The 229,770-nt window shown below is 41.1% G+C and overlaps 4 protein-coding genes across 4 annotated transcripts; 1 reads left to right on the top strand and 3 right to left on the bottom strand.

Moving 5' to 3' along the window:
* Positions 1 to 7,949: 7,949 nt before the first annotated feature.
* MCCC1 (methylcrotonyl-CoA carboxylase subunit 1) lies at positions 7,950 to 29,364 on the bottom strand. Its single transcript, XM_059822579.1, has 19 exons — positions 29,306 to 29,364; positions 27,929 to 27,975; positions 26,768 to 26,907; positions 26,244 to 26,339; positions 25,956 to 26,077; positions 24,788 to 24,935; positions 23,829 to 23,950; positions 22,566 to 22,677; positions 22,161 to 22,242; positions 21,259 to 21,386; positions 19,359 to 19,542; positions 18,738 to 18,847; positions 17,183 to 17,399; positions 16,013 to 16,099; positions 15,386 to 15,435; positions 12,972 to 13,109; positions 11,528 to 11,635; positions 10,434 to 10,505; positions 7,950 to 9,568 (listed from the first exon to the last, which is right to left on the bottom strand). The coding sequence occupies exons 1-19, from the start codon at positions 29,362 to 29,364 to the stop codon at positions 9,449 to 9,451; spliced, it is 2,142 nt and encodes a 713-aa protein (XP_059678562.1). The 3' UTR covers positions 7,950 to 9,448.
* Positions 29,365 to 37,987: 8,623 nt separating this feature from the next.
* On the bottom strand, positions 37,988 to 55,343 carry LAMP3 (lysosomal associated membrane protein 3). The gene is made up of 6 exons (XM_059822925.1): positions 55,298 to 55,343; positions 48,769 to 49,556; positions 47,318 to 47,440; positions 43,846 to 43,903; positions 41,760 to 41,927; positions 37,988 to 38,127 (listed from the first exon to the last, which is right to left on the bottom strand). Exons 1-6 carry the CDS (start codon positions 55,341 to 55,343, stop codon positions 37,988 to 37,990), a joined length of 1,323 nt encoding a protein of 440 aa, XP_059678908.1.
* Positions 55,344 to 61,270: 5,927 nt separating this feature from the next.
* MCF2L2 (MCF.2 cell line derived transforming sequence-like 2) lies at positions 61,271 to 216,634 on the bottom strand. Its single transcript, XM_059822932.1, has 34 exons — positions 216,493 to 216,634; positions 196,944 to 197,027; positions 183,355 to 183,469; positions 176,167 to 176,257; positions 174,832 to 174,951; positions 169,760 to 169,876; positions 166,409 to 166,558; positions 165,252 to 165,376; positions 163,585 to 163,699; positions 162,799 to 162,918; positions 161,308 to 161,499; positions 160,313 to 160,504; positions 159,730 to 159,907; positions 149,571 to 149,674; positions 146,766 to 146,854; positions 104,692 to 104,758; positions 103,395 to 103,510; positions 102,035 to 102,104; positions 96,999 to 97,091; positions 96,397 to 96,489; positions 93,027 to 93,152; positions 87,513 to 87,734; positions 86,029 to 86,121; positions 85,529 to 85,607; positions 82,214 to 82,286; positions 78,908 to 79,017; positions 74,741 to 74,836; positions 70,670 to 70,759; positions 68,574 to 68,645; positions 66,707 to 66,793; positions 64,335 to 64,453; positions 63,644 to 63,756; positions 62,543 to 62,646; positions 61,271 to 61,371 (listed from the first exon to the last, which is right to left on the bottom strand). Exons 1-34 carry the CDS (start codon positions 216,632 to 216,634, stop codon positions 61,271 to 61,273), a joined length of 3,858 nt encoding a protein of 1,285 aa, XP_059678915.1.
* On the top strand, positions 141,056 to 142,585 carry B3GNT5 (UDP-GlcNAc:betaGal beta-1,3-N-acetylglucosaminyltransferase 5). Its single transcript, XM_009818702.2, has one exon. The coding sequence runs from the start codon at positions 141,359 to 141,361 to the stop codon at positions 142,493 to 142,495; it is 1,137 nt and encodes a 378-aa protein (XP_009817004.2). The 5' UTR covers positions 141,056 to 141,358; the 3' UTR covers positions 142,496 to 142,585.
* Positions 216,635 to 229,770: the final 13,136 nt, after the last annotated feature.

The following is a 229,770-nucleotide window of genomic DNA, read 5'->3' as shown; positions in this document are numbered from 1 at the left end:
AGGTGGGGGGCGCCGCACCGGGGGGGCCTCGGCCCGAGGAAGGAGAGGGAGGGGAAAGCTCCCCCCGTTCTCCTCGGTGTTACTGCGGGGTCGGAAGCGGGGATGGGCTCCCGGCGCGCCGCAGGGTTGGGGCGAGGAGAGGCCGCGGGGCGGGAGGGGGCTGCGGTGGTGGCGGTCAGTCCGGTGGGGTCCCGTCGCCCCCCGAGGCGCGCGGGCCGCCCGGGGTCCCCCCGGCCCCTTCCCCGGGACCGCGGTCACCCGCTCCGCTTTTCTGCCGGGAAAACTCCTCATGTTCTTATTTAAGTACCCCAAATTAAACCATTTTGCGAGGGCTCGGTGCGACCGCGTGTGGTGTCACTGGCCACGCCGAGCTCGCCGGGGCGTGTGGCGGTCGTGTCGAGGGCAGGCAGATGCACAGCCCCACGCGTGAACCTCAACAGGGGCGCGATGGGAGAAGCCCGCGGGCTTTTCAGGGTGGGTTTGCAAAGGAGGCAGAAGACTTTGCTGAGCAGCCACGGAGACCTGGGGAAGGTGAAGACTGAGGGTAGCGCTTTTACAGGCATTTTATTACGGGACCACCTCCACGCTTAGGCAAGATTTTCCTGCTAGGGGTTGTGATCCCCTGTGGGAGTTGTTGCTTCCAAGTGGCTGTCGACAGATGTAGCCTCTTCTGCAGAGGCATAGCTGTACTAGCAAACGAGGTTGTAAGGGTTAAATCACAGTTTGTACCAGTATCCCAGACAGTTGTTTTTTCCCAGGAAAGCTTACTCTAGCTACTGCAGACTTTTGGCAGCAAGAAGGTTTGGGGAAGCAGATTATTTGCTGATAAAACTCACAGTGGTGACAAACTGCTAGTTGTGAAGGACAAAGGTTTGAGCTCTGATAATTGTTCTCTCATCTCCTGCTGAGCTGGGAACTATTAAAGTGAGTTTCTGTATTTGTTATATGACTGGTATGGTTGCGCATCACAAGGAAATTAAGACTTGAGAAAGCCATTCTTTTTCGTTCATGATGGATGTCCAGGGGTAATACGTATGTTTTTATAGAAAAGGGTCTGAATCGCTTCTCACTTATTTCACTGAAAATCAGAGCTAAGCTTAGATGGAGCATGAGGAGTTAAAATAGTATTTGGAGAGGAGATGCAGGCCTGTCCTGTGAAATGTCCAACTGTGCTGGTGTTCTGAAACAGTAAAATTAAGAGTTGTCTTGAAAGTAAGTATATTGAACTAAGTATGAATTCAGCTATTCTGAGAGATGTTAGTTGCCTGGATACCTTGAATCCTTCTGAAAAGCGTGTTCTTGAAATCAAGGATGGCTGCAGAGTGGCCAGTGTGCACAGCCATGAACACTGCACACCAGCCCAGCCCATGTGAACCACAGGACAGGAGACAAAGCCAAACCTGAAAATCTATTTTATCAAGTTAGCCAATTGCTATTCCTGTAATGTGCCATGACAGCCCTCCTGCAATCTGAAGACACAAATTAGACCTTCTTGAGAATTACTGCGATGTAACAGTAGTCTGAGAGATGAACTGTGATTACAGTGGATCTCAGGACAGAGACAGGATTTTTAAGTGGCTTGTTTTTCGCTAATGTGACTTGTTTTTCCCTAATGTGACTCTTGATGGTTTTCTGTATTGCAGGGTCTATGGGGGGGGGGTGTGTGTGTTGAGTATGTGTATGGGGACACATTGTGTTTAGTTTTACCTGTTCTTTTAACAAGTTGTACATAAGATTCTTTTAATTTAAAAGAACATTGAAAAACTATTTCTCATTTTGCTTCTTTTGTTCTCTGAATGAAGTACTAAACATAAATTAATTTTAACTTTTTCTTGTCTATTTAAAAAGTACTGAAATTTGCTTTGTTTTCAAATGAGTTTCAGATTAAACTCATAATAAATTAAGGCCTGATGTTATGAATACTCAAGAGCACAAGGAACTTCACATGCAAGAGTGTTTGTAAGCTTTAATAAGGTGCTACTTAACATCAGTAGACTCAGGGGTATTATCTAGAAGACCTGATTTTATGCGTTCAAATTATGTTTACTTTAAAAACATTCCTTGAAAAATTCATCATTGCTACAATTTTTAGTTCATACTATTTTCATCTTCTGTCTAGATTACAAATTAGCAATTTTTAAATTAGCTGCAGGTCTGGAGGAAATTGTTCTCGGTACTTTAATGTTCAGAAGTTGCTCCTACTGTACCATCTTTTTTTCTGGGAGTCATGGACATTTGGACTCTGCTTCCAGCTTTGACTGACTTGTGATTTGATCTAACTTACTGAATTCCTCTACATTATGAACTCCCATCTTATAAGGCATGGAAAATCATACTTAACTGCTTTGCAGGGGCTTCTTAACAGGGCAGATAAAAATGGATGATTCAGTGAAATACAAGTGAAATATAAAAAATACGTGAAATGCAGATTAATGCTATTCCCAGTGTGCATATTACTGTTTTGTGGGGTTTTTTTCCAATTTAAGTTCAGTTACAAAGTGAAACTGTACATGAGAAAAGAATAGGAGTGGCTTCCTACTGCCAATTAAGTTGTCAGTCTTGTGTTGCTGATGTTAGTGGAAGCTACAGTATGGTCTTCGGTCTTGATTTCCAGAATGCTTCCATGGGTATATCTGAATTGCAGAAGCTAAGGTAAGTTTGCCTACCCAGAGCTCTTGGCTACCACAGCCAGGCTGTCTGGTGCCTCAGGCTGAGCCGGTTTGATTAGACTGTCCAAGTTATCTTCTCCATACATGGCACGCTGCAGTAGGTATATCCTGCCCTGCACACACTTCAGGGGACAGTCAGATTGCCCCAATTCCACTCATGTCCATATGCCTACTGGCTGGCTGTACATTTGCAGATATAGATCTGTACTTTAGTGACATGCATGCTGTCTGAATCTCACTCTTACCATTTCTGAGCAAAAACAGATGCTTTGTAAAGCAAAAGCCACCATGAGGCTGCCAAAAAGTGTATTTGTACATATTAAGAGTAAGTTGTCTAAGCGGGGCTTGTTAGGCTTGTTACATCTCAGCTTTTGTGCAACTGCACCCAGGATGGCATACCAAGTCAGACCAGTGATAAACAGCTCTGCTATTTGTAAACATGACGCATGCATTCAGCGATACAGACCAGAAGGAAATATTATTCATTGGGCAGTCTGCACGCAGCATCATCACTGTGACCACAGTAACCTGATGACTTAATTTATGGTAAGGCTGACATGTTTGCCTTGTTTTGTTGTGTGATCCAATGACGTTTTATCATCTCATGTGAACCCTAGGAGAACCGGTCAGTGATTTTTTTTTTTTTTTTTTTTTTAAAAATCCACGTGTGTCAAATGCATAGTTCTGAATAGAACAGTGATCTGTTTTATACTGAGTTGAGCTCTCTTCTTCAGCAGATAGAGAAGGAAGTCTCAGGTCAAGTCAATGCAGAATCCATTCAGTGTAATCTCCTTACTGAGAACTTCCACTTAGAGCACTTTCTGAGGAAGAGGCCCAAAGCTTCATCAAGGATAACAATAACCTGTAACAGCTTAGCCTGGAAATGTCTTTCTAACCCCCACTTCTTTTTGTCAACTACTTTATGCTCTAGAAAGTGAAACCACAAATTCATCTTACACTGATATAATAGCCATGAAGTGGTTACGACTACGGCCCTTTGCCTGCAAACACAGACCACGTGTTTAAGTAAGAGAACAAAGTCCCATGAACTATCCTGCACAACGAAATTTAATGGCACTTTAAAGGCATGAAGTTACTTAACATCCACAGGTACAACTATGGTCTGCTCCTATCCCGCTCTTCAACTGATACAGTTGTAATGTCTGTATCAGCCTATATAATTTTTTCTGTATTGAAAGAAGCACAGAGGAAGTAAACAGTCTAAGTCCTCCTGTAGGTGTCTAGGCAATTTAACCTGCAAGCTGGCACATCACCAATATCTGAAGATTGTTGTTAATAGGTTGCAGGGAAGGGTGTTCACCTTCTATTAAGTTTTTCATCCTTCCTGCATTACAGAAGAGGTTAACAAGTTACTACACCCAGTCAAAGGCACTGTTAGGAGCTGGGTTCCACATGACAATATCTCTGGGAGGGAACAGGACAGGTTTATGTGATAAAGGAAGAAAAGTCAGGTCAGTGAGCCTAAGAAAGTCTGAAAATTTCTCATGTACCTAACTATACCCTGGGCAGGCCATCAGACTTTCCAAGACACGTAATGGGCAACAGACTGCAAGACTTGTGTATTTTTTTGGACCTCATTAGAAGTACTGAGATAAAATGCCTTGATTTTAGTATATGTAAGTAATATGAATAAAGAAATGAGAGGGCAATAAGAATCAAGATAGTTAATTGATTTTTATGAGATACGGACATTTCCTTAGTTTGGAACTTCTGTAAACAATGTATGATCTTTGTAAACAGAACAATTTGAAATTTCCCAAGCTATAAACCAGACAGTGCCATCCATCATAGCTATGACTTAATGATTAAAACCTACACCTTTGAACTATAAGCAGCTTCCCATTCTCACTACAAAGAATTATGGGTGATTTCAAGAATCTAGGGGACTGAGACACACTTACTTCCCTATCACAGTGATTTTCTGTATGTGCCATCTTTAATTGTTCAACTTAGTAAAAATAAGCCCTCCCAATTCAATTTCTATTAATATATGAAACATTAATTTAAGTTACATGTATGGGAGGCAGAGCCTTTTGCCTTGAAGTAAACAGTCTGCAAGAGTAATACAGACATACAAAGCAAGGATAATAAGATGACTCTTACCTCTTGTCATACATGTCATAGACATTTAGCCTTTTCCACTCCTCACCCTATCATAACAGCAAACTGGTTTTTGGGAACATGTCTACACAACCCAGCCAACATCAATTTTCTGATATCTAAGTGGCAAATTGTAACCTCCATGGCCGTGACTAGCTCTCAACATCAATACAGTGGGGCAAACTTCAAGGAGAGCATGCATTAACCACATCTGTAACAGGTCTCTTTTTAAATTGGTTTATTCTAGTTCATATTTTATCTCATTTTACAACTCTATAGAGCAGGAGCTATGTCTTATGTTTCTGGGATGCTTTAGCACAGGACACTGAACATGCGTGGGGTCCGTGGTTGCAGTTATTATGCCAGTGTTTATCACTGAGTGTTTCTGTGTGTGCCAGGGCACACTGATGAGTGAGCGAAACAACACAGCCCAGAATAAGATGTCTCTTTCCTTTTCAGAGAGGCAAAAGAGGCATGCAGCTCTCAGCAGCAGTCTTTTTCACCAGACACTTCGGAGCTTCCCTGGCTCTAGTACGTTAAGGTCTCCCGCCTTCCCTACTTTTTAAGTGAGTAGATTGGCTGCCATTCACAGAGACCCATTACCATTTCAAGAGCAACTTTTTGGCACCAAAACTGTTTATACGGAAAACAGATTAAAGCTAAAATCCAGCTACCATTATAATTTCAAAACCCAACATGACTCTAGACATGTGTTTTACTAGCTTATTATTGCTGTAATAAAAAATAAGGGGTATTCAGAACATCCAAGTTTATTTTAACGTGGATTCATTGTATAATCAGCAGGTTTTAAGCTAACATCAAATGTTTCATAAGAGATACTGCATTGCTTTTAGAGCCCAGGCTCTTTTCTTTCAAGAAATACAATCAGCCCTCATAAAAATAAATGCCAAGGTTTCAATTAGGAATTTCTGCAATAGCGATTTTTTAATACCACGCTCAGTAGTGTGTATTACTTTCAAAATGGAATTCTTATGCAGAAGGCTATGCCCTAGTATCATAAAGATAAGTGATATTTACCTCTGAATCATTCATGCATAAAAATCTTATTTTGAACATAACTGTACAAGCAGTTAAAGTATCTGTTGAGAACATACCTTGTGTAAAAGCTGTAAGTTCAGACCTTAATCCATTGCCATTGACTGTTCAGTAAGCACGATCTACACAGCATTGTTGATCTTTTTACAAACAGAACAGATAGAACACAGTCAAATAATTCCTGATCTGACTGAACAGAAGAATAATCAACAGAAATGAATACACCTGTGATAAGTGCACTGGTTGAAATGCCCTTTAAAATAGGTACAAGTTGCTTTAATAAGAGAGTACTGCACTCAGATTGATTTAATTTTTTTTTCCCCTACCATTGACTTAGGTTTTAAAGGTCCTGCCAAAACACTTGAGTATTCGTTTTTTCATCATCATGAAGACAGAAGCTCGGATTTTCTGGTAACTAGGTAGTCACAACATTACAACAAAGGATTCAATACACAATTCACTGGTATAGATACTTACGGTATAAAAGGTAAAAAAATAACCCTACAAGTAAAAGGTTATTTTATAAGTCTACATCTGAAATTACAATTTTACTAGCAAGCGTGGAAAATAATTATTTATAAAACACTGTGTCCACAAATTTTGCAGTGTTTTTGATTACCATCAACCTCATTAAATAAGGGGAAACACAGGCAAATGTCTAAGTGACTTGCCTAAGTCACAGTGAGTCAGTGGCTGAAATGAGAACACAGTCCTGCTCTCCTGCTTTCCACTCCCTGTGTCCTAACCACTGATTCAGCGTGAATTCAGGCTCCATGCCACAGATCTTCACTGGGTATAAGCTATCATAACTGAAAGCAGCTGAAGAGTGCAAGAGAGATGAGATCCCCACAGCTGGATAACTAAGGTTTATGAAGGGCAGTCATTTTGGTAGTGTGAACATTATCATACCAAGCAGGATGTTACATACCTGATATAACAAGCTGACCAGTAAAGTCACTGAGAGTGTTACTCTCTGATCCTGTGTCACAGAAGCCATAGTCTGGAACACTAACGCCCTTGTTCTTTCCTGTAGACTATCAACTGTGGCTGAATTACACATCCCCTGACCTGGTCCCCTCTCTCCTCTGGCAGCAGAGTAGACCATTACAATTAGAATCAGTTCAGATTCATTGTTTCTATAATATCTATGACTCTTGTATCAGAACTACAGCACTAATTGAAAAGGTATAATGATAACAAATAACCGGCAGGGATTATCCTTTTAGCTCGAATACTAAAATATGGCATTTTAAACAATTACCGATTTTTTTCTGTCTTACTCTACCACTAAGAGTTCTGCAGACAACAGTTTAGTTATAGCTATGTTACTATCATATGGCTGTTATCAATTCATATTTTTAACACAAGGATTTACGTGTAAATAAGCAGAAAATTTCTGAATATTCTGTAAATTAAAATTCTTCGTTACAGAAACAACCTACCTTTAATAATTTTTGCACATTTCTAAGTTCAATTAAATCACATTGCAGCAAAACATTTCAAGTGTGTAAATTCTGACAGTGACTTCTACAAGAGATTTTATTCTGAAATAAACAAAACCATCACCATTTGAAAAAATCAATCTTCAGTGGAAACCTAACAGCTAATTTTCAGAAGTGAGGGAAAAATAAAACTGGTAAAATTATTTGTCTCCCTTTATTCCTAAGGGAAGACATTTTGTCAGCTCCCAAGAAAATGTTCTTGTTTCACTGGCTGGATGAAGGAAGCAGTGCAGACTCAGTGGAACAGGGAACCTCATGCTGTGTGTTTCAATGTTTTGCTACAGATTCAGTGTAGCAAAGTAGGTCTAGAAACACAGCAATGTCATTTAGAAAGAAAAAATAAAATGCCAAGCTGCAATGTCTCTTCAGGACCGAGTCCTGTTTCTATACGTAGATTCAATTTTTAGATAAAACAAGTCACTAAACTTACCTGCAGTGAAACCCATTATGACTGTCTGGATTACTGCCTCCTAAATGTGATCTGGAGATTGTGGTCTGTCAGATACCAGATGATGATACATAAACAGCTGCTTAAAACCCTCTAATGCATAAATATAAGCAACCACGGAAAGAACAAAATGGAGAAAAATGAAAACAGACATTCAAAGTTAAGCTTAATTTTTATTTGGCAGTAAATAAAAATCACTGTGGCAATATTCTACAAGATGATCACTGGAGTGTAATTTTTGTTAGGTGGTCATTGGATTATAATGAAAATTTAAAAGTATTACTGTATGCTTTTAATATACAGACCATCCAGAGCCATTACTTTTTTTACAATTTTCATCTGCATTGCAAGCAAGGCTGCACGGTTATAGAATCAGATCAGAGACACTGTATATTGATCAGACATTGTATATTGATTTGGAAATGAGATTACAGGTAAGTATAAGGATCCATTTGCACAGCTGTAACTACAAGTTTGGGATCACTGCAGTATCTGTGCTCCTTTCTGCAGTATAAACCATACTATTGTCTTAAATTAGTATATCAAAAGTTCATATGACAAGCAGAACTTCACCTTAACTAAACGGTGAAAGGATTTTGCAAGTTTGCAACAATTAAATTTTTTTTCTTTCCCTTTTCCTGTTTTGCTGAGGTGCTTTTTAAACAAGTTAAAATAAATTTACGGCAAATGATCAGTATGCTGCGTCTGAGAAATATTTTCTTTGCATATCAAAAAAACTACCTATTTTCCCTTCTGCAACACTGCAGATACAAAAAATCTGACTATTATTCTTAGTCATATTTCATGTTGTTATAAAGACTTTGGTATCCTTTATTCCAGCCAATACGTAATATATTACAAAGTGAACAATATGGGAAAAATAATGAGGATTTTGAAGTCAGTATTTTATTTTGACACACTTTCTAAGTATTAAATAAGCTTATCATCTTTCTGTGCTACTACTTCATGTTTAAAGATCAAATGATATTTTTGGAAAGCAGTTACATCCAGCTTTCATTAGTGTAGCAAATGCTAGTACGTATTTTAAAAATGCTTTGTATCAAATATTTCAAAGCATATTAAAATTATTTTTGAAATGCAAATTTTCACTACTCATTGAGGTAAATGTGAAAAAAGATGCACCAAAAATGACTGAGAGGGATCCTGGGCTAAGGAACAATCCTGAATTCCCTTAGTCAAGCAAAAGCATAAGCCACAAACAGGAATTTTGCCAGATAAATGAATTAATAAAACAATTGTCACCTTTCAGATTTCCTTCAAATCCATGCGCTCGCATCTCGGGGGGAAAAAAGGCAGTTGTGAATGAAAAAGTAGGCAAAAGATCCCTAGCTGTCTATAACTTACAGTCCTCACTAACTTCTCCAATCCTTCAAGAGTTCCACATCTTTTTCCAGGCAAACATAACCACTGAACAACAATCACGTAGGTCCACGAGTTATATATACTATTACAGTATAGTGATATCCAAATTTCAGTAAAGTCAGCACAATTTACAGTCAAACTATGAAGGAAGTGCAGAGGAAACCAATTCCCCAATCTATTATACAAACAGTTTGCTGAAAATATGAAGAAATCTTCTCCTGAGAGAAAATTAGCCAAGTAGAAAAAATAAAATGCACCTTCGTTGAACTTTATTTTGACTCAGCCTCTTCATCCACAAATTCAACTAGCGGAGCATGTCTATTGGCCTGGGCACCTTCTTGGAAATTAACCTTTTTTATCACTCCTGCCTTTGGAGCCCTTATGGTATGCTGCACAGAAACAGACCAATAGTAAACCAACAGAGTTGTTGCTTTTTCTCCTCTCCAGCAAATGCTAATATTATTCTTTGGTACAGTTAGAACAGAACACACTTAATTACTTCCTCTGACACATGTATATTTACGTATGTATAATAAATGATGATGTATAATAAATAATGATGTTGTATTTGATGTAATTTTAGTATAATTTACGAAAGGACATGGTAAGGGAAAGGCAAATTTTCTCAACAATGTTAATTCTGCTACCACAAACTGAAGTTTATTTTAAACTAATAGGCAAACCGAACCAGTTCAGGCTACAAAAATTATAATTCAAGCACTTTGAGCCACGGTCAAGCAGTGTGACAGGATATAACAGCCAAAATACTAGTTCATTAAATGCCATGTGGACAGTTACAAAGAATTTTTAGTGTGCTCTTAGTAACACTTTATGTAAATAATAACAACAACAAGATTAAAACCATATCTACAAAGTCATCATTAGCTAAATTTCTGCATGAAGTAACTGCAGATATGACACATGCTTATATCACAGACAGTGAGCAAGAGATATACCTAGACAGTTTTCTGCTAGAAAAAATGAAAGGATTATTGATTTCTTGGGCAGGGAGAGAAGAACTGTCAAAGCTAACCAAATGAATGTTAAAACATCTGCAGAATAGCATGGATTATATAATCATCATTTGTTAATAAAATATAATCCTCTAAAATCTAGACAGACACAACACTTGTTTTACAGCATATAAAGCGATACTGACATCTGCAAGCTACAATCTGCACCATACTTCAATAATGCAACCACAAATAATTAAATTATTTTCTCAGTAATGAAAACCTTTTATACGTCACTCACCTCCATTTTCATAGCTATCATAACCATCAGAGGGTCTCCAATCTGAACCTTATCCCCTGCTTTCACAAACACCTAGAAAATTAGGAAAGAAAAATCATGCATGTCTGTACCATTAAAAATCATCAGCTGGATCTTGGCTAGCACAATTCACTGAGTGAGTGTGGTTATGCAAAACAGCCTCATCATAATATCTTTATTATTGTTGAACTGGGTATCTGAGCTCTCTAAATAATACTCAAAGGGAGTCAGAGGCTCTAGAAAGAGGTTCAGTAACAGCTAACAGGATGACCAGGAAGCCATTTATTTATCAAAGAAGAAACATTAGAGGAGACAATGTATATTCTACCCTTTTGGGCTTAAGAGCTTCTATTTTGAGAAAGTCCAGAACCTCTTCCTGGGGCCAGTCACTAAGGTTGTTTTTTAAAACAAAATCCAGAGAGAAGACTGGAGGAGCCACCTAGTTTTTCTGCAATAATTCTGATTTAGTGTTCATTCAGTAGATAAGAGATCCACGTTCAATGTACTCCACCCTGTGAAAGGGTTCTTGCCTTTTTATTGCTAGCAGAACCCTTTAACTACTAAACTCGCTTGGAAATCTCTTTTCTGTTAAACTTTTCCACTGTGCAGAAAAACACGCAAGACTTGCTGAACTATAGAAAAAGAAACAAAAACAGAAGCAGCAAAACCACACAGCTTAACAAAAAAGGCATTTCTGAATACTACTTTTTTTACAAGTGCATCTAGCATCTCATTCTTTCGGTTAGATGAAATGGATCAAACAGCCTTTAACACTTCAGGGAACTTTGACTTAAAAAGTAATTAACATGGAGAAAAAAAATACTTAAGTAGTAGGATTAGTTAAATATTCAGATCTTCCAGAGCTCTAGAAAAAGACAACTAGAAGCCTGAAAAACTCTTGGGTGGCTGCTGAAAAGTCAGAGTAAACAGGGCTTTTTCCAGTTGGGAGAAGTCACAGCACTGATGTTTCTGGCTCTCATTCTTTCCTGGCAGTACAGAAGCAAGCACCATTTCTGGAAGAGTGAACTTGGATATATACTGGAGAATTCATTTCCTACCCATATTATTATAATTACCTTTTCAACTGTGCCTGTCATGGGCGCTACAGCACCACTTTGCATTCCCACTGAACTTACTGCAGATAAGTACTTGGGTACAGGAAGGCCAATCTGAGCGCTACCTTCCTATAGAAATAAAATCAATGACATATGAGTTAACAACATAAAATACCACTAGTAGACATGCTGACATACAGGGAAAGAACAGATCCAGCTTTAGTCAAATCAGCCAGCTGTTTAAGGTGGCAGACTACAGGGGCCAGGGCAGCAAAAAGACTGTGGGCTTGCTTACTACTTTGCCAATGTCTAAGTCCTTAAAAGCCGCACCTGCTGCTGCTAAGGAACTACCCCTGTGCAAAAGAGGCTCCCCATGGGCCTTTGTCCCAAACCCACGCCTTCCCTATTCACGCAGCAACAGCACAGAAGGTGTTAGAAAATGAGTAAAGGCTGTTTGAACAAGGGGTAGGCAGGTTGCTGCAACAAGTAGGAAAGACATTGGCACCTTTGTTGCCAAACACTGTCAATAGGATGTTTCACAATCCACAATAAAATGGATTTAGTGCTAAGCTTAGCAAAAAATTCTCACTGTCATTCAAAATCCCCTGATTCCTCTCAGACTTGCTACCCAAAGTTTCCCAAAGACTCGTTCTCCCCCACATCCTAAAACTCCTGTGATTTCTTCTAGATCCCCCACCTCAGACTCCACTCTGATACCACAGGAAAACTGAGCTTTGCCATTCCTTCATGAATTGTTGTCCTCATCATTGGAGCAGCAGTTTTCACTGCATTCTGCTGAAAGTCTTAAGAGGCTCAGAGCTAGAGGTTCATTACTGAAACTAATACATAATAATTTACTTATTTAGATTACATTTTTATTGAGTTACTTTAAGGCGCTGTAATTTTTTAACTGCAAATAAAAAATTACCTGCCTAATCATGCAAATGAGGGTACCTCCTCTTTCAAATGCCATTATTCATGCAATGCAGATAATGCCATGGTAACTCATAATTCCAATTTTTTAATATTAGCTGAAGTTACCTTTCCTCAGAACAATATCGATTTTTTTCTTATCATTTAATATTAAAAATTAAATGCACTGCAATAAAAATACCAGTTACAAGCACTTTCAAATAATTATCAGTTTGAAGTAATTGCTACTGTTCTGTGACAAACTTAAGATACTTGACCATTTTAATATTTTGTGTTCCCCTCTCCCAAACCATCATTTGCAACTTGGATTCACCTAATTGTATTTTATCTTTCTAAAAGTAATTCTTTTCTCACTCACTGACCATAAGCAACTAACTTCAAATTATAGCTATAAATCCAACAAGTATCAAAGCATTACAGGCCAATGTAAGAACCTGAAATTGTGATTCTCTTTCACATTCTCTTGTAATTTATATTGTTCATTTACATGGATAAAATTTTATACTTGTGATAATAAAGAAAGGAACTTTACCGGAAAGAAGAGATAAATGGTGTTGTCCAAAATGACCAATTTGGACTTACATACTGTTCCATTTACTGAAGACCTCAAGTAAACTGAATCACCTTCACTGAAGATCTCTCCAGAAATCAGAAACGTTTTATCTTGAATCTGAAAGTTAAATGCTTTTATAAGGACAAAGCCTAACCTTTCATAAACTCTAATACAACAAACCAAAAGTTAGTATTTGGAGTACACACTCATAACTTGTGGATCTTCATAGATAATTCTGGAATTAAAAAAAAAAACCTGTTAAAAATCTTATGTATCCTTTATTTTTCAATTAACAGAATGTATTCTGTATCCAGTGCAATCAGCTCAGAAGATTAGCTAATATGCTCTCCAAGGACAATTTTTGTCACAAACTATGCAACAGCCCCCAGCAAAATACAAAGGTAAACTATTTCTCAGGAAAAACAAAAAACCAGAATATTCTGTTCAGTGATGCTACTAGAATCCAGTCTTTTTAATTTGTCCTAGCATCTAGACTTTCTTCAAACTGAAAAATCCATACTATTCACCTCACATCACAAGCTTCCACAATACTTTCCAAAAGACAGGTAACTTCCTCACTCTTGGAAGCCTATAATACAAAAACTACAATATATTCAAGTAAACCTACAAAGCAGCAGAGGAGAGCAGTAATGGAGACAGTGTCAATTAGACACCAAAACTGCAAAAGAGAGACCAAATGGAAAGGTCATTTATTTGTAGGTAACCCTTTCATCTACATCAATGGAAACGCACCTCTGCCACAACTTCAGAGTATAAAGACAGTAAGAACATGAACATAAGTGCATTACATTTAACTGATCTTTTTAGTTGTAAGTTTAGCATCAGTGAGCAAAGAATCAGATATTTGCTAGTCTTTAAGGATGTTACAAGTAGAGATAAAATTCAGTCTTCATTTATACAGTCGCATACTATTTTTCCACTGAATGAAGACCTTATAACATGCATTGAAAGGATACTGCTGATATGATACTCATCCCTGAGGAAAAATCCTTTGCTTGTTCAGTATCCTGAGCAGGGGCGCAAATTAGGGGAACACCCTGGGCAGCACTGTGAGTACTGGCCAGTTCCATGGCCCAGCAACCTGCTCTAGTTCATTGGCCTCAGGACAGGTTTTGTAGCACTCCAGAGGCACTGTCCTCCCTGTGATGAGCTCCTGATTCTGTTTCTCCATCCCTTATTTCCAGCTTCTCTCCATTTCCATCTCAAACCCCATTCTTCCTCCTTCCCTGGGAGTCTACATTCTCCCCAGTTGCACTTCCCCTCCCCAAAAGGCCCCACTCTACATCCCTTCCAGCCTATTTTTATTTTTTGCTGACATTACTTATATGAGATAAGCCTGAAGCGTAAAAGCTCTCCTGTATTACATATGTAATCAATACACTCAGAATAACCTGGGTGTTACTTGAGGGATGTGGGTTATCTCAATGTTCCTATCAGTAGAAATAAGGGTATAAGGGTTTGAGTTACCCAAAATGTGGTTATACACATGAAAACACAGTAATTTTCTCACTATTTTTCTATACAGACTAAGCAGTTCATAAATACTGACTTAGTCTCATAATCCTCCTTTTCTGAATATTGGAAACAAGAAGCAGAACTACAGAGAGACTGCACTTGAGCATGCACTCATTTTGGGTGCCAAATTTGAGGTAAAACCCATTCGACTCCAGGTGATGCAGAAGGATATTCAACACCCAGCAAAACAAAACCCCCATAAGCCACGCAATTAAGAGACTATCACACACACACAAAAAATCTATGTTTAAAGCATCTTGAGTTGCATCCTGTAGGATCTCTATAGTGTAGACAGAGAAAGAAGCCAATTCTATGGGGCATCATCCAATTATTTAACCAGAAGGATTTACTACTCTCATCATTCTTCATCTCATTTGGTAATCACTTTTCAATTTCCATTGTCAAAAAAAGAAAAGTGTTATCTTACAGATAATGCTCTAGAAAGCTTTTATTTATCCCACAGGAGATCCATCTCATGCACAGAATAAAGCAGGAGTCCTGTAGAAGAAAAGTCTTTTTAAATGCAGATTTAAATCTAACTTCCAATGTTTTAGAAAGACAAATTTAAGGAAGGGAAAAAATAAAGAGTAAGATCTTTAAATACCGGAAAAACAAATGCTTTTCTTAGTCTTATTTTTAGAAGCATTTTAGTAGCTCTTCCATGCCAATCCAGCATTTAGCAAAGATAATTTCAGGCCAAAATAATAGTCTACAACAATGACTGCAAGCAAACCAAAAATGGAATCCTGTATTGGTAATTACCAAGCAACTTTAATAACAGTTAATACCAAGAGAAGTCCACAGGAAACTGATTCTTCTTTTATCTAATGAAATATCTGAAAAAATTGGACTTGTACCTGCATGTTGTATGACCCTTCTTGATTGTAACTTACAGCTACTTCCACAACTGTTCAATAAAACAAAATATGTATATGTGAGTAGATTTAATTATAGGATCTACAGAATAATAACATATAAATATTTATTCTATCTTTTTGATTAAAAAAGAGACCTACCAATACTAAGAAAAGAACAAGTATTTTCAGATTAGCTTAGTACATACTGCAGATTTCCTACTGAATTCTAGACAATTTGTTTTTCAAAGATGAACACCTGAAGTTATGCTCTGAAATCTATACTAAGTTACCTGGACAGAGAACAGATTTTTGATGGGAAAAAGGTGCTGAATACTTTCACACCAAAGTGAAATAAAAAAAAAAAGTCAATGGCACTCAGCTCTTCTAAAATTCTCAACCTTATTCATTTAAATGATGAACATTAGTAGTGCCATTTCAATTTGGTTTATATCTCCTCAAGATCTAACAGTGTGGATTAGTCATGCAATGCTGTGAATTCCTTGCTTAAATTACATAAAACTCATACTGCTTCTAATTGCTATTTCTTAGCTTGAATTTTCAAGCACCAGTTGAAATAACTTTGACCATCAAGTATCTCCTCTCCCTCCATACACTTTATTAACTTACTGTTTTCCCCATCCAGCAGAGACAGATTTCTAGTATAACATATATTTATTCTTCTACCAGTGCTGGATGCAAATGGCGAGAATTTATCTAGAACACAAAATATACAGATACATTACTTTCATTCTACTTTGGCAAAATCAATACTTAGAACTTACACCGTAAAATCACTGTCCTACTATTACTACCATCATACTTATTGCACATAAAAGATTGGGAAACCACTGTAATAGATAGTGACAATCCCTTACTCAAGCTTCAACAGTGAATAAACAGAGGCTGTGTAACCTTCAGAAAACATGACGCTAACAATAGCACTACTAAGCAAAAAGATAGTCGAGTGTTCTCCCCAAACAATCCTTGAGCAGGACTAGAAAGCATGGGAATTCAACTGCAACATAGCAGATTCAGATTAACCCTTAGGATGAAGTTCCAACTTTAAGAGTAGTCAAACATGGCAGCAAATTGGGAAGATTGAGGGGTTTTCTATTACTTGGTGGTTTTGAGAATGGATCAGATACACAGCTATCAGATACTGCCTGATTAGTTCATCGTCTCTTGAAGCAAAGGAATAGTGTATGGGAATCTTTCCAATCCAACTCTCCCATGTTTCCAGGATAGTTAAAGTGGAGGAGGAAAGAAAATTAACACTGTTGTTGGCAGCATGTATTAGATTTATATGAAGTTTTTGTTAACAGCAATCACATGCCCCACTGGTATAGCCATTAACAGTGTCAGAACTCAAGAACGTTCAGCTCCTCAAGTCCTGTTCGTTCCATTAAACCTTACTGCCTCTCCCAATTCTAGCAGAGTCGATTTTAGCCCTGAAGACCTTGGGCCAACTGTAGGAGTAATAGTGACAGATACTCACTGTTTATACTTGTAAAGAGCGAAGAGTACACAGTGACACTGATTATGAATCCCAAGGTCTTTCAGATAGTGCCTATCTGAAGTGCCGTGGGAAGTAGTCTGTACTTTACAGTGGTGATATAATCAATATCTGCCCCTTAACAAAAGTTATAGTCTGCTCTGTGTGTAAATATCTGACAGATGCCAGAATGCAGAACCCTGAGCGCACAAAGTAAGGCAAAAATTAAATAATTGCACATAACTCACAGCACTGTCTCATCCAGTCACAAGTAAAATAAAACAAAACAAAAGAATGATCCTTACCATCTGACTGATCTCTAAAAGCATCTGTTAGCATTTTCTCTTTCAGTATAAGTCCTAGAGCTGCCTGACACATAACTTCATGTGGGGTTGCCTTTTTGGTTGGAAAGAGTTCGTCATGGTGCTGAGGAATGAAATTAGTGTGCACATTTCCAGCCTCAAACTGTGGGTGTCTTGACAGGCTCAGTAAGAAATCAATATTGGTGCTTAATCCTACAATCTGTGAAGAAAAAGCAGCATATTGCCAAATTGAAATGAAGTTATGAATGAATATACAGCTTTCTGCTCAACTTATGCATAGATGATAGATAAATCTTTCTTCAGACAGCACCATCAAAACACAAAGTTTATCAAAAAAATGTAATTAATTCAACTGGCCTGTTTTATTACCAATGAAACCATTTCTTTTAAAAAGAAAGAAAAAAAAACGAGTAGCTTTCACAAAAGCACTCTGTTTTCAAAACGCTACCTTTGTCCACTGTGAAGTCAAAGAAAGTTTCCCAGCAATAGTAATGTGAGGTAATTTAGGAAGAAAACCTACTGTTTCGGAAAATCATGCTCCAAGTGTTTGAAAGACCATTCCTAATATGAAAAGTGCCTCTTATTAAAAATGAGTTATAATACTTTCAGATATTCCATATTTGATCTTGTAATAGTAACAAATAGGAACAGTGACTTTTATAAATTTACTAGCTACTATCCATTTCCTGTAGTGCAAAATACCTAAGCAAACAACTTGAAAACAGAACTCATTATTTTAGAGAAATCAGTGAAACTGGTAAATATATTGTGCTGTCAACATTTATTGACAGAACTACTAAGAAAATTCTGAAAAAAACCCCAAGGGAATTCTTTTCTCTTTCACTTGCAGTAATCTTCATTTTTAGCTAAAACAACAGTGGGCCAAACGTTTTCAGTACCTCAGTACCTCAATCATTTTTATGTTGTTGATTTAAAAAAGTGTAGATTAAGTGTAAATTAATTCTGCACAAATAACAGTCTCACCTGAAGTCAAACCTTCTGAATTCCACTTTTGAAAATAGATACAATACCTGTATTTTTTATAGGGGGAAAAGGGACCACTTCTTAAGAAGAACTGACAGCATTAAAACTTCTCCATTATTTCTTTACCACACGTATAGTCTAAAAATTTAATTGTTTTTATAAATTAGAAGTTACAAGCAAACATTGTCTGACAAATTCCACCTACAAATTCCTTTAAGCTTACAAATTGAAAATACTGTTGTTTAGCCTTTCTCTTCTATAAAGTCCTAGCTGCATCATCCAACTGAAGATATCGCAAACTTAAGAAAAATTTATGTATAAAACTGGACTTCACACTTATCTCTAACTCACTCCACCAATGAAAACAGTTTGCAAATTAGGAAAAAATACAGCCTCTGCAAACAAATAATGAATCTGAAATGGTAGTGGCAATGCAGCTCCCTCTTAGAAACCACTGTTGTTTTACTATAGTATTTTACCCATATTTTGTTAGCTCAAGATGCTCACAAAGTTAGCTCAAGATCTGAAATCATACTGGGCTCCTTCTACTTACATTATATTGATGCAAACTGTATCGCAGCTTTCTCAGTGCTGCTTGACGATCCTCAGCCCAAACAACTAGCTTTGCAATCATTGGATCATAATGAACAGAAACCTCATCACCTAAAATATATATAAAAAAAATGCTGTAACACTAAACCAAGTATTTCTGAAAATTGATAATGCATAGTACTGCACACCATATGGCATTAAACTCTGACACAATTAATGGTCACATTTCTCTATGTCCTTAAAGAACATTAATCTTTAATTATGTGACCTGGCATTTCAATTCCAAGAACAACTTCTGAACAGACTTTTGTAGAGGTAACATTACTCAAATTCAGTTTTCTTTGTTGCAATCAGAATGCAGGATTGATAAATTGTCATGAGAATATGATCAGCATAATCCAACGGACAATAACTTGGATACAAGTAAATAAAGAGGTAAATAAAATATTCAGTGATTGACCAAAAGTACATTTACAACCACAAGGAAGAATAATTCTGTAGAGATTTGTCTTTATAACAACACTCTGCCAGACAAACTTATTTAGGCCAAAGAGGGAAATGCTTACAAAGAAAAGCTTTTGATGTTAAATGTTTCTGATTACACCACTGCCTTCAGTTTTACCTTGTCTGACTCCAGTTTCTATCCTGGTGAAACTATCAGGTGGTGGGGTGGATAAGTGCAACAATGGCCCAGCCCCTGGCATAAAGTTATTATTAGGGTCTTCAGCATATATTCTAGCTTCAAATGCATGGCCCCGGAGCATAATCTCTTCCTGCATTAGGGGAATCTTCTCTCCTGCGGCAACCTGAGAACAATAGTTTTTTTCTTTAATGCGTGATCAATATTCTGGAGTGCCAATGTATGAAATATTTAATATCTTTCTTCTAAACATGAACAACTAGAAAGCACATTAGAAAAAGCACAGAGAGAAAAAAGTGGCAGGTCACAAAAGTCTAATTCTGAAGTTACTCCTTCCTTTTCTCTGGGAGTCAACAGTCAAAGGATTTTGAATTATTATTGTGTAAATCGACCTCCTAATATTCTCAGAGCTAAAACATAATGGAAAAACAGTCTAATTTTTTTCTACTGATTATGTCAAAAAATAATTAAATGTTTAAGTCATGCCTGGTCAACTAAGACAAGATTTCATTAGAGATAAAATGCTCCAAAAGCAGATGATAAAATGGATTACTGGCAGCCAGCACTACTGGCGTACACTGTTGATTCTTCTGTATACTGCGGGAGCTGTACATTTAAGGGAATGTTTCTCTAAGGGAATTTCTAACAATTTAAGAACCTTTGATGGGGAAGGAAACAACATTTTATTACTTAAAGGAACTCACATTACAAATACAGGAATACTAACAAATACCAGCAACACACCGGTTTGAGACTGAAAAAACAGGGCTTTTAGGGACAAAATAATAACAAGAAGCCTGCTGCAGTTAAGCACAGAGGAGACCCTTTGCCAGGGAGATACACAATTTCCACCTACACGGAAAAATACAAGTTCCTATTAAAAAATTCGTAGCAACATTTAATCTCCTTTTGAAGTGTCAGGGGTTTTCCATACTCTGCCTTCTGCAACCAAACTACGGATTTCAGCAGAGACAGCAGAATATAGCTTAGTCTTCAAAGAAAGAGTAGTACTATACAGATTCACAAAAATAATCTCTCCAAGAACTGATAGACATTTTTTATCTACTGACTCACTAAGCCACATGCCAAGACCACTGAACCTTTCCACCTTATCTCTTTCTCTTTCTTCCAGTATTTTTTGATCCCTGCTCCAACTCAGCACTCAATGCTCAATTTCCATTCCCAGATCAGGAAGCCGAAAGTTCTTGCTTTTTGCATCAGCATTTGCCATTTTAGTTTTCTTTCTGGTTGCACTAAACACTCCCCCACCCTATCTACTTAAGCTCCATGTGTGCTGCTGTCCTCACTTTTGGATGCATCTAACCAGAACTGGTTTTCATTTCCAGTTCCCTAAAGTCCAAAATTTCCTGTTATCATTCAAACATTGCAAGTAATCTCTTTGCAAATTGGGTGTGTAAGTCCACACAACTATACATTTATTTTAGAACGTGACTATACTGGTACACCACCAGACACATGTTTTTGTGAAGAGTTTTCCTCCTACAGCCTGATCCAAGAATGATTTTTGGGTCAGAGATACATTTGAACTAGAGTTTAAAAAAATTTTCAGCATGGCAAGGGAAAGATCAGGACCCTACTCCTCCCACTTTCCACATTCTCTATAACCTCTCTAAATATACTTTAATTTTTTTTTTCTCTACACAACTGGAAGAAGACTTTGTTGGAATTCAGAGCATCTACACAATGCTCTACAATCAAAGACAATAATAAGAGATGTTCCTTCGGAGCAAAGGAAACTCCACCCAATTAGCTGAATAGGAGATGAGGATCTGAAAACATATCTGGTCTCTCACAGGCAATATCAAAGAGCACTACTCACCAGACAAGAGGAACTCTACATGTAAAATCAATTAACACTTACCCTGAGCTGCCATTCCACCAAGTCTGTTCCAGTGATCATCTCTGTAACTGGGTGCTCTACTTGCAGTCTGGTATTCATCTCCATGAAGTAAAAATTATGTTGGGAGTCCATAATAAATTCCACTGTTCCTGAAGTAGTTAATTAAAAGGGCACTTCACCAAAACAAGACTTTTTCAGAATAGACACCTAAGACACTTAGTTGATTTATGCCAGGATACACTGAATTTCATTAAATTCTATGCAAATTATCTTAAAGGGTCACACAATTGATGTCTGAAAACAGAAGGGTTGTTTCCTTGCACTTTTACGTATCCTGTGCTGTTTAGCAGCCATTCTCCTCTACAGCAAGAGCTGTAAAGATTGCATCGAAACTCTTTAAAGTATTGTGTATATATATAGGGCATGCAATTATTTTTTAAAAATAAATATCCAAAGAAAGCAGAGAGAAAAGAAAAGCCACAAATAATTTTAGCAGGTTATTTTTCATCTGGGAAATAGCATGGACTTTACAGACAGTGAGTTGTGGTGTGGTTTGTTTAAAGGCTTTACTGTTTGAATATAAAGTATTATTCTTTGTATGCTGAAAGAGAAATTATTTTTCCCTTGCTCTGCTCAAACTTACCCACATTCATAATGCTCGCTTTCCAACAACAATCTAATTGATTGAATCAGCTGCTCTGAAATTTTTTCTTTCTATTCCTCAGCTCCCACTACTCTTGAGCTCAGATCAGGTATTCTAGTTTAAATTTGTAATTACATCAAAATTAACTATGTGATTACTTGCTTAAACCTCAAAAAAATTGGGGGATGTGTGTCATACTCTAAAACAATCAGATACTATTTGCCTTCAGGCTTTAAGTTAAAAGCATGCCTCTGGAGCAGCCACATCTCCACAGACTTACCTGCTCCCACATAATTCACTGCTTTAGCTGCTTTGACAGCAGCTTCTCCAAGTCTCTTTCGAACTTCAGGATTAATCCCTGGCTGTAAATAACAATACAAAATATTATAAATTACTGTGAATTTTAGTGATATTAAACCTACTATGCACAAATATTTTGCAGTATTTAGCAACTGTAGTGAAATCCTTATCAATGTTATAATTGAAATTTACATAACTTTTCCCCGAGAATCATTTTCCTAAAGAAAGTAATTTTTTCAATTAGAACATTTTCTGCAGCAAATTTAAAACAGGTACTGAGAATTACAAATAAATTACTACCCGCTAAAGAAATCTGATGGGGGTTAGCAATTACTTTAAAAATATGTCAGTTCCTAAAAAATCATTATAAGAACTTTCTGCTCACCCCTGGTGCCTCTTCAATGATCTTCTGATGTCTTCTTTGCACACTGCAGTCTCTTTCAAACAAGTAGACTGCATTGCCATGCTGGTCACCAAATACTTGGACTTCAACATGCCTGTTTCATAATAATAAATGTTTCAACATATTTCAATAAATCCCCAATCCCGCGACTGACTTCACCCAAACAGACTTTTTAACTCGTACGCAGTCCTGTGCACTTCAGTAGGACTTCTTATAGGTTTCAGTGTCTGCCCTCAAATAGCCAAAAACGTAGAGGCTGCTACTATGCAGCATTTCAACCATTTTAGAATTCCTCAATCTCCTAAATGAAATAGGATTCTAAATGCCAGCTACTGCAGTGAAACCTCACAGGCCATAGGATAAAAAAGATACATATCTAAAGGCTGCTGCCTCTTTATTAGTTATTTTACTATAATAAAAGTAAAACCACTTCACTATTACTTCATAATGATGATTTCCCTCATAATTTACCATGTAGTAATTCACAAGAGGCAGCAGCCCTGCCTCAGAAATAACATTGTTTATTTCAACGTGCCATTTCAGAGGACAACTATTAGGTGGCAGAACTTCATTCTATGTTTAAAACTGAGAAAAATCTGTCACCATTCTGATAATCCTCTGATGCTGGCAAAAGAAATTGCCCAGGAATTTAATGAGATTTTTCTCATGCCCATCTGACAGCAAAAACAGGCCCTCAGTCTCTTTAGAATAAATGGTTTCTTTACAGCGATCCTTCAAGAAAAACAGATGTGAAGTACAGAAGTATCAAACAGACCTCTGTGAGAAGTTCTTTGTAAAAAAAAAAAAAAATTAGCTCAGTTTCACAGCTCAGGCATGAGCTAAAGACTATCAATTCTGTTTTAAATATCAAAATAAAGAAAGATTAAATAACTAGTTTAGGACACCTGAGGGCAGCAGAAACACCATGACAGCTTGACTCAGGTCTGTAGTTTAAGTGATTTTTTTTATTTCTAAATGTATATCGAGTTTAGAACACTCACTCAAGGAGGAGTATCAGTGTCATTAAATGTCACTGACATGTCTCCCAAACAGTGGTATTTTAATTCTTATCATTCAAAACAAAGTCACTACAAAAATTTCAATACATTATAAACAATTTTGACTAAATTAACACTTGCCATAGTGCAAATAAAACATGTAAGACCAATTTTCATCATACTACTAATGTTTATTTAACAGTAGAATAAACATTACAGTGGTTATATTAAAACATCTATTTCTCACCTTGGATTATCTACAAATTTCTCAATCAGCATTGCATCATCATTGAAAGACTTCTTTGCTTCTCTCCTAGCTGATTCTAGTTGGTCCAGAAACTCCTTTTCTGAACGAGCAATTCTCATGCCCTAAAATAAATAAAAAAGCGTATCTAAATGTCTAAAACTACGGTACCCAGTAAAAATCCTTGTTGCACACAAACAGGTACATGACTAAAACAGCAAGAAATGAGCTTAACAATAACACTTTTCCCTTCTTTAACTTTAGCAAAATTGTGTATCAACTTCCAATAAGATAAGCCTACTATATCCCACTGAAAGTGCCATTAGAAGTGTAAAAAATAGATATTGTCATTCCATTGATATAGATGAGTACAAAATCCATTTTTATTCTTAAATATCATAGAAATTTTCCAAGGTTAGCAGAGAAAAACCTGATTTCATTAAAAAATAAATATAGCCATTGTGGAAATAACTAGAATTCTCTATCATGCCATTTTAATAGAAATTTATTTCAGAGTAAAATGAGATTTAGACAGGGAATTCACCATACATTAGAAAGTGTCTAGACACCAAATACTTAAATGGTATTTCTAATCACTTCTTATGCAACATTTAAAGCTGTTAGCAAAAGAAGTCACAGAAGCTATGACAAAGTAACAATTTGAAGTCATCTAATTTCACACAAACAAATCCATAGGACAAGTTTTCTGCTTATGTGAATTACTGGAGATCCACTGAAATAAACAGAACTCTTCCAATTTACACCAGCTAATTAACTTGTGCCTGACTGCACAATAAATGGAAAAGGGACTTCATAGTGCTAGATTGGACATTAATAATAAATTTTTACCAAAAGTAGTTTTCCAGTTTCTTTGCTTTCAAAGATTTCTTTTAGAATATTCAGTTACAGATACCGAGACATGACAACTTTACACCCTGTGATAAACAGATTAGTTCCTTTACCTTTCCTCCACCTCCGCGAACAGCTTTAATCATTACTGGATATCCTATTCTCTTGGCATGTTCCTTTAGACACTCATCTGATTGATCTTCTCCATGATAACCTTCAACAACAGGAACGCCAGCAGCAGACATTATAGCTTTGGAAGTGCTTTGACAGAACAGTTTTACGTTAAGCATGATAATAATATTTTTTTATTATTTTAAGCTCCAAATCTGTGCATGTTCCCAATGTTAGTTCTCCTCACAAAAGTAGTTCAACTGACCTCAACAGGACTACTTACGTATGTAATCCACTTATGATTTGATTGTAATTAATCAAATGTTTCAAATAGGGATTGTTTTCTCCAAGCCCTCCACATAGAAGTGGTAGTCAGTTTCAGGCTTACTGTTCTTTCCTATCTTTTGACCCACATTATAGAGGCCAAAACCTAACATTTTCAAATTACAACACTGTATCCTGCCAAAGCTATATTTCAAGTTGTACAAAGGCAAAACTCTTTTCATGATACAGGCTGGATTCACACCACACGTAAAACATTCGAGCGTAACAACTATAAGTTCAAATACGCATGCAAAATTAGTTAAATTACAGAGGTAATTTAATATCACATTAGGAGGTGATTAAAAAATTAATTCTCTGAAATTAGTATGACACAGTTCATGTGTCAGTAATAACCTTATTTCCATATTCTTGATTTAAACTTCATACCCTAGAAACATTTCTTTGATCTAAGTAACTAAGAATAATACCCTGTGTGATGAACAAAACTTATCACCCCAATTTACATGAGCCACCATAACCCCTGATGACATGGTGTTTCTTTCCATTGTTTTTTTGACCAATATAGAAGACATCTGACCTGACTGCTGAATCCTTACCTATACAACACTGCAATGCCCCAGTTCTGGAAAACTACAATCAGTTAGGTATTTAATTATCATCAAAATCCTAATAACTGAACAATCTTGATTGTTTCTATGCCTATAGGAATCCCGTATCTATAAATCTGGAGCTTATTCCTTTGAAGAAAGCCATAAAAATAGAAGGCAATGAAAACTGACAGAATTATGGAGCAATGACCAATTATGGAGCAACTGGTCCTTTGTTAACAAAATTAGCTTTACCAAACTGTAAATTGCATAACCGTAACAAATCAGAAATAGATACCTCTTAATACCCATATCTCTGATAGCAGATGAAGGTGGACCTATGAAGATGATTCCCTCTTGCTTGCACAACTCTGCAAATTCTGTGTTTTCTGAGAGGAAACCATAACCTGGATGAATAGCCTAAAAGAGAATAACATTACCAGCCTATTTTTATATCAGTTTAGCTTAGAAAACCCTGAAACATCAGTAGAGTGCTAAGGAAACACATGATGGAAACATCATGGGTAAAAATAAAGAACTAAAGAGCATGGAAGTAACAGAAGATTTAAGGTCATGATCTACTTACCTGTGCTGCTGAGACCTTGGCCACCTGCATTATTTTCTCCATGGCCAAGTAACTCTTCTGTGACGGTGCTGGACCAATGCAATATGCTTCATCTGCCTGTTACAGAAAAAATACATATAATACAGTTTATTAGATAATAAAAAGCAAATTTAACTGAATTTCTGAGCTAATTATATTGTTTATCAGACTGCTAGCATGCAACAGTTTAAATAAAAAGTAAAAATAAAGTCTCTCTTCATGGAGAGACTCAACTGGGTGAAACAAATTCTGACTTTCTTCCCAAAATCAGAATCCATTCTCTAACCCCCAGTGGCTACTCCGGAGTTAGGGAGCCAAACTTCAATGCACTTCCCGTAAAGTTGTCAAGTGCTGAGACAGAGACCAGGCAAACTTTTCACTGATTCAAGGAAAACTTGGAAGTAAGTCTACAGAGGGGAAAATCAACTGCATTAGCACACACATCTCCTTTCACATTGAACTTATTAATGAGAACGTTAATCACAATCTTAAGGAATATACTTCACCATTGCTACATGCATGGAATTCCTGTCTGCTTCACTATAAACCGCTACAGACTTCACGCCCATTTTCTTTGCTGTTCGCATCACTCTGCATGCAATTTCTCCTCGGTTTGCAATAAGAATCTTCCCTATGTTGTGACCTCCTGTTTAAAAGGATGAAGCACAGTAAGCCATTTTTTAAAAGGAATCTATCCTTAGAGACATTCCTGGAAATAAAGCCATTTTAAAGTTCGGATTTCTTTTTCATCATTTATAGTGGTTTTGCATTTCTTCCAAAAATGAAAAAAGACATGCTTCACCCAAAAGCATTTCCATGCTAGTCTTGGAATTTTTTCCTTAGAGTCCTTATGCAGAAGTATGTTTAATTTAAGTCTTTTTTTCTTTTCAGAATTCAAGAAATATATTCTAACCCTAAAACAACACCTAAACATAAAGGTTGATGCTTGTATTTTTACTGTGTGCTTTCTGGACCAACTAGGAAACAATTAACACCTGCCCTCCCCCCCGAAATGATTCATATTTCTTTGAAGAGCACTATTCTCCATTGATTCACAGACACAAAGAAATAACAAAGTATGAAGTTTTTTGTTGTTTTTTTTTTTTAAAAACAGTGACTTACAATCTTCTATTAAGTCTTATGACAGCAGTTAAAACATGATAGAAATATAAGGCCAACACACCCAGAGACCTCACAGGCAGAACTAAATAGCTTAAAACTAACTAATAAAATAAAAATATGTTTCTGAATTCTAAAACATCTTTTTAGACAACATGACAACAGGGTCAGTTTAAATCATCTTGCTAAATATTTTTAACTTTACTTCATATATTGTTTAAATACCACTATGCATAAAAACCAATTCTTACAGACTTTGCAACGTTACTATCAGAAAAGGACTCAGAGGAAAATATCACAAAAATAAATAGTTTTCATTAAGTTGAGTATACCTAAATATGACAGATAAAATTATTCAAAATGTTGCTTACACATTATTATTTCTTAGGTCAGCTATAGACTACTGTTTTCAGAAACTATACAAATATTGAATATTTATTTTTTAAAAACTACAGTTTTTCAGCAACTAATGGTCTAAAACTACTTGTAAAACAATCCACATTACACAAGCAATTAAACCTAGTAGCTAAAGAAGTTAAATTTCATACCTATCGTTGAGGCCCATTTCACAAATCTCTGGACGTGGTTCCATTGCCTGTACAATTATAAACACACAGAAATGTTACAAAAGTATATATGAAGAAGTGGCAACTGAGCTACTTCTATTTTCAAGTGAGAGGAGGACAGCACTAAAACAGCTCTGAAGCTTTCAATACAACTATTTACACAGAACATATTCAAGTACAACAGGGAAGGCTGTACAAACTTCACCAGATCTCTCCTTAAGTGTTTTCATTTAGACACAACAGAAATTATCGCCTTGCTCTTTTAGCAGCATTCAAATTGAAATAGTAACTTTTTTTTTTTTTAAAAAATCTTTTAGTGGAGAGAACAGCCAATGTCTGACATTTATTACAGAGAAGGCAACTCGAAGTCTTCAGGAAAGAAGACACGAACAACCACAAAACAGAGAAGCTTAACAGTAAGATAGGAGTTGCTTATATAGAGAAAAGGTGCAAGAGAAAAGAATGTGAAAGATAGCAAGAAAGAAGAGCTATGAAGAATTTCAGAAATGGAAAGTTAAGCCTCAAACGACTAATACTGAAGAAATCTGATAGTGAAGGCTAGGTGGCTGGAAGAAACTGTGAAAGTAAACTCTTGGAACTGTTTTAATTAACATATAAATCAACTGGATAAGTCCAGCAATTCTTAAACGTTATCAGACAAAAAGACACGGGATGTCCTTGACACCACACAACCAAAAGCTCAGTTTCAGTAACGAGAGGGGAAATCAGTGCATTCCCTGAACTTCTAGTGAGCAGCTGTCATGGCCACGCATTCCTTCTGCACAGGACTACCGGCAGCAGAAGGGTGGCTACGGCGGTTACTCAGCGACGGTTATCAAACCCCCAGCACCCACGGCAGTTTCATGGAATCTGTACCAACTGCTAAAACTATGCTTGAAACTCTGGGTGATTTTTTTTTTTTTTTTCCTCTTTCTTTCCACAGAGCAGCCCGGGGTACCTGTATCCCCCCCCCACAGACAGACGCCCCGCCCTCGGCACCGAGCAGCGGGGCCAGGCGGCGGCCCCGCTCCCTCGCTCCTCCCGAGGCGCAGAGCCCCTTCCCCCTTCCTCCCTCGGGCAGCCCGGCTCCAGGCTCGGCTTTGGGAAGCCTTCCCCGAGGCCCGACAGCCGCCGGCTCCCTCCCGGGCGCGATCCCTGCCTCCGCCGCCCCTGTCAGCCCCCCTTAACGGCCGCCACGGCGCGCACCGCCCCCGCGGGGGGGGGGGGGGGAAGAGGAGGCGAGAGGCGCGTCGGCCACCCCCGGCCAAAGCGAGGGGGGCGCAGAGGCAGCGCCCGCCGTCCCCGAGGGGCCGCGGGGCCCAGCGCGCCGTGTACCGCCTCCCTCCGCCCCGCACTCACGACCGCCGCAGCGCCCAGAGGCAGCAGCAGCCCCGCTCGGCCGCCAGCACCAGCGCCATGTTGGCGAGCGCGGGGGCCGGCGGGACGGAGGGTGTGCGCGCCAGGCCGGCCGCCAGTGGCTGCCGCGGCAGGGGCGTGCTGAGGCGGGCTGCGGCGGGGAGGAGCCGCCGGGCGGGGAGCGGGGACGGGAAGCGCTCGGGGAGGCGGGAGGTCACGGGGGAGGAGTCGGCGTGCTCGGTGCCGGGCGGTCTGGGGAGGGGGGGTGAAATGGCTGTCTGGGGGGGGAGGAGGCGGGAGAAGGCGGCAGGGGTCGGATGACATCGAGAAACGGGGCGACAAAACGGCAGATCAAATAAAATTCCTATAAATGTGAAGTGATGCACGCTGCAGAAGGGCTGCTGGCTACATTTGTGGAAGCACGGGCTGTGAGCCAACCATGTTCCTTTGGGAATGTCATCCGGCGTTGTAATAGAGCAGCGACACGAAACGTGAGGGTGGTTGGGAAGGGCACGGGGATCCCCAGATACCATAACGTCCCTGTGCCCAGGCCCGACTCGCCAGCTCAAAACGCTATCGTGCAAATGGAAGAGGTTCAGATTGTTGTGGGATGAAGACGTCCCACCCTCTTGTGAAGAGAAAGCAGGTGTGAGATGGGTACCGCTCCCTCAGGCGTCGCGGGTTTGCTGGTCACCCGTGTGCGGGGCCTTGCCGAACCTCCTGCACGGCTCCAGCGCAGTGCCCGTGCTCCCGAGGGGACGGGGCGCGGGGGAGCTGGGCCTTTGGACAGGCCTCACCTGGCCCTTCGTGTTCTCCGTGTGGAGCTGGATCTCCTAACGCAGCAAGGAAAGGAGGGTGAATCCCCAAGGTCACCTCGTTCGCCACAGTGGCGCTGATTTCCTGAACCTAGGTTAATAATGTTCAGATAAACTGTGATACTGGTAGACTGCAGTAAAGCATTTCCAAAGTAGTATTTCACACGACCATGATTTTCATATTAATTATATAGAGAAATTTAAAAAAGACCCCAAACAGTAGCACTTAGTCAAAATAAGTATTTCTAGTTGCTGTTTACAAACAGCAAAGCAACCGTGCTTTTTCACAAAAGGAATACACAGTATCAGTTGTCATAGTGGTCGTATTTAACATGTCTTACATGTTCTCTGTACTGTGAAGTGTTAACACAGTTTCTTACATAAAGAGCATTCTTGGTATGCAAGTAATATCTACTCATTCCACTCTTGCTTTTTTAAATTTGGCATGGTGACCTCTCACACCAGGGACTGAGTGGCTGCAATAGGTTCAGCACTTTCTCTAACGATGAGATTTGGAAACTAAATTATTAAGTGAAGCTATAACTTTTCCATAATTCGTTCACTTCATTCCTCTCGAACATAACATGCTGACAGCATAGATCCTACTTTTGCCTGCTGAAATCCAGATTTTAAAAAATCCCAGTCTGTTTAATTTGTCTCTAAACACAAGATGGCAGCATTTTATGTAGTTTACCATTGAACATTGGGAAGAGCTACAGATATTTTACAATACATAAATCAGAGGTGGTGGAGGAGTTTACGCTTTGAACACTAGAACTAATGGAAGCTGCAAATTCATTTATATTGCAAATCTGCTCTTGGTGGAGGCATCCTGCAAGCATGGCTTTTTGGGCTTGCAAAATCAAGCAGGATCACCAGATCGTATATGCAGATGTTTGAAAGTGAATGTAATAAAACTGAAATGCAGAAAATAATAACTTTCTCACTGACACCAGTAATATGCTTAATGTGCCAGTAATATCTTAATGTGTATGTACATAGATAGAGGCACTGTGATGAACCTAGTGATGTACTGGGTAGGTTGGACTGGCAACATTTTAAGTTTTATTGTGGAAGCTTGGCGAATTTTGAATAGATTGCTTTAGATTAATAATTTGAGTACTTTTCTCATTATTTTTTCCATGAGCAGATTGTGAACATCATAATTTGTTTGAAATATGAATTCATTTTCCTTGAGGAGATGAAAGAAATGTCATTCCATGGCAAAATGAATGAGGGTAAACATTGACTGGACTCATGAATCATGTTCTTCAGAAATTTCTGGAATATAGGAAAGCTCCAGCAAAGCTGAGGTTCAAAACCAAGATCTGTGTCTCTAATCTGCACAGATTTTCTGACTCAGATTGAACACTTTCCTTTTTCCCAACAGCCATTTATTTTGTTTCTGCATGTGGGAAATGCAACCTACTCCTTTTTAAAATTTTGAAGAAAGAGTTAAGTAAGAAACTGAGACAATTAAATTATAATTTAATAAAATACTTGGGATCTACCAACTTCATAGGCAATAGGACTTGCAGAAAAAGGGAAATGCAGGTTTTGTGACATTTGTGGCTAGCTGGGAAAGCCCAGATGCTGACGAAAGCCCGGGAGTGTGACTGATGCTGAGGCTGATGAACTTCAGGCATGCATACCCCTGCATTATTGGCATCCAGTGACCACAGCCATGGATATGAGAAAGAAAGTGTAGTCTCCAACTGTCTTGTCACCTTACTACTGAAGGATTAACTTCATAGAAATCTTTCTCTCCTCACCCTTGTTATTTTCCTCAAATTGATGCTTTAAAAAAATACTCCTTTTTTCTTCTAGGCACTCTGATGTAAAAACGTTTTTTCAGTGAATTCCAAACCTTTGTGCTTCTGGGACAGTCCATGGTGTGACTCACAGATGAGGTTTTTTTGCCTTAAAAGGAAAAATGGTTGACTGTTCCTCCATCTGCCATTGAACATTGTCAAGAAAGAGAGAGTTTTGTGACATCCAGCAGCCTTCAAGGGTGTACTTCAGGACCTGCCCCCCCCCCAAGCAATGAACATGAACAAGGCCCCATATAAATCCTAGTTCATCAGCTGAAATGCATCTCCCAAGTGTGTATTTACCAGCCCAGCTTCTAAAACTAACATGAACAAGCCAGGAACCCTGTCCACTAAATAGGTGCATCACTTAGGTGAACCCAGCACTAAATTCAACATTGTACCAGGCCAAGCAAGTGCAAAAGAGCAGAGCAAACTGACCCTGCTCTCCTGGCAGCCCTGCTTTTCTACTGAAGGGAAATCAAGGGGCTTGCGAAGTTTTCTCCTTGTGACCTGTAGCCGTTAAATTATCCTTCATGTAGGGATGTGCACTGACACTAGAAATGGTAATAGCAAGTGAAGCATAATTCTGGTATTTTCTCACTGAGGGAAGTTACTTTCTCTCCGTTGCCCTCACTGGTACTTCTCTAACAGATAAGTTCCTGAATCAGCTGCCGGCAGCAGAGAGATAGGTTTTTCTCCCCCATCTTTACCACATCTTCTTTTTTTTATCTTGCTCACCACAGAGAAGGCAGTGTTCTGTTCCCCCATCTGTCTGCCCACCCCTCTCTTTCCCAGCCAGCCCAGCTCTGTCATGCAGCCTCCCAACAACGTCCTTAAAGGCATTACAGGAGCCTGCACTCAAAGCGGGGTCTGGCTGCAGTTATTAGCCAAATGTAGATCTAGACAGATTTGGTTTCAAGCTTCTCTGAAAAACCTTTGAAGATGAAGCTGAAGAATTTTTGAGTGCCCTCTTGTATTGAGAAGTTTACCTCACGCACTTGTCCCACAGTTATGATATTTTAAGCTGGTTGTTGATGTTACAAACAGCAAAATCACAGCAAAGTCACATAGAATCGTAGACTGGTTGGGTTGGAAAGGACCTTTAAAGGTCATCTAGTCCAGTCCCCATCCTTTGGGAAATTCCTTTGACCAACACGCTGTTGAATTCTCAAGTTTATGTGTGGTATTTTCCAAGCTATTTATCTCCTCTAGTTTCCATAACTGCACACTGAAAGGATGCATTCTCCTCAAAAGACTCTTATCTTAATTCCTAAGATTATTATCTGTGAAAGCAGTTTAAACATGAAGTAACAAGCATCCATCGCATCTGCTGTGAGTTATGGTCTGTGTTTATGGAACCAATAGGAAACAAAAAGAGATCTAATTGTAGAAAGAAACATGGTGAATTCAGATACTCTGGAAGTTGTGGGGAGATTAACAGAAAACCGCATAATATTTTCAATACCCTTTTTTTCTTTTTGTAATGCTGATGAAACAAAGATAGAAATGCCAGATGAGCTGTCCAAGCCACAGAAGAAATAATCATCAAAGTTATGGTTAGGATATAAGCATATCTGTGTCTGTGGCTTGTGTCCACAGCCCATGCGACCCTGCCTGTTTTTTAGATTGTACTTGTATTTTAAACAGTTTAGGTGAAACAGCACTCGAGAGAGAAAATAATTGCACAGCAATGCACACTTTAATGACTAAATACAGCCTTTATTATAGAAACACCAATACTAGAAAAATAAAGAGCATATCTTACTTCTTATAGCAAATTAATTTTTAGTAATCATGTATTATAGCAAGCTAGAAGTGATGAACCAAACTGTACTCATACACTCAAGAAGCTAACCTACTTCTCTCTTCCTCTTTCAACCAGAATTAACAGCTGTTTTTTAATTTGGACTTTGTCCATCAGAGAGCAAGAAGGACTGAAAGAAATTAAATCTTGCTTTATAAACTCCTTGGTGATCTGGCTAAGTATGACAACATCATACTCATGGGATGCCCTTGTATCTACCTTGGGTGTGCAAGAGACCGTAGTGAATGCTCTGGGGTGAGAGCTGCAGCAGAGCATCAGGGATCCATAGGGATATGCTCACCTCCTAATTTCTATGAGTGGCCCCACTGTATCCTGACCAGCACATGCTTGCAAACAAGTTAACCATAGCTTGCCTGATGGGATGCATCATGTCATTATGATCAGTATCTTCTGGTTCAGGGATGGGTTGATCTGGGTCCGCAAGTGGGGGAAAAAGTGAGCTGGGGCTGCTGAGACCAACATTGCTGGTCACTCTGGGACACAGCTGCAAAACTAAATTCAGAGAGGCAACACTCCCTGCTGTGCCGGCATGCTAACAGGCATCCCTGCTGCAGGCTGTTTGTGTGTTTTGTGGTCAGGGATGGAGCTGAAGGCATGCAGGCTGGGCTGCAGGTGGGAGAAAGGTTGCACATTAAGGGCTGGGATCTCCTGATGCAGTAAGGAATTCTCCAGTGGATCCTCTACTTGTGTAAAGTACTAACTCCATTGGATTTGGTTTGCTGCGTGTTGGCCGCTTTTCATAGGAGCCTCCAATTGTTTCATCAGTTTGTACCATGTGCACTTCACCTGTGCCATTTAGAGCAAGCCCAGAGTATTATTCATGTAGAAAGGGCAGTATGCAGCTTCATAAAAATAGCAAACAAATAATAGCAATAAAAAGCATAAGAACAATCAGGTAAACCTGAATCCAAACATTGATCTATACCAACAGTTTGATTCACTGTAGAAAGAAAAAAAGTGTGGGGGAAAAAACATTAACCTTGCATCATCGGTAAAAATGCCAGAGGGTGTCACAAGATTAAACACAGAATTATCAGTCATTAAGAACAGTTTTCTCTCCTCATGTTGGTATCAAACATTAAAAGACTGAATAAAGAGATTTTTCAGTACTGAACATAACAAGAAAATGCTATACCCCTATCAGTAGAAGTAACAAACTGTACAGATCATGCAACCCAGCAATCCAAAGACCATGTGAAATAGGACTTAGTTTTGAATGGGAAAGATGCCTATTGATCACTATTCAGAACGGCTTAGAGTCAGATCATGTGCAGGGCTGAGCTTTTTAGGCAGTGTTTGTTGTTAAAATGTCCACATGCAACAGTTTGGGACAGTAACATCACTATTGCATACTTAGGCTCACATTCAAATGGAAGCTCTTCCATATATTTGCCTTTCCTGATGGATACCTCATCAATTCTCTTGTTTTTAAAAAATGTGATTGCTTTAATCAAGTGTAAAAATCTGCTTTCTAAACACCAGATTAATAGTATTAACTAATCCTGAGAACTAGAGGGATCTTATTGAGCCAAGGGCCTGCACAATGCCACTGAGTTCAGTGGGCTGCTTGTCCACTAGCCAGGGGGGAAGGAGGAAGGGTGAAAATAAGCTAGATAAACTTCACTAAACAATATTAACAGTGCTGGAGCCTTCTACAAAATAATAATCAAAACACTCAAATTTCAGTTTGAGTATTCAACTGAATACAGTTCAAATCACTGTATCTGTATTAAAGGTTTGAAAGTTTGGTATTCTGTTTCTGGTGCTACGTTACCTTATAAACATATTCAACTGCCTCCCTTGCTCACAGCTGGTTCTGACTTCTGTCTCATGTTTCTCCAAGAGCAAAAGTGCTTCAAAATTGTCTTTATCTTCCTTATTTATTGGTTCATTCAGACTCAAAGGGAACATTTTTTGAGACTGTTAATTATTTCCACAGCTACGTATTATGTTGATTATGGAACAGTATGACCATGTTTCTACTTGACACAGACCAGCATCTTCTAGTAATTCATGGAATGGAGGGTTTGCTTTTCTTTCTTGATTTAAATAAGCAAACTCTCATTGGTTAAATACTAGTAAAATATCAAAACTGTTTTTAAAATACTTAAGGGAAATTAAACTCACAAGATCTTATCATCAGTTTTACCCAGTGAAAATCCAGTGAGGTTCCATCACCATTAATAATTACTCAGGATTTGGGCCATTATTAGTGGAAATTAAATTATCTCCCAGCATTTCTATTTTGTTTAGATCCAGATTAAACTAACAACAAGGAATTTTTGCAGATTACTTCAGTCTTTCTTTTGTTTAATGGGTGCCATTCCACAGTCCTTTTCCAGGCAAAACTTTTATTGGTAGATTTTAAGTCATTACCCTAACCCTTAAGGGGGAATTGTCCTCATTTAATATTATTTTCTCTTTTGCAAATGTTTTTATATATAATTTCTTACCATTTTGATGTCATTTGCTGCAGCGAACAGATTTGTATGTGGTGTGTGCATATGTGTGTGTGTATATGCACATCTGTGCATATGTTTAACTTTGTAAATCTTTTGTAACAAGGAGATTTTCCTTGTTACAACAAAGAACATTAGCTAAACTTAGTCTCAAAAGCAATTACTACTTTCATGCCTTCATCATTGGCTTAGCAGGAAACAGACTACAGTGTTACAATTAGTGTGCTTTAAAGCAACTCCAAACTATTTCCATATGAAATCCAGCTGCTCAGCTGCAAGGGCACTGGATAGCATTCACTTTTGGGCAGGGAGTTTGTCCAAGGCCTGTGCAAGTTTTCAGGTCCCACAGAAGCCTCAAGCATACAGCATCAGTGGATTTCCATTTGCTCATGGACCTTGTGCAGGTCTGCCGTAACTGTGGCCACTTAATTCCTGGCATTTTCAGTGACTGTGGTATCATCTTCCTGGATTAAGAGAGATCACCATGCTGCCATCTCAGTAGAGGGACAGTTACTGAGTTCAGTGGCAGTCACTGTAACAGGTCCATGTCTGAATAGGAAGCGGGTGATTCATGAGCTCTCACAAGATCATGAAATACGAAGCTACTTGAATTTATCAAGCAAATTCACACCAGTCCCCATCTATTGCACTGGCATCCTTAGCACTGGCCCATGTGTCACAGTGGTTTCAGACCCTCATGTTAGCTTTCTCCAGGTTGTGTTGCAAGCATGTGGCAAAGGGATGCTCTGCCCTGAGCACCGATCAACAAGTGGGATGGCTTGGGCTGGTGTGGCAGATGGACGGAGTTACTGCCTCCAAGCGCCTGCCCAGTTCTGCTGCACAGACATCTCAGCTGCCTGTCAGCTCCTGAATTGTGCAGGTTGCAGCATAACACTTCAGGATAAACTTACCAGTGTAATACTGCTCTAATGTGCTGTGCTTTATGAGGCTGCAGTTCAAGAATTATTGGCAAGAAGTTCAGACATCTTTGCAGCAGGGCTGAGACAAGTAATGACAAGTGATAATTTTGGCACATACTGGTCAGGCAGACCCTGTATGACCTCAGCTGGGTAATCTTCTCTTATTTGTATACACAGCCACTGGAAACTAGAAAATTTTCTAAAAATACTGCCTTCAGAGTGAGAGTCACATATTACCACTGTGTCCTTGCAAAGGGCTTAGTAGAAAAAAACAAGAACTTACGAAGTGTAACCCTGATACCGGATTGGTGAGAACTTGCTTGTGAATGGAAGTCACACTTAGACTTGCCCTGAGACTTCAGCATGCACAGTGTTCCCACAAGGCTTTCACTGAGCTCTGATTTAACAGCGTTGTCTGTAACTGTGAACCTCTGGTTTATTCAGTTGAAGGTCGTATTACTGGACTCACCTATTTTAGTAAATCTAAATGCTGTCTTTAAGAAACCTGATGGATTTTCTGTGGGATAGTGATACTGCTCACTTTAAGCTATTTTTAGGCATCTGACTTTGGTGGTCTGAATTGCCTCCTTTGTTGGTAATACAAAGAATTTAGGCTCCTCACTTTGGTCCTCTGGACTACATCTAAATTAGATGCTAAGAATAGCCTAAAGTAGATGGTGTGAGTTCTCACCTTCCCACCTTAAAGAAGTCACTTCCAGAAATATTCATTAGCTTTAAACACATGATGTCATCCCACTTAAAAATGTGGCTTCAGGGCAGTGAGATTGCCAGGTAGAAGTTAAAAATCCTGTGACTTCTCTACTTGCTACACACATTTGGAAGTACAAGGGCACCTCAGATACGTTGGTATCCTCTGTGTGGCTTTCTTCTGGAAATCAGGAAAGTGGCAAACACAATGACAAACAATCCCAGGATACTCAGGCCCACCGCGATGGGAGCTGCTTTGCTGTTTTTATCAGCAAAGCATTCTTCTTCTGAAAGTAAAAGGAGATCAGAGAATGTGCTATATCAGAACACCATACTGCTAGACTATACATCTATATTCCAGAAAAGTTAGCAAATACAAGCCAGAAGTTCTCAAAATCTTGTTTTCTTTTTTTTTTCTTTCTTTTTCCTGAGCTGTACTTAATACATTTTTATCTGTGGTGAATCTTATCTCAAGAAAACAATACTTGCCCCTTTTGAAATAGCTACATGCTTCACTGGAGAATGACTCTGCTCTTTCATGTCTGCAGTAATTGTTTAACCATCAAGATCAGTACATACACAGCAGGAGGCTTTCTTGCTGATATCAGATGTGGAGCATCACACTACAAAGTGCAAGTCTAAAAATAAAGAGCAATATGCATCCTGCATGGACAAAAAATGCTCCAGTGTGGCATCTAATTGCTTCTGCCCAGTAAAAAGGATCAGGCCAAAGAAGGGAGCCCATAGTCCAGCACATCATTAGCACAGCAAGGATCCTAATTAAGTCAGTGTTTCCTAAGAAAAATCAATTTCTAATTGTTCTTTGTGTTTAATTCAGAGTATTTGTGGATAATTGTGGCTAACTCACAACCTCAAAAGATTAGGAAGGCAGAAGCCTTGGACTTAGTCCAGGGGGTTGCTTTAGCAGTACCATTGTAATTTTATTGTACATATGATGACATCAGGAAAGGTTTTGACACAAATAATATCTTTTAAGAACCATCCAAAGATATATTCACTCCAAACATACCTCTTAGCTACAGAGGGGGCAAATCCTGACTTCCTTAGCCAGTCCCTACCCAAGTGAATATTCAAGCCATCCTCTGATTAAATGGATACTCATTACTTACAAATGAACTTCCAGATTGGGGTAAATTGGTGTCTTCCTATGGAGAGACTGCACCATCTAGGTGACTGACATAAATGGATTATTTACCCAAGTCACAATGGCAGGATCAGTCTCAAATTTACAATACAACAAGTGTAGCAACATTTTCCCTCTGATATGTAGAAATGGTCCTTCTTTGGGCTCCAGGGAAAGAAAGGCCTCTAGCATGATGCTTTGAGTGGCACCTGAGTAGCTAACTATCCTCAAAGTAGGGTAGCTTGATCAGCTAAACCCCACAGTATATCCCAGCTCAGCAGTGAATCCAGTTTATACCCAGGGTATGAGGGAGATCCAACACCCTCTGCCCCTTTCATTCCATGTGACTATTCCAAGGCAGATTTCAACAGTGCTCTAAGACAAAAGCCTCTGTTGTTATTGTCTAATTCTGATGACTACACTGGCACAGATTGTAGCTTAGCTTGGGCTTTTCCCCAATGGGAATCTTCATGCTGACAGTGGGCAGTTAGCCCAGGGAGCATGTGGAGTGCATAACATCATGTCACAGCTCCAGAGCCTCCACACGGCACTCCCCAAAATCCAACCCTTTTCTCCTCTGACCCAGCTGGTGATTTCATGAGATGCAATGCCACAAAGCCAAAGGCATCAGCATTCTGCTAGATGCTGCCTTTTAAAAGCTTTGTCTGATTAATGTAACCTGCTGTTAAGGAAGTGAGCTGAAAAGTATTTGCATTTGAGTATTGCAAAAGCCAGAGATGTTTGAACTGGCCATTTTGCTTTGATGAAACCTTGGGCTATGAACTCCAGAAATTGTTTCTGATATAGTGAAGTGCAGTTCAAAAGACACTTTTACAGTTTTCCAGACTCAAACAGGCCAAGCTATTGATGTAACACTGCTGTAGTCTGTACAAAATTGTAAGGAACCTGAAACCAATGATCATTAGTGCTTTCTTTTTCTTCCCCTTTTAAAGATAAGCAAATCAGGAGAAACAGAAGTGAAACTACCAGTCTGGAGAAACCTGAGTGGAGGAGGCTGGTGATGTGTATAGTCATTCCTTCACTGTCTTTCAAAATCTGCATACACAGCAGAGGTACGTAACAGTTTCACAAGTATTTCATGGCCACTGGGGAATTATTTCAGAGGTGGTAGCTGCTTTCTCAGCCCTTTGATTAAGAGCAAAACTAATTTACTTTTGTATATGGTATTGATTAGCAGAGATGAGCCTGACCTTGAAGAGAGAGAGAGAGTCTTTCTAAGCTCTGTTTCTGCTAGTGGTGAGGCCATGCCAAAAGCCATAACTGAACTCACTCATTGCACAAAATCGAATGGGAATGTGGGAACCAGATGGGATCCCATAAGTTGTTGCAGCTCAGTTTTATCCCATGAAAAAAATCTTCATAAGAATGAGAGCATAGATTTGATTCTCAGTGTGGCTTTCAAGAACTTAAAGAAAAGTACGCAGAAAAAGTGCCCATGTCTTTAAAATGCCCCAATTACTGTTTCCCATTATATTCTTTTTAGAATAAGAAAGGCAGCCAAAATGGTGAACTACCAAAAGAAAAATCAGTCAAACAAACAGACCCAAACTGAGTCAAAAGACAGATCTAAAGTAAAAAAAATAATACAGGGGCAATATTTTGTAAGCATGCAGGAAGTCAAATGTCAGACAAAGGGAATGTTTTATTAGTGCATCTGAAGGGCTGGAGAGCTGATAAGCCTATCTGTTCACCTGAGTTCTTGTATGGAAACACCCTGAGAAGAAGTCACAGAAATGTGAAGATGTACAATTTGAAAGAGACCACAGTGTACCATCTAGTCCACCTCTCTGCTTTTTGTAGGACCTTTCATGCATCTCATAAGAAGTAAGGCAACGGACCGTGACAGTGTCTGTACTGTGGGACACGGGAGTTTCTTGGTGCACCAGCAGTCCTGGACCCCACACCCTGGCCAGGTCCTGGCTGCATCGCTGAACAAGAAACAAGGACGACAACATCTCATTTCCCTGTGGAAGGAACCCCAGGTGTGGGTGTAGGGAGGAAGTTGTGATGAGCCCCAATACATTCTTTCAGTGTGGGCAATCCAGGAATCAGGAGAGTCAGTACTGGTCTGTCCCTGTCTTTTACTAAGCTACATGGTTGCCTCTTTACGGCTGTACTCAAGAAAAGACAAATTGCAGAGATGAGCATCACATTTAATTCTGAAACTATGGAGCATGCCAATCGTGCTCCTTCTCAGGAGTGCATTTTATCATGTCTAGACACAGCTGCTCTGAAAGTATCATCCTGCATTCACAAATATCCCTTATTAGTTGGCAGTTTTGCTGCTGCAGCTGTGGGACATCATGAGTGTCAGGAGCCTTTCAAAATAGCTAAAAACTGACTATATCGAGAACAGTGACCTTGAACTGAACTGTACATACTGGGGGTGTGGGCAATGCAATGGTGGTGAACACAGCTCCGCTTGCTCTGGGAGAAAATGGGTGAAGTATAAAATGGTGGCTGTAGAGTTGAACATTTTTAATGAGAAGGTGAAACAGAAGGGATTGAATGTAGGAGGGAAAGATACTTTTCCATCTTCCATAGCTATTAGCACTGTGTTGAAAATGACTCAGAAAAGGGTGAGAACACAGCAGTGAGCAGGTTACAGTATTTGGGAGCTATTAGAAACCTGTGATTTAACAGGTATAATAGGATCACCTATATGGTTATAATCTAGCAGAAGGAGATACCTCAGGCTACCAGAGTGCTGACATGTAGATCTTGGAAGGGTGGAAAAGGTATCCTTCTACTTACCTCTTCCAAACTGGTTACCGACAATATCAAACGCCTGCAGCTGCATATTAACAAAGAGTAGCTGGAAGTTCTTCTCCAAGCCGAAGGTTTGCTTGCTGGCACACTTAAAGGAATTCCCCAGCTTTGTTGTAAACAGCTTCTCATGTATGGCTGCATAGTAAAGCATACCTGGAGGCCATAAAGAGGGAGACAAACAAGAATCCACACTAACTCTGTTGGAACCAACATCTTTCTGAAATAAAATGGAGGATACCCGCTGCTTTGGCAGAGCAGCAGTCACAGATGTGACTAAAGCACGGACATTTCCTCTATAATGTATCAGTTACATTTCTTCTATGTTTAAATAAGTGCTTTAGTTATCAATGGGCAACTCAGCTGAGCTTGGGTCTGAAAAAGTAGCTAAAATTTCAGATGCTTCTTCAAATCATACTTTAACAATCTGAGTCTGCGAGAGGGGGTTAGGATTCTCGCAGGAGCAGACAACTGGCTTAGGGCTCCAGCACGGCTAATTCCAGACAAAACAGAGATACCGCCTCTAGCATGGGAATTTGACATATCTAGTCCATATTGCTTTACATATTAAATATGTTTTTGAAGACATTTCAGTGTCACAGTACTTTACAGAAAATATGGCTCAAGTTCAAAGCATGAAAAGATCTTGTAACTTGGGCATATCGTGGATGCAGATCCTCCTTGGAAAGCAGATACACCAGTTTAAGACAAAATCATCCACATCACTAACTCTGCATCATTGTATCTCAACCACATCTGCCAGCATACTCCTGATCCTTTTCAGTCAAAATCAGTACACCAGTGTGTACTGATACAGTTAATTCAGTAATTTTTATCTTAGAAAAAGATACAGGCTTGCTCACTGCAAAAATACTGCTGGTGGACTGTGAAATGACAACATCTGGCAGAGAGGAATTTACAAACAGCCAGGGAGAGCAATGTCTCTTGCCAGCACCACTGTGGAGGACTCAAAGTATATTTGAGGATTTTAAAATTGATGGTTAAGCCAATTAGTTTGTATTTGCTGCAATTTGCACTTAGCAATGCACAGGAAAACTTGTTTAGACTGAGAACATCCCTAGCAGACATGTCCTCTGGATCAGCTTTTCTTTTACTTTAATTGCTGTAGATCAGAAAAGGCTCCTCTTGAGTGAATAAAAGTACTCATCAGTGACAAGAAAAATAGGCACTGAGGTTCCAAAAAGGAGAATATTGTGACTCAGTGCTATTAGGACACACCTGGTCGAGCACATGATTGTTTTTTCTTCTTTCAGGGACAAAAGTCAATCCAAATACTTATGAGTAACAAACGGAGAAGTGACATAATAGAGACGTTAACCTGTCACAGATTTGATATATTGGGAAGAATTTGTGCAAAATTAATGTCAGAGAAAAACTGAAGTGATGGCTCAGAATTTTTGTCTCTGACCTAAGTGATGTTCTCTTAGCATTTCTTGGGGGCTAGTGTCCAGGACAGCTCCTGACTTCAAATGGCAAGAAGCAGGGCCACATAAGAAAAAGAAAATCCAATCCCTGGAGAAGAGCACAGACAAGGTCTAGGGTTTCAGGATGGTTTGAAGAACCTCAGTCTGGGTCCAGTTCTTATTTTTGCCAAACCAAAATGTCAGACACGCCTCCTCTCCATATTGGTGTACTTGAAATCTGGATCCAACTCTGCATTTCTGTGATCCAGCTACTGTATTCCTTTAGTTTGCTTATTAGATTGGAAAGACACATCCAACTGAACTGGAGTCACAGCATTTTTGTGTGTTTGCAGATAAAAACTTTGAGGACTGCTTTGTATCTTAAATTTAGGTTTGAAGTAATCTCTATTCTGAAAGAGTCATGAAAGGCAGGGAACTTTTTTGAGGACAAAAGGAAAATTGAAAAATTCTGATGAAACTGCAGCCCAGTCCCTTCTCTTCCATTTTCATGCCATAAGATTTAGGTGAATGACATGTTCAAAGCATGAAAAAATGCATAATTTGCAAAATCCAGTGTTTTAAAGATATGAAAGCCTATCCCACACCCAGAACAGTTTGATATGAAATTAAGACAGCGTATAATCACTGACCTTCAGAAGATAACTGTAATCTGGTCTCAATTTTACTGACATAGTACGTTGGAGCTTGCTGCAAAAGAAGATATATCTTTATTTGTAATACATCCTCATATTTGTGAAAAAAATACAGTTCACCACAGCAAAATGGTCACAAAGAATTTTCCAAAGAAACACATTTTAAAGCATCACCTTCAAGACCCAAGAACCGACTTGCTTCGATGTATTGCTTTTTCTTTTCTATATTACTCCACCTAATAGATAAGAGGCTGCTGTAATGCAGCAATCTCAGCTACATCACCAGTTCTGCTCAGTTCAGTGATTTTACACACACCACTCAAGCTAGACAGTTGTGTGATACTTGCAGTAACTAAAAGTAAGAGGGAGTTAAGCAAATATTATATGTTGCACAAATTAACAAGCATGTGATATGGCCATTTTATTTTTATTCACCTGTTCCACTTTCATTGAGAGTCCCCACAGTGGTCTAATGAGTAATCCTGCACTGAATTAATCCATGCTGACCTGCAGCCCAGCTGCTTGCAGGCCCTAAGCCAACACCTTTAGAAGTATTCAGGACTCTCGGCACTGCAGTGTACTTTATGCATAGATGCCCTTCATGTGAGCAAACTGCAGAAAGCAGCTGTGCTTCTGTGTTCATCGTTGTTTTGAACTGGTAGAGGTCAGCAACATGCTGAGAGACGGGAGCTCATCTCACACTAGTACCACTCATTTCCTATTTTGTCTACCAACAGCAGTCACTACAAAGGGGAAAACAGCAAACTGCATGTGTCTGTGTAAGGGAGAAAAAACTGTTCTTTCCACCCTGCAGACACCGTTGATGCTGTCTGAGTGTTTTTCATATGCTTACAGACTGCTAACAGGGAAAGCACCTGGTACAGCAGCACAGAGCAAAATTTCCAGCTGACTGTCCTGCCTGCATGTGCCCTAAAACCCTGGTACAACCTGAACGCTATCCTCCCCAGGACTGTCACAAGGTGAGAACCAGCCCTAGGAGCTTTTCCCCGGTAGCGTTGTTGGACTATAATGTGAGTCTTTATGTAGCAGCCCTACTATTCATTTTAATTCCAGCTGTGAGCACACAGGGACTGGTGAGTGCAGCTGGTGGATAAATGGCAGCAGACATGAATGTCTCCTGTGCACTCAGTTTTAATATCATGCAGTTTAAAAGCTGGTAGGATGGATTGGGAAAGTTTAAGAAAGAAATACACCAGAGAAGAGGTTCTCAGCATTATTGCTACTTAAACACATGAATAGGTCAAATGTTACCCTTTTTTTGGCAGCAGCGCTATGTTCTGTTTGGCCACAGTGAATAACTTTGCTTGGGGAAAACACCTGCTCCTACTTCACGTCTTGTGGGTTGATTACAAAACTTCCTTTTTCGAGTTCTTTGCAAAAGGTGGCTGGCAGTGGTGAGTACTGAGCCAGCCCCCACCTCCAGCTACCCCACACCAGCACTGCAGCCCCGGGGCCTGATCCAGCTCCTCTTTCACTGGTGAAAATCAGAAGTGCCATCACTGGAGCGCTCCTGGTTCAAAGCATTTAGAGAGACTATGGGGGGCCAAACACATAAAAAACAGCAGCAAAACGATTTCTTATTAACTTGAATTTCAAAGAAGTCTAAGCCAAGCCCTGCTACGCTCTTAAGGCTTATCTTTAAGTGAGGGTAGGATTGTTTAATGCTGTGCCAATAACCACCTTTTTCAAGGCAAGACAGGTTAAGTACCTCCTAAAGGTTCACATCACTCTCCTGGGCACTGCTGCCAGCTGGGGCTTTCATGGGTACTTGAATCACCAGACCTTTTCTAAGGATCCTTGTAACACAGAAAATGCTCCTCTTGTTGCAGGAAGCATACATTTAAAGCAAACACTCATGGTCTGAACTGAGCCTTTGTTTTAAAACAGCTCCTTGATTTTTTACCTCACTTTTCCTCTGTAGCTTTAAGAAAACTTTCTGCCATAAACTAAAATCAAGATGATTATTAATTGAAATCTTTTCTCTGCTTAACCATGAATGACTCAGGTGTGGTATAATTTGCTGTTGCCTCTTGGACTTTCTATGGAAAGAACTGATTAACCATTGTTAATTGTCTTAATTGTCACTAATTTGAGCTTGGAACCAGGCTGTAAGATTGACATTTTGGCTTGATTAATAGAAGGATAGAGATCAGCAGTGATGGCCAGATGCAGCTCTGAACTGCTATGGAGCTCCAGGACATGGCCTTAATGCATGTACACTCAGAGTTTTATGGGATCCAACCCATGCCGTATTCCTCCCTGCCCGTTAATGACTTTATACACAGTATTAACTTCTGTCTTTAGCCCTGCTGGCATCACTGCCCAGCCCTTAATAGCTTCCAGAGAAATGGTACTGTGTGCTGCCTCCCAAAATGTGTAAACTGTAAATGTCTGAGGAAGCAAGAGGATGGCTGCACTCAGCAATTTTCTCCTGTGGTTGTAATATCAGCAGCACTCATGGTAGCTTATGTTAAAGACACATACAATGCAGTCCCAGTGGGGAACATGGTATCAACAGACACAATGTCAAAAAGAAAGCTCATTTTCCCACTATGTAAGCAGGGCCTCTCTCTTGCCCAAGTTTCTGTATGTACTTATAAGTTTCCATGGAGTGGTGCATTTTAAGGGCACTTATCTACAATTTTGTTGTTGTAGTTCACTTGTTTGGAATTTTCCACTCAGAAACTAGGTGAAATTAGTCCCCTTCAGCTGTGGATGTGCCATGGCTCCTGGGCACTTAGAACTGCACAGGCTACCCTTTGGATTTAACAACCACAGCTGGCTTTTGGCTGGGCAGTTGTGATACTTGGCATTTATGGGAAACAAATGACTAACCTCACTTGCATTCAGGTGGTCCCTGAGACACCATTTCGTAAAAACAACTTGATATCATGAGTCAGAGCACACAGACCTCGTTCCTGCGCAGGGACTCCAGTCCCAAACCCATTCCCTCTGTCCCGCTCCAATGCAAACAGCAGACCTGGCCTTCCCTCCCACTAGATTTTTACCTATGTAAAAATGAGATACAGATTTTGTTTGGGGCTATTTCTAGACTTGGTGTCGCTAGACTGGTAGCTTTAACACTGTTCCCTAGCACTTTGTATCAAAGGATGGCAAGGCACTGTACTTACCCTTCATTGCACATACAAACCTTTCCAAATTGAAAGTTCAAACAGACAAGACCTGATTTGTCATGGAATTTAGCCCTGCTCTGAGCAGGGAGGTGGACCAGGTGGCCTCCAAAGGTCTTTTGCAACCTGAATTAATCTGTGGTTCTATGATTCTAGCCTCTTGGGAAAGACAGGAGTAATAGTGCCTTATATACAGGTGGAAAACTAGCATAGAGATGGATGAAATACCTTTTCCCACAGCACAAGCTGGATCAAAGGCAGCCTAAGTTCCAGCTCCCCAATCCTAAACACTTCTTCCCTCTAAATGCAACAATTACCTTTACAAAGGTGAAGTTTATAAACCCTCCACTGAAAGTTATGTTCAGCTCAGACTGCACCGTCCCACAGCTGCCAGATGTCTGTGTCGCATTGGGGTTGACAGCCATGTATTCCATCTGCTTCTGTGGAGAGAAGAGACATTGCAGGGCTGCTGATGAAGAGGAGGGGAGAAACTTAAGAAACACACAAGATTTACAGCTGGGTTTTGGGTGTTTTTTTTCCAGACAGGTTCTGTGTGGCTGAACGAACAGGCCAGTGGTGGTGGCAGCCTCATTGCTGTCTGCCAGGGTCATTCCCTGCTCATAAACCAGCACTAGCACTTGTCTGACACAGCACTGAGCTCTTCCAGTGCGTTAATCTGCTCATTCGGTGAACTGATATGATTCAGAGCAGGGTCAGATGAGCACGAGTGGTAATTTAAAAAGAGGGAGCAGTGGGAACTAGTGCCTGAAGGCAGAGGAACGATCAAGACAGGGGCAGGGAGGTGTTAGATTGGCTTCAACATGTGTTGCTCCTCGTACCACTCCAGCCTCCTCCTTATGTCCTGCACAGTTCATCCCTAGCATCAGCCAAGCCATGTTGTAGTCTGAAAGGAGAGCTCTGCAGCCCTGAATACACAGTTTGGCTTCTTCAGTCTTATCTCAAACACTTTTGTAATAAATAACTCGCTGTGGTCTGGTGAGGTTGAGGATAATGGTCCCTGCCTGGCTTTTGCCAGGACAAGGGATGAAAATTACTTTCACCGACATGAGATACTCATCCCATGTTAGAAATATTCAGACCTCAGGCAAGAATATTTGGATTTCTAGTGGGGATGGCTCGAGGCATATGAACTCCAGAGCCTGAGAACGTAACCCCACATATTGTATTAATGGGGGTTACAAAACCTTAATTCTGAGGGACATAATCACCATTTCAAGTTCTATGACATTTTTTGCTGAATCATTCACAGTGGGTCACTGCTAGGAGAGGGTACCAGCTCCCCAGGATCCCTGCTCTGTTCCAGCCTGGCAGTTCCTGTGATCCTAAAATCACCACGTGTCAGCATCAAGACAACCCACCTCTGAATCCAAGTCTGTGAATTGATAATTTCTTGCTTTCACTGCAACACACAATGTCAACCCCTTCACTGAGGTCAATTCAGATTTCAACTAGTCTCCCACTCTGGGAAACACAAATAACACTGAAGCCTGACCTACCCTCCCAGGTATTGCTGCCACAGATACATTGCTGAAATAAGGAAGCACCTGTATGTCTCACTAACAGCATCATACAAGCCAAAGCACAGCAGCTGTACTGAGGCACAGAAAAGGCCTTAGACTGGAAGAAAACCACTTATTTTTATCGTACAAGCTAACTTCTAAAAATTGCTTTGAAAGAAGAAGAATAAATTCCAGCTAATGAAGAAATAGTCATTACAAAGCACAGCCCTGTAGTGCTTTCACCTCACCTTCTGTGTATTTTGAGCTATCAGCTGCAAGCCCATGACCGCTTTGACGCAAGTCCTGTTCCCACTGGAAATGGTGTATGTGCCAGTGGGGATGGGAGAAGGCCGTGGTGCAAGAGTGGGTCTCACTGTTGTCGTAGTAGATGGGATGGTTGTTTGAGTCCCTGGGCGAATGCTTGTTGTGTTGGTCATAGTTGTGGCTGTCGGACTTTTAGGCACTGTTGTTTGATTTCCTGACCCTGTGGTGGGCTTTACAGTTTGCATGGTGGTGGCTGTAGTAGTTATGGAAGAAGCTGTCATATGTGTATTTGGCGTTGTATGATTTACGGTTGTGTTTGTGGCTGCTGCTGTCATTTCTGTGATTACATGTGTTGTGGCTTGCATGATTGAGGACATAGGATGTAGGGTTGTGTTCTTCACTGCAGGTGTAACCGTTTCCCTTGCCTGGGTTGTAGCCTGACCAGTTGCAGTTGTGTTGTCTGCTGATGTTGTGGATACCACCGTGGGAGATATCTGGCCAGTTACTTGTGTGGTGGTTGCTCCTGCCTGGGCTGTTGTGTGATGGCCTGGTGCTGTTACCTGACGCTGGCCTGTTGTCTGCATAGTTGTTCTATGGTTTATGGGTGTTGTTTTAAGAGAGCCTGTGCTGTTAAAATGAACTTCGGTGCCTTCATGGGGTGAAGAATGATAAAGGGAAAGTGGCTGAGCAGAAGTAGCCGTATGGTGGAAGGTTGTGGTTTCTGAAGACAGTTCGACCCCCAGGGCCACTTCAGCAAAGCAGGAGGAAAATGCTGCAAAGAAACACATAAGTCAGTAGTCTAGAAACCTTTAACATTTCTGTTGATACCCACAACATAACTGCTTCATACCCACATACCCACAAGTCCTTCTATGACCAGGTGACCCACCTAGTGGATGAAGGAAAGGCTGTGGATGTTGTCTACTTGGACTTTAGTAAAGCCTTTGACACTGTCTCCCACAGTATTCTCCTGGAGAAGCTGGCGGCTCATAGCTTAGACAGGTGCACTCTTTGCTGGGTAAAAAACTGGCTGCACAGCTGAACCCAGAGAGTCGTGGTGAATGGAGTTAAATCCAGTTGGCAGCCGGTCACAAATGGAGTCCCCCAGGGCTCAGTTTTGGGGCCAGTCTTGTTTAATATCTTATCGACGATCTGGATGAGGGGATCGAGTGCTCCCTCAGCAAGTTTGCAGAGGACACCAAGTTGGGCGGGACTGTTGATCTGCTCAAGGGTAGGAAGGCTCCGCAGAGGGATCTGGACAGGCTGGATCGATGGGCCGAGCCCAATTGTATGAGGTTCAACAAGGCCAAGTGCCGGGTCCTGCACTTGGGTCACAACAACCCCACGCAACGCGACAGGCTGGAGGATGAGTGGCTGGAAAGCTGCGCTGCAGAAAAGGACCTGGGGGTGTTGATTGACACCCGACTGAATATGAGCCAGCAGTGTGCCCAGGGGGCCAAGAAGGCCAACGGCATCCTGGCCTGTATCAGAAATAGTGTGGGCAGCAGGAGTAGGGAGGTGATCGTGCCCCTGTACTCGGCACTTGGTGAGGCTGCACCTCGAATCCTGTGCTCGGTTTTGGGCCCCTCACAACAAGAAGGACATTGAGGTGCTGGAGCGTGTCCAGAGAAGGGCAGCGAAGCTGGTGAGGGGTCTGGAGCACAAGTCTTATGAGGAGCAACTGAGGGAACTGGGCTTGTTCAGTCTGGAGAGGAGGAGGCTGAGGGGAGACCTTATCGCTCTCTACAATTACCTGAAAGGGGGTTGCAGAGAGGTGGGTGTTGGTCTCTTCTCCCAAGTGACAAGCGACAGGACAAGAGGAAGTGGCCTCAAGTTGCGCCAGGGGAGGTTTAGGCTGGATATTAGGAAAAATTTCTTTACTGAGACAGTGGTGAAGCATTGGAACAGGCTGCCCAGGGAAGTGACGGAGTCACCATCACTGGAGGTGTTCAAGGAACGTGTAGACGTGGCATTGCGGGACATGGTTTAATGGGCATGGTGGTGTTGGTTGATGGTTTGACTTGATGATCTTACAGATCTTTTCCAATCTTAGTGATTCTGTGATAACTGCCCTGATTTTGTTATCAAATGGGTGATATGTTTTCAGTCTTCATTTGGCTTCAGTCATGATAGGAGAGTGAAAGCAGACATGCTGTAGAACTATCCATAACTTTTCACCACTCCCCCAATTTTCACACCTCCGAATATACCCATTGCAGTAGAAGCACTTTGGCTCCCAGCTCCCCACACGCTGCTTTTACTGCTGAAGAAGCCAGAGGATGACAGAGGTGTGAACAGACCTTGCACAATCCCCAGGCAGCACAAGAATTCCCGTGCAGGCAGTAGTACAGCGAGATTTTCTAGAAGAAAATTATCCAGATCTAAGGAAGATGCAGTGGATGCCTGGGTGTAACAGGTGAAGGGGTGGTTGGTTACTTACCAAGAAAGCATGGGGAAAGAGAGCACTTTTTGTGTGTGAAGGAAGTGAGGTAGCATAATGGTCTTATAGTGATTCAGAATAGCCTGGGAAACCATTCTGGGAGACAGGGAAATTCCAGTTATTTATTTATGGTGATGTTGTAGCTATGCCAACTTGAACCCTCAAGTTCTTCCTCCTGGGAAGTACCCAAGGGGATGCTCCAAACAAGGAAAGACCAGCCCTTTTAGTGATGCTCCTTCAGCAATGAGAAACAAATTTCAGGGTACAGCATCCAGAGGCTTTTTGGACCACATCTAAAAATAGTCAAGCACCAAAATTATGCTTCCATCTAATAACATTTACAGAAACATGTCCCTTGCAGAACTGAAAAGAAAATATCTGGTTCCTGAATGTAAATAACAAAGTGAAGAAAAGTGTAAATAATGACATGAAGAAAAAAGTACATTATAGAATAGATGAAGGTCACAAGTCTTCTGCTTGACTCTTTGATTGTAAGTATGCAACAAGACAAGGTCAAGCTAAAAGAAATCATAAATCACTGACATATATGTGTTCCTTGATGTGCATGAAGCTTCAGGTGTTTTACTGCCTAGATTATCTGGAGGACAGAGATGAATTCTCCAGTTTGGAGACAGAAGGGGCCCAAAAGTCCAAGACAGCTCATATTTCTAGCAGTACAGTTCCACAGAGAATGCCACAACAAGTTATCTGAGAAGTTAATTGTACCCTGGTTCTTCCAAAGAAATTTGTTATTAATTGGTGTCAAAGGTTTGTGGCAGGCACATTGCTGAGTTTTGGATTTTAGGATCGATTAAGGCCAGAGGCACATTCAGAGTGGAAATGGCTGAAATCTCACAAGCTCATCTTCCTTTCATTTATCTATTTTCAGTCAGCATGAACAGAGATCTGCAACAATAGCTGAATTCACAAAATCTCACCATTTTAGGATACATACAGACTACATCAGAATAATAAAACCTACTGGGTTTTGAATCAAATTCAAGATCAAAACCAAAGAAATGAGAACAGATGTATAGATCTCAACCCACACTTCAATTTTCCCTTAAAATGGCTATGAAAGAGAAGAGCAGAAGTGGAGATATATACTCTATATTCCTAAAATTGCCTGGGTTTCACCTCTGTGCTGTGCGGAATATACTTGACTGCCATCATAGCCGTTTTCATCAAAGACACAACTTGGTACAGTTGAAAAGCCACAAAAATGACAGGACAGATCCCTCTGATTGTGAATTTTATCAGAAGGAACCTAAAAATGCTGTAATTAATGTAATACTTTAGTTCATTTTCTCACTTTCCCCTAGACTTTACCACACCTGCTGCCAGAGCTGAAAAGCAGATAACTTATCTCATTCTCTGTGCGCCAGTGGAAAATCAGAGCAGTTGCCATATACCAGCTATAGGTAGTTGCATCTAAGTGTATTGGCACGATAAAAAAAAAAAGAAGTTGCGATTTTCACTCTTTTTTCCCCTATAAGATTGCAAAACAACCCATATTTAAATTTACACAAGTCTTAAATAGTACTTCTTAGTTTTTAGTTAACAGATTGGTTTCGATTACCTACCAGATAACACTTGTCTTACAGACATGGAGAGAAACATAATTTCACTAATATTTGGATGCCACCCATAGCTTTCAAATGAAACTTCATTTTCCCCGAAAGAGCATTTCAACTTAACTATTTTTCTCTAGAGAAACATTCATCCTGACAGAGTCACTGAGGGGTAAAGTCAGGAATGTCTTTGGGGTGGCCCATGGCTCGTGCTCACCAGGTGACCCCCCAGACTGCTCCCCCAGCCTCCCACGGCTCTCCCCAGCATTTTGGAGCCTCTGTCAGGGCATGGTCACGCTGCTAAACCTGTTAGTTTGGGTTGTCTTCTCAAAAGGCATTTGGCCACGAGCTCCCAGGGATGGGTAAGGATTGCTCTCCGGTTGCCCCTAAAGGTCTTGGCTCCTCTTGGGTGGCTGTTGGAGGTAGTTCGGTAGCTCTGCTGTGCAAAGGGGCAGGTGGGCCCACGGGGTGCCCAGCCTATCCTCCAACTAAGGCCTGGGAGGCTTCACCGCATCTCCCTCAGCATTGCAGCATTGCTGCCTGGGGAGCCTGGCACAGCCCGGCAAAGGAGCTGCCTGCACGGCTCCCCCACCACAGCCCTTTTCATTGCTCTGCCGGCAAAAGGGGCCACTGAGCAACAATGAATTGCAGCTCTGCATCCCCCTATTAGTCTCTGTTTCTTTTTTCTATGAGGCCATCTCAAAACTTCAACGACCAACATTTTGCTCAAGAGACGGGTGCTCCCTGGGGTTTATCCTCCTGGAACAAGCAGCTGCAATCCCCTCCTCTCACCTCAGCTTCAAAGTTGTGTGTTACAAATGCTGAGGGCTGCGTTTCTGCCCAGCCAGCCTCCATGCAACGCTTCAGAACAAAACTCTCAGAAAAGGATCAGGGCAGCTCTCAGAAATTTGCTGTCCCCAATCTGGACTTGGAGATGCCATTTTCATGCTTCGGTGACTGGGGAGGTTCAGTCAATGCCAGCAAAGGAACATCACTGCTCTGCTCCCAGGCATTACAGTGGGAAGCGGAGCACTCAGTGCCATGATCTGGCTGTGACATTTCTCAACCTGCTGTCCTGTAAGGAAGTGGGTGAAAAAACCCTCTTGCTGGGGATTTTTCCTCCTTCTCGTCTAACCACACACTCATGCTGCTCAGCCAGCCAGCAGGTTTGTTCCGCTTTATGCTGCCCAGAAGAAATGCCTGTGTTTAGCTGACTGGTTTTATGTGGACACAAAAACCTGACCCAGCTCCTACAATCACTGAAAACATTCTCGCCATCTCCAGCTGCTCTGGTTCGAGTCCTTGAGGAACTAGAAAAGCACCAAGATTTTCTGAGAGGTTTTGGTACTGTCACAGTTTCCCTCCAGCACAGGAGCAGTTTCTTAAACCACCAACCCATCAGACTTTATCCCTTAAACTCTAATTATGTTTAATTCCCTGTCTGCACAGAAAGACTTGACTTTGCAGCATTAATAAAACATCACAACAAATTACTAAAGGAATGATCAAAAATGGATAAAGAAACAATTTCTTCCTGGTCAAAGGCATCCTTGCTGACCACTGAGCTATTGGTGTTATTTTTCTCAGTCTGATCTTGGTCTCCTTTCGTGTATAAGTTTTGGGGCTACTTCAGCAGACTCTGGCTATGAAGCGGGTGTGGGAAAGCAGAGTAGGTATGGCCAGAGCTGCTTGTGGTCGAGTCCCCGAGCTGTTTTCCTGCTCACAGAGCTGGGAGGGGGACGAGGGTTGTTACCTGTGTCATCCCTGTGTGCCGATGGCAAAACACACTGCAGAAATCCTGTGCCCTACCAGCGAGCTCAAACCTTTAGCCATTCCACAGATTAAATCATGCTCTGTTCTTCTTCACCTGGCAGATTTTGTACTGCTGCAGGTGTTGAGGGATGACTTAACATGCTAGGACACGTCCTTGACCAGGCTGGCTCCACAGATTTTCACAGAGAAGCATTAAGCGTTGAATGGTGACTTTGATCTGGTTTGTCGTTGAGCTAAGCCCCAGCCTGCCTCTGCCCTCCCTCCCCAAGCCCCCCACCTCACTCTTGCTTCCCTGATCATGCTCTGCATCTCACAATGCAGACAAATGACTCAAGCGACACTTCCTTAGTTTTTCTTCTGCTTGACTCACTCAAGACCTTCAGTCAGTTCTACTGGTCTGGGAATTATTTTTAGTTAAGAAAAGCAAGCCCAAAAAAGCCTGCTTCTAATACTGTTTTGAGCTAACTCCATCACACAGTCAGAGTTTATGTCACCACAGAGGGCAAGGGAAAATACACAGGAAAACATCAGGCTAAGTCTATACCAGCTGCAATTAAATGTAGTTATAGTTATTTCTTAGCAGTGGGACTTTATTAAAAGCACCCTCAGTGTTAGGAACAAAACTATTTGATGTTTTCAATCTGTTAGGTTCTGTCCTGACTGCGAGGAAACAAAACCAGCATAGTCTATCTCATTTTTCTGATAGACATGATGGAGGATGTTACTCACCACAGGTGAAGGTTAGCAAGATGAACTGCCGTGCGCTCCTCCCCATGGCCAGCACAGCTGCAGGTTTGAGAGATGCTGCTTCTCACCGTGGAGCGGGTGGAAAGGAAATCAAGGTTTCCTGGGGACTGAAAAGTTTCACTTGATGCAGGGAGTGCTCAGTCACATGGCTGGAAAGGAGGTGGAGAGAGAGAGGGAGACCGATGCTTCTTGTCTGTAAACTACCACAGAAGGAAATAAATGATGGTTAGGAAAGAAAGTGAAAACAGAAAGGACTGCGGGGGTAACCATGGTGAGGACAGGCTCTCACTTTGCAGCTGAGACCTGGGGCTCTGCAAGGCGCCTCTGTCCAGTTTTGATAACTCTGTGCAGACTGCAGCCGCATGCCAGTGGAGGGTTAAGACCTGTAAATCAGTACTTTCCCTTGTATTCTATAAAAAAGTGCTTTCGTTAGGGCCAAACTCTTTCTTTTATGTTAAGGCACAGAAGAGAGAGGTGTGATCTTGAGCCACCTCTGCAGAGTGCCTACTAAAAGCGAGACAGGGCTGAGCAAAGCCCCAAAAGGGCTCTGGTCCCAGCTGGGGACTCTTGGCAGCCTTTGCTGGCTGGTTCAGTCCTGCTCCAAGGACTGAGTTTGTTGAAGGTGGATCAGGCGAGGTGGCTCACCATTAGTGTTGTGTCCAAAAAAACCCTCAGCAAGTAACAATGACCCACCTCTGGCTCGTGAAGTGCCTCCTGCAAACCACGCCAAGCTGGGACAGGAGCTGCACAGGCAGGTCCTGGCATCCATAGCCACGCGCCAAAGTTCTGCAACAGGAGAGCGTTACGCCTGCTCACGTGTGCGGCTGGATTTCCAGCCCTGGGCCTTTGCCATGGGGCCTGCTTGGTGTGGGGGGAACAAAGCAAGCCCCACACCTGGGATCTGGTGTCATCCTGATTCTTCATTTTATCATACTGGTATTGCACTGCAGTAACATGATAAGGCCAATGACTTGAAAACTCAAGTGAGGTGAAGTTTGCCCTCAGAAATCTGAATACTGGCTGAAATTACTTCCAATTTATTTTGCTCTCTATATTTGTGTTGTGTTTCTACATTCTCATTTTTACCTCCTTGCCCTTCTGCATGATCCACAACATGCATTTGGGTTAATTAGTGCTCCCTAATAAACCACTGGTAGCCAAAGGTATGCAGATACCTTGGGGGTAACTATAATAAAGTTATCCAACAACTTCCTTGCCTTATGGCTGCAGCATTAGCATACACAACTCTGAACTGTCTGTGTGAACCTTTGCAGTCTCCTACGAGTCCCAGGGATTCAGGAACAGGACTAAGGGAGATGGGTAAAGGGAAAAACCCACTTTGTGCCTTCTGTGACATGTGTGTTGGACAAATAAAGTTACATTGGAGAGATGGGTAGATTTTTTTTCAGCTGTGATGATGTGCCTTTACTGACACTCATTTATTTTGAGTAGAAAGAAAGCTCATTTGTGTTGTTACTTCATACAGAGACATCAACCACAATGTTTTGTACTAGTTATAATTTTTATAAATTTCAAACAAAGTGTGGTTCTACACAGGTCAGAATGGCCTAATTACAGGAAGTTCATTTGCACACTTTTTTTCTTGTAATAAATTCATACATTCTGTCTTGACTGGAAAAAAAGGACAGGTAATTCTGTGCTCTTTCCCTGCCTGATTATCTCTCATCAGTCACAATATACAAATACATCATTATCAACACCATGGAAAATATGTAAGAAAAACAAACTGTACCAATTCACAGCTGGGGAGAGGAAATCTTAGCAGCTATTTAAGCTCCAGCTGCAAGAAGAAATACACAATTTGGCTCTTTTTTCTTCTTTTTCTTATATATTTCTAATCATATATATATTTGAAGTCATATATTTTTGGAAAGGAAGCACATGGCCTTTCTCATACCCAATCCTCTTTGAAATCTCAGAGTCTAAGAAAATTATGGATAATAAAATGGCTTTTCATCACATACACAACCAGAATATAAGACACACGCACAGCTTTGTTGTCACTGGCAAGAAAAGCCAGTGTTCAGACATGGTTTGGCCGCAGCCATTTATGATGCTGACAACAACCATTGGTCTGATTCTCCACCCAGTGGGGTTAGACGTGAGAGAAGGAGAGGATCAGGCCTGATTACATTTTGGCCTGGTTTACTAGAAAAGCAAGACTTGCATATCATGGCAACTGCCTGTCTATCTGTCATTACCGCCAGTAAGGAAGGTGTCTGTTGCCCAACTACACCCGACTGAGCAGAGGACAGAGTTTCAAGGATGTGAAGTTTCTGCAAGTCTCACAGAAGCTGGCAGCAGAGCAGAGGGAGGAGATCCAAGTCAAAACCTCAGCCTGGAGGGCAGGTCTCGCTAGTCCGGGCCCGGACTGGGAACAGCCAGGCAGCTGGCACAGACTCGCTGGTCAAGCAGCAAGGGCAGCAATGCTCAACCACGAGTGCTGCTACAGCATAGATTTACCTTGGACCTTGTCTCCTCTACAACTGAAACTTAGTGGCAACCATTACTTTTAAATTACTTTCTGGTCACTATATCATCTCTAAACAACACTGAAATGAAATCCGTATTTTGAAACTATGATTCTTGGGTCCATCTACCTGAAAATGATGGTGTCAAAGACCTACAGAGTAAGTATACCTTAATGTACACATTAGTCTTGCTGAACATTACTAAATCATATTCTAGACTGTACATGGAGAGTCATTCCCTTAATTATCACCTTGCTTGACAGAAATACACTAATTAAAAGACTATCCTGTCTACTATTAAAAAAAAAAAGTCATCAAGCTTTTGTCTCGTCAGCAAAGTCAGGTTACTTCTTGTGGGCTGCTCTCAGACTTGTCAGCAGCCCAATCTGTCATTGAACTTCATTAGTTAAAAAAGCAAACCCAGCAATGTGGCACTGTCTCACTTCCATTTGCACCACAGGCATCAACCAGGCAAAGGGCCCCGGTTACTCCCAAGCAGCAGCTGCAATGTTTGCAGTATGGTCTGAGTTTGGAACATGGAGACAGAAACAGGCAGCTGCCTTTGGATTGCCGGCACTGCAAGAAGCTTAAAGACACAACTAATGGTCGTGGGCTCCCTGCTCAGGTTCAGTAGTGTTGGAGGATAGCTGTGATACAGCCAGCTCCCAAAGACCACTGAGACCAGAGTGCTGTGCCACTGCTGCACACAGCCATGGGGCAGTGAGTTACTTGCCCTCCTCAGAACATGCATGGTGCAGGAGTGACTCAAACTTTGGTCCAACAGGATAAAACATGAGATTTTGGGGAAAAAAAAAAAATGTTTTCAAAAGCAAAATAGGGAGGAGAATTGTTATAATCCAGCCCATACCTTTGCAGTTGTCATGACGAGATGGTGAGCTGGGAGACGAGACACTTCTGCAGCAATCCTCTTCCCCATTCCAGCTCTAGACTACCCCACAGGATGCCACCACTGACACTCATGGAGGGCACAGCAGGACATATAGTGTTGAATGCTTTGCTCTCCCCTGGAGGGTCCCCGATTTCTGCATACGTGCTAAAATTTAGCATCAGAATTCGACACATGGGAAATCCGATAGCTCCCATTTTACAGGAAGATATCGAGGCACCAGGAGATATAGGACTAGCACACTGTCACCCTGCACATAGCAGAGGTAGGAAATGGACTGGCAATACCTGATTTTCCATCCTCAGTTCAGAGACTTCCCACTGCCATTTCACCACTAGAATGAGATTCCTCCAGAGAAACTCCGGAGTGCAGGTTTGTATCTTTCCAGATGTCAGTAGTCACCAATCCTAGTTTTGGCAGTTTCATATACCCCTTCCCCATCTCTCTCACACACACACAAGCTTACTATATTTATTAATGTGCAATCAAAGCTCCCTACCCCTTTCCTCTCCTATGCTTAGGGCAGGGGTAGACAGAAGCACTGTTATCAGGCTGTGCAAAAATTACTGAAAGTAATACAGAAACTAAAATGAACTCATTTTAGGGAGAGGATATAAAAATTGCACTACAAGAAAACATCACTGTATATTTCCTTGGGGGACTGAAAGGAGTCAATTCTTCCCTCAAGATGCTCATAACTACAGTACACTAACAGGATTCATGTTTCTGAGAGCCTATGTGTCATTTTTAAGGTAAATAACTAGCACAAAACAGACAAGCTTTTATCTCTGTAGGACAAAATTAGGTTCCAAAAAGATGCAGAACTCTCAGGTCCTTTAGTCATGAATGGAAAATGCCAGAAATCACAGAGTTTAGATACTGAGGGTTAGAAGAACCATATGAATTAACCACGACAGTGCAACTCATAATTAACCAATAAGCCTTCACAGGCAAACAAAATCTGAATAAGCCTTTACGTACTCCAAGAGTTTTGCTTGAATGGGACTATCTACCTGCTTCACAGCTATCCTGACTCACACACTAAGGTATTTGCAATGCCAGCCTCCACTGAGACACAAAGGAAAACATTTGGGTCCCTGCAAAGACAATAGCAGAAATGATACAGACTCCTACTATTTTGCTCAGAGGCTCCATTACTAAAAAGTGGGTTTGGGGTTTGCTTCATCTCCATTTTTAGTGCTTTCATCCCATTTGTTATTTACATAGAGCACCACTAGTCTCAGGCTTAAACAAAAAATCCCTAATAGTGAAAGCCACTCACTCTTGAGCTTCCAGGGTCATTTTTACCAGGCTGATCTTTGCCTGTTTGCAACCCTTAGTCAATACTTCTCTTTACTAAAGTATTAGCAGCTTTTGTGGGACCTAAGACCCAATTACCATCAAAATGCTTTTATGTCTTAACAGTTGCTCTGAATGAGCTAATGGCTTGTATAGGAATAATAACATCTGTAATCACTTTATATTATACATTACATTGTTATGTGGCAGAGATTTGGTACAGTCCTCTAATCAAATGTCCTGGAAAGAAGTATTTAACAACAACACTTTATCCACTCATTGGAGCATCTAATGCTCACTGCCTATTTGCAATGCTTAAGTATATTCCAAATGGGGGATGAAATGTATCTACTCCATAGCCCAGCACACAAAGAAAGCATGCAGTCTACTCAAACATATGACATTAAATGGCATTCAATTGAATTCTCGGCACCAAATGCAAAGGATTGTGATCCAGCAACCACAGACTGCAGAGGGGGCAGAGGGGGCAGAGGATTACTTATATTGTAAAAGGAGTTCAAAATGTTCTTTGTCACAGTAGCTGTCACACGTCTTTGCTTCCCTGCTAAGCCCTACACCTCCACCTCATAGCCAGGAGTTGCCATCCGCATTATCCCAACATAATTCTGTATGCAGCAGGTCATTCACTGTGCCATTGCAAAAGTAGTCACGTCATTGCTGTGCAAAGCCTCTCTGATGGTCCAGGTCAGAAGTTTCCTTTCCACAGGCACCCTAAAATGGGATGGTTTTGGTGTTGACCATCAGCAAAAAGTGCATATTTGTGATGTATCAGCTGGAATTAAGGAGGATGGAGAAGGCACAGCCAGAGGCAAGCAAATGGAAAAACCTCCAGGCGACCCCATGGTAGAGCAAGAACTCATAACTGTGCATGTGTCCCTCTGCAGTAACTCGGTGTTCAAGCAAAGTTGCCAAAAGGTGCGTGCATAGTAACTCTTCAGCTCTGCTGTTGACCTAATTTAGGTCATGTCTTCTGAAACAGTTTGATAATCAATGCGAGAAGCATTTTCCTCCTCTAATACTGAAGATGGGTGTTGATGCTTTCTGGATGTTTAATGCTCCTTTCAAGTTTGTTTTCCCAGCTTGATGGGTGGACAGCAGAGCTCTCATCTGCTCACGCTGATAAATTTTTAGTGAATTATGAACCTCAGAGCTTGTGAGAAAGGCAACTTTGATCCAGTGTCCACCCAAAATAAACAAAGAGATGGATGGGGTCCTGAGGAAGGCTGGTCCTGCTGTTCAGCTGCCAGCCCTCTGTTCTGCTGGGAAGCTTTTGGTCACCTCGCTCTCCTTAGTGTCTGACTCTACTGAGGCCGTGCTGCAGGAATCATTGTACGTGTCTGAAAAGGAGGACATGGGCATTGTCACTACAACACATCTAAAGGATTTCCCATCTACAGTCTTGAGGTTCATTGTTAAAAGCCTGAAATAAAATAAAAAATAAATAATCTCAATTCTACTGCTCTCCTAATTCCTTCACTAATGGCAAGGGAGGCTCTTTTGCTATGTAACTAACTGTAATGTGTGTGTGGCTTTATTTTTCGTTTGAAACATTAGGCATGGCAAAGAAAGCCATAGAGAGCCATAGTTAGGCACTGAGGGTGAAGACAGAACTGACTTGCTGTGGAGGTGAAGGAGAAGCAATTACCAAACACCCTTTAAACCACAGCAAATAATCCTGGTTAACATTCAAAAAGGGGTTTCTCCATTTTAACAAATTTATTTAAAAAAAAAAATCAAAAGAAACCAGTAACTCAGAACAAAATGCTGGTAGCACTCTATTGCAGGTCCCCAGGGAATGGCTGTGCCAGATTTTGCTTTCTTCTGTTACTAGAAGAAAAGCAGGACACATTTTGGTAAATTATATTTAAGGATGGGCAAAAATTAATCTAAAATTGTAAACCTTTGATCTGCAGAGTTGCTGAGATTCAGCTTTTCCGGAGTAACCTGTTAGGGTGTTAGAACCAAAGCTGAAGAAAGGATGACTTTTAGTGCTGATTTGGCTGAAACCTAGCCAGAGCAGCCCTTCCTCCAGCCTTTGGAGCCAGCAGTGAAATATGATGAAAGCTGTAATGGTTCATGAGATTTTACTGTTTTCAAACTTAGATCAGAACCACAGCCCTGATGCTGATCTAAATCCAAACACTACCTGTGTCAGGATGAAAGCTATCCTGCAGTTACAACACACCTTGCCATATGACACACTTGGGCTAGCTGTAAAGTAGCCAGCCTGGGTACTGGTAGCCACAGGAGTTTGGTGGGAGATTCAAATTCTGCCGCGGAACGGGAAAACAATTAAACCATGCCAAGGTAAGCTGCTGTGCCTAACTAGCTCTGACACCCATGGCACCAAATTTCAGGCTAGCTCAGCTGCATCACCAGAGACTGCAACACAGACATATGCTTAGGCCGAGTACTTTAATAAAGAAAGTGCAGTTTATCACATCCTTTTTTATCACATCCTTTTTTAGTATGAAAAAAAATATGCCAGTAACACATTTCCTCTGTTACCTGCATTGCTGTTCTTAATTATGCTGTTACTGTCCCCCTCTGCTGGCTGCAATATACTGGAAGGAACCCAGTCGCTTTTCTCAGAGACCAGTTTCTTCACTAACCTGAAATTCAGAGAACAGTCAGTGAATTTCCCTACATTCTCTTTCCCTGGGTTGTGTTTCTTAGAGGTGCATGTTGGGCAGCTATTTCCTAAACTAAGGAAGTAGGCAGAGGACCCAGGGAAGTCCTACAGGTAGCCGGTGACTACATTTCAGCAGTGTCAGATGGTGACCCAGTATCTCAGAACATGCTCACTTGCAAACAGACTGTGTGACAAGGAAGCAGTGGCCTTGGCCTGTGTTTGAGACACTGGGCCAAATTCAGAGCTGAAGAAACTGAGTCTTTCATGTTGTCCATCCCCCTTGCTGTAAATATCATCCAGGGTGGATGGTTTTAGTTCACTTCCCACCCACTTCACCCTATGGGACTTGCTCCCATCTCAGTTGCTTGTCAGTTCTGAGTGAAGGGTCTGACTGCATGGGTGCTTCAAGAAGATCAGATCTTCCTCCAAATTACCCATGGAAAGAGAATTCAGATGCCCAGGCAGGTCTGTTCCTAACACTCACTGGTCAGCAAGACAGAACAAATACACCGAAACATATGTGAGCTCAAGGGGGACAGATTAATTCCATTTTGCCAATCATTTCTTCTATCTAGGCCTTTGGGGCTAAAAATGCTCTCCGGTTCACTGCTGCAGCTCGGTGGAAGGCACAGGGATTTTATTGATGTATCCTATGGGAGGGTGCTCGACTTTGACAGTTGTCCTTCTTGCTAGAAGGTGTCAAAAGTGCAAATATTCCCCTATGTTTCCTTTATGCAAACTTCTGTCCTCTTAAGCCTCATATCACAAGCATTTGGGATGAAAACCAACCAGGCAGAATTAACCAAAGCTGCTTGTATGTTCATGCCTCCCGCTGCCTCTTTCCCATTGTGGTCAATGGGGTGAATGGATTTGGATCCATTTTGAAGAGGCTTTGACATTCTTCTGAACATTTTCCATTTTTTCCAGGAGCTTATGACTGTTCTACCTGTCAAATTCTGTCTCTCTGCTGTACTTACCATTGACCATTTTCTCCTTCCTGCACAAACTGCACTAAATCTCCATCCTCAAGTGTAAGAGAATCCGGGAAACAGCTGTCAAAACTGCCTTCTACCCGAAAAAGATTGGTCCCCTAAAATGAATGAAACAATGTACCAGAAATACAGTCACTATGGATGAAAGAACACTGTGCAAGAGAGAGTGAGTTTAATTAAATACTGAATTAGGCATTTCAAGCTGGCAGAGATTTCTTCTGTAAGGAATTGTGTCACTTTTATTCCTTTTATCATGCCCAGGTTAAATATTCAAACTTCAGAGAGAACTGTGCTGTGCATTCAGGCTTTAGAATTAACCAGCCAGCCATTATTCTGATATAGAAATTGGGTTTGTGACACCAGGTTAAGTTATCTGGAAAAGTCTGAAATTACTTTTTTAAAGGCTCAGAGTTTTCCCCCACTTTTGTAACTTACCTATACAAGTAAAGCTACAGCTTACAAGTAGGGGTGACTTTTTTATGGTCCTGATCCTGATCAACAAAATAGTCTTGGAATAATCCCCCAACAGATTCAGATCAAATTCCCATCTTCTGTCTTCCCACACGTCCATAATTTTAAGGTTGGTACGAACCCAAACTTTGCAGGTTAAATTGTGATCTTTAGAGAAGAGGAGGTTGCACTGGGAAAGGGCAGCATAATTTGAAAAAGGAATTACATTGTTAGGATTGGTCTCTTCCTCCAAGTCAGAAGAGTTGGAGAGTTCATCTGTGCTGGAGGGGATGGCTTCAAAATCTTCAAATGTGTCTAGAGATGGCATTTGCTTGCTGGGCCAACCTTTTCAAAGGAGATAAAACAAAGAGAGTTAGCTATCAGTCATTAGCCTCTTTCAGACTCAATATTTTAAAAATAAATGTCACAGGTTCACTTCCCACTATTCCACTTACTGAATTGCTTGTACCTTTTTACAGCTTGCTCCCTGATTTTGCCATAAAAATTACATTGCAGCCATTATTCTCTCTCTAAAAACCTGTACCACTTGCTGTCATTTGTGGAAGGGCAGATTGTGTGGCCACGGTGTGCATGTCCGTCAATAACTTGAGTGTTTAGCATTGCTAAATCTCTTCAGTTCAGGAGGTACAAAAAGCAAGGACCAGGAATATTCCTGTGGAGTGAACGCTGTAGCAAATGATAACTTTTGCTGACGTGATTTTCAGAAGGCCATGTTCATTCAGTTTCCAGCTTACCTCCACATATTTATCTATAAACTGAAGTCCGAAGCCATTGAATTTTGGTTGACTTCTTATCTCCATCTCACCCCAAGGTGATATTACCACCTGAGCAACTTCCAAGACTATGCCCTGGAGCAGGCTGGAAGTGCTGGGAAGGGACAAAGTAAACAACAAGGCACAAAGAAAACCAGACCGTGGTGGTAGGTAGAGAAGATCTCATTTATATTTCTGCTGTTAGCCGTCTTATTGCATGATTTGCACCCGAAACCACCCCAGCCCAGTGGAAGGGACCTAATGAGAGATTTCCAGCCCAAGCACAAAAGCCAGTCTCTTTACCTACAAAGGCATACCCAGAGGATGTGCCCTGAGGGAAATTCAGCCTAAGCCTTATAAGACTTGCCTGCCTGAGGTTCTCATGATGGAAAAGTGACTCAGCCTCTTCCATACAGGTGGCAACCATGATCTACACTTTCCTTCAGACTTGATGCCTGTCCCTTTTCTGACAGGGATGACTACAATCCAGCTGGGAGGAAACAGACCTTGCATCTACCATGGGATTCTGCAGCCCTGACAGATACAAGCTGAATGGAGTCAGTCAAATCACCTCGTGCCTTCCTATGTAATGTACCTGCTGTGCATTAGCTGATTCACAGGGACTCGGGCTGAGCAGATGCTGAATCAAGCTCTTTACAGCCTGTGGGCCATTGCTCTTGACAAGGCAAAGCAGTGCTCTGACAACACGGCACGGAGACAGGTCCTCATGCAGTGGGATTATGCATAACCCAGCACTCACAACCCACAGCAAAACCTAACCTAAGACAATACAAAACCTGAGCCAGGCAGTTCGGGGAGTAAACAGAAAAGTGATCTTATCTGGGAGAAATAGGTTTATTAATCGATTTATTTAATCTCTCTCCACACGCATCCTCCCTGCAACAGGCACTGGTTGGTGCAGCATGTGGTCATGCAGCTCTGCAGCCCCATCTCCTCCCTCCGGTTACACAGGGGCTGTGACTGCCCCAACCACTGCAATTCAGTTACAAGAGAGACAGTGACCTTCTTCCACCAGAGCAGCATCCCCAGTTATAACCCTACAGGTATGATTAGGTCATCCGTACTTTTCAAGGTGTAAACTAGCCTCTGAAGCAGCATTCATGTGCTGGGTTGTGAGTGTCCCTGCCAAGGTCGACACCAACAGAGTTTTGAGATGGAAGAGACAATTTCAGTTACAGACCATGCAGCATATAGAACTGGACCTCATATTCTGTATCAGTTGAATCACACCAGCAAAATCCTAGCAGCTGTCTAAATGTACAAGAATACATTGATGCTAATTAGCTTCAAACTGTTACAGCAACTTTAGCTCAAATTCACAGGTTGGGCTACAAACACCAAAAGAAAAATATATTCCCCTTCCCCTTTAGACAAAGCTTCAGTAATCTTTTGCCACTGTCATTTGTAGAAAGCATCCAAGGCAGAAATCTAAACAGCAAGGATTCCATACAAATACATGCATCAGCCTTCCTCTTCCATACAAATTGCTATTCTAATTTCAGAGACTAAGAAATAGCCTAAGTTTTATGTACTTAATTCAAGCTATAAAATAACATAGATCAAATTCTGAGCTCTCTGACATCAATTAAAAGAATTCTTTTCAGCTGTGCCTGACCTACAGAAAACCAGAATCTGGGACATTGTTTCTGTACCTACTAGTGATCTAAGCTTGTTCTTTCATTGCTTTCACAGGAAATACGTTCATTAAAAGAGAAAAATCTCTTCACGCTAAAGAGAGTAAATATTATCATAAATTAATATTACACTCTCAAATTGAGATGATAAATGTTTTAATTTTGTTTACCTGTCTGTGAAGCAGATCTAGGTACAGGTCTCATGGTGGAACTGGTATTACATTTAGTCTGGGCCAATATGGTGTTCTCAAAAGCATCTGTGACAGGAAGTACAATTTTGTGTCTTCAAAGTGAAACAGTGACCAGACAACCAGTACAAAGTGAATTCCTGAATCACCTCTGCAACTGGTAGTCTCTTTAACAAACAGGTGGACTGGGGTCCAACAGTTATAATAGAGGAGACAAATGACGAGCACAAATGAATGAAAAGACAGCAGCATTCCATGGAAAAGCTGTAAGTCCAAGAAGGACAGAGAACAGCCAATGAATCAAACAGAAATACTCATGTTAATTAAGGAAAACCAGTGCTGGGTGAACAGTGCAGTGTTCTATTTCACTATAGCTTCCTTACATATTTTTAACATATTTTTCTTGCAGCATTTCAAATCATTCTGTAGGTGATGGTACATGATTTTGATGCCCATCCATACAGCAATGAAAGGGGACCCGGGAGAGTCTTCTTCCCAGCCAGAAATTAATGATCTCACTCTTGATGAATGCAATGCAATTTTGTGGGGGAAGTTTTTACCTAGAGTAAATCAAACCCTTTGTGTTAACTTTGTCAGAGCTCTGGCAATAGCAGCAATGTCTGCTGGTAAAGGGATGACAATGTTCATTGCTTCCTACTTAAAGAAACAGTCTGGTGAGGAGTGTTGTTCAACAGGACAATGTTTTTAACCAGTGAGGATCAACTCAGATCTATCCTATGGACAATACTTGCACCTTGAAATACCCCCTGCCTCTGCAGTCCCATGGTATGCTGAGATCAGAAGTATCTGTCATTGAGGAAAATGAGGTATAAACACCACAGTTTGGGAAACTCTGGTGCTGGATGCCAGGATGGTTGCAAATGTAGTGCCAGGGGTCACTGGCAAAAGGAAATACTCTGCAAACAGCAAAACCACTATTTCCTCTGCTGCCTCTGAATTATTTTTTCCAACCTCGCTGTTCCAGTCTCCTCTTCTGCTGGGAGTGACATACGAGGTAGCTCTGATATGTCACCGATTCCATCACTGACCTGGCCACCTGCCCTTTCTACCAAGGTTTTGTGCAGAGCAGCACAATCCTAAGAAAGGATTCCTCACCTTACATCTCTCTCTTCCCTGTCCTGCAGCAGGGGTACCCGACTGCTTGTGCCCCACGAGGCAACATGCTCTGGCAAATCCTCATGTAAAGGGAAAAGCTGACAATTTAAGCTGGTGATCCTCCAGTGGCTGGGGAATACCTTCCCAGTTTAACTCTTTGGTATTGTTTATTAAACAGTAATTGATTAACCCGCTGCAACAAATAGGTGGAAATTCTGCTTGGCTGAAATGAAACACTGCACCTTAAATGGATATTAGTGCACAGTCTAGCCTCTTCTGTAGTATTCATGCAGATGACTCCTGCTTCTCTTATTAGGTGTAGACACTAACAAGGGAAGAGGGATGCGAGCAGCCAGATTGCAGGTGAAGGTGAAAAGTAGCCCCTTGGCTTCCTGCTGCTGCCTGAGCTCTCCTCCTGCTCCACGGAGTCAGGTAGAAGCCAGGTACAAAATCCAGATCCAGATCACAGTCTAGCGCATTACTTCCCAAAACAGGAAGAGAATTGGGGTTTTAATTTAGGCCCATCCCTAGCTGAAAGTTGGTAAATATAGCATGAGTGCAAGGGACAGGCGAGGGGGTGACAAGCTGTGTTTACCACAGTTAAACAGAGAAACTGACACCAACCCCCCGGTGAATTCCAGTGTCATCTACCAGCAGTGATGAGATGTGAATTCAGTGAATAATATCAAAAGATTGCCAAACAGGCTTTCATGCAGGATGGAAATACTCATACCTTCAAACCCCAGGGGAGTTGGGTCACTCTTTATTTCATGTCTCTTGACTTTAACTGCAGGAACAAGGGGACCTGTGTGAAGTTTGCAGAGTCATAAGGCTGTAAATATTGTTAAAGGAGAAACGCTTTCCCATTACCTGGAAACACTACCTGCCTAATACTTCCCATTTCACCCAGAAAAATGACCAACCCTTGAATTCTAGGTGGTGAAGATAAACACTTCTGTGATGTGGACAGGAAACAGACCCCTTTTTGCAAAAGACATTAAGACTTAGTAAATGTATCTGCTTCCAGTCAGGCTTCACAGATGATTTCTCTCACGCTTGTCCGGGAGATGGCACTAACGCAGGCAGACTCACAATCTCAGCTTTCTGCCTGTGAGGCTGGCACGGAACAGCCCACAAAAGCCAACACTTCTGTCCCACAGAAGTGGAGGGCATCCATCACAGGTCCACGTACAGGGCTTCTCCAGTGCCCTGACTCTACTTGTGGAGGACTGGTGATGTGACGGAGCTGAACTGGTAGCAGTGAGGATTGGCACACAGCCGTATGCAGGAGCCTTGAATGAGATGATCAAAACACCCTGGCTAGACCTGCATTTGGCTGATGCTGAGACAAGGCTCAGGCTTCAGTTCTTTTATCATCTGAACTATTTTCTTAAAGCAATGCTGTAAATAAAACACTTAACTGAAAAGCACTGATTTTGTTTTCTAGCTTTTATAATCATTACAAAAGTAGTTTTCTCAGCATTCCAAAAAATTGCCAATGCTCTTGTGGTGCACAGGATCCTAGGGCAGGATTTTTTGATATGAAACTGTAACAAAGTTTGAATTTCGTTGTAATTCACACATGCTTTCTTCAATAAACCACACTAAAGAACAATCGTTGGTTGCCCATTCTCTTTCTACATACGTGCTTCTTTCTGTTCCCCAGCTTCGGAAATGAAAATTAGGAAGTAATTAATTCTTCCCATAACCTAGTAACTGATCATATGTTTCTGAACCTGTTGCTGAGAACAGAAAGCTATAAGGACCTCTTCTCCTGTGCTATGCCCATCACTTCCATCTGGTGATGTTTTAGTGTTACGGTCTAAAGAGGCTGGCAAAGAAACATTTGTAGGCAGTGGTAATATCACATCCTATATATAGCAAAGATTTTTATACAAATTAATTCAGCCGTTTTTCCTTCTATTTTGGTTTGTGAATTGTCCTGCAAATCTTAAACTTGCAAATCAGTTCCTCCACTTCATTCCAGGAACTGCCAAAAGACAATATATTCAGAATTCAATGTAAGACCATATGTTCTGTCCTCAAAAGTAACTCTGACATGTAGGCACACGTGCCTGCAATCCTACTGGTTTCCAACACATCCAGCTTGCCCAAATGCATGGGTTGATTTTGAGCTTAAATGTAGGCACTAGTGCAGCAACTTAAAGCAAATTTTGTAAAAGTGCCTTTTCTCAAAATAATTACAGCTCAAAAATAAAACTTTCATAAGGTCCCACATGAATTGCATAGAGTTCAGTGCATTCTGGGCACCTAGCTCCCTTACACGTATCTGAAAATTTCCTTGCAATCCTAATTTCTAATCAAAACTGTGATTATGCTAAATATTCTTAAAACCGGCATCTGTTACTACTCCGTTTTTGGCTTGATTTCAGGCTTTCTTACCATCTGATGTCTGCTATGCAATGAGGAGATTCTCTCCTTTTTGAAAGCAAAAACCCTAAACAGCTTTAAGGAAACGGAGCAATAATTTCTATTGAATTTCAGTTAATCCAAACCACGGAGAAGTTGGAAACCTAACCCCATATCAGCCAAAAATTTCCATGGAAACCAGCACCACTCTTTGAAGCCTACTATGGAGAAACTGAGAAGAGTCACTATACACACTGGCAGCACACCCTGATGTACATTTAAAATGTCTTGGCCTGCCTCGCTGCAGGGATTATACCGGTCCTAACTCGTCTTGTACTGGAACCTCCTGTATTTATAAAAATTGAGCCTGATGTACTCACTCTGTGAACAGCATTTGGCAGTAAATGTATCAGTCAGCAGGAAGGGAGAAGGGTAGCTAAGCAAGCAGCATGACGGTACCTTTGGTCACAGCAGAAGCATTAACTGTGGTGCTGATGGAGGAGGCTAGGGAAAAGCGACGGGTAACTTCTCTTTCCTTAGATTCTGGATCTGGGAGAATAGACAGATGCAATGCAGGGCAGGATTAGAGGTTAATAAGCACTGAGGGTAAAAGAAGTCCAAAGCAAAGCAGCGGCTGGAAAAGGGTAACTAAAAGGTAGGTCGCTCCTCTAAAACAGCCAGGAAAAAATACCCTCAACAAAGCGAAAAGCACAGAAAAGAGTTTGTATGACCATATTTTCAAAGCAATCCCAATTGCACCGATTTTAATACTTAAGAAGGGAGACTTATGCCAATTAATATTTTAGCAACCAACTAGTCTAAGTACAGCTACAAAACACAGAGAGATGAGCGTGATAGTTAGAATGGTGTGTGTGTCTACAGATGAGGTTTGGATTATTTTAGACACTGAACTGCTTGTTCTGTGATGATTGACCTGAAATACACTGAAAATGGTTTGGAGTTCACATTTGTCATTTCTAGGGGTTAACTGTGCGAATGCCTGAAAACATTCTCTGAGCCTCCATCCTTACTGGTGTAGACCAGCCTAGAGAGAGCGAAGGCTACAAAGCTTTTTTTTTTTGTTTACACCAATTAGGATCATGCCTTTTCTCAAAGTCCATTCAGGAACGAAGACACAACTTCCTCAGATTTCACTACAAGATGTGAGTAGCATTTTTTACTCAAAATATTTAATAAACAGATCAGAGGTATAAATGGACTAACTGTCTGCTACCTTCAGAGAGCACAAGATGTTTCAAAACACATTGAGGTCATTACGCAGCTCTTAAGAGATTGTGTCTACACATCTACATGCACATCAGTACACTTCTTGCACCTGCCAACTACAGCAGCACCACTTGGGAGAAAATGTTGCTTGCTTACAAATATTTCAGGATTAACTTTTTAGCCTCTTCTGCTGAAAACACTCTAAGCATATGTGCTGCATTACTCAAGTGAGTATTTCCATGGAGAAATACAAGGAGTTATTCATATGCTTCATATCTCAGTTTCAGTAAGATACTTGAACACTTAACTCTACCAGGACACAACCTCAGTTGAAAATGGTATTACAAATGGCTTCAAATATTCTGTTGAAGGTTTTCACATTTGTCAAAAACTATTTGTGATTTTTGTGGTTTGATTTTTAAAAATATAAAAGAAATATTTATGTAAAAATTAAATAGTTGTTTCTATTTTCACTGAAAATTTTCCTGGAATAGGTGAGGAGTTATTTCACACAAAACTCTTTGTAGCACATGCTTATATACTTTGCTGAATCTTAGCCCAGATGTTCCTAAATGGTGCCTGTGATTCAGAGGGACTTTTCTATTCCAATTGTCTCCTTTCTCTTATCATGTCTATCTTCTTTTTTCTCTCTCTCCTGGTTTTTTTTTTTTTTTTCATGGTTAACTGGCATACAGCACTGGAGTAAAATAAGTTTAGGTGATTTTCTATTTCAGGTTTAAATATCCTGTGCAGAACTACACTACTGTGAAGATTTCCCTGCCAGGGATCTTAAAATTCTCTTTCCCATTCTTCATCTTCACATTTCCTTATTTTAATGTTCAGTCACACAACATTTCTCTTTACTTTGTTTTTTTCCATATTTCTGCCTCGTAAATGTCACATTCACTGTATGTTTCCAGTGGAGCAGAAATTAGCATGACTGGTTGAACTGCAATTCCTGTAATGTTTTATTATGCCAAAACATCAGGAAACCATATTAGCTCCTTAAAATCTCAGTGCAATTTTAACTGTAGATTGGCTACTGTAAAAAGACTGTAAATTCTGTATCTGCCAATGCACTTCCTTATCAATTTACTCATAAAAGCACATATATTCAAGTACATCCTTATTCACACCTCTCAAAAGGCTGAAGAAAAATGAGAGGTTAAACTCTGCTCTCGGTCATGACGACAATGGTATGACTCCACATCTAGGCTGCTGTAACTGCCCTTATTAAAATACAAAGAAAATTTCAGTTTATAATTATGGTGTTGGGCTCCATTTATACCACATCATGCAGCTCTTAGAGCCCCTGTGCTAACTCCAAGGAATATGAGCTTGGCTGTGCAAACGAGGACAGCCAGTGCCGGCCCAAGGGGGGGGAGATGCAGAGCGCTACGAGTGTGGGCTTTCACATACTTCGGTGCCAGTTCTGGTACGGCTGCCTTGGGGGTCTCTGCACTGATGGAGTGCAGGATGGTAAAGTTTCTCCTCCAGACATCAGCATTTCTTTGGCCAAAACACCAAGGTGCTTATATACAATGTTTTCTACCCCACCATATCCAGCCTGGGCAGACAGTTCAGCAATGCTTTGAGCATCCGTGCTCCACTGCCAGTTGATATCCATCAGGCAATATTGTTTTCCCCTTAGTTAGTCTTGTTATTTTAATGTTTAAACCTTCCCTTTTATGTGTTCTGGACATGAACAGACACAGTGGGTCTGAACCAAAGTATGCTCAGCTCAGTATGCCATCTCCTGCCATGGCCAGTACTGAATCCTTAAACAAAGGGGTCAAGAGCAGGACAAGCTTATTGCAGTAACTTCCCCGTTACCTTCTCACAGCTTCCGATCTGCCTTAACAACCAGTCCATATACTGCTAACACGGCTTTGCGTTGTCACGGCCTGCAGAAATGACCACGCTCTGCAAATCACGCAGCCTATTTGCCAACTGGTTTCCTTTAGGCCAGGACCAGATCAGTAACTGAACAGCACCACAAAGTGAAATGGGACATTGCGTGATGGAGGTGTTTCACAGGTATCTCAAGTAACCAGACCCAGCAAGTCTTTGAGCTGAGAGTGCCTACAGCTTAGGGGGTATGAACTCTTCTGAACTGTACTTTGCTGTCTGGAACATGGAATGGCTGAATAAAATGCAACACATCTCACATGACAAGAAAAATTCAGATAAAAGAGCAAAAGAGGCCCGAATCAAAATTGCAGATCCAAACTCTCCCGAATTACAGCATTATCCTGCATTTCTGAAATCTGTATTTCGTAATTGATTTCCCCAAGTCACAGGATCTGAAAACCACTCCCTTTTTTGCATTCAGAACATTGAACTGGTTTGTCCATTTTGGATCTTACTACCAAGTGCAGCCTCAACCTTGCAGACAGAATCTTATGGCTGCGCTGTCTCTTGGTGTATTCTTATCTATTTTATGATGTTGTAATTTAATGCTTCGGCATTTCTCTTTTTATTCTTTCATCTTGCTGCTTCCTCCTTTGATGCTCACCCTCTCCATCACTGCACACTAACCCTTTGTCTCACAAAAGAAACATCATTTATCGAAAGAACAGATAAGCCATATAACAACAATAAAAAGAGTAATTACATTATCTTTTTAGAAAGTGATTGTAAATAGCAATTCAATTTAATTTTTATTCACATTTCTTTCTTTCCTCTAAAGTCTCTTCCTTGTACAGCCATCACAGGAACATGCAATGCTCTCTACTCATGGATGTTAAGTGTCTTCTAAACATTTAGGCACAAGACTCAGAACATACCATTTTACAGTGTTACATAACATAATTAAGTAGAAATGGCAATAAACCCCCTATCTTCTGAATTCTGGTTCCCCAGTGTAACCACTAGGCCATGTCTGAGCAACATTTGAAAAAACAAAGAGGTCCAACCAATGAACAATTTGACATACGAAAACCTTATGAAGCATGGCCCTTCAGGCCAGTAAACTGCTGAAAGAAGTTAGGTTGGTGGTTGAAAACATGTTCACACTTTGGCCCTTGAGAGAAACTTGAAATAAATGTTATTTTCACTGTGCACCAGTAAAAGATCCAACCAGTTGGCTCAAAGGTTGCCTTGCCAATGCTGCCATGGGAGCAATTTTTGGTAACAGCGCCTTTGAGAAGAGGAGCCATACATGTGCATCAGACAGGAGCATTTTGGTGAGATGTGGCAGCACTTTAGGAAATAGTGATGGATGGCACTATGGGATGGAGAGAATATTGTGGGAGTGCAGTAGACAGATGGCCAGAGACCAAATGCTGCATGGGGTGATTTTACCTTTGGGTGGAGCTCTGCGGTTGGAAAGACCTTGCAATGTGAATCGCTTTCTAGCAAGCGCTGTGCGCTCAAGGTTAAGGCTGGTGGAAGCATCAACTAGGAGAGAGAGGGAGAGGGAAGAGAAATAAGGAAGGAAGGGTCAGCTGTTCAGCTTATGGGAAAGGAAAGGTTAGCACTGGATGACAACTTAAAATACATAAATAAATTTTGATTCAGTTCAAGCCTGAGCAAGAGCTAATCAATTAGAAAGGTGACACGAGGTCAGGGTGATTAAACCAGCTGAGCCAAACAGAGCCCCTGGGTTGAGTTTGGCTCACTGAGTTTTAATGGAGAACAATAACAACAAAACAAAAACAAAGAAAAACAGGTGAAGGGATGCAGCTCTCAAAGGAAAATACAGTTTAGCAGCGAGCTCATTACAAAGGATCTAGTGCCTTTTACTATGAAAACACATCATTGTGGTTGGAACAGCAACGTTGTAGGGAAAAATAAGAGAAGACGCTTTGCAGTGCAGGACACATACAGACAGCCAGTGTTGTGAGCAGTCCCACTTCTGCTATCCAGTACTAGCACTGAGAAGTCTGCCATCATCAGCCCTGTGGCTGATACGCTCTCAGCCTTACCTGCTGAAGTCTTTCTATCAGCCTCCAAAGCTGGCATATAGTCATGCATTTGATCTCATGATTTGCTGGGATGCCAGGAGTGCCATGCCAGCAAAGCTTACATGCCAGGCCATGCCGCCTGACAGTCGCCTTTATAGAGATAAGCCACAAATGGATGTAGGCCCTGAGACTCTGGGTTTGAAAGATACTCAGTTACTTGCATTGCAGGAAAGAGGTGGACCTAGATCAAACCCCCAGATCCATGCATTCTTGCTAAATTCTGCATCTGCTCCTTTCTTTGTGTGGGCAGGTAGCACACGGAAGGTTTACGGCAAAGGAGCAGGAGAAAAGCCATGTGTTGGCTGCCTGGTTCTGCCCCTTCGGATTTAACCACTGGCTTTCTCTTTATTTCATACACTGCCAAGTGAAAATCATTAGAGGCGCAAACGAAGACCAGAAATACAAAGGGAACATGAAGAGACAGTGAATCCACACTGATGGACAAGCAACAGACGGACAAGCAACAGACAGACAAGCTGTGCTTCCAAAAGAAAGCGCATCCCGTCACTTTCTGATCTGCAGCCAAGATAATCCGGGATATGAGATGCCTGCATGCGTAGGCGGGTGTGGGATGAACAGATTTTAACAATACAGAAGTGTTATGCTGGTGTGGTTCAGCTCCTTCCAGCCAGTGGCCTGATGCCAGCTTTGGGCCAGGCGGGTGCATTTGGTGAGGAACTGCTACCGAGCGGTGGTTTCAGCTGTGGGGCTGCCACAGGTGCACTGGGAAGCACTTGACTTTCAGACTGCCTGTGTTGGCCTAAGAGCCATTCCCTGCCATGGCTGCTCCCACTGCCAGGCAATCTTTGTAAAGATACTGTAGCTTATAAAGAATCTAGAAACTGGTATATAAAATATATTTACTTTCTGTTTGCATAGAGCAAAAAAATCCATAGTATTTGATTATCACAGTCATGCAGCGAGTACAACAGTGCATATGTATAGGGGGAAGGTTTATATGCTAGTTCTTCAGCTATGCAATCATACAACTTCACTGACGGACCCCTTAGGATTTCAACAAGTCCCCACAGCACCAGCCAATCATTAGAGATGCGTCTCTAAAGACATGTTGTCTCCACTTGAGTTATTTCAAACCTTTTCCTTCATTCTGCAGGTATACCAAATAACCCTGGAAACCATTTCCAAACATAATAAGGACTAGATCCTGATGGGCAACAGGTTGAACATGAGCCCGCAATGCATACTTGTGGCAAAGGAGGCCAACAGCATCCTGGGCTACATTAGGCAGAGCCTTGCCAGCAGGTCTGGGGAGGTGATGCTTCCCCTCAGCACAAGCAAGACAAACCTGGAGTACTGTCACCTGTCCCGGGCTCCCCAGTACAAGAGAGACATGGACATACTTGAGTGAATCCAGCGAAAGGCCATAAAGATGATTAAGGGATTGCAGTAGCTGACATGAGGAGAGAGTGAGAGAGCTGGGATTGTTCAGCTTGGAGAAGAAAAGCCTCAGGGGGATCTTATCAATATATTCCTGATGGTGGTGAGTAAAGAAGATGGAGCCAGATGCTTGTCAGTGGAGCCCAGTGACAGGATGAGAGGCAAAAGGCACAACTGACATACTGGAAGTTCCATTTAAAAACAGTAAAAAACTTAAAAACTTTTTTTTTACTCAGAAGGTGGTTAAAGACTGGGACAGCGTCCCCAGGGCGGTTGTGGAGTCTCCACCCTTAGAGATATCCAGAACCCAACTGGGCACGGCCCTGAGCAACTTGCCCCAGTTGACCCTGCTTTGAGCAGGGCGGTTAGACTAGGTGGTCTCCAGCGGTTCCTGCAGGACTCGGCTCCCGTATAGCTTCAAGCCAGTGAATCTCCCAGTCAGGTCCACACAAAATACTGGTTTATATGTGGATAACTCAATCACAGGCACTTACCCATAAGAATAATGAAACTGAAATATCTTGCCAATAGTGCTCTCCCCCTCTGTACTATAGAAAGACACTCTTTTAAAATAATCTGTGTTCAGATTAACTACATACTATTGGGAGTATTACAGTCAGCAGGTGGCACAGAAGAGACAGTTTGGGCGGAGAACCAGCCTCCGCGCTGCCTGTGGAGCGCAGACGGGCACGGCCGGGCCCTCCCCAGAGGGCTGCAGCACCGTTCCTCCGCACCTCTGAAAGCAGCACCTAACTGCGCATTTTTAAGCCGGGTTCAGCCCCTGCGGAGTCCCGGCTGGAGGCTCTGGTGCCTCACAGGGACACAAATTAAAGTTGCGGTGGGAGACGGAGAGCCGGAGAGCTCTGCGCGGGCTCTCCGCACGGCGGGTTTTGCAGCCCGGGACGCACACGCGCAGCCCGGACCCGCGGCGAGAAGTGACCCACCGCTCGCGCGGCTCCGCAGGAGCAGCCGCGTAGGGAGGTGCGGAGGCTCCCGGCTGAGCTAGCGGGAACTGCAGCGGGAGCCCCTGCCCTTCCCCTGGGCATGGGACAGCAGAAGGCAGAAGAATGAAAATCAGCATATAGGGTGACCCCAGTTCCCACGCTCTTGTGTACGTTGGACCAGGTAAAAAACACCAATAATTTTCCTGAAATTTTTTTTAAAAAAATAGGGTTTATGAATTTCAAATGAAAGACTGCTTTTCAACTTTGTTTAAAAGAAAAACATATTTTAAAAAAATCTCTACTGAAACAGGTTTTTAATAAATAAGACTGGATTTTTTAATGAAGAATCCATAACTTTCTCCCCAGAAGGAAAACTTACTGCAATGAAAAATCTTTTGGTGAATAGCCTATTTTTCAAAGAAAAAAATATTCAACAGTTTTTCACCATCTCTATTTATAAATAGAGCCTGCTGTTACTTTAAGCCTGATTTAGACATTCATCTCTTCTTTTAAGACCTCACGATTTTCTTTTTTGTATTATTAGAAAAGTCATTGCTTTAACATTTCAAAATACTACCTAAAAGAGAAACTGATGTTGAAAGATACTCTGTTCCTGCTACTGCCAGATGACATCCAGTTTCTTTTTAGTGTTCATTTTAACCTACATTGTACAGAAAACATCTATTGTATTTATGGCCTCAAATAATGGAGGGATGTTCAGTGATGACATGTGCGTTTATTTACTATACACTGGAAGGGAACCTATACGCAGAGGAGGTCAAAAAAGTCTCTTTGACGTAAAGCAAGGAAATTTGTTAGCAAAGTCCATTGACAATCTTAAATATGGCTAGAAACCAACTTAGCCAAGGTACAGACAGTTAAAATACACATACCATCCCCCCCAAATTCTATTTTTAAAGAACACAAGTTGTATAAAAAACGCTGCAATGCATCAAACCTCAGACTTAAAAAATCCTAAACTGGTAACACTTTTTGGTGTTCAAGAAGTTTCCTGGTACAGTCACTCGGCTTTGTAGCATTGGTTTTTTTGATGTTGGGTTTAAACAACATACATTTAAAGTAACCTCAAACTTTAGAAATGAGTGTGCAAAAATAAAAACATTACCCTTTGGAAGCAAAAAGCTCTGTGTCAGAACTCCTACCTCTCTTTTGTCTGGAGCTGGGACTGGAATTCCTGTTTTTATTGTTAGATGCTTCCACGTTTGATGTCTCAGATTTGTTTTCATATATACTTGATGACTTCCTGCCATACCTTTGGACAAAAGAAACACAAGAATAGTTACATTCCTGCTTAATACTTAACTGAGCACTAAGCATTCTTTCTTACCCTCAGATATGGAAGGAATAAAAGGTAGGTTTTAGAATTGTGCGCACTATAAAATCTGCATCTGCGTAGGCAGGTATGGTGGAAAAAGCCATTCTAGCCCCTGCCTCCTTTCCACACCACACAGTAAGGGATGTCCTTAGTGAGAGCTGAGAAGGGAAAAATGGAGGAACAAACTGGTTAAGTCTGCATAAGCTCTTTTTGCAAGTCCAACAGATGTGGAAGGAAGGGGTGGGGAACCAGGTTAGAAAATAGGACCCCAGTTTTCCATCCTTTGCAGCGTAAGTATCTCCAGGAGAGAAATGGGTACTGGATGGTCACATAGAGGTCATACCGTGCATAGAGGAACATATGGATTCCACTGGCTCCAGGATCTCCCAACTTCTGTTTCTTCTGCTTTTTGAAAACATGAATCCACATGGGATATCCCTATCTACAGCTGAACCACAGATGAGGGGATCCATCTTGCCAGATTTGCACAGGTACCGGCCTTGTTGTCTGTAACGGGAATGACCCCCCTGCCCCAGGTGTGTAGGGCATTCGAGTTGCAAGATTTTCTCAAGGTTCTTATCTTCATTGTCTTGCAAATGTCTGGTGGTTTAATTTGAGTGTTTGACTGTTATCCTTGGCAGACTGAATGTTCCACACATTTCATTATATCTACACACCTGAAATACTCTTTCCCAAAATGTTCATTATTAACATGTATCAGCAATTACATTGCTGTTTGCAATGAACATATGAACTGTTATACTTAACATTCGTAGGGTTTGTCTTGCTGTAAGGGAAGGTCCAAGGTATCATTAAAAACTTAAAAACATTTGGAATACTAGAGATCTGTGAATACCTTTTATAACTACAAGGCAGCCTGGGACTCATCGCTTTGTATTTGAACCTCTGACCTGTTTCTGATGGAACCTCAACAGAGGTCTCTGTTACCTCCTGTACTAAATCAAAATGTGATTTTGCAGCCTGATGTCAGGTACAAAATGGGGCTCAAAATAAATATGGGAACAAATCCAAAGCACACTCACATTTCCTTATTCTTTTTTTTCTGTTCCTTCCCAGCTAGGCTGAGATAACTGTGAAACATGCAGCTGACTGAGTTAAAGATTTACAGCTGTGAGAAAGACACCAAAAAAACCACATAAGCTTCTCTGAAACAGCATCTGCAGTAAAACTCCAAGTGTTTGTGTGTATCTGTGTGCACAGGATATTTTTACATGGATGTATGACTGAATCAGTCATTTCCAAGAAAGCAGCTAGTTAAGCAGTTAGAACAATAGCTTATTTTAGTTTCATATGTTTAAACAGATTAGAAAACAATATAAAGGGATTATTTTATTATCACTGAAATGCAGCAGCCATCCCTTGAGAGAGATACAGCAGCAATAGATACCACAGGGCATCTCATTTTAGGCTTAAACACTGAAACTTTGGGAAAGACTTTACAGAGAGAGAATTTACATAGATTGAACAGGACTTAGGGACATTCAATAACTGCCTGTATTAAGGGCACTGGCTCTAAGTGTCTCTTTTGCAGACTCCTCAGCTCCAGTCCTGAGTCAGCCCAGCCCTGTCTTATCTCATGCAATTGCAGCCCCACGTGCTGGGATGGCATATAAACAAGTAAAGGAGATAGTCTTTGTCACTGAGCAGATAAGGCTTGGGGATGGGAGAGTGTCCTGCAAACAGATATCCCCAGGGTCACAGTACAGGTTTGACAATTCCTCATAAACAGTAGAGTCACTGTTACACATGAGCAACCCAGGAAAGGGCATCTATTGGCTAGATAAAACCTCAATAATTAATAAGCTTCCAACCACTGGCAGAGCAATGATGGTGCTGGTTGCTCTTTAGCTAATATTATCTATCACTGGCTTACTTATAGCACCTTTCACAACTGGGGCTGCTTAGTCATGTCAGTCATAAACACAGACTACGCCCGTGTGGGTGGCTATCACAAAGTCTAGCTTCTTACTTCCTCTCCTTGCCTCCACCCAGCATCTCAAAACAGGCTGCAGAAGAGGCTTCACAGTCTGAGAATTCCCGATCCACTATTTCACATCAGCCAGTGCAAAACCACCTTGTGCTGCAATTCCCCTGTCCTTGCTTCTCGCTGGGACACATCCTACAGAGGATCAAGGTGGCCTCAGTTTATAAGAGCCAACAGGACAGTCTGTACTTTGTTCCATTCATGAAAACCCAGGGCTTTGTTCTTTCATGAAGTCTTACCATATTCTTCCTGACCCTGTAATAACCCAGCTTTTGGAGCAAAAGCATCTAACCTCTCCTTCTCTGGCATAGTTGGCAGAGTGAGGACAAGCAGCGCTTCATTTTTCCTTTGGTTTAATCCACACTAGAACAAATAGCTAATCACACAGCCTTTCTTCCTGAAGTTAATTAATTTTCTGTTGACATATTTTGTCTATAATTTCTGCTCTGAAAATTCTCACTTTAAGAGTCTTGTAAGAGGGATATATATCTATCTGGATTGATTTGAAACATTTTTGTGATTGCATTTCACATTTTACTGGAATAATTTTCTCCTATTCCCAAGGTAGTTTTGCTGAAAGACTTTTCACCCTTAAACATTTTCAGGTTAAACCTTAAACAAAGCAAGTGTAACCAGGCTTAGAGAAAATAAGGTGCAGGATTAACAGCACAGCATCTGTTTAAAATTTCTTGCATTGAGTTGTACCACTCTCAAAGGCTGGCTGTGGGATCTCTTGGTTTCGTTGATCCTGCTAAAATTTTGCTGTAATATCCCACGCCAACTTGCATCAAACTTGCCCAGCAATTGGGTCATTACAAAAATTTGCTGACGCGTCCATTTAACATCCTGGAAATGTTCCAATACTTTTTATCTAAACTTGAGTTAATCCAGAGCATATGGTTCTTTTGCAAAACCAAATGATCATCTTTGAAATGAATTCTGCATTGTGATTTTTAGTTTCCCCGTGAGCAAAACCTTTATCTGCATTTACATGTCTTGAAAGAATTTGAAGACAATCAAGTAAGTTCGTACCCAGGAAGCTAAACACAAACCTAAAAATTTATGTACTGCAAAAGCACAAAGGCAAGACAAAACATGGCCCTGATATGCCATGACAGCTGTGGTTACCTGCTTGCATTGGAGGAATCCATTGGTGCATGGTATACACTCTCGGTGATTCTTTGGTGCAGTTGACTTGCTTCTGTTAAAGAAAAAGTAAAAAGAAATTGCTCCAAATTGTATAAGTTGCTTCCTTGTTTGCATAGAAGGTGGGAGAGAGAGAGAGAAATAGGAGAGGAGAGATTTTGACTGCTGCTGCAATCAAAATGGAATACTCATTCTTGAAGAGAAAGGCATATGGTGATTTTAAAGGCTGAAAACTTAGCTCACCCGAAAAGCTCTTCTACCCATATTTTTTCAGCGCAGAAGAAATTTCTTCCCCTACCACCTTCTCTTTCCTCTGTACCTCTTCCTAGCTCACTGCACAACTTGGATCTAGGAAATGGATATATTGACATTTTTCCCAGAATACAATACAAGTTTTGTGGCTCACAGCTTTTTCTGGATTTAGCAACACGTGTACATCAGTCCTTTTGCACATGCAGCCATCTACTAGAAAATAGCCCCATGCCTCTGAAGAATGCTTTTGCTCAGCATCCTGGACAAACAGCAATAATGAAATGTTATTCAGATGCCATTTGTTCACTCTTTTTGCATAGCTGCAAGGTAGCAACAGACTCATTTGTACCTATGTCCAGTAACTGCTGAGCGGAGAAAGATGACAAGAAAGATGCTGACAACCTGGTTTTCAGGGCCAGGAAAGTCAGACACTGAGAAGTGCGGAGGCAATGGAAGGAGCTGCTTTCAAACTCTCAGATTGCTGAGATCCTGGGGCTATTTCACTCCGGAAGAAGATGACGCTCCAGTCAATGAAAGGAGAACAGACAAAGAGACAGGGGCAGCACTGGAAGGTTAAACTTAAAGTCTTTTGTGGTGGGTGGGAATGCTGGGAGAAAGGAGCACTCTGGTTGGGGAGTCGGAAGTAGCTCCATTCCTGGTTTTGGCTACTGATTCACAGCCTTGCACAAATCTCTTAAACTGCATCCATAATTCCTTTCCCTGCAAGAGACAATTATGCCCTTTGGGACTGACGGATCAAGGGGTTACCCAAAGCCTTTGTTAGCATTCTATGCTCACTGCAGTATGTGATAGGGGGTGCATACACACTACATGTTTGGACATTAATAAGTCACATGTTAAACTATTTGTCACATACCTTTGGACACTTTCTTTGCCCTTTACTCACTCATTGATCTCAGCTGGTTCCTTCCAACATTCCAACCCCCTGTGCAACTCTTAACAACAGTCATTAAAAACAGCCCAGACAAACAAATGTATCCCTCTTCCTTCTCTCATTACAAGGGACAGTTGGAGAAATATCCAGTCTTGGATTAAGGATTAATTAAGGCCTCTTCTTTCATGAATCATTGGAAATAGAAACAACTGTTTAGAACCACAGAAAAAAGCATTTGTCTCCTGCCATCAGCATTGTAATAAGGGCTTTGATTCATGTGATCATTTGGGAAAAGGCAATGGGAAGAGTTGCAATAGCATATAAGATACAATTTCTGCCCTCTGACTGCTGTTCTGCTGGATTCACAATGAAGGACTTTGCTCCTAGAGTAGGATGAGAGTCATCCTTGGATGTTCTCAAGACCAGACTGGATAAAGTCTTGAGTAACCTGATTTGACCAATAACTCACTCTGCTTTGAGCAGGACGTTGGACTATGATGTCCTGAGATCCCTTGAAACCTGAAATATTCTACGATCCTATGATCTTAAGACAAAACAGTAAAGAATATCAAAATATAAATGTTTTCAAAAACTTTCAGTCTTGATTCCTGCATAGTTTTCTTTGGAAAATGCATAGTAACTCTAGCATATAGGTCTTGTATGCTACAAAGATTTCATAAATGCTCATCTGGGTGACATACAAGCTTCATTTTCTTTGCCTAGAAACATGCACGGAGGATTAGCACTCTGTCCTATTAAACATGTACATTTTCTCCATAAGCTAGTCTTCTCTTCTGTGGTAGCCTAAGTAAAGCCAGCTTTTATACTTCAGAAGTAAATATTACAAACCGTATCAGAGAGTCCCTAGATCAAGTCCTGAAACTGCACTGATAAGAATCTTGAGTTCTTTCCTCAGCAGTTCCTGTTGAACTGACCACAGTGAAATTCAGAATAAAAAGGAGAAAGGATGAAGACAAAAACAGTAACAAAAGACCTGAGCAGTAAGTATTGTAAGTAAGTGTATTGTTATGGGTTGGATTAAATTGCTGAGGCTCATGTGCACAGTTGTTTCCCTCCACTTAAGGAGGTTGTAAGAACTCATTGTCTCTGTGAAACAGACAATTAAAATAAAGGTGACCTCTAAAGTTAAAGCACAGGCACAGATTTCCACCTGGGACAAAGTCTGCTTAGGAATCTAAAGGATGTGGGTGGAGAGGCTTTGCTGGCATTGCTTTAAAGAGAGGGGTGTGTGTATGAGAGAAGCAGAAAATGACAGGTCAAGGTGAGAAGCAATGTCAGGGCCCAGGAAAAGTCTGTATTGGACCCAGCTATGTTTTTTTGTCCTAAGAGAGCCTGAAAAATGGCTTTTAGGACTCCGTACATTCTTGCTCATAAATAGAATAGTCTCTCACATAGTAAGAGAACATAGTGATGAAAGCTATCTGCAACAACCTAACTGAATTTTGTTTGTCTTGGGATCAATATCTTACATAAAAAAGGGTGTCATTATTTTAGATATTTTTGAAGCTTCAATCATCCATGTGTTGAGCATATCACAAATCACCTTCATAGTGACATCTCTCTGAGAGAGGGAAATGTCATTTGTTTCACAGGGAGGTCACTAAGATAAAAAGATGGGATAACTGACTAACATTTAAAACATAAGGCAAGCAACTAGACTTAAAATAAAACCCCTCAAAAAATCACACAAAGCAAAACAAACAATGGGACTAAGAGGAACAGTTGCTGTGTCCAGTCATGTATGTGGAATGACATCTTTTGTGTCAGGTCTTGTGAGGAAGCACAGAGTGAAGACTGGGACCCCATCTCCTCACATGCTGATGTAAATGGGTATTTCTAGGGTTGCAGCTTGAGAGGGAGAACAGAGGAAAATCATGTTGCTCAGACTAACTGTGAATGGAATAATTATTCATGCCATTTCTAAAGTTCTAAGAAATTTTCTTCGATCACGACAAGGGTTTAAGTCCCAGCAATGCTGCAACCACCCAGCTGATCCTCACATAGAAGATCTGTTCTTGCTGATGTCACTGGTGGCATTGGACGGCACTGTAACTCATCCCAGCTCCATGTTGTCACACGCAGCTACAGAAGGAAAGCAACATTACCAGATCTAGCTCCATGTGTCCTACCTCTACATGCTTCCAGTTGTCCTGTCAGGACTTTGCGAATCTCTGAAATCCAGGTGTTTTTCAGCTCAACAGAAGATGCCTGAGAACACAAGAGGAAAAGGCAAAGCAGATCTAGTTAAACATGCTGCCAATCACTTGGCTGCCCTGACCTACATTTGCTCTCAATTTTCCCAAGGAAAGGAACACTGTGGCCAGCTTTGAGCAAAGCAGAGGATGATCTTCAAGATGGAAAAGTTACCATGAATTTAAGGTCCTGCCCTTGTTTTTCTATCCAGTGTTCCGAGTAATTTTCCAGTACTTTGTTTCCCTTTTACCCCAAATCATTACCATTTTCACAAGGATAAATTGATAATTTCCCTGCCAACACAACAATGAAGCTTCCAATGGCTATCATTTCTTGAGTGTACAGGACAGTGGAAGTCCTGAAACTGAAAACTTTCTTAAAAACAATTCCATTGAAAGGAAGCATAGTCCTTGAAAAAAAAAAGGATTGTTCTTACCTGAATGATATAGACCTCTTCTCTGCCATTATACCAGATCTCAAACTTCTTGTTATCCCCTTTTACATTTTCTGTAATGCCCACAGTGCTCATCTGTTTCAAAATAGAAAAGAAGCAGCTGGAATCTGGAAAATGTCAATAGTCTTTAAACTCTTTATCCTCTGAGAAGTGTTTTTAAAAGGTTGCATTCACTTCTGCACCTTAGGGAGGCATTAAAAGTAAAATTCCGAACATGTTATTTCTCAACAACTAATTTATCATTCATCTTTTTGATTGTTATAGGAAAAATAATTTAAAAAAATGTAAGTGCTCAAAAGTGACACAAGCTAATGTCTGACCATGTCTGACCATAAACTCATGGTTTAGCAAAAAAACCTCCTTTTTTTGCTTGAACTGTGGGTCAGTTTTGAACTCTATCCTGGCTCTTGTTCACCTATACAAATTTTCAGTATGAGGAAGATGGTATTTTCAACTTGCCATCACTGACCTGTTGAGGTGGGAGAGGAAGAGGCATGGAACAGGGCTTTGTGAGATTTAAGGACTCACCTACAAATCCAGGCAACACAAAAGATTCAATATAGTTTCAGGAAAATTAAAAGAGAGGCGAGCAAAGAGTTAAGTGCCTAACTAGTCAAGATGAACAAGGAACTAAAGAAAATAATTCTGGATTTCTTAAATGATAGATTCTTAACCACCATATAGCTGCTACTATACTTACCAGCTTCCCATCTTCTTCCTATATTTGTTCATTGCCCTTGTTCTGACTTGCCTCAGCATTAGATTTGAAGATTTAAACAGCTTTGATTATGTCATCATTCCTGCTATCTCCACAGAAAGAAACTTGAAACATTTATATGAATTGGTTCACTCCTTGAACGAGATTCTATTACAATTCCTGTCTGGTTACCCTGTAATAAGTTTGCAGCATTACACTTGATGACCCATACTAGTTGTCTGAAGTCTCAAGTGTCACACCAATGTGCTTAAAGGGAAAATGTGGCCTGCTTGTGAATCTCATCTTAACAGAAAATGTCCTGACTCATTATCTGGAAATGTCACTTTTGGAAATAAAAGGGCACTTCTACTGCAGTGTAATTCACTTGTAGCTATTATTGTCACAGAATACATCTGCTCAACTGATGTCAATATTAAACTCACAATAGAACTGAACTTGGAGGATGCTTATAGGCAGAACAATAAGAGATTCAGATCCATTAAGCCTTGCTTCGCTTTATGGGATGCTGGGCAAGAACACACAAGGTGCCCGTTTGAATCAAGTTGCAAAACCAAGGTTCACATCTGGAGTTGCAGGATATATGGCTGGGTCTGTCTCCAGATCAAAACCAAATGGGAGCTTTCATTTACTCAGGACTGCAAGACAGCTCCATATATGTGTACTTTCTTCAAGTCTCTACATGGAAACATCCTCATATTGTGAGAACACCAGATTTATTTTTCTCCCCCATCATTACCACATTTATTACCTTTAATGAATTTTTAAAGCTGTATGAAGCTGTCTTCTCATGGCCATCTGTGTTCTCCTCCCGTTTCTTGCAGAAAAGTAGCATCTTTGTGTAGAGGAAGAGGTGTCTCTGCATCGGTTTGAATCTAGCCAAGTCCTTCACCTTGTTGTGCCCCTTCTTGTGGTCAGTCCACACATTGAAGGAACCTTGCATCAACAGCTTGCCAAGCTCACTGACATCCCCCTAGCAAGCAAGGAAAAGAGAGAGCCTACATCACATTCAAACTAAAGTAATCCCAGGCACAGTTCTTTCCCCTAGTGGTGTCTAAGCTTCCAGGCATGTGCTTAGGCATCCCTTGTGTTGGAGAGTGGACATGTTACAGCTGGAATCCCATCTACAAATGTCTCCTTCCTAAACCTGTGTGGTTTCTTCATATAACCATTTACCCGTTGTTTTCCATGTCCATAATTCCCAGTTTGTCTCCCCATTCATACTTAGTGTCTAAGGTCTGTCTCAGGACCTCTTTGGATATGACACACAGTCTGTCCCCTCTGATGAACTCGGAGGAAGCATCTTCTGACAAGAACTGGGTTTCAAGAATCCTGACTCCAAGGCAGTATGAAGACCCAGTGCAGTCCAGATATCCAACCAAAGGCCTTGGCTCTGTAAGGTGTACATTCAGTTTCTGCTCTGCTATGAGCTTCTTCTAACCCTGGGCAAAACCTTGAAAGACACTTAGATGTCTTAAGACACAGACTGGTGTCTGGAGGTATGTAGGTATGTAATTCCCTCCCACTGCAAAACAGTCTTTAAAAGCTTTGTCAATAGTTTCTCACTCACCATCTGCAAACTATGCAATGCTGCACAGCCTTGGGCAAAGAGGGAGTAAATACAGCAAGGTGCCATAAAAGTACCTGAGGGAGAGTGAAACTAAGCAGGAACTAGACCTAACTTAAAGCCCTTGTCTGAGGACCACTAATGGGTAAATACTTCAACTGATATAAATATTTGGTTCAGATGCCACCAGCACAAACATTTATAGCACAGTTCAGTACTAAAGAGTGTAGCAATGTGTGGATAGAGGACATGGCAACATATATATGGTAATGGGCTTCAACAAATAATGATATAATTATCCTAGCAGCAAGTTTTTCTAGGAGTGCTTTGTATAATAAGTTGAGGGAATAAGCTCAGTGCATTGTTAAAGTACTTATTTTCAACATTTGGATGTTCTGTTGATTATAAGGTGAAGATGTTGGCTCCAAGTGGGAATGTCTGATCTCTTAAACTAAGGACTGCAACCTGTTCTCCCTCTCACTCCCTATCCTCTACCCTAGATCCAACTGCAAAACCAGGGTTTGATTAGGTACTTTTCCACTCCATATCAGGGTATTATTAGACTCTCCAAAGCATTCAAAAAACCTCAGTAATTTCTATAGCAGTCTCTAATATATACAGTTGGAATTTTTATTTGTGAATACAGGACTGTGTGTGTTTGTATTTACATGTGCATGCGGGTGTAAAGTGCAAGCCTGTGAAAAGCATATGGATAAGGTGTAAAGATAATTAAAAAAACCAAACATATTTTCTGCATAGTTCTGACAATAGCGAGAGGCTCCTGTCACTCTAGACACTGTTTGATATGGCACTGAGATCCAGAAGCTCAGTTCAACTCTTGTGATAGGTCCGTCTCTTCAATCTTGGATCTAGGATTGGGATTATAGCAAGTGAAGTGGGAGGCTACCACTGCAGAGAGAAAGAGGATGGATAGGGATGGCAGTCTCCAGCAATCCCACAAAAGACTTTCAATATTAGCCCACAAGCCCTGGACTCTCTCTTCAGTGTGGGCAAGCAAATAAAGAGAAGGACACTATTTCTGGTAACTTGTGCTAGTGGACAGCAATATTTTGTCCTAAAGGATGTTTATTTAAAATGGAGGATTTGATCACTATCTCAAATATAATTATTCCAGGTTAGAACAATACACTGTATCTCATGTTTATGGAAGATGATAGATAAACGGCTTAAGTGCTGCATAACTCATGGACAAACTACTCAGGCCAGATTGTATACAAATGTTAGGATGATAGTAGGAAACATCTCTAAAACTTCTGCTCTCCAAACTTTACTCTACTTTTATTGTGGCTTTGCCTAAAAATAAAATAAATAAATAAAACCCCAACACCAAACTTACATGTTAGCAATTTCTTACACAAGAGTTCAGCTCCACAAGTCTGCATGTGCACAGGTCCAAGAAGCAGAATATCCTACACAATTAGGAGCATTCATCAGCTGCCACAAAACCTGCTTTTCTGCTGGCATAATATCCTTCTCTGAAAGGTGTTCTGGCAATATGTCTATCGCTCCTGTGTGGGAAAGAGTCCACAAGATGGAGTGTGGTTTCATGAGCTATGGGAGGTGTTCATTCGGCATCATAGCTGAGTACCCCGGACAGGTGGAACGGGGAGAAGAAATTATGGGGTTCATCCTCTTTCACCCCATTTAATAACCATGTAACAAACAATCTCAGGAATGCTGTCAGCATTGGGCTACACAGCAGCTATGTTCCACTTTGTCACGTCTTTCGGTTCAGCTAACAAAGCAGAGGCAAAAATTTAGTCCTTGCAGCTACTATCTGGCAGTTCATGGAAGGCCGGCAAATTCAAAAGTAGAAGCTGAAAAGGAACAGGAATGCTCTGTTGAATTCCTGAGTACAAAACTACTCTGAGATTTAAAAGTAAAGAATAGGCAAAAGGATGACCTCAACTTTTAGATGGATAGCAATCTGGATAGATCCCCTCTGTCCAGGATAATATGTTACCTTTCTTGGAGAAGCTCTTCTGCCCATCCCTTACAGAACTGTTTAAAAAAAAAATTTTTGTAAAATTGCTGTAACTACATACATTTGAACTGGGAAACACAGGAGGAAAGCTACTTTCTCTTTGGGGATGAATCAGAAACAGTGGAAACTGGGGAAATAAAAGATGTGCTATATCCATGAGCTTCCCATGCCCATGTTGACTGGTCCACATCTGCAATAATAATATCCAGGCTTTAAAAAGTCTTTCTAAAATGAATCTCTGAGCCACTCAGAATTAGCCATAACCAGAATGGTTTAGAGAAGCTTTCACAAGCTATTTCTCCCGACACCTCAAAGGCTGTAAAAGACTCACTACTGAAACCAAATGGACTCGAACCAAAAAAACCACACAGGAAAAGTCCTATCTTTCCTGCAAATGCAAATAAAGATTTGATTGTTTCAAAAGGGAAACTGCTGAACAAGGTAACATGTTCAGCAATGAGCAAGTTAGCAGTTTGTGCAGCAGTTCCTGGAAAGCCCAGGAGGAGCCAGCAGGCTGTCACGGCAACCAGTGATTCAAAAAGTCACATCAAGCAAAACCACCCAGAGTGCTATGAGCTGTGGCACTAGGACAAAGACACCTGAAAGCAGCAGAGATGTGTCTTGATATTCGTTTATACTGCTCCAGGAATAACTTTTCACAAAACAAAAGTGCTAGAGGGGAAAGTTTGTCTGCTGTGATGGAAAAGTGAACACAAGCTTTGTCACTGGCTTTAAATAAAACAAAACAGCTTCCCAAGAGTAGGAAAACTAAAAGGAAAACTGACTACTAAAGTGAACCAGGTTTGTTTTCAGTCTCAGGAAATATAAACAGGAATAAAACATACGGAATTAAAATTATTTTACCATTCAGCTTTAGAGGTCTCAAGGGTTTTATCAGCAGCAGTTTAAATATACTTGGACAAATCCTTATCTGTAATGAATCACTTTAAGCTGTTGTCTTGTCTCTCTACATTTAAATAAAATGTATAGCTGAAAATACTTTTTTACATCCAATTACACCAGTATAAAATATTTCATTTTAAGACCAGTGCTTTCTTTTGTGTTACTGAAATTAAGATTTGTTCAGTGAAGATTCAAAAATATATAGCATCTCTGCTCCATTAGAAGAGATATTAGTAAAGAATTCTTTAAAAACTTCCAATGGCAGAAACCGTCAGATGCTGGATTTGACCATGTATGTTGGAGAAATTAAAAAGCTAATGAACTCTTCCTGTTCAGCCAACAAATCTGAATATAGTAGGCTTCTCCTACCTTAAGAAAACTTGGAAAAGCTGAAAATCAGGTGGAAATCATATCAAAAAGATACAGCTAATCTAAACTAAGCAGGAAAACTTCATGATATAGTCTTAATCTAAACCCAACTCTTAGTGCAAAGACATCCAGCGCAAGACCCACTGATCAGTTAATAATGGGTGTAGCTCATAGCTGTGCAGAAGGCTGGGGTAAAGCGTATGCTTTACTTAAGTTTGTCGGGCTTGGGAAACCTAAGCTATGCTTAGGACCTGTGGTGTTTCTCTGATCCACAGGCACTACAGCTAGTCTATGTGTTTACTACTATAACAAGGTGGCCTCTGCTTTGCATTCAACCCTGTACAGCTGCTGCAGGATAAGAACTCATATCTCATTTCAAAGGTAATGCACAATGCACAAGAGCATCTCCAGCTGTGTACAGCAGTGGATCTATGACATACAGCTGAGCAAGCAGTTAAATTCATTTATAAAATAATGCTGACAGAGGGCATGGTTTCCTCAGCTACCAGATGCAGATACACTTGCAAAAAGAGAACTATAGAAATTAAAACTCCTGAAGCCACTCCATCCTGCAAAACACAGAATAACTCTTCCCACCCAGACACAGTCAGGGTAGACCCCAGCACTTTCTCCGGAAGCCACATTCTGCACAAAATATTTTTTTTCTGGTATCCAGACTAAACCCTGTTACTCTGATCTAATAATTCTTTGAACCCAGCTTCTCAGTACATTTTTTTTCCTTGACATTTTCACCCTGCAGCTATTTCAAAATGGGCAACCACATCACCCTCCGGCCTCATTTTACCAGGCATGCTTCTCCTGTACGTGTCAGTCACTTCCACTTCTCACTTAAGGGCTCATTTTATGTAGGCAACACTAGTTCTTGGAAGTCATACAACTTCAATGGAGCTTCAGCAGAGAGATATATACATTTGTGGCCTTTGATTTGTACTGTGGTTGTTATTTCACATTTCCGATAATGAGTTTGCCAGTCACTGGGATGGATTCTATTACTCACTTTCAATGGAAGCCAGACTTTCTTCCCTAAATGTAAAAGACTTGGAAACACTTGAGTTGCATAGCAGTCACAAATTTCTTATGTTATTTCTTATGTTATCTTCAGCAAATTTCTTATGTTATGTCTGTCACACTTGCTACCTCTCACCTACAAATGAGTTTTGGGTGTGATTACTCAAAAGGACCGCATTTGTCCCACCTCCTCCCCACATTCACACCCCCACCTCCACATGACAGGTATGTTGACATGTATTTTTGGTCACCACAACATGCCACTGAGTGGCATCCTTCAAGCATGTAGCACAGACTCCTGCAAAGTGTACCAGCCAAGGGCACAGCATGATCAATGATGAGAGGAACATTGGATGGGTCAAAACCAGAGCAAGAGCAACAGCAAATAATACCTCATATCCTGTGATTGCAATCTGGTGCATGGAGTCATTTACTGATTTGATGATATCAAGCATCGTGGCCAGGGCTTCTTCCAATTCAGCGGTACCCTCTGAATTCTTGCTGCACTTCAGCATTTCCTGATTTAAAAAAAGATATGAAAACTGCTTGAAAACTTCTTACACCAGAAGCCACCATAAGACAATCCTCCCTGAAATTTACACTGCATAGACAAAGTAGCAGAACTACAGGGAAAAAAAGAAAAAAAAAAAAAACCAAAAACCAAAACCAACCAGGACATTCATCAGGATTGTCATTGAGGACATACATTTTGAAGTTTTGGACATTTTGAAGTTTTATGGGTTCATTTAAGATGAGACGGGACCATTCTGACATATTTACAATGAACATTTTGCATGTCACAGAATTACATCTAGGTTTTTTTTACTCCACATCTGCCAGAAAAGAAATTCAATCGTAATATAATAATCTCAGGTGTCAGAGAATTCACCATTCCCCTTTGCAATTTGTTCCAGAGGTACTCATTACCGCTGTTAAAAATATAAATTAATTTCTAGTCTCAATTTGGAAGGTTTGACATTCTACTCATCAGGTCTTAGCAAGCCCTTGTCAAATAAGGAAATTCTGCATGGGAAGAAGTCACTTCCTGTGTAGATGCTTGTAAACTTACGGTCAAATCATCTTACAAATCTCTCTTTCTTAAATTAAATTAGACTTCTTTAATCTATAAGACAGGTTTTTCAGCTGTTAATTTTTCTGGAGGGGAAATAGGTGAATTACATGCCTACAGAGGAGACCTGAACCCGATTCAGATGCACAGATTGTTTTTTCCTCACTGTATTGTATAGAAAACAGTTACTGCCAATGTGTATCCACCTGAGATCAGAATCAGACCCTATATCTTTGCTAAAAGCATCTAGGGAAGAAAATGTCAACAGTTACAAACACACATATGGTTGGTACAGTCTTGAGAAGACGTGAATCTCAAAGCAGTTGGAAGATCCCAAGACTACACCATAGAATTTGAAACCAAAGCCCATCAGGATTCCTACCATTAAACAGAAAAAGTAAGATGACTGTAACCAAAAGTAGTAAGATAACTGATTATTGTCACATATAGTGACCTGTGATTTTGATGCTTGGAATCTGCATCCATTAATCAGCTGAAAGAATAAGTTTATTCGTTGTTAATGAGGCATTAGTTCCAGTGACAGAATTCATAACCAAATAATAATTTTATTCATCATTATTGACTTGTCCCTGCCCTATGTATCTACCAGTTGAATGAAAGAAGTGTTTGGCTGGATGCAATTTTCACTTCAGAACTGCAAGCTGTGAAGAAACCAAGAAATAAATTCTTGTAATAATAGCATCTCACTAAGAACTAAACAGGAAGTGAGTTTAGTTTTGTTTCCTTACGCTGACTACAATGTTAACAGAAACTATGCTCCAGAAATACATGTAGGAATGAATCAAGACTCTACTAACTTTAGTAATCTTTGTTACAGTAAGAATAAGATCCCTTCAGCAGGGCTGGCCATTGACATGGTTTTCATTCAGACATATCATTTTCAGGCACATTTTGAGTTCGGAAATAATTTAATCCAAAAGCTGGGGCCCTTGTGCTTCTGTAAAACAGGGCTGCAAAAACACAGTTCTTGCAAACCCCAAACAGCAGCAGTCCCTCCTCAAGTGCTTGGGTGACCAGGGCTTAGAAGGTAAAAGCAGGATGCATTCCTACAGTACCTGTTGCACAATTTCTAAGATGAGGATGGATCCCTGCTCTCTGTATAGTGGGCATGCTGCTTTATAATATTAGCTAAACTGACTGAAACCAGAGGGTTGCAATAATTGTGACCCAGAATTTAAAACTAGTCTGCCCATCACTCAAGGCACACAGCTTCTTAGGCACTTGTTTGTTGCCAATTTTTCACTGACCCCTGTTTTCCTACACTTTCAAATGCTCCCACTGCCAGGGAAAGAGTGCACCATCTTCACGGATCTCATAATCCCTGACAAAGTAAATGTCCATGCCAGTGTGTTGTTGCTAAGTACAAAACTGGTCTGACCAGCTTCAACCCCAATGGCTGCAACCTGTTTTGCCTGAGAATTTTACTCCTTGATCTAATCTTGGTTTTATTTACAGTCATATTTCAAATTAAAAGTAGAATGTAGTTTACTCTTGCTTTTCTGAAGACCTTGACATTTTCTCCCTTGTCACAGAATAGTTTCAAGAAATAGAGCCAAATTTACTTCTGGATTGCGTTGATGTAAATCTACCAGAATCAGTGAAGTTGCATCCTTGTTAATATCTCCCTTCAATATTTGGATTTACAGTTTTGTGTAAAATCAATAAACAGGTCACAGAAATACTGCACAAGTGAATGGCCAGCCAGATCCTCACATGGCTTAAACTGGCATAATTTGACCAGTGCCATGGTAGCTATTAGCAAATAAAATTGCAGCCTAAAATCTTCATTGCAAATTTCATGCTAAATTTCATAACAGTACACAACACTACACTGAGTCCAGAGGCTTGAGTACAGCATGTAATTCGCCTTCATGACCTTCCCATAAGGAAAGTCAGTAAATATTATTTTTAAGAACTGAGAAGATGAAGACAGAAATTTAGGCCACCATCTTCAAAAAATGTCATCAGTTTGAGAGCATGTATTTCCTGTTGCCCAGTTCAGATCAGAATTTCAAGCATGGACCACTCACAGTTCCAACCAAATCAAGAGGGAAGTTCACATATTCATCCCGTGGAAAAGTTACAGACCATTTGTTCCTAGCTGCATCTTTAAAATGGAAGCACCAGAAGCAAGTGGCTCCTTCTGAAAGGTCTGAGTCACAACCATGGGAAAATATCAGGTTCAGAGAGCTGAAAGAGTTGTGTTAAACAGGGACAGATACAGGATTTAAAGCATCAGTTCCTGTTTTCAAACTGTAAGACCATACACTGATCCAATAAAGCCAAATTCACTTTCTCTTTAAAGATAAATAAAACAATAAATAAGACAATAAAATACTTACTATATAAAATATCTTACTTTATATATATAGCAGTATATAATAGTATATAATAATATACTGCTATATAAAAGTAATATACTGCTATTGCTTAGTAGAGAAGTATGTAAGTACTGCTAAGTAATAGCAGTAATAGCACTACTTATTTTGAAATACAAACCCTTTCTTTGACTGTTTGTTACCATTTTACAACTTAGCATTACAAAGTATTTGTTGAAGAAGTGAGAGAGGATTTATTTCCAGGTAGACCTTCAGAAAATAATGCTGATATGCAATTCTGTAAGTAAAACAAGCTATGCACTGGAATTCTTTGCACTGCCATGGAAAACTTACCTTTAACAGCAGCTGGTACTTGGTGATTCTCTGGACTGGCTTTAAGAGATAAGCGTCTAGCGAGAGCTTATGATCCAATTTACGCTGACATTCCTGTAAGAGACAACAGGGAAGAAAAATACAATTGTTTCTTGAAGCACACGCAAGATACCGAGATCATTATCATTTGGTAATCTGAAGATTACATGTCTGTGAATTAATTGAGAGAGAAATTTGTTCCATCTGCTTAGGAGTTTCCAGGTTACTTCTGCCCCAGTGAAAATATATCTAAACAAAAGATAATGTTTAGGTTCAACTTAGTGTCGAAATCTGGCATGCCCTGCTCATGAGATTGCCATCATCTGGGGTTTGCAAAGAAGCCAGCACTTCTTTGGTTTGGGTATAGCCTGAAGAGTCAGGCTCCTGTCCAGGAAATCTACTTGCTACTCTACCTACCTAGTCTCCTGTAGAGAGCACCTTGACATATATATACTGAGCACCTGCCATCAGTATAAGAAGCATGCAGAAAAATCTGTATATTTCTCTAAGTTTTCTAAAGAAGAGATACAGAAAGAAAACAAACTTTGATGGCCTTGCACTGCTAGTCTGCAATGAAATTCCACCTGAAAAAAGATGCTGTCTCCACACTGTCTCCAGAGAGCTTCAGACCTTGGCTTGTTCTGACAGTATTTTTCATATATTTGGAGGTCCTCTTTCTGCAAGAAAAGGAGAGTTTAAGTAAGGTAAGAAAAAAGAATCCACCGAGCATCTGCCTGGAGTCACACTTTTTTTTACCTTCCATCCTAACACGTGAAGTAATGAATTCATGGTGATAACTCTGTGTGTAAAAAATATACTGAAGCTACTAAACTTGCTTTTTACTCCTGTAAAGTTAAATACACCTAAAAGTGAGATCTTTTTTCTCTCACTTTTTGCATAAAGCAAGGAGACTGCAGACTGGAAGACACATAATCTAATTGCAAAACTGTTATCTTCCAGAGAGAGGAATAGATGGTTTGAAAACAAAAAAAAACCATTAGAACTGTAAATTTTGTTAACAGTACTGGCACAGACTGGTAATTGCTAACAATACTTACCACTTAGCCAAGGTTTACATATTCAAAACACTTTGAAAATAGTGTTGGTGCTCAATAGTGCAAGGATGAATTAAAAAGTAGCAAGTTTGTCTTCTTGATGTCCTAGGCCAGGCAGGGGGAAGTGCTTAAACTCTGTCCTATCCAAATTAGAAGTGGGTGGATTCACTTGACCTCTATTTACCTTTGACTACACTCCAGGTGCTCTCACTGAAGTCCGTGGCAAAAAATTTCACTGACTTCAGTGAAAACAAAGGCAATCTCTATAAAAGCCTGGAGAGGTGTATTTTAAGCTCCCTAGACTATATGGGTGGAGACAGACAGACTGGCATTCCCCTGCCAGGTTCTCGGCTCACTAACTGTGCACCCAGTTGGCACAGAAGTCCTGCAGCCACAAGACCATGGAGCAGTGCCATACAGATTCCTGAGCAGGGCTGGCTGTATCTGATCCGCTGGGAGCTTCCCATCTTTGCCTGCACCTATCCCGGTGGACATGACCTCAGTGAATCAAAGACAGCGCCAAAAATAAATCTCAGGAATTCCTGGCTCTTCCCTCTGTGCTTTCAGCCCACTAGACAGTGCCTATACACGCCTGGTGTGGGGAAAGCTTCTTTTGTACAGAGTTACTAGAAGAAATCAGTATTACTGCTCTCTTCCTCTATAGACCTATACCTGCATCACCCTGCTGAATCAGATGTGAAAGCAGAGCTATGCCATGCAACACCTTACTGTGTTAAGGATTATGCAATACGAAAAGCTCTGTTGCAACTCAATAGAATATTAATGTACTGTTTCAAAATGAGCGCAGAGTTTTCTTCACACAAATAGAATTGTTTGTGCATCTTACCTCGGAGGGAAGTTATCAGGGGGTAAAACCCACAAAACTAAAAGTAGTAACAAAGTGTAATCAAGCATTACTATTTGTTCCTGGCCCACAGAAACCTAATTGGACTGGGCAAGAAGAACAGAGACAGCAATGGTGAAGAGCTCTATTAGGAATAAGAGAAAAGTACCAATTTAAATTTAAAGAAAAGGTACAATAATCAACAATTTACCAGTAATTTGTCATAGTGGAACCACCCTATGCCAATGCAATCTACTGCTGCCTAAATCAGTGACACCTGCTCAGGCAGATACTTACATCTTTAAATACAGCTTTAAGTTTTGTAATAGTGTAAGGAATAGGAAATTCCTGATGAAATTACTAGGATCAGACTTTAAAATGCCAAGAAATAATTAATTGCCTAATTACTCAAATCCTAGTCTTAAATGTTCCACACATCTCTATTTTCATATCCAGAGGTTCTGACTTCTTGCTGGTACTTTTACACCACGCTCATCTCTCCTGTAATGCTTTTCCTTTCCATGGTGATTTGCATCCCAAGATCTTTGTAAGCTTTCACACACATGGCATATATGCACAGTTCCAATTATCTTTTTGACTACTGATTTATGAATAAATTTTACTTCAGGTTAGAATTTAGCCCTTTGAATCCAACGCGCAGGTATCTGGTCAGCTGCTACAGTCCTTTCACAGATAGCTTCCTTTTCCAAATGCTTCTTTCTCCCTGAATGACCAATGCCCCAACTTCTGGCTCCTATTAAATTATTCTCTTTTTCCAAGGTCAGCAATATGAATAAGTAAATGGTAGTAATCCACAGTGAGTCACTCCTGCCAGGCACCTCACCTGGCACATGTTGGTAAGCAGTCTGACACACCTTTTGTTTCTTCCTGGGCATTCCTGCCTTGGTTTGGTAAGCTTTCCTTTTTCCCAGCCCTGTGTTTAGCAGATCAACCCAGAGTGTCCCTCTTATTGCTGATAAAGCACTAGAAGACCCATCCTGCAAGGCATTCAGTACTCATCCCTCCCCTCTTTGAGCATCTGTGCAGTCCTTGCCACACAGAGCTTTAAGCAAGGTCAAGCATCTTGGTGATGGTATAATAGCTGCCATGTGGGCAAAGTTGAGCTGGCTTACTTGTAATTTAGTTCATGTGAAGATCATGCCCTAACAAGGGCAAAGTGGGAGGGAGGACAAGAGGGGCATTTCTGGCTTATCTTTCACCTGCTTCTGCTACCATGTTCCAAGAGAGAAGCCAGAGAGGAGAAATAGGCTGGGACTCCACAGACTGTTTCTGTCATCACCTGAGAAGAAGGGTTCACATCCACGGTGACAGCTGACCAAGTGGCACTGGTGGAGGTGGGAGAGTGTGTGGAGACATAGCAGAGGAATGACTGGCAGGGCATGGAGGGACTTAAGCACCGTGGTGTCCCACTGCAGCTCTCAGGATGCTTTCGAGTAGCTCTGGAATCAGGGCTGAAAAGTCCCAGTGTGATCAGACAGGGTAATATTCTTCAAGTATGAATCTAAAAATCACTCTGTTTCTAATCACAGGCCCACCATGATGTAGTGGCAGGATGGTTACACCCATACAAAGAAGGAGAAATGGAGAAGTGAATCTGCAACAATGTGAGTTTCCTCCCAGAACTCAGCATCACTTTGAACAGCAGCCGTTTCAGTTTCCCCCGTGCCAAAGCAAGCACCGTCATAACTCACGGGGCAAGCCAGAAGCCTCTGCTCAGCAGGAAGATGTAAAAAGCTGCCAAATCATGGGGAACACAAACACACAACCAGACTTTTGTTTGTGCCTCCTAAAGGCAGTCCAACAGAAACAACAAACTTCTGGACCTTATGCGGCTTCTTCTAAAAACAGACCGCAAGGGTAAGTTCTTGAATCAAAGGTGCTACTGTGTGAGCAGAGACATCTCAGGAAAGAGGCTTTTGCTTTCTTAGCGCGAAATTTGAAATAGAAAGAAAGCAAATGCATGATTTAACCTCTTATTCAATACATTTAGTGTTGTTTGACTAGGCCATAGAAACTGATAAGCAAAGGTGACAGAGGGACTGCTTTTCTTTCACTTCACACCTGAGCCGTAGCTTTAGTGCTGCCGATTTCATATTGGTAGAATAGTGAGGAGAATCAGGCTCAACAGCTATTTTTTACAGACATGTAAGCTACAATATTTAAACATGGAATTTGAACTTTCTGCAGAGTTACAGGATCAATTATGTATCAAGAATTTCTCTTTAGCTCCAAATCCAGGCATATTTGCAACGTACAGACTACTTTATGCTTCTTGGATTTCAAAGGTTTGCATTCTTCAAAGACTCTTTATCCTATTTTGCATAAGGATTTTACCACAATATTTTCCTGCTCAGCATCTGGATCTTAGGATAACAATGTATTCCTTACTAGTGTAATTTACTCAAGCTCTAAATGCTTCACTGTTAAACAGAAAATAATACAGTGGACTTATAATCACATTTATAGTTGTATGACACTCTTCAGCCTGACCTGTTCGTAAATTGGGGGCCTAGCCTTTGGAAGTATCATGCATTCATAATTGCCATTGAAATCTTAGAGTTGTGGCAGTGGTCAACACCTCTGCCAACTGGGGTATGTATGTTTCATCCAAATCTGTCTGTATTTCATACAGCACCTTGTTAAAAAAAGAAGATTCAACATGCACCCTGGAAAGGCAGCAAATGCTAGATATAGTATACAGTGGAAGCAGGAGGTACCTTTGACTGCAGAGAAGAGGACAGATTTTCCCATTTCTCATGCCTCTTCCACTTCCCATGTAAAACACAGGATCTTATTCAAGCAGTTTTGTCAGACTATGAAAACGGTAGCAACCCACCAAAACAGGTTTTTTCGTAGTAGTAGGGCCTCTGAATGAGTGCTATATATACAAGCACCTTTTGTTCTGTTACAGGAAACAGAACTAAGTCATGCTAATTGGGAGGGATGGGAGGGGAGGGACACAACTGGGAGCTCTCGGAGGAGAGAGTTGCAGAACTTAGGCATTGAAAGCCACAGGAAACGAAGACACATGCATCTGACCAAAGCCACCACTACAGGTTGGCTTTGGGTTTTCTCATAAACTGAGCTCACTCTACTTTTAGAGCTAACCCTCACCCCTTCATACAAGTGGGGAGAATCCCACTTGGCTGTTGAATTATGTAAACAGTAAAGGAATCGTCCTCACAGAGTTTTATGGAGCTGTTTGGGTTTCACCACGCGAGTAAGGCGGTAGACTCTGCTGGACCAGTTCTAGGGGAGTTACTCTCCTGACTGGTGCAGAGAAAAGAGAGCTAAGATAAGGCAGGAACAGGATGTACTGTCTGCACTCAGAGCAATCTGCTGTGATACCGTTCTCTGCTTGTTTACAGTAGGGTGGTGTCTGGGGTACATCAGACTGCTGGTATAGATTTGTCTGATATGAAAAGCGTGTCAAACATTACGATCACTGATGGGTTTTTTTAACCAGGGCTTAAAATACATTGGTAAAACACTGCTAAGATCTCTTCCTGTCAGTAAACCAGGTAAAGGTTGAGATTTCAGAATATACACTTGTTAACTGTGGCTTTATTTGGGAATATCTGCTTATGTGAGTTTCCCTCATTCACAAAAGCAATCAGAGTGAAAGGATAGGAGTAAATCTGTAAGTACCGTAGAATAAGACCATAGATACTCATACAAACCTGTGAAAGGATTTACTTACTCTTTTCAAAAAGCATCGGGCAAGAAGCTCAGGATTTTCAATGCAATTTTCTATCTCCTTAAGGAAAATCCTGAGAGGGAGAAAGGAAAGCAAACAGTAATGTAATATCCCACTCACACTGTGTGCTAGCTTCTGTGTAAATCCAGCTTAAAGCCTACGTTTTTGTAGTAAGAGGATTCAATGGGGAAGGTAACAATTCTGACACACAAATAAATATATATATTTTAGAAAAATGAGATGTGGTTCACAGCTGATTGCCTGAATCACCAATATTATCATGTTTTCATCTGCTCACAAGCATCTGATCCATCTGGTTCCTCTGGCTGTTGAGATTTGTTTCTAATACGTAGCCCAAACACCTGCTTCCCATTTGGTTATGAGTATTTTTCAGAACAGCTAGAAAAGACCGAAAAGCTCTGTCAGATGCAGTTGCTTAATCAGCAAGCAGTGAAAATATGGGATGTAGTCCAAAGGCTTCTGCAGTGGTAGTCAATGCACTAAGCCTTTAGGGAAAGAAAGACCAGGCTTACAAATGGAGGGGAATGTCATTCTCCAAGTGGAAGACACATTCCTTCAAAATAATATGTAAACTGGAAAAGAATTCTTCCACTGTGTATCAGCTACTCTAGCATAATATTTAAACTTGCAAAATAGGGATTTTTTAATTTATTTTGTTCAACTGTTTCATACATCTTACGGGCAATTATTATCCAAAAGAATTCCTAAATTCTCACTTTGGCTACAGCCGGTTTTACTTAATCAAGGCTAGGAAAACCAGGAAATTTACAGAAGTAGCCCTAAGCTTTGTGTTTTGAAAGAGGATTGAAAAGAGGTTAATCTTGTTCATAATTGGTATTCTGTAGTTACGGGCACTAGATCACCTTGTCCACAGTGTCGACAAGACTTCTGGAAAGGTTTATGATCATGTGAAGGATAAAATTCCTTAATGTCTTCTGATGTGATAACAGAAATAAATATAGGACAAATAAGCTGAACACTAAGAAAACTTCCTCACAGAGGAATTTTGCCAGAGAAAGACCATCAGGATTTAGTCCTGTGACATCTACCAGTGTACCAGGGGAGGTGGTAAAATACTTGCCATGAGGGACATTCAAAATGGGTAATGCCAGGGGAAATCTCTAGTAAATACACAAAAGGGTATAATCTTTCACAAAAAAAGTTGAAATAGATTATCTCGGAGGTGTTCTCCACACATGGGTTTTATAGGACACACACAGAGGCGAAGTGAGGATGACTTTTCCTGCCTCCATATGTGTGAGCATGACAAAGCACCCCACATAAAGGGAGTAGAAATGACAGTAGCACCGGAGGGCGCAGAAGACCACCAGTTCCCACGTGCCTGTTGTGGAATTCGTAGATTTCTGGGAGGTTCCCAAAAAGAACTTCCTTCTTGTTCTGGAGTGCAGATGGAATCAGATGTACTAAATTGGGATTGTCCATTTCTGAAGCATACCCCTGCAAAGAGTGGAAAATAAAACCAGGCTGTTTTTACCAGGGAAGAAGTACTATGTCTGAGGTACTGAAAAGCCCCAAAGCCTATCTGCTTTTTGTTCTCAACAGAGCATTCAACGGTTTCTCCTGTGCCAGCTTCTTTGTTGCTTCCGTGAATTTCTGATGCTTCTAATTTTCCCCAGAGCTTTTACCCCTCATAGCTGTGCAAACACATTTTTAACCACAAATGGACAGATTACTGGATTAACAAAAAAGATGAAATTATGTCCCTAGGATTCAAAAGCCATTGTGGTCATGTACGGATGGAAACTGCTAAGTGTGATACACACATATCTTTCTGCTATAGTGCTTCATTGCAAAAGGGTTAGTTTGGATTTATTTGTTGAACTGTGGTATTTGGCTTGATTATTTGGTTGTTTCTTGTAGAAACTGGATTGTGTTTCTTCAATAAAAACTTTGAGAGAACATTGTGAGTGCAGATTTTAAACTCAAGAGTAATATGTCAATTATCAGAGCTGTCAGGTCCCACAGATCAAATCCAATAAAGAAGCAACCACATGGCTGTAAAAAGAAACTACCCAGTCCTTCAAGTCCCACCCAAATACAAGCATGACTGAGCCCTACTCAGCCTCCATCCTCCCACAGACTAGGGACCTCAGACTCCACACACACACAGAGTATGCTGGTATCCTACGAGTTTCAAAAGCTCCAGAGTTATATTTGCAGTGCGAGCTGTTCTTTTCTGTGTTCAGACACTACATGGGACAATAAACAAGAGGGGGACGAGGGCCTTCCTCTTTCCCAATCATTTTCCAAACCTACATTCACAGAAATTTGGTGTCTGGCCCCATGGAAATCAAGGGTGCTGCTTCTGAGGCCTATCGATGATATTTTGAAAAGGCACATTATTAACTATTCCTCTGTCCATAACTTTGAGAACCATGCAACTTTTATCATTCTGTGGGCTGGGGTCAGAAAGGGTGCCTCTTCCTTTAAGCCCTGAGGAAAGATGTTCAAAACATCCTTCTCATTTTCCATCTCCAAGGCTGAGCTATCTTGCTAACAGAGCCTGTGTGCTCTAAACACAAGGTGGGAGGTGAGAGTGCTCAGCCCATGAAGGATGTGCACCCTCAGTGATGACTTAGAGGTTAAGCACCAGAAGTCATTTCAGAAGAGTTTCTTACCTCTATTATACTTTGAAGTTCTTCTACATAAACCCGTTCTGTTTCTATCAGCTCATTGATAATGTGGCTAAAAGACAAGAAAGGTGGAGAATTATAGTGTTTACCAACAGTTCAACAAAGCACACATGAAAGAAAAATGGTATTCTTTGCATATTCCTGTTTATGCATCTGACTACACACAAAAAAACTCCAAAGGTAATTTCTCCATACTTCAATATTGTGCCTTGTTGATAAGCTTAAAAGTCCTAAACAACCCTTGGACTATTATTTTTTCAGCTCATTTTAAATTTCATCTTCATTGCTTCTGTCATTTTTACACCTACAAATCTGAATAAAAAGATTAAAAACGCCCCAGAAGGCAAACAAAAAAGGTTTCCTCTTCTAATAATAACTAACAATACTCAATAAAAGGGGATTATACTTTCCAAGGCTACGTTATGTTTCTGGTTTGCTTTCTTTTATAAAATAAGCAAAATTGATGATTAGGCTTCCTTTCTTTAATACATTGCACAAACAGGCAACAGGATGATGTCAGAAGTCTGAAAACATGAAAGTAAATTAGAGTAAAATATTTATACTATACTTTAGACTTTTCATTTCTAATATTAGTTCAATGCTCCTAGGTAACTTGGAGACATATATCTTGCCTGATTTATTTCACAGAAACATGAAGGTAACCAATTCACTTTCAGTCAAAAAACTAATTAAATTTTAAAATAAAATTGCATTAAATCCCTCAACTTTTTTTATGTATCAATTGACCCATATTCTCAAGAAAATTTTCTCTTTAATACTCTTATGAACAAAGTTTTCAGGGTAGGTCTTCCAGAGATTTTTTTTTTTTTTTTGCCTGCTCTGCCTGTGTATGGTTACCTGGTTTTTATATATCACACAACAGTCATGTAATCAACCAGACCCCATTAGCCCTTTATATCATGAACCACATTTATACTGTTGCATCCACTACAGGGGGATTTTGTCATTCTCTGCATTTTTTAGGATGTCCTTTTTGAGATTAATAAATCAATGCCACTTCTGATAAAGCCTCCTTTAAATGGTTTGGCCAGGCATTTGAAAGTAAAATGCTCACATTTCAGGCAGCTTGAAATGCAAAAGCACTGACTAAAACCTTACTAGGTTACTAAAATAGATTAATTGATATGCTTCAGATTTACCCAGTCTTTTTCAAAGCAATATGGTTTTGCAGGCTAGGTGGAGATGACTTATGGTCTCATAGGCTATTACTGCTTTATGGACCACTGCTTGAGAAACATTATAAATACTGAGAAAATCAGACCTTACCTTCAACTGACCCATAATATTTCAAATTTTGTTATAAAATAACTAGTATTTCATAGGTATCTTGCCTTAATGCCTTAAGTAAAGACAAAATTGCAGAGTAACTACCACAAGATAGGGAAATGTGTCAGGACTGTACCCTGCACACTCCAGGAGTACTGAGTCCAATTAGATAACCTCCACATTGATCTCAAATTGAGACATTTATGCACAGGAAAGCTGCATCTAGCAATAGGGAAAAAATTATATCACCCTTCATGACTAAGTAATACTATTGAACAAACACAGGTGCAAAGGGATTTTGCAGTACTATGCATGACCTCATAAAGCCAAGCTTTATTGGCTTTGTTGGACTTTAACCCATATAAGAGCTCTGTCCACGTTTCCCTGAATTTGCACACCTTTGAGCTGGAAAATATGTTTGGGGTATGCTCAAAGTACTAGATTACTCCTTATGAGATAGATATATATGCCACTTTAATGCACCTTCACGACAATTGCACAGTCAATGGCCTAAGAGGCCATTTGTCCAAAAAATTATTTTACAAATGTTAGCACTTGCTTTTACAGCTGACTGAAACAAATAAAACTTTTATGGTTAAATATGCCTTTCCTTTAACAGCTATTGAAGTTACTGCACGGACCAGATGCAAAGGTGGACAAGCAGATTGCTACCGTTCTAGCATCACTACCACTTGTAGCGCTGAAAAGAAATCGTAAGGACAATGCACAACTTGTTTTTGGAGTCAAAAACTTCGGTTGGCTATCAAACTGAACTAACATATCTCATCAAGCTTAAGCCACTAATGGTTATCAAGCTACAACACAAACTCTAGAGGCAGAAACTTGTTGAATCAGACAGATGTTTGGTGGTCACTATCTACTTCAAACTAAGTAGTTTAAATTACATTTGTCACTCTGGCTATCAGCTTCAGTAGAGAAAATGTGAGATTCAGTTGTCCCGGTAGGCAGCTAATAGCAGGTATAATAAAACAGGCACATGCAAGTATAATTTCCTATGCAAACTTCATATTTGCATTGGCATGATAGCGTGGCCATAGAAACTGCATACATCCTACCTGTGCGCACAGCTACAGTCTTTGCAACGACACACAGAAATATTTTAACTTTTAGCTCTCTTCAGAGCCAAAGGATGGTTATATTCTTGGTTCCCTTGGTAGACCTAAGAACTACTGCTCTGTACTTATTTCATGAATTGGAGAACAAGTTTGACACTGTTTGAAAAGGTTGTTCCATCAGCTATATAAGTTTTGAAATATCATCTTTAACTTCAGCTCTAACCTAAATTTATTTTGAGGAAACCTCAAATTCTGTTTATTATTTCTGTTCTCCAGATCCAGAAGACCTAAAATCTCATGTTGCAGCAATTGGAACTTCATGAGGTTTATTAATGCTCAAGATTCACATTTCCAAAGAGCTGCTGCATTGTTTAAAAAAACATAACAGAGGAGGTGTGACAAAGTCATCAGAGAAACTTAATGTTTTTAAGTTTTAAATTAATCTTTAAAATTCATCATACTGATGAAAGATGCTTATTTACCTGCAAACAAGATACAGATCTTCCAGATGTTATTTAGTCTGTTACCTAACAGATTACATAAGGACTGACTCTGAAGCAAACTCAAACTTAACTGACAATTATACCTGAAAAGCAAATTATTAGGCCATAGGTTTCCTAGTAACTGTCATAAACAAACAACAGTGTGGGGCCTGTCAAAAGCACAACTCAAAGTAATCCAATAAGTAGAACAGAGGCCTTTACGATATTTTACTGTCCAGCTTTCTATGAAAAATGAAGCAAAAATGAATTAATCTTTTCTGAATCCTAGTTTAACACAGAGTACCAGCTCTAGAATCCTCATTGTAAGAAATCTGTTTTTTCAACTGATTTACTAATCCTAATTTTGTTTGGAAACATTGTCCATTCAGGTCATTAAAAAAAATAAAAATCACATATGAGGAATGTTTTATTAGAGGAAGTTCTGTGGGACTCCTAAGATACTGCCATTGTAGTTATGGGGTTGTCACAAAATCTAACACAAACCTTTAAGAAGATATGATTTTATTATATAACTTAATTCTATATGTATATTTATACTACCAGTAAATTCTTTAGCTTTTTAAGTGTTATGAAAAACTTCTCTAACTAACCCTTTCACTCCTTGTAAAGGTGGTGTTAGCCATTTTATCGTCTCAGTTTCAATGATAATGAAACAGAGGCAAAATCATGACGGTACTCCTTATGCTCCTGGTTAGCGTTCAAGAGCTTCATATCTCTAAACCATGAGTCTGTACATAAAGGGTAATCATTTTCCAATACTTCTACACAGTGAGAAAGCAGGATTTGCTGCCTAAATAAGAATTTCACTGCTCAGATTTTTTTGGTGGGTTTGTTGTTGTTGTTGTTTTTTGGTTTTAACTGTAGTCTTTTTCCAACCACAAATTGTGTCCACATGAAAAAAGAGGAATTTGACCAAAGATCCAGCATTCTGACAGACTCAGCACACATGCTTTAGAGCTGTTTCTACACTTGCCTCTTAGTACCCATGGCCAAATATATCTCTAGGATTTCCTACTTGGAACACAGGAGCTGTATACTTAAGCCTCCCACCATCCCCAAAAGCAGAATACCTCTCATGCTGCTGCAAAGAGCTGGTGGGTGCAAATTCTATTCCCAAGGCTGCCACTGGTCGAAAGTGTTGCATGATACAATCCATCCATCTCTCTTATCTGTGCCCATCCCACAGTGTCCAGATGTTATTTTACATGATTACAACACTATTCTTCTGGAAGTGTTACTCTGTATTTCTTTCTCTAACAGGGTTGGTGCTACAGAGGCCACCAGGAACGCTCAGCACAAACCCGTCAGAAAAGAGCCTTCCTTATCTCCAGTGCTCCTGGAGTAACTTACCTGAATTGCTCTCCAAATAATATCCATAGCAGCAAACTCTCAAACATTAAATGTTGTTGCACATGAATCACTCTCTGGTCAAACCGTTCACAATATAAAGCTGTGCACTTGGTTAAAGGGCTTCCACAGACCTTAGAATTGCCCTGACAAAGATGCAATTTAAGAACAGTAAATTAAAGAGCTACGTGAGTGTGTCTTGCTGCTGCGGGGGAAAGCATTGAGAGGTATAAAGGAGATAGTTTTACTCTCACTGTGTGAGCATGCTAGGTTGGTAAATGATGAAGTAGAGAGCTCACTACATGGCACAAGGGATCTAATGGCATTTGGGATAGTCTAACAGCCTAGAAAACTGGTAGTGACATCATCTGACTTACATCAAGCCATGAGGGGTGAAATGTGAAATGTTCATCTCTTCCAGAATGTCATGGGGCAACGAGGGTAACTGAGTGTGCACCTGCTGCGAGTCTCGTGTTTAAGGAAAATATGATGCAGCAATTGACAGGACTACTGTCACAGGCAGTTCTTCCAACTCCCTTATTTGTATGGTCTCAACAAGCACGACTAGGTTAGAAATGATTTCTGGTGACCAGCTACATCGTAAGTCCTCTTTACATTGTCCAACATTTGAACAAAGCTAATATTGTAAATGCAAATATACATTTTTTCTAAAGAGAAAGGATATTGGACTGTAGATAAGAAATTAAAAGAAATGCAGCTAATCCATTGTCTTTCTAACTGCTAAGAAGAAAGTACAGGCACCAGGGTTGACCCTAATGTTTCTGTCAATAACATCAGAAATTAAACAAAAGGTGAAACAGTGAAAGAATGAAAAAGCACATCAGAAAAATGAAGGCTATAAGCTAATCAATGGCAGACCAGAGATACAGGCCCTTAGTGTATTTAGAGTTTTAAAGTTAACTCTCAGTTCCTTCAGTCTCTTTCCTTTTTTCTGTGTCCATGTCCAAACTACCTAGCAAAGTTTCATTCAGATTTCTACCAGCTTCCAAGGGCTCTTCTCCAGCCTCCAGCGCTGCCACACACACTGCTCACTAGCCTAGATCAGCAGACTGCTCCCCTGGAGGTAGCAGCAGATGTAGCACTGATATATCTGCCATCCCACCTGCTTTTGTATTTGCTTTCCCTTTCACAGAGAAACATGAAAACAGGAGATGGAGCCAGGATGGACCACTTGAAATCTTGCCCTTGGTGCTAAGGGACTGTTCTTATGTAACAGTAAGTCCTCACACTTAGTGTTGGCCAGTAAGTATGAGAACTTGCATCCTATAAATGGGCTCGTTGCAGTCTGAGAGGATTCGGAGGCAATTTGAGAATAGAAGCAGCTTGTAGCCTCGACTTTGGACTCAGCATTGTGATTACAGGAAAGACCCAAACACTCCCCTTGGTGACTGGGAAGTGGAGAAAAAACCAGGTGTAACTGGGATGTGTGAGGTAAAGGGGGGGGAGATCTTCCACACTCCATTGTTCCTTCATTTCAGAGACATTTTACAAGAATATGAGGTTTGGATGGCAGCAGTCCAAAGACAATAAACCTCTGAGTTGGCTGAAGTATATGGGCAGCTCTCACAAGGATAGCTCCTTGCCAGGATCATTCCCAAGTAAGCAGGCCATCTCAGCACAGATGGTGAAGGATTAGACATTTGACCTGAAGGTCTAAGGTTTCCATGGAGTCTGAGAAATCCCTAGGATCCTATCTGCAGGCATCCTTGTTGCCAGTAAACCTTCATTCCACTGGAGTGTACTTGCTCCTTCCCCAAAGAAACAGAGACTCACCAAATCAGAAGAGTTCCAAAGGTGGAATATTCTGGTCCCAATAATACCTGACCCAGTAGCTTTCCTGGTGTGGCAATAGTGACGTGAAAAACTGCTCAGGAGAGCAAGGCCAGCTTTCCCTCTGTGGAGGGAGTTTACTGTGTGTCCTAGCCCCAGAGAGGGCTCAGCCACCACGAACCTGGCAAAGCACTCGGTATGGCAGGGCCTTGGCTGCTACCGTAACTTGACAGAATTAGGATGCGGCTGTGGCAGGGAGAGATCACACACAGGCCCACTGATGTGATGTTGTCAGATGTTCTTCCAGCAAAGGAAACTTCTTGTTATGGGAAACAGTTAAAATGCAAAAACTAGCTCACATTTCTTTCAATTATTGACCTGGGTTTCTAACGAAATATCATGGCCTTAGTTACACTAAGACCACATTTCCCACAGGTGTGATTTCACATCAGTTTCCTTTGGGCAGACTATTCTTGCTTTGGCAACCGTGACATCCTGGGGCCCTGCAGCACCACTAAGATCTCACATATTGAGCCAGTTTCCACCGCTCCTAGCTTTGAGGGGAGCTGCAGTGCCAGCACAATAAGGATGGTAAGAAAAGAGAAAGTAATAGGAAACCTATTTCTCCTTTGTCATTAGTGCTCTCTCTGACCTCTGGCAAGTTAGCCATGCCATGCTGAAGTGAAGAAAAAAAATGACTGCATAAAGGATTCTCTCCAACAGGGGTGAGAATGCAGGAGCTGCCAGGACAGCAAAAGCGTCATGGAGAAGGAGGCAGAAACAAGGGGAACAAGTGGGGGACAAGCTGAACAGGAAGGTATGGTGGTGGATCATTATCTCAATTGTTTTTAGCCGAAGTCATAAGTGAAACCCTGAAACTGAGGTAAACATTGGTATAAATTAGCACCCTTCACTTGTAGTGGTGCATTTCTCTATCTGTCACTGCCCGTGCTGACATTTAGACCAAATGTAGCTATTTGTATTGCATTGGACTGTGCAAATAGCACCTAGCAATGTTGGTAACCAAGTATAAACTAATCCTGCACTGCACTGCCTTGTTGCAACAAAACTTTGTTAATAGGTATCTATATGAGCTGGCTTCTTCTGGTAACTGAGAGCACACTACCAGGAAGGTCCTCAGGACAATGACCATAAAGAAGACATGTACCAGACAATTATACATTAATAACTCTTCCTCCTTCCTTCTTCCTTAACAACAGAAGAAAAAGAAAACATAATTGAATGGCTGGCCAAGCTCCGCAGCTATGTCAGATCATTTTGCAGTTCTGTATCACAATAATTCTGGTAGAAGCAGTGTCAGATGGTTTCTCTGCTGTGATATGTGCTACCTTAAAAAACTCTATCAAATAGAATGAAGCACTAAGCAGAAATAATAACCAGAGACTACCACAGCCTATTAATACCTCCTCTTGCTAAATCTCAATGGCTTTTTGCTCATGCAGTTACTATTTGTGCATCCTGCTCAGATGGCAACATAAAACTAATTCAGGATTTTTGTTTCCATAACTGTGCTTCTTTTCATCTCATCATCTCACTCCATTCACAGATCTTGTTTCTATGCCAGGATTTGCTATCACAGGTGCCTGTCCTGGTAAGTAGTCTTTTCCCAGAAGAGGAATTGGAGCCATCAAATAAAATTAAAACAATGAGGTTTTCCAAAAAAAGCCCCTACCCATAAATCATAACTGGTGCTCCAAAATTATTGTGCTGCAGAAAGTCTGTCTGCATGACTGATGTGGAGCCAGCAAAAGTGGTACTCGTGCAAGGGTGCTCCATATCTGTCTTGCAAAAACGCACGGAGCTTGGAAGATGAAAACCTAGTGTTTGCAACAGCTGAAATGGCAGAATACTGGTGCGCAAGAGCAAAATACTTGGTGGAATTTATTAAAATAATAAGAATAAAATAAACATCACTTCTATTAATATATCTAATTTAGATAGAGATTTACTTAAATTGAAAATACTGGCTTTTTAAATGCCTGAGGCTTCAAAAACAAGAGAAAGGACTGAACGGGACTGTGTGCAGTGCAACGGATATATATACTTAGAATAAACATCACCACTGGATAGAGTTGGACATAAGAAAAGTGAGAGTGAAAAATTTACCGGCTGGCAAAAATTAGCACAGTGGTAAAGACCTTCTTGGCTCAGCGGTCTGGCTAGTCTTAACTGTTGTCAGATTTCTATTTCTGAATGTAAATAAAATATAACAAAATTATATTTTTTGCAATCTGCTTTGTAGGTAGTAAACGGTGAAAAACTTCACTGGTGAAAATTTCCACTGTCCCAGTGGAAACAGAATCAGCAATAAATAGCACATCCAGTTCTGAATTAGAAATTTCTACAAGAAATTCTAAGACTGGTCTAATCTTAAAATCTCAAAATTATCTCTGTGCTATGGAATCAAAAAGAAATGACAGCATGTCAGATGCTGCGTAGAGGAAACTTCCATTCCACCTACATAATTGCTTTTAAGAGGTTTTTTTTTTTTATTTCTCACAGTGCTAAAAGTGCCTTTCCCAGTTGAAAAGTATTCTCAGCTGAGATTGTGTAACAGTGAAATTTAAGTAATGAGTCAGTTGCTGTACTTTACCTTCTAAAGTGGAATCAAAGATCATTCTGGACGTAAGAACATTTGTTTGAATGGAACTTCATATTTGTTAGTTGATACAAAAAGCATTTCTGATTTCTCTGACACATATTCCTTTTTTTTTTTTCAAAATGAAAGGGCAATGCCTTGAAAGAATGATGATTGTTCTTAAAGTACATTTAATGGCTGTAAATGAACTCCAACTAACTAACTTTGAGAAGCATAAGGGATTTTGAAATTACGCTCCATCCATTACACAAAATTAGTGCCCCTTAGTGAAGATACCGTGAATACCTGCCTAGGTGATCCTATTCTGCTGCAATGTGAAATGGATTTGTTCAAGTTATTATGGAAGCTCTTCTGAGCAGAGGGACTATATCTTTGTTAGAAATATATTTCACCACCGAAGTCACCATTTATAATATTTTGCTGCTTCTGAAATGCTCTGATCTCTTCACATATAAGCAATTGTCCCACATTCATTGTTCCCAAAACAAATTACCTTGGGGAAATATTTTTATGTATCTTAATTAGTTGACCTACATTATGGGAACCAGAACATAGTTGTTAATGGAGAGGCAAATTAATTAAATCACCTACAAAGAGGAATAATATGAATAGAGGACTAAAAGTCGAGCAAGAGTTGTTTCTCAACTCAGCTGTGCATCTACGCTGAAATGATGCAGCTCTGTACACAAATTTGAGCTAGCTTTAGACAACGTGAATGCTGCAGACTGGTCCTTCCTGTAGGCCAAAATAACATGCCAAGTAGCTGAGTAAATATTTGTCAACTACCCATATTTGTGAACTACCCATCAGGCCCACCTTGTGATTTTGGTTTTTTAACCTTGCAGCTGCACCATTTCTATTTGATGATAAAGATCTATTTAGCTCTGTGATATCTCAGCATTGAGTAATCAATTAGCTAAAAGCAGGTGAATAATTTATAGATCAAATTTGCTACTAATGTAACTGCTAAGTGGCTTTAATATTAGGCCATATTTTAGTAGATTATATTAGGTTGCTAGTAGATTGTTATCCGTACAAGCTAGTTGAAGGAAACTACATCCTGCAAAATCCGCTTCTCCCTGTAATAGGACACAGCATTGTGCCAGACTTAAAATGTATGGCCCTCCTGCCCGAGCTTTGGTAGACCTCTTGGATATACCCTGCTTTTAAATGTCTTCAAGAATCAGTATTCTGTGGGGCTTGGGGGAAATAAACCAGGTATTAGTTACATGGCAATGGGAATGGGACAGGGAAAGAAAATCCTGACAAGCTAAAATGGAGTTTATGGCAGCAGCTGGAACACATACTCCGCTTTAGTTAATCTCTTCTTTACTTTACATCAGTAAACTGTGAACTGCCATGGCTGAGGAGCAAACATATCCTTTTTTTGTGTGTGTGTCATGCTTTCTCTGCAGCGGTACTCTGGGGCAGAGGGACAGGCAAGGATCAGACCACCTGCAGCCACCACACTCCACCCAGCAGTGACGGGGAATCACAGCTCTTAGCAATATCCACATCCATTTACTAAGCTGTACTTTGGACAACCCTCTCTACCACACCTCTGGAACACAGCTTGCAGAATTTAATGATAAACTTAGAGAGAGAGACACTGTCTGTTGGAAGAGATTCCAAACTTAGAAAGCAGCTTTAGAGAACTGTAGGATAGATTCCAGCTGGAGAATGTGTTCAAAGGGCCACTTTAAGAAAACTCTCACAATTGCAGATTGCAGAAAACTGGGAGGATATTACCCAGTATTTGGGTAACAGTATTACCCGTTTCTTGCTTTTTTCTCTAAGTAGCTGCTAATAGCCAATGTCTGAGATAATACAATGGGACAGAGAGATTTCTGGGCTCATCCAGAAATCATTCCTCCGCTTTTTTCCCTGGAAGAATAGGAAGCTTCATTTATCAATCTCAGTGGCTGTTACAGGTCTCACACATGCCTTGCCTACGTGGGAAATGTCTAGTTTGCCACTTCAGTGTTTGTGGTTAGGATTGGGGTTGGGTGCAGTTGCAATGGTGGCTGGAAGAGGTAAGAGCACGCTGCACCAGGAAGAGGTTGGAGCTCTTGTTGTCCTCTACCCATGCAGTAAGTCTGGCCTGAGACTACTAGTGGGGGAGCCAGCACGGACAAACAGAACCTATGCATTTTTACCAAGAATAGCATGCTCCCTGCCACGTTACTTAGCCATGCTCTAATTCAGGTCAGATGACCTAAAGGCAAGATTGTCCATACTAGTTCGTCCAACACGGCTATTAACCAGGAAGCAGCATTTGAAGACAGGTTTGCAATTACTAGAAATGCAAATAAAGCTTCAGTGCCTTCAAACTAGAGGCTACAGAGAAAGATCAGCAAGAGTGTATTGAATAATCTGGATATGCATGGCAACTTTGCAGAGTCTGCAGAGGATCTGCTTGACAGACAAGTGATACTATACAAAACAGAATTCCTGTTTAGACCCATATGAGGAAAGAAGGTGCTGCTGGAGGAAAAAATGTAAGTGAATTTTCAGAAGTAAATATAGCATTCTAAACATGAATATGTCACAAATCTTCCAAACTCGGTTATTATACTCCCAGTTAACGAGCAGCTTGTTAAATGCAGGAAGTAAAGTTAGAGGTGATTTACTGAACAGTGCAACTGGTGAATCACTGCGCCATTGTATCACTAGCTACACAGGACTGAGTGATCTCCCATCTGCTAAGTCCTGCCTGCTACTGTCCTGTAAACCATGCAATTACTTAGATCAGCCCAGTGTGGGTGCAAGTCACTGACATCCTGATTAGGCAACATGACATGCTCTTTGTGCTGCTGTAAATGACAATGTGAAGTGCTCGGCGCTCCTTCGTGAGCTAAGTGACATACAGGAGCTACAAGTTTTTAACTTCAGATCGGTTTAAAAACAGATTTCATTGGAACTGGTGTGAACGTTTACATGGGGAAGACAGGTATGCTTTGGCAGCTCTGTCTGGAGAATTTTACACCCTGGGAGGCGTGATTGCTCCTAGTTTGTTTCAGTGGTTTCTTAACCTGGAGACTGTCACTGTCCTGCCCTTTAAAGAGTAAGAGGCACCATCTGAACTGAGGTGGTGTAAAACCATACCAGTGCCTCTCCTTCTCTTTCCCCATCCATCAGCTTGGCAGTGATAACAGTGCTGAATAACATCCTCTGCTCCTTGGCTTGTGCCTATGCTACCTGGGATTTCTAGGTGTCCTTCATGCAAATACAGAAAGGCCAAAGACTGTCAACCCCCTACGTCAAAGCAAAGCAAGTTTTTTATGGAGAGGTGATACAGCCTACTAGATCACTTGCCACAGTTAGGGGAGAAACAAACATGGAAGCCTTCAGGCCCACATGGGCTTCTTCAGACAAGATGCATCCAGTCCTAGGCCAACGCAAAGCAGCCCTTATTTGCATATGCTCTATAAACCCTGAGATGGATCAGGAGGTGGGAGAAAGCAGAACTTTAGTATAAAGTCATGGATACGCGTAGCAGTAGCCATCCAATAGAGGATGCAGACTGTCCCGTCATCGTCACACCCCCCCCCCCCGCCATGGACTATGTGCTTGCTGAAGTTTCCAATGCTTTTCAGCTGCAGCACGCACGTTCCTGTGACATGGGGCAAGACAGAAGATACCTCTGATCCTAATCTCCCCATGTGCCTAAAACAAACCAACCATCCAGTATGTGCCTGTGGCCAGCTGCATTCCAGGAGCCTGCCCAGAGCCAGCAGGCAGCAGAACAACTGCACAGAAAACAAGTTGAGGAATTCCTGGAATTTCTGAAGAGTATTAAAAAAACTTTAGTATCCAATAGCAAGCAGGTATGAGAGATAATAGCAGAAGTGGCTGCTTATCCCTCTTTGATACTTGATTAAGTGCAAATTCTGTAAGAAAGCTGTGAATGTTGAGAGTGTTTATTTCAGCTTTTCTCTACCTCCCTGATTCTTTGGGAGCAAGGACACAAGGACTTCAGGAAGCCTCCAGAACACTCAGTAAACCACTGTATTGTAACAATAAGGATTTTTTTTCTCCAGTTCGTAATAATTTTCCCAGTTCCCAGAACTATAGTAGGAATATGTCTCCTCTTGCTATTTTACACACATTTCTATCAGCAGCAAGATCTCCCTACATGACAGCATACACTTCACTTCAAAGATCTTTCCAACCCTTTAGGCTGTAATTAGAGTCGTAAGTGCTGGAGCCAATCTTCCCAACAGGGAAACTTCTCTGAAAACAAAGATTTTGTAAAGGTTGAAAGAGATGATGGCAAACAAGAAATGGCTAGTGGCTTCTTGAGATTTCTCCTGCTGACTGCTCTTTCATTAAGTCTGGTGAAAGAAAACAGTTCTCTGTGCCTAACAATAAAGTCCAGAACACAGTTTCTCTTTTAAAGTGTGGGCTTCAAATTCTTCCCCTCTACCAGCTGAAAGTTTTCATGAGTCTGGAAAGTAGACTGGAAAGACACGCTGTTGGGGTTCTGCTGTAACACTTATGTCTCAGCCACTCACCAAAATCACCTTATCTCAATTGTAATAGAAGTCTATATTATATTATATTACATTATATTATATTATGGCATTTGTTACATCTTGCATTTACACACTGTAGGGAAACCTTTGCAATGGATCTTACTTATGCCATATAAAAGGTGAAACTCATTCCCCTGTTTTGGGTTGTTCAGTCTGGAAAAGAGAAGGCTCCAGGGAGACCTTATTATGGCCTTTCAAAATATAAAGGGTACTTATAAGAAAGAGACATTTACCAAGGTCTGTAGCGACAGGACAAGGGGCAACGGTTTTAAGCCGGTAGATTTAGATAGGACATAAGGAAGAAATTATTTATGATGAGGGTTGTAAGACACTGGAACAGGTTGCCCAGAGAAGTTGTGGATGCCCCATCATTGGAAGTGTTCCAAGTCAGGTTGGACAGGGCTTTCAGCAACCTTATCTAGTGAAAGATGTCCCTGCCCATGGTAGGGGGAGTTGGACAAGATGATCTTTGGGCCCATTCCAACCCAAACCATTCTATGATTCTATGATTTACCTCTGCCGCCTGTAGAGGCTCTGCATCTTTGGCCAATAGCTAATAAAATCAGGGATCTTAGTTCCCCTCTCCTGCCATATGCAGCTGTGATGATTACAACAAGCACCTGGACACCAAAACTTTTAGCAGCACTCCCTGAGCTACTAGTATTTTTGACACCAGTCCACACCTAAATTTAGCAATTCCCAGACCTAATGTCAGTGCAACTTTGCTATTGCTGATTTAGAATAGGGCTCTGGCACAATATTCTCATTCTGAAAATAGCTTCTAATTCTTCACCCAGGGCAGAAGCACTATCCTGTTCTACCCACACAATCTGATGATTCAGTGATATAGTTATTCTCGTGTTCAGAGTGATGCACAGGCTGATTAATGAAGCTCCCCAGTGCTTGTTAGATCAATAACACTGAGGGTAGGCCCAACCCAGATACTAAGAGACACTGAATTTAAAGGACTCTTAAATTTAAATCATGTCCAAATCTGCAGTTGGAACCTGTCATTTACAGGTACAAACACCTTCAGGCATAGATCCACAAGTTGCGCACTCCAGAATGTGAGTTTGCAAAGTGACAGCTGGCTGCTGGTGTGCAGAAGAAGTGATGCCAGATGCTCCACAGATGTCCTCAGCATGTAAAGCAAACTCAATGTGCATGTTCAGAGGATAAACAATGAGTTTGGACTGTGTACATGCTTGAAGACTGTTTTGCATGTATATAGAAGTGGTCCATGCACACGTGATAGCTAGGGCCATCCCATAATCTTAAACTTGACTCTCTTTCATTTAAGTCACATAAATGATATCTCAGACACCAAACCCTAGAGCTGGTCATTCATGAAGTTAATTCTATCTGAATATAAGCCCTAGGAGAGCTTACAGTCTCATGAGAATTTAATTCAGAAAGCAGAGATTATGCTGCTTACGTGACATGCCACATCTGAGTACAAAACCACCAATGTCTTGCAATTTTCCAACTTATTATTCAGTAGTAGTAGACATGAATGAAAATCAGACACAGGTAACTACTGTAACTCCTGCGACTGCCACGGCACAGCTATTGCTTCAGTATACATGTTGCTGTGCTTATAAGCGATCACTGCCAAGGCCACATTGACAACCTGTTGATAACACCAACACCATGTGCAAGATCTGGAGGGTCATCTCATGAAAAGAGTTAAGCTGCGGTCAGAAAGTCCATGAACAGATGTCATACTTTTGTGTTTTCAATGGGAAGCACTAACATTGACTAACAAGGTCTCCCAGCCCTTGTTGCAATATGGGCTAGAAAAATTATGGGTGAATCTGATCCAAAGCAAATCAACCAGAAAATATTCCAAATTTACAGGAAATTCAGTTTCATACCTGATGGGGATCAATATCAACTCTTTGGATGCAGTTTCTTGATCAGTTTATCCACTCCATAACTGCGAAGGAATAAATATGCAGCTTTGCATGCTCCCAGTCACTCCATTCTGCCCCTTCCCTTGCATTTGAGAGTGATTGTACACCAGCATGGACACTCAGATAAACCGGTGAGCAAGACGAGTTGACCCAACTCAAAATTAACCTCACAAAAAGAAAAGAAGTCATACTAGCTGCGCAGTTGCAGCTGTGCAAGGGATACATGGGGCGGGTGTGGGGAGAGAAAGAGGAAGAAAGGACAGCAGCAGCAGCCCTAAATGAGCTTAGACTTGGTTGTGAAACGCTCATCAGAATAGACCTATGAATCAGATTTCCTTTCATAAAATGATACCACAGAACATCTGACCAAATCAGCTCCCCATCATAACGTTTGAAAATAAGTTGTGAAATATCACAGTAATGTAGTTAATGCATATAAGATAATAAGGAGTGCAGTAGTAAGGAGCCCATGAACTTTGGTCGGTTTGCTACAATAACATCTATACAGGCTGCCTACAGCCACTTGTGTAAATGAACTAGAAAGGGTGCCCTCCTCGTGATTTTATTAAAAATGCCCAACTATTTCATCCTTACAGTCTAAGCTCAGAGTCATGTGATTATGAAAGACCATCAGGTTTCTCATACATGAAACATCTCACGGATACACAGAAAGATTTGAAAATGCAAACCAAAAGGCTCAGTTAGAATACGATATAACAAGAGAGTTACAAAGGCCACCTGATAGTAAAGGCAATGAGAGTCCAAAATTATGATTTTTGAATGGAGGGTGCTGGTTTGGCTTATCAAACAGAACTGCACTTCTGGATTTAAAAATCCTCTTCATATTGATTAAATACCTCCTCTCATGAATCTTAGGCCCAGACTCTGTATACTGGGTTGCACTGGACAAGGCAACGTTTAGGGCACACAGATGCTGTTTGATCATGCTAGTCCATCCTGTTGGAATGGATCTATGCGATGAAGAAGGGAGCAGTTGGGCCAGAAGCACCTACCACAACCCCTCTAGGAGCACAGTGCAACTTCGTCAGGGCTCCACATAGACTCAAAGACTTGAAACCATTAAATGACAGATCTCTGATCCCAACCTCCTTGTAAAAATACTTCATCAGTAGCAGGCTTCTGTATTACTTTTTCTTTTCTAGAAACAAATGGCTTTAGAGAAATTCCCTCCTACCTTTCTCTCCCACTGGGCAAGAATAGCTAAAAGGACGTTGCTCATACCAAGAGTAGGAAACAAATCTGCAGGAATTGCAATTCATTCTACAAAATTGTAACATCTAGGTATTTCTCCCTGTTCTGTTGAATCTTATAAACTCATTATTTATGCTGAAATAGGGCCTGAAGTCTCCAGTCAGCGGTGAGGCCGACTGTGCCAGGTGGCTGTTTGCACACAAGTAATCAGCCTGTCTAAAACGCCATTCCTGCAAGCATGAGACTGTACTCCCCTGCATCCGTTGTGAAATATCAGTCCTTACGTCAACAAACCAGTTTCCTCTCAACACCTCTGAAGACCTGAGCCTGTATGCGCTGTAGTAGTGCATGACAGGGTGTGATTAACACACAGGGTAGGTGTTTCCCAGAGAAAAACACATGTGAAGTGCTTTTTAGAATAGCATGCTTGATAGTGCTGTTTCCTTTTTTGTTGGTTTAGATATGCAACCTGCTATGCATCTCTGTCAGGGCTGATGCCGAAGTGGACAAGATACGGCGGGGATGGGATGTTAAAGATTTAATTTGTAAACAAATAGGGTGATGTTCTAAAAAAACCCTTCCTCACCCTTAAAGAAGGGAAAAGGAAGAGGTGAAGCTTTATTTCTAAATAAGTTTTTATCTCAACAGAGGATCTGACCCTAACAGGATGTTGGTTTAAAAAAAAAAGAAGAAAAAGGAAGGTAAGACAGAGAGAGAAGACAGGAAGTCCATTTTTTTTTATTACTGGAAAATAAAATCCCTGAAGTGATACAGATAGAAACTCTCCCACTGTAATTTCAGGTCAGAAGCAGGATGAAGTCTGCTTACTTCACTGGCAGAGATGCCTCTTTTAAATTGGGGAAAATTTAGATCACCCAGGATGGGAAATTAGTGAGCACAAATGAAAGGTTGTTCATCCTTTGAGCAGATGTCACTTTTCAGGAGAAAAGTGGACACAACTGTAAGACAAACTCAGTCACACCAAACTAAGTCTATTTGTAGTGCTGATTAGAAGCAGTCACTTCTGTTCAATAATTTAAATACCTCTGACTTTGCTTTCTATGGACCTAGTTCTTAGAATCTTGTCATTATGTCTGAATCATGTATCCCCATACACACACCTAAAATTTTAAAGGTATCTCCTGATTTTGAAAATGTGACTCCTTGAAGCTGTATTTTCTGGAAACTGCATAATCAAGACACAGATAACACAGAAATATTTTGGTTTTAATTTTTAAATGTCTTTGGAACATTTGACTTTGGAAGGCTCCGAGTTGAGACTTTTTCATGCTTGTGTTTGGCAAGCTGGCCTCCTACACATTAAAAATATTAAGTTAAAATTGCATGCTTATAGTCATATTTGGTTGAAGCATAAATGAATCATGGTTTCGGGGGTTTTTTACAGTGAGTTGTGGAAGGAAGAACCCAGCTGCTATTTTTTTTTTCTCTCTGGTTTACCAGTTTCAAATGAAAATGAAAACAGGAAAAACTGGTATCACCAGCCAAGAAATCAGTGCTGTAGAGATTTTAAAATATCTATCATTGAGAATTTCTCACTCTGAAAGGCACCATTTTATCACTGATAAAATGCTCGAATGGGATGACACCTAGAAAAAAGAATGAAGAATAAGCTTACCAAAAAAACCCATCTGTGAACTGGGGAAGGAATTGGCAATTATTGTTTTGGTAAGAAAAATGAATGATGCTTTGTTTATAAGGTTATTTCTACCGTTATTTAAACACTGCTTAGATAACATGCCAAATTTATGCAATGATCTACAAACTTTTCCTGCTAGGGTGAACTGCCAATTGTAAAGAATTATATTTTGTCTTACTGCAGAATCAAACAGACAAAGAGAAATCCGGGAAGGCTGCTATAAAGTGTTTAGTCATATTAAGACATACAACAGGAGAAAGGTGAGATCAAGTGAAAAACTCCTTAGGCCTTGAAGCTTCCCCAAATAAAAGCTGTATTACAAAGCAATACATCCTTCCGTGGGATTGTTAGCTGCTCATGTTTTACCCTTGCTCTACTTTTGCTGGGTGCCCTTGACAACAGTATTCCTACCTCTGATTCTCTCTCTTGTGTGTAAAAGGAAAACAATTCCTCACCTCACAAAGATGTTGTCAGATTTATGGTTGTAAAGTGTCAAATAGACACTAATTGTCACAATATGCAATAATTAAATTTCTGTGAAGTCAGTGATGAGGTCAGGAATGATTCAGGCCAATCACAGTCATGTGGAAGAATGGAAGATACACAATGGGCTTGTGTTTGATATTTATGTTCAGTGCGAAATCTCAGATTTCCAATAAACCATACAAGGCACAGTGTTATAGCGGCTTTTCAGCTTAATTTGAATGAGGGGGTTTTTTTAACCTAGTTTTTCTCTTTACAAGAGTTCTGCAAAAGCGTATTTAAAGAAGGCACATTCATAGCGTTTACCTTGGTTTGGTGTTTAAATACTTCCATCTCGGTCTACCAGCCACAGAGACTGACTTCTTACTGATGTACTTCAATGAATCAGGCATTCCCCTCAAGATGATGCAAATAAGTCACCAAGGCTTGTGGGGAGGGTAGAAGAGGAAAAAAACCCTAAAACCCACTCTTTCTTCCTCCTCTGAAGATTTCCAACAAGAAAGAGTAATAAACAAGTTTCACTGTGACCTACAAACTAACTACCCAACAATAAGATGTTATTTAGCATGTCGGAGACTTAGAACAGCAATTAGCTAAGCTTTTATCGAGTCTCCTAAGGTATTTTTAAGATGTAAGTAACTTCGAACTTCTATAGCACTTGGAGTGCCCTTGCAAGACACTTTCCCCACATAGCACACCGCAGTCTCACCCTCACCTCCTCCTCGGCAGAGAGGAAGAGGAAAAAAAATAAATTGCAGCAATCTGGGACACCGGGAGTATGGCTAATCCCACAGGCACACAGTGCCGCCGGCGGGCAGGGTGTTTATCAACAGCGGGACATTTGAGAGGAGGACGGGAATCCAGGGCCGGGGCCGGAGCGGCTGCAGGGCTCGGCGCAGGGGGAGGAGAGGCGGAGCCCATTGGCAGCTATATGCTGCCAGTCAAGGAGCCGGCCCCGAGCGCGGGCTGGGCGGCCGGGCGCCGGCTGGGAGGGCGGCGGCGGGGCGAGCCCTCTTCCCCGAGGAAGGCAGGCAGGCGGGCAGGCAGGCAGCGGAGGAGAAGGCAGCTCGCTGTCCAGCTTTCTTGGTGAGATACGTGAATCTGTGCTGGGTGTCGCCCCGTCCCGTCCTCCCCCCCCCCCCCGCTTTCGAAGTGTGTTCGCTCGCAAAGAGCAGCCGGGTTGTTCGTTCCTCGCTTCTGTGTAAAGCGAGTAGCTGGGTGATTAAAAATAGCGAAAATGTGCTGTTTTCCTAAATGCTTTTTTCGCTTCTTTCCCTGGCTTCGGGGATTGTAGGAGCTGGTCTGTTCAGGGGAGGAGGGTCGCTCACTTCCCCGCGTTTCTGGAGTTGCGGTTCCATGCTTTGCACAGAGAAGTTTTCCAGCTGCTTTGTTTAAAAGGTTCCTGCTACAGACCGCATCCATTAACTCCCTACGCGATTGCCTTGCTCATGCCTTAAAGAAGGGTTTTGTCGGAGTTTGGGATTTCAAATTTCTGTGATAAGCGAGACCCAAACTTCAGTGCAGTTTTAGTGTCTGTTTTGTGTAGCCTTAGCAGGCAAAGAAGCAGATTTCCCCCCAAATCTCTGATCATTGTCTGGCAGGCGATTATATTCTGAAACAAAGCAGAAAAACCTCAGGAACTTTTTGTGGCCCTTTCAGGGTCTTTCTCATCCCCCGAGCCGTGGAGGGAAAACTCGCAGCCACTCGAGCATTGCGGTGAAATAACCCATTCAGAGCAGTGCTCTTTCCTCCCGCCCCTTGTTCCGGCCGCCTCTCCCGGGTTCCTATTTCTCCAAAAATTTTTTTTTTTCCCTACAGAAAAAGTGTTGGGTTTTTTTTTTTTCTTCCTCAACTGTTCCCACCCAAGAAACTCGCAAATCCGGCTCGGAGTTTCTCCGCTCAGCCCTGGGTTGCAACACGGGGACGCACTCCCCAAAGCGTTGGGGCAGCCCTCCGCCCTGGCCTCGTTAGCGCCCTAATTAGCGCCGGGAGTTCCTCGCCCCGCTGGAAGCAGCGCGGAGGCTGCCGGCCGCCCTGCCGCTCCCAAACTATTTTTGGGGACTCCGTAGGAAAAATCGGCTTGAGAGAAAGCCTTGGGCGAAAGGGGGAGATTCTGAACGCGTTCAGAAGCGACTTTGCGCTGAGCCTGCTTGTAAAGCTAAAAAAAGCCTCTTTTTTTTTTTTTTTTTTTTTTTTTTTAATCTGTGCTCTTGGCCGGGCGGTGGACTTTCAAACTGTGTAGGCTGGCGGCGGCGGACGGGCGTGCCCGGCTGCCGGCGGGGAGGTGTGCGAGGGGAAGGGCCGGGCCGGTTCCCTCCTTTGTTCCCCCGAAGGGGCGCCGGCGGCCGCATGGCTGAAAGCTCTTTCCTCTCCCCCTCCCTCTCTGCCCCTTTTCCCCCTCCCAGGCTGCTCCCGGGGCTCCGCGGATGCCCCGGGGGAAGGCGGGGTGGGGTGGAAGCTAACGATCGGTTCGCGCTGATTTCGGGATTCGCGGGGGTGCCGGGAGGCCGCTCCGCTGCCGCTGGGTGAGGCGCGGCGGCGGCGGCAACAACAGTCGGTAGCAACACCGCGGAGGCGGCGGGGGGGACCTCCAGCCCGCACCAGTGCGAGCTTCCCAGTATTTTCGAGCCTCCCGGGTTTCGAAGGTTTCTGGGAGAGCTTGGGATGCTCTTGGCGCCGCGCCGGGAGGCGGGTGCGGGGCGCGCGGGGCAGAGCCCCGGGCTCGGCGGGGCCGGCTGCCCGGGGCTCCGGCTGGAGGACGGGGCGGCGGGGGCCCGAGGAAAGGGGTGAGTCGCATTGGCTCACCCTCGCTGTAGGGAGCGTAGGAAACGGCTGAGGTTTGTAGGAGAATTGCTTCTGAGCAAGTTCTTGGAGTCTCTCTAGAGATGGGAGACTGGCTTTACTCCAGTGTAAGCAACTAAATTCAGTGCAAGGCAATGATAAAAAAAAAACCTGTAATGCTGCTCTGGCTACGCAAAGCAGTGGAGAACTCGGTACGTGCTGCTTTCTTGTGCTGCAACATCCTCAACTAGTGACTGCCGCGGCTTGTGCCTGAGGATCTCTTAGCAGTAGTGTTGGAACTACTGGTGCAACTGTTGAAATCTATTTTGTATGATGCTCTCTTGTTCTCAATTCTCCTCCCCACTTCTTGCATTTCTCCTAGCAGTTGGGAAGGGGAGAGGATGGGGTTAGCGAAGGGATAGATTATTTTTTAAAAGGGAAAATAGTTATATTCTAAGAGAGGATAAATGCCAGCTTTTTTTCTTTTCCTTGTTGACCAGGGCATGAGACATTAAATCACTGTTGATAACAACAGCCATGGAATATTCTAGCAGTATTCCAGAAGGCTGGGCTGTCACATAGAGCTGGATGTTGCTCTGGTATTACGGGAGTTACTGGTTGTTCTGCATAGAACTAGTTTCATAAGAGCCCACCATCTGCGATATACAGAAATGTAGTATCTCGGTGAAAATGCGGGCTTTTTCACTGGTAAGGTTTTGGGGGTTCTTTTCTGCTTAGAAATGTAGTAGCAGTATCTGCTTACTAATTCTGTTCTACTGAGTGAATCAAAACTGTACCATTTTCTGCTTTCTCCAAGATCCTAAATTCTTGAGAAGCAAACTGGTTGCTCGTGCTGCCCAAAGCAGTAGTTGGGACAGTCTCTCTGACATCTGGCCGAACTGGAGTAGTGAGTACTGAAGCTAGGAATGGTAATTCATCTACAGATTAGGGAGAAGCATGCGGAAAACCCTGCAAGTCGTTGTGTGTCATTTGAAATGCCAGTGGCTTATGTGTTCGGTGTCATTCTGCACCTACAGTGTTATGGCATCTAGGATGTACTAAGTATTGCCTCATCTCCCATGGTTATCAGTCTATGCCTGAAGAATTGTCTAGGTAATCCTTTAACTTGAAGATATGCTTACTAAAGGTACAGAAGTACTGAGAGGTTCTTGTTGTTGGGAAAATTTACTGTGGTTTTGCTGTTACTGCAGTAGGTCTGCTGGGCCTTGGAACTGGCAGAAAGTGGTGGAGGGAACCAGAAAATGATGGATTAGCATTGCACTACTAGCTCTTCCTTCCGTATGGCTTGTGGAGTCTAGTAAAGTACCTTCCTCAGTGTCCTAGGACATGCACATCTCAAGTGAGGCTATCTGATTATTCAGCAGACCTCAATAATAATTAACGTTTAAATTCCAGTGGAAAGCAGCATGGTCCACCTGAGTCAGGTTGGCCAGAAGCGACAGCAGGATTTTCCACCCATACAGAAGACATTGTGTGTTTGGACTCTTTGCAATATTTGGGAAACTGTGGTCCAGATCCTGAACTGAGGTCTGTGCATTCCTGAGTCTTCAAAGCCTGAAATAATAGTCATGGACACTTCAGAGGTTTCCCCTCTGAAAATAGGATGTTTGCCCTTGGCAGCAAGGGGGGGAATGTTATGGAAGGATCTTTGAAAGGTGATGCTTGACTTAAATTCTATAGTCAATGGGGAAACCACCGCAACACATGGAAATAGGATGATGAAACATATGGAAAAAGGGTGATGAAACAAGCCCTTTGCTTTGGAACTGCAGCTTTTGAGAATGAACCTGTACCAGTTCTGACGTTTACCTGTTGCTTGGGTGGCTACATAGGCTGATCTCCAACTTAGATGGAATTGTGGCTTGGAGATGCTACTGCTACATGCCCAGATAACTCAGGACATCTAACAGATCCCAAGACTGCTTAAGCAACCTGTGTGGGCAGATGACCTCAAAAGAAGGGAATGTTGTTTTAAGGGAAAACAACTTAGTTTGAAGGATTGTTGAAGAGGGACATACGTCTACATATAGCTAAGACCACAGACTGTAGGAGTTCTGCCATGTAGTGCAGAACAAGTTTGCTTGCTGCAAACTAGTTTAATGAGGTCAAGCTTGACTGTCTTGGTACTGTCTTCAGATTGCTGGATGTAGTCTTAAACTTGAATAAAAAGTGTGTGTTCACTCAAAACTCCCAGGAATGCTGCCATGTTCTGAAGGTACACTGTCACCTTTCAGGTGCAGCAGCAACTCAACCTCACCAACTCAGGTGCAGCAACTTTAAAATAAAGAACTCCTTTTGTCAACACAGATCATATTGTTGGAGGTGCTTTGGGACATACTGGCAAAGGAGGGGATTTTAGCTAGTCCTCTGCATTTAGAGCGGAGGAAACTTGCTTCAAATTGAACTTACTTTTGGCCCAGGAAGTTACTCTCTGCTCACATTTCCTTTCCTGCTGCATCCTGCAACTTTTAAGTTTCTTCCAGTTTCACTTCTGTAAGAGCTATGCTGATTGACTTAAACTGGCCTTTTGTCTTGGGCAGGAAACTTAACAGCTTTTCTTATTCTTTGAATTGTTACTCATCATATATCCCAACAGCCCTTCCCCCTGTTAGTTGTGTTTTTCCATGGGATATGAAACAGACTGAGGATGGATGGATTTTCTTCTACTTGACTTGGTTAACTAAAGGAAGAATAGTCTTTCACTTCACACTGTATACTGGGGCATGTAATCAATGTGTTTTATTGTTAAGACTAGACAAAGCGTTTTCACAACTCTTCTTGTAACTTTCCTGACTTCCCAATAAAATATTTATTCACTACATTTTTAGTAGGAAACAGTTATACTAGGTAATAGGGGTGGCAAAGATACCATACTTATGACTAATTATTTTCTGAGGTACTGGCTGCTTTGTCTGCAAGACCCGAGTCAAGTCCTGTGGTAGTTACAAGTACTCATTTTTCTATTGCGTTGTTCTCAAAGCTCAACTTTCTAGAATGATCAGGCTTCTTTAGTGGATGTTTTTGTTTTTCCTTCTGCCTTAAGTCATCCCTGTCTTGTAAGCTTCTGCTCCCATCTTTGTAGCTTCCTTCTAGAGTCCACAGATTGGTGTTTTGTGGTCTGTCTCCCAGTGAATTCCATTTGTAGTTTCTGTTTCACTAAACTGTCCTCACAGTTCTTAGTCTGGTGCTATGTGTATGCTAGCACTGTATGTAGTTCAGTTACATTCTTGGCCTTATATTAGTCTTGCACAGAAGTGTGTGTGTATACAGACACACATACATACAACAGACAAATATTTTTATATATATCAAAAATATTTTTTTTACTGGCTCTTGATGTTATTAAATAGTGTGACCTACTATCCATTTCTCCTAAGCAGAGACAAGTACTGCTGGTTAAATGCAAATGCACAAGTTCCTTCATTTAATTTACAAAGGCTGTAGTCTTAGAGAAATCTCACTGCTTATTAAACATGTTGGGAGTGTTTTGCAGCTCCTTTGTTTGACTTTTCTTATCTGATTTGAATCTTGAAGCTAGGCCTGAGGAATTCTTTGTTTAGTCCTCTGTTCTGTGGCTTGTTGTGGCCAGTGACTTGTTAGCAGCTCTCAGTGAGGGTACTTCAACTGTGGTAAGCTAGAAACTGCAGGATGCTGTTCTTAAGTTGCTGCAGCTGACTGTATTGTCATGTTTCTCATAAGTGCATGTGGGTGGTGTTGGTTCTTTTCGCTTTTCTGCCGGGAGCCTGTGCTGTTCCTGCTCCCCATATTTCATAACAAAAAGCAGATGAGTGTCTCCTGTTCAATCCCAGGCCTTGTTGCATTGCAGAAAAGGCTGTAAAAAGGCCAAAAATCTCCTTGGTTCCCACAAAAGTTAGGAGAGGATTAATAGCATTCATCCCACCCAGTTTGCAGGCAGGCTTAAACAAAGCCTTGAACCGCTATTATTGCAGCCAATCTGCAGCTCCTTTGTATATGCTGAGGTGGTTCTCGAGCCAATTCATAATAAAATCGGAGATGTTTATGCCTTTCTGGCTTGCTTGAAACAAACATGGAGACCCCCAATATGTATGTAGGAGCCTTTTGTATTGAATCTGTCTTAACTTTACAAAGAACCAACAGCTTTTGATGTGAAACATGACTGTCTTAAACTATTTTAAAATGTGAAAACTACATTAAAGCCTTGAAACTTACGTAGTCATGTAAAATAATTGAAATAGACCTTAGCTTAACATTTCACTACTGACCTAAAGGAAGCGGTTAGCTAGCCATATGAATCCAGATCTCGTGCAGGTGCTAAAACAGCGGTGATTTCTGTCAGTAGCTGTTCTTGCAAATGCAGAAAACATTCTCCTCTCTAGTTCTTTTTGGTGGCCAGCTCTTCCAGTACACTTAGCTTTAGCAAAACTTTCTTTGCTGTTGTCTTTAACCCTCTCCCCAAACTGACAATTACTCCCCAAGAAGTGGTATCTTTTGATTTAGATAGAGATTGGAAAGCATGAGCCTAACAGGTTTGGATGGTATCTGTTTGTTTGATAGGAGTTTGACTTTCATCAAACTACATGTACCTCTTAACATAATGCTTCTAGTATGTTTATTCAGTTTCAACTTTAAAACTTAAAACTATTTGGGGGTTTCTCATTATGCCGGTGAAGACTGTGTGAATGCTTTCAGAATTGCAGTCTGGAAGTTAGGACTTAGGCAAAATGGACACTGTGGTCCGTTTGCATTTCTAGATAATAATTCACCTAAAGTTGGGGTGACTCTTTAATTGAATTCAAGGTGCTGTTTATGTAACTTTAAAAATGTAAATTCTTTAACTTCTGTTGGTGTATCTTGAATGACTAGTACTTCATGCTTTATAGAAAATACATATAGTGTGTATATATATAGACTTTACTTTTACACTGCATTTGCATGTGTTGAAACAGTTTTAGCAAATTAGTGCTGAACTACCCTAAATGGGAATTAATCTCCTAAGAAAATAATTGAAGTACAAATGCTAAACAAGAAGAGACTATAGAGAGAAGTCAGATAGGCTGCTTGCTTGATTCAAATAGATTAATTTCCTACTAATGAAAGAAGACAACCCACTAGATGAGATTATCCAAGAAGCAGACAGGGTTATTAATAAGTCTCCTCTTCCCTCAGCATCGAGTAGAATACAACCTTTTTCTTTCAGCTTAAGAGTTGCTGGCAGCTATGTACAGCAGTGAACAGGAGGGGGTGAGAATGAACAAGGCATGATTCTGTTAAGAGCCAAGGGAACAGAGTGTGCAATGACTATCTGTTCTGAAGTGCATTTAGATCTGTCAGTGTAAGGAAAGCTAAAGTAGATCTGTTGGTGTAAGGAAAGCTAAAGTGACTTAAGCAATGTTTACTCTCGGTGATCTTAAGAGGAGGGCTTTGAAGTGTTGTGGCAATGGTAGCTCCACTGCATTTGATAGGGTGATGACCCATTATGGGTCATCTTAAAGAGGTTCTCTTCCTCATGATTTTTCACTCAGCAGAAAGCTCATCTTTTAAATTTAATTATATATGCAGATGCTTTCTTAAATAGAAGTATTGTTTTTCTCCATAGAGCTGCTTCTTTTCTAGGCTGATCCTATAGTTGCTTTAAGAGGACTATCTTAAATTATTAGGAGACCTTTGTGTATAGGTGTGTGCTTTGCTTGAGGTACATCTCTGTGCATGGTGGATTCAGTCTAGCATTAGACCTTGTGCTTTCCGGGTGTGTATGTTTGGTGGGGAAAGCATGGCCTTGAAACTGAAGACCTGGATACTTGCCCGGCAACAGAGAAAATTAGTTTGTACTGTCTAGTATCCTTGTGCATAGGATTAGGGCGTGATTTGCTCCTTAATTTCTATAATGTGTCTAAAGAACTGAAACACAGGCTATGTTCTTGACTGAATGACTTGGGTCATCTAAGTGGAAGAATTTTTAACAAAAATGATGTTGGTTCTTACTGACCAGGTACTGTTAGGATGGGAACAAGCACTAGTGTTCTGCAGGCCAGCTTCCTCAAACTCTCGTGTATGTGGTTTGCAGGTAGACAAGTAAACCTGCAGACTTATCTCCCAGGGCTTTACTTGTAGGTTTGGGAACATAAACTACTGCAGGAAAAGATTTGATGCAGAAAGGGGTGATCCAGGGCTGCTGTCATGCTCAGATGTATATCGAGTATAAATGGTATCAGGATAGTAAGTCAGCATGATACTTGGCTCAAGTTAATAAGCCATGCTTGAGAGAAGCAAGTTTATGCAGCTGAGCTGATTTGGGAAGTCTAGATGGGATGATCCTCTGCTATGTGGACTCTTGAGTTCACATATCTCTGATCTGTGCTAAGTTAAATCTGGAAAGGAGAGAAGTAGTCTAATAGAACACTAAAAAACCCCACCAGTTCCTGTACCCTGTAAGTTAAAAAAGTCAAGTCAAATACTAGTTAATTGTAACATGTTTTATCACCATTGGTCTAACTGAAAGGGGGAAAAAAAACAACACAGTGCTTTGTCTGGCACAAGAAAACCCTGCATTCTAATCTGCAAATTGAACTTCTCATTCGTCTGTCTTCCTGCCTTAGTGCCTACATGCTAGTGACATGTGTGACATCTGAATTTTGACTGTGAAGTCTTGCTGCAATATGGGAGAACCATCTGGAGTTCAATGCTGAATTGGGATCATAGGCTAGAGTATTGTTTGAGGCAGAGGGATAGATAGGCTGGAGAGCAGATGAGAGAATATTTACTCTCAAATTAAAAACTTAAAACATGGAACTAGGATAGCAAAGTCTAGCATGGTTTAGAAATGGCCATGGTACAACAGTGTTAGCCTTCTGTTTAAATGACTCCTTCATACACTTTCTAACTCACTGTATTTTTTTGAACGTATTCTTACTAGGCAAAAAAAAGTTTCAAATTGAGGCACCATAGAAAGGCAACTTAAACTAGTCTTGCAATTAGTTGTGTCAGTCTTAAATTGGACTTCCTCTCTTAGTTTGGCAGCTAGCATGGAAAAAAATCTGCTTCAGATAGTTGTTCAGCTTGATCTTCAGGTATCGCCTGTAGACTGGAACAGAAATCACCTTAGGTTTTGGGGAAAACAGACGGGAAATAACATCTCTAGATCTAGCTACAAATAAATATTTGAATGGGCTTACTTTTGGGCAGCAGAAAGAATTGCTGATTACGTGGGGCTGTGATGTAGCTCTTCAACTTTAACATGCTATGAAACAGGGATTCAGCATTAATGTGTAACTAGAGAATTTGCGTTCTCTTGTCTTCCAGTGGTGAGCTTTGGACTGGATCCTTAACTGCTTGATGCTTCACAATTGCTTTCTCTAATATGGGGAAAACAGTTTTCTTCAACCTTCAGTTTTGGTCAGCCTTCAGCTCAGAGCTTGCCATGTGTAATGGGATGTCCTTTTTGCAAGGTTGTCCAAAATACGCTTTTGTAAAGAGGTGGATACACTAATGTGGGATAGAAAGCAGTGTCAAGCTAGCCCTTTTTGTAATGCCTTTTGTGGTCCTCGCCCACTTTTGCAGGCAAGGTGTATTTATAATATTCTGAGATTAAGTGATATATAGTCACTAGAAAATTCTTTACACCACTTGTACAGAAGCTTCCAGATAAGGTTCCAAACACAAACAGAAATGATCTATTATAAAATTGGGGGTGTGGGGGGTGTGTGTGTCTTTCTTGAGGCTATAAAAAGTCTCACTCTGAAGCAGAAAGACTAGTGCTGTGCGAATGGTTTTGATACTTGAGCTCTGCCATCCACACCCAACAGGGTAACATTAACAGCTGCAGTTAATGTGTGCTGCACCTTTGCTGCATATTTTCGCCTTAGTATATGGGAGTTGAAAGGAATGTGTACCAATCTTGCATCTCTTTAAATACTGGCACTGTAAAAGTGAACTTACATAAATGCAGTCTGCTGTTCAATATAGCATTAGAGCTCATCACCGGCATCTGCCAAAACAGATGCGATGGGTTGTACAACAGGTACCATTACGGCCTTTGTAGCTGTGTCTTAGAGCTCTGACTTGCCTCTGTGGAAGTTAAGTACTTAACTTAGTCACTCTTACCAGAAAATGAAGGTGCATAGCCTCAATCATGTAGATTCATGTAGATCAATAGCCAGACTCTGAAACTTCAGAATATTATCCTTACTGTACAAAGCACTGGCTCTTTTCACCCAATCTGCTGCACACCAAGCAAAGAATTTCATGTTGGTGCTTGTGTGTGTTGTGCAAAATCCCTTGAACTAAATTGCTCATATTTTGAAGGCTTTCATTCTGGAAAACACAGTCCTTCTAGCGTGTATGGGGAAGAGTGTCCAGTAGCTAAAGCAGGTTAAAGCAACTGAAAATCGCAGTCTAAATGTAGACTGGTGCTTGAAAGATGTGGTCCTGCTCCTCACCTGCTATCTGCACAGTAGCTGTTTCAGGGAACTGATCCTGATGAAAGCAACTTAAGAAGGCAAGTCTGTCCATTCTGGCAGATGTCTCCATTTAGATTTGCTTGTAGCAGCTGGGAAGCTTGCTGCTCCATTTTAGGGGCAACTGAAGAAATCACTCTCTTCCTTTCCACCCAATAGTTACAGCAAGTGCAAAACCTCTGTAGAAACTAAATCTCTATTGGCAGTTAGCTGTTTCCTGGTGGTGTTAAGCACTTAGAACCTGTGTCTGCTTCCAGCCCTGAAGGAATTGAAATGCTTTAATCAATTGCCATCTAATGCTGTGCCATCCTTTGGATTTCTCTGCCAATTAACACTTCAGAGATTGCCCCAGCACTTAGAAGTGTTACACAACAATGAGAAGCAGCAAGTGGTCACAGCTTTCAATGTATCTTTCTTTTCTACATGCTGCTGTAGTTTTTTCTGATACAAGGAGAAAGCGCTATACTTAAATGCCTATGGTTTGGTGGTTTTTTTGGTTTGTTTTTTTTTTAAGGAGATTGCTCTTGATTGAGCAACTTCAGAATCATTTAAGGAGTTTATGTTTTGGAAGGTGTTGGATGTTCACCTTCTGAAAATCGAGTGTCTGTTCAATCTGAGAAGCCCTCAACGCATACACAGAAAAGTGTCTAAGAATGCTGATTCTACCATCCCAGGAAACTGTACCCTGACTGCAAGTTGCAGGCAAACTAAAGAACTTGCAGGCAAAGCCTGCATATGAGATTGCAGAAGATGGGTTAAATATTCTTGAAACAAAATTTTCAAAGCTACTGTCAGTCATCCCTGCATTAATGCTCCTTATTGACGCAACATCCATGAGGTGACTCTAAACTTTTCCTAGATCCTTATAGCACTAGACTGTTTCTTTCTGTTAATCCCATTGTCATTGTGACAACGCTTTCCTACAGGATAACTGTCCAAACTGACTTCCATTTCTCACCGGTTTTGTACAGAACAAGTTGTAACAGTGGAAGTTTTGACATTACTTGAAATTACTTTCTTTACAGGTTGTGTGCTTGTGCTTTCTCCCCATCTTGGTGCTCGTGAACCCTGTAGGAAGGAAGCTTAGCGAAGTACCTTACTGCATCTTTTTTTCCTTAAGGTGACCTTCTGTCACTATGGCAGGAAGTCCAAGGATTGTCAGGGGTGTAACTTGCTCAGTGTTCCTGTTCAGTTTTCTTTTGTGATACAGCTCATATGTCAGAGGAACTTGAAAATTAATTTCAAAGCAACTTCTTATAAGAAGTTCTTCAAATGTTGTGGAGTGAAGAAGGAGGACATAGGCCGGGGTAGAGATGACAGCATAACTTGTGAAGACATGTCAGCAACGGAAAAATGGTAAGAGGAACCTGGGGTACATAATCTTGTATCTAAAGCTGTAAGCAGCAATGTCCATTTAGGCTTTGCTTCCATTAACTTAGGCACATACTTTCACGCTTTAGTTAGTCAATCAGAAGGGAAAATCTTAATAAACATGTAGTTTTGTGTTTTGATGGCTTATTTGATGTGCTAACTTGACTAGATTTCCTCTGGTCTTTTGGTGCAAGTGGTACATAAATCAGTACTACTGGAGATGGAAGAGTTCAATTTCATAGGAATTATAACTGTTTAAATTGCTCAGAAACCAAACGTTACAAAAAAGTTTTTAAATCCTACTTAATAAGCAAAACTCTCAAACATGCCAAAACGTGGTTTTTGAACCCTGTAGCTCCTTTCTAAACAGATTTTGAAAGCTTCAAGAAAATCCAACCCACTAGTAGGATTGTCTAATTGTTACACTAGGCTTGACAAATCTGTCTGAATTTACATCCAGGCAGTGCTAATCTTAGTCCTGGCAGCTTTAACTGCAGCATGTCTGCTTCTGTTGCCTCTGTGGTTGGGCACATTCCTTAGTGCTGTAGAAGTGGTGTTGCAGCTTAGGTCCATGTGACATTTAAAGTCTTCCAGCAGGATGGAGCATCTCTGCAATGTGCCTTCTAACCTGGACATCCCACACCACTATCAAACAAGCTGATCTGGAGTAGCTCATGTGACAGGACTATCCTGACTTTAGACCAAAAGCCTGTCCTAGGGCTTCAAGTTTTCTGTGATAACACAGAGCCTGGTAGTAGCCTTACAATTGAAAAGACTGAAAGCTTTAGAAAGAATGTGTGTTACATCTGGTTCTACAAAAGCAACCCTTGAGTCCTGTTGTGCGCTTAGGTTAGGCTCTAGATAACAGCTTGACCTGAATCAACCACTTTAGGATACTTCTTTCAGGGTTTCAGCAGGTTGCTTTTTGAGGGGAAGAGGTTGGGAGGAGCTGAATCTGGCTTGTTGAGCAACTACATAAGCTTGAGAGCTGTTGCAAGCTGTGGAAGGTCAGTGTGGTGAGAGGGCAGGGTTGGGGGAAGAGTGAGTGTAAGGCTGTCCCCAACTGGCAGCAGTAAGCTTTTGATTGAGCTCAACCATCACATGGAACTGCACCCTTAAACTAAGTGGTTCTTTGGCATAGCCAAGGACAAGACACAGATGTAGAGATAAGCAGCTCTTCAGAAGACTTCCATCTGAAACTAGGTAGTGTTTGAGGTGTTCTTTCTTGTAGGTCTTCTGAACTTTCTTTATCCAAGAGTTGTGTTGACGTGAAAGGGACAGTTGCTACAAGCTGATAGTAAAAATTGGTTCTATTTAAAATAGTGTTTCCTGGAATATCATGCATTGCCTGGGAAAGCTACCTGTGATCTAAACTTATCTTCTGTCCTAGGCAGACGGACTGAAAAATAACTATACATTATGATCTTTGTTCTAAAATACACGTTATGTAGGGATGTGGTATATTGAATCTATTACAGATTAATTGAAGCCCAGCCTGTGTATTGTACCACATGACAAAATTTGTAGCTGGGAGTTGTGGGGTGTTCTCTCTGGGCAGTCCTAGTTGGTCTCTCTTGGGTTTAGGTTTTTATCAGGGTGGTGGTAGTTGGAAAAAAAATCTCCATGTTGGAGTGTCTTTTGTGTGAAAGTTGTCTCTTCGTGGTTCTTCCCGTGAGGCTCTGTCTCTCTGGTGTTTTGTGTCTGAGGTGTCTCTGTGTCTCTTTAGGGTCTCTCTTGTCTGTCTCTCCTCAGTGGACTTTCCAAAACTGCTCTACTTCTATCCTGAAATTAACTTCACACTGACTTTTTTCAAATATTGACTTCTGTGGACATTTAAAGTAGCTCCCTAAGGATCTGCTTTTCCACAGTGCTCACTCTACAAACTATGCTAGCTCTGCTTTCATCCCAGAACATATACTGATGAAACATACAGAATTGTAAACAGTTGCTACATTCAAAGGACAGCCATGCTTGTGGTAATACTGAAAGGCTAAATAGAAACCCCTTTAGGAGAGATAGGATTGCTGCAGGGTGAAAAAAACCTTGCAGCTGGGGGAAGACCATGTGCAGTTGTGAATCTTAAATCTACCGGAAAGGAAGGCAGCTACAGGAACTGTGTATGGGTGGTTGGTTGTCCCAGTCTCTCTCCAATCTCAGAGTGTATCTAAAAGCTTCCAAGCCACAAGTAAGAAAATGCACACCAAGAGGTAAAACACCTTAATTATGGTCAGAAAAATGACTGTCAAGCATGGTTTTATCTCTGGTCTATGATGTTCCCGCTTGCTAGGGAGAACACATTGATGTGTTGGGTTTTTTTCTTCTCAGAATTATGAGAATCAGTTGGCAGTGAACAGCTCCTGTGGTGACTCAACCTGTTCTGTTAAGGGAAGGAGAGCATGACTAAGCCCAAAGGATGGGTGTAGTAAATGAGCTATAAAGAGTTCTGACAATGAAAGAGGCTCTACTTGTGCATTGGCACCTTCAATGCAAGTCTCCGGGCTTTTTTGGAGGGAGATGGGGGGTAGGTATAGGCCTCTTTAAACTTCATTAGTATTCTCATCTATAATTGCATTTTAAAGTTTTACCTGAAGGGTATGTTTGAGGAGGATTCTGAACAACTTCTGTCTACTAAAGGTTGATTTAATTCACCTGAACTAGATCAAGGAAACGACAGGCTACATTGTTCTAGCCTTAGTCAGTTGATTTTATGGCTTGTTTTTTCTTCAAAGAAAAGCTTAAGTTTTCTTTCCAGCATCTCTGACTTCCAGGAGGGGGGTGCTAGGGAGCAGAAAACTTAGTCTATGTGCAGCTCTTGTTCCCTGCTATCGGCTCCATAATTAAAGCTGTTTCCACAGTGACTTCTGTGTTTCAGGGTTTTTTGTGTTTAGGGTTTTTTTTCTTTTCTGGGGGCTTTTATTCTTCCCTAGTGGCAATAACTGTCATTTAAGTTAGTTTCACCACTAGCTTTCAGTGACCTCTGTTGCTTTGTATTTGTGGTGTTGATTGTTGTCTCCTTTTACCAGATGACATGGGCAATTGCTGACTGTTGCCAAAACATGTTATCCAAGTGTAACCTAAAAAAGTTGTATTTGGTGACTAGGATTCCTGTGTTTACCAAGGTAAACTTTGCTTCAAGTGGTTAAATATACTGCCTCATGCTCTGTTTACTTTCAGAAAAATCAGTCAGCTGCTTTTTTTTTTTTTTTACTTTGTAAACTTAATTGGGTGAGATGATGCTGCAGCGTTTGTGATAACTGGCCGACTTCATGTAGGGTACAGATTTTTGGAAGAGAGGACAAATAAGCATCTAGTTCAAAGGGCAAAACCAGAACTTATCCTCACTCCCAGGAAGTAGGGGGTATCCTCAGACCCACTCCTCCAAAAGGAGCTATCAAATATCTGGATTTCTGTAACACTCCAGCTTGTCTGCATCTCCGTGCTTCATCTGAAACAAGAGTAAGCTTTGCAATAGCGTTCTGTTGTAAAGTTGCTGAGTTTATAACTCTGAGGTGCATTGTTTAACTTCATGTTTCTAAAATAAAAAGGGTTTAAAATGATACTATAAAAAGTGCTGACTGACTTATTCACCAAACTGCCCATACAGCTTTTCTGTTATGCATTGCAATCTGCAAGCCTCAACTGCACCAATACACGGTTTCCATTTTGAGCAGCCAGTCCCCTTCCTGTGGTGGATAACTAGACCACAAAATTGCTCCAAGTTTTCTTATCTCTGTATAGTTTGTTGAGTTCTCATCGTGCTATCTAGTTGCAAGACCTCGAATGGGTAAAACAATCTCTCAAAACGTTTGTGTTGCACGTAACTTCTAACATCATAGTGATAGCTTGTGTTCTCTTCAGGAGTTGTGTTTCCGTGGAAGAAGTGCTTAGCTAGTGGGGTGCCATTCCTTATGGTGCTAGTCCTACATTTCTGGCATGACAGAGAGCTCACTCTGTTCCCGGGTTTGTACGGGACGATCAGGTAGCTGCTCCTTGGGGTGGTGGTTGTTTAGTAGGCAGGCGAGAGAGCTCCGGCTACAAGAACTGAATTTTACAATCTGCAGGGCAAGAAGGCTGGACTTGGGTGGCTTTTTGTGCTTTGGATTCTTTACTTCACTAAAACGCTAGCAGGTAGCAGAAACAGTAGCCCTGCAGTGTTAGCTCTCGGGTCTTAACAGGTGTAGCTGTGGTAGAGGGGTGTCTATCAGAAGAGTCTGTCTGTGGGCCCATCTGGTGTAGCTTGCTGCATAACCTGCCTCTTAACCTTAGCTTGGGTTACAAACAATCTTTATCTGCACCATCGGCTAAAAAGTAGAGGACCTAAGCTGGTATGTGGGATGTTTGGTAACGGGTGCCGCTGGAGCACAGTTGTACTAGCGGCGCTTTTCAGCCAGCCTCAGGCTGGCCGTGGAAGTCAAACGGCTGCTTCTCTTCAACAAGCCAGTCCGTGGGGTCGAGGCGGGAGACCAGTGCCGCCCGCGGGCTCTATGGCCCCGGGGCCGGGAAGGTGCTGGATGGGGCCGTTGCGGCGCTACCAGGGCTGGGCAAGGGAGGGCCGATACGGGCAAGGGGACGACATGGAGGTGGCGCCTTCTCTCAGGGCGGAAGCGGCGGCCCCGTGAGGAGCCGGCGGGGGACTGCGCTGAGGGGCGGGCGGCCGTGCCTGGCCTGTGCCCCACCGCCTTCAGCCAGACGGGAGCGAGGGCTGCCTTGCTCGCCTCCTCCCCGGTCGGCTCCGGGCCCTTCTCGCAGAGAGCCTGGTCGAGGGGGGCGGTGGTGAGGGGAGGGTGGCAGCGCTGGGGCCTGCGGTGGCAGTGAGGGAGGTGAGGCCTGTCCGTTGGGGTGGCCCGGCGGTCCCGCCTCCGGGAGCAGGCGCAGGTCTCTGCGTGGGTCTCGCTCTTTAACAGGCTGCCCAAAGCCAACTTGTAAACTTGGTCGCTTGTAGGGTGTGGCTTCCCTCCTAGCTTAAAAGAATTAAACAAAATGTTGTAATCCGTTGGTTAAAGGCAGTGGGTTTTTCTAAGAAAGAGTTTCTTGTGACAGAACTGAAGCCTCTGTGTCAGGTTCCCTTTCTCCTTCTCTAGCCTCCTGCAAGCTTGCTCTGGGCCACTGACAACCTCTAACTTGCTGCCAGTTTCGGGGGGTTGTGTGTGTCTCTGTGTGTGTGTGTGTAGGTGGGTGGTGATGGGGAGTGTCCGAGTAGTCAACTCATTTCCATGACCAAACCTAAAACCAGATGCGTTAATAACACTCACCAAAGCTTTTCTCCTCTCCTCCTTTACAATCGGTAGGTATTCATCTTCATGAAGGAAAGAAACACATGAGAAGATCCAATTTAGAACTGTAGCGTTCACTTCAAGATGCCCCAAAGGGAAAATACTCATCTGCAAGTCTCATCTTTCAAAACTGTCTGCATTCTTTCAGTCAAAGGAAAATGTTTTTTGAGAAAGATGACTGAAATCTGTGAACAAAGCTGGCTTTACAAGGATACTGCATGAAAGACAATATGCCTTACAAGGGACACTTATCTTGAAGGGGTGACACTGTGCTCTTAAACTAAAACACAGGCACTGTAAAAACACTGATCTTCAACAAGAATAAGGATTATAGAAACTGCATCAGAATGTTTGTTAGTCCCAGAAGAGTCAGAAGATGCCATTTTTTGCAGATATTTGCCACTTGCTTCATACTGTGTCTCATGATTTTTTGGGGACCATTTGATAATCACATTGTGAGCCATATGAAGTCCTATTCATACAGATACCTCATAAATAGCTACCATTTTGTGAATGACAGCCTGTCTATCAACAGGGATAACTTGGACAGAGTATCAGGCTACCAGTACTTGATCAATCACAGAGAGAAATGTCAGCAGCAGGATGTCCTTCTCCTGTTGTTTGTGAAGACTTCTCCTGAAAACCGTCATCGGAGGGATGCAATTAGACAAACTTGGGGTAATGAGAAGTATGTTCGTTCTCAACTTAATGCCAATATTAAAACTCTTTTTGCTTTAGGACGACCAACAGATCATCTGCAGCAAACACGGCTGCAAAGAGAACTTCAACTGGAAGACCAGAAATACAATGATTTGATTCAGCAAGACTTCTTGGATACTTTTCACAATCTTACTCTTAAATTGCTTTTGCAGTTTAGCTGGGTGAATGCCTACTGTCCTCATGCCAGGTTCATTATGTCTGCAGATGATGATATATTTATCCATATGCCAAATCTTGTTGCTTATCTCCAAAGTCTAGCACAAATGGGTGTTCAAGATCTCTGGATTGGTCGTGTCCATCGTGGATCCCCTCCCGTAAGAGACAAAAGTAGCAAATACTATGTTCCATATGAAATGTACCAGTGGCCCTCTTATCCTGACTACACAGCAGGAGCTGCATATGTAGTATCGAATGATGTAGCAGCTAAAGTATATGAGGCTTCACTGACTCTCAATACAAGTCTTTATATAGATGATGTTTTCATGGGTCTCTGTGCCAATAAAATGGGAATTGTACCACAATATCATGTATTTTTTTCTGGGGAAGGAAAGGCTCCATATCATCCCTGCATTTACAACAAAATGATGACATCTCATGGACACACAGATGATCTTCACCAGCTCTGGAAGCAGGCTACAGATCCCAAAGTTAAAAAGTTTTCTTCGGGAATTTGGGGTAGAATATACTGCAGACTAGTCAATATTGTGCTTCTCTGTAAACTATACTATGAGGACACATATCCTTGTTCAGCTGCATTTTCTTAATACTTGAATATCTGTGTTGAAAATCCACTGAGCCAAAACAGAGCAACAACTTTTTAGCTGTTTATTCAAAATATACGTAAACATGGAAAGAGGTAAAACTTAAATGTGAATAGTTGGGGGTGGGGGGGGAAGATGGTCCCAAATTCTGTTCAGAAACTTACTGGAATAGCTCTCCTATTGTATTGCAACTTTTTACATTGTAGCCTGTTTTTTTCACACTCTTCAAGGAATGCAAGTCTGGATTAAATGAACTCTAATGGACTCGACTTCTAGACTTTGAAATGCTTGGTGAAAACATCTGTGCTTTGAACTTGTCAGTAAGTCTTAAGTTTTTTCTAAAAAGCTATTTGAACTAAGGCACATGATTAAAAAAAAAATCTACTATATCAAAATGGAGTAGACCTTTCAAAACACGAGGAAAATAGAACTTCTGACTTGATGAATGAGACTATTGCAGTAGGTTAAGGCAATGTGAATTGGTTACAAATATTCACCATTTCTCAGTGCTTCACAGAAAGTAAGTCTGGACCTGCACAATTGACAAACAAACAGTGAGTGCTAGAGTGAAGACCTGCTACAACCTTTTTCTCAAAGCTCCCTAAATTTTTGAAATAGGGAAACAGTTTGAGTGCCCTCTTCCTTTGTTACTTAAAACAAGCAAGTAGGTCCCTTTAGACCAGGACTGAACTTGATAAAAATCAAATGTTACTCATGTAACTGGTTTTGCTATTTTTTCTCTGCCTTCTGAAAACTGAAGCAGTATATTGAAACAGTCCAACCTCTAATAAGCAAATAAGCTAAATGAGTTTTCTGTTAACAATGCTTCCACTTTCCAATATTCATGGTTCTAAAGGTGAAAAGCAAGCAAAAGTCCCTGAGAATGTTACTTATAGCTAATTTGAGGCTGCTGAAGACTTCAAAAAGCAAAATTTCATGCTTGTACTAACAAAGAGAGAAGGTATTTTCTGCACAAAGTTTGACTTCACAGTGAAGGGATAGGGAGATGGTGATCCACAGAAACTCGGTACACAAATCGAAATCACTAAAATATTCCTCCTGAAGTCTTAAACACAAGATTGTCTTTAAAATTTCAGGGTAGCTTGTGTCCACAAAACCCTGTATCTTGAATATATTTCAATGTTAATATTGCCTGCAGGAGGAATACCTGTGCATTGTAAATCAGGATAGAACTAAGTGATGCTCAAATTTCAGCCATTATGAGTTGTACTGTGGTGCCATATAAATACTGCAGAGAACCCAAGTTCTAGGATGTCTGCAGTCTTGTCTTGTATAGCTCAATAATGGTGTTTTCACAGACTCTCAGGACAGGTATTTTAGTTGCTAATTGCCAAACTTGTGGTAGCTCTTCCTGGAGTGGACACACAGCCCACACAAGGTACAGTTAGATATTGTTTGTGAACTGATTTGATGCTGGAACAAGCTCTAGTGTGGGTAGTGTCAGAAAACTACTCGCAATAACAACGCGAAAGCTCAGAAACTGTCAAGCATCTGTTGGAAATGTGCTAATTACAGGAGCAATACTACTTGCTTTCTGTCTAAGGCTAGCCTTTTTCTTCTGCCTGAAGTTTCTCGCTGTGTGGAGCAGTCACGTACTTGATCTGTGTCTTCTGACTTTACTGTACAACAACTATGCAGGACTTGGCAGTTTTAAGCTACAAGAAGTAAACTTTTGTTTAAGTAACTGCTACTGCTCTTGGAGCTGTGCTGCAGGTTTTAATGGTTTGCATGGCTAATGGAATATGTTAGCATAGACAGAATCCAGGAGTGAGTTTGCTGACTGTTCTGCAAGCTGCCATTTCAGATGGATGGTCGGTATGTAGCTACTGGAATTAAGTGAAATACATAACTTTCTATAATTGGTTTTCCAGAAGGAAAAGAATAAGAATCCTAACTGGATCTAAATGTTGGATATATAAAGAGCCTACAAATAAATCATTTATCAGTGTCAGAATGATGGAAGAATGTAACGCTATACTTAGAAAGAACAAATCCAGTTCCTGTTCTTGCCTAAACAGATTGATTATAGTACTGAGGATGTGTGGTTTTTAAAAGAAAAAAAAAACAAACACAGGACAACCCTAGATCTGCATAACCTGTTGGCTTATAGAGAAATAAATGCACATAAAGAGAAAGTAGTAATCTGTACTGAAGGAAAGTTGCTTCATCAGATCTCTGACCTGTTGTGAGCCATTTAAATAAATCAACAAGCTGCACAGCAAAACTGCAATACTAGAAAAAGCCACCCTGTTCACTGTAGGAAAAGAGGGTCTTCATGTGCAGTATGCAACTGAAATATACTATTAAGACTACAATTTTTCCAGCATAACTATGTGTTGGGATTTATTGTTTTCACTGATACAAACAAACGTAAAATAATTTTTAAGTAGCTTAAACTTCTACAGGGGGATGACCTAGCTAACATCTAAAACACTGCTTAAATGTAGTTTGCCATTATCTGAAAGTCACTTTTGACCATTGAAATATTTTGTTTTACAACTGGTTTGAGTTTTGTTTGGATTGTTTCTTAATCTTAAAAAGGCCTAGATGTTTGTAGTATGCATTTTCTTTTGCTGCAGTGAAAAGAAGTTGCCTGTTGAATAAAAAGGAACGCATGAAGGCACTCCTTTCAAAAATGGAGATGCTAGAAAATTTCTTATTTTCTGGTTCTAAACACTGATTTAAGATTTGTACACATTTATCTGGAACCTTTTTTAACAATAGTCTCGGTGCTCCAGTGCAGGGCTGTCAGGTTTTACTTCTACAAATAAAATTGTATCAGCCTGAATGGTCACTCCTCATAAAGAGTTTGACATTGTTGCACAGCATATTTAATGCTAAAATTGTTTTTACCTGTTTGTTTGGTTTGCATCAGTTTCCCTTTGATATTACTAATTTTTATACAAAGTATTCAATATTTATTCTTAAACTTTGCTCTGTACCACAAAAAGACAATTGTTTTGTAAAATTTGTTTTGAATAAACAGACTTATTTCTTTTAAAAAAAACAACACAACAAAGGTAAATATCTCTTGCTGTTTTCTTTGTAACTGACAGGCTCAGCTCTGATGCTTTTGCATACTATTCTGAGTTCCCTTTTATGAGAGGACTTCAAGCTGCTTCCTCTGCTTCCTTTCTGTTCTACCTTGAACCAAACCTTTTGTGGAACAAAAGGCAAAATTGGTGTTCCCAAGAAAGGAGACAGCCCAAAAATTCGTTTACCAAGCTTCTAGGTCTAAAGTTGTGTAAAACTGCCAGATATTAGAAGCTTAACCTGTTAACATTGACTCCAAATCTGTGTGTTCTTTTTAGGCAATCATTCCTCAAGAGATGTGTATCTGTCTAAATAAGTTTTATTTCAGATCATACTTTGCACCTTCTAAAAGCTAGCTGATGGTTTGGAGACCAGTCATCGTATTTTTCATAGGATATAATTAAATTCAGGTAGTAATAAGTTGCGTTTTTGTATATGTCTCCAATTTGTCTAGCATAATGTATCAAGCTAGTGTTTATAGAAATGTAGTGTTTTGCGTCAAGTATCTTCAGTGTATACCTGTGTGCGATGGAGGCATAATGTAAGCATAAATTATCTAAATCATACTGAAGAAGAGAACAAAGGAAATGAAGTCAGTGAGGATTGTGGGATTTGGCTTGTTGCAGGGTGGGTTTTGTTGTATGGGTTTTTTTGTGTTTAATTGCTCCCTTTTGGCCTAGAAACAGTGCAGTTCCAACTAAATTAAACTGGGTTTGCTTGGTACTTTCTGTTAAACTAAATTACTTAAAGTATTTGGTGTTTTGGAATACATCATTAATAACCTCTTTCTCAAGACTTTGTAGAAAGGGAGAAAAGATTATTGCTTGCATTTAGAAAAACAGAAGCTTCTCAGAGACATAGTCAAATATTAATATCCTGAACCCAGTGAGATGATCTTTAATACTGCTTTTTTGTAAATACATGCAAGGCTTGTTCTAATGACTTCTTTTCTCATGTCATGTAATTAATGCTTCTAAGAAAAAAAAAAATTGAAAAAAAAAAAAAACAAGCCCCCAACCCAAAACAAAAGATAAATCTTGCTTTTGCAGCTGATAGACTGTATAAATGCATGGCTGTAAGCATTTCAGTGACTTCATTGTGTCTAATTATTTATTAATTTTAGTGAACTTCAAAGAAGTCATAAAGAATGTACTATCAATGCAGTTATGTGCATTCTAAGAACAAACAAAACGCTACTGGCTCATGAGTGCAGCCTTACCTCCTCCTTGTTGACAAGTTCTCGTCACTTTCACTCATCACCAGGACTCTGCTAGATCCCCCTTGACTAGCTTCATGCATCACTTCAATCTGAATAAAAAGTACATATTAAAAGTGAAAATACTTAATTGCTGATATTTTTATTTAGAGAACTTTAACTCTTTAGGTAGGATCTGGGTTTTTTTATTCTTTTAGTCTAGTAAGTCACTGGACAAATTTAAAATAATTGAATTCTAGATGTGCTGTTTGTAAATCAAGAATACCTCCTCTCTCTATTTTTCTACTTCCTTGTCAGTATTGGCATGGGAGGCATTCTTGACTCCAGGCAAAGTCTTCATGTTCTTCCACCACAGAAGGTGAATTATCTCCTTATGTAGATAATTACAGGCATAACAGCCTGTTCTTAGACTCTGAAAAACAATTTTTTTTTTTGTTTGTTTCCTCCCTGAAGCCAACCCAAAGACTTCACATTTTCAGAGTTCTTTGTACAGTGCCATACAGAGAAGTCTAGGGACTGTCTTTTGCCTCTGAGAAGTGTCTTTGTACTAGTAGCAGTATTACATAAGACAGCTCATACCCTCAAATACTGAGCACAGTATATGTGTGCAAGGGCTGTCCCCAGGTTGAAATGGACTGGAGCTTTTTACGTAATATTTTGATAAACATTAACCTTCTTCCTTGTCCAGTCTTGCAACATTGGATCATTTCAAGTGTGCTCCAGGCAAGTTTTAAGCAGGGTTTTCCTCCTTTTGCCTGCAGTTTTAAAAGTATCTAGCACTTCCTTGGGCTTACTCAAAGGCAATCTCTTCAAATTCAGTAAGACAACTCAGTTGCTGAGTATGCAGTTAATCCAAGCCAATATCTAAACTCCAGTAGACAGTCCAGAGTCTTTAAGTTCCTGAGCACTTTAATTTTTAAGGGCTGATTGTGTGGGGGGAAAAAAAGCAGTGACCTGTCTTATATTCTATATAGATGAATTATTTAGCTGGTTGGTGATGGAATCCATTAATAAACTATCCTCATCTGAACTATTATCAGAACAAATAAAATACAAATTTTATAGCAACAAGGGGAGGGAAGGAGAGGGCATAATTTGCACTGTCATCTTGGAAAGTAGATTTTACAATGAATGAATGGTTATTTTTGTAAAGCTTGTACTATGTTGTTGCATATACCTAACTAGGTGGGAGGAATGCAACTGATTATGTGCATTACTGATGAGAATAAGACTAATTCCAAAGTCACTTTCTGGGAGTTCAGACAAAGGGGAGACCAGCTGTATGTTCCTGCTGATAACTAGATCTTATTCTGTGCTTCTTGCTGAAGTTGTCGGCTGTTTTTCCCATATTAGAAAATGGACTGAATTTAATTTTTGCTTTTCAGCTTTAGGGAAATAAAGGTCAAACGTATGAGCAAGTCAGGGGTATGGATAGCAGAAGAGTTGGGTTGAAGTAGCTTGCATTATATCGAAAGTTAAAATTAAATAATAGAGTTGTGCCAGGTAGACACTTGATACATTTTTAGCTTTTTGTGCCTCAGGGTAACACTATTCCTCCCCTTCTCCCCCCTAAATATTCCTGTGTCCCCAGGAAAAAAAACAAAGAAACGAAACCCCAAAACAACTGGTTCTGCTCTGTGTGGAATTTCTGCGCTAACAGGATTAAACCAGTTTTAGATACTTAAACCAAAGAGGCACATCCATGTGTGGCTGTTACTGGTGTAAGAAGTGCTAATGTAAGAGTTTCATTCTGTAAATTACTCATTAAAAAACAGAATACTGCTTCAGTGGTGGTACTCCTATCCCTTTCACAGGGATATTTGCATGGTCTAAACGCAAACATTTTAAGTAAGACAAATGTGGCATTACTGTAATATGACAGGGGAAAAAAAGAAGTCTGGTCTCTCAAAGTGGCTATTTCAGCTAGCTTGGGCAAATGAAAAGTTTCAGGATGCAGCTGCACTTCATCTTAGTTACAGAAATTGCAGATGAATGAAGTTTCTGGATTCTTCCGTTTCCAGTCTTAAAATACTCGAGGGCCAAACAGCTGTCTTGATAGCTCGTTATCCCAGTCAGTCTCTACAGCTCAAACAAAAGACTCTCTGCTGTAAGGGCAGGGCTCTTCAATTCTGTAAGGCTTGGGAATAGGGAGGAAAGGATAAGGATGTCCAAAGAGTCCTATACAGAATCAATAATGCAACAAATCTCATCATAGAGAGACAAAAGCAAAATACATTTCCCTGAACCGTAGTTGCCCATGCAGCAACAGGTAACAGTGGAATTTTTCTTTGGTGTTTTGTTAGTTTGTTGGTTTATTTTTAATTATTAAATGTCTAGTCTTTCCTCCTTTGCTTAGCAACTACACTTAGAAAATATTTAAATGAGGAAAAATATATAACTTCGTAAAACCCTGAAAACATCTTAACTTCGGAGGAGCTGGAATAAGATTCCAGTTTTAGAAACAGAATAGTTCATATGCTGTAAGGAAGGATGGGCACTTTGGATGCACTTTAATGTATTATTTTTGGACATTCTCTCCATGTTTCCCCTTTCATCCTTTGAAAGTGAGTTCTACTTTAGTGTAACTTGGTTTTCCATGTACATGAGCATAAATCTTTTTTAACACTGTCATCTGAGTAACTTTCAAACTGCAACATGAAGTGTAAAAAAAAAACCAAACGCTTAGCAGAGAATTAACTTATAAATGTTCAATTTTTTTAATTCCAAGTATAAATATGTAAGTCTATATTTATGTTGTTTTGAGTTCTCTCACAATATGGGATGTCCCCAAAACACAGATACTCCTACCTTAATTCCACCTTTAGTCTTCTTAATGTTTTTCTTTTTTGATAACTCTACTTCAGAAATTGACTTTGGAGGGCAGGAAATTTCTGTGGACCTCCTGTTGGTAGCTGAAGGAGTCAAAAAGAAAGTAACATTAGAAAATGTGTGCTAAAAGTTGAAATCCTATTTCCTAATAAAAGCAATGAGCAAAGATCCTGTCAGATCAGTGGTAACTGAGACCTGGTTTAAAAGAACTGAATTGTGGCTGGAGTGGTGAAGGACCAGCTGGCACAAGGGATGGGCTACGTTTTCAGTGCTCCACTGTGTCTCGAATTGGCACCTACAGCTCCACGCTGTAATGACTACTTTGGTTTGTCTTCCTCCCTGGCAACCATCAGTAGGGTAACATAGGTAAATGTTAGCCAGCTGTATCAACAGGTGGGTAAGTTTCACTTGCATAGTTTTTTCAGCTCGGGTGTTGTTCCTTGTGTGGGTTCCCAAAGAAGGGAAATTTTGGTTCTGGTAATGGTTTGCTAATGTCAGATTATAAAGGATCATTCCCTGTAAGGTTTGATCACATGAACAAGTCTCAAAAGAGTAATCATACAGGTGTTCAACAAGTCACTGTGACCATGTATGTAATGACAGTGAATCCGAGGAAATTATTTTAGAATATGCTCTGTCACGTCAGGTTTGTCGGGCCTTGCAGGCTCTGTAAACCACAGCTGACCATGAGCTGTCTAATGCTACTAGAAAATCATCCTTAACAGCTTAACCGCTTATCCTGAGATTGCTGTCCAAAGAAAAAGTTTAGGATGAACTGAGGAGTCATACATTTGGCTTGTGTAGAAAATAATCTGTTACAGTTTGTATCTTTGTTTTAAACTGATAATGAGTTCACAGAGCATGTTATGTAAGTACAAAGACAGTGCTCTCCTTTTTCTTAGTTGCTGAATTGATACAGGCAATCATGCATGTCATGGTAAAAACAAATATTGAGATGAAATGATGAAAGAATCTGGGTCAGGCAATAAAGAACAAAATTGTTGCATTTCTGAGATTAAGTCCATTTCAGTTTTATTCTGGGAAAACTTTCTAATTGAACAGGAACTTCTCAAAAAATAAAACCTGGCGTTTTCAAATGCATCTAGTAACATTCTGTTTAAGATGGTTTCACCAAGTTTAATGTTCTGAGGTGTTGAGACTCTTGGTTGTCACAAATAGCTTCTCCCAGAGAAGAAAAAGTTGAGGGATGTGATAAAAAAGATGCAGACATCTTTGAAGGGGGAGGACATAGACAAATTTTCAAATGCCCTTGTTATTAAATTCTTTTAATGTAGTAAAAAAAGAATAAACATAGGAACACCCCGAGTTATATGCAGTTAAAAAGACAAGCTCTCAGTTTCATAGACATTTCTTCTACCCTGTGTCTTTTCAACTGCTTTATCATGCAGCTGGGAAGAGAATTAATTAAAGCAGCTTCTCTTCAACTCTCTTCTGAATCTTCCTGGTTTTATCCCATGCAGAATGACATGAGGACTTGGCAATGTCCATTCCATGCCTATTACTTCCTCACAATGACTCCATATTAGAAAGTTTCTGCAACAGAACAGCAAAGTCTGGCAGCCACCAGCAGCTATAATCGACCAGTAGAAGATTCTTATGGTTCCCAGGACTGAGCTGAAATGCAAATGTCAACTCTATTTGGTTCTTCCATCACTCTCTTTCACAATATATAGCAGGGGATTTGTTTTGATCTTGAGCACTTGCAACAGATGCCTTTTTCCCCCGCCCAAAGAAAGCTTCCCGTGAAGTAGTAATTGTTCTCTCAAAGGTGGTGTTATTTCACCCAAAAAGTGGTATACTGACATTTTGGAACCAAGGGGGGGAAAAAAAAAAAGCAAGATGCAGCAAATACAAGCTATTTGTCCTTATTGTCAAAGTTCTTCATACCTTTCTAGTCTGCAGGGAGGATGATTTCTACTGTTGTCAAAACCAGAATAACAACCTTCATCAACTATTTGATAAATTTTCAAACAGGCCCTTTTATGTTTATCCCCATGAATCCATGAGTAAAGTGGTTACAAGCATCAGCAAATTCAGTCTTTTCCATACTAATGCATCCTGAAGATTCTATTTAGCCTTAAATTCTCATCTACCGTGATCTTGATAAAACGCAGGCTGTGATCATACCTATCACACTGAACAATATTCTCTCCTGGAGATTCTCCCAACTATATCCTATTCATATCTTGAAAAAGCAGCATAAAAAAAAATCTAAGAATTGATCACAAAAAAGAATCCTGATTAAATTAAAGAAAACCAAGACATTGTTTCATACTCTTCCACACACACTTACCAGGCACTCATGAATAATGAATACCCCAGATATGCTGCTAATGTCCAGTTACCCTATCTAAATCTGAGTTCAGTCTATTGGATTGCTCTACAAAGCTAATGCCCAAGTTTTATATATACTGGTTGTGTTATTAAACGGAATGGAAGCAAAGGAAGTAACTTTAGGAAACATGAAGCCTTTTGCTTAGAACAGCACAGTCAGCAATACTAAGTTGTTTGACCTATTCGTTAATGAGAAAACCTTCCAGCTTGAAGGGTTGGGTTGATACCAGTATGAAAATCCCAGCTGAAAGCAGTCGTCAGAAAATGTAGAAATCATTTATGACTGTGATTTCTGGATCACAGCATGAAAACTCACACAGCTCCAGGTGATCCAGGAAAGAAAGCACTGGACAGTTTAAGTGAAAGTTGACGCATTCACAGAATACCCAAGTGCAGATGCTCCTTGATCCAGCAGCAAATTACTCAGATTGGTTTACTAGCTTAGTGTTGGCTTCATCAGTATGACATATTTCAGAAAGGAGGTGGCAGATAAAAGATAAGGAAACAGTCAAATCCAACTGCTTATATTTCAAGGGTGAAGTTGATTCAGATTGACACAGCAAACTTTCCCCTTCCATTTTGACCTAGAAATGAATTGAAAAAAGGAAGCAATCTGTTTTCAGTTATGCTCCAGAGTATTTTTGAGTTATCGACTGGCCCATATTCAGAGACTGCTGGATGTCACTACACTTAACTAGTTTCTGGAGTAATTTAGAAAGAAACAGTCCAAATACCTGCCAATGATTATTGCACTAATTACTCTGGAACTGGAAATATTTTATAAGGGAAACTCCCTTATAAAATTCAGTACAGTTGGCCGTTTCAAGGTCATTAATGTACTGATGAGGAAGCTGAACATTACAGTGTTCAACTGCCTACTGAAAGAACAAAGGCACAGGAACAAAGGAAAACTATATCTATAAACAATCTAAGGTCTGCATGGTTTCAAGGTTGTTTTCACAGTACTCCCCTGGATAACAAGTAATGAAGATTTCATTTTGAACTCATTAATATTTTAAATTGCTTGATGCTGCTTTTGAAGCAAATACTGTTAAAGGGCATTGTATGCAGAGGTAAACTTTTTACTGCAAGGATATTTACAGTAAAGCAGGGTTTGGGACTATCATCACTTGCATTCACCTGGAGCACCACTGTACTTCTCCTATGGGGCTTTAGTACAGCTTACTAGTTTTTTATGAGCAAGTTGCTTGATAAATATGGAATTGCTGTTTTATTACCTAGCCTACAGCAAGTAGTAATGTGGGCTGTACGGTCTCTAAAACTGCTAGGAAAGGGCATAAACTCATGTGCTCAATGTTGCTTTGCAGTCTCTCCATCACTCCAGGACTGAAATAAATTCAGTGAGGACAACTTGCTGTGCTGCTTGTGAGGAAAGGCTGTGGTTTCATCCTTTTCCCCACCCTGCTCCTGCATGGCAGAGTACAGGCACCATCTCTCAGGACTTCATCTCTCATGGGGGGGGCTACATCACACAGTGAGGCACAAACAGAACTGTATGCAGTTCCCAGGTGCTCAGGGACAGCTGGGTTAGTCCATCTGGGTAACTGGCCTCAGATTTGCTCCTGCTAGAGTATATGTAACTCATTAGCTAGCAAGAGACATGGACTCTGTAGTCAAGGGTTATGGAACACACTCAGCACTTGCAAGACATTGAAAGCCCCTCTCAAATAAATACCATGCTTTACATTCAGGTCTTGTGTGAATTTCCCAACCACGTGCTTCCCCATCTGTTTTCTGTGGGAGAGTTTGTGCATTCTCACTAATCACCTACAGCAGAATCGAAGTCCTTTGGCAAGAACAGGCATGGAAACAACTGGTCTGCTAAACTGTTTATTGGGGCTTCCAGCTCATGCTGTCCCACAGGAATACGAATTTGAAGATAATAAATGACTTAATAGTGGTTTTGAATGCTGGTGATGACAAAACAGCATGCTTAGGCAGCTAAAGAAACACCAGAGCATCTAAGGTTTATCACTTCATGACTTAATACAGAAAGTCTTTTCCATTCTTAGGCAATATAATCTAAATTCTTTGCTCTAGTAAAATTGCTGTCAAGCCCCCTGAAAAATTTGCTCATATAAGAAGCATAGAGCGAGGCCACTGTGTGTGGACTATTATTCTACAAGGAGACCCACTAGTTGTTTTCCTCAGATTTGCCCAAGTGTGATAGCCCTACAGCCACAAAATTGAAAGCATCTTTTCCTTTTCACTACTTCATTTATAGAAGTATCTTGAACTATAGAAACTGCTGGTTTCCCAAAACCATTAATGAAAATCACATGCACCATCTTTTCTGAGTCAGCTGATCTCTCTGCAGCCTCACTTCTCCTGCACACATCCCCAGACTCTTGCAAGACATTCTTTTTTTATCCTCTATCCAGATGTTATTAGTTAGTGAGTGTTATGCATTAATGACTCTGAGGAACGCTGGAATGGATCCAATGAGGAGTTGTACACATTTAACTGAGATGGAACCAGTTTAAATTGTAAAGAACTGAGAAGGCTCCAGCTGTGTTCACCCATATGAATTTCACGTTCCAAGTTGGCCTAAGATGCTTGTAGGGTGAGTCATGGATTTTGTATGTGCAATGTGCTGTTAAACATGTTATTTGCCTAATGAGCTCACAGAAATTTTGACATCTCTGCTCCTGTATTTCACATTTATGTTGCACACAAAGGAATGCCTAGGTGAATATTTTATAGCATTTAGAAGATAGGAGATGCCAGAAGTAAAGCTACATGTGCAACCCTAATTTTGCCCCTTTGCTGCTAAGGCACCTTGGTTCACCCCCTCTAAGAATCCTTGCCTCATTCAGTGCATGGAATCAAAACCACTTAATTTATGAGCAGCTATTCACTCTTTTGATTTATCTGTATCTCTCAAGGGGGCCCAGAGCCTTACTATCCATATGCTGTTTCAATCCCTGCTCTGAAAATAATTGTCTTTTTTCTAATAGTTGTTTTTACAATTCAAGTGCTTCATAAATATTTACTGAGCTGTTTTCACAACACTTCTCAGAGGTAACAGGCTGTTATCAACCACACTGAGATCTCTTGAGTTCCATAGCTAAAGATCAAAAAATACACTACTTTGGGAGGCCAACTTGACATTTTTAGAACTGAATTTTCAGGTTACTGAGTATTATATGCCACTTCACATGTTTAAGAGCACATGCCCTGCCCAGTAACCCTGATTGCAGTCTTTCACTGTCCTTTCAATGTAGATTTCTTCATGTAGTTGCACAAGTTATGAAAAACAAAACCCCCAAAATTGCACTAAGTTGAATCGCATTAACACCCATACAGGTTTTTAACAGGGTTGAAACCTTTACAACTACAGCACCAGCCTCTCTTTTCCATGTCAGCAGGACTTCAAAGCAGCAGTAAGTAGTCACAGTTTCGGGGATGACTCCAGTTGAAACCCATCTGAACTGGGTCTGGTACCCTTCTCCCTTTCCTCCCAACTTCTGGCCACACACTCCTGTCTCCTTTTTTTGACAGCAGTGCTGTTCATGGAACTGGTAGATGAGGAGCTGAACTAGCCAAAACAAACCACACACCCACACACACCCCCATGACAGTTTTCAGTTCCCTCCTTTGTTCCCACTAGTTATGTGACCGTAAGTACTCAGGGAAAGCAGAATCACAAACACTGCTGTGCTGGTCAAAGAGGAGCGGAGAAAGGGAGACTGTGACAGCCCTGCATTAAGAAGGGCTTAAGCTGCTGCAGGATCATACTGTAAGGAAACAAGCAGTGCAGGGGATAAGAAACATATTTTGTCTCTGGGTTCCAAAGATTTTTGCTGACAACAAAGGAAATGAGACTATAGGAGCCAAACTGTAGTAAGTTCATACATAATGAACGTGTATGAGCTGAGTTGTTTTTTTCCCAAGTACTTCTGCCAAATCTGGACACTTTAAGAAAGGACAAAATGATTTTGTACTGTCATGTTCCAGCTTTTGCCACAAAGGTAACTAAAACAAGACAATTTTCCTAGCCTTGTTCACTGAGATGGCCAAACCATTTTTTACTGAAGTTTTCCAAGAAAACGTCAGGCTGAAGAAGATAGCCTTTGGGAAAGTTCTATTTCAAAGAGTTAGAGTTTGGGAGAATTACAAGCAAATGAAAATAGAGAAATGCTAACTACGGTCATCTCTAATAGCTTATATTATCCTTTACAGCTCTGTGGCTTATCCCACTGTGGCTGACAGCCTATGGGCAATACTAGCCTGCATGGTTTAACTTTGTGGACCAATCCCAATTCACTCCAGCTAAGGAGTTTTGTACAGAAACGCCGTCCACAAACACGTAGTCAAATCATCAAAACCGATGCCCTCAGAAGTGAACTAGAGCAAAGGAGTTTCCCCACCAAGTGCCACCTCTTTCCTCCCAACACAGAGACACATTTAGCCATTAGCAGTATTCAAGCAGCTTCCATTGGGAGTAAACAGAGTTCTCCTTGAAATAAGGTGTCATATATACTAAAATATTTTCAAGGCACTTATAAAAGGGTCAGCAGAGGGTTTTCTGCCTTTTCTGGGTTGATCTGTGAATAATATTTAAGCAGATTTCCACAGCTAAAGTGTTCATCAAGTCCAGCTGGCATAAACTTTTGAGCATCATGATAATTCCAGTACTAGTTTTTCAATGATGAACAGGCCTGTCCCTGCAAAATTTACAAGTTCATTTGTGAAACCAAAAGCTTCAAGGAAAAATGGGATGAATTTAAAATTTTGCTTCAGAATTTCCAGACCCACAGCAAAGCATTGGGTGAGGGAGAGTTTACAGTGCAGCTCTGAGCTGCCTTTCTGGATCTTCGCTTAGCTAAGACTTTGCCAAGAGTCACCAGAGACCAAAAGGACATAGACATAAGAAACTGTCACAGTCACTTCCCTGATAGAAATCTGCCCTTTCTCTCATATGTGGTATCAGCTCTGCCTGTATGCACCTATGTATATATCCATGTAAAATGAAGAGCCTCACAGTTACTATAATGGAGTATTTCATGCCTGAGCCTTCGCATCTGTTAAGATTTTTCCATTAGCACCCTGAATTGGATTAAATTTTCCCTACCACTCCTTGTTAGGGAAATGGAGAGTCAGCAAGTAAAAACAAAACAAAACAAAACAAAATCTGTTCTGGAACAAATGTAACTTTTTTCCTTTCACAGACAACCACTGCAATGCTGCCGTGGTATTGTTACATTTGCTGCCTGGGGACAAAAGCCTTTCTTTCTGGTCTTCTATTTCTGTTTACCACATTTTATTGCCTTTGCCTGCTTTTGTATTTACACAGCCTAGGAACACGGTATTTTCCTGTTGCCATATTCTATTTTGCAAGCTTTTAGAAATATTCAGGTATGTCCTGGGTAACAAATAACAAATAATTCCTGTTTCAAGAAGGTGCTCTTAGCCTCTTTCATTTTTCCAAGATGGTGCCCAATAAATTCTCCCCATAAACAAATGCTGATTCTGTATTGAACCTGTGAATATGAAAAAAGGGCACAGAGGAAAGTCCAAGAGAGAATGGCTTCAAGAAGAACAGATATTCACAGCCTCATTTTCAAGGCTTGGACTAGGACTCAGTGTCCCTGTTTCTATTCTCAGCCACATTTCAGAGTCAGATTGTGAAACCCCTTGGTGAATCACTCAGTTTATCTGTACTTCAGGGGTTTTTTCAGAAAAAAAGAGGTTAAAATACTTACCAGTACCTGCCAAGTGCTTTGGCATTATGTGGGAAAGGGCATTCAGGAAATTCAAAGTGTAACTCTTTTTAGTGGACAATTGGATAATACCCAAAGGATGCCATTGCACAGTATATGTAAATATACATGTACTGTTCATGCTAGTTAAAGTAACTGCTTCTGAGCCCCAGGATAAGCTGTAGTCAGGGACTTCTGTTTCTTTGTACAGAGGTCAATCATCTTCAGGCACAAAGAATATGAATGAGATGCTATAGTCCACTTATCAATGTCTGAACAGGACTAGGTTGCACTTTGCATCTCCTCAGAGAACAACTGGAGTAACATTTAAAAACATATTTCATCTACCTATTAATTTGCAACAGGGCATCAGAGGCTAATCCTTGTCACACAGGTATCCTGTATTGTGTTGTGTAACACTGAACTGCAATGCAAGGGAGCATCTCATGGTTTTCTGTGAAAGAGCTGATAGTATTGGATTGGCTGTATAAACAAGAATCAAAATGTAAAGCATTGTCATTTATATACTAGTGACTATTTTTTAAGGTTCCATCTATACCAAAAGTTTAATTAAAAAAATCTGCAATTGCTTTAAAATGACAAGGAAGAAGTTCAAGAAACACAAACACAGACTACACGCATAAACAGAAATGCAAGACTAGCTTTTAGCCTGAATCTAAAACTGTACTACCACTAACAAGGACTAACTAGCTCTGACCTACTGACCCCATAACCCCATTTTTCTGTAACTTCCTTTGCTTCAGCACCAGTGGCCATGCAGCGAACAAGCTGATCAACTTTGAAGTTAGCGGTGCTTTGAGCAGGTGATCGGGCTATGTGATCTCCAGAGCTCCCTACATTTTTCGAACGCATGCAATGGAAAACTAACTACTACAGTTTTGCAGTCAGTTCATTGAGTTTTCAAGGTAAATCACAACTCATACAGCTAATTGACTGCCAACAACAGTCCAAGAGAGGAACACATTGCTGGAGCATGTGTGGGTAGCAGAGCAGGACCTCTTCAAAGGCATTGTGGTCTCAGCCTGCTTTAAGCCAATAGTGAAGCTGAAACTTGAGGTGGCAACTGTATGTTAAGAACACGGCTAGCATGGTTTGGAGGAAAAAAGTACAGATGTCAAACCAGCATGGTAACTGGAAGAAGACGATGATCTTCCTTGGTGAGAAAGGATGAGTGTTGGGGACCAGAGAACAACAGGGGCATTTGTGTGACCTTGTGATAGTATGCCTAGAAAGCAAAATGGTCAGGCTACCGGCCATCTCAATCTTCCTGTTGAGAAAGCAAAGATTATTGCATGCTCTTCATGCAAATTAGTTTTTTTCAAGGCTTTTTGCTAAAGGTTCCCCTTTTAAAAAGCCCCAAGGTTCCATTTTTAAATTTCTTATTACCATCTCTGCTGAAAAGGGACAACCCCTTCCTGCCATCAAGTACCAGATAGCTGGTCTCCAAGATGCACTGTTTCAAACTAGCTTCACCCATGTTCTTTTTTGCAGAAAATGGCTATCCTGGTTAAACGTACATGCTAACCTCAGATCAGGAACTTTCTGTAAATTCCAAAGAGAAGCAATGTTCAACTTCAATAAGTAGAGGACAACAGTAGAAAGTGAATAAACAGTTATGTAGAGGGAGAAAGCAAAAATTGCACAAATAAGTAGGTGTCACTAATGAACCCTTAACCTTTGCAAGTATCTGATTGAAACTTGAGGGATTGTGACCCTTTAAAGCCAAGTATTCACATTACAGTATATGCAGTGACTAGCCTGGTTTGGGTTTTCAAGAATTAGCAATATAAGACATACTGAGAAACAGTATAGAAATGTACTCTGTAGATTAGACATAAGAAGCAAAGCCTGACCTTTTTTTGATTCACCCTTGTTTGTATGTTTGCAGTGACAGATATTTCACATTCATTTTTAACAGCTGGGCCTACAAAGCTGGCACTGAACATCAAGTGCAAGTTTTCATTCTGACAACAAAAATCAAACATGACCATGTGGACAAAACATTGGTGTGTATCTGAAAGCAGCTGTTCATGGCCTACCTACTCCTGCTGGTCTGGTAATCTTTGGTGATGCTCTCTTTGGGGAAGATTCAGGATGTGGGGCAACAGGTTGTACTGGTCGGGTCTGTTTGGCTGCCAGCTTCTTCAGACTTACTTGCCTCTTGTCAAACATTTCTTGTACATCTTCTAGTTTTTGTAGAATTCTTTGGGCATTGGCCTAGGCAAAGAAAAGGTAGACAACCGATGGTTGTCAGTGATGGACTGAGCAAGTTAAGAAAGGACTTCTGTTACCCAGACTCAGACTAGAGCTGAAGATCGTACTGTGCTGCAGTTTAGTGCAACCCAGCCCAATGCACTCTGCACAGATCTCAGTTTCACTGAGTAAGACATGGTGACTCATGCAGTCTTTCTAGCACTATCTGCAGAAAATCACATATGTGTTCCATGACCACTCCTCTGAGTAAAATATATTGCCCCAAGTGCTCGCCTCTTTGCCCTTTTGGTGTAGGAAAAGAGGTATATTTGAGCAGACTCAAATATATAGCCCAGTACACTCTCATGTAGAAGACAATTGGTAATTTTGAAATTCTAAGTGAGTGCATGCACACCTGAGGGGTTTTACCTTTATTTCGGGGGTGAGGATCATGTCAAACTGATTGTAGAACTCCTTCGGGTTAGAGAGCTGGTGTTCCTTAGCTGTTACCAGGAACTTCTCAATTTCAACGAGTGCAGTTTCAGCTCCCTCTTGTGACTGGCACTTGTCCACAGCTTGGGAAGCTAAGAGGTAGATTCCAGCTTCACACCATTGGCTTGCCTTTAAGGAAAAATGGGGCAAGAAGGACTCCATCACCACTGACAGTCCATTTTGTGAAGTCTTGCTTCTACTCCATGAAATACAGATTTGCCCTAACATGTCACTAAAGGGAATGAATGTTACTTCGTAGCACCCAACAGTTCCTGGCCACAAGTCACGCCACCTAGATATGTAGAACAATAGCAAGTTCAATTCAGCTCTCATGGGCTAGATGGTCCAGTAACATGTAAAATAATAATATTCTGAGCAAAGAAGAGAAGTGTTATTGTGGTTGCTGCAAATCAAATCCGTCAGCCTTACAACCTCATTTCAGTGTTCAGTCACACAACTACCCAAAAACCAAAATGAGTATCTGAACCATATCAAAACTCCCCAAAACTTCTTAGGCCTATAAAACTCAGTTAAAAATACTCCAAAGCAGGTTTTTACTGTAAAATTTTGGTAATTCTTGTTTCAGATGAGGGTGGAATAGCATGCAGACATTTAGCTTGCTATTCTAGCTAGATCAGAGGAAGTGAAAATGATTGAACAAGCAGTAAACTGTTCATTTTTAAGCACTGGAATACATTTGGTTCTCATTTCAAATTTAGGCCTAGCTCAGTTTCTTTCTTAGTTTTATTTCCTACTTACCATCATTTTAAGACGATAATTATGGGAAGCTACTGCTCCAATTTTTATAGTTACAGTTTCTGAATTAAACAGCAAAAAAAGGAATAAATTCTTTTTCTCTTCATCCAAATTACCTGAGCTTACAAAAACATTCATTTTCAGTAGAACCTTACCAGGGCTGTTATACCACTCACCTTATCTAATTGCTTATGCAGCTCAAGAGACTTTCCCAAAAGATCATACTTTTTCTTGGTCTCATTGGTAAAGTCATCACAAATACGCCTGAGTTCAACACACTTTGGTCTAATGGAGTCAACTGCATAATGGTTGTTTTGGATGAGCTGTTCTCCATGGAGCGCTAGAGACTGGGCCTTCTCCAAAGGTTCCTGTGAAATTAATGAGAAAAAAAAGCCAAAGTTAGATCTTAAAATTACATGCATAATAAAGACAATCCATCTCTGTAATCCCTACTGTAGCCTAGAGGCAAAGGTTTGGGATATTAATCTAACTGATATGTCTTACTTTATATTTACACTGAAAAACAACTTCATTGTCAGTGAGTATATTGAAACACAAGAGGTTCCATCTGAACACGAGGAAACACTTTTTTACTGTGAGGGTGTCTGAGCACTGGAACAGGTTGCCCAGAGAGATTGTGGAGTCTCCATCCTTGAAGATATTAAAAAGCCACCTGGACAACCTGCCCTCCTGGGCCCTGCTTGAGCAGGGGTGTTGAACAAAATGACCTCCAGAGGACCCTTCCATCCTTAATCATTCTGTGATAACTGTGATTCTGTGAGTGTACGCCATCTTCTTTCTCACATACTGGGGACATTCATTATACGAGTTTTTTTCCCTCCAAAGTTCCCAATAATCAAAAAGCCTATATTTTTTTCACTCACTAATTGCCAGGTTTATAAATGCTTTAGTTTATTTTTTATTCCAAGATATACTTTGGAAAACTCTTCAAATCATACTGATTGAGTACAATTCATAAGCTTAGTCACAATAGGATGACATTAGAGGTGGCTAACGGGAATAGAGCACACATCAATATGTTATGTGATGTGGACAATGGAGGGAAAATGCATGTTACTATAACTTTTATTCCTTTAGGCTTCTGCAGAAGAGCTATGCAAAGATCACAATATTTCTAAATCTTAATCCTATTCTTAAAAAAGATGATAATCAGCTTTTCCATTTGTTCATGAGCATTCTTCACTGATTCAACTTACTTGTTTGTTCAATGCTTTCTAATAATGCTAAATGTGATATATATCACAGCTGACTAGCTGATGGAATTACAAAGTCCAAATGTCTGGAAAAGAAAGGTGTTTATTGGAAGGCATGGGTGTTCCTCAAACTGCTATGAGTCTGAATAGAATGGTCTTAAAAGTTACCTGGCCAGGGTAACCTGTTAAGTATTCTGAGCTTTTCAGATTCCAAAGATGAACCTAACCATTCCTGGTTTGAAATACCGATTTTTGAACTGGATTCTAGCTTTCCAAGTAATGACCTGGAACTACTGGGTCTGAACAACCCTGGCTTCTGGAAACTGGGATGTGACTTTTGCAATTTAAAATAATGACTCATGAGAAGAGAGTAAGTGTGATGTAAGGACAGTGACAGAGAAGTGTCTAGAAGATCATGTCTATAGCAGCTGGAATACTATATTGAGTGCAAACCTGTCCTTTCTCTTCCAGTTGTTTCTGTTCCCTTAGGAGGTGCTCCACTCGAGTCACGCTGTCTCCAATATCAGCAAAACCTGCTTGTGCTTCCATGAGATTATCCAATGCCAGTTTTACCTAAAAAACAACAACAGCAACAAAAATGAAACAAACAAACACCAAAAAAACCCACCCCAAACCCCATCACAAGATACTCATAAAATTATAACAAACCTATGGCTTCTAAACATTCACCTACATCTTTTAGAAGAGTCTGCATCTCAAATTCAGTCTTTCAGCTCATTCCAAAATGTAAAAGCCAAGGAATAAAGCAACAACCCACTCTTCTTCAAAGAGTTGCCCTGCTTCCCACTATTTATTTAAGCGCACACAGTTTTGAAGACCTGTAACTCCCGAGGCAGTATTACTCCAGAATCTGTATTACCCCAGCCTCTGGGCTGACAGTTGGGCTTTCTGAACTGTATTTCGTTGACTCTGGGCAACTTACCATCGCAGAAGAAATGATATTTGGTAACATCACACATAAATGCAAAATGATTTATCAAGAAGTTCGTGTTTCACATTTTGGCTTAACAGGCTGGCACTTTCCTCACTCTGCCTTATTCAAATGTTGCAAGATACCTGATAGCTGTCAAAAATTTAATTTTTTAATATCCCATTTCCTATTTCATAATGAAGGGCTTCTCTCCCAACCTCCTTTTTGGATTGCCAGTACAGTCTAAGTACGGTAAAATTTGACCTTATTTACCAGAGAAGGTTAGACAGAATAAACAAATAAAATACCTCTCTAAAATTATGTTCAAAGTGTCGAAGCTGCAGGCATTGTTCTAGTTTTAGGTGATGCTTGGTCCAAAATTGATCAAAAGCCTTTTCTGTTTCATCCAACTGAGCCAACAACCTGTTAAGAAATTAGAATGAAAAGAACTTACTTATTTCCTATAGTTCATTTCTTTTAAGTTACACCAATTGATGACAGAAAGCAGAGTAGGGAGATGGTGGGGAGCCTACACCTATGTAAGAAGGCTCTGTGTCAACTCTGCCTTAAGCAAAAGAGAATGAAATTAGCAGTGGGACAGGCAGGAGCGTGACTGATGAGTGACAACTACATGGATCCACTGTGGCAGTTGCAGTCCTGCCTCCTGACCTGCAGCAGGAACACAGAGCTGTTCTATGCACCGGCAGCCAAAGGCAGCTGTCTCTCCCCAGCTTCCACCCAGTTCTTCAAAGATAATTCACCCCAGGCTAATGCAGATTGAACGTGATGCAATTATTATTGTAAGGAATGTTTAAAGCAGAACTCTACAACTTGTTTATCTTCTTCACCCATCAGAAATCGGCAAGGACTGAATCATTTTTCCCAGTCCATTAAAAACAATAGATTAGAAGTTCATAATGCCTCCCATGGACATTGTTTCACTTTGTGTAAATGATGAAACATTTATTCGCAAAGAAATTAGTATCAAGGTGTCATACATCTTGAGTAAAATGTCTGACACCAGACTAGTGAGTCATCCTCACAGTCTCTTAACGATCTATTAATTATATTACAAAGTAGAACAGTTTAAACAGAAAAAAATGGAAGTCTTCTCCGCATATCCTATATTTCAGTAGATGGGCACTCTTCGGGCAGGCAGAGGACTGATCTACAAGCCCAGTGCGTGCTGGAATCACCAAGTTATTGGGGCAAACATCAATAGCTCCCTCCTATTCCTCTCAAAGTTCTGTTTTCAATCTATCCCTGAATAACGTGTTTTTAATCAAAGCTAGCTGCTGAATTCAAGATGAATTCGCAAATTCCTTTGGGATGACTGTTTAAAGGATTTTAAAGTATTCAGTGAAAAATATCAGCTCGGCTTTACTTTTGGCAGTTTGTTCCCAGTGAATGCAGACACGCTGAAACACTAGCATGACATTTCTCTTTCCACTGCATCACATGGCACAACAGAAACTTCTACATGATGACTAAAAGCTTTATGGTAATAACTAGCATTGTAGGAAGGAATAGGGGTTTCTCTCTCTCTATGCAGCTGTGAAGGGGTCTATTTCAGAGTATCATCTTCATCTGTTCCTCCCCCAGTGTTTCCACAAACATGCACAAGCACAAACCCTCTCTTCTCACATGGATTCAGATGCCACTTTCTAACCAAGCACGAAAGTTTGGAGGATGCATATGCTATGGGGAAAGTAAGTCCCACATTAAATCTTCAGCCAGGTCGTTAGTGGTCCAACCAAAAGTTACCATGAAATTCAGGACTTGTTTGAACTTGCCTTGACAGTTTAATCAAGTAACTTCCTCAAAGCTATTCCCTTCTCTGAGTTACCTGTCCAGTAAATCCTGAAGAGCTGAACCAGTGGGAATTTATAACCTGCATATTTAAATAATTTAAATTACACTTGGATTTTTTAGGAATAAATTACCAAGTTGCACAAGGTAATCTAGTTTCACTGACCTTTCTACTGTTGCCACATTTTCCAGTTCATCTGGACTGAGTTTGCTGTTGGCGCTTCGGGTGACTGGCTCCCTAATGCATGTCAGTAGGGTGGCCCCCTGCTTCACAGCTAGTTTCAGCTCATCCTGAGGGGAAAAAAAAGGCCAAACAAATTGTATATACTTATTCTAACAATGCTCACATCTCTTAGATGGACAACATCGTAATGCTAAAGGAGGATTATTTCATAGGTATTAAATACTTGGAACAAAATATAAATGCTTACCAAAGATGGTATGTCTTTCTAGAAATGCAGAGACTACATCTATTCACTTTGAATAGTAGATATATTTCTGAGAAAAGGAATAGTATATAACTTGTGAGCATTTCTGACTAGGCAACTTGCAGAATAAATTATTCTACCACAAATTGAATGTGTGCCGCAGATCGTTCAGTGAGCTGTGAGACTGTGCTGAGACATTGCACTTCTTAATGGAATTTCCTTAAACATCATGACATGCTGAGCCACAGTATGTCAGCTATCAAGGAGTCATCCACAGAAGAAGGTGTCTTCCCAGCACGAAAGATGAGCAATAAAAAGGACAATGAGGCTCAAACATTAACATGTCAGCTGAGGAGTCCCCACATCACTGCACACTTCTTGCATAAAACTTGGTTCTTGTGCTAATATAGCTTAAGGAGTATTTTTTCTCTTGTATTTAACCTAAGGGGTTTGTTGACAGCAGTAATGTTTTCTTCTGAGCCTTACTCTGCAAAGCTAAACTTGCCCCAACTTTTTTTTTTTAAAAAAACAAAATGACAGTCACCATCTAGTTAGATCATTCTGTCTATTCCTGGATTATCCTCACCAATGTTCTATACATCTACTCCAGTGTGAGTTCATCCTTTCTGATGAACTCTTCATCAGGAGCCCATGCCATTCCAGATGTGCTCCCGTTGCACCCTCTCATACAGTAGAATTGACATTTCTCTGTTCTATCATTCCTGAAGCTGTAAGATGTCTTTTTTTGTACTTGAATCAAATCAACCTCCTGAACCCAGGTTTCTCTTCTCTTCAGTAGTTTCCAGACAATGGAATCCCAAATGATGGCAGAAAAAATTTGTTAAATCAAAAATCATATAGTACGCTGATGGAGCTGTCATGAGACAACATTCACCTTCAGCTTGCTATGGTGGTCAGTGTGTGCGGAGAGGAGCTCCTCTGTGCACTGCACATCGTTGGGAAGTTCAGTCTCTGCTAGGTCTGTTCCAAAGGTCTGTAGCATCTGTGCTGTTGTTTTTACTGTCATTGCAAAGTTTTCAATAGCCTGGAAAAGCAAGAGCATAAAGTCACAGACTGGTTATTTACCATTAGCCCTTTAACAATGCTTAGTCTTTCAGACACACTGTGCTGCAAGTATTACATGCCTGTAAAGCTGGCCATGTTGCCCCTTTTTGGGTGGATATGCTAAAAGTTACAAATTAAATCCTGTGTCACAAATGATCTTTTCACAGGCCTACAAGTATTATCATCTCCACGAACCAGCTGGGGAACTCGCAGAGTTTAACAGGCATAATGAAACCACAGATGACATCAGCTTCAAAGCCAGGACTGGAACTTCAGATCCTCTGCCCATGCTTGCTGGGAAATTCTCCTGTGTTTAACATTTTAATTAAGGCTTTATTTAAGTTGAGGAGACTCCGAAAGTATTTAGGGCAAAGCTTTTTTACATTTATATTTATACAGCCATTGTTCACTCTGCAGCAATCTGTCTTCCCCCTGCATCTCCATCCTGCCTATCTGGACCAGATGCAATCCAGTCACTCCCTCCCATCTGTTCATATTAGTATACAAATACAAGAACAACTTACTGCAAATACAGTTAAAATGCATAAATTCATTGGAGCATTGCTGTTTCTTTATCACTTGGGTGCGCCAATACAAAACTTGTCAGAAATCTGTGGTTTTACTGAAGAAAGGGAAAGTGAGGAAGGCTTAAAAAGAATGCTGTCTTTTCAGAGTAGGATATATTGTTCAGACTTGTGAAATGTGATTAAAACCTTTGTATCTAGTAGCAAGTAACTGCATGGGATATTTTTTATGATCATGCCCCGATTTCTTTAGGGACTATATTGTCCTGTATAGCTTGTTATTCTTTACACTTTTTGATCTAAACCACCCAATGGTTTGAGTCAGTCAACAGCACTAGGGATGCTCTTACACCCAGTTAAACACTACATAGTTGTTGCAAGTTGCATTCCCTTCTTCAGCAATGATGGGAATTCCTTATTTGCCAACATGTCAGTTAAAATTATGCTGTGTGCTCAGTGAAAAACAAACTGGAGGTGGATCGTCATTCGAAAGGTGTAGAGAGAAACTACATTCCACATATGTGATCTGAAACATGCCCCAGATGAGGCAATGCTAGCAGGGTTCATGGTCATCTTCCCTTTTTTCCCATAAATTCATGCCTGCTTTCAACGTAAGCAGTACAGACTCACATATGCTCTGGCTTAGTGCTTAGCAGCTGTAGCCTGCTGTTCTCAGCACTAAAACTACTGGATTAAAGTTGGCTGAAATGTCACACTTCTGACTGCAACACAGATAGAGCCATCCACGACCAAAGGCCATTTACTAAAAGCCAAATATGTACTCTGTGGGCAAGAAAGCTCATAGGCTCCTAGCCATTCAAGATAAGAAAGCAGAAACAAAGAACAATGCAGTGAGATTGCTGCGTCATTACCATTTAGCAACAGTTGAAAGCTGTTTCAGAAAAAAAGCACTGGCAGGACAAGGTATTAGAACACTAAGAGAAGCAGCAAAGGGATGAAGACAGTAGCTCAGCAAGACTGAAAGTCAGGCTGTTTCAAGGTGACATGGAGGCTGACACTTCCCTGATAACAACTTCTAATCCAGCAGATATTCCTTGGCTGACTGCACCACACATTGTGAGCTTATCAGTGTTTAACTTAATAGCATGCTTGCCCCCACCCTCTCCTGTGTGTTTGAGCATTAAATTGTTTTATATACGTAAGTTATGTCTGTGGGGTTTTTTTCAAGTCTCTGTGCTTGGTAAAAGTTTTTCAAACAAATTTAACCAAAAGGTCTGAGGATTACACAGCCACATTCACCTCAAGTCTTATTTGCATATTTTACCAGACTATATATTCATGCTTTATGTAAACTCCTGTCATTAATAAACAATACAGCCTTTCTTGTGCCTCTTTTTACTTCCCTTCCTCATTTTTTCAAGCCTTTAGCTGTTTGAAAGTTCGTATAAATGATTCCTTCAGACTCACCCCTCCTGCAAGGACAGTTTCATATTTTTGATACTTTTAACATGTAAGCCTGTTCACCTATCTCAACTCTAACCTCACTGTAGTCAACAGAGCTATAAATGTAGCAAACCAGTGCTAGAGGAAATTCAGATTCTAAGTTTGCATATTTAGAAACTGGAAATACTTGGTGGTTCTCAAGGAGAGTAAAATTTAATTTTATATGGACAGTAAAGCAAAGAAAATCATAGCAGAGAAGTGACAAAAGTATTTGACTTAACAAAGCTACCTCAGAAAAGCTCTTTTTCCGAGTGTTAGACCTAACCTGCAGGTCAGCAAAAACAGACTCAAACCCAAGGCTGCTCAGAACACTGCAAAACATTGGGGCTACTTAGATGCAAGTTCTAACATACCAGTCTTGCAAGTAGACCTACAAAGACAAATGCAAACATTGCATAGTCTCTGGGAAATTAATTAATTTTCCAGGTTCAGGACCCAGCTTTGCCTGGTTTTGGTTAGATAGGATACGACAATATTTTGGCTGTTGATGTGCCAGAGTTTGGGGTCTGTTTTTTGTAAATGGTCACCTTTTCTAGGCACCATAAGGAATTGTTTACATTGTTTTGAAGCATCCACTGAGATGCATTAACCAACCCAAAAAGGGAACAAACAAACCTGTAACAAGTTTCCTCAAAGGCAACAGAATAAGAAGTCTTTCTGCCTTCCTGCAATTAACTGTTCTTCAGTTACTCAAAATAAGACCCAGCTGGAGTGTATGTTTACATAGCACAGAAATGAAAACAAAGGAAAATAAAATCTAGCGTCTTGAGTATTTTTCTTTTCTTAAAAACATGGACATAATTAATCATTAAACTGAGAATCTTGACCTTCGATTCAGTAAAGTGCTAAAGCGTATGTTCAATTTCAACCATGAGCTGAAGGCCAATGAATCTCATCAATTATTAAGGCTAAGAATGTGCCAAAGGGACTTGCTGAGTAAGAATACTGTGACACTGTTAGGCCCTAGTCCAGGTCAACAGTGAGATGCAGATTACTCCTGCTATTACAAACTTTTGGGGAATTTACCTTTCTTTATTTGAGTCATGGATTTCCTCTTTCCATGAATCCCTAGCAGAATATGAATCCCTATTAGAATCCATATGCTGAAATGCAGCTGAAGAGTTACTACTTAATGATTGCTCATCTGGACAGTTCTGGGTATAGACATGTGTAAGAACAACACCAACACTCACAGTTCGGTGATGTATCCACTGACTGTGGCCATACTCCAGGGTTCCTCCCAGCTCCCGGGTCAGCTGACTTTTGTCAATATAGCCATGCAGATCAGAGACAGAATTTAACATGATGATCTGAAACAAATCCAAACACAATGGACTGAGAGAAATAACAAGCCCTTTCAATCATTGTTCCTAGGATCTGGGTTTGCCTTAAACATATATGACCAAACTGCAGTTCCAGCATGGGCAGGAAGTTCTCATTGCATATTCATGCAATGGCCACAGTTTATTTCCACTAGATCTTGCCTTCTCAACATGTACATGGCCATTCTTGAACTAACCATTATTTGACATCATCATGCTCCTTACTAGGCTGAGGGTGTAGTCATTTTGCATATGCATCAAGAGCAAAAGTATGGTATTTATAATGTTCACACAAACTTCCATCATATAATTTCTATATTTTCTAGATAACTGTTATTTACAGAGAAATGGAGGAGTAGGCAGGTTAAGCAGCTTCCTCAACACCAACCACTTGATTCAGGGAAGTGCTGAAATAAGACCACTGAGAATAAGATTTTACTTTCAGTTGCATCATTTTTATGGCACTGTATGTCCACTGAATTCACTGGCATTATTCCATTTTAAGACATGATGAAAGAGAAAGGAGAGACAAACTTAAATCCATTTTCTTACTTTAAAGAGTCTCTTTACCACTAGACCTGTTTAATGAAAGCAAAAGATTTGCATTCATCTTCAGGTAAGCAGTATTACCTTTCAGCTACCACTGTAAATCTGGCAACACAAGTGGTTACGCAAATAACATATATGTATTCAATTATGCCTTGTTGTTCTAACAGCTAGAAAATACATCATGATTTCAGCAACAGAAAAACAAGATGTTGAGCACAAATGACTAGAAATTTTAACCCTTGGACTTTAATATATGTCAAATGCATTACTTCACTCTGCTGTTTAAAGAAAGGATAACTGGCTATGCCCGTTAGCTGGCTCCAAGGGAGCATGGTAAGCACACTTGCAAGCACTGTGGACAATGAGATGAGCACAGATGTATGGAGGGAAGAGGCTGATAGTGCTCTAAGAAAGCCTTGAGAACAAACCTGAACAGCTGGTCTTTGTTACAGAATCATTCTAGAATAATTCAGGTTGGCAGGAACCTCAGATTTCTAGTCCAACTTCTTTCTCAAAGCTGGGTCAGCCGTGAGATTAAACCAGGTTGCTCAGGGCTTTATCCACCTGGGTCTTAAAAACCTCCAAGGATTGAGACTGTACAACCTCTTCAGGCAGTCTCTTCAGATATTCTTTGTGGTGAAAAAGTTTTTCCTTATATTAAGTAAGAACTGCTCTTGTTCCACCTTGTATGGTGGGAGACGCATCTGGTCCCACAGACCTGTATGGGTTGAATATTCTCAAGTAGTCCCTGACTCAATTCTTTTTCACTTCCAGGAGTTCATCTTCTCCTTGAACCCTGCTTCTAAACACAGAGGCAAGGAGACCTTGCTGGTGAAGAAACTGAGGCAAAGAAAGCACAGATTACCTCAGCCAAAGCTGAAGGGAAAGCTATTCCCTGAATGTGTCACCAAATGCTGTTTTGTTTTGATCAAAGCCAGAGAACTCAAAAACTAGATCATCTTGGAGTAGCCTCAGACTGGAATGTGAAGTTTATACACTACTTCTGAATTGCAAATCACCTTTGAGAAAGTAAGCCTTATCTGCTTTGTAGCTCTTCCTCATCAGAGATGTCGCTGACAAATTGGACATCTTTTGATACTCCAAACTTCACTGAGACTACAGAGGAACACTGTCATGAACTTTTCTTTTAGGAAGATGCTTGTTTTAACCTGACACACTCAGCATGAGCCACAAAGCAAGTCTATTAATATTGCCAGCTGTGGTGCTACCCAACAGGGCATGAGTCTTCGCCCTGCAGGCATCTCTGCATGAGAAAGCCTAGGAGCAATCCAACATCCATCTAAGAAACCAATCTTACAGAGCTTTAGCATCTCCCATACTTCTTGCCAGACTGCAGACAGCCACATTCAGTAAGCTGGAGAATACAAGAGAGTAGCAGTTTAGAAGAGGAGGGCCTGCATAAGCGGGTCAGCACGGAACACAGAGCTGTGGTGGGGCTGCTTCATGATGGGTTAGGCCATCTGAAAGAAGTCACAGCCTACAAAGGTCAAAAAAGTACCCGCTATGGACAGATTATTCAGCCTTTTGTGTATGCTATGAAGATGCTTTAATTCACTTCCCATGATGGGAGGTTCCTTAGGTAAATCTCTGGGTGTTCCATTTGGATTCCCAGATTTTACCTCAGATGAACCCTAGTGTATCATCAATATTTCTGTATCTTGCTCCTGGGTAATGATATTTAATCAAATAACTATCCCAACAGATATTTACCTCAGGAGGTTTTATTAACCACATTCGTATGTCAATAAGTCGTATGAATCCTGCATTTCCTTATTGTGTCTGGTTTATTATTTCAGCCTCTTTTTCCTGGTCCTGTTTGATCTTCTGGCTTCTACTCAATCCAGTGTTGATTTAACCCAGCAAATCTATTTTACTGAACATATTTGCAGTTTGATGGCTCAGATAGATAAACTGTTTAACAAACCTTTCATTAACAAACGCACACCATATTCCTGAAGCCCCTTTTGAATGCTCATGTCCTGGCCCTGACCCGCTTATGGTTGTGATAGGAAATGCAACCCATCCATGGCCCAGTTATGATGTTAATGTTGTCATAGTGCCAAACGCACAACATGAACAAACAACCTGCAAACAATTTAAAGGATGATGTTGGTATTAAAGATAGGTACTGATACCTAATTCCTTGAGTAAGGTTATCTCCCCTGGGACAAGAAGTCCTTGGCCCTGTTCTCATGCTTGGCATGTAGGATGCTATTTTCAACGGGGACAAATAGGTGTTGCTCTCAGTAACCTACCTGTTCTGAAATTGGGCTACCCAAGGGCATGCCCAGATGATCTTTTTAGGATGGGCTGCAAACACATCTGAAAGGCCCCTCCAGAGAGCATGGCAGACCCCTGGAACTTAGGACACCTTTAGCAAAACCCCAAGCAACTTACAATAGCATTAGGCATATGTGGACAGCCTATATATAAATCTGACAGGCTGTCTGCAGATATTTAGGCAGGAGGCAGGCAGATCTAGCAGCAAGCATTTCATGCTCTTAGTTTTTGTAAGACTGCTCTCTAAGAGCTCTGTGGGCATATCCAAGATGGCTCAAAATTTGAATGTCCAAGAAGACCCCAGACTAAACTCATATCTTGATTTTCCTGCCTGTAAGAAAGGTAAGTTACTTAATACTTAATGCAGTGCTTGACCCCTGCCTAGAATTAACCTCTCTTCCAACTTTCGTAGTTTCAAGTTGGATTTAAAAAGCAACACTGGTGTCAAATAAATTGCTACAAGTATAGAAGATGCTGAATTGCTAGAAAATGCCAGTCCTTGATGAAGTTGTCCCTTCCCAGGCTGCAGTTGCTGGTACAACAGTTGTTATGGTAACAGATTGTGGGTTATTAAATACAGGAACATCCATTTTTCAAGGTGAAATAAAATTAAAATATTTTGTTTTGTAATCAAACATATATTTTTACATCAATTTTGCATTTTAATTACCAAAAAGCCACCCTTGCCTAACTACAGTCAACGTTACAATGTAATCCACAATAACCAAATGAATATTCATGGTTCCTTTTCTGTATGCATTGTAATAAACGGGCTGCTGTCTCTTACTTCAGCAGAAGCATAACTTGTCTTAATCACCTGAATTTCAAACTTAGGTATTGACAGAGCTAGAATTTGTTAGAGGAAAGCCATGGGTCTTTTGCAAAGCAATACAAAACCACAAGCAAAATCCAAAACAATCATATTAAATCACTCCAGTAAAGTCATTGTGGAACACAGTATGAGTCTGTTCCAGGGTGAAATACCATTAATAATCATCATTCAGGTTTATTTATAAAACACTTTGAAACCACATGCAAACATACAGGTAGGAACAACTCCCAAAAGAGCTCTCATAGAATAATCTAAAACTTAAATTCTTTCAGTATTGATAACCTGCTTCAAATCACATTCTCATCAACCCACAACATATGCCAAGTGCATATAAAAAGAAGTAAAAAACAAACTTCGAATCTTGAGGCCATGGGGATCATAAAAGGCATTAAGAATAGGCAGTGCTATGCAAGCACTTAACAGGGGCACTGTCAGATTGTGAGCAGTCCCATGGATAATCCATAAAATAGTGCAGAATTCAGCCCTAGCCTTTCACTTCTCTGTAGTCCTAAATAATTACGTTTGTCACTGGAGTGACAAGATCTACCTCTGCCTCCATCAGGGGAACAGCTCCACTGAGTTAAGATGTCAATACTTAAAAACCAAGTCACATTTTATAGCTACACTGACCTTCCACATGGGAACATTCTGGAGCACAAGTCTTATGAGGAGCAACTGAGGGAACTGAGGTTGTTCAGTCTGGAGAGGAGGCTGAGGGGAGACCTCATCGCTCTCTACAATTACCTGAAAGGGGGTTGCAGAGAGGTGGGTGTTGGTCTCTTCTCCCAAGTGACTAGCGACAGGACAAGAGGAAATGGCCTCAAGTTGCGCCAGGGGAGGTTCACGCTGGATATTAGGAAAAATTTCTTGACTGAGAGAGTGGTGAAACACTGGAACAGGCTGCCCAGGGAACTGGTGGAGTCACCATCACTGGAGATGTTCAAAGAACATGTGGACGTGGCATTGTGGGACATGGTTTAATGGGCATGGTGGTGTTGGTTGATGATCTGGTTGGACTTGATAATCTTACAGGTCTTTTCCAACCATAGTGATTCTGTGATTCTGTGAAATACTATGAAGCACCCACTGGTAATTAACTCTCTGGCATTACTATTATATACACCCTACAGACCCAGATCAAAATCCCCAATTGCCACTTGCAATCGAATTTCAGTTACTGGGTTATGAGAAATTGCTGGCAACTAAGAACTGCAGACATGGAGATAAAGAAAACACATGGACAAAAAAAATGCATGCTTACCGGTACCTTCATTTTAAAGTCATCTCGATAGAGCTTAATGCCAATGTCAGCGATTGTCCTTTGGATAAAGCGGGAGGGTCGCAGGACAAACACCAGCTGCAGGTTTCCTGGAAATGCTCCCTGCAAGAGATACAGAACTATTAGAAGGCACAACTCTGCCTTACAGGAAGGCCAAGGGAATTTTCAACCAAGTGTTTCCTAAAGGGGGCAAAGCAGGTAGGACTTACTGCTAATAATATCAGCTGGTCCATTCAGCACGTGCCCATTTTCACAATCTCTAAAGCCAACAGAAAGACCAGCCCATGGCTTTTACTGCCCAGCCACACATTGCTTTCTGATATGGATTTAACACAGAGCTCTGAAGTTTCTGCACTAGTGCCTTCCTCTCCCAGATCTGAACCCCAACAAGCCCCCTTTGCACTACCACACCATAGGTTTTCCCATTTTTTTTAGGCTGCAGCCACTAGAGGGCAAAACTGGCTACCCACAAAAACTGGTTACCCATGTCGGACTCAGTGAAAGAAGCTGGTGGCACAGATAAATTCCACAGGCTGACCTACCTTCTCACTCTGGAAAGGGTTTTTATTATTTTTAACCTCATATATTTTTCCCCACCACACAGACACTCAACACATTCATCAGACATGGCACTGTCTGCAACACCCAACCTACATCTCTCACGCACTCCTCTGAGCTCATCAAGCATAAAAGAAGAAAGCAGTTAAAAAGAACTGAGAATGAAAAGCAATTCTGTCTAAATTCTTTGAAAGAACTTAAAGTTGCCTTGGTCATCCCTCCATCCTACACCTCTTTGCGTAAGCGCTTTTTTCTCACACAGCACATGTTCCTGGTAATAGATGTATAAAACCAGCTGCTTTTATTAGTATTGAAAATCAGTGCTTAGCTCTGACTTTTGCAAATGAGATATAATAAGCTCTTAAGAGTTTCTGACAGAGATCACTTACTACCACGCAAACACAAGTCCCTTGGGATCTGTTTCTTTCATAAGCAGGCCACATCATCACTCCTCAGTGCACAGAAGGGTATCTCTGTTATACTCTTGTAGGAACCAACTTCAAATTACTAGAATTTATATTGCAGTCAACCCAGCAAATAAGGAATTTTTCCTAATTCAGCAGTAAACACGGCTGTGTAATTTGTTACTGCTTTCTCCCTCTCTTATTTTAACACTCATGAGCTTCAAGGCAGGGGAGAATCTGCATCCACAGCCAGAAAATGGGAGCTAAAAACGAGCACACAAGACTGTATCCCGTGCTGAAGGTTCAGCAGATAATTTTATTTCCTAGAAGATAAATAGCAAAAGTGAGCACTTACAGCTATCCGTGTCAGGGATGCCTTGACTGCGCTCCATTTGTCCCGTCGTCTGTCTATGATGATGATGAATCCGATGCTGGCAGCCTCCAGACTGCAAAACAGATGAAATAAGTATGCTGGGTTAAATGGAGGTACTCCGGTTCCAAGGCAATGTACTGCAGCAAAACACAGCCTCCGTCAGATCACCCTCTAAGCCCATTATGAAAATGCAATGTACAGTGGAAAGAATGAATATTTGGCAGAAATTCACATGAAAACGAAAGCCGGCAAATTTTCTCTTTCCAGCATAAGGCTAGCAGTTTATACAAAACATGAATATTTTATCTGCTAAATCTCTGAGCCGCTATGCTACTCTGCTGCCAAATCTAGGTGATATGAATAGTTCAGGATCACAAATTACACTATGCTGTATAGAAGGCAAAAACCTCAGATCTTCTTTTCTCTGCAAAATAATTGAAGTTATCAGACACCCCACTTCAGTCTTCATTCTCCAGGTATGCTGGCATCTGACAGAGGCACTTAGCTCCAGGGAGCCAGTATCTGCCTACTGTCACCACCTTGCCTGTGTACACAATGCCCCAGGGATTCTGGTAGACAAAGCAGGAAATGAAGAGTTATATCTTGCCAACTGCAAACTGGTTCTAGGGTTGCAAGTCATTCAAAAGTATCCTTTTAACATATTGGCTAGAATAACAGTTACTGTTCCTTCTCAGTACTTTTCAAGGAGGATCTATGAGGCACTGATTTGATGCTCCATCCCATCTATGTAGACCTCATAAATATCCCATCCTCTCTCTCTCTCTCAAAAATCCCACTTTGGTGTGCAGGGCTTCAGTGGGACTGCTCTAGTCTCTGCCTTCCAAGAGTTCTCAGAGTTGGAGAGAAGTCCTTGGAAGCTAATAAGCACACACTGAGAAAAATCTCCAGAAACCTCATTATAGCAGGATGGCTCAGTCATCTCTGGACAAACCAGAGGCAGGCAGAAAGAGTATAAATGTTGTCATAATCAAAGGAAATACTGCAATCAAACATCTAATTACAGATTAAGATCAAGAGAAATTGTATAAAATGTTTCCTTGATCCCTTTTCCATTGTTCATACAAAAAGCATCCCAGGAACACTATTTTCATGGGTCATTTTGTACAAACTCCTGTCAATAATCCACTGAAAAGCACCAACAATACCAACTCTGAGCTTCTGCTGCAGCTCTGTGGGATCAAGAACAGCAACCTGGAAGCCAAAGTGTTGTGCAAATCTGGGATGCCATGCAAGTGTTCCTAATAGTTTGTGCTGATACTAGCAAAACTTGCTGAATTTCCCACTTCAATGCTTTTTATGGCATTCCTCTGAGAATTACAAAATCCAGTTACAATGACAACCTTTCCTCTTAAGTAGTGCAACATGCAGCTTTTTATGCAGAGGACAGAAAATGTGTTTACAGCAGTGCCTCTGAAGCACAGTGAAGATAATCTGCCAGTTTCGCCTTTTTTATATATATATACACACAAATATATGCATATCTTTCAATAGCCCGAGAAGTGTTTCAAGGAAAAAAATGCCCAGCATATTATCTATGTGTTTGCTCTAGATGTTAGGAAAAAAAGGTTCAGAGGAAGGAAACAAAGAAATTCTGTGTATTGTAGGTTGTTACAGAAAGGGTGTGAGAAACTTAACACAAAAGTCTCAACATGGGGACTTTCTAACCTACCCAAAAATCTGCATTGGTTTTATCAAACTGCTTCTGCTGATTGGGACCAAAAATTGCTTTGGAAGTCTGGTAGGCATGAAAGGCCTGGGCAAATCAGCCTCAGCCTCCAGACCACCAGCTCAGACTCACGCAAACAATTTGTAGCTGCTGAATATCTCTTAGACAATAATTGGACACACAGAATCATGTTCAGATCTGATGCAGTTCCCTTGAAACCAGTGATTTATAACAAAATGACCAACAAAGTAGGTGTGTTAGCTGAGGTTAACAAAATGCTGATGTTGGTCTAAAGAAATGTATCATTCAACTAATATCAGGTTAATAAAAATAGTAAAAATCTGTCCTTCACAAAATTTATGATGTAGCTAAACCACAGGTAACTATATCCATAAGCACTATATTTACACAAGCTGACTGCACGTAGAAATTGCCTTGTTTTGCCCATTTGCCTGATTTGAGAGACTGACTAAAGGCTTTCTAAAAGGAGTGTGCCTGGAGGATTGGAGGCCTAAAAGAATTCAGAATTAGACCCTTACAATCACACCTTGGTGAGCAAACTGCAGTGGAAGTAACTGACAAGACAGCATCTGAGAAAAGCAACAAGTACAACGGTGATTTAAACTGTGATTTAAAGTATTTGTGCTGAGTAAAACTTGTCTCTGTGCCTCAGACTAACTCTTAAGTCCCATTTTTAAAAGTCCCTCAAACATGTAGATCAGAAGTCACTTAAAAAGAGACCTTTGCTATTTTTTCAAGTACATGTCTATGATCGAGCAGTTCATTTTTTCAGATGTTCTTCTGCATGGGGATTTGTAACAGCACAAAAGCATCCAGGCATCAGATGCAACAGGAAAAATTAAATTCATAGATAATAGGAACAAGAGCTTACGAAATACAGATGGAGACAAGAAAATGAAAGAGAGAAGCAGCAAAGGAATTTTCTCATGAAATTAGACTTGGCAAGAATGTTCATGGGGGTGGGGAGAGCTGGGAATAGCGAACATATGGGAATAGGAACATTGCTTATCAGTTGCCACTGCAAATCACAGTATTGCAGGCCAGTTAAAGAAACAGACGGAGGAAATGAAAGATGAAATAAATACTTATATAGTGACTTGGATTTAAATATGAGGAAAGAGCAAAGGAGAGCAAAACACCATTGAGTGTGCAGTCTAGCTATGGTGGGGCGCTACTGGCAGCTCTCTCCCTCCAAGACCAAGTGTAGTAACTGCAGCTTGCTCACAAAGACAAAACCTGCCAACCAGCTGTGCCTGGTACATGGGGCTGTGGGGGACAGCACAGCCAGAACACTTTATTACACAAACACTGCAGGTACAATCCTAGCTGCAGAAGAGTACGAAGAGCAAGCCAAGGCATGAAATTTGAGAGAGATTTGTCAGGGTAAAAAGAGACTCAGATCATTAAGCAAGAAATTCAGTTACCTATTGCAGTATATATAATTTTCAACATTACATTGTCAGAGATGAAATGGGTAAAATGGGTAATGGGTAAAAAAATGGAGAATAGACTTAAAAATTATACAATCTGAAGAAGGAGGAAAAGAGTGGAGAGAGAAGATGAGAAAACCACATGCTGCTAAAAAGCAAAGCAGCTGAGCAGAGCACAGAGGCAAATATGGGACAATATCTACATCACTCAAAATCACTCTGGCAGACTATGCGAAGGCAAGTAGCAAAGAAACCATTCAGCAATACACCTCTCTAAACCTTGGCTGCTACAGGTTGATGGATGCAATACAACAAGGGTCTAGACAAGAGAGGTACCTTTGGACAACAGAAAACTCAAAATGGGCCTGTAACCCTGACACAAAGCTTAGGTCTAAGCTTTCTGCAATGTTATTCCCTGCTTTTCACCTTGATGTTCAGAATGGTATTGTCTTTACTGAGATAAAGCCAACGGTATTTGCATGTCTTTTTTGATTATTTTTTTTTTTTTTTTACTAGATAGATACTGATTTAAGACCTAAATTTAGCCAGGAAAACAGAGAGAGTGTCAGCAAGTGATCCTATTTCAGTCAGCAAGCCGAAAGTAAAGGCCATACCAAGGTCTGAATGTCATTTGGCACTAAGGCATGCATGCAGGCAAACAGCCGTGGGAAGAAGTCTAGCCAAGATGGCAGCATCAGCGCAAGTGGATGTACAGCTGAAAAACCCCACTCGTGTGTATCCAGAGGAAGGGAGTTTGTTTACAAACAAACGAACACACTCTATCAATGTTTTCTCAGTGTCAGTACTATAATATCTCTACCCTCATTATGGAAATGCATTGGGGTTTCTCCAGTTCTCTGAAAAGAGGGATTTGAAGACAATCCTGCACAGCAGATAATCATCAAGCTTACCTCCAAATCAAATTCAGGCATATTTCCCTAGTTCTACAGATGTCTGGCAGAAAGGTTCCCTTTCCCTGAATGAAATGTGTGCAATCAGCAGAGCTATTCCATCTTCAGCTCTGAATTCAGGTTAGCCCTTGAACACTGGTTTGAGGAGGCCAGAAGATGTTGAATTTCCTGACCTCTTTTGGAAGGAGAGAAGGGCACCTGTTTATCAAAGTAGTTGATCCATGTCAATTGGAAGAGAAGGGAATTCTGGCCATGGAATAAAGCAAGTAAAAAAGGGCTTTCTGGCCCTATCTATTGTAAGTGTGCATGCATAGAGGTATGCATGTGCATACACCATGTTACTCAATGTTTGTGGATGTGTATGTAAGTAGCCCCTTTTGGTGGAGCACTCTTGTGAGCAGGTGTTGAAGCAGAGGGAAAATTAATCTGATTACAGAAGTCTCACTGGGCTGATCTTCCACTCTGAAAAGTAGTTCATGTTTTAAAGCCCAGAATTGCAAGGTTTACTTACAGCCCACCCCAAAATACTGTGGTATGCCACAGCTGGTAAAGCAGATTTGCTCAGCAACGTCAAAGACAAGTGCATGCCTGTGCATCTGAATAACAACATTTGCAGTCTATCTTTATTTTTTCAATGTTTTGTCATATGGGCGCAGAAGATCAATCATTCCAGAGGGACTTAGAAAGTTACTAACTCACTGAATGATGTCATCTACAGTCATAGATCTTATCTCCACAACTAGCATGAACCTTATTCTACAGGATACACAGAAACAAAAGACAGATATTCTCTCTACATTTGCCTGAGAAATGATGCTGATTCCTCCAGTTCACTGAGCTATGAACAAGGAAGTATTTTCTGTGATAAACAGGGTGAACTGCTTTTCAAACTATACTTCATCTAACCTGGTTCATGGCCATACCCTTTGTAACTCCACAAGAGTTAGAGACTATTCTCTTCTCTTAGCCACTTTGATACCTGCACATCTTCCTTAAGAATGAAAATAAAAGGTGAACTACTAGCAGTGAAATAACATGTACAGGAACACTGTCATAATACACACAGCAGTATGCAGTACAGTAGTGCTGATGAAAGTAACAAATGCAGTCCCTTTACTGCTTGCTGAGGTGTATGACAGAGACACACTCTGTGCATGGACCAGCCAGCTGCAGATTAACAAGGCTCTGCTGCACCCAAACAGGTCCACTACTTACGCCACATTAAGATTGTACTTCATATAATTATGTTATAAATCACACAACCAAAGCTTGCTGCTCAGGTTCTTCCTCTTCTAAATTAATACCTTTGTCCCTCACCATCTACATAAAGGGTGGCAAGTTTCAAACAGTGACTCAAGAAATCCCATCAATCTTTCTAAAAGCACTGAAACAAAGACTAGCAAACTCCCTGGAAAACTCACATCCCTACAGTGTGATCTATGATTGAATCTAAGAGTCAAACCAATGTGCTGGTATGCAGAAAATGTAGGTTCAAACCCCAGCCTGTCACTGACCTTTAACAGGTCATTTAGATCAAACTGAATAGTCACTTACTCAACACAAGTTTTGGTGGGCCTGTCAGTAGTGTAAGATATTACTTAGACATACGTCATCGTCTATAAAATAGGCATATTGCAGCTCTCCTGACTTACAAAGTTTTGAAACTTAGTTCACCATTCTTTGCACATTGCTCTAGGATTCCTCAGGGGAGGAGAAAACACAAAACTGATAAACTGAATCAAAGCAAAGGTCCATCTAGCCCAATCCCCTGCCTCCAGTGTTGGTAGCTAGTGAATACTGGGTCAAAAGCAGAAGGAAAGTGAGAAGGACAATCTTTCTCTTTGTATATTCTCCCAAGTCCCACCATTAAGGAATATATGGATTTCTTCAGCCAGAGTTTGCACCTGAGCCACTGTGTTCAGCTGCCATTGATGGAGCTATCCTTCAAGAATTTGGCTGATTTCTTTTGAACCCATCTGTATTTTTGGCTTTCACACAGGCTGAAGGAACATTAAGCATTTCTGTCTATCATGTTGACAATGTAACATGCTAGTTCCTCAACTTGTGACAACATTACTGGGAATTACCCACCAGCATACCAACTACAAAGAACAGGAAAACTAGTTTTGTGTTTTTCTCAGCTACTATTGCTGTTTTATTAACCCTGAAGCTGGTGAAGAAATACATAAGACAGAGTCTCTCCTGGCAGAACAAAAGCCCTACAGAGCAGAGTGAAACAATAAAGCTGTTAAGCTCGCAGTGTGTGGTTTCTCTCAGCTTGCTTTGGCAACCCTGTATGGGGAATACATGTAGGTGGAGATGGAAAACTTCTTACTCAAACTTGAGGGAGGCACGTTTTCCTCTCATCATCCTCTAAGCACCTTTATACACAAGACCACAGGAAATAATAAATCCCTGCTGTGTTTCTAACTAGCACAAACAGCCATGGTCCAGAGACAGGATCAGGGGACTGGAAAAATATTAAGCTCTCTTTTTGGATAAACAAAAAGTAATTCAGCAGCCATGCCTTAGTGCATTTCTTCAGAGCAGTGGAAGTGAGTTTGTTTCACTATCCTTGCACAGCTTTAGTCAAACAGCAAGGAAAACATCCCAGCTGTGGAGCAATCTCCCAATAAATGAAGCATCAGAAAGCACATGGTGCTTGCCAGAATCCTGTCAACAGGGCACCTAGCTTGCTTTCTCAGAAAAGAGAAAGCTTGCACAGAAAGATGCACTCAGAGAATAAGCAGTAACAGGACCTATGTAAGGTTGGCTCCTCTCAGATGCAATCCTTCCCTTGTTACATCCAGTGCTCCTGAGAGTCTTCACAAATGGCCCTTCATATCTCCCTTTTGATCTGCTATCTTTATTGCTGCTCTTCAGATCTACACCCCCTCCCACCCAGTTCAAGCCCTGAACAGAAAACCTGTCCTGCGTGAAGCTTTCTTTCCCATGCAAATGGTTTAAGTGGTTCCTAGGGCCTCCTGCACATAGGAAAGTTTCATACTGACTGGATGGCTGCAGAGTCACTGGTACATTCTGGTAGCACCACTAAAAGCAGTGAGCCACTGAGGAAGCAAAACTCTCTAGGAAATCAACAGACATTTGTGCTTAGCCTCACCTGGGAATGCTGGTTAGATACGTGACCACGTTCAGAAAATCTTCATCAGGTATGTCACTGAATCCTGCAAATTCTGGAAAGGTTATAATGGGTGCTCCATCCTTCCCTCTTCCTCCTGCAAAAGAGAGGTTGTAAAGATTAGAGGGTGATTTCATGCCTTTGGACAGACTGGTCAGTACTCAAATGGGAAACACTCACATATCCGTCATTGACAAGCACCCAGATCCAGTACACATGTGATCACGTTCCCATTTGATATTATAACTCACTGTAGTTTCATTACCTCAGTTTACTCCAGCTGAGATTCTAGCCTCTGTTTTTTATTCTCAGCTTTTTCATGAACCTTCTGCATAATTCTGATTAAGCACTTTCTTTGGTTGTTTTCCGTTTCCATGTAATTTCTTGTGATAATATTACAACATTTCCCTACATATAGGTACAGCACTCTCTGATTCTTTCTAGACATTAAAGGAAATGAAGTAATAGAGCATACAAGCTTTGAATACACACATATAACCCATGACACAGGCCTAGGTCCAATCCAGTCTTACATCTTCCCTTAACAAAAAAACTGCTCAAAGTGTATAGCTCTTGTCCTGTTTATTTCCATCAAACCTCCATTAAGTAGGACAGGAAGGTCATAAGCAGCAAGGTCAAGAGGAGTCCCTATCTGAGGGACTCCCTGATCCAAACAGCAGTATTCAAACTCTGGTAGAGCTATAGGAAGCATGGAGCCGAGTCTCTTACAACCCATCAGCCTTTACAGTTCTCCTGACACAATGCTCAGCTCTAGGAGATCTTGTAGTACACAGCACAAACCCTGTTTACTTGCAGGATCAATCCTAACTTGGTTCTGCTAATAAATCTGGGCATCACTCAAACCACACAGAAGTTAACAGGAGTTTTCTCACCAACTTGGGCTCAGAGCCAAGAGCAGACCAATGAGGCAGTAGGACATAAAGGAATACCATGAAACAATGCTTTTGTTACAGGTACCTTATTGCTTAGTGCTGCTTAGGGCATTAAGGACATGATTTTCCCTGAGTCTCTCTCCTTCCCCTGCAATCTCTATGTAAGGCTATTTTTTTCACTAGGTTGAGGAATTCTCTACAAATGCAATAATAAGCCTAGTACCGCAGCACACACAATTTTCCTAGTCATTTATCACCTGCAGAAGATCCTTGTCCAAGGAATAGCTGTGATCTGGGTTTCCCCTTAGTGAAGGGGAAGCTGTGAAAGGGAGACAGAAAATTACCTTCCTGAAGGAAAATATCCAATAAATTATCCCATTAGGAATATGGGATAATAATAACAACTCAGGGAAAAAATATGAGTCCTCATTCCTTGAAAGTACCCTCTAAATGCCCATAAATGAACCCTGTTTCCAGCCTGCTCCCATAGACTATTGCCTTTTCCTGCTGATAACCACAGCTGATGCCACAAACCAGTTGCTCCAGCTCCTGTTTTGGTGGTCATTGCAAAGAGGTGCTCCAGCAATTCCTAGCTATTTCTGTGTAGAGTAGTCAGTCCCTTGCTAGTCCTGATCCTGCCTTGTGATGGGTGCGCTCTAAACATGTACCTGAATTTTCTATCGTTGCTTGCCCATGGTGCTCACTTTCATGAAAGGGAAAACCATGGAAATGGAAGCCAGAACATGAAGAGGCAGTCAAAACTCTAATAAATAAATTAAAGACATATCAGTCAATTGGGCCAGTTCACCCCCACAACCCTATTATAGCAGAATGAGACTTTGTAGAACATGGTACTTACTGCAATCTATTCCAGACCAGGCCAAGCAGGCCAAAAAGGTCTTCAATGTTTAAGTCGGCTGCATTTGAAGAAACAGAACAGGGATATTCTGAGTGACAAAAGGGACTTTTTTCTTTAGTCTGAGCAGTTAAACAAGTTCAGCCACTAAGGGGTAACCCATCCAGAAACACCCTGCCGAGACTTGTATTGTTTTCCCTTTCCAGGAATGATACCAGCACACCTCCCCTGGAGATTGGGTTAACCATCGAAGGATTGCTTATCCTTCTCGCAGGAGTAATCATTGCCAGCATGAACCAAATTCAGTTCACACATCAACAAGCTCGACCCACAGGGTGGAGGCCCTCACTTCTTTTATTTATGCTAATCAATACGGTAACTATAGTACATTCTGCACCATACATGTTTCTCAGTTGAGGGTGCAATCTACTGTAACAGCAATTATAAGGGAATGCGATGAGGGCATCTTGCCCACTGAAATTCGAAAGGTAATTTGAGATAATGTGACTCAGTTTGAAAAGGATTCCAATCCTGGTGGCGCCTAGTCGATGTCATTTATGACCCCACTGACAGTAAAGCCACAGCTTTTGTTTTGACAATACGCAATGCTTCGGTATACACTGTATACCCAATCATTGTGCTGGGATTAAATCACCATGAAACTGTCCTCTATCCGTTAGAACATGGGCCCAACAAAATAGGAACAAATGGCAAACTATCGATGTTGATGCTTGTGTGGTACAGGAACAACAAGGATTTATTTGTGAAAGTGTTACCATTAAGGCCCAAGACATTTGTCTTGACACTGAAAAAAAGGTTTGTAATTTTGAAATAAATCTTGATGAAACCCCTGAAACCGTGCTTGTCTTTGCATGAGAAGCCTTTGTGATTCTGTATTTATAGACAACACCACTGTGGAGACATATAATCAGTCAAATATCTGTGTTTATAATTTTACCAAAATTATGGGATATGACTTTAGTTATTCAGCTCCTGTCACAACTCACCAACTGCTACAATCTAACTATATGTTGTATCAAGATTTATTGCCTACCCCACCATTGGAATGAATCTCACATTGCTAAGAAAACTGTTGCAACGTGATAACCTGAAACAATTGCTAAAACGAATTTGGAACAACGGACAAAGAACCCTTATTACCATCCACCATGATGCAGAGAAGCTACACCATGTCCTAGAAAGAGTGAAGAAAGATGGAGAACATCACTGATGGGAAACTCTTTTTGGATGGTCACCAAGAGCAACTGGAATTTTGAATTTGATGCTGCATCCAATTGTAATTTCATTGGTTTTGACCTTATTACGTTTATTGCTTATAACCATCCTGTATATTTGACAAAAATGGGAAGAAATTACATGAATCCGACATGTAAAACGTATACAATCAACTGATTCTGTATGTGAAATGGTAGATAACCAACATTAATTGTGACACTTAAACTACACAGCTTATCAAATAATTGGACTCTTACCACTGATCTGCAATATGCCACATATTTATGACATAGAGGCAAGAGGTAACTGTACTACCACTCTATGAGTTTGTAAAGTGGATTGACTGTAGTCACAGGGTGGAGTGTGATGGATGCACTCAAGCCTTTGACCAGACTAGCAGTGGTTTGGTGCAGGCTCCAGAAGATGTAAAGGCCTGAGCCACATCTGGGCCGTGAACTCCTCTAGTTTCAATCTGTTCTCCAAAAATGGACAACGAAGCAGAGTGACAAGCATCAATGCATATAAGCTTGAAACACCGATCACACAATTAACTCAGGAATAGCAGGTGGCTTTTCCAAGATTCATTTATCAAGGAATAAAGAAAGTTGTGGATACAAGGAGTCTCGTGCATACCTTTCCCATCGCATGTAATTTGACTACAAGCCAACCACTTTATCCCATAAATATGACAGCCTAAGTAAGCCTTCTTTGAGCTCTCCCTGCTAGGCAGCATGGCTGCATGGTGGTGACGTCCCCTCGAACTGGGACACCTCTCAAGGTTGCTCCTCGAGGCAAAGAGACCTTTTACTAATGGCAGATCTTTGGTAAGCAACTGATATTGCGCATAACCTTATAGTACGGTAATTTTGATTTTGCCTTGGTAACTTTGATTGCATGCTGAATTAATGCTAATGAAACATTACATAAACTTTGCATATATAATCCTTTAGACACAAACCGTTGTCCGAGTCTGAGCCTAAGATTGGACCTAGCTGTACCTAAGCTCCACCAGTTTAGAAAGCAAGGGGGCCTGCTCTGATCCTCATGACTCAACAGGAGGGTCTTCCTTACCCTTCGCGTCTCTGGTGTCTCTGCGAATCATTCTAACTTGACTGTAACTCAATTCTCCTTTGTATGTTTCTTCCATGCAGTAATAGAGTGAACCTTGCCCTCGAACTTTGTTAAGTCACACTTTTACAACATCGTAGTACCTCAATAAAACATATTGCTGCTTTTCTCTTTTGAGTGAGGTGCATTCCACTCATTCGCAACATGCTTCTGCTCAGCCCTCCCAGGCTCAGTTGGATTATTTAAGGTCCCTTCTGTGCTGTCCAGCCATGGAGAGCTGGGACACTGAGGAACACAATGTTTGTGTAAAGTAAAAGTGAGAGCTCTAGAAAACAGGAATTTGGCACAAGGAAACCCTTTTCCTTCTTGAGATCTGGTGACATGGTGGCTTTGTCAGCATACTACCTTTAGCCCCTATTTTCCATTCTGAAGGTTGATTATTGCTTTAATTACATCTGAAAATTACTCATTTGTGTTAGATCATCCACTAAATTCACCCTGCTAGGGAGAAAACAGGCCTACAGAGATTCAAAAGGCTTTCAGCCAAAATGCAAAAGAACACTATCATTCACAGTGCACTGAATTCTATTTCAAATGCTGAGCAGAGCCACGGCCTCCACGTTGACCTTGGGATAAGGCCAAATGCTGATGCACGGTAGCTTGATCCCAGGGCACTCTAGCTGCATCATCTGCAGTCAGCAGTGACATAGAATATGCTGTCATGCAAATTTAGTCAGACTTTGCCCAGACTGTTTGCTGCACTCTAGAGATCAGGAACACCAACTCACAGGCACCCAGTTAGGAAGGTTTGTCACAGTTTCTTAGTGACATCTTCTGGACACAAACCGTAACGGCCAGGAAAATGAAATCGTAAGCTTGTCTGCTCTGTTTCTTCTCGTAGAGTTCAATGCATGCCAAGGTATTTCATAGATGGTATCTTGTACGTATTCACATGGTTCCTGGGCACCACGCTTTCCCATTCACATATTTCAGATATGTGAAGATACTCTAAATGGGGGAGATGTAGTAACTTGGAATATTTTGGTTTAAAGCAGCAATATTTGCCCCTGGAGGATAAGATAAAGATTCCCCTGAATCCCCTCCTTCAACACCTGATAGTTTACCTACAGTTATACTCAAGATTTGTTTAAACTACAAGTTTCACATGGCAATTCTAATGCTCCTGCTGACCAGGGTCTCTTTGTGTCCCTTTTATCTTCTATTTCTCTTGCATCCACATTCATACATGTGCTCTTCTTCCTCTAGCCTCTTTTCCCTGAGCTAGATGAGGCAGGCTGATGATGCACTGTATATATGTGGGTGTGTATTTTTGTCACAGGATCTTCTCATATAAAAAGCCATCCAAGGAATGAATGTAAGCAGACTGAACACTGACTTCTTCCCTTCACCACTGGCAACAAAACTAGAAGGACACTTAGGAGCAGCCTCAGACTGAGCATTCAACTAAGAGCCAGGAGCTCCTTGCCTCTGACTAGGACACACATCCTTAACAGTATTTGGGCTCCATCTCATTCTCCAAGGCGAAGGTAGCACTTCCTGCTGCAACCAAAACAGAAGACCACTCAGAAGGTTCTTGAATACAGCTATATTTCAGACAGGGAAATAAACAAGAAAACCCTCAGTTCCTGCCATACCATGAAATTAGGGTGAAATTTGAGGGAGTTTTGTGATCAGAAATTGTTAAGTACTATCACAAGGAGAGATCAGGAATGCCTGAAGCGTTGGGTGACAAGTAATAACACAAATAGGTTAGGAATGGGTTGTTCCTGCCTCTATCTGAACCTTGAGCTGTAGTTGAGTTACAAGGGAAAATGATCCATATCCATTTATCCATATATCTAACAAGGTAACAAGAGTGGATGTTAAGGGATATAAGGGAAGCTCCTTATATGCCAAGGGTATTTGGAAAACTCTCTCTTCTGGATGAGAAAGCAGTTCCATACATCTAAACGTTAATGCCTTTTTTTTTCCTGACACTAAACAAAGATCTGCTGCAGTATGCAAATTTCTGCAGAATGTGAATTGACAAGCTGCAGCCCTTTTTTTCTGGGCCATCAACCTTGCTTTCTAGGGAGTTGCCACTAGATTTTTTCCAGTCCTTGAAATACTTTAACTGGCTACTCAGTGTCTTGGAAGGGCAGAGAGCACAAACTAAATACCAACAGGGACAGTCTTCAGTCAGTTCCACAGCCATAAGAACTAAGTGCATGGACTTAAGCCCCAAAGACTCTCTGTATATGATCCTTGCGCTTGTTGGGACTGCGCATAACCCCCATGCTCCTGGGCATCACTTGTGAAAAGAGTTTAATTGCTGAACAGAAAATTTTACAATCCATCATAAGTAAAGTAGACAGGGACAAAACAAGCTCCAGCAGCTCCACAGAAAGACAGAAGAAAAAAAACAGTCCTCAAGAAAAAAAAAAGATATTTTAAGTAGAAAGTGAGGGTAAGAGGAGGGAGACAGAAAAGAAGTGCTGAACAAAGTGAGCCACATGAACACAGCACAAAGCTAAGAGGGTTACACTACCGCTACCTGAGGCACGTCTGCTCTATTCAGCAGTGTCTGTGCAGCAAGATAAGGGGACTCAAGGACTGTCAGGAGCAAAGGATCTTGACAAAAAGCCAAAGCAACATGAAGCGTGAGCTTAGCTAAAAAGCCCCATAGGAGAAGTGAGGAATAACTTGAGTTTAGTGCAGTCAGAAGGAGAAACAAAGATACACTGAAAAATAGGTGTCAGGAACATGGCCATGCCTGGCAGCTGTCTTCATGCTATGCACAGGCCTCTGTCTCGCTGACTTGCAGCTCCTCCAGGCACCATTAGATGCCACTCTACAGCACTCTTCAAGCAACCCAGCCATCTCCAACACCCCCTGGCCGCTCCAACTGCTGGTGCCAGGCAAGGGAAAGAGCCGCTGGTGGCAGTGGCCATTGCAAGCAGCAGCCACAAGAGTTGGAGGTTGTATTGGGTTTGCGTGGCAAAATTTTGGTAGCAGGGTGCATGTGTGTGGTGCTACAGGGGTGGCTTCCTATGTCCGACAGAGCCAATGTCAGCCGGCTCCAAGAGGGACCCGCTGCTGGCCAAGGCCAGGCCAATCAGCAATGGTGGTAGCGCCTCTGCTCCTCAGTCAGACCACAGGCTGCTCTGTCACAGCTAACCCCAGAGTTTTGCCTGCAGGGGAAACTCAACCAGATTTTGTCTACCATCTCCTGATGCAGACCTGAGCTCTCCTCCCAGATAGCACCCACGATAGCACCCACAAACACAACACATGCTGCCACCTTGATTCAGCTCCATCAATTTCCTTCAAGGGGTCCACCTCCTTTCTGTTCTCTGCTTCTGCAGATAAAAACCTGACTTGCATCCAACCCAAACTCATTGTGTCAAAGGTATGGACCCACTGCTGCTTGGGGAAGGGCATTCTGATTAACGATCTTGAAGTATCAGAAAGCAGTTAAATCATTTGCATTCAGTCACACACAGATGTGTCCTACTCAACAACCTGGAGCACAACCAAGGCAGACAACTTCAGGAGTTGGAGGAGCAGAAGGCTGGACTGCCTGGAAAAAGGCAAGACTTAAGAGGAAAAGATTACAGTCAGCTTGACCTTCTGCCTGGTTTGCCACTCAGAATGACAGCATCCCTTTCCTCCTCTTCCTGGGTACTTTCCGTGTTTTCCACCCCAGCTTCTTGCTCAACTTTTCCTCTTCTCTTGTGGCCTAAGGGCAAAGTCACAGGAAGAAGCTGAGTGACAGGACAGAAGTACAGAGTGAGTGTGGAAAGGAAAGAAAAGTAGGAGAGATGGCACACAAGCTGCATCAGCGTAGTACAAGGCATGGCAATGGGATCATTGCTTACTCTTATGGGTGCCAATTCCCCAAGGCCCAGGACACAAAGCAGCATTTATAGTTGCTCTTATTAGATAGTCTTTCCAGCTGCCAATGCAGCCTGGCTAGCTGTTGCAGTGAAGATGAGGCCAGAATTCAGCTGTGGAAACAAAACAGCTGAAATATTTGGAGGAGGAAGATGCATGGGGGAGAAAGCGATATGGCAGCAGAGAAAATTTAATTTTGCTTTGCAGTGTAAAGGGTGTGATTGACAAATGAGGTGTGAGTGCTGAATTCTGAGAGCTCTGACAGCTGAAGTTGCATGTCAGTATGACTGATGTAAAAGCAATCACAACCTCAGGCCAAGTTCCTGGACACGATGGAGATCCTAGGAAATCTCCCACTCCCCACTTCTAGCCCACCTATGACTCCTATATCCAGGGACCAAAAATATCCATGGTTTAGACAATCAGGGGCTACAGTGAAGTCCTATTCCATAGCCAGCAGCTCTTCTTGTAACACCAATAGCAGGATTCGTAAAGTAACATCTATTAGAGCTTACCAAATATGCTGAATCCCTTGGAAAAAAAAAAAAAAAAGAAAAACAACGAACAGGCTATGGGCAGGAGACATTCCAAAAGTTTGTCTGCAAGTTTACAGTGTATACCTCCCCAGCCTACCACAGACACCAACTCATCAGTTAGTATTGGAAAGTTTTCTTTCAAATTTTGCTGACACGTGCAGGCTAACTGCTTGGGTGTGCCCACATGCAGAGAGCTCCCTTAGTCATAGCAGACCTTGTACAATTCATCTCCTGAGTCAGACAGCTGAAGATTTCAGTGATATCTTGGCTGAAGTTTCACTGCTTTGGTCAGGTTTTCTTTTTTCCATGCTCTGCTGTTTTGGTTTTCCATGTTGATTCAGGGTTGTGAATGCTGAATTTCTCATTAAAGTTAAATCATGCTTCCCGGGTCTAGATTTTTTACACAAGCTCCAAACAGTCCTTTTTGCAAGGTCAGGCCAGGTTTTCCAAAAGGCTCAGTTTAAACAGGAAGCAGATGGCTAAATACCCTCCAGGTGCTGGAAATTAAATAAACCAGCTTCCGGCTTCCAAGTCAGTTACCATTTTCAGATATGGTCTCCCATCCACTGAAGTCCATTGATTTAACAGGAGCAGAACACAAAGAAAATGAATCTCTGCTAATAGACTTCGTGACAGTTTGTCTAATAAATTCATGATTTAGTAACAGGATCCATTATTGCTGCAAATAGCAGATTGGGCTCTTTGACAGAGTAATTACAGATAAGAACAGGTTGTGAAGCTGCAGATAAAAAGGGAGGGGATAGCAGTAGTTCCATGAGCAGATTGGTACAGCAGGTTATTAGTCTGTCAGCAGGACAGGAACAGTATTTTACCAGTGGTTCTCTATTCTTCAGTAAAAACTGGTGTGTGTTAGAATAGCCAGGTTTTCAGTACTACCCAACTTTGCGATCTAGTTCCCTTAACAACTACAGGAAACACACAAACATAGCTGTACACTCCTATGTTGTCACAGCTGTAGTCCCATAATTGGGAGTTCAGTTTTCAGGGAAAGGAAAGAGGCAGTAGTGATTTCAAAACTAGACTTTAACCACAAGAACCAGTACTCCCACTAGACCTCACAAGCTAAGCAGGGCTAGATCAGCGCATGGAAAAAGAGATGACCGAAGTAGAACTACATGATTAAGGACATTGTCACATTACACCACAGTCTTTTCCATGACCACAGTGGACCAGGGAAGGCTTTGGAGAGTTTCCCTGTTCTTGGCATGGACAGTACAGTCTTGGTCAGTCTGGTAGCTAGAGGGCCAGGACAAACAGGAGGCTGTTAGTATCTAATACATTCAGACCCTGACGCAGTCAAAACCCAAACTCATTAGGCTTGTTAAATAATTCCTACCATCTGCTCAGAGTCTGCAAGACAGTCAGATCCTCTTTTAAGAACTTTGTACACAGCAATAGTAGAGGAAAGTGTTTCTAATGAGTCATGTCCAGAGAAAACAAAAGAGCCTTTGACTTCAATCATTCTACTCTTTCTGCTTTATTGCAAAGGAATATTACAGTTTCACTGCATCTGCCTCAGCCATCAGCTGTTAATAAAAAGCTGATATTAACCAAATAAATATTCATTTATAACAAACTCTGCAACAGTCAAACAGTTACTTTCATTATCACAGGACAGATGGATTTGGGGTCCACAGGGCTGAACAGAAGAGCTCTACAAAGCTAGAGGCTGTGGAGTAGCACAAACCAGACTAACCGCTAACATCCTGAGCCCTGCATGTGCGGAAGAGGTGGCTAGCTGCCCTCTGGAGGCTGCAGAGGCTGCAGCCTCCAGAGTGAAAGAAGTAACCCCAACTAGTATAAATCAGCATATACCATTTTTATGAAGTTATTCAGAAAAACATGTTATATGCCCCAAACACTCTACAAGTTGGGAGTATCTTTTACTGCCCACAGTGATGGGGCCTAAGAGCAGAGGGTTTGGTTTGGTTTTTTTTTTTTTTTTCAGACAGTGGCTACTGAGCTGGAACATATCAGCATGGAAAACCAAGAAATAGGCTAAGTATCAGGAGATTTTCGGTCTCCATTAGGCAAGCACTGAAGCACCAAAATATTTGTGGTTGCTTGTGCCTAGTGAAAAGCAGCATGTTTTAAGGAAAGGCTGCAGAGCTGCCTGGAAAAAAAGAAATAAAATAATCAAAATCAAATGAGGTTATTTATGTGTGAATTAGTTTAATAAGTGAAATGAGGCAGAAAAGTGCCCAGATCTGTTTTCATTGGATAAAAACCCCAATCTTTTCTTAGAGGAAAAAGAAAGTTACACTTATTTAGAGAAATGCATTTTTGAAAAGTATACTCCTTTCCGGCTTGTACCTAAACCTCAGTTTGGAGGAGGCAATAAAGGGACAGTAAAGAAGATTCCTGTTGTTATATTTTACCTGTGACCACCAGTGGTCACTAACAGAATCAGATACTGGGCTAAAGGGACCTCTGAGTATATGATTTTATGTTCATGATCTTCTTCACAGGCTGCCATGGGGATTTTGGAGTGGAGGCACCCAGGTTTCCAAATTTAGCTGTAAACTTCAGACTGAAATCAGCTTAGAAACTATGAACTATACTACCCTGTTTCTTATTAGGATATCATTTCTGGACTGTACTGAGAAGACTTCAGATAAGCCTGAAAATTCTTCAGATGGGATTTCTTATTTATGTAGATGGGGGCATGAAAGACACCTTTTCACTCACTTTTGCTATTTGTTATTAGTTACCTGTATGCTGATGAACGAGTTACTTGCCAATCCCTAACAAACAAGCCCCTCAGCCCTGCCTTCTATGAAGACTTATTTCCAAAGTCTTTAAGCACCTTCGGTTTAAATAGTCTTATTTAAACACCTTTCTTGTTGCTTTGAAAAGTAAAAGAATTAGATCAAATGTGAAGAGTTGAACTTGCTAAAATAGCAGGTGAGAATACAGGCACTGCTGAAATGAGTCCATAAAGAAATACAAAAATGCTTTTTTATATTTACCCTTGACATTTCTGTGCCATGCTTAATGTTCTAGCTGGAAGTGGAAATGGGTTTTTCTTCCTGTTTAGTAAACCACTTTCCACAAGTTGCTCATTACATGCCATATATAGCTTTTATTAATGGTCTCAAATGTTGCAAGGTAATGGGGTTTAAGAAAAGTAGTCCTCCACATTTTACTGTATAGGCATTGCACATGAGGCACTGAATTCTCAACATGCATGATGTTCTTTACAGTGATATAAGTGTTTTCAGGCATTTGTGTATCTGTTAAATCAAAGGCTTTGAAAACAATATTGGTTTCAGCAGCTCTGCATGGCTGGTGAGCAGAAAAAGCAAGCAGAGCATTGTAGAGAGACCAGCTGATAAGTGTTTTCTTGCTTACAAAGAGCAGACAAGCATCCCACTTGTGATCTGACTGAAGTTAACATCAAGACCTAAAAGGAGTTGAACAGTGATTAGATTCCCTGTTCCCTTCCTTGTATTTAGAATATTTTAAAGTCAGTTTAGCATGAATAAAAGGATCTGAGTAGCATTCCTGAATCAGTTCTTTAAGTGAGGATTGGTTTCAAACTTGACAACAGCCACCAGATTAAGAGACTACCAATTCCCACCCATCAGTCATTATTTTTTTCTGTTAAGCAGCTAGCACCTTAAGGGAAAGGGCTTCCCAGCTTTCCCTGACCACCTAATGCTTCTGAGACCTTATTGTGGCATCTGTGCATTGAAATCTCTGGCAGGCAGATGTGGAGCACTTAACAACAACTAGTTACTCACTATCCTCTCCAGTTTGGCATGGCAGAGCTATACTAAGCACATGGTATGCAGGCAAATGCCTGGACAGCCAAAGGAGAATACCGTAACATTACCCCACAAAAATTGTCTTAGGATAGATACTACACTAGCATTTCCTAGTTACCCTACACTGAGTACAACGGTGGGATGCAAAAGGTTTGAGCAATTTTATGCAGTTGCTGACACTGTTCTGCATGGAGGTTTGTGTTTATTAGGAATTCTGGGAAGATGTGACCATGAGATGATTTACTGCAGGTGAGAAGGCAGCTGGTTCCACCTCTGACCAGTCAATATCCTTGGCTGAATGCAAAACAGTTAGTTACTGAGCTTGTGGAACAGCCGCAAGACACTACCTAGAAACCTCCAAAAATCAAGTGTTAATATTCAGACCCCCATAAAGAATTCTCAGTAACTTAAGACTCGGATTCTGTTTGGCAGCTTGGAGTGTACTTAAAAGTGTGAAGATGCAGAAAGGATTGGGCCTACTGAGTTGATCGTTTGCAGAGCTGGGCCTGTGTACTTGCTGCACTGTGTACCCAGTGTTCCTCTCCACCAAGCAGAGAAGTACAGGCTGTCCAAGAGTACCTTATCATGAACATCTCAGTATTTTGTGCAAATTCGTGATACTTCACTGTGTGTCTATGGGGAAGAAGGAAAGCAAATTCTTAATTCCCTTATTTGCAGAACAGGCAGAAACAGAGACAAAAGGAGTTGCCAGAGGCCATGCAGTCAACAGCAGAGGCCATTTTAGGACCCAGATAAGGATTTCTCTTCTATAGTATCTGAAATAAGTGTATTAAATAATTTGGCAAATATTTCAATTCAGGGCAGGAACTGCGTCACTTTGTGTGATTGCAAACTAAGGAATATGTAATAATCAAATCTTTAAAAGATTAGAACCTTACACTTTAGAAATGAATAATTTCTAAAACAAAGGCTACTGAGGAAGAGGGGGAAGGTCATGAATAACTCCATGATAGACCAAAATCTTTCCCACAAACAAGGTGCTTGGACATTGTGCAGATACGTACAGAAAGATTTGTTTGATTTCTTAACCTCTAAATCTGTTCCCCCCACCCCATTGTGGAGAGCATGGAAAATTAACTTGCCTTAAGAAAAACAAGCACAGCAAGTTGGCATTTATCAGTTCCATACACTGTGAATGTCTGATTGTAACAGCACTTTTCACTAGCAATATAAAAATACTATTGCAGCTGCTGTACAGAGCTGAAGGGTGACAGTCAGCATGACAGATTCCAGCACATTTCCAAGAGAATCCCGGAGTGTAATTACCAGCAACTCTTACCTGACAAGATAGCAAATTGCCTGTGGAGTTGCTCTATTATATCCACTGCAACCAGCGGCCGTATCTCCTGCTGCATGATTTCATCTGTGCAAGTAAAAACAGAAATCTTCAATGAGCTAATAAAAACTTAAATGACAATTTTTCCATCCTTTATGAACCCAGCAAAACAAAGATGACATTCAAAGGAAAATAATCTGGCTTGACTATTGGTTCAGATGTTATATGATATCACGAAGAAGTTTATGATACTTACAAAGTCTCATCTTCAGCCTACTTACTTTATTTTTGCGATTTCAGAGAGAGCTTTTCATAAACCAGCTCCAGTAGATTTGCCAGAGCTTGTCACAGGTTTGCTCAAGCTGACAGCCTGATCCTTACTACTTCATGTTCCATATTAAGCCACTGCATTTGGCCTCCCACATAAAACAGCTTTTCAGTCTTTGAAACAGTAAAGTCTATTTCAGACACAGTGCCATGTTCCACCCTAAACTCCCTAGTCTCTGCTTGAGGACTTTGTTTAACCAACCAATCCAGAACAGTTTCCTTTGCTGATGCTTTTTCCGCTACAAGCAAATACATAGTAAAAGGAGGAAATAAGGGGCTGTGAGGCTTTCTTCTCACAAAAACAAAGCCTGTTCTTTTGAAGTAAACACTGAAAAGTTAAAAAAAATAACTTGGCAAGCAGCTGGGGAAAAATCACCACAATTTTTGTGTGATCTATTCAGTGACCAGCAACTATAATCTCACATTGAACTAATTTGATCTCTTTCTGTAACAGGTGCACCCAATTGCTCTCCTCATTCACCCAAGTCTAGTCCAGCAATATTTACTGGGGAGTATCTGCCAGCTCAGCTGACAGGATCCAGGTTTACATTACAATAGCACCTATTTTAATTAATCCTTTAGCCACTCTACAGCTACAGAACAACCACCAGTCCTGGCTTTGTACAGCTCACCTCTAACTGCCCAATCAACAGGTCAAAGGAAGGAAGCTGGGTCCAGATAGACCACAGGTCAGACTAAAGGCAGGTAGTTGCCTTATTTAAGCACCAAGATCTTAACTGATGTCAATACAATGCAGGCACTGAAATACTTTGGTGCACCTGCTTTTAAACAAACCGTCCAGAAACAGAGAGAGGGAGGTCAGGCAGGTTAGGAATTAGCTACTTTCTCATGCGTCCTAGTCTGCTTCCCAAAAATACCATCTCTGTCTTGCTTTCAGACATTCACTCTGATCTTTTCCAGAACTAGGGATTCTAGGTTTTAAATTACACAATGTCACTTGGAAACTTTTCTGTTCATCCCCTAACTCTTCAGGCTCATTCGACTTTCAAATACTTCACTAATGCCTTGAGACAAAGTAACCAAAGAGCATGTGCCATTGCCCTCTCCTAGTCAGATGGTGACACAGAATATGGAAAGAAGTTGCATAGATTTTGGCTGATGCACAAAACGAGGCAGTAATTCCAAGCAATTGAAAAAAAATCTCAAGGGGGCTGATTCTGCAAATCCTCCCTTTGAACTAAAAAGGGGAAAAGTCAAACTAGAATGTGTGATGTTTTTAATGCGGGACCTTCATTTCCATCTTGTTTATGCAGACCACTATCAGTTTCTCTGATTCTTGACACTGCAGGTGGCTAAGAGCAACCGGAAGAGCAGACTAATGAATCACAGCTAAAGAGCTCGGTTTCAGTGATGTTCACAGAACTTACTGTAATTTCAATCTACTGCTATGGTCATGTATTTACACTGTTGCACAGAGTTAGCAGCGCTAAGGTTTAGCTTTGGACACAAACTAGTTTCTTTTTACTTTGAGCAGAGATATACTGCTCCAAGTAACCAAGCGGGGTGTCTGCAGAGCACTGAGCCACACAGTTATGGCCCACGAGCCCCGCATGTCAGTGTGTGAGCTATACTCACTTCATTGAATGTGTGATTCCTAGTCACCAAACATATTTTATACTACCTTTCTGATCACCTGAATGGAGCCCAAGAGTTGTCCAAGATCTGAGTCTGACTGTGTAGGTACAGTGTGTATACATAAGAGATCAGCAAGACTCAAGATCTCCTGAACTGGTGGGGGCTGGTAGGGAAGAGAGCAATTTTTTTCAAAAAGCATAGTGGGACAACTTAGCTTGTTCTCTCCGTCAAAACATGAATATGCAGTAGAGATCACAACACATCAGAAGGCCAATACAGCCTTTGTAGGAAAGCCACCATATCCTCTCCCCACCCCAAGGCACCAGAATTGCAACAATGAAAACTACATCCCAACACAGCTTCACAACAGCATCTTACACACAGACTCATGACTTAACCTATAGAGATGACCCTGTCAAAACAAAGAGAGTTTGCCTTTTCTTGGGATAGCAAGAAACCTTACAAAGCCCTGTTGCTCTCAGCTGATTGACACAGCTTGTTCAAGTAAGATAAGGGATCCTGGTCATTCTGCCAGGTACAAATACATTCTAACACCAACTCAGTGTTTGCTTTTCTCTCCAGACTTCACAGAACAGGAATTAAGAGTGGGATCTGCCTCATCTCTGCCCTGACATCAGAGCAACTTAACCTTGTGCTCTGATGCATTACACTACTTCTTAGCAGCCATAGTGCAGTGGTTGTCCGGATCACCCCATCACACCCTCTTTCCTCCAGCCTTGATTGCTACAGCAGAACTGCTAAAAGCAACGCCCATCTACCTGTAGAAGTGCCCTGTGCTACACAGGGTGCCGCTAGTGGATGATCTTCCAGCATATCGCTGACATCGTTTGATATCTGCTTGGGGAAAATAGACTCACATCCTTTCTCTCACCATGACCCTCATGCACAAGGCTTCTATAACAAACAGGCCAAAGGGGGCAAAGACTGCACAAGGCCAGAACAAGGCTGGTCTCTTCCACTCAAGAAGCATAATATGCTCTTCTCTGTTCTATATTTGTTCTGCAGGTGCTGAAAGAGAGTCATTCTCCAGAAGTGGTACAGCCATTAAGACCTTTCCATCAACAGGACATTCACTTACAATTGATTTTAGAGTAGGACAAAAAGCCTGCAAATTTCTAGACAGAGCAACAGAAAGGTTAAAACAGTAATATTGTTCTGAGTCTCTGTGTCTGTAGACACCGTTGACCTGAGATAACTCTGTGTTATGGTCTGTGGGAATCCATTGAAACAGATAGTCAAGCTAAATTTGGTGCATGATATTCAGCGAGTTATGCTCAGTTTCTGAAAGGAAAGCCCACTGAACAACTAGAGACAGAGAACTGATTTCCATTCTACACCTTTACAAATGTAACTAGCAATCCCATTGCTGGTCTTTGCTTTTGATACAGCACATGGTCACTTAAAGACTGAATGACAGAACAGCCTCCTGATCTCCCCACAGGTATCCTGCTGACCCCAGCTGACATTATTCAAGGCAGCTGAGTGCCATGCTGCAGCAGTAATCTCACTCTTCCTCCCACAGCTTTTTCTTGCCTCTACATCAAACATCCATAAATCCTTAGACATCAGGATTCCCAGAGTCTGTCTGTTTTATTCCCTTCCAACAACAGTTTTGTGCATAGGAAGGACATGTGAACTGGCACATTGTCATCTGTCTTGTGCAACTGTCACAGGCAAAGCAGGGAGTCAGAGGACCCACAAAGTAGTTTATAGCCTGCCCCTGAGTTGCTGTGTTTACCTCCTCCCCCACCTAAAGTGAGTTTTATGGTGATTCATTATGTATATGGTGGCAGCACAGAGATCCCAGCCCACGGCCACATGGTACTCCAGGTTTTGAGGAAACTGAAAGAGGCAGGTATACATTCCCAAAGCAACTAAATAACAGTAACGTGTTAAGTTTTTCCTTTTTACTCTACAGCTTGCCCCATGCATGTCCAGAATGGGCTCTGTGGGGGAAACTGCAGAGTAAAGAAGGAAACGCAAAACAAAATAATTTTGAATATACAAGGTTATTTATTAGAAAGCAGAGAACACCATAAGCCTGATTTCTCTGCTAGCTGCTTAAGAAAAGTGTATTGATAGCCCTGTTTAGAGTCAGATAAATACTACACCCAAGGAACCAGCAACAAAAAGGTTCTGTAATCTATGAATAGAATTCTCAATAGGTACTGACAAGTGTTTCCAGATTGTTGGTCAAAGACTTCTAGCATCCTTCAGACAGCCTACTTGAAGTGTTTCTGAATCACTGTAATAGTAATAGATATGCCCTTTTCAAACCACAGATTGGCAGCAAGATGGAGACAGAAGAGAAAAAAAATGGGTGTTTAGAGGTGACTATAGCTGAACCAAAAAAATAGCAAAAAACCCCCAACTCAGAAGTGGAGTGAGGGAAATAATCAAAATAATTAAAACAGAGCTTGGACTCTCAGAACTGAGAAACCTTAGAGCATCCATTGAAGAAAATACTGTTGATTTCAGCATCCAGAAGATGCAAAGATGTGGTGACAACTGTGCAGTCCCACAGGTAGACAGGTGCACTCAGGTTTGGGTGACCAGGACTGAGCTTATACCAAACAGTTGCTAAAATGGAGCAAAGGTTTCTACGATGGATGAGACAATCACAAGGAGGCTTGACAGAAATGGAAAATGAACTAGAAAACCTTCTAGCCTCTCAGAGACTTGCTCATCCCTCCAGGGTAAGAAACCTACCAGTACAATAACTTGCTTTTAATGTATGCCAATATGAAGGCATCGTCAATATCAACCAGTCTTGAGCAAAACAGAAATCCACACACCCCCCCTGCTCTTCATAAAGCTGCTCTATTAGCTTGCTCTAAAAAACAACAATTTTTCTAAATATCCTTTTTCTACCGAAAGAATTTTGTGGTGTAAGGATAAGATGAAGTACTGGAAACAAGAACTGCAGAGTGCCAGTTAGTTCTCATTAAATCCCCTGCCTAGGCAAGACGAGCCACATGGGATTTGCTGTAAAACCCACACTCAGCAGGAGACATTCAGATGAGAAAGGTGGTATGAAATACATTTGGTGACTAGGAATCACATATTCAAGTAAGTGAGTATAGCTCACACACTGGCATGCTGTGAAAAGAAATTGTAGCAGAAGAAACTAGCAGGAGATTGAGAAAAATCTGAAGAAACAAGGGAAGGTGCCTCGTGAGCCCAAACAGCAAATCAGATCACGTGGCTATGAAATGTCAGTAGCTGTAGCCAACAGCACACAAGGTCACATTTGCTCTCTTGCATCTTCCTCTAGGACAGTGCTTAAAGGTATTCATACTGATGAATTTGTAACACCATCACAGCACAGAGCTTGCAATAGAAGTCCCAGTCCTTGGAAACATATAATTACTTGGAGCGGCTGAAGGAAGTTTTTAATCTTTGACTAAAAGAAAAGCTTGAAAAAATTCTTAAAAGCAAAGCGGAAGACACAGGTCTGGGGTTGTTTTAAAGCCATGACATTTTGCCTAGCATTAATCTGTTCATATCTTCCACTAACTTCATCCCAAGAGGCTCTGTAGCCTTCCTAGTCTGTGTACTGCAAGCCACAAGCCTGCAGGAAGTGGTGTTCAGCCTCTTGGGCAGATGCAACATACCCTTTTCCTGTGGGACAGATACCACTGCTGAGAAAACCCTGCTTTAGGCTGACATGAGCTGATATTGAGCCAATAGCTGCAGGTTCACAGATTTCAGAAAAAAACTTATTGATGATAAGCATGTTTTAATTCACTACATGGAGATGCAAAAGTAAATGGGAAGGTTTTAGGAAGCTGGCAAGCCGCAGGAGCTTGACAACAACTGTCTTGCTTCATTGCACCTTGCTAATATCTGCAGAAGAGATTGGACAACCCCTGATCACTTCAGAGCAGTCCTGTCCTCTGATAAAAAGTCTGGATAGCCATGCAACTAAAGATCATATCAAAACATACACCAGCCAAGCAGCTGGAACATGGTTATCTTGGCAACCTTGACTCAGGCATTTCCTAGCTTCTGTGTGATTATTCTTGTGGTCTTAACTTTTTTTTTTTAATTGAAGAGGCAGTTACACATAGCTTCTCAAATTCAAAAAAGAAAAAAGCTTAATTGATCAAACAGTATTGTGTGAAACAATGCCAGTCCCCGACATAGGTTACCAAAGTTGAATCTTTACACATACCATGCAGTTCTTCATTACTTGAGCTAATTGAATTTGCCACGACAATTAAAATGTGAATAAGGATGTGATACTAGGGGAAAAAAAAAAGAAACAAGTCAGTTAATCTGCTCTGTGTTCTTCTCTTAAACTGCTATAAATTCAATTCCTAGCAGAGACTGTTCAAGTTTTCACATGCAAGACCAGTTTCACTGCAGAAGAATTAGGCCTTACAGTTTTGCTTCCCAAGCTTTTCTACTGACGGGGAGAAAAAGAAAAGCAATTACTATAGCCATCTGTCTGACACAGCTTCTCCTCCCTCCCAGATCTCTAGGGAGGCTAGCTGCAACTGTGCTATCTAATCTTTAAGGGGAAAGCCGTTCAGTTACGCTTCATAATTCCTCACTTAAAAATGAAACATGCTTGGGCTTTCCCCCATACACACTTGCCTATTTTATTTCTCACCACAGCTGTATATATTCCTGCAGCAGGTCTGGAGCATAGCCCACAGACTGTGGCCTTCGGGGCTATGCCAACAGCAGCTGATTAAAAGCTACAATGAATATAATCTCGTTCCCTCTTCTCTTCTCTGAGCAGAGATAAACTAGTTTACATGCTAATGCCAACTAATGGTTTCCAACAGTGTTGGAAAGATGACCTGCCAGAGTGAAAGACTGGACTGCACAGAGCAGATTGACACAGCAGTGCCTATTGCTCCATGAAAGACAACCAAAGGCAACCAGCCATAACAGGACACTGGGGTTTCTTTGTTTTTTAGTGACTGAATGCTACAACTGCCTGGCCTTCTGTTGACTAGAGGAAGGTGTTGCTTCAATCCCCCCCATCTTAAAGCTCTAATCTTGGAATAACGGGTTACAAATTTCCAGAGCAAAGTTCATCTCTTCTTAATGACAGCCTAATATGCAATTCACTGGAAAGGAAGACAGCTGAGAGTGAAATAAAATCTTTGCTAAACTCAGAGTACATTGGCCCACTTGTACTCTATGCAAGCTCAGTCAAAAATGACCCTCACAGCATTCAAGTCAAAACTGTGGATTTGAGGAAAAATCAGATTGCTGATGTGATGAAAAAGAGTGAGATAGGGTTAAACATAAGGTCAGAGATTTCATTTTAAGAGCATGAAAGGACACATAATGTTATGTGTTCTTGTTCTTCTCTAAAAATACCAAAAGGCAACACACAAATCCAGAGTTTGAAAGTTGCAGAGTACCTACAGTTCAAATGTTCTCTTAACTCCTGTGTCTAGTGGCCATGAACAACAACAGTAAGCTAAGAGTCTAGCAGAGCTAAGTTAAATTTCAAGAATTAAATGCACTAAGGAGACAAATTTGCATGTCTTCACTAGTAAGGTTTAAGCAAGCTAAAGAATTTGAAAATATTCTGTCCCACCAGATTTCCTAATGCAAACCCTTAAGCAAAACATTTCCCTTCCTGAAGGCCAAAAAGAACTTCAAAGTTCTTACACCAGAGAAAGAAGCTCCTGGTTTCAGTTTCTTTTTTCAAATCTCTTTATTTCTCTTGTCACCATTTGTGCCCTTTGTTTACCTTTTGAAAAGGTTTGTTTATTCTTTCAGCCCAGACAGAGAAAAAGCAAGATTAGTTACTGATACAAGCTAGCTGTGCTACAGATTGTTTGCTTTAACAGGAACTAAAAATCCAGCTATAAACAGAAAGGAAATCCCATCCTTTCACTTACTCTTCTGCACATTCCCACCACCTCTTTTTTTGCTAACCCTTGTTAAGTCAACTGAAAACTAAGCCAGGAAAAATATTATTGTAAATAAAGTGAAGCAACCTTTTTCTTAGTGGATTGTTTATCTAGGTTAGTTCTCTGCAAAGGAGCTTGAAGGGTACAAGTGCTAGTAAGGTATGGGGTGGGAAATGGCAAGGCCCGGGAAATGGCAAGGCCAGGACTACCTCTTTCAGCAGGGAATCACCCTTAGAACAGCTTAAAGCAAAAGCCAAAATGCAGCATAGGTAGGTGAATGGTGACATCTTTTCTCTCAGATCATTTGCTAACCAAGAACAACTGTAAAACCTACGAAGTGTATTTGTTTAAATGCAATTTCTATTCTCATGAAAACCAAATTTCACAGCAAAGTTTGCTAACTAACTTCCAAAGACAGAAGATTCTTCTAAAATATTTAAGTAACTCTGGTTCATATTTGGAGGTATCCCATAAAGTTTTGTGGGTTTTTATTTGTTGTTGGGTTTGGGGGTTTGGTGGTTTTTTTTTTTTACTGTAATAGCAAACCAACTTTGTGTACATTAATGTAGTAGAAATCTGGACAAGCAAGGTTAGGAGCAACTGTCTTGAGTGGCACACTGCCAATACGTTCTGATCCCTTGAGAAGGGGACAGATCGAGGCCATGGTGTGGATGGAATTGCCTTGCAAGCTTTCCCAAACAATGCCCATGAAAGAGGGAAAAGTTAGCAATGCACACCTTTCTCTGAAGAGCTCAAAAACCTGTGACCCTCAGTGTCTACCTGGGCAGAAGCTGAACCGATGCCTGATGTGATCTTCTATTGCACAGTAGATCCGCTCTGAAGTTTTCTCCTTTCATTATACCAAGTAGTGATCAGTATTTCCAAAGCATTCTGCGCAGCTTAATGAAGGACGTACAGCTTTACCTGAGCTTTGATCTGCAGGCACATTAAACATTTCTTCCAATTTTAAGTCTTTCAGCAAAGATTGCTCAAAGTACTTTGGACCACTGTATTTTTCAGTTCATCTTGACTAAATTTGATGTTCACTTTTAACATAAAATTACAGGAGTGTTTAGTGGTTGTGTTTCCCATGCTCCAGGGGTGGTTACGGACTTAGTTAAACAAGTTGGTTTTGCAGGCAGGCATAGTACACATTAGGAGTCTACTGTAGCTGACTTGGAAGGGCATGAAAGGAGAGCTGTTTATATCAAAGAACCAAAATTATGTCCTCCCAACTGGAAATCCGCTCAGTTCAAGTTTCTTGAGTAGGTATGTTGGGCCACTGCGGTAACTGGAAAAATATTACCACCCTAAAGATGCAAACCCATTAACATACACCTGTGCTTGAAGTTTACTGAATGAAAGATTCAAGAGAGGCTCAAAGCAGTCGTTAGTGGCAACCTCCAAAAGGAGACATTTGAATGCTGTCCAAGTAAGAAGGTACGGACTACAGACAGGCAGGCATCAAGGAAGCAGGGGACACTGGGGAGAATTGTAACTCCCCGTTATTTGCAGGTCAACATTACCACTATGTAAAAGGGAAATTCTAGCTTATCCTCAAGATCACACCAGACATTAGCAAACTGCAAGGACTTTTCAAGGACTTGCTTGTAGTGAGTTTCAAGTCCAGCATGTTCCTTCTTTACATTGGAAGTGCAAGTGTACCACAGTTATTTTAGATCCAAACCTGAACTTCCCCAGACTTTAGATCCAGACTTTCAGGTGGCTGCTAATTCAGCAGACCCCTCAGGCATGTGCTTAAGGCAAAGGTAACTCCATGTGCAGCTGCACCGAAACTAGAGGAAATGTACATACCGAAACTAGAGGAAATGTACGTATGCTTGGAGTCCCATTTTGTTAAACATTTAAATATGTATTAAACTAAAATGATAGTGGATGGCCAGGAAGTTCAGATACAGAATTAAAATCTGAGCCTGGGGAACCCCAAGACTCAGAAATAGTGAAGTTGACAGTTCTCAAATCAGGCCTATCTGTAGTTTAAAAATTATTCACTTCTGTGTCAAACTGGCAAGCAGGCCGTTACCAACCCAGGCAGGATGGGTCTCTGCTACTATTATATGCAGTGCTGCTACTGCTAACATGCATCCTCTAGGGTTTATTTCAGCTTTCTAAGACAACTTCAAAAGATTTTGGCATAGACTTCCTTGGGTGAAAAAACAGATTTTGCCACTTTTTCCATTTAACAACTTCTTGAGAAACAGTCTTTTGATGTTCTTATTTGGCTGGAATTTTTTTATTTGTTTTTTAAGAAAATTTAAAAATGATTGGTGAATCAAAAAAATCAAAATCTTTCTCCTACATAAGTAAACTGGAAAGAAAGTGAACATAAGCCAGTATTTTGATTTACTGTTGGTACGTTCTATAAAAACACATTGGTGTGTACAAATTTATGTCTATAGTCACCCTTCAAGGGTTTAGACAACTACTTATTGTCAGAATGCACCACAGTTACGCACACATCTAAGAATCCTTGATTAATAATCCCCATAAAAGCTAAATTGTACAAACTAATATAAAAATCTCAAAGCATATACTCTCACTGTTCAGTTTAGGTGACTTCATATCCCATCTTGTTATGAAGACACTTCTTACAATATTTCTGTAAAATCATAAGAGACCAATAAGAAATGATTAAAAAATCTTCACTATACATTATGAACTATGCATAATCAGCAAAGAGCTAAGGAAACACACCATTCCACATCATTTTCTCAGCAAATTTTTTTTTTTTTTTGAGACAGACATTACTTGATTTCACAGAGCACATGCTGGGATATTATAGGGGGCATGTTATATCCTGCTCTCTATAAAACAGAAGCTTCCTTAATAAAAGGCATTATAGGCTACAGTCCAATCTCAGCAACAGCTTCAAGAAATTAATCCAGATTTACAGCAGCATGGCACAGACCCTTGCCTAGTCCCTCTGTAGTAAGAACTTCTTGATGGTTTGTAATTTTTGCCAGAGAAAAGTTAATTCATCTTCTTCCCAAAGTCTGTGCTTCACAACAATGCTGGATTGCTAGAACACAAATTCCTGCTCAGAGAACAGAACATAACAAAAGAAGGTTTCACGTTTCCACACTGTCATATTAAAATCCATCATGAATAACAAAAACCGCATGTGGCAAACTGCAAAGCTAAAATACATTCACTACAATACTTGGACACTAAGCTAACCAAGAGATACAGCAGACTGTATGGCAGACTTCATTCCTTCCTCCCCAGAGCTTGCCAGCAGACAGTTTCACAGCTGAGACAGTATCTTAGAAAAATCCCAGCCACTGGCTCTGCTCTGAACTATTGCATCCAGCAAAATCATTTCAGAGCCTACTCACATAATTTTTGAGGGACCACTCGGCTCAGGAGCTGAAGGACTGTTCTCTTGCTCACTCCTGAACAGAGGCCAGTTAGCTCAAAAATATTTCCCTGGTTACTGCCATTGGAGACAAACAGTGAGCCATAGCAGCCATCACTGCTGCCAGCAGCACTCTGTATATATATATCTCAGTAACAGGACAAATACTGCTCACAGGCAACCTCTCTGCCTGAGGACACCCAGCGACCCCTCCAGCAGCCTTCTCCAAATTGTCACCACCATCTCAGTTCAGATGCCCATTAGAAAAAGCAACAAAAACACACTGCAAAGAGCAATACCTCCCCTTTAGACCCACACACACTCACAAGCATGTGCCCTCCCTTGTATCTCAGGCTGGCTTCTCTGCAGTCCTGCTGTGGTAATGAGTTCACACGAGGCAGAGGGGAGGGATGGAGAAAGGGAGCCTTCTGCTGAAGCAGCCCTGGATCTAACCAACGGAGGAGGCTGCACAAATTGCTTAGTAACTGCTTCAACGCAAACCACAGCAGAGACCTCTGACACGCAACATACCCAGGCTTTAACTCTCCCCAAGGTACAGCTGGCTTCTTCCCCCCCAGGCAGCTCTCCACTCAGACTCTTAGCCACTTTGGAGGCATTCACAGCTTAGCACAAACAAATAAAGGTACATCCTGACAAGAGACAAAACAGATTCACTTGCTCAGACTAAGGCATGGAAAGGGCTCTCATTAAAATAACTTTAAATAGTGGAGTATTCAGGGCCAAGGGAAACCAACAGCTGCTGTGAATAGCTGTCTCGGAGTACTATCCTGAGGGCACACCCACACACCAAAGCATAGAAGCATAGTACTGTCATTTAAAGACAAATGAGAAGACTCCATGAGACCATGACACCAGCTCTTGGACAGCAGAGTAATCAGTTCTACATATCTAGTTCAACAAATTCTTCAGGACACAAATTTGCATGGGGCATGAAGAAAGTACTTTCCTGCTCGTGTGACAATGGTAACATGGCATCTATAGCTGTCTAAAGCACTACTGGGTCATCGCTTTAACATTAGTTTTATTGATAAAATTGTCCTTCTACCACAAACCCCAGCAGCTCAGTAACTTTAGATACAAGTCATTCTTTATCTAGGGTACAGCAGAGCAGCTGTCCCCTGGGACACATGATGCAGTAGTAACATCTTGTTTCTTCTACATATCCTGCCATGAGTCAGGCTAAAAAGAGACAAGTGTCATTCATTTCATAGGTAAGGAAATTGAGGCACATGGAGAGGAATCCAGGTCACCAGCCAACCTCAGTTTTCCCCACTTGTAAAATAAGGAGCAGACCAAAGTTGTCTGTACAGACAGGCTCCTGGAGTGGACCTGTCTTAAGGATAACATAACCAGTGTTCCCATCCTTCCCCCCATCAGCCAGCCACCACAAATTATCACGATGTTTATAGTGCAGCATGAGAAAACTAACAGGATTTTATACGTAGTTACAGATAAATGCCAAATCAAAGTAGAGCATCACCATGGTAGGTATGAGATATGTATGAGAGCTTACGACACCTGCAGTGTTACAGAAGACAGACACTAGGTGGATAAAGGTAGACTAGGAGAGCAGCAGGATGCATAGTATGTTTTTACACTGCACTTTCTTTCCCCGGCATCTCCTAAACTGCATGCTGAACAAGTGGATTTACCAGCTGTAGTGCCTGTGTAATGTTACTCTCTGCTGCCTATACTGATACAAATATCCACATGTAACCAGTTTACAATCAAGATCTGTCTCCCATTCCAGACACGTTTTGCTCTCTGAAGGGGAGGCTGTGGGTGGGAGATTCAGCTCCAGCTTGCGCACAGTGAAGGGACAACAGCCCAGTTACGTACCGAGACCCAGCTTGTCACTCGTGGGAGCCCTAAAACAGGCAGGAGTCAGTGCACAGCAGTTCCCCAGCCAAGGTCTGGCGTGGTGCACTGCCCTCTCCCGGGCAGCATTCGTAACCTTCCTGCAAAGACTCGTCCTCTCTGGGAGAAGCTCTAAAGTGTTATGGGCAAGTGTCACATTGATGTAAGTGGCTAATAAATCTGCCGGATAGTAACACCCTAAAAATCATTTTAATCCAGTGTGCAGGTATGCTGCAGAAGTAGCAGACCCAGCTGTGGAATTAGAAGACTAAATGCTACTCTGCAAGTGAATGTAAATGGCTATAACCTTGTGCTGAACTCCGGAGACAAGGAGAGGAATGAATTTACCATAGAAGAGGCACCAAGAAATTCCTCTTAATCTACTGCATGCTCAAAAGGAAAGCTTATCAGACAGCACTTCCAGTTTCATAAACTAGATTTACAAGCATCAGACATTTTTCATTTGCATAATTAGTAAAGGTAATTTCAGTGTGCATCTGTAAAATGTCTTTGCCAAGCTCAAAAGGCTTAGCTGTGCCTCTCTCAGTGCAACAATATTTTTTACTACCCAGATGTTGTCCCACCAGCATATGGAATAGAGTAATACTTACTGATAAGTAAATACATATGGAAGTTTACTTTAAAAAAACCTCAAGGACCTAATCCTCAGTTGCTATAATACACCCCAGTTTCACTGAAATAACTTACACCATCTGAGCATCTGACCCCACATGTTCATGTGTTCACACCTGTAGGTATGGCTCTCCAAAAGCATGAGAAGGAATGGCTCATACCCAAGTGCCTCTAACTCAGAGATCATCTTCCCAGATTCTTTCACTGCAGGACCAGGGGGGACCACTAGGTTCATTGTGTTTGACTTGTTGAACACACAAGAAGTTCACAGAAATTGGATTAAACCAGCATTTTAAAGAGCTCTTTAATCTTATGTTAAAGACTCCAGGCAACTACAAATCCACTGCTTCCCCTGGAGCTGGCCTAACACAAAGAAATTGGCTTATGTTTCAAAGCTCTCACTTTAATTTCCAGCCCATTGATTCTTATTGTGGTTTTGATGTAAAAATTTGATAGTTGCCCCCAGTTCCATCCTTCCTCTGGCAGATGTCCCCCTTCTTGAGTCTAGTGGAAAAGTCAAGGGAAAATGGAACAGAGTATCTCATTCCTTTACCTCTTCCCATCTCACCTCAGCTTTTCCCAGTGCTAGCAGAGGATGACCTTACTAATTAACAGTATCCCAATTTCATAATCAGATCTTCAGCCATATAGACCCTTGCTCCTTAGAGGCCCCCAGAGCAGCACATTGTATCCAGGTAGTGACTCAAGAGTTTAGACAAATAGCCTGAACTCAGCAATCCCTAATTTAATGACTCACAGGAGCAGGTTCTGAATATGAATAAAGTGCTGTCTCTGGGCAGAACAAGAGTTGCTGAAACATCCTGGCTTAGAAAAAGGTGAAAAAATAAATATTCGGTCAATAATTCTTGTAAAAGCCTGGAGGATTTTTCCACCCCCTTGAGAAATTGAATGAACTAATAGGATCAGAAATTTGTACAGCAAGATACCCAGCATAGTTCAAATATTCATATATAGGAAGCTGGGCTGCTACAACCAGGCTTTGTTTATCATTCTTTTCTACTTGAGCATCAGTAATTCTACTAGATAATGTCCAGGTGGTGAAGGAGGAGAGCCCATGAATTAGAAACCTCATTGGGCAGGCTAATCCACAGCAAGATTCAGATAATAAAGAAGCAGCAGAATTTGTAAACAAGATCAACATACTAGCACAGCAGAAGTGGATCTTCAAGTGGGGCTTGAAGCAGCAGAACTGGCTAAAATTGGAAAATAAGCTCCATGGGCACAACCAGGGTGAGAGCTCTGCACAGATGCTCTTCAACCTCCCAGTACATTCAGCATCATTTTCCCCTGAAATTCCCCAGACAGTTTACACTACAATTTAGGCAATACAAAAAAAGCAAACTGAGCTATTATCTTGTGGTACTAAGTCCCACAAGTTAACAAAACATTACCAATTACAGCAATCTGTCTATCCATGTTCAATGCTTTTCCATTTCACTGAGTTGTTTCTTGTTCTGGTATCATGGGAGGAAGGGAAAAACATAAATACCCAGAAGGTCTCTGCTGTAACTTGCCCTCTGAGAATTTGTTCTCTTGATCTTCTCAGTACTACTTATCTCTCAAAACTCTTTTTAAATGGAAATCAAGCTATGCCTCCCCTATTTTCATCACTATTCTCTGGACTTTTCCGATTAGGTAAACAAGGTTCAGTATTGTTCAATAGCAGCACAGCAGGCTGCGTATCAATGGGAACAGGTAAAGAGAGACACAAACATCTAAGATAAGGATCTTTTCTTAGAAAAACCTCTACGCAAAACAGAATATTTTATTTTAGCTTTTTTCTTTGCAGTGAGAGACAGCTGAAAAAAAATCATCCCAGGTTCCCTAGGTAGCATTTTACATTAAAGAGGAGAATAGATACTGAATGCAAATAAACGAAGAAAAATTCTGAGCAATGCACAAGGAGGCACTGTGACTGACTCTCAAGGCGCTTAGAAATACCTTCCACTTACACTGCAGATTTCAGTCTTCACATGAAAGAGTCACTTTCCTCAGTAACCAGCACCTTTGCAGAAAGGTCAGCATTTCTCATTTGTTTCACTGTTGAAGGTGGAGAAGCTCCAAAAAGTCCAAGAAATTTCAGCCTGATCTCATTCAGATGGGATTTCCTTCTGCAGATAGCACCATAGAAGCTGTTTTCTATCTTTAAATCCTTAACTGCCCTAGAACTATTTCCAATACTTCACTCCCTTTCCCTCTTTGAACAGATGGATCCGAAGAACTGCTTTTCATGTCCAGCAGTAAGAAAGACACAGCAGTAGGACCGAGAACAAGTGCCCAGGACTGCTGGACAGACAGAACTGCAGCATTCCTCTGTCCTACAGAAGGACAAAATCAGAAATATTATTAGCACAAGAGACAGGTCCCCATCCTACTGGCAAGGAGTATCTTGCCTGGTTTTGCAGCAACAGCAATATCCTGAATAGCCTCAGTAATGAACTACATGCTCCTTAGTGTCTGCAGATTCATTATCTTGTTTTACATAGCCACCAGCCTTGAGCACAGATAAAAAGCACACATTTATTCACTTAAAAATATATAACCCTACATGCAACCTCAAGCTCCACAGTAGGCAGAAATGTAGCCTAATCAGCCAATGCTCATCCATCCAAGTTAAGTCCCAGTAGCTGTGCGGTGCCATTGGAGGACTCGAGCATCACAACAAGGCAGGCTTGTTTAATTAATTAAGAGCATCTGGGGACAGAAGGGGCCATTTTGGCAGGAGGTGTCCTCAAGCATAAAAGATGTTAACCAGCAGCTGGGTGAGATGAACAGTCATGTCAGTGCTGAAAAGGCACATTAGCCACTATCCAAGAGCGATGTATTTCATGACGAGGGTATGCTTTGCTTTCAGCTTCAGTATCTCTTTTGTGAGGAACTGAGAGCACTACAAGGAAGATCAGCTCTGTACTAGAGTCCCTGCCACGTTTCTTGCCTGGCTTTCTGGGGGCTCCATCCCCTTGGTTGCCAGTTATAGCACAGTTATAGCTGCAGCTCCCAGAGAGTCTCAAGGTCACATACCAGTACTCAAAATAGCACCATTTGTACATCAGACCCCAGAGGGGACTTCAGCACCTATAGGCCAGCTCATACGCCACAGCAAAGTCCTTCCTCTGGCTGTTGCAGGGAGCCAGGGCTGTGGAGCTTTGAGCAGTCATCATGTGGCCATAGGGAAACTGCCCTTCAACTGTCCCTTCAGAGCAGCACTTTCTTTTTGTAAGTATTCACTATTTTCATCTCTTTACATGAACAGGAGACTATAACCACACTTTTAACCACTCATCAAAACAAATCACATGGATTCAAAGGAAGCCTTGAACTTTCATGATGCAGGAACTGGATTAGCTTGGCACAGCATGGCTTGCTATGAGGTACTGCTGATGAAAGGTAGGTTACCTGTGGGCCATTGCAGGCCTGACTGCAACCACGTGGCCTCTATTTCTGCTGGAGTTACCTGTGTGCCTTCTATCTCTTCCCATTACGATATTTAGTACAAAAGATAAAATTGCCACAGAATATTCACAGGGGTTCACAGATGTGGTATGTATGTGAAAAATGCTTCATACTTTGGAGTCCCTGAAGTACGAAGCACTAGCCAATTTGTCCTCAACCACACTCCAGCTGGATCTTTACATTGAAGAAAGGGTACCCCTAAGTGAGAGTCAAGTCAGAACACGCCACGGAGATCTACAATCCTGCATTGGCACTATGTTCTGACAGAGCCATCCTGCAAAAAGTGTACACATTCACCCCCAGAGTTTGTCAGCGAGTCTTTGCTAGTAAGCAAAGGACTAGCAAGATGGGGCAGGCAGAGCCCAAGTTCTCTGGGACAGATCATTTTTCTTCCCCTGTGTTTATGTAGCACCTACTGCAAAGGGAAACTGGTCTAATCTTCAATGGATAGTTATAGCTACATCATCAGGATCCACTATTTATGGAGGCAGGTAATTCCCACTGCTTCTACTTTACAGATAAGAAAACTAAGGCCAAAACAAGACAAAAGATGAGCACAGGGTCAGAGTCAGTTCAGAGCACGAGAAAAGAATGCAGGCAGTGTTATTGTTATGAATTCCTGTGCCACCTTGCCAGCTTTTTAGCCCTCTAACATGGTCACAACATGCAAAGTTGTCACTGATGTATTTTCACAGCTCACACAGCTCTAATGGATGCACCTTGTCCCTAGCAATAACCTAACTTCTGCCCCTCCTGTGGTCTTTTTTGTTGAATTTAAAACAAAAGCAGCAAAGATGCTTTCTGCTTCACAAAATGGCAATGGACTCAGATTAGTTGACACACTATCTGTTCTCTAGCAGAAAATTATTTTCCAAGGGATTTCCGCCCATAGTACTATGCCAGGTCATCTCTTAACATGAGAGGCAGGGAAGGTGTTTCCCTGGGAACAGTAACCATGGCAAAGCTCTTACCAGTGTCTTCCCCTCTCTACCTACAGGAAGAAAAAGAACAACAGATGCCTGAGCTCTGCCTCCAGCAGGCCCACGGGCCCCCAAAGCTGTAAGCAACCTGGAAGCACCTGATGAAAGGTTCAGGAAGGAACTGCAATTAATTCTGTTCTGTCTTTTACTCAGATACTAGACATTTATGCCATGCTATGCTGAACTCAGAATGCCTCATTACAAAGAGTGCAACTGGAAACAACAGTGTTACCGAAAGGTCAGCCAAATACAACAACGCATAGGTAGGCACTGAGCCCAAAAATCAGCACGGATAGATGGCCAACAGAAGCAGAGGTACAATGGACTGGCTTTGCAGTTTTCAAGCCCTGGCATTGTGCATTAGAGCCCTATTAAAGAAAGCATCTGCAAACACCAATTTGTAAGCAGTAGCTGCCAGCAGATGACCTGCTTCTGGTCCTCCTCTTTTTCTGCAGAATATTCTCGATTTACCAGATTGAATGCAATTCTCTGCTGAAGAGCTAATTAAATCATAATAAGCAATTCAACTTGAAAGTACAATCATATTGCATGCTTTTGGGGATCTTTTTGTCACGTACTAGTGAACATGTTATAAATTTCTGGATTTGAGGTTTGCTAATTATTTATTCAAGTTAAGAGATCAAATGAAACCAAAGGGCTCCTTAGTTAATCTTTCTCAAATGACACATGCAGAAAAAGTGTTCTATGATTCAGCAATCTTGATATGTGACTAAACAGTGAACAGCCTAGATTTCAACTACCATCACTCCACTTCAGAGTTAACATGCAATTAGCACAAATTCCCAGGACACCGGCATCTGATACTAGCAACCCACTCAGAGGGGAATACTGCCCTGTAGCCAGACTGACTCACACAGAGCACAAAAAGCTCGATAGTCCAAGTTTCTGTTATGAGTACATTGAAACCAGAATCTTTACAGTGAGAAGGATATTGACCTTCTACATAGAAATTTAGGAGCACAGTGTGACAGGGTCAACTGGATCATGAAGCCCACTGCCCCATCTCCTTACAGGCATTTCAAAATGGTATTTCACATACGCAGCAAATACCTGCTCCAGACATATACAGAAACCTCAGTGTCTTAACACCCTAGTGAAAAACATATATTCAGAATGAGTCTAGCATTCATTTTAACCTGCTCTAGGTCAGATCACTGCAAATATCCCAGAAATATACAGCCAAGCCAAATGATGCACTCATACCCGAGTTAATATCCAAATCCAGAAATCCAGCCAGTTGTCTTTATTTACAACTGACTTCTCAGAGAAAGCATTAGAAAAATAATGTCTTTTTGCAAATCTCCTAGGAATGCAATGCAGTTACCACTAAGAGAAGATGCTATTTCTTTTAAAGATGTTTCACATACCTTTCTTTGCCATGCGCTCCAGTCTAATGCATCCTCCTATAAAATCATGATAAGATTTCATTTCTCCTTCTGTTATCCGGACAGCAGTGAAAGGTGGATTCCTGGGCACCTGTTGTCCACATTTCCGACACCGAGAAGCCATTGCCACAGCTCAGGAGACTCCTGTCAAGAATCTGCTCTCTCAGTTTGCTGGAATCCAGCCTGATTCTTCAGCCGTCAGTCCAGGCTGGTGACTTTATCCCACTTAGTTCATTCAAGGTCACCCTCACCAGCAGGATGTTCGCCATTGCAATTGGCTAAGACTTTTATAGGCTTACTGACTGTGTTTGTTTCTCCCTCCTTGCTTTCAATATCAGTTTACTTTATTCTCTCATTCAGAATGAAAGCTGTGAACCTCAGCACAGCCCATGCCCTGAATGGCTTCCTTATCATTAATTTAAAGCTATCTTATAAGCGACAATGAAGAGAGAAGATCCCAGAAGCACATTGCAAGATCATAGAATGCCTCTTAAAGAGCATGCCAGATACGTTCACAAAGAATTTTTCTTTAAGAAAAGGTTTTTCTTCATGATTTTTCGTCCCTTTCAGGCTTATGATTTTATGATTCTTCGTCACTGAGAATAGATTTTTTTTACTTCTGCATTTCAGCTTGAATGGTGCAAGGAGACTGCTCTGCAGAGCTGCTCAACCAATTACTCATATGTCTGGCAGTGGTATTGGGAGGCTGCAACTGTACAGAAAAGCCCTCTGCTGCTGTGCACAGTCCCTGCTCATAAGATCTGATAATCTAAATGAACAGAGTAGCAAATGGAGGACAAAAGGGAAATATTACTGGCAGACACACTCTGCTAGCTGTGCAACCCCCGACCCAATTTTTTTTTTTAAAGAAGAAGTTGGATCCACCAGTCTGACACGCAAATGAGAGATCTGAAACATGCATTTAGTAATCTCTCTTTGAAAGTGCTGGATTTTTTCCCTTTTAACAATTACTGTAATACAAATCACTGATCAGAGACCCTTGTGAATAAACTAGTACTCGGGGAACTGAGTGCAGAGAGCACTCAATCCTGATGCAATGAAATAAAAAGGAGCCTTCCACAGGGTTGGGAGGGACTGCACAGGAGATACATAAACAGGCACAAGGCCAGCGCTGGTGACAGTGCAGAGAATACAATGAGAACCTAATGAATCAAGGCTGAGCTGCAACCCAGAGCTCAACTGCAGGGACCTGAGCACAGAACAAGCTTCCTGCAAGGATCTTATACACAGGCCAGGAGAGTCTTTGCCTTCCTCTGCCTCAAGCACTACCACCTGTTGGCACTGTACATAGTTGCATCCAGTGCTGTTCAGCTCATGGCTTCTCAGATCACAGCTGATCCCTAGACATGGAGTGGGGAAGAAGCCGCCTAATTAATACAAATCAGAGAATGAACTAGAGGGGACAAAGATGCCCAGGAGAAAAAAAGCCTCACATGATGCCATTACTAAAATGGTGAATAACTAGATGGACAGGCATGACCACCTGTAAGCTGAAGCATACAGAAACCAACTCAGCCCTACTTCTTCCCCATTCCACAAACTTCAGCAGCTTCTCCCCTACCAGCTCCGCTGCTCCCCAACCACACAGTGAGCTGTTTCAGCTTTCTAACCCAGCACACACAAAGTGACCATACAGTAAAATAGCTATCAAACCTAGGAAGTAGTGAGTCTCAGGACCTCTCCTTTTGATGAAAGGAAGATATAAAGGGGATCTCCACTCTTGAGGTAAAAGATTTGTGCTCCCTTCCCCCCCAAATTTGCTGCATGGCACTAAGCTGGTCACCCTCCTGCTCTTTGCCTTTGCCAAACCCTGCCTGCAAAGTGAGGACAATGTACTGAGTTGTTGGGTGACCTGATTCATTAGCATTTGTAAAATATTTAGTAGAGCTTCCATAGAGAAACTCCCAGGGAACTGCAATATTTTGCAGACAGGGAGAACAGTGGCACAGAAGGCAGAATTAATTTGTAGAAGACTGTCATCATGATAGAAAACTGGAAACATAACCCAGCAGTTTTACCTTAAAGCCTTTCTTCCACCCTCTTTTCTTTCATTACAAGGGCTCAAGGTGTCCTTCCATACACAGGCAAACATGATGTAACTTGGAAAATAAGCTTTTCTGACAATATGTTCATGTGTATGTCTGACATCATACACAGAATAATTGCAGTTCAACCTTGCGAATAATTGCACTTCAACCTTGCACATATACAGATACACAATGGGGGAGAATCCAGCATTTGTGACAATACACTTCTGTCTGCCATCCTCCCTTGTATACACTGTTCCCACACGTATCCACATGGCTTAGCAACAGGAGGATCTGTGAGACACTCTGTTCCAAGGGGAAACTTTATGCTGGAAGTGGGATGCAAGAAGAAACCTGCCCTAGGTGTGAACTTCTGAAGCACAGGTAACCACAGCATACACCAGGAAAACTATCTAAGTCTCAGTCTTTCCTTAGGAAACACTGATCCATTACAATTCTAAATACGCATCTCTGCCATCACCCAGTTCCAGACAAAAAATAAGCTGACTGTAGCTGCTACACATTTAGCAACAGGGCACATAGGGTTTACCTCAGGGACTGAGTGCTGTGCTGCAAGGACTAGGATGGATGGAAAGAAGGATCTGTTTATTCTCCTGTAAGTTCAATTTCATTCACATTTCACAAGCAGCTGGGCTAGCTTCTCCTGACACGTATGGAAAACCTCTGACATGGGAGCACTAAGAGACCTGCATTGTTTCCTACCACACAAACTACTTCTTCTGTATTGCACTGGATGTATCTGCACAGGAGCTGCTGCAAGGGCTGGTTTGCAGGAATGTTTTGTATAAAAAAAATGTTAGCAAACATTCACTCAGCATGGATAATCGATTCTTCACAATTTTCCTCCATTAGCTAAAAGGTATTAGTCTGACTGAAAGCAAGTTATGTTCTTTGCATGCAGAAGAGTATAGTGGAGGGATCAGGTACAGAAAACAGCAAGCATGCTTCCTTTGGTCTTTTCCATAGATAACACAGAATGGAAGGGAGTTACTTTTCTGCTGCTCCAGACAACCATAGCAAAATGTTTGTAAAAGCCAAGGAAGAGGATATTTTCTGCTCATGAATTGCCAGCATTGCCTAGCAACATCATCTGGGTTGGTCTGTCAATGAATAAGCAAGTAAATAAATGTAAGAAAGTGTCATCGGAAATGAAAAAAGCAATCACCCACATATCCTCAGATGCCATTAACCAAAACAGCCAGAGTAACTGCACTAGTTTCTAGTTTCATTAGAAATATCAGTTCACCTTGGAATTGGAGCTTGCTGGAAGGTGCTTCCTGTCATTACTGTATGGCCAGAGGATGGCCACAAATTTAAAGTCAACTCAGTTAAATCAGTTTAAGCCCCATATCTTTTCTCATGAAATAATACGCTTCTGCCCCAAAAAGCAGTTTTCCAAGGGTTGGTATCACTGTTAAGCACGAAACACGCAACAAACACATTGGATCTCAATGATGCTGGGCACAGTGGACATGATTTCTTGTGAAGAGTCAAGAATTGAGTTTGGAAACAGCATTTATGTGCCAGAGGAAGGAGGGAGAGAAGTTTGCTTCTGCTGCAGGTGTAAATGAGGCAGCTAGAAAATACTGTAAAACACTCCTTGTTTGCAACTTACCCCACACAGTAATTAAAACAATTGAGGGGAAAAAGACATCCCTTTTCCAACAGAGCCTTGTAAGAACCATCAAGAAAGTTTAGTAGATGAGAGTAAAAAATTGCCTCTCCTATCCACCAATGATTTAACAAAAAAAAAACCACAACAAAAAAAAAAATCACCCAACAGTGAGAACAGCAAGAGAGATCTTACTTATTCATGAAGACCAGCATCTCCCCCCACCTATGTATAGTATTGTACAGGGCTGAGAAATAAGTAATCTAAATCCAATACTGCTATAAGATTGATATGCATAGAAGCTAAGAAAAAAATAATTCTGTTTCATTCCTGAAACCCCAGCTTCACATTTTCCTATATTTTATGTGATGTTTTATCTGAAGTTTAAACTGTTCTTTGATAGCTATGCTGAAACACACCATTCCTTTTGCATATACCTCCATGACACTCCTTCTGCCTTCCACACCATCCAGTTCATGAACCTGATAAGCCACAAGGCATTTCAGCAGCTTGACATGAAGGTTTATTTTCAAAGCACACAGTGTTGTTACAGGTAACATCCATTCCACTGTTCAGCTAGGAAACTGAAACTGGTTTTTTTCCCCTATTAATTCCATTTATTTTCTTCCAGCTAATAAAAAGCAGACCAGGATTCCCTCCCCCTCCTTTTTTAATAAAGAGCTACATCCCAGGCATTGTTTTAAGTCCCAAAGGGTTAAAGGAACGAGCAGAGGAAAAAATATCTCTGCTTTTGAAATTACTTTTAGCATACAGCACTGTTGCAATTACAGCGTGCAGTTACTGCACTAGAAGGCACTAATTCCAGTGCCATATGGCTTCAGAATCTCATTACACTGATCTGCTTAAAGTGATTTCCTAACTGACGAGTGAAACACTTTTGGTCACCTTCAGCAGTGGGAAACAAGAACTCTGCCACTGTTGGTGCACATTTACTCCCACATGAGCTGCCAAAAGCAGGAGTGAGTATAGCAAAGATCAGAAGACAACCTAGCCAAAGAACTTTTGTTGCTATCTCAAAGCTGTATAAACATCCAGGGCTAATCGTTATTAAAAAAAAAGCCAGTGCCATCACTGCTGGATTAGAGAAGTTGCTCGGGAGATCATGGAATCATCAGAGGCCAAGCTGTGGGCAGGACTTGCTGCTGCACCTGTAGGGTTTATTTTATCTAGCTCTCTTGACCTCTGCAGCTAAGTGCACATCAGCAAGAACAGAAGACATTTCTGTCCTGCTAGGCATCTGCTTGGCAAGATCAACAAACAGATTCCCAAAGTTACCAATCTTTAACTGTCACAGGGGTAAAAGCAGCTAGATCCAGGGTTTAGGCTTGGATGCAGAGTTCTTGCAGTCTCGATCATGAAAATGCCTAAGGACCCAAGTGAGGCTAAGAGCCTTTCTGTGCAACACATACCCAAAACGTAGCTCTTGGCTTAAAGAGTCAGGGGAATACAATGAAAGACAAGTAAATGCAAAAGGAACAGATGAGAGAGATACTGGGTAACCCAGAGAAGGTTGTGATCCATAAAACTGGGCATGTCAGGTCACCATTCTCCCACACTCCTAAACACCATGATCACCTTACCACCAACGCAGCATGCACTGAGAGAGGTGGATGCACAGGCACAGCCTTTGTGCCATTGCCCTCTAGCAGCAGCATGAGTGCTGGAGCAGAAAGTCTCTGGACATTAAGAAGGGAACATGCTTTTCTCCTTCCTGTACTCTGCCACTGACACACTGAGTCACCTCCAGTGTGATGGTAACACTGATTCTTGCTAGCATCTAGAGCACTGCACTGTTCCTCTTTCTCTCCCCGTTCACCTTTTTCTCCCTGCAACCAACCACTGGAGCACTGGCAGTGCAGAGCAGCTGCTGGATGCATACAGCCAAGACCACCAGGACAGCTTCTTTCCCTGAGGAGCAGCTGTGCATATTCCCTGACGGAAGCAGCATTTTTTTGTTGCAATTCATAACTTAAAGCAGATAAAGGAGAACCAGAAAGACACAGGGATAAAAATAGGATCTGTAAGAATCACAAGGGCTGTTGATACTCAGGGCTTTTGGACACATGCCAAATGTTAGCTGAACAGGAAGAAACAGCTTCTCACATTACAAATTACAGTAAAGGCCTTTCCAATGTTTTATTGCCATCTCTCAAACACTCAACATCAGTTACTATGTGGGGTGGGATATTGGGCTTTAGGGACTATCGATTTTTTTCCTGTTTGCATGTCCGTGCACTAAAGTTCACTCAGTTACTCTGAGCAGTCCACAGGAAAAAGGAGCTTCTATCTAGACTTTTCTGAGCACCAAGACTTTGACTGATTTGGGGTCTCTCAGCTGGCAGATACACATCAAACACACTGTTTTCACATCCCCTAGGGTAAGGCTTGCATCCTTCTAGGTAACTGAAGATAAAAATCAGTCAAAGAGGAGTTAGTCCCTCTGGCCTGGCAACTGTGAACTACATGTCCTTATTTTTTCCCAGGACAGGGCTGCTGTCAGAAACCAGAGGTCTGTCCTGAAGGGCCTGCCCACAAGGTAGCTTCTCAGTGCTGGGCACCTGCAAATGAGAGGCTGCAGTACTCTCATCTGTGTGCACCCATGACTGCGATCACACAGGGCAGCTGGACACTTGCACACACCTACACCCAGGCAGTAGGAATTTGTCCTGCTCAATGCCTGATGCTACAGAGCTGTTCCTTCCTCACATCCACCCACAGCCTGAACCCCTCAGCTGTTCCCAGTTTAGTCTCCCCAGCTTTGTCTCTGAGCCATCAGCTGTAATGGATTTTAGGTTCTACAAAGAAACAATCTATAGGGTGATTCCCCAAGTTACACTAAAGCCTGGCGTTTACCAGAAAAATAAAGATATGGATAATCTGCTAGCATGTGCACCAGTGTACATAATGTGTACACTTCATCTACCTCTCCCCACCCAGAGCACTGCATCAAGCACCAGAGCACAGCAAGGCCAAGACTTTGCCTCACCACACACAACAACACTCCCAGCCCTCTTCTCCTCCTCTCCTCCCCAACCAGCACAATTATTGGTTTTCATCACCCTACTCTGCCTTGATTCTGTAATGTCTAATAGTAGGGTAAATTAATGATCAGCTCTCTCACAACCCATTTTCACAAGACTTACAGGAAACCGAGAGTTTCAATACTCTGTCAAAACCAGGAAAGAGCTGCTAAAATTATATGGAAAAGGTCCAGCTGAGATAGACAGACAAAGCATGAGCATAAAAGCCTCATTTCCTTTCATTGCAAGCCTAAAATTATCCAGGGATCATATATACTAACAGGCAAGTAGGTCCACACAGTAAAAAACAGATGTCTAAGTCAGCTTCAGGTGCAGAAACAGTATAGAGCTGCATCTGAGATAACTTGTCTTACAAGAGGCAGTGAAGGGTTTCTCTGCAACATTACACTAATGCACAAAGACCTTCCCTGTCATCTCAAGTGTCCTGCTATTGGGATATGCAGTGTTCATACGTTGGGATGTGCTAAACACATCTGTATAAGGCTAGACCTTCAGCCAACGTAAAATAAGGACAGTGCTTTGACTTCAACAGCACTATGGACTTGAATTGCCTAAAGCTGAGTGGTGCAGTATTCTGATAAGAACTTGCTCTTTCGTCTGCCAGGAAACCCCACTACAAATGCTTTCTGCTGACCAGCACAGATTAACTCAATAAAATGTATCTAAATCCCAGTTCCGTTTATGGACCTTAGTCCCAATAGGTATAAGTCCACTTCATGGAATATAGCATTAAATAGTGCTTTGTACTTCTCCAGTGATTCTCAGCTGAGCACTTTGGCACCAGAGGGAGATTGTTACTCCCATGAAATAACAATTTCCCATTTAATTGCCAATAAAAGGATACAGTTTAAGAATAATAGTTTTGTTTTATTTGAGTGTGCATCTGAGAACCATTTGAAGAAAGCTTGGGGGCAGGGGAGCAGGAATAATTTCACCTAAAGTTTTGCCCCACAAAAGCCAAAATTTGGCAAGGAATGCGCTAAAAGCAGATATCCATACATCTCCCGCTGGCTTGAGAGCCCTTTGAATGCATTTATATTGAGGAGAATCTTTAAATGCAAAGATTTTCTACTTAAAGAAGCAACAGCAAAATAGTTTGAAGGCAGCTAAAAGCAGTAGATTCACAATTAGGACTATTCTGTTGTCAAGAATGAAACCATGACAGACTTAACATAAGAGACTGTTAACATGACCTCAAAGTGGACAGGGGCATATAGATTAAGTGACATGCCAGCCTCCTATTTGGTCTCAAGTATAGGTCCGTCTACACTGGACTTCTGATTCTCTGAGGTACCAAAGTCCCATGCTTGCAATGGTACGACCTGGGATTAGAATTGTTCAGTCCTGGTTTCAAAGATCTATAGCAACACTGATGTAGATCAGCATAATCTCTCCTGGACCTGCAAACTAGAAATATCTGCCAGCACCATCTCAGGAGCAGAGCACCCTTTGCAGTCAGCTGTACTTAGAACATGGCTCCAAAGATACTGACAGAGGCATGCTGCATATGGGCAGCAAAGAAGGTTAAACCATGCATTATCAGTACATATGCACCACTAAATGAAGTAGACTTGAGTAGGTGACACATCTGCTGGAGTCTGCATTGATTTAAGGGGGATTCCAGCTCCCAGTGCATCTGCTGCTACACCAACGCAGACAGTTGGCAGACATGTCTCTTATTGTGAGGACTTTTGTGCCATCTGACCCCACACGCCAGCAGAGAGCAACACCATAGGCAGACTTCAAGCATCATCCTGCTCACCTAGACAGTGCTTCTAGACAGCATTGAGAACCAGCTGTAGCACCCAGGAGAACATATTAGAGCCAGCCTCCATCCAGTTTATCATTCAAATTAATTCTTAAGTGATATAAAGACATTCAGAGTAAACAGTCTTTTCTCTTCCTTCTCAAATACTGCTTCCTCTTAAGATGCTATAACTTCTGACCAGTCTCTACTTTTTCTTCCACCTCCTGTAGCCCTGAAGGCTCTGAGATCTAGGTTAACAACTGGGTCCCTAAAATTACTATCTACAGTCAACCCGACTGAAAGAGAATCTAGTTGTTTAATGTGCAGGTAAATAAACCATAATTGTTGCTTGCCTCCCTGGGCTCTGGAATATCCACAGGATCTCTTACAAATAATTATACTTCTTTCTTCCTCAAGTCTCTGAGCTACATAAGCTGCTAACATTGGACTCAGATCAGGCTTCTGGCTTGTCCATACAACACATGAATTTCCAGCCACCTACCTGGCCTCCAGGCCTCCCATGTAGCCTTCCAGCATCCCACTCATCCTTCCAGCTTCCTAACAGCCTTTAGTCCTCCCATATACCCTCACAGATTCCCACACAGGCTTCAATACTGAGGCCAGCCTTCCACACAGCCTTTGGATCACCCATACAGCCTTCCAGCCTCTCTTCTATATTTCCTTCTACACCTAAAAATCTACCTTCTGGTCTCATTTCTTTCAGCTAGTATCTCTTTCACAGTTCCTTTAGAACAGACCCTTGAACCATTCTCCATGCCACTATTAGTGATAACACCTGCTCCTAATTGCTACCTGTGGTTCAGGTGGGGAAGTAATAGTTTCACCCCCTCTTTAACCCTTTCTTTGCTGCTCCTTTGTAGCATAAATTCACGTAATTCTACACACTATTTTCCTGTCTGTCTCTTGTTTTAAATATACTTGCTTCAAGAATAGCAATCAACGGTGCAAAAAATAAAGCAATATTTTAAATTGTGTCAGAAGCATTATAAGAACCCACCAATGAACTTTAAAATCCCAATACAAATAATGAAGCACAAGGAAAAAAATCTTCAGCTGCTAACTGAATCCCAAGGTATTCATACAGTTTGTCTAAGATCAATTGCAATTACTGCAGTAAAGCTGGAATATGAATGGGGACATACCAAGAAATATCCCTTTCTTGATTGCCGCTTTAAACACGGCACACAGAGTGTTTCTCAACTTTATTTTATATCATTTGTAGATTTCCCCATCTTTTCAACACTGTATTTTAAAACTGTCTTGTTCATTAAGATTTTGCAGTGTTGTTTGTGTCAGGCTAATTACTACTATGTACACTTTCAGAGGCAGCAGGTCTGATAGTGAAGAGTGCTGAACTGAAACTGCTAAGAATGAGCTAATTGGTTGAAATAAAACCAAAGCACTAACAAGGAGTTTTAAAATCAGGCTCAATAACTGATCCCAAATATAAGCACTGGTAGTGGACATGGCAGGTATTTTAGAGCACGTGGGCTGTACTGAGAAAATATTTTGCATTTGGCAGCAGCATGTAGTCCTGAGTGCAATAATCAGCCTTAACTGCCAGAGCATTCTCAACTGAAGCCCACAACACACCCTCCACCCAATGCTCCAGCTACTCCATTTAAGAGGGCCCCCAGTCCCTCTTTCCCTTATGCTGTGGGTAATGCTGTTATCAGCTGCTTTCTCTACTGTTCCGGACCTTCAGTTTAGACTTGCTAGATTAACTTATACCTGATACATTATTTGAATCTGTCACCATCTCTGCTCAGGTGTTGTGGGACTGCTTTCTAGACAGTGAGGATGATCATGCTAATGCCAGCCTTATTCTCCTGTAAGGTATATTCCTAGTCTTTTTATTTCCTGGCAGATGTCTAAGACTTTTAATAACTTTTGTAGTGTTCAATTAAGTTACCAAAATTGCAACAGATTCTCATGTTTGGTAAAAGAGAAGCTGCCATAAGATTAGGCTCTTTCTTGTATTTTCTAGAGATTAAAATTAAGGGATGTGCTTACTCCTAAATAGGAAAATGGCTTTTATGTAAAACTTAGACTATGGTTCCTAAAGAGATGAAGAATTATACACATGTAGTCAAGTAATGTCCTTCTATAGTATATCGCAGTTTGGATGAAAAACTGAAATAGGGAACTTGCGTACCCCAAATTTCAAAGGTTCAGCACCCAGCTCACAGGCTATTTATCTCTGGAGATCATGCCTTTCTCTGACTTCGTGCTGCCTGGGTATTTTGCACTTTGATGCTATTGTAGCATGAACAGGGAGATGGTCTTGCTCCCACCAGGTTTGTGCAGAGAAATGGTTACACCCTCCTGTGCCTTCTAGTGGCTCCTCAGCAAAAGGCAATAATGGGGACCTTCTGAATCTCGCTGGACAGGGCTCTGTGTCAACAGGAAGCAACTTCTGGGTACCAAACCCCCTAGTGCCATAGAATCTCTTGGAGAAGGGGCTTGAGGGAGTGAGGATCTTCTGTCCAACTCTGTAACACACTGCCTTTCAGCTGATCTAACAAAGGAAGATAAAATGGTTTGACCCTATCCTTGAGGGACTTTTGACAGTAGAAATTCCAGTGTAAAATGGCACTGACGTGACGTGCTTTCTGCTGCCCTCTCCCCTGTGGTGGACAAGGCTGCTCCAGCACAGCTGTCTTTCTGAGACCAATAGACAGACACACTCCCTTCCCCAGGCAGCAGCCCTGCTCTGGTATCCTGCTGGACAGAGGAGGGTGCGGGGGATGCCTGCTTGTGTTTCATCTCTCCTCCTTCCCGTGGCTGGACTGGGGAAACCTTGCAAGGTGGTGGCACCCCAGCTCTGAAGGGGAGAGTGGGACACACAGAGCGTGGCCTGTACAGAGCTGCTACAGGCAAACTCCTCTTCGCTACTGTCCAAACAATACTGCCCCTCAAAGTGCACTTGACTGCCAGCTTTCTTTTCCTATTCAAGATACAACTATGGACAAGGCTCTGCTGTATAGCCAGAGCATAATTCAACATGATCCAAACCAACAATTGCACATTGCTGAAACTGCATTCTCCCCTAGCTGAAAACAAAGCGAGAAAGTAGGATTTTTATGAGCTACAAAAAAAGGACCAAAAAGTTTACCTCAAACTGAACTGTGACTTCAAAGTCTGCTGTGAAGCCTCTCCTGGCTTCCGCAATGTGAAAAAGGAAAAGATAATAGACATCGATAATAGTGCAAATATCTGAGGCAGACGAAATAGTGAGAGTAGCTTTGAATCTCTCTTTTAAAAAATTAGGAATTTTGTTTTCACAAAATAAGCTGATCACCATAACAAGGATTAATCAGATTTTACCAACAACCTTCCTGCACCAACTACTGGCATGTAATTGCTGGGAGCTTTCTGATTAGTAGTGCACCTGATCACAGCTCAGGGTCATACTAAGGCCATAGCTATTTCTGTTTGAAATAACCTTTTCTCTGAATATTGCAAGATCGATAGTATGGCTTCTATGTATGTCATCAGCTTTGGCTTTTATGCTGCAAACACCAATATTGATCACTTCAGAAATTAAGCCTTGGTTTCAAACACCTTTGAACCAAAGTGTAATGGGTAACAGTGAACTTCAGACTCAAAAGGGGGAATTATTTATAGTCATCCTTTGTTATACGAAGGATTCTTGATCGATAACAAGGGGCAAACATTCCTGATAGTCATTCTAGCCCCAGCAATTCTATTAGAATATGAACTCCATACCAGAAAAAAATGCATTTTAAGTGTTAAGGTTGTAACATATATAATTAATAGACAACATATCCAAATGTCACACATCCGAATCATCTCATTTCTACTTATCATTGTTACTAGAGCTGCATGTGTTTGCTGCAGTTCTTTCCCCCACTACGTGTCTGTCAGCACTTGCACATCCTTGGAAAGTCCTAACTATACCATAGATATTGCAATAATAATAATTGGAGATGCCATAACTGTGGGCTAATCCTCTACATATGTATAATTAAAATATGGCTGCTACCTTAAAGGTCTCAGAATTTAAATGCAACAATCACTCTCCTGAAATACTGAAAGATACCGCCTCTGGTTTTAGATTTTCTTCACCTCCGCATGTTCCAGGTATCTTGAAGTGGGTCTACAGTGTTAACTGGGAGTAACTCCTATAACACCTCTGGAGCTCAAGGCGTGTATTGAACAAGAAGAGTCAGATCCTGTCAGCAGCTGTTGCCAGGCAGACCAAAATGCTGTACGATAGCATTGCTTGGCTTGTATTTATGTCTTGGAACTGCAGATAACTGCTCTTGTATCCAGGGCCAGCTGTAGAGAATTCATTGCCCAAGGGAAACTGGAAATCTCACGGTCATGCAGGGAAAGCAATAGCTAAATGGTTTGCAGCCCCTCATATCTCGTTGCCCTAGGCAACAGCCTGCACTGCAGAAGTGGCAGATCCAGCCTTTCTCATATGAAGTCTGTAACATATGGTGTTAATATATGGATTGATACTACGAAAGCCCTACTGTAGTACCACTGGGGTGTTCACATATTAGGTGGTACGGGTGGGTGCATAAACAGTCTCAGGGTAGGAGCTGCTGGTTTCCATCGAAGATCTTTGAGACACAGATGGAGGTAACTGGAAGCACAGAGGTTATAGCCTACACTCACGGATGTGGGGCATCTGACTTATGATCCTCTCAGCTTGGCTTTCCTTGAGCTCTTACAGGAACTGACCCAAGATCCCCAAATGAACTCAGGGCAATTCTGACA

The sequence above is a fragment of the Gavia stellata genome, chromosome 11 (genome assembly GCF_030936135.1).
Source record: "Gavia stellata isolate bGavSte3 chromosome 11, bGavSte3.hap2, whole genome shotgun sequence".
Taxonomy (NCBI): domain Eukaryota; kingdom Metazoa; phylum Chordata; class Aves; order Gaviiformes; family Gaviidae; genus Gavia; species Gavia stellata.
The sequence above is the reverse complement of the archived record's forward strand: the minus strand, read 5'-3'. Positions and strand labels throughout refer to the sequence as shown.

Excerpts from the sequence above, each read along its gene's own strand:
- MCCC1 (XM_059822579.1), bottom strand. The coding sequence starts at position 29,364 with ATGGCGCTGGTGCTGGCGGCCGAGCGGGGCTGCTGCTGCCTCTGGGCG. Across the intron at positions 24,936-25,955 it reads AGAGATATGGGTATTAAGAG|CACTTCCAAAGCTATAATGT; the intron begins GTATCTATTTCT and ends GTTCTGTCAAAG. Across the intron at positions 16,100-17,182 it reads TTTTAGAGATCAGTCAGATG|ATAAATTCTCGCCATTTGCA; the intron begins GTAAGGATCATT and ends TTTGTGTTCTAG.
- B3GNT5 (XM_009818702.2), top strand. The coding sequence starts at position 141,359 with ATGTTTGTTAGTCCCAGAAGAGTCAGAAGATGCCATTTTTTGCAGATA.
- MCF2L2 (XM_059822932.1), bottom strand. The coding sequence starts at position 216,634 with ATGGCTTCTCGGTGTCGGAAATGTGGACAACAGGTGCCCAGGAATCCA. Across the intron at positions 165,377-166,408 it reads ACCACCATAGCAAGCTGAAG|GATGAGCTGAAACTAGCTGT; the intron begins GTGAATGTTGTC and ends TTTTCCCCTCAG. Across the intron at positions 86,122-87,512 it reads GCTTTAAAAATTCATTAAAG|ATGAGCACTGTGGGCATTAC; the intron begins GTAATAAATGTG and ends ATTTTGAAACAG.
- LAMP3 (XM_059822925.1), bottom strand. The coding sequence starts at position 55,343 with ATGGGGAGGAGCGCACGGCAGTTCATCTTGCTAACCTTCACCTGTG. Across the intron at positions 49,557-55,297 it reads CTTGCTAACCTTCACCTGTG|CATTTTCCTCCTGCTTTGCT; the intron begins GTGAGTAACATC and ends GTTTCTTTGCAG. Across the intron at positions 43,904-47,317 it reads TAAACTTCACCTTTGTAAAG|CAAGCTCCAACGTACTATGT; the intron begins GTAATTGTTGCA and ends CTTCTTTTGCAG.